This window comes from Musca domestica, unplaced genomic scaffold (assembly GCF_030504385.1).
Source record: "Musca domestica strain aabys unplaced genomic scaffold, Musca_domestica.polishedcontigs.V.1.1 11, whole genome shotgun sequence".
Lineage (NCBI taxonomy): Eukaryota > Metazoa > Arthropoda > Insecta > Diptera > Muscidae > Musca > Musca domestica.
The window spans coordinates 14799451-15045593 of NW_026712133.1; the positions used below are offsets into that span (position 1 = coordinate 14799451).

The 246143-nt window shown below is 35.9% G+C and overlaps 7 protein-coding genes and 2 non-coding genes across 10 annotated transcripts; 2 read left to right on the top strand and 7 right to left on the bottom strand.

Moving 5' to 3' along the window:
• Positions 1-46632: 46632 nt before the first annotated feature.
• Positions 46633-103313, top strand: LOC101893477 (myosin-VIIa). Its single transcript, XM_059131674.1, has 14 exons — positions 46633-47087; positions 56560-56826; positions 64927-66048; positions 74163-74678; positions 74741-75595; positions 87631-87843; positions 92783-93159; positions 93229-93835; positions 93899-94009; positions 94442-95292; positions 95358-95523; positions 101585-101950; positions 102007-102741; positions 103080-103313. The coding sequence occupies exons 1-14, from the start codon at positions 47064-47066 to the stop codon at positions 103257-103259; spliced, it is 6390 nt and encodes a 2129-aa protein (XP_058987657.1). The 5' UTR covers positions 46633-47063; the 3' UTR covers positions 103260-103313.
• On the bottom strand, positions 56664-61690 carry LOC131806870 (trypsin-1). Its single transcript, XM_059131681.1, is given in 6 exon segments — positions 56664-56804; positions 59326-59511; positions 59584-59654; positions 59656-59885; positions 61077-61318; positions 61419-61690. Coding segments are annotated over 5 exon segments (876 nt in total). The 5' UTR covers positions 61630-61690; the 3' UTR covers positions 56664-56804; positions 59326-59389.
• LOC131806867 (zinc carboxypeptidase-like) lies at positions 103217-110691 on the bottom strand. Its single transcript, XM_059131679.1, has 5 exons — positions 110488-110691; positions 110276-110412; positions 106039-106429; positions 103558-103945; positions 103217-103500 (listed from the first exon to the last, which is right to left on the bottom strand). Exons 1-5 carry the CDS (start codon positions 110665-110667, stop codon positions 103307-103309), a joined length of 1290 nt encoding a protein of 429 aa, XP_058987662.1. The 5' UTR covers positions 110668-110691; the 3' UTR covers positions 103217-103306.
• Positions 110692-110834: 143 nt separating this feature from the next.
• Positions 110835-120271, bottom strand: LOC101893803 (zinc carboxypeptidase). Its single transcript, XM_059131683.1, has 5 exons — positions 120065-120271; positions 119870-119997; positions 117574-117958; positions 117134-117515; positions 110835-111105 (listed from the first exon to the last, which is right to left on the bottom strand). Exons 1-5 carry the CDS (start codon positions 120236-120238, stop codon positions 110900-110902), a joined length of 1275 nt encoding a protein of 424 aa, XP_058987666.1. The 5' UTR covers positions 120239-120271; the 3' UTR covers positions 110835-110899.
• Positions 120272-125327: 5056 nt separating this feature from the next.
• On the bottom strand, positions 125328-125399 carry TRNAW-CCA (transfer RNA tryptophan (anticodon CCA)). Its single transcript has one exon. It is a non-coding gene; the product is annotated as a tRNA-Trp (tRNA).
• A 420-nt stretch (positions 125400-125819) lies between these two features.
• On the top strand, positions 125820-125891 carry TRNAW-CCA (transfer RNA tryptophan (anticodon CCA)). Its single transcript has one exon. It is a non-coding gene; the product is annotated as a tRNA-Trp (tRNA).
• Positions 125892-129944: 4053 nt separating this feature from the next.
• LOC131806871 (CD109 antigen-like) lies at positions 129945-150806 on the bottom strand. 2 transcript variants are annotated; one of them, XM_059131697.1, is made up of 10 exons: positions 150716-150806; positions 150245-150659; positions 143742-144568; positions 143424-143685; positions 138222-138486; positions 138038-138146; positions 137800-137975; positions 136898-137745; positions 130696-131211; positions 129945-130629 (listed from the first exon to the last, which is right to left on the bottom strand). In XM_059131697.1, exons 1-9 carry the CDS (start codon positions 150793-150795, stop codon positions 130831-130833), a joined length of 3363 nt encoding a protein of 1120 aa, XP_058987680.1. In that variant the 5' UTR covers positions 150796-150806; the 3' UTR covers positions 129945-130629; positions 130696-130830. The 2 variants fall into 2 exon arrangements, with proteins under 2 accessions (XP_058987680.1, XP_058987674.1); XM_059131691.1 differs by having other exon boundaries at positions 129946-130629; positions 136898-137975.
• A 4209-nt stretch (positions 150807-155015) lies between these two features.
• Positions 155016-167858, bottom strand: LOC101894651 (CD109 antigen-like). Its single transcript, XM_059132119.1, has 6 exons — positions 167779-167858; positions 167592-167721; positions 163508-164334; positions 163193-163454; positions 155779-156294; positions 155016-155718 (listed from the first exon to the last, which is right to left on the bottom strand). Exons 1-6 carry the CDS (start codon positions 167856-167858, stop codon positions 155131-155133), a joined length of 2403 nt encoding a protein of 800 aa, XP_058988102.1. The 3' UTR covers positions 155016-155130.
• A 13608-nt stretch (positions 167859-181466) lies between these two features.
• LOC101894490 (thioester-containing protein 1 allele R1) lies at positions 181467-194332 on the bottom strand. The gene is made up of 9 exons (XM_005182113.4): positions 194172-194332; positions 193680-194088; positions 188601-189421; positions 187731-187992; positions 187409-187676; positions 187262-187349; positions 186135-187209; positions 182274-182792; positions 181467-182214 (listed from the first exon to the last, which is right to left on the bottom strand). The coding sequence occupies exons 1-9, from the start codon at positions 194240-194242 to the stop codon at positions 181693-181695; spliced, it is 4035 nt and encodes a 1344-aa protein (XP_005182170.2). The 5' UTR covers positions 194243-194332; the 3' UTR covers positions 181467-181692.
• Between the last annotated feature and the right edge of the window lie 51811 nt (positions 194333-246143).

Here is a 246143-nt window from a genome sequence, read left to right on the forward strand (position 1 = left end):
ATCAAACTTTGTTTATATAAATACTTCTTTCAAAAAGAGATCTGTCGTGAATATGGAATTGATCGGCTCGCTTCGTCTGGTATTACCCCCACAAGCGATCAACACTTAAAATAATTATAACACTGTTGTTGTAATCATGCTATCTTTTGAAAGAATTGAGATATAAGTCTAAAATTTTGCACACATGTTTATTTTGTCAGTTCGTAAATGAGCCATGTAGTTCCACGTTTTCATATAGCTCCCATATAACTGTACCTCCTGATATTCGGTATTTTCATGATTTTAGCGACATTATTCACCGGAACTGTTTCAAATGTGGCATTTGAATTTCGAAATGGATACAACAGCCTACGACAGAAAATTGTGTGTGCAGGCCCATGTCTTCGTATAGCCTCCATATAACGGTACCTCCCTATGTTCGGTATTTTGATGATTTTAGGGACATTACTTACCGCAATTGTTTCAAATTTGGTGTTTGAAGTTCGTAATGAATACTACAGCCTAAGACAGAAAATTGTCTATGCAGGTGCACGTCTTCGTATAGCCCCCATATAACGGTACCTCCCAATATTCGGTATTTTGATGATTTTAGCGTCATTATTCACCGTAGTAGATTCAAATCACGCATTTAGTAATCGGAACTACAGTCTGTGCCAGAAAATTGTCTATGCAGGTACTGGTCTTCGTGTAGGCCCCATATATCAGTACCTCCGTATACTCGGTATTGTAACGAGTTTAGGTACAATAATCACCGAAATTGTTTTAGATGTCGTATTTGAAGTTAGTAATGGAAGCTACAGCCTGTGACAGAAAATTGTCTATACAGGTCCAGGTCTTCGTATAGCTTCGATAAAACGCTACCTCCTACATACGGAATTTGATGATTTTAGCTGCATTATTCACCGTTTATTTCAACTTTCGATTTTTAATATGGTAATGGCTAATGAAAAACAATGCCCACGTCGTACAGGCCCTAATATAACGGGTATATTCGGTATTTTTAAGATGTTAACAGAATTTTTGGCGAATGTTATCTTTTTCAAAAATTTCCAAATTCGTTCCAAATGGTGGAGTGTATTCAAAGTTCGGCCCGGCCTAACTTACTGCTTTTTTACTTGTTAGTACTCAAAATGCACAATTTGTTCAGTTTGACAACATTTATTGATCAAAACTTCATACATCGTACTAAATTGTATACATAATTTAAGTTTTTCCTTTTTCGGAAAGTATAATAGGAAAATGTTTTACACCAAAAAGTCTTCCTAGTCTTTCATATAAAACCATGGTAAAATTAAGAAGGTAAAGTCATTTCAAAAAAGAATTCCCATCTTTTGCATATTCTGTACTGCATAGAAAGCTGGTTCCCATCTCTGATTTGTGTATGTACAATGGAATTATAAATAAATATTTTGACCATGAGATGTTGTCAAACGAATCATTTGGAAAAGATTGTAAACATATGATTGCATGACTTTACCTTCTTAGTTCTACCATGTGTAAAATCATTGCACACCCATTGGACCCCCATCCAATTTTTCTGTCCAAAACTAATTGAACGTCTTCATATGTAAACTCTAAAAAGCAACAGTAAGCCAAAATAAAAAAAAAACAAAAAAAAAAAAAAACAATCTACATCTCTCCATCCTAGTTAACAATAGTGACCTAAAATTAGTACCATTAAGTACTTTTCGAACAATTTAAGTACGCATTTGAAAAACCACCAAAATATCTCTATATCGAATACAAACAGAGACCTTAATGCCAAATTTCAGGATTCCAGCTCTATCCCTTCACTCAATACCCAGTTAAGTACCACCTAGTACTTTTAGAACATTTATAGTACACATTTCTAATACCATCTCTATATCTCAACCATAGCCACCACACACCAAGAGTGGCATTTATATCAAATGTCAGGATATAAACTTTGTTCCCTCATCCAATATCCAGTTACAGTAAAAGTACACATTTTAAAAATCACCTCAACATCTCACTTTTAGATACCAACAGAGACACCAATATCCAATGTCAAAGTTAGTACCAATATCAAACTTAGTACCATTTAGGACTTTTCGTACAAATATAGGATACATTTCCACACGCACCAAGATTAACCCTCACGCAAGCTATCTATATTCTAGCTTTAGCCGGGCATCTATCCATAAGCGACCCTCATTCTAAATTTTGGTACCTTTTAGTACACTTCTTATTCAAATTTCCAAAAATCATGTACAATTTCAAAATTCTTTTCTGAGAATAACTCTTTTCAAAGTTTGTATCTCGAATTGGTTAAACCTGACTAAAAGTTGTGTTTTGTGAAGGACAATACATGGACTATCGATGGAAAAAAGATTTTTAATTAACAAATTTTAAAAAAACAAATTTTTAATTTATTTGTTTTTGACTATGCACATAGTTGGCTGAAACCTTTGCAAATTTAACAATTATAGGTGGATATGAGGAAAATCGATTTGAAAAAAATTTAAGAGTATAAGTAGGTTCGATTATTAAAATATATATTGAATGGGTCCGAAGGAATGGGTCTATATTGTACATTTCGTATCGAACCTAAATAAATATGATATACATATTGCGACGTGACAGGCTTGGACTATATTGAGATATGTGATATTTTTTAGAATATGTTAAGAAGTTCGTGTTGGTGTGGACAAAACTACAAGAAACCCGAACATTGATATCCAATTGTTTGCCAAATCATAAATTCCATTTTCAATACTTCCCTCAACCAGAAACCTGAGTATTTTGATATAGCAAGTTGCAAAGAATCGCTGACTTGTTTCGGAAGTTATGACAGATTTAAGTATTGAAAACTGGGACCGCTTGTGGGTGAGTTACCAGAAGGGGTTGGCAGATATTTATCATCTTCACAACAGATCTTGTGTTAGCAAAAATGTTTGAATTGTGAAATTTGAAGAGAGTTGGATGCTTTTTACCCTTTCTTTGAGCGTTTCGTTTTTTCAAAATTTTGAACCTTATGTGGGGGAGGTACTAGAAGACATCTCCATCTTTATTGTGTTGCTGGAAATATTGAGATATACCAAGTCTGATCGGATGTTATTTTCGAGTTTTTTGAGCTTTATTGGTATTCAAAATTTTGAAACTTTGTGGGGGAGGTACTAGAAGGAGTGCACCGATATTGCCCATCCCTGAGCTGGATCTAAGTTTGATAATAATGTACCAAGTTTGGATCAAATCGGATACTCCTGAGAGCATCAGCCAGCAGAGAGAGACCGAAAGACGGTCGGTCGGATGCACGGACGGACATCGCTAGATCGACTCGAAGTGTCCTGAAATTTATTTGGTCCAAAGAGGCCTGGGGTTTAAAACTGTTATTTCGATGAGGCACGTTTTGGCCTATCAAATGATATATATCCTCTGTAGAGACAGATAGACGGTCGGTCGGATGCGCGGACGGACATCGCTAGATCGACTGAAAATGTCCTGAAACGGATTTGGTCCAAAGAGACCTGGGGTTTAAAACCGTTATTTCGATGGGGCACGTTTTGGCCTATCAAATGGTGCAGGGGGGAACGTGGAAATCCCCATACATATCTTAAAATATGTAGCTAGAATCCCAAATTTATAAAATGATTATCGTTAGAGTAAAGGTTTGGGTATTGCGCAAACCATACTGCGCCCTGATTTTCATTCCCAACCCTGTATTTAATTTTTCGTATCGTATGAACGATGTTTATGTGACTTTTCACGTATTTGTTGTTGTTTCCCATAGAACAACACTTGGTAGCATGGTGTTGAAAATATAGGTGATGCTAACCTATCGTTTTCTTGTTCCACTTCTAACACGTTCTTCCATAGATTTTCTCATTATTCGTCCTTTTTCATTTTCTTCAGTTAATTATAAAACTATTTTTACACTATTTTTATTGGTTCCTTTACTGATGTTTTTTTCTCCTTTCTTTTTTTCTATTAAGTTAATGAAATTAGGTCAACGATTGCAATAAAACTCACCTGTAACATTAGATCATGGAAGTAATCCTTATGCCTGCCTTGCTTTGGGTATGTGTTTTTGTTGTACTACGTAGAAATCACGTTACTCTTGGATAGTTGCCCGCTGACAGGAGTTTGCACAGCGCCCCCAACCACAGTTCAAATTGATAGCTTGGTGTTGTGAAACTGTTGCACAGCTATTTGCAAATTAAAAACAGAATTGACTGGGAAATCACCGCAAAAGAGAGACAGCGTTTTATTAACTGCAGGTGCTCTGAAGGTGATGGGTGGGAGGTTGATTAGTTGCTTGGCTGGCTGGTTGTTCGATTGCTTGCTTGTTTGGTTGGTGGATAATGGTGTTGAAGATTGTGGTTGGCCCGAGCAAATGCTTTTCCCAGCGCTTTAAGAAATGCCTTGGTTTCGTTTTCAATCAAATGACATCTAAGGGTATCGGCGACAACAGCACGCAATGGCTTGATGGCTATTCCTCGATTTGCAAAATGAAAACGGCATATGAAACTACATATGTAGGTATGTATGTATATTTTCCACTAATGAATTGAACACATTTAATTTTCAAGGTTTTAATTGATTGCTTGATATTTTATTTTCCATGTATTTTTTATTGATTTGCTATTTTATTTTCATTTATTTTTTTTTTTCAAGTAAAGGCCTACTGGGATTTTAAATAATTTTTTTTTTCCAAAAATGCTTAGAGCAATTTCACTTTCACAACTTCACTACACCGCACTACGGGACGAATGAGTTACACGAGTTGTTAAGTAAGACGTTTCAAAGGATACTGCAAAAGAGATTTTAGAAAAATTCCATTTTTAAAGATTCTGTTTTCACATCCACGCACACATTCGCCCATACACATGATATATGTATGTGTGTGTGTGCTTTTGTGAAAATTCTACTCTCCGCGTAACGAAAACAAAAACAAAACACATACACTAGGACATAACACAATTTCCACCAATTGGATGAAACAGAGTTGCCATATATCCATCATCGTCCATCTCAAGAGATAACATCACATTGCGTAGGTCACAGCATGAAGAAAGTTAAAGAGAATTAAGGCGATATGTTGCTCTCTCTCTCTCTCTCTCTTTCGTTTCGTTAGAACATTCCAATGCATTCTGGTGTTGTAAACAAAATGCAAATCGAGAGCAAAGCAAAATCATCTGTTAGACAAAGAGATAGTTGGAGCGCACCCAGATGTTCTAGTAACGGGGGTAACAACATGTGTTTTCTTGCCTGAATGTTAAGAACAACCAACGAATGGAAAACATGAACTTTTTAAGGGGTATTGGTCTCTTTTTAAATGTGGGAAAATCAAGATATTTTTTACTTTTTGGGGATTCAAACCGATGCTAATGACATTTTTGAGATGTTATTTTGAATTAATTCTAAAAATGGAATCATATATCGCAATGGAAGTATTTATATTCACTACGAAAATTAAGAAAATCGTGCAGTCATTGTCGAATAAGAATTGGTGAAAAATTCAATTGACTGAAAACGTCGAAATACCGAATATGAAAAGGTATCGTTATATGGGGACTATACGAAAACGTTCACCGATATAGCTGATTGCGAGCTTGACCTGCATGCAGACAAAAGACAACCCTATGCTAAATTATTGATTCCTATCACATTTCCTTTGACCTCCAGAGTGATTACAACAGACGGAAATGTCTAAATCGCATTTTACGCTGACCAAGAATGTATCTATTTTATTATTTCGATGAGTTATAAACAGAATGACAAACTTATTATACCCTCCATACTATGTATGATGGAGGGTTCTAAAATTTGAGCTATTTTTGCCAGACGCCGAACCCTATAATATACTTAAACATTCTGGACGAAAATTAAGTTGATAACAGACCTAACAATGTTGTCATTTACAGAATAACTGTGAGAGGAGAGATAGGATATAGGTTTTGTCTATTATGAGGGTCAAAATCCATACTGTCTTATTTTCTCTAAACTGAGGCCTGTTGTGAAATGTATTTCTTTTTTGTTCTTTTTTTATAATTTCGATTGATCAAAAAGAGTTTAACGCCTCAAAATCAAGGACAAATATTTTGAGGTGTTAAACCCTTTTGTAAATCCTCCGTGTAGCATCATGTTTCGACGAGTTGAGTCCATCGAGTTATAAATGTCCGTCCCGTATACCAATATTTGCTTGAAATAGGTCTTCATCCTATTTTAGGTTATTGTTCACCATAAATGTAGTATCAGCCCAAATTGGGTAGATTTCATATTCAACGGAATTTTTCCATTTGGTGAAACTCGGTCCTGAATATCTATTGCTTCAATAAGTATTTTTATACCCTACAACACTAAGTGTTGGGGGTATCATAAGTTTGATTGGGCCAAAAATTATGTAACACCTCGAAATATTGATTTCCTACATAGGAATATATATATGGATCTTCCTATCTCGCCGAGCTAAGTCGATCTAACCATGTATGTCCGTCCGTCCGTCTGTCCATGTTAATTTGTAATCACTCTACAGGTCGCAATTATGGTCCGATCCTCACGAAATTGAAAATGGAGGTGGGGTTATGGTCAGAATAGAACCCTATTGCTTTTGGAGATGATCGCATAATAATGAAATGGACCAAAAACTGAAAAATTTCCTGATTTTACAGTTGCAGAATGCCCTCTTGACATAAAATATAAATTCTATATGTCACTAATGATGTTAATATAGGTTTTGTTGTATTTTGTGACATTTTTTTCATATTTCATATTTTTTATCGCATGCGATTTTTTCAATTTGACTTGCAATATTGAAGTACAATTTGTAATATTTTTTCAATTTGCAACTCAGGTTGGGATTATTATATACAGATTGAAATTATCGTCCGATCCTCACGAAAATTTTCGCAAGGGTAGGGTTAGGCTCAGAAGGGCTAGGTCTATTGTTTTCAAAGATGTACGCAATATATGTAGGGGTTGAAATGGACCAACAACCAAAAATGTTCCTGATTTTGCAGCCGTTATAGAGGTAACAAATAGAAACCAAAGGACACGAAATCTCGCATGAGTAGGGTTTAGGACAGCGAGTAGAATGGACCACCTCTTTTGTCCGAAATACACAAATATATTGATTTCGTTGACGAATATATCTAGCTATGTATATCTGTTCGTCCGATGGCCCGATTCTCACGAAATTGAAAATGGAGGTGGGGTTAGGTTCAGAATTGAAGCCAATTTTGGAGATGATAGCAAAATATTTAAACAGAAGAATTTTCCAGGTCAGACAATTGAAACCAAATCGACACGGAATTTTGCATGAGAAGAGAGTTATGGACAGCGAAGAAGTCTAGCAGTTTAGATGATCATTGGATTATATGAAAATGGACTATAACAACTAACAACATGACGGAGTGCGTAAATATTGGGCAAATGCCCCTGGTCAAAAAGCTAAGGGTAATATCTGGAATGTGCTCTATGACATAATTTCAAAATCTTTCAAAATGGATTTGGGCATAAGGGGGCTTCTAACTAGTTGTAGTGTTGTAGGGTATCACATGGTTGGCCCGCACGACTATAGCCTTTGTTTACTTGTTTTACATGAGTTACTTTCCAAATTGTGGAGGCCATAAAAAGTTTTGCACGGTTTTGCTTATATCTATTTTATTTGTTTTTATTATTTTATTCAAGGAACGACTTATTCCCCGATAATAATTTGCTTTTAAATTTTCCTCTTCTCATTAAATTTTAGTTGGCCATGTTTACCAAAATATTGTTTATAAGAAATATATTTAGATTTTGGCCATATATCGAATAAAATGTTCTGAATGGCAACACTGACTCAGTTTCCCTTTCCCTGTTATCACGAGATGAGATATTAGGACATGCTTTATTTATGTTTGTTTACAAAGAGAAAAACAACAGCTGTACATGTTTCCGCAATGCTTTCGCTTTCTCTTTTATCCTACACAGAAAGTGAGTAACAGTGGCGGCAAATGTTTTGTTTTCGGGAGAAAGTAAGAGAATTTTGTAGAGAAAACTAGTGAGAGTAACACTGGATGGTGAATTGTGCGGGAGAAAGTAGAGAAAATGAAAGGAAACGGCCTTTTTCGTTTGGGATGTACACAGTTTGTGAAAACGTCACACAAGTACTGGAGAAAATTTGTATTTTTTCATTGAGGGTCTAGTTTTATTGTTGTTGTTTTTTTAATGAAAAAGAAAAACTATGGAAATGCTTAAGAAGCAACAAAGAAATTGAATGAGGTACACAATTTAAAGAAAACAATTTATTTTTTTTTCTTCCGAAAGTTGAAAGAATGCCATAGAAATTGGTGTCATTCTATTGGAATTTTCAATGGATTTCATTTCACTATTTTGTTAACATTTAATTTTTTTTTCAGATTTTTTTAAGCAAAAACATTTTGATTTTTCTTTTTCTCTTTGGACATTGGATTAGAGCACTTTTTTCTTTTCATTATAACAAGTCCTTAAATTTATTTAGAAATTTATTCACATTTTGTATCCTTTCTATTTAACAACCGTTTATTATCAACAGCTCACAACGAAAGCACGACCGCACGCACACACGCAACTATCCATCCGTTACGTTCTGAAGCTCCGACTTGAATGAGTAGCTAGCAAGCGACATATACTTCTCAATGTATGCTTCTTTTGGATCCGTATCAAAATCAAGTGAGCCAAGAGCAATGACAGATACACCACCAACAACAACACTAAACATCGAGAAAGATGTTTACAAGAACAACAATACAGCCGACAACTGACTGATTTTTTTCCTTATCCCAATTTTCGTTTCTCATGCTCCTCGAAATGGAAAATTCTCACGTCCACCGTTTCCATTGTTGTAGCGTGTGAATGAAGAAAACCAGGAAACAGGGTGGGGATGTATGAAAGCAACAGCCAAACAAGGAAACATCGACATTTCATGAGAATTCTCCAGTGTGGGGTGGCGTATACGTAACGAGTGTGTGTGGGTATTTTCCCATAAGCTTTCTATGGCGTATACCACACACTGTGTTATTTGTTGTTGTTGTTATTTAAATTATTTGCACTTCACATGAGTCTATTATACCCTTCACCATAAGATGGTGGGTATATTTATTTTGTTCTTTCGTATGTAACTCATCGAAATAGCCATTTGATATGACATAACGTTAATATGCTATCGGCATAATCGGCGAATCTGCGTAAAATTCTTAGAATATTTGGTTATATCCGCATGTTCACTTATAAGGAAAGCTCAAAGTCAGGCGGGACTGACTCTGGTTGAGTACAAAAATAGAAAATGAGTTTGAACTGATTTTAATAAAATTTCTCAGAAGTAATCCTATGTCTAAAATGAAGCTTCGTGTTAAATACCAGGAACATATTATGGTTTTCAGTTAGCTTTTGCTAAAACCGATTGCAAAACCTGTATCAGATTTATCTACAGAGTGAGATAAAAAAACTGCAACAAAGTCAAATGCCATAATTTTTTCTTTTTTGTAAATTTTATTGAATAAAAGCAAAAAATGTCGGAGATAGCATCAAATTTTAGAATAAGTTTAGATTTGTTCGAATTGGTCACCTTTGACACGAATTATGGTCTTCAAACGACCAATAAAATCGTCACACGCTGCCCGAAAGTTGCTTTGCGGTATTGTGGCACATTCCCACGTAAGTGCTTGCTTGAGGTGATCGACACTTTGGCATTTTTTAGTGCCAACCTTGCTTTTACAATAGTCCAACGGATTGGTATCCAGAGATTTTGGTGGCCATTGTGCGCTAGAAATGAATCGAGGTACCTCATTTTGTAACCATTCTTGGGTGGCGCGTGCTGAGTGCGATGGGGCAAGGTCCTGTTTGAATGTCCAAGGTCTGCGATTAAAATGTTTGCGTGCCCAAGGCTTTAATACACCCTCCAGAATACTTTCGCGATAATATTCGGCATTTATTCTGATGCCACGGTCGATTAAAACGAACGGAGAGCGACCATCGGCTATTATTTCGGCCCACATCATCATCATGACCGGCGCTTGAGTTCTAGTGGATAATCAAAGGTGCATATTTTCAGCTGACCTCTTTGGCAAGTAAACACGATCATTTTGTTCGTTTACAAACTGCTGGACAACGAATGTTTTCTCATCGGAGAAAACCAAATTCGACAGTTCACCACTTTCGGCCAAGCAAAGCAACTCTTTAGCTCTTTTGAATCTATTTTCTTTCTGTTGCGGTGTAAGTTCTTGCACTTTTTGGATTTTCAATGGCTTTACCCCGAGCACATTTTTTATATTTGCCGAATGGAATATTGCGAAATGTTTAGCTCATGAGCAATTTTTCGGCCACTGCGACGCAAGTTTCGATCAAGTCGCTTCTTTACTTTTGGAACCATTTCTGCTGATGTTGCTGTTTTAACAGCTGTCGGACGAGTGGCTTAGAAATGACAGCAGTCTGACGCAGTTTTTTCATCTCACCCTGTATATTTGAAAGATTTCACTGACTTGCTGACTGAAAGTCTTGAGTTAATCTTTGAGCGTAGGTGCGGGATGGGGCTTGGTTTTTGGAAATTCGTACTAAAAGGATACGAAAAATACTTAAACCTACAAAAAGTTTGATACTTTGTTACAAAATTTTCCAAAACGGGATTAAAGTTCTAAGATGGTACTATTTTATATTATGTCAACGGATAGAGCTAAAAACTTGAAATTTGGTGGGAATATAAATATTGAAAAGTAAGTTTGATATATGAAATGGTATTAAATTTGGAACAATTTGGCTTAGGGTGAACGGATGAATCTGGAAATTGTAAATTTTATATTGGTGTCCCTGTTGGTGGTAGGTTTGTGAAAAAGTTGTTGCTTTACAAATGTGTACAACAAGCGCCCAAAAAGTACTAAATAGTACAATGTTTGGTAAAATTTCGTACTGGTTGAAATTTGGTATTGGCGTTCATGTGTAGTGTGGACATATGGAGGTGGAGAGCTGAAACCGTAAAATTTTATATCGCGATGGCCTATGGTGTCTAGGATAGAGATATGGAACGGTTTAGTAATTGCGTACTATAATTGTTCGAAAAGTACTATGTGATACTTAATTGGGTGAAGGGATAGAGACTGAATTTTGAAAATTTACATTGTTGAGATTTGGTGGTGGTTTTGCAAATGAGTACTATAATTGTTCGAAAAGTACTAAATGGTGCTTTTTTTGGTACTGATACTGTTCATTTTCGTTCCATACCTAAATCGAAAACATCATAAGTCGGAATATTTAAACTTATTAAATAGTTAAAAAAAAAACGTTTTTCTTTTCGCTTTCTATGATCTATATATGATTTCTCAAAATGTTGACTATATTGGGGGACCGATATTTTACATTTACGCATTTAAGCTAAATATAAAAAAATATTACCATGTGCCAGATTTGGATCATGGTACAATACGGAGGTAGAACAGCTTCGTAAAACTACAGAAATATAGCCCTGAGGCTATGGCCGCTTCCTGTCGAATTTAAAATTAGTTAAACAGCGCGAAAAACGAATAAAAAGGCTGAATTTTCTTTCAAAAATATGATCTAAATAGTTCGATCTTTCAATTACATGACAAAACTGGCGAATAGCTTCAATGTGCGTCCCGCAATGTAAGCGTCTTCCAATCATTGATTTTGAAAATATTTTCTTTTTATTTTTCGAAACAATAAATACATACACAAAGTTGGCAGAAGTTGGGCACACTTAGAAAAAAATTGTAACCAGCTGCTAGCTCTACCTTACCTTTTTATTGTACCATGATTTGGATGTGGAAGATATACCAACAATATATTGGTCATCTTCGAACTAGATTGTGGACAAAATCGTATATTGCTTTCGATAACATTGCCAATTGTTGAGCAAATGAAGATATGTCCCGATAATATTAAGCTAAAAAAGCCTCGATCTCAGGGTCACAAGCAAATAATGCCTCACGCTATGACTTGGAAGTTCCATACATGCATACAAAACTGTCCTTCCGCGTTCTTAATATGCTAATGTCTATCGTATCCAAAAAGAAATGTAGCCTCCAGATTTTGACCACCATTTTGTGTCACAGTATAACAGTATAACCACTTTCCTCTTTTAACCGCTCTTCCAACTCGATGTAAGTTTGGTATATGTACGAATACGCTGTTGGAGGGTATTGTTTGGTCGTCATAACCCCTTATACAATGTTTGTTCTCTCAATGTTTATTCCTTTGACTTCTTCCGCAAACTACCTTCACCTAATAATAACAGCACTCTTGCAAATTCTACGGATGCATTTAGATGAGATAAAATTTAGGTGATGGTCCAAGTTAAGAGTAACGAATTCCAAAGAGTATGAAGCACACAGTAAGAAGAGAAAAAATTGCTGGAGAGCCAGCTGGGAGAGTAATGGCAACATGTGTACGTCGCTACGTAATTGTTCTATATTTCGTTTTGTTTATATTCCAGCCAATTTGTTTTGTTGATAGTAAAGCTTTCTATCAGTTGGTAGTGCATGGAAAGCTTTACTAACTGGGTGTTTGTGTGTGAATATTTTTTTGAGTAAGAAACAGCTGATTTGTTTAATATTTTGTATAAACAAATACCGGACAGCTTTTATTAAACTTTTCGAAATTAAAGCTTTTTTATTTTAAATGTGTGGTATAAAACTGCTCTTACAGTTCATATGAAAGGTATACATACATTCGTTCACTGATTAGTGCTTTACTGTTTATAACAAAAAAAAAAAAAAAAACTAAATATATATATATATATATATATATATATATATATATATATATATATATATATAAACAAGTAAATGCCGGTTAAGAAGGGACAAAGTCGAACAGGCTCATCTACATGATACCCTACAACGCTTCGCACATTCAGTAAGGAACTAATACCTAGGAGCTATTCTTTAATAGTAAAAATATTATTAAGGTATAGACTCCATGTCTAAGTTCTCTACATTTCAGACTGCTGTCATTTCTAAGCCACTCGTCCGACAGCTGTTAAAATTATTCCAGTGACAGCTCATTATATTATTTACAGGCGTACAAGCGCATTTTGGTGAGAATTTTCTAGAAAAAAATTATTCGTGATGAAATCAAGCGTGATTGTGTGATTTCTTTATATTTGGCTGGAAACCACAAGTGGCTATCGTTAGAGCACTCCACATTTAAATGTGTGTTATCGTGATACTGGTAGCGCAGCCCCACGTCGAGGAAGTGGACGGAAGAAAACAGCAACAGCAGCAGATATGATTCGATAAGTACTGAAGCGACTTCGTCGAAAACCGCGTCGCAGTGGCCGAAAAATGGCTCGTGAGTTGAACATATCGCAATATTTCATTCGGCAAATATTGAAAAATGAGCTCGGGATAAAACCAAAGAAATATGAGGTTCCTCGCTTCATTTCCAGCGCACAATGCCCACCAAAATCTCCGTATACTAATCCGTATACCAATTGTGTCTGGAGTATTTTGGTAAGGTAGGTTGACACTAAAAAATACCAAAGTGCCAAAATACCGCAGAGCAACATCCGGGCAACGTGTTGGCCGTTTGAAGGCCATAATTCGTGCCAAGGGGACCAATTTAATCAATAAAATCAATCAACCAATCAACAAAATTTAAAATAAATGTGAAAATTATGGCATTTGACTTTATTGCAGTATTTTGTTATCTCAGCCTGTATGTGTTTGGGTTATATGATATTTTGATTATTTTAGCGACATTTCTCACAGGAATTGTACAAAATACTTTGTACATACTTTTGAGTGCGGTTGAATCGCTGGGAAAAACTAGCAATAAACAAACAATATTCAAAAATTACATATTTCCCAGCCGCCATAAAATACCACATGTGAACAATTCGGTGATCTTGTGCGCTGACGCATACGATAATGTGTCAGATATTAAAGGTTATGACCCATACGCACAGATATCGATGCGCTCAGTAGATGCACAAGACCACTTTAATGAAATGTCAAGCAGCCCTGCAATGTTCTCCATTTAATATTAGAATAGATAAGAACAATTGTGTGGCTGCGACTAGGTTAAGTTAGATTAGTTTCAGTAGTACGTAAGGGAAATATTTTTGAAATAAGACTAGAATTGAATCAACAGCCAAATCTTTCGGTTGGTTTTTTTTTTCTCATTCAGGAATTGTTTTAAAATTTAGTATTTCAAGTAAATTGTCCATGCAGGTTCACGTCTTCGTATAGAACCCCATGCCCCTATATATGACATTTTATGATTTTAGTAGTATTTTCAACGGGATTTTTTTTAACCGTATATAAATATGTATAGTTGTGTGTTATATCATATAGTCGGGACTGCCCAAATTTAACCTTTCTTTATTGATTTCATTCGAAAATCTCAGTGAATATAAAATATTCTCCCAAAATATTTAAATTTTTAGTGGAATTTTTGAATTGCTCAATATACCGGTTTACTGAAATTATGGGTATTTTCCACAGGTCTTTGTAGTGATTTCGGCTCTATGACAACAGATTTGTCTAGATTGGTCCCAACTTAACTTTCGCTTTCACTTATATCAAGGTAGAATTTACCATAACTAAACAGGCTCTTATAAAACTTTTTGTATTTTTGATTACCACCATTGAGGTATTCCTTCAACACTTGATTATTTGATTTAACTCTATTACGAATGTATGTTTCATGTTTCGTGATTGTAGCCCATCTACCCCGAGTAACTCAACTCAGCACAAAGCTCGTTGAATTCTGGCTAAGCAATCTTCATGTTTCTCTAAAAATTTAAATCAATTACCTACACAAAGTTTTGGCAAGAAAATGGAAATGTTATCGGATACCTCAATTTTGTAGCGGAGACATCAAAAGTTGGACGCCAAATTTAAATACATTAATGTCACTAAATTTAATGGGATGGTTGCATGCAAATTCTATTATTCCAATATTTTTAATCCCGGCGAAATCTCAAATAGATGAAAAGTTCAACTCTGACTGTAACGTAGAGGCCGATAGTAAATATATCGGATATATATATGGCGAAATATCTACAATGTGTATGTACAAAGAAAGGGGATGTTAGCTAGAATGCTTATAAATCAGGAATGGCTGGACCGATTTTGATAAATTCAATTCAGAATGCCCTCTTGGCATAAAAGAATGAAATCTAATAAAATAGCATTTGTGGTAGTAAAATCGATTTTGTAGTATTTTGTGATATTTTTATACCCTCCACCTTGGGAAGGAGGGTATATTAACTTTGTCATTCCGTTTGAAATATCCCTAAATATTCGTCGTAGACCCCATAATGTATATATATTCATAATCAGCATAAAATTCTAAGACGATTTAACGATGTCCGTCTGCCTGTCCGTCTGTGTGACTGTCCGTCTGTCTGTTGAAATCACGATACAGCCCACATTATTTGACGTAGAGCGTCAAAATTTAGCAGAATAATTTGTATTGTGTCTAGGATGGTTGGTATTGAAAATGATTTATATCGATCCACGTTTTGGTATAGTCCCCATATAACGGTACCTCCCGATATTCGGTATTTTGATTATTTTTCCACATTTTTTCACGGATTTGTCTGACGGTATCGTCCGATATTCGGAATTTTGGTGGTTTTTGTCACATTTTATTGCGGATTTGTTTAAAAATTGGAATTTGTTGGTCATAATGAGTTCTAGCTCCGTTTGCGAAATACTGTATGTATAGGTCCACGCTTAGTATTTGTGGGTCATAATTGGTTCTAGTGTTTCCATTACCCTATGGTGGAGGGTATTAAAAGTTCGGCCGGTCCGAACAAGTTCATTTGTTTTTATTTTTTTTTCATATTTTGTATCGCTTGCGATTTTTATACCCTCCACCATATTCTTTAGAATGAGGGAACAAAGAATAAGGGCATGTTTCTCTATGAAGATTTATTAAAAAAACACCAATTCCCGGGGTTTGGGTTCCCTGGTCAAACCTTCGTTAGGGCTCATTATATATAGCCTTGAAAATGCATACGGGGCCTCAAATATGTTGCTCTAATATTCACAATATTTAAGATAGTTCTTTCAAATTGGATACAGGACTATGGCTACATGTAGGATCATTTATACAAAATATGTCGGTCCACTGCATGCCGATTCACTTTTTGGTATAGCCACCATATAGAGGTATACCCCTATTACAACTTTTTCTTTCATTTAAACCATTTTAGGCAGAGTGTATATATCATCTGAAAAGGCGAATTAATGGTTTTAGACCCTAGTTACCTTTGGACCAAATCCATTTCAGGACAATTGGAGTCCATCTAGGAGTGTCCGTCCGTCTGTCTGTCCGTCTATCTGTCTGAACGAATTGAGATAGAAGGCTAAAATTTTGCACACATGTTTATTTTTCCAGTAGGCAGGTTAAGTTTGTAAATGGGCCATGTAGGTCCACGCTTTCATATAGCCACATATAACGGTACCTCCCGATATTCGGTATTTTCATTATTTTAGAGACATTATTAAACGGAATTGTTTTTAATTTGGTATTTGAAGTTCGTAATGGATACTAATATCGAAGACAAGCAAATCATATAGATGAGTCTAAATTTGGAGATATGGAGGGGCCTCTTGCTTTTGGAGATGATCGCAAAAGATTTAGCGGTTCAAACGAACCAAAAATAGAAAAAATTTCCTGATCACACAATTTAAACCAATCGACACGGAATTTAGCATGAGAAGAGAGTTAGGGACAGGGAAGAAGTCTGGCATTTTGGATGACAATTGGATTAAATTTAGCTGTAAAATGAACCACAACAACTAACAGCTCGACGGAGTGAGTAAATATTGGCAAAAGAGATATAGATTTGGACATAAGGGGGCTTCTAACATATTGAAGTGTTGTAGGGTACTACATGGTCGGCCCGGCACGACTATAGTCTTTGCTTACTTGATTCATTTAATTTGTAAATATTTCCTGGGAAAATTCTGTCAAAGATATTATAAGGTAAGTTTCAATTTATACACAATGCCAGCAAACGAAGCCTTACTATATCTATATATTATACCACCGCCCTACTTTTGGATAACTATTAAATAGTTAAATCAAATAAAATTTTACAGAAGCCACGGGTGGTTTCTGTTTTTCTTTTCTTTAAAGTCATTTTCATTCATTTTAGGCAAATGGCTACCATTAGAGTGAAGTACATCAACACAAAACCCATGAACTATTGTTGAGGTTGAAGATACCTTCTGAGTTAACATTGGTGAAATTTTGTTGGCAAAGGCACAAATGTCATTTTTGTTGTTTGTGTTTTGTGTGAACCAGCAAAAGCTGTAATAACAACAACATCAAAACCACAAAATTATAACAGGTACACTGCTGCTACACTAAAATGTGGTAAGCATTCACTGTAAACGGTTGTCAGCAAAAGGCTAAATTGCAGCCCGCTTTCAGGCCCCGGTAATGAAGCGGAAATGTGAAAGCAATTAGATGACTGCTTTTGTGGCCAAAAAGCCAACATTTTCAAAATAGAGCGAAAATGCAAAAATATAATGAATGAATGCAACTGCCGTATGACTGTCACAGCGGTGGCAGTAATCGGCCCAAAAGTGTAGACACTTTTTGGTAATGGAAGGCAATGGAAAAGTGTTGAGAGATAAATTTTCATTTTTGTTTTGGTTGCCAAAATATACTATTTTCCAACCAGCAAATGATGATGGTGAAAATTTTTCGGTTTCACTGATAAGACTGACTGAAAATGAAAAATTCTGCACATTTAAACAGAATCATTTGGTTTGGCAGCAAAACAAGACATTTTGTAAGTAGGCGGCAAATGAAAAATATTTATGGTATATTTGATTGATTAATTTGTGGCACGAGCACCGGAAAAAAAATAGTAGCAAATTAAGCTTAAGTTTTGCAATTTTGCATGTAAGAGAATATGCGTGTAGGAGAATAAATTTATTCTTAAATAAAGGGTGATTTGTTTAGCTATTATCTAACCAACGCCCAGACGAAACGGCTTAAGTTAGAATTTGGAAAATTTTGGTGAGTATCGCTCTTGGTCGGCAGGTATCAGATGGGAGTAATAAAAGAGTACGAAATGTTAAATACTTTGTGTTGGAATGAGCAAGAATTCTGAATCCTGGAATGAAAGTCATTGATGAAGTGCAGAATAGATATACCTACGGAGTTTTAGAAACTTGAACTTTATGGTTACAAAAGTTGTAAATGGTATTTAAATTCTAAAATGGTACCATTTGGTATTATGTGAATAGATAGAGCTAAACACTTTGGAACTTGGTATGAGAAATAAAGTTGATATCAGGGTACAATGAAATAGAGGTAACCTCATTTTAAATAAGCATTCCCAGTTCGGAATTTTCTATAATTTACCTTGTCAAATTTCAATGCATAGAAAAAGGTTCCCATCTCCGATTTTGTATATATAATATGGACATATGAATATAGATTTTGACAATGAGATGTTGTCAAGGGTAACAAGTTAAAAAGCTGTAAGTTCGGCCGGGCCGAACTTTGAATACCCTCCACCATTTGGAACGAATTTGAAAATTTTCAAGAAAATAGAATCCGTTAAAAAATCTGTTAAAGTCTTAAAAATGCCGAATATATCCGTTTTATTGGGGTCTATACGATGTGAACCTACATAGGCTTTGTTAGTCATAAGCCATTACCATATTCAAAATCGAAACTTGAAATAAACGTTGAATGATGTACCTAAAATCATCAAAATACCGAATATCAGCAGGTGCCAATATATAGGGGCTATACGATGACTTGGAACTGCATAGACAATTTTCTGTCACAAGCTGTAGCATCCATTACGAACCCCAAATACGATATCTCAAACAATTCTGTGAGTATTGTACCTAAAATCGTCAAAATACCGAATATAGGGAGGTACCGTTATATGGGGGCTATACGAAGACGTGGACCTGCATAGACAATTTTCTGTCACAGACTGTAGTTCCCATTACGAATTCTAAAGACCTAATTTGAAAATATTTCGGTGAATAATGTCGCTAAAATCATCAAAATACCGAATATTGGTAGGTACCGTTATTAGGGGGCTATATGAAGACGTAGGCCTGCACACACAATTTTCAAATTCAAATTCCAAATTTGAAACAATTCCGGTGAATAGATATTGAAGTCTCTGTTGGTATCTGTAGATTATATATTGAGGTGGTTTTGAAAATGAGTACGATATTTGTGCGAAGAGTACTAAATGGTAGTGAAATTGGTATCGGTTAGAGGGATAAATTTGATGTCCAGGTCTCTATTGGGCTCTGTGATTAAGATTTGAGGGTGGTTTTGGCAATGTGTACTATAATTGTGGAAAAAGTACTAAATTGCACTATATGTGGTATTGGTTGAAGGGAATTCTGAAATTTGATATTTAGATAGCTGTTGGTTTTCAGGTCGAGATTTGGAGATAGGTTTGAAAATGCATACTATAATTGGTGGAAAAGTACTAAGTGAGACTAAGTTGGGTATTGGGTGAAGTGATAGGACTGCAATTCAAAATTTGGTGTCTGCTTTCTATAATTGTACTGAATGATACTAAATTTTGTAAAGGGGGATATTACAGAGCTTAAATAATGAAATTTAATATTTAAGTCACAGTTTCTAGCTGCGGTTGAGATTTGGGCATTGTCTTTAATATACGTAGATTAACTCTCCGAACCAAAAAAAATGATATTCGGTGAAGGAATAGGGCTGAAATCCGGAGAATTGTTTGAATGTCACTGTTTTTGTCTGTAGTTGAAAGACGAAGGTGGAATAATGATTTTTTTAAAAGTACTAAATGGTACTAAATGCCGTTAAGTGAATGGGTGGAGCGTGAATCTTGAAATTATTTATTTTTCTAGGGTTCAAATATGGAGATGTTGAAATAGGTTGGATGTGGATTGGATGGATATTAGTGCACTTGTTTTACTAATATCCTCCTCTTTCCGATTCAAACTATAACTGATCTAACGTCATAATGGTGATTCAAAAAGAGTTCATGGTTGGTATTCTCTCCTGCATATCATTTTCTAATATAAACGTTTATTTGTTACGGGAAGATCTACTAAGTATGCATAGTGGTGTAGGGTATCATATGGTCGGCCCTGACCCTATAAAAATGATTTATTTGTCGTAATACGGGCTATGAGTCTTTTACTATTTATATGCTTATATTAAAATTTTATATTCATTCTAACAGTTCGTTTTAGGCCTTTTTAGTACTCCAAAATGCACGATTTGTTTAGTTTGAAAACATTTCTTAACCAAAACTTTATTCACCGTACTAAATTTGCAGTTTTCAAGGTTTATACATTTTTTCAAGTTTTTACTTTTTGGTAAGAATAATAAAAAAAAATTACTTTTTGCACAATGGACCCGCATCAATTTTATTCTGTACAAAATTTTTTAACGCCTCAATACAGTTAAAGTAATCAATTTCAAAAAAATCTCCATATCTCAACCTCAGATTCCATTGGTAACCTTAGTATTAAATTTCAGGATTTCAGCTCTGTAACTAATTTCCTCCATTACCAAATTTTGTACCACTTAGTACTTTTCGAACAATTTGCAAACCCGACTCCAAATCTCAACCTCATATACCAACAGTTATCTAAGTATCAAATTTCAGAGTTTTTTCTCTACACATTCAACAAATACCAAACATAATACTATGTGATATTTTCGCAAAATTATAGCGCATACATTTCAAAAAACACACCACATCAACAGAGAACTCAGTTACAAATTTCAAGATTCCGACCCTACTCCTTCAACTAAAACAAAATTCACTACCGTTTTGTACTTTTCGTACAAATATCGTACTTTATTTCCTAAACCACCTCTATATCTCAATTCTACATACCAAGAGAAATCTCAATATCTAATTTTGGCATTCCAGGTCTATCTATTCATCCAACACCCAATTTGTAATTTTCGATCAAATATAGGACGTATTATATCAAACCAAAGCGAAATCTCAACCTTAGGCACCGGCAGTTATCTCAATTCCCAATTTCAACATTTTATCTCTATCCCTTCACCCAATGCAGTACCTTTCGTACAATTATGGTACATATTTCCAAAACCACATTAATGTATCCAGGTCAGGCGACCATAATTAAAAATTTCAGATTTCAAGCAACTATCTGTTCACCCTATACCAAATTGTACCAAATATATTCTAAAACCACTTCTTTATCACTTATCAATTCCAGATTTATCCGTTTACCATAAACCAAACTATTCCAAATTTAGTACTATTTAGTACTGAGCTTGCACACTTTATACATATTACCAAACCCCTCTTCATATATCAGTCATACATTCCAACTTTAATTTTCTATTCGAATTTCAAGTTTTAAACGTTATCCCTTCATGTAATACCAAATGTTAACATTTCAGAAGTTTAGTACCAGTTTAAAACTTCGAATTTCCAAAAACGCTTTGGGCCATCTATCCTGAAACTCCATCCACGATTCTCATTCCAAATGTCTAGGTCATTCTGTTTGTCCAATGTAAAGGAAAAAATAAGAGTCTGCTCCCTTCAATCATTCATTAAGTCTGATCCAAGAATCGCGTTAGGTATACTGACTGGCTACTGCAGTATCAGACATCTGACCTCTAGATGGGACAAAACTGTGTTCCTCACTACTGTGAACTGTGTGAAGATGAAGAAGATGTGGAGGCGATGCAGATGTCCCATATTATCCAATAAGAGACAAAGGCTACTTGGCAGATGGGAGATTGAATAGGTCCTATCAACATTTACGAGTTTGACGACAGCATTCCCTACCTGGGCAGACCACTCGGCGAACTACACTTTTCACTGTAAATCACTTCTTCTCCTCCTCGTTGCTATATTTCTCCTATATCCTAAATGTTAATTTCCTCCTAAGATGAATACAATTGGTCAAAGATCTGCCATTGAAGCAGTTGCCGAATATGTAGCTGAGTAACCTTAAACCAAAACAAAACTGACAAAAATGACCATAAAATATAAATGATTATATTTTTGGGCCATTATATTTGCAAACTCTAGATTTTTACTAACGTTAAGCATAAGGCAAGAATGCAAACATTTTTACTACGAGAACATATTTTCCCTTTATAACAAAAATTAACTTGTAAGCGTTTTCTTTGACATCACGTGCGCTTTGGGGAGAAAATAAATATTTGCTTTTAAATCCGCTTTTGTATATGCACTTTGTGCAAATAGAAATATTCGACATTCCCTGAAATCACTCAACAATAATGACTTAGATACGAGTATTGTCGTGCACTTCATTATCACTTATCTATATCAAGAAATTGAAGTATTATTTTTGTAGACGTCTCCTTTCCAGGTAGATCTATTTGCAATCAGAAGCTAAAGTAAATTTGTAAAACGCAAAATAATATTTCATTTCTTTTTGCAATAAAAACGTAATATGTTTTCTTCTTTTATTGATAGAAAAATAGTTAATTATGTTATCAGATTTCGTCGCAGAAATTTAAAGGCTCGCCGGTAAAAGTAGACGGGATTCTCATTTGAAAATTTAGAGTTTTCATTTCAATTTTTTTGGATACAACACAAAATATCAAATGTAAGCTCCAAATTATTAGTCAAATGTCTATAGGAACACTGACCGACATTTTGTAACTTATAGTACATTTTACATTACAGCTTACCAAAACCACCTCCAAATACCAAATTTTAGTACCATGTATTAATTTTCGTACAAATACAGGATAAATTTCCAAACCACCTCCATATCTCAATTCAGAATACCCAAGTTGTACTTGGTCATTTTCGTTCAATTATAGTACACATTTCCTAAACTATGGAGGTCAAGCCTACACAAATGTTAGATTTTAGTCGCTACCTGTTCGTTCAATATAAAATTGTACTTAATATAGTGCCATTTAGTACTATTTTAACAATTATATTAAATATTTTCGAAACCAACTCCATTTGTACAGGGTTGCCCATATTCGACGGACCCATCTGGCAACGCCATAACTTTTGACAGAGATGTCACATCGCTTAATGACATACCGCGTTTGAAGCGTCAGTCTAAGCAGATTTTTACCATGAACCAATACACGCCACGCGAGCGCTATGAAACAGTTGAAATTTACATTCAACAGAAGAAGTCAATTGTGAAAACCCAACGTGATTTTAAAACATTAAAAAATGTGAGAAGTGCGCCTTCTAAGAACACCATTAAGCGTTTATACGAAGAACTTTCGACTGGTAAGGCTCTTTCTAATCCGAAGAGGCCATATAAAAGTCGACCAAGGCGATCGGCCGAGAATGTCGCTGCCGTACGAGCCAGTGTTGAGAGGTCCCCAAGAACATACCAAAAACGCCGTTCTCAGCAGTTGGGCATGGCTCAGTCCACTTTACAACGGATTATTCGCATTGATTTGCATTTGTTCCCGTACAAAATTCAATTGACGCAAAGAATGTTGCCTGCGGACATGCCTCGTCGATTGGAGTCATCGAAATGGCCGAGAAAAAAACATGGGTCCGTCGTACACATAAGTACAAATTCTTAAACAACCTGCATCATACAATTCAATATAAATCTTGATTCCCAATTTCAGGATAAAAGCCCCAAATTGTAGCAAATTTAGTACCATTTAGTACGAATATGCAAGAATTTCCAAAGATTCTTACATACCCCAATCCTGCACTCATACAGTAATATTATTTCCAAATTTCAAGATACCAGCTCTATTGTACACATATGTACAAATTTCCATAACATCCTGCATCATACAATCCAGTAAAAATTTTATTTCCAGATTTCAGCAATCCAGTTCTATCGGTTCTCCCAAAATTGAAACTGTACCAAACTATGTACCATTTAGTGCACATAAGTACGAATATTCAAAAGTACTTGCATTCCCCAGTCCTAGAATGCAATAGTCAATAGTACAGAATTCTAGCTCTACCGGTTCACCCAAATCGAAATTGTACCAAATTTAGTACCATTTTGAACATTTCAAAAGTACAATTGTCGAAAACTGTCTCTACATCCCCACCCTTCTCCATTCGTTCCTACATATTAAAATTGTACCATTTGGTACTTTTCATAGACATGAGTGCACATTTTCAAAACTACCTCCTCATATCCACCCTGCACTACAACCTTGATTTCCAATCAAAATGTCAAGTTTTTAGCTCTAAACGTTCACATGATACGAAATGGTACCAAATATTAAACATTTTAGTACTTTTCGCACTATAAGCACAATTTTCCAAAAACCCTACAATTCATACACTTAATCAGTGACCCTCATTCCGAATTTCCAAAAGTTCTAGGTCTTCTGGTTGGTCAAATTCAAATTGTACTAAATTTAATACATATAGGTACAAGTGTCAAAACTACCTACATCATAAAATCCAAAATTTAAATTGTACAAATTTTAGTACCATTTAGTAAATATGTGTATCAATATCCAAAAATGCCTACATACCGCAGTTTTACAATGCAATTGTAATCTTATTTCCAAATTTCAGCATTGCAACTTTACCGGTTCACCCATATCGGAAATGTACAGAATTTAGTAGCATTTAGCACTTTTCGTGCATATAAGCAAAACTGCCTCCATATCCCCAGTAATATTAATTTCAAATTTCATAAACACTTTCATAACTGCCTCCTAACATCACCCTACTTCTCAACATAGACTCCCATTTCAAATTTCAAGGTTGTAGCTCTAAACGTTCACATGATAAGAAATGGTGCCCAATATCGAACATTTTAGTACTTTTCGCACCATAAGCGCAAATTCCCAAATATCTTTGGTACATCTATCATACACTCCATCAGCAACCCTCATTCCACTCTCATTTAAGCGTTCTAGCTCTACTGGTTCGTCAAACACAAAGGGTACCATATTTAGTTACTTTAAGTACTTTTCGAACCGTTCGAGTAAGAGTTCTTACAATCCACCCTTATCTATCACCTACGGATATAGCCACTAGATTCTACCTCCAGCCATTTCGTCTGGTCGTTAATGAATCATTAGAATCGGACAAGCAATTACTTTACTCTTTTATTGATACAGGCATATAGATTGTTGGTAATATTTGTCACTTTCCTTTGTCATATTTGCGTGAGTTTTATACCCTCCACCATAGTATAGAGGGTATATTCATTCCGTTTGTAACACCTCGAACTATACATTTTAGACCCCATAAAGTATATATATTTTTGATTAGCAGAAAATCACTATCACTCTATTTAGCGATGTCCGCCCGTCTATCGTCTATCCATCTGTCCGTCTGTGGTAATCACTCTAGCTTCCAAACGAAATCAAGTAGGTTGATAAAATTTTATGTAGGTCCACGTTTTGATATAGACCCCATATTACGGTATTTCCATATTTTCGGTATTTTTGTGATTTAAGCGACATTATTCATTGGAAATGTTTAACATTTGGTATTTGAGGTTCGTAATGGATACTACAGTCTGAGACAGAAAATTGTTCATACGAATCCACGGCATCATATAGCCCCCATATAACGGTACCTCCCTATAGTCGGTATTTTGGTGATTTAAGCGACAATATTCGTTGGAAATGTTTCAAATTTGGCATTTAGGTTCGTAATGGATGCTACAGCTTATGACAGAAAATTGTCCATGCAGGTCAACGTCTTCATATAGCCCCATATAACGGTACCTCCCTATATTCGGTATTTTGATGATTTTTGCAACATTATTCACCGGAATCGTTTCAATAATTCGTTTCGTATTGGGTACTACAGCCTACGACAAAAAACTGTGTATGCAAGTCCACGACTTGGTATAGCCCCCATATAATGGTACCTCCCAATAGTCGGTATTTTGATGATTTCAGCAACATTATTCACAAGAAAGGTTTCAAACTTCGAATTTGAAGTTCGTAATGAGTACTACAGTTTACGACAAAAATTATTGTATGCAAATCAAATACAGCTCAGAAGTACCTTTACTAAATTTTATCGAGATCGGTTCAGATTTGGATATAGCTCCCATATATAACTTCGTCCGATTTACATTTTATTGTGCACCAAACGTCTAATATTTGCCCAAATGGGATGGAATTTGGCACATACGACCGAATTTGTTACCCACAGCCGTAATATGCACTCCTTAACAACAACATATCAAATACAGCTCAGAAATATCTTTGCCAAATTTTATCGAGATTGGTTCAGGTTTGGATATAGCTCCCATATATATCTTTATCTGATTTCAAATTAATTCTGCACCAAATGGGCAATACAAGTCCGAATTTAAAAGATACAAATGCTTCGGCATATTAAGTCCTTTGAATTTTAAATTATAATTATAATCATCGGGTGTATGATTGAATTCTCCCATAAAAACTTTTAATTGTTATGCGGAGCTCTACTAAATTAGGAAAGTGGACTTTATTTACTGGTTTTTACTTGTTATTAATATAACACTTTTCCCTATTTGATAGAGTTTTTATTTCAAAATTTAAAATGCATAACATTTATATTTAAATAATAAATTTTGAACAAAAAAATAATAATTTGCACATACCGCTTCAAATATTGATTGCTATTGACAGATTGTTTGTTTTTTATCATTCTATTTATTGCTGCGAAATAATTGATAGCAATTATTTTGCGATTTGTGTATGATTCATGACGCCTGGTGGTTGATACGACGATAAAGCATTTGTCAATGATCATGTGAAAATCGACTACAACAACAAAGAGGTGCTTGTAATAATTTCCATTGTATTTGCACGTGAGTTCAGTACCTCCTGAATATTTGATTGCTAGGGCAGGGATTAATGAAAGTTCATTTGAATAAATAAATATTCCAATTATTAGGCAGCATTCCACATTTCCACATTTTCATTTCCTTTGGAAGATACATTATAACTTTCAATTTAATTGGAGTTTCGATATTAGGCTGGGTGGCTTTGTTACTTTGACTTTATAACTTACTATTCGTCATTTAATGCCAAATATACTGATAAACTTGCTGTGGAGGGGTGTTAAATGCATTTCTTTGTTTTAATTACACAAAATAATTACATCAAATATGTAGTAGATTATGATAGTAGAGCTAAAAATAGAAGGCATGTATATAGGCATTTTGAAAGTTTATAGTGCAAAGTGCAAAAGTAAAAACGCAGCTAAGTTCGGCCGGGCCGAACTTTTAATACCCTCCACCATTTCGAAGGAAATTGAAAATTTTCAAAAAAAATTCCAAAAACTACCACTTAAATGAAAACCGTTATATGGGGACTATACGAAGACTTGAACCTGCATACGATTTTTTTTTGCCATAGGCTGTAGTGCACATTAAGAACTCCAAATACGAAATTTTTTACAATTATGGTGAATAATGTCGCAAAAATCATGAAAATACGGAGTAAAGGGAGGTACCGTCATATGGAGGCTATACGAAGACGCAGACCTGCATACGATTTTTTTGACATAAGTTGTAGTACCCATAAAGATATTTTAATACGAAATTTGAAACGATTCCGATGAAGAGTGTTGCTGAAATCGTCAAAATACCGACTATCGGGAGGTACCGTTATATGGAGGCTATACGAAGACGTGGACCTGCATGTAAAAATTGTTGTCATAGGTTATAGTACCCATTAGGATCTTCCAGTACGAAATTTGAAGGTTGTAGTACCTATTACGAACTTCAAATACGAAATTTTAAACAATTCCGGTAAATAATATCGCTATAATCATCAAAATACCAAATATTGGGAGGTACCATTATATGGGGGCTATATGAAAACGTGAACCGACATGGTCCATTTACGAAATTAACCTGCCTACTGGTAAACTATGCATGTATGCAAAATTTTAGCCTTCTATCTCAATTCGTTCGAAAGATAGCGTGATTACAACAGACAGACGGACAGACAGGCAGACGGACATCCTAAATCGTCTTAGAATGTTGCGCTGATCTAGAATATTTATATTTCGTAGGGTCTATTATGAATATTTCGAGGAGTTACAAACGGAATGACAAAGTTAATATGCCCTCCACAGAATGGTGGAGGGTATAAAAAAGGGGTTGGGTGTGGGCAAGTTCCCCCTCTTCCACACTTTTGGAAATGTTCAGATTAAGATTCCTCGGAATTCGAGCATTTTAGTTATATGATGTCTTCGGAAATATTACAGGTAAAAATACGAGTATTATTTTAGTCAGAAATGTTAACCCTCAAACGAGTCGGCAACCCTCAAACGAGTCTAAATATGCTTGGAAACTCCCTTTAAACGTGGCCGTAGCCTGTCAAAATATTCTACAAATAATTTGAACTAAAACTCTACTATATGTTCCAGAAGACATCAAAAATATAAATCTGTTCTAAACGCCAGAAATTATTATATAGTATATTAAAAATATATCTATATATATAAATGTAAGTTGTGTTAGTTACTACGCTTATAACTTAAGAACCGCTGGATTAATTTTAACGATTCACACAAATTCGGAGTTGTCTACTCTCCGAAAAGGATAATATCCAACAAAATCGCGTAAAAATGTGATATATTAACATTTTCATTTTGACTTTTCAAATGTACAATAGTAATGTTTTATTTTGCATGATTTTTTTCCATTTTGACTTACTTTTTTCTAATGTACATTTGTAGTGTTTTTTTATATTTTATTTTTGAATTCGAATATTTATACCAATTTATTTAATTGACTTGATTTCTTGAGAACTGAAAATGATGGCGGGTTACATGGAAGTGTAGTAGCGAATTATGTGGTGGCGAAACGGAATAGATGATATCGAAATAATTTAACGCGGTCACACCAAAGTTAAAAGATAATTACTTTTTCTAAATCGCTGAAAAATCATGAAAAAGAGATCTCATTGCAAAAATCAAAAAAAAAAAAAAACATTTTCAGTGGAATCGAATTTTAAAGTAATAGTACATTCTATTGACAAACTTTGTAAGGAAGGATCTTAAAACATTTGCTGTAAAAAATCAGCGAAAAAGTTGAAGACTTTTTCAATTTGTTATTCTTTTTTTTGTCAATTTTTTTTCAATTTGTATTATCATATTGAATTCAGTGGATTTTTTGTGAACAAAATAAAGAATAATTTTTCACTAAAAAAATTAAATAAGTGCGAAATAGGATGTTAACTGACATCTACCTTTCAACTCCAGGGCCTACATCGTGGCCTAGCTGGCCCGGTCCGCGTTGCCGGCCCCTACTTTTAGTTTTTAATGCATATTTTTTAAAGCATTATAGAACACTGATCTGAATGATTTCAAAATAGTCAAAGATAATTGGTCTTTTACACTCATTACCGTAATATAGGAATTAATTTTTGTCATTCATTCGTCATATTCGTAATTTTTTCATGTTTCTGCCACAATTTGATATTTCGGAGTTTATGGCATGTAGACGTACATCCCACATCTACGTTCCCAACCAATATTCTCTTGAGTGTTAAAAATTCCATAGTATACCAAATTTTCTTTTCTGACCAAACCTTGGTTAGGAAAGTGGATTTGCGGGTACACTAATGTGGGAACTATACTCAAATAAATTCCTATGTGGACAATTATCTGTAAGACGATTCTCCACCCCAGAGTAGCCTAAATACATTTTTTTAGCCAAATCAATTGATGAATGTGATTAAGAGCATATAATATAGCTTAAATTATATGATGGTTATGCCAAAACGTGATAATTTTTTGCGAGGATGGTTTCTTCTCAAATTACCAACTTTTGCTAAAATGCGTATGAGTAAAATATGGTTAAAATGTAAACTATACTTGAAAAAGGATTGTACCCTTATCCGGGGGTCATATATCATGACCTGCAAAAGCGATTTAAGATATCTTGAAAGTTTAGGAAGTTTTTTTCTTTTTTTCCTAAATGTCCAATTCGCTCTACCATTTTGTACCCTTTATATTCGGTATTTCACTGATTGCCGTTCCAATGAATTGCATTTTGAGTTCTCATTGGGCGGATTATTGTAATATGAAAGAAATAGGTCCACATATAAGGGTTATACCAAAGCATTGTCCTATTCTTATAATTATTTGAAAAAATGTGTTGTTCTTCCTAAAATCTCAAATTACCAACATTTGAGGAATTTGAAAGGGGCTACATCATTTGAGGGACTACATCAATTTAGGCCGACCCTTTGTGTTTGGTTAAGCTATATAAAATGGACCCTAAAAACGTTTGATCCGAAACCCCTTTTTGGGATTTTTATGTACCAACCAAACAATTTTCCAAGTGTAATTTCCCGCAGTGTAATTACTGATTATAGCGCATAGTCACCGTATAACGTTACATGGGAGTTAAGGTTACTTTTAAGGTATCGGAAGAATTTCCCGAGGATATGAATCCTTTTCTTTCTAAATTTTCAATTTGCTCCACTATATAACAGTGCTCTTCATATTCGGTATTTCACTGGTTGCAGTCCCAATGAATTTTGCATTTTAAGTTCTCATTGGATGGACTATTTCCATATCTAGTCAATTTCCATTGAATTTTTTTTCGATTTTTCCCGATTTGAGAATTTTTGCCATGAGATCTCTTTTTTCGTGTTTTTTTAGAGATTTTGAAAAAGTAATTATCTTTTAACTTTGGTCTAACTGCGTTAAGTTATTTCGATATCATCTGACTGAATTCCATGCAACCCGCCATCAATTTCAGTTCTCAAGAAATCAAGTCAATTAAATAAATTGGTATTAATATTCGAATTGGAAAAAAATATAAAAAAACATTACAAATGTACATTAGAAAAAAGTAAGTCAAAATGGAAAAAAATCGTGCAAAATAAAACATTACTATTGTACATTTCAAAAGTCAAAATGAAAATGTTAATATATCACATTTTTACGCGATTTTTTTGAATATTATCCTTTTCGGAAAAGAGACAATTCCGAATTTGTATGAATCGTTAAAATCAGATCAGCGGATCTTGAGTTATAAGCGTAGTAACTAACACAACTTACATTTATATATATAGTAATGGGTTAGCTGGAAGATGCGAACACATTTAAACAAACAAAAATGACCGAAAAAGCTTAATGGGGCTCATTTCAAAGCGTGACAATGATCCGTCCAATGAGAGCTCAAAATGCAAAATTCTTTGGGAGAATAATAAGTAATATACCAATATTGAAATAAAAGGTGCAAAATAGTAGAGCGAATGGGACTTTTAGTAAGAAAAGGTTTTATATCCTTCCAGAAATTCTTCCCAAACATTCAAAATACCTAAAATCACTTTTGCAGGTCTTTATATCGATCATAACTCACGGATAAGGGAACAACCCGATTTCATATTTATATAACCATCTATGATTTAAGTTATTTTTGGGGTCTTGGCCGGCCACTTTTTTCATTTTTTGGCCCTTATTTGACATTTTTGTTTCTAAGGGGGTAGATAACCTCTTCGCATAAAATTTGAAATTTTCAGAGTAGGGCCCATATTGGTATTGACCACATTCATCAATTGATTTGGCTAAAAAATTTTATTTATGCCACCCTGGGGTAGGGAACCATCATACAGATAATTGCCACATAGGAATTTATTTAAGTAAAGTCCCCATATTGGAGTATCCCCAAGTCCACTTTCACATCTAATGTGTGGTCAGAAAAGAAAATGTTGTATTCTATTGAATTTTTAACCCCCAAGAGAATATTGGTTGGGAACGTAGATTTGGGATGTGCATCCATATGAAATAAATTGTGGAAACATGAACAAAGTACAAGTATTAGAAAGTAGCACGTGACCGAATATTTGTTTAATCATCATTGAATTATCCTATGATGAAAATATGGACTTTATGCCATGTTTACGTTAGAACTTTTTGTAGGGTTAACCTACTTTGAGACCAGTGGGTTAACCCTCATATATATAAACGTACTTTTAAGGGGTCTCCAACTTACAATTTAAATGGCAGATAAAATTAATTCCCTTCTTATCATTCTGCCCGCAATTATGAGGTGGATAAAACTATTTTTACTTATTTAAATCACGCGAAATGCTATGACATGCTATATTGTTCTGCTATATTTTTGATTTGGCCTGTAGATCGATGTTTCGGAGTAGTGCCCATATAAAGAAGGTACCTCCTAATTTAACCACATTTCAAAGAATTTGGCTAATAATGCGTATTAGGGGGGTGAAAATCTTACACTAAAATTTCAACATATCTACAAATTTTAGAATTTTTATCCATGTTATAAAACCCTCTCAAGTCCACCTTTTGGCGGACAAACAGACTGACATGGTTAGGGGGACTTATGAGGACTCTAATGCACAATCTAAGTTGCTAATGGGTTTAAAAAAGTAATTAACTTTGGCTATTCTTAAATCATTCAGCCCTCAATTATGTAGTATACAAAATACAGCAAATTCCAAATTACTGCTCATTTGACTGGAAGATTTTGCTACGATTTTTACCATATTAAAAATTAATTTGATCCCTTATATGGCGATAAGATTGATATATACTTTTTAATAGATTTGTATAGCACATCCACACAGTTGAAGCCCACGGTTTAAATATTGAAGCCCACTGTTTAAAAATGGGTACAGGTATTTTAAAACACTTTAAATCGACATGTACGTGAACACTTATATCAGTCATATCTGTGAATAATTATGCATAATAGACAAAAACTACGGGCCGGCAACGCGGACCGGGCCAGCTAGTAATATATAAATATATCTCCTAAAAAGCATAAAAATTTACATTCTTTCCGAATGAGCAAATCGTATATTTGACGTAGTTCGAACATCTGCTTCGTCAAATACTGATCCTATGGAGGATATATTAATTTTGTCTACAAAGTATATACATTCTGGATCTGCGAAAAATTATATACTGAATCGAACGTGAACCAATCTCGATAAAATTTGACAGAGGTAATTTTGAGCAATATCTGATGTGCGGCACCAAATATCATTCTTCTGGAACGCATATTACGCATGTGAGGGACTTAAAGACCAAATCGGATGAATCATATATATGCGAGCTAAAGCTATATCTGAACTGATATAGCTTCATAGAGTTTATAATGTGTTCTACATCTTTTGGCAAAGCATTGCCTATATAGGTACACGTTTTCCTGTAGCCTCATACAACAGTACCTCCCCACGATTCAAGACTCAAAATTCGGTACTTAGAGTTCGTAATGGGTTTATAGGTACCAAAAAACTACATCCCCCTTACGTTTCTATACTTCCCTATATTTGGTATTCTTTTCAGGGAAATTCGGTATGTGGAATTTGTAATCGGTTCTGTCTTCTGATGCAGTATTTGTTATATCATTCATGATAATTGGTATTTTGGCGAGTTTAGCCACACTGGTTAAGGTGATTTTTTTAATTTGCTATTTGAACTCGCAATAGATAGCAACCACTATAGCAGGAAACGGCACCGGCTTTTAAGACTTTTTACCAACCGATTACCAAAATGGAAGAGAACCCAACATTCAATCCCGATTCTTTATTTTTAAAGGATTTTTTTTTCCTCATAGCGTTGTTACTTGTTTTTAGTTTTAGCCTTATATAAGTCGTGTCGTATTGTTTGTACAAGAGCTACGAATGCCTCTGCCAAATGCCTCTGGAAATCATTTGATACGGTCGAAACGTGCTTCGTCGACATAACGGTTTTAGACAGTAGGTCTCTTTTTCTCCGTTTCAAGGAATATGGAGTCGATCTAGGGGTGCGAACCATAACTATCGAAGGGCATCAGATTTTTGTAAAACTTGCTACATTGTAATGCTATTATCAAACTTAGGTTAAGTTCGGAGATAGGCAATATAGGTCCACTCCTTCTGGTACCTCCCCTACAAAGGCTCAACGTTCTGAACAACCATAATGCTCATAAAATGCGAAATAAGTATCTGATTATTTTAAAACTTGGGACATCCCAATATTTCTAGTAACACATGATGTGGTGTGACGATAGAATATGTTGGACTAATCCTTCTTGTACCTCCCGCATAACGGTTGAATAACCATGCAATCCGATTCCTTTCAAATTCTCCTATTAGTGCCTCCCCCACAATATTTTTACCAGCACAAGATATAGTGAGAATATGGGATATGTCGGTCTACTCCTTCCGGTACCTGCCCCACAACTACTTCTCCTTCTGGGACCTGGTCACAATTTGTAATATTATTATAATCAATCTAGCATTACTTGCGAAACAAGTCAGCAATTCTTTTCGAACTTGGTATATCTAAATATTTCTTTTAACCAGAGACCGGATGTGAATATCGAATTTATGGGTCTGGTGCCATCCCCACAATATATTATAATTATTTTTAACAATTATTCGCATAAAATTAGAAATAAGTATTTGATTTTCTTTAGTTTTTAAAACAGCGCAATAATTTTATTATTATTAAACCACGCAGATTTTAAAATTTTATAAAAACATCTTTTTATGAAAAACTTTCCTACAGTTCTTAAAAAATCACCCTTTACTTGATGTATCAACACAAAAATTCAAATTCCTTCTAATTGGAATATTTTCTATCAATATATCCATTAATATACACTCTGAGGAACTTAGAGTTTGTGGGTCTTTTCCAAGAATTTCAAACTCTATTTCTAATCACATTGTCTAACGCTCGTGATACTGTGCGACGAAGTCTTCTCTATATACTTATCTAATTTTTGTACTTTCTCCAAAGTTTATGGGGTATTTGCAGTAATAACTCATGTTATACCTGCAAACAGGCCCACAATTCTCCTAGACTTGTTCAGAGTAGTTCCTAAATTTTTTGAAAATGCAAGTGATATTGACTTCCCCCTATCTACGTCTCTGCTTTCAATTGTTTATCTAAAATTTTGAAGTGCTTTCGTCGTATGTAATGACTCATGTGATACCAGCTGAGCAGATGGTCACAATTGCTGTTTGTTTAGCAAAACGAAAAAACAAAATCAAAAATACTTTGGTTTGTTTTGTGCTAATCAGATAAAGGGTGTCATGCTTATCAGTTTTTAATTTATTAATTAATTTTATTGGCTATGTAAAAAATAAATATCTTTTTTCCTCCTTAAAACGTAACAAAGAATTTTTTGATGGAATTTTACGACACTTGAAAAGTTTCAAGAGAAAATGAGTTTAAAAAAAATAAATTTTGCGTTGTTTATTAGAAATAACCAGTAAGAAAAGAAATAGAAATAAACAGTCGGGCGGGGCCGACTATATGATATCCTACATCACTATGCGTATTTAATTGAGCTCCCGCAAAAAAAAAAAAAATTATATTGGGAATTTATCATACCAAAACTATGAACCTTATTTTAATGCTATAACGGCTTTAGAGTAGTCGCAATTTAGGAACTATATCCAACTCTTAATCGATTTTCAACAAATTTCAGCATAATATGACTTCGATAAAAATTATAGTAAAAACAAGTAAGCAAATTCTATAGCACTGCGGGGCCGACCGTGTGATACCCTACAACACTACAATATGTTCAAATTCCCCTTATGTCCAATCCATTTTAGAATATTTCTTTGATGAAATAAAACCCAGATTTTACCTTTAAGTGTTTCATCCGGAGAATTTGGCCAATTTTTACGCACTTCGTCGTGTTGTTAGGTATTCAAAACAATTTCACACGTAAGTTGTGGTCCATTTTACAGCTAAATATAATCCGGTGGTCTTCCAAAGGCTAGACTTCTTCCTTGTCCTTAACTCTCTTTTGATTCGAAATTCCGTGTCGATTGGTCTTCAATTATGCCCTATAGAGCGACTACAAAATTAGAAAGAATTATTTTTTTTTGTCCATTTGAACATCTTAAGAACAATAAGCTTTAATTTTGACCCTAACCCTAGCCCCATACAAAATTGGACATGTAAAAAAAATTAGAAAATTTACAATTCAAAATTTTAAGTCAAATTACATATTACATGGCTATCAGCATCACTTTAATGGTAAGAAGTGACCCTTTAATGTAATTGCGATTTGGCTGGAATTAAAATATTCACGGTTTGGTGGACATTTTCCTACTTTTTTTAACATAAAAGTTAGCGTCTATTTTACCCGCTAAATATTGTCCGATGCCCCAAATTGGTAGGCTTCTGCCCAGTCCTAAACTCTAATTCAATGTAAATTTAGAACAATTTCGATTGGTTCATAATTGCGGCCTATAGAGCAACTACAAAATCAGGAAAAATTTCTGTTTTTGTTTCATTTCAACATCTAAATATTTTGCGATAATCTCCAAAATCAATAGGCTTCTATTCTGACACTAACCCCACCTCCATTTTCAATTTCGGACAATAATTGCGACCTGTAGCGGGTGGAAGGACATATATATCTAGAACGACTCAGCTCGGCGAGATAGGAAGATTCGTTCGTGTCAAAATTCAGTCCATTTGGGCTAATATTAGTGCACAATAATCGGATAAAAATATATATGGGAGCTATATCCAAATCTGAAGCGATCTTGATAAAATTTGGCAGAGGGATTTCTGGTCTGTATCTGATATCATTTTTGTGGAGTGCATGTTATGCATGTGGGGGATATAAAAAATCTGATTCGATTTTCACCAAATTTGGTGTACTTGCTTCTAGACTGAATTTGGTGGGATGTGCCAAAATGTATGTAATTTGGGCTGATATTGACCATTTGGTGAACAAGCTATATCCAAATTTGAACCGATTCTCACAATTAAAATAGGGTTTATCCTTGGGCCAAGCAAATATTGTTTGGAAAATTTCATCTCAATCAGTTTATTATAAATTCGATCTGGATTTTGTTCACAAAAATACATGGGCAGACGGAAGGACAGGCAGACAGATATGCATAAATCGACTCAGAAAGTGATTCCATGAAGATCCTCAAAAGTAACTATGGGTCTATCTCGCTTCCTTCTCTGTTCTACAAACAAATACACAAAGACATAATACCCCTACCACTATGTAGTGTGGGGTGTAAAAACTAAGAACATAGATGAACAGATTAAACTCAGTTTTACCGACAGAAATATGAATGAAATTGCAGAGAAATTCGCAATACATTTCAATCAGAATGTCATAAACATTGTGCATCCATGTAATGTAACAACTCTAGAAACCCGGGCTCAAAGAATCATATCAAATTCAATGTATCTTGAATACACTACGGAAAGTGAAATACAGGTTGCCCATATTCGACGGACCCATCTGGCAACACCATAACTTTTGACAGAGATGTCACATCGCTTAATGAAATACCGCGTTTGAAGCGTCAGTCCAAGCAGATTTTTACCATGAACCAATACATGCCACGCAAAATAGTTGAAATTTACATTCAAAAGAAGAAGTCAATTGTGAAAACTCAACGTGCTTTTAAAACATTAAAAAAGTGAGAAGTGCGCCTTCTAAGAACACCATTAAGCGTTTATACAAAAAATTTTCGACTGGTAAGGCTCTTTCTAATCCGAAGAGGCCATATAAAAGTCGACCAAGGCGATCGGCCGAGATTATCGCTGCCGTACGAGCCAGTGTTGAGAGGTCCCCAAGAACATGGCTCGGTCCACTTTACAACGGATTATTCGCATTGATTTGCATTTGTTCCCGTACAAAATTCAATTGACGCAAAGAATGTTGCCTGCGGACAAGCCTCGTCGATTGGAGTGGGCCCAAAGGGCCCAAAGGTCCGTCGAATATGGGCAACCCTGTAAATAACATACTTAAGACATTAAATGCAAGAAAAAGTGCCGGAATTGACAATATAAGAGAAATCGACCTTAAAAACAATGCCGATATTCTTACACCTATCGTAACACATTTCATTAACTTAAGCCTAAAGGAATTATCAATACCGCAAACATTAAAAGAATCAATAATATGGCCAATATATAAGGGTGGAAATAAATCGGATTACGCCAACTATAGGCCAATTTCTATATTACCCGTATTGGAGAAAGTGCTAGAAGAAATCGTGGTAAGAAGGCTGCCTAGTTTCCTTTCTAAATATAAAATTAAAAACAAAAATCAATACGGATTTCAAAAAATAAAAATATCAACCAACTTCTTGGATATTTCTCGAACCACATAAACCAAAATCTCAACCTACATAACAACTGTATAGCCCTCTTTATCGACTTCAGCAAAGGGTTATTTTGTTACATACAGCCTATATGAAATATATTCTATTGAGATAAACGTAATCCAACATTATTTCCAACAGACAAGGCTAATAAGGGCTTCGTGGAATAGATTATGCAGATACATTTTGTAAATATTATATATACATATTGTTTGTGAAATGAATTTAAATAAATAAAAAATAAAAAAAAAAATTGTTATTATTATTATTATTATTATTATTATTATTATTATTATTATTATTATTATTACTATTATTATTATTCTTATTCCTTTTATAATTTTTATTATTATTGTTATTATTATTATTATTATTTTTATAATTTTTATTATTATTATTATTATTATTATTATTATTATTATTATTATTATTATTATTATTACTATTATTATTATTATTATTATTATTATTATTATTATTATTATTATTATTATTATTATTATTATTATTTATTATTATTTATTATTATTATTATTATTATTATTATTATTATTATTATATTATTATTATTATTATTATTATTATTATTATTATTATTATTATTATTATTATTATTATTATTATTATTATTATTATTATTATTATTATTATTATTATTATTATTATTATTATTATTATTATTATATTATTATTATTATTATTATTATTATTATTATTATTATTATTATTATTATTATTATTATTATTATTATTATTATTATTATTATTATTATTATTATTATTATTATTATTGTTATTATTATTATTATTAGTTTTATAATTTTTATTATTATTATGTATATAACTTTTATTATTATTATTATATATGTTTGTTTAATTTATTCAAGTCTTCGTGTTATTGTTAGTATTCGTTTACATGTGGTGTTCGTTGGAATAGTGCGGCTATCATACTTCATATTATGTTTTTAAATAAATGCACAATTAACATCTACAAATTATAACAACAATTATCATTCTATGAATGTTAGACAACGAATTTATATAATAATTAACATTTCTATTTGTATTTACACAAATTTATGTACGCCTTTCGGATAAACATATTTTTTTTTTTTAAATAGTTAACTAAAATAACACAAATATGTGTTATGTTAATTATTTGTTTGTTTCTCAAGTTTTGTAAACATATTCCATATTAAACGAGAATAAATGTTTACACACGAGTAAACGTTCTCATTTCCCAAAAAGATATTAAACTTCTTCGATCGAATTGTTTGATAATAGTTTGAAACATTTGGAAGGTCAGGTATATGTTTGGTATCAACCAAGATATGATAAGAAGGCCGTTGTGATAGCTTTCTAACCGGGCCAAAGAAATCAATATTTGGCCATAAGTCCAATGGTGGAATCACAAAGAATTTTATAAAAATGGGTGTTGTGAATATTCAACGAAATATGAGGCCCGTCTTTTTGTGAGTCTGTCGGTTCTAATCACGCTATCTTTGGAACGAATTGCGATAGAAGGTTAAAAGTTTGCATACATGTGTATTTTGCCCGTAGGCAGGTTATGTTTGTAAATGGGTCATGTCGGTCCACGTTTTCATATAGCCCCTGTTTAATGGTACCTCCCAATATTCGGTATTTTCATGATTTTTATTTTTTACCGGAATTGTTTCAAATTTCGTATTTAAATTTCGTAATGAATATTACAGCCAGCCTATGACAAAAATTTGCGTATGCAGGTTTATGTCTTCGTATAGCCTCAATATAAGGTTTTTCCATTAAGAGGTATTTTTCTGTGGATTTTTTTTAATGTTTCAAGTTCCTTCAAAATGGTGGAGGATATCTAAAGTTCGACAATACATTGTATGGAGGGTATATTAAGGTTGTCATTCCGTTTGTAACTCATCGAAATAATACTTTAAGATATAACAAAGTATATTCTTAATCAGCGTAAAATTCTAAGACGATTTATCCCTTCCGTCCGCGCGTCTGTTGTAATCACCCTAGAGTCAAAACAAATAAAGATAGAAAGCTAAAATTTTGCAAAGATCACACTTTTATCTGCAGGCAGGTCAAGTTCGAAGTTGGTCTATATCGGTCCACGATATCGTATAGCCCCCACATAAAGGCACCCTCCGAAATTCGGTATTTTGATGATTGTAGCAAAATGTTTTAATGAAATTGTCTGAAAATCTACAAAAAGAGTTCCTTCTGAGTACTTTCCCCCTATAGGTCCACAATAACGCATATCTCCTCCCTATTTTCGGTATTTTGATAAGTTGAGCTACATTTTTCAATGGAATTGTCTGAAATTCTACACAAGGAGAAAGAATTGTCTACATAGGTCCCCGATATCGTATATCCCATATATAACGGCACCTTCCGATATTCGACATTTTTATGAATTTAGCCACATTTTCCAATGGAATTGTCTGAAAATCCACACAAGGAGTTCCTTGTGTGTATTTTATCCCCTGGAAGAGAATTATCTACAAGGGTCCACGATGTCGTATAGCCCCCATATAACGGTACCACCTGATGTTCGGTATTTTTATGATTTTAGCCACATTTTTCTATGGGTTTGTCTGAAATTGTACACGAGGAGTTTTTTGTGAGTACTTTACCTCCTGAAATGGAATTGTCTATATAGGTCCACAATATCGTATATCCCCCATATATCGGCGCTTTCCGATATTCAGTATCTTTAAAATATTAACATAACTTTTAATGGATTTTATTTATTTATTTATTTTTTTAATTTCCTAATTCGTTCCAAATGGTGGAGGTTTAACTGTTTTTGTTAAAAACATTTTTAATAATTATACCACTCATTAAACACGAAATAAGACTCTTAGTCCTCCTAAAATTATCAAACTCAATACTTATACTAACAGAAGATCTGGTGTGAAGATGGGATGTATCGGCCTATCCCTGATGTTACTTCCCACGCAAAGGGTCACATTTGTCAATACTTACATCTATCACATCTTGCGATTAAAGTCAGCGATTCTGTTCAAACTTGGTATCTCTTAATATTATTCTCAATCAAAGATCTGATGTGAAGATGGAATTTATCGGCCAACTCCTTCTGATACCTTCACCATAAAAAAGTTCGAAATTTTGCCTAACCCTTATGGCACCTCCCACATTTTGCACATACCAACATTTTTATCAGTATTAGATAAAATGGAAGACTTCGATCCACGATCCACATCTGGTACCTCACGCATATTTCCACATTTTGTAAAAATGATCTCATATCTCATAAGAATTGAAGGAAATTTCCCTATAGAGAGCCAACAGTTTAAACAATCATAAGGCAAGGCTGATTGTATACATCTGTCGGCAAAACTGTTGACTGATGATTTTAATTATTTCATTGATATTTTCCTTGCATTGAGGGTTATTATTGTGGTCTTCTCAACTTATGTCTTTGTCACTCAGTATGTATGTATTGTTGCAAAAGTATGTATTCTATTGATTCTCTGTGTAGACCCTGATATTCGGTATTTTACTGTATTTCACTTTGGGTTTGCGTCGCCGTAGTAGTAGGTCAACGTTTTGATATAAACCTTATAGGGCTATATCGATCACTTCAGTTCCGTTAAATTTCTTAATCGCTATTGATAATTTATTTATATTTTTATTCGAAAATTTTGAAATTTTGTGGGGCGTACAAAACAGAGGCGATTCCATACCTCAATCCCTGATTCCAACAGAGATCTAAATATCAAATTTCAGAATTTTAGCTCTATCCCTTCTCCCCATACACAATTTAGTACCCCTTAGTATTTTTCGAACAATTATAGTATACATTTCAAAAAACCACCTCCATATCTCAATTTCAGATACCAACTGAGAACTCAATATGAAATTGAAGAATTCCTGCCTTATCCCTTCAACCAATACCAAATTTAGTACTTTCCGTACAAATGTAGGACGCATTTCCAAACCACCGACAAAAACTTATACCATTAGTAACCTTAATATCAAACTTCTAAATTGTATCTCTATCACATCACTCAATACTAAATATAGTACCATTCAGTACTTTTCGTACAATTATAGCACAAATTTCCAAAATCATCTCCATATGTCCAGGTTACACATGAACATCGACCCAAAAACATATCTCAGATTTCAAGCAGTATCTATTTACACAATACCAAATTGTACCAAGTATAGTACTATTTAGTACTTTTCGTGCACTTGTAGTACACATTTCCAAATGCACCGTTATGTCCACTTCAAGAATTATCGTGCACTCCAGCCAGGCGAATAGACAGACATTTTTGCCATATCAAATTATGTACACACTTTGTAGCCATATGTGCTATAAATACAAAGATTGCAATGCAATATTCCAAAGTTCTTGCTCTTATCGATCAGTTCAGTAACAATGTTGCACCATCGAGTACTATCAGAATATGAATTTCCGAATAAATTTTGACTTTTATTATTTCATTTCGCCATATCTCGGAAATATTAATCATATCCTGGTACAAAGAAATAAACTATTTTGTATGCAAAACAACTTAGTACATCGCAATATTTGTGCCAAGTTTAGATCGAGTACGGAGATGGGCAATATGGGTCCAACTCCATGAAGTACCTCCCTCACAAAAATTCAATATTTTCTGTAAATACATTTGTGTATAGTCTCATATGAAAGGGAGAAAGTAGTCGATGCAGTCCACACCTGGCACGTAGGTATGATTATATCAGACTTAGGTCAGATGAGAAATATACAATGTAGGTCCACTCCAACGGTACCTCCCCCACAAAGTATCAACATTTTGAATCAAAAAGTCAATAGGCATTTAAATACGGATACATTGGAAAGTAAGTTTGATATATGAAGGTGGTTTTGGAATTGTGTACTACAACTGCACCTAAATTAGTAAATGGTACTACATTTCGTACAATTTGGTATTCGGTGAGAATATGGGGCTTGAAATCTAAAATTTGTTATTAGGGTCACTGTTTAGGTGTAGCTTGGACATATGGAGGCGATTTCAGAAATGTGTGCAATAATTGTACGATAAGTATTAAATGGTACTAAATTTGGTCTGGGTTGAAGAAATAGAGATAAAATTCGAAATTTTGATATTTAGATTATTGATGGTATATATTTTTGAGATTTGGCAGTGGTTTAGAAAATAATTGGTATTAAATTTGGTATTGGGTGAAGGATAAAGCTGAAACCATGAAACTTAAAGTTGTGATAACTGTTAGTGTCTAGGTTTGAGATATAGAAAAGTTTTGCAAATGCATGCTAATGTTATACGAAAAGTACTAAATGTTACTAAATTTGATATTGAATGAAGGAATAGAGCTGAAATCCAGAGATTTGACCTTGAGGTCTCCGCTGGTATTTGGTATTCAGATATGGTCTTGGAAAAGTATACATTAGTTTAGGAAAAGTACTACATTTGATATTGGGTGAAGGGACAGAGCAGAAATTTGATATTGATAGCACTGTTGGTGTCTGTGGTTAAGATATATAGGAGGTTTTGGACATATTTAATATAATTGTTCGAAAAGTACTAAGTTTGGTATTGGGTGAAAGGAGATAATTGTACTAAATGGTACAAAATTTTATAATAGGGGAAATTACAGAGCTGAATTAGAAATTAGAGCTATAGCTATATCTGAACCGATTTTCACCAAATATGATGTACTTGCTTCTATGCTGAAAATTAAAGAGAATCGAGAGCTTATTTCTCATTTTCTGAGAGATATAAGTTTTCAAAATTTTTACTCGTTCTGGTGGAGGTGCCAGAAGGAGTGATCCGATATATTTCGTCTTCATACCTGATCGTGTGTTGGTGAAAATGTAGGAATGTGTCATATTTGAAAAGTATGGAAAACGGTCAAAATGTTGACCCGTTGTGGGGGAGGTACCTGAAGGAGTGGTTCGTACTATTTTGTTCTTGACACAAGATCTTGTGTTGGTAAAAGAATTGGTATGTGTAAAATTTGAAGGCAATGGATGTCCTCTTTCATTTTGACCCTTTGTTGCGGAGGTATCTGTAGGAGAGTATCGGTATCTCCCATCTCCACATAAGATCTTGTGTTGATAAAAATACTGAGATGTGGACTCTTATTTAACATTTTTACCAGTTATTTGACCCACTTGTTTTAGTGGGCCGATATATTCCATTTCCGTACGTGTTCTATAAGGTACATTATTGTTATTTTATTCACATTACTATTATATTTATTTTCCGGCGTGATGTATTTTTGTGGCGGAGATACCAAAATGAGTAGACCGATATTGCTTATCTCCGAACTCGATCCAAGTTTGGCAATTACGATGTTCCAAGTTTGGACCAAATCGGATACACCCTTCGAGCAGCAGCCAGACAGACACATGGACGGACGGACACCCCTAGATCGACTCCAATTGTCCTCAAAGAGATTTGGTCCAATGAGAACGATTAGACACGTATTTGCCATATCAACTGATATATACACTCTGTTTCCATTTGGCTGATGGTATAATAATAAGCCTATTCCAGCGGTCTTCTTCAAAATAGCTACAGAGTTGCTTCACATGGCCGAAAGTGGTGAAATCCCGAATTTGGTATTCTCCGATGAGAAAACATATGTTGGTCAGCAGTTTGTAAACAAACAAAACGATCATGTTTATTTGCCAAACAGTTCAGCGGAAAATTCCAAAAAACAAAAAATTCCAAAAGTGACCAATTCGAACAAATCTAAACTTATTCTAAAATTTGATGATATTTCCGACATTTGCTGCTTTTATTCACTAACATTAAAAAAATTTAAAAGTTATGGCGTTTGACTTTGTTGCAGTTTTTATACCCTCCACCATGGGTAGGAGGGTATATTAACTTTGTCATTCCGTTTGTAACACCTCTAAATATTCGTCGTAGACCCCATAAAGTATATATATTCATAATCAGCATAAAATTCTAAGACGATTTAGCGATGTCCGTCTGTCTGTCCGTCTGTCTGTCTGTCTGTCTGTCTGTCCGTCTGTCTGTTGAAATCACGATAGAGCCCACATTATTTGACGTAGACCTTTGAAATTTGGCACAAGTGTGTGTATTGTCCCTAGGATAGTTGGTATTGGAAATGGGATATATCGGTCCACGTTTTGGTATAGCCCCCATATAACGGTACCTCCCGATATTCGGTATTTTGATTATTTTTGCCACATTTTTCCACGGATTTGTCTAAAAATTGACCTCTGTAAGTCGTAATGGATTCTAGCTCCAGTGGGGTAACATTATATGTATAGGTCCACGTTTTCATGTAGCCCCCATATAACGGTACCTCCCGTTATTCGGTTTTTTGATGATTTTAGCGACATTATTTAAAGGAATCGTTCCAAATTTGGTGTTTGAAGTTCGTAATACATACTGCAGCATAAAAAAGAAAATGGGCCATGTAGGTTCACGTCTTCGTATAGCCCCCATATAACGGTACCCCCCGATATTCGGTATTTTGATGATTTTAGCGACATTATTTAACGGAATCGTTCCAAATTTGGTGCTTGAAGTTCGTAATACATACTGCAGCATAAAACAGAAAATGGGCCATGTAGGTCCCCGCCTTCGTATAGCCACCATATACCGTACCTCCCGATATTCGGTATTTTGATGATTTTAGCGGCATTATTTACCGGGATTGTTTTAAATTTCGCATGTGAAGTTCGTAATGGATACTTCAGCCCATCCCAGAAAATTGTCTGTGCAGGTCCACGTCATCGTATGGCCCCCATATAACGGTACCCCCTACATTCAGTATTTTGATGATTTTAGCTATATTTTAAACAGATTTTTCTTCAAGTTTCGCATTTAAATATTGTAATAACTTATGACAAAATTTGACTATGCAGGTCCACGTCGTCGTATAGCCATTCGGCATTTTTAAGATTTTAACAGATTTTTTTTTTTGAAAATTGCCAAATTTGTACCAAATGGTGGAGGGTATTAAAAGTTCGGCCCGGCCGAACTTACAGTTTTTTTACTTGTTTTTATATCACCCTAAACATACGATCATCGCTGAATCTACTTAGAATTTTACTTTGTAGGGTCTATCTTGAGAATTTCGAGTTATGGTGGGAATTATATATTTTTCTAGTATAGATCATTGAGTTGGAAAATGCCTCTGAAACCTATAAAATACATCCAATTTGGGAGGTACGGTTACATCGTGCATTCAAGTAATCCTATTAATTTTATTTTTTGCGAAGGCAGAGCTTACCTTCCCATGACTTCAAATGTCAAATTTCTTCTGAATCAGTTGGTAATTGACAAAATACTGCTATAAACTCAACTTGAAGAGAACTTGTGTATGGAACACTTAAGCATTGTATCAATGAATGTCTGGTATCTACAGCAAGTGCCTTATCAAAGCTGTAGAGTGCCGAGAGTAATGTACTTTACAGGTGAGTAAGAATCTATGCATGTTGCTGTCATTGTTTATTCTCCGCATGCCATTGGAAGCCCTATTGACACTTCTTTTCGGTGTGTTTGTATTAGAAATGATATTTGAGATATCAGCCGTTGATATTGACAATGAAATAAGACCGTATAGAGAGAGTGAGAGCGAGTCAGTGAGTGTAGAGAGAGATGGGGTTTGGCGGGTGGTAGATATTATTTATTAATATTTATGACTGGGCCAGGTTGGTAAGAACTTTTCAATTGTCCGGAGGGTTATTCGCAAAAAAGACGGCAAACAATATAAACGTGTTTTGGAGTAAAGAAACAGAAACCCCGAACGTTTTCGTGTTAAAAAAGAAAGTAACAAGAAATAAATGATAAGAACAGCGCCATCGTCGTGTTAATAATAAAATTTTGTAACAAAATAATATTACAAGTGCCAAAACTAAACAAAAAAAAAAAAAAAAAAAAAATAAAAAAATAAGTGGGGAATATTAAACCGAAAATTATTATTATAAAATAGTTATAAAAAAAAATAATTATTATTAAATAATAAAATAAATACTCAACGAAAAATAAGTGCTAACTTGCCAAAATAGTTATGCCAACATAATTTTAATAACACAAATCCAAGTTGAAATACACGTAGAAAATAGAAAACCATCACCAATAATGGCGGATTTTAAAAGTGATCATGTGAGTGCATTTTCAAACTTTCCTTTTTTTGCAGAAAAAAAATCAAGTGATTTTTTTAAATAGTAATAAACTTTCATAAAACACTCCACCCGTTAGTGATGTGGCGTTTATAGTTATTGATTATTTGTGTTGTTCCTTATCAACAACATTTTCCGCTGTTTTGTGATAAAAAAAACAATATTTTTTATAACCAAAAGAAAAAATCGTCTCTCATTCTCTCGGCTGTGAGAAATCGAAACTTCAACTAAACACATTGATTACTCAATGGAATGTTGACTAATGCTAACATTAAGGTGGCCAAGTTAAAACACTGTTATGATGAAAGTAACCTTTGATATTGAGGGTGTTTACAAAAGTGACATGCAATTGTTTATCATTGTGGGTGATTAATATTCTACAACGTCTTTTGGTACAACATTTTTCGGAAAAAAACATAGGTGGCAACAAAATATGTTATGGCAAAAAAATATGAAGCTTTATTTGTGACGTGAATACATCAGATTAAACAAAAATTTGAGCTCTTGTGAGGAGGTACCAGAAGGAGTGGTCCGATATATCTTCCATCTTCCTACCAGATCTTGTGTTGGTAGAAATGTATATCCTCAGTTATATGGCTAGAGAGAGTATATATCATTTGAGTATACATCAACGTGCCTCATCGAAATAACGGTTATCGACCCTAGGTCTCTGGACCAAATCCGTTTCAGGACATTTTGAGTCGATCTAGCGATGTCTGTCCGACTGCCTGTCTGACTGGTGGAGTATCAAATCAGTTTCAATTTTGGAACATCGTAATATTATTATCAAATTTAGATCGAGTTCGGAGATGAACAATATCGGTCCACTCATTCTGGTACCACCCCTAAAGAAGGTCGCAATTTCCGATTTTGCTCCAACTTGGCAAATCCTAAAATTTGCATGAATATTAGGAAAGGTGCGAAAATGGACAATATTGTACCTCCCCCATAAAGGGTCAAAATGTTGAATAATTACAACTATAATAACATGCGATATAAGAGTCCGACCATCTTTAAATAACACACATCACAATATCTTTATTAAACCAAATTCTGGTGGGAAGATGGGAAATATCTGTCCACTCCTTCTGGTACCTCCCCCACAAAGGGACAAAATTTTTAATATCCACAAAGGTCATAAAACGCGAAATTAACATCCGATTCCATTCAAACTAATCGCATCTCAATAATTTCATCAATAACAAAACTGTTATAAAAATGGTGGGTATTGGACCATTTCTTCTGGTACCTCCCCCAGACAGGGTCAACATTTAAAATAATCAAAACGAGCGTAACATTCGAAATATGCAGCCGGTTAACTTCAAATATCACACATCCAATTATTTCTACTAACACAAGATTTGGTGTGATGGTGGGGTATACTGGCGAGCTCCTTCTTGTACCTCCCCCACAAAGGATTCAAAATGTTTAACAGAAAAACGCTCACAAAACTAGAAATAAGCGCCCAGCTCTCTTCAAATTTGACACATCCAAACATTTTAGCTAAAGCAAGACATGTTGTGAGGATTATATAGATCTTCCAACCCCTTCTGGTACCTCACCCACAAAGGGTCACAATTTTCAATACTTTTATCTGTCATAACATGCGAAACAAGTCAGAGATTCTTTACAACTTGCTACATCTGAATATTTCTCTAAACCAGAAACTTCAGATGAATAAGAAATTTATCGGAATTTATGATTTCGCATAAAATTGGATATAAATGTTCGATTTTCTTGTAATATTGCCCATACCAATATTTATACCCTACAACACATAGTGGTAAGGGTAAGGCCCTCACATGCGTAATATGCACTCCACAACAATTTCCTTTGGTACCAGATATTACATACAGCTCTGATTTGGATATAGCTCCCATATATATCTTCAACCAATTTCGGGTTAATTGTACACCAAATGACCAATATCAGCCCAAATTAACTGAATTTTTGCACTTCCGACGGAATTCAGCCTAAAAGCTGGCGCATAAGATTTTGGTAAAAATCTGTTCAGATACAGCTATAGCTCACATATATATGTTTCATCCGATTTGGTGTTAAAGTCCCTCATACGCGCAATATGCCCTCCACAACAATGATATTTGATACCGGACATCAGATACAGCTCGAAAATACCTCTGCAAAATTTTATCGAGATCGGCTAAGATTTTTATACACCTTCGATATACATCTTCATCCAATTTTACGGCTATTGTCCACCACATATGTCATATCAGCCCATATTGGATAGATATTTTCATAGTCAACCTAATTTTTTCATCGGGTCAATCCCGGTCCGGTATATCTAAAATCAAATATATCATATAAAGTGAAGGATATATATATATATATATATATATATATATATATATATATATATATATATATATATAAATATATAATATCTAACTCCGTAATTTCGATTAAGCACGTTTTGCTCATATCAAATGACCTATACCACCATGGCTGAGGGTGTAATGAGTGACGGACTGACTAATTCATCCAGGTCCAGCCGAAAAGGCTGAGACTAGACTTTTGAAATTTTGCATGTAGGTGAATATTGGTGTGTAGCGTTGAGATATTGCTGTGTTTTTGGAGATGTACTAAAAGTACCAAAAAGCTTTAAATTGCGTACCTTTTTGTATTTTGTGCATGGATGGAGCTAAAATGTTTGACATAAAATGAAGTTTGGGAAGTAGTATTGATATAAGTAGATGTTTTAAGAAATGCAACCTAATTTAATAGTTCAATTTGATTTTGGCTGAAAGAATTGATTTGGAAACTTAAAATGTTGGTATTTTATGTCTCTTTTGGAGAAGGGTTAAGAGCCTACGAAAAGCACTAAATGTTACTAAAATTTGGTATTGCGTGAACGGATACTGCTGGAAACCTCAAATTTGATATTAGAATCAATGTGAGCGAGTGGGGTTGGTTTTGGAAATACATACTAAAAAGTACTTAATGGTACTAAATTTGGTATTTGGGTAAAAGATTGAGTAGAAAGTCTAAATTTTTGGTATTAGGATTACATTTTGTGCATACTGTCAGATTGTAAAAAAGTAGGAAAAGTACTAAATAGTATTAATTTTGGTATTTGTAGAAGGAATGTAGTGAAATTTGGTGTGAGCGTCTTTCATGTAGTGTAGGATAGACAAACTAAAGGGTTTTTTGTATCTAAATTCTAACCATACGTGCCATACGGTGCCATTTGGAATTATGTGGACGGATTGTGGTAAAATCTTGAAATTCGGTATGAGTATCAATTCTAGGTGAACGGAAGAAGATGGTTACATTAAATGTTTGTATTAGGGTCCCTATTGGTGGTAGGTTTGTGATAAAGATGTGGTTTTGGAAATGTGTACTACAACTCCATGAAAAGTATTAAATAGTACTATATTTGGTGCAATTTTGCATTGGATGAAGAGATAGTGCTTGAAATCTGAAATTTGATATTAGGGTCGGTGCTGCTGGAGGTGGTTTTGGAAAAATTTGGAGGTGGTTACGGAAATATGTACTATAATTGTACGAAAATACCAAATAAACAAAATTTTGATAAAATTCTCTATTTTGATATTTAGGATGGTATCTGTGTTTTAATTTTGGCGGTGGTTTGGAAATGCATCCTATGTTTGTACGAAAAGTACTAAATGATACTAAATTGGTTGATGGGTGAAGTGATAGGACTGGAATCCTCAAATTTGATATTGATTTGAAGCTTATGTTGGTATATGTTGAAATATGAAGGTGGTTTGGAACGGACAGATCTGAAATTCTAAAATGTGTTATCGTGGTCACCGATGGTTTCTAGGGATTGCATATGGAAACGTTGAACTAGATTTGGGCAAAAATTTGGATGTGGTTCCATTGTGCAAAGGGTTTACCAGTATTCACCTCTGTTAGCTTTAAAATTAAAGATTTTGAAGACTTTTTGGAAGCAACGCTAAACATTTTCCTATTTGAAGTTTTTATAAAATCTTTTTGTCTAACTGAACAAATTGTGTTTTTGGGTACAAAATCCCTAACATGACTTGTTGGAAGGAATCTAGAATTTTACTAACAGGTTCATATATTTCTGAGGTACATCTAAATCTGTACGGATTTTGATGAGATTTCGCAGATGTATTTCAAGAGTGTATATTATATCACAACCGCACTTCTAAACATTTCCTCTTTCCTCTTCTATTGAGTTTACGATCTCGTCACCTGGGTAAAAAAATGTTTTTGTCATAGAAGTTATTTTTAAAATAACTTCTTGGGAGAATAACCCAGACTCTTTCCGAAACCTAGGTATTCCCTACCTTACCCCCTGGTAAACATTACCATCGTTCTCCACAAATAAACAAACGTTGTTTTTATAAAAACAACAATAATAGGATTAAGCCTGACCATTTTGCAACAACAAAATACTATGGTATCCCGAACAAACAAAGCCAACACTGTTCTTTTTCTACATGTATATGATATTTATAACTTTTCTACAGTCGAAAACTAATGAAAAATTTCGTTATTATATGGTCCCTTCCGCTTTCCACGACATTGGTTCAATAAAACCATTGTTATCATGTTTAAACTTTTAATTAGCAATCAATTAAGTGCGTCAGACCCCAATGGTTTTATACTTTCTTAATGCTTATGTACACAAATTTCCACGAACCAAGCAAAGATATTAAGAAATTCACAAAAAAAAAAATGAATAAAATTCGATAGCAGCTGTCATAAATTTTTCGATAAGAAATAGCTTTAGAATGCAAGGTTGCTAAGAGAAATGCGCAAAGTATTGTTGTTTCGCTGAAAACATGGCAAAGGGCGATTTCATTTGCACTGCCTAAAGAACAACATGGAATGTAATACCATTTTTAGAGAGTGGGCCAATATTACCCCCATTTTGAACCAAATCAGGAACTGAAGTCTTCAAAGCTTTTAAAAACTGTCTGAGAACTATCCATGTTTGATAAATTGGACTAAACTCTTTAAAATATGCCAAATCGCATCAGTTAAGCGCTAGTACCCTACGCGATTTGTTAAGTGGCGATGATTCACCTTTAACTGGCAAGTAATGAATCGGTCAATCAACAATCAATCAACTATTATTTAACTCTTTATTTGTCTATTCTACAAATCTCTCCCTTTTTGACTATCTTTTCCCCGAGTTTAAATAGATAGCTCTCCCAGCGACACATGTTCATCAACCTGTTTTTTGCAAATTAACCAAAAAATCAATTTTCTATTTTGCCATAATCATGATGAAGTCATCACCATCAGTGTGAAATAATGATAATCACAGTAGATATAGAAATTATCACATAATTTTCGAGCAAATAACAAAAACAAGGGCACAACAAATGCTTTGATCCTAAACCACGTAGTCAAACGATTACGCTTCACCTATAAATTTTATTATTATTTACTTAGATTCCAAAGTCATAAATCAGAAGATAATAAAACAGTTTGGCCTGAACACGAAAAAAATTAAAAAAAAAACTCAAACTTTTTTTGAGGGTTTCATTGATAACCATTACCTGCATGTCTATAACATAATCTTATCTGAGGTGGGAAGAACGGCCCAACATACATATCAGCCGGTGATAACGATATGAAAAAGAATACCGTTGTCTGTCGCACTGTCGCACGAATGGATGGGTAATTATGTTATCAATGTTAGTGCTTGACAAAAAAAAAAAACAGATAACAAAAATCCTTCACCTCCAAAGCAAAATAAAACATTTTAACATAATAATAAAAAAATAAAAAATATTATAATGTTGTTAGACATAGAAATCAACACGTTTTAACTTGGAAAATTTATCACTAAAAATTCCAAAGGTTTTATAAAACAAATAAAACATTCCCGAATTTTCTTGATATTTTAATGTGTGTGAATTAGTACTGACATCATAAAAATAATATCAATGAACATTTAGAAGACATTTAAGGAAGTTCGGCAGGTCTTAGGCATGTCGGATTATTTTTGATTTGCTTAAGAGGACAAGTAAAAAAGCTGTAAGTCGGCCTTGCCGAACTTTGAATACCCTCCACCATTTGGAAAGAATTTGGTAATTTTCAGAAAAAAAAAATCCGTTAAAAATTCTGTTAAAATCTTAAAAATACCAAATGTAGCCTTAATATTAGGGTCTATACGACGACGAAACGGACCTTCATAGGCAAATTTTTGTCGGAACGGAACAATATTCAAATACGAATCTTGAAAAAAAAAATAAATTCGGTGAATAATGTAGTAGAATCATCAAAATACCGCATATAGGGAGCTATACCGAAACACTCACCTGCACAGACAATTTTCTGCATAGGCTGTAGTATCTATTACGAACTTCAAATACCAAATTTGAAACAATTTCAGTGAATAATGTCGCTAAAATCATCAAGATACCGAATATTGGGAGCTACCGTTATATAGGGGCTATACGAAGACGTGGACATGCACAGACAATTTGCTGTCATAGGCTGTAGTATCTATTACGAACTTCAAATACCAAATTTAAAACAGTTCCGGTGAATAATGTCGCTAAAATCTAAAATTATCAACCTACTTCGTTTCGTTCGGAAGCTACTGTGATTTCCAAAGATGGACAGCCGACAGACATCGCTAGGTCGACATATAATTTTTTGATGATCAAGTATAATTATATTTTATCGGGTCTATAATTTATATTTCGAGACGTTACAAACGGAATGACAAACTTAATATACGGTCCATACTATGGTGGTGGGTATAAAAGCACACGGAACACCTATATCTAGATACAGGATGAGATAAAAAAAACTGCAACAAAGTCAAACGCCATAATTTTACACTTTTTTTTTAAATTTTATTCAATGAAAGCAAAAAAATGTCGGAAATAGCATCAAATTTTAGAATAACTTTAGATTTGTTCAATTTGGTCACCTTTGACACGAATTATGGCCTTCAAACGGTCAATAATACCGTCACACGGTGCCCGAATGTTGCTCTGCGTTCCGAATGGAATTTTAGGATATGTTCAGCTCACGAGCCATTTTTCGGCCACTGTGACGCGGGTTTCGATCAAGTCGCTTCTTTACTTTTCGTTGTTGCTGTTTACTTCATTCCATTTCCTTGACGTCGGGCTACGCTACCAGTGTCATGGTAACGAGCGATTGTAAGATGGCTATAGCTTTATCTGAACCAAATTTAATGTACTTTCTTCTAGACTGAATTCGGTGGTATATGCCAAAATTCAGGTCATTTGGAGTGACTATTTGGTGCGCAATTAACCCCAAATCAAATAATACATATGTATGGGAGCTATAGCTATATCTGAACCGATTTACACCAAATATGAAGTTCTGATTTCTAGGATGAAATTCAGTTCTCGTGGAGTGCATATTACGCACCCCAAATGGTATGAAATATATATATGGGATCTGTAGCTATATCTGAACCAATTTGCCAAATTAAGTGTACTTGCTTTTAGACTGAATTTGGTGGGATGTATCAAAATTCAGTTCATTTGGATTATTATTGGCTATTTGGTACATAATTAACACGTCCTTGGGCCAAAGAAGTATTGTTTGGAAATTTCATTTCAATCGGATAATAAATGAGATCTGCATTTTGTTCACAGAAATACATTGATAGACGGATGGACTGACACGATTAAGCTACTCAGAAACCAATGCACAAAGACATAATGCCTTTACCACTATGTGGTGTAGGGTATTAAAAGCGCAGGGAATACATATATCTAGAAATACTCTTTATTGTCGAAAAGTCTGTCGGTTTTGATAAATATTTTTATAAGCATGATTTGTTTGACAGATAATTGATAAGAAGTCATATATAAGGTCAATTTCAAAAATCTGGTGGGCCGACTATATGATTCCCTATACCACTTCTTATATTGGGATTTTATGTGAAGTAGATCATACCAACTAGGAACCTTTATCGATTAGCTTTCGTTCAGTTATAATTTGAAAAAAAAAAAAAACGAAAAATATGTATAAGAGCTATAGAACAGAGTTTTACCAAATGTCGAATTTGCTTCCAATTGCATTTGCAGAAATCCATCCAATTTGTGTTGATATTACATATTTGGTGCACAATAACTATAAAATCGGATGAAGATGTATATGGAAACTATATCCAAAGCTGAGCCGATCTAGATATAATATCATTACGATTGTGACGGACTGAAACACTAATATACATATAAATATATAAGAGATAAAGCTATATCTTAACCCATTTAATCCAAGTTGAAAGCCTTGCCCGGTATAGTAACATGGGGTATCGTTAAATGGGACCAATGTTAGCCATTTTTCAAAATAGAGAGTTTTTATTCACTAAGAACGCAAACTATTTCCTCATAGTAAATTTAGTTTTAGGCAGGAAGTCTGTATATTTCTGAGGTTGTCGCTCCTATCTTAAAATATATTTTATACCTATGCGCATTTTGTCTGCGAATAGCAACGAAATGAGCCCATAGTTATTCTTGATGATCTCCAAAGATTTATACATGTCTGTTCTTCTGTCCAAGTATTTTTATACCCTCCACCTTAAAAAAGAGGTTCCGTTTTTAACATCCCTAAATATTGGTCATAGACCCCATAAAATATATATTCATAATCAGCATAAAATTGTAAGCCGATTTAGCGATGCCCGTCTGTCTGTCCGATCACGATACAGCCCACATTATTTGACGCAAAGCTTCAAAATTTGGCAGAACAATTTGCATTGTGCCTAGGATGGTTAGTATTGAAAATGAGATATATCAGTCCGCCTTTTGGTATAGTCGCCATATAACGGTACCTCCCGATTTTCGATATATTAATGATTTTCGCCACATTTTTCCACGGATTTGCCTAAAAATTGGTATTCGTAGATCATAATGGGTTCTAGCTCCGATACCACCGATATTCGATATTTTGATAATCCAAATCAAATTATCACTGTTTCAAATTTGGTATTTAAGAAGATTTGGAAGATGAAAATCTTTGCAGCATAAAATTGTCTATAGAGGTTCCCGCTTTTGTATGACCCCCATACAACGTCCTCACCCAGTTTATGGTTTTTTGAAAAGTTTAACAACGGTCTTACTGGCATTTGTAGTTTAAAGTGGGAATTCAGTGAATTCAGGGCCAAATTAAATTATTTTTTTTTAATTTTTAAATTATTGTACTACATTGTCGGCTATAAAATCTACATGTTTCAATTCTATGACAATCCATTCTTAATACCTAATCAGGAGTTGCTATCAAAGCAAGGTTATATGCAAATGATTTAAGATTCACAGATATAATATATTTTATTAATTTTAACGCCACATAGATTTTGAAAATGTCCCTCGATACACGTTTTTACAAAATAATCACTCAACATCGTAATTGTTTTTTTTACAATGTACACAATTTTTTAAAGCTTTTATCAATTTATTCATTTATTATCTACAATAAATACCACTTTTTTTGTGTATTTCCAGGCTGAATATGTATGGGTCAAATCGCAACAGGTTGCAGATAGTGAATTTGCAATCCCCTTTGGAGCACGTGTCGTTCGCACAGATAAAAATCGTACCCTAGTTACCGACGACTATGGCAAACAGTATTGGGTACAAAATGCAGATATTGTCAAGGCAATGCATTTGACATCACAAAATGGTGTTGAGGACATGATAACGTTGGGCGAACTGCAAGAGTACACAATACTGAGAAATCTGGAAATACGCTATAAACAAAAGAAGATTTACGTAAGTAACAATAATTATTGTTTTGTGAAATTAATCTTTTTGTGAAAATACAACGGTGGAATGATTAGATCAAAAATGCCATAGCTTTGGAAAAGGAATGGTATCTTTCTGAGTGATAATTCACGGGGGTTTTAAATGGTGGTTTTTCATAGAAAGAGGTAATGTTATGGATGGTGAATGAGTAATAGTTGTTTTTTTTGTGTCTACTCCGAAAAAAGTACTTCTGTAGTTTGAGGAAATAAAAATATAATAAAGAACGATGCGAAGAGTCATAACAATTATTATTGTTTCAATTGTCAGGGAGAAAATCGTGTCCAGTGTGTTTTGTTTGCTTCTCACTCAACACAGCACGCGCAGTAATGGACTTATTGAGAGGAGAGTTTGATGAACTTCTTATTTCACGTTCCGGATCTGTCAGTTGGCCTCCGGTATTCGGCATTTTAACGCTTTTAGACAATTTCTGGTGAGGCAATGTTAGTGCCTTATGTCTATACAGACGAAAGCGTTTTAATTGAAGCATTCGAAGACAATTTATTCGTGAGATACCGGCCGAAAGAGTGTGCCAAAATTGGGCAAAGCGGGCAGATCCACATTTCGTCTCGTGATTTGGGTATATTGAAGGTTTCTTAGACATTTTCAACCAAATTTGCTAAAATTTTGATTCTCAATGATAAAATAATGAAGGTCCATCCACTATATGTCCTAGCTCCCACATTTTGAAGGTTTCGCCCTCAATTGTCAATGGAATCAGCCGTCATTTGATGTTTCGGGTTCTTATTGGGCAGCATTTCTACTGGGCAATAAATACTTTGTATAGGTTCGGCATATGCTTTAGTCGCCATGTAACCTTCAAAACCTCCAATTCTTTTCCTCTTTTCCACTGGCAATTTTTTATACCCTTCACCATAATATGGAGGGTATATTAATTTTGTCATTCCGTGTGTAACTCATCGAAATAATGATCTTAGACCCAACAAAGTATATATATTCTTGATCAGCGTACAATTCTAAGACGTTTTAGCCATGTATGTCTGTGTGTCTGTTGTAATCACGCTATCTTTCGAACGAATTGAGATAGAAGGCTAAAATTTTGCACATGTTTATTTTGCGAGTAGGCAGGTTAAGTTAAGTAAATGGACCATGTAGGCCCACGTTTTCATATAGCCCCCATACAACGGTACCTCCCGATATTCGGTATTTTGATGATTTTAGCGACATTATTCACCGGAATTGTTTCAAGTTTGGTGTTTGAAGTTCGAAATGGTCTTCTAGGTCTTCGTATAGGCCCCATATATCAATACCTCCTTATATTCGGTATTTTAACGATTTTAGGTACAATACTCACCGAAATTGTTTGAAAAGTCGTATTTGAATTTCATAATGAAAGCTACAGCCTGTGACAGAAAATTGTTTATTGGCTACATTATTCACCGTTTATTTCAAGTTTCGAAATTGAATATGGTAATGGCTTGTGACAAACAATGACTATGTAGGTGCACGTTGTACAGGCCCTAATATAACGGCTATATTCGATATTTTTAAAATTTTAACAGAATTTGTGGCAAATGTTATCTTTTTCGAAAATTTTCTAATTCGTTCTAAATAGTGGAGAGTATTCAAAGTTCGGCCAGGACGAGCTTACTGCTTATTTACTTGTTGCCATTCTTGCTGTTCCTATTTATATTTTCCAGATGATGTCTCTGTAATTTAATACTTAAGAAAATATAGACAAATTCCTGGCAAAAATTGTCTAGAGTAGTCCACCATTTTCGAAAACCCACTGCATTATGGGTATTTTAAATGTTATATCTGTAATTTCTCGAATTTTTAAGAGACTTTGGCATCTGTCCCAAATTTTTAGGGATTTTCAGTTAACCGACCTTACATCTATCTATATATATATAAAAGAGAAGTGAAATAAGAGATCCAACGCCCATACGAAACGGCTCAAGCCAGGATATTAAAATTTTGCAAAAGGATCAGTCAAGATGCGTAGGCGTGTGATAATCGAAGTCGATTCAGATTAGGATATAGCTCCACAAATATATTTATCTGATGTCAGGTTTATTATGCATGAAATGGCTAATATCAGCTCAAGTGGACTGAATTTTGGCATCTACGACTGAATTCAATCGGTTCAAATATAGCTATAGCTCCTATATATGGTTTAACCGATTCGGATCTGGTATCAATGATCTTTGGTACCAGATATCAAATACAGCTTTGAAATAAGTGCATCAAATTTTGTCAAGATCGGTTCAGATTTGGCTATGGCTCAAATATGAAGGGATAGGTCTGGAATCCTGAAATTTGATGAAGATGTCCATGTTGGTGTCTGTGGTTAAGACTTGGAGGTGGTTTTGGAAATGTGTACTATAATTGTCCGAAAAATACTAAATGTTACTAAATGTGGTATTGATTTAATGTATAGAGTTGAAATCCCGAAATTCGATATTAAGGTATCTCTTGGTATCTGGTGTTGCTTTCGTAAATACGTACTGTTATAGTTTATAAATTATAAATTTTGGCAATTCGCTTTGATTCATATATCTCCATATGTGAATTAAGCACTGCAGTAACAACCATCCTTGGTGTTCGTTTTAATCCAGCTCAAGAATTTGGTAACACGAGCATAAACACCGGGAGCATTAGCCTGGCCGCAGCCATAGCCAAATGAAACAACACCTAACAGGCAAAATAGAACATTATTATAAAAACAAAAAAATTCAATTAATCTCCATTTTTCCAAATACATACCAACCAATGCGAAACGACCATCGTTAACCATCAATGGACCACCACCGTCACCTTGACAGGCATCCTTGCTTGGAAATAATTGGAACGCTGGCTTCTTGCAAATTGTTCGATGTTTGACCACCCTCCAATAGACCCCAACCGGCAACAATCGCATTTTTGCCATCAAAGGTTTGATTTGCATGTGGCAAACATACGGGACGAATTTCGTCATTAAATGTTACAGGGGATTCCAATTTCAACAAGGCAACATCATTGGCAATTGTATTGGGATTATATTGGGGATGGACAATGGTGCGGGCAACCTGAAGAGGAGAAACATATGCAAAATATTTAGTAAACAAACCAGTTTTAAAATTTTAAATTGATAACCATTCCGTATTCAGAAGAGATGAGCAAATATTTTTCAAGAAAAATCACAATAAATTCTCATAGAAGGTATTAAAATCTTCTCAAAGCAGATATTACAATATTTTTGAGAAAGATCAGAAGATTTCAAGATTAGGTAGATCCTCTCAAGAAAGTTCTTTAGACCTTAAGAACCTCCAAGGAAATCTTCTTTAGATCTTCTCAAGAAAGGCCTGAAGATATTCTCAAGGAAGGCCTCAGGATCTTCTCAATTAAAATCTCAAGATCTTCTCGGGTAAAATCTGAAGTATTCCTCAGGGAATATATCAAGATTTTGTCAGAAAAAATACTATACCTTCTCAAGGCGGGTCTCATGATCTTCTTAGGGAAGATCCGAAGATCGTTTCAAAAAGGATCTCAATATCTTTCCAGTGATGATTTCAAGAACTTCTCATGGAAGATCAAAATATATGTCCAGGGATGAACTTCTCAGAGAAGATTTCAGGTTATTCTCAAGGAAAATTTCAAGATCTTCCTTTGTAAGAGTTCAAGATATTCTCAAGGAATATCCCAAGAAGATCTTCTCAAGGAATATCTCAAGATCTTCTCAAAGAAGTCCTCAAGGTTTTTAACTAAAATCTCAAAGTAATTTCTATGTGAAGATTTCAAGACTTTTCCAGGAAAATCCCAAAATCGATCGCGGAGTCCTAACAAAAAAGATCTGCAGATCTTCCCAAGGAAGATTTCAAAATCTTTTCAATGAAGATTTCAAGACCTCTGCAAGGAAGATCTTCTCGTGGAGCATTTCACTATTTACTCAGTTGGTCTTCGGAGACATTTCGAGATATTCTCAAGATAATATAAAGATCTTCTCAAAGAACATCTCAAGACTTTCTCAAAGAATATCTCTAAAACTTCTTAAGGAAGATCTCATAATCATCTCAAATAAGGTTACAAAATCTTTTCTAGGAGCGTCTCAAGGAACATCTCAAGATCTCAAATAATTTTTAAGAAAATATTTCGATTTTTTTAAAGAAGATCCATTGATCTTCTCAAGAAGGATTTCTAAAGTTCCCAGAAAGATCTATAGATCTTATTAAAAGAGTTATCTAGAGAGATACCCAATGATTACTGTTATGATTTCTCACCTTTCTGGTAATGCCAGGATCCCGGGATAATCTGTCCAATTGTAATAAGCGGATTGTTATCTCATCACCATTACCGTGGACACAATGGGCAGCAGTCAACACATAGCGATCATTAATCAAAGAGCCACCACAGAAGAGACGCGGATAATGGCGACCTTTTACCAACTGGGCTGTCCAGGGATATTTGTTTTGGCGAACATGTGTGCCACCAACAATGCGTTTGCCGATTGATGTACCACAAACTAAAGGAACAATCAAAGGAAACACAGACATGAAATTAAAATTATTATTTGAGAAAAAGAGACATTTTTACAGGGCTGTGTTCAGGCGCTCGATACTTACAGCATTGGCTTTTGCAGTTGTTGCGTTGAGGCTTAGCGTTGCCAAAACCACTCTCGCCAATATCAGCATCAAAGGCACTGAAAACTTGATCGAAGCTCTCTGCCGCGGTTTCATCGAAACGTTGCACTTCGACCGTTTGAGCTGCTGCCTCATAGACATATTGTCTCTGGACGGATACCCAAATTAGAGTGCAAACTACCAAGAATTTCATTATATTTTACTACAATTTTTAGAAAAAATATTGTTTTTTCACAAAACTGAGCTCTTTCACGTGCCCAGTTAAAATGTTTGCATTGGAAAACGCTTTGTGTCTTTTTATAGGTTTGATTTTTTATTGATTGAAATTAAATATTTGTATCGCTTGCTATATTCTATATTTGCTATATTCCCATATATGTGCTTTCTGCCCCGTAGTTGTTGGTTGTTCTTTTGCCAACAACAATAGCAATGAAATAAAGTCAATGCTTCAGGTAATGCGAACGACCGTAAAGTATCTGTTTGGGTGTTTGTTTTCTGGAGCGACGGGCAGGGTTTAAAAGCCAACACCTATTGAAATTAGCTTTAGCCTTACAGTTCCGCCACGGCTAAAATAGCACATGATCTGTTATTTAGCTCAGCGCATGGCCATGTAGCTCCCGTGTAGGAAACCAGTACAGTGCAGATAAGCAATGCTTTTCTTATATCTTCAGCCATATGGCTAGAAAGGGTATATATAATCTGATACGACCAAAACGTGCCTCATCGAAATAACGGTTTTAGACTCTAGGTCTCTTTGGACCAAATGAGTTTCAGGACATTTGGAGTCGATCTAGCGTTGTCTGTCCGTTCGCCTGTCTGTCTGGTGCGCACGATTACTCTCGAAAGGGGTACCCGATTTAGTCCAAACTTGGTACATGGTAATATTATTATCAAATTTTAGATCGAATTTGGAGATGGAAAAATCGGCCCACTCCTTCTTGTATCTCTCCAACAAAAGTTGGAAATTTTCAAAAAAAAAAGAAAAAAATGTAAAAAGGCTGTATGTCCGGCTGCGCCGAACTTTGAATACCCTCCACAATTTGGTACAAATTTAACAATTTTCAAAAAAAAAAAAAAAATAAATAAATAAATAAAATCCGTTAAAAATTCTCTTAAAATCTTAAAATTACCAATAATATAATACCTGCATAGGCAACTTTTGTCACAAGCTATTCCAATATTCAAATGCGAAACTTGAAAAAAATATGTTTATAATGTAGCTAAAATCATCAAAGTTTTGAATAAACAAAACGATTATAAAATCGGAAATAAGCTTCCGGATCTCTGCAAATTTCACACATCCCACTATCTCTACTAACACAAGATCTTCTGTTAGGATGGGATATATCGGTCCACTCCTTCTGGTACCTCCCCCACAAGGGATCAACATTTCGAATATCCATGAAGCTTATGAAACGCGAAATTAACAATCGATTCCATTCGGACTTGCTACATCTCAATATTTCCATGGACACAAAATCTACCCATCTTAATGGTAGACATTGGAACATTTTTTCTGGTACTTCCCCCACATGGGGTTCAAGATTTTAAAAAGCAAAACGCTCAAGGAAAGCGAAATAAATATCCAACTCTCTTCAAATTTGACACATACAAACATTTTTGCTAACGCAACCTCTGTTGTGAAGATGATATATATCTGCGAACCCCTTCTGGTATATCACCCAAAAAGGGTTACAATTTTCAATACTTTTAACTGTCATAACTTGCGAAATAAGTCAGCTATACTTTCCAACTCGCTATATCTAAATATTTCGCTCAATTTTGTGATTTCGATTTTGATAGAATGTTCGTACCAGGTAGAGTACCAGCCGATAGATGTAATGGAAGTATACAGCGTCACCGCCCGGACGAAACGACTGAAGCTAGTATCATGATAGTTAAGATTAATGATTGTATCTGTGCTTGATATTTGGTGGAGGTTTTGGAAATGCGTCCTATATTCGTAGGAATAGTACTAAATGGTACTAAATTTGGTATTGGGTGAACAGATAGTGCTTAAATCTATTAAGAGGTCGCTGATTATGTGTAGACTGGTAGACTGGAGGTGGTCTCGGAAATATGTATTATAACTGTAGGATGATTGCTGAATAGTACTATATTTGGTATTGGGTGAAGGGATAGAGATAAAATTCTGAAATTTAATATTGAGGTTCGTATTGTTACCTGGAATGGATATATGGAGGTGTTTATGAAAATGCATACTGTAATTGTACGAAAAGTATTAAATAGTACTAAATTTGATGTTGGGTGAAGGAAAAGAGCTGAAACCCCGAAATTTGATAATGAAGTCTCTCTGAGAATCTGGTGTTGAATTTTGGTGTTTGTTTTATAAATGCAGAAAGTACCGAGTGGTTCTAATTCTGGATCACTGATGGTGTCTACGATGGAGAGATGTAGCTTATTTTGGATATGCGTACTAAATTGTACTAAATTTGGTATTGGGTGAAGGGATAGAGTTCTAGGGTTTACATGTGAAAACGGTGAAATAGTTTTGGACAGAAAAAATTAGATGTGAGTCCATTGTTCAATGGTTCAACTAATATCCTCCTCCTCCAAATAAACTTCAAATGGAAGATTGTGAAGACTCTTTGGTGTAAAAAGTAACCATTTTTCTATTTTTTTATTATTATTTCCGGAAAAGGAACCAGTAAGAAAAGGTCAAAAGTGAGGCGGTGACGACTAGTCAGGCGGTACCGACCCTAAGCCACTATGCATATTTAGAAGAGCTCCCGTTACAAAAAGTGTACATGGGGAATTTATGTAAAGTAGATCATACCAACTCTGAACCAAATAACATTGCTGTATGGTGCATGATATGACTTCGATAAGGATTATATTAAAGAAAATATTTATGGGAGCAATATATATACCGGATCGAGTTTCGCCGGTTGAATATGAAAATATTTATTCAATTTGGGCTGATATTACATATATTGTGATAAATAACCGTTAAATCGTATGAAGATTCTTATCGGAGCTATATATAAATCTAAATCTTTTGGCAGAGGTATTTTTGAGCTTCATAATTTATCTCGTACCAAATATCATTCTTGTGAAGTGCATATTACGCATGTGAGGGACTTAAAACCCCAAATCGGCTGAAACATATATATGGGAGCTATAGTTATATCTAAACCGATTTTCTCCAAATTTGATTTACTTGCTTCTAGACTGAATTCGGTCGGATATGCCAAAGTTCAGGTCATTTGGACTGATATTGGTCATTTAGTGCACATTGGGGTCTTCAGCGAATACTTAGAGGTTGTAGACAAATTTAATGTAACTTACATTCCATGGTGTGGGGTATTAAAAAATCAATATATCCCTTATGTAAATCTCATTTGAAATAGTTTTGACTTGGGTCTAGCTAAAACTAATAGCGAGTTTTACGTTTTGAAATACCATAACTTTATATTTATATTTACCATACTTCAAACTTATATCTAATCAATTTCTTTTCTCTTTGCAGACCTACACCGGTTCCATGTTGGTTGCCATCAATCCCTACCAGGTCCTGCCCATATATACGAATAAGGAAATCAATGAATATCGAGGCAAGAAAATCAATGAATTGCCTCCGCACATCTTTGCCATCAGTGACAATGCTTTCCAGGAAATGCGACGAGAAAAAACCAATCAGTGTATTGTAATCAGTGGCGAGTCGGGTGCTGGCAAAACGGAGAGTACAAAGCTAATACTTCAATATTTGGCCGCCATCAGCGGCAAACATTCATGGATTGAACAACAAATTATTGAAGCCAATCCCATAATGGAGGCATTCGGCAATGCCAAGACAGTACGCAATGATAATTCCTCCCGGTTTGGCAAATACATAGAAGTTCGTTTCACGGAAGCGGGTGTTATACAGGGAGCAAAAATCGAACAGTACCTACTGGAGAAGTCGCGTATTGTCTCACAGAATCATGACGAACGAAATTATCACATTTTCTATTCAATGTTGGCCGGTCTCAATCCTGAGGAACGTAAACGTTTACATCTGCAGGAGCAGTCACCGGCTAAATATCATTATTTATCGCAGGGTGGTTGTTACAAACTGCCCGGCAAGAATGATGCCAAAGATTTTTCTGATATCCGTTCGGCAATGAATGTTTTGTCATTCAGTGCCGAAGAGCAATGGCAAATTTTTAATTTGCTAGCAGCTGTTTTGCACTTGGGCAATTTGGGTTTCAGGGCCACCGAGATACGTAACATGGAGGCGGCTGAAGTCAATGATCCAGACAATGCTGCACGCGTTTCATCGCTGCTGGGTGTGTCCACAGAAATTTTATGTGAAACACTCACACAAAAGACAATGATAATTCATGGAGAACATGTGGTCACTAGCCTTTCGAAGGATTCAGCCCTAGAAGGACGTGATGCTTTTGTCAAAGCCTTGTACGGTCATATATTTGTGCATATCATTAAACGCATCAACGACACTATCGACAAGAATCCTGTGAAGAACATTAATACCATTGGTGTACTGGATATATTTGGTTTTGAAAATTTCGAGGATAACAGCTTTGAACAGCTGTGCATTAACTATGCCAATGAGAATTTACAACAATTCTTTGTGAAACATATCTTTAAGGTGAGTAGTTTCAATTTTTATATTTTGAAATATTAAGACCTGATGAACTGCATTAAAACTAATTAAGACTGATTGAGTATATATTCCCTCAGCAATATGGCTGCTGAGGGTATATAATTTGATGCGGACAAATGCTGTGATGCGAATGCCTTAGGTCTCTTGGTACAAAATCCTCTTCGGGACAATTGTAGTCGATAAAGGTTGCGTCCTTTCGAATGTTTGTCCGTTCGTCTCTCTAGCTGGGGCGCATAATAACTGTCAGAGGAAATGTTCGATTTTGTGCAAACTTGCTACATCTTTATATTTTAACCAAACTTAAATCTAATTCCTACATATTCCTACTGGCACGTCCCCCACAGAGGTCAAATTTTCCACAGAAAATAATTTACCTCATAGAACAAAAAATTATCATCCAAATTTGTTTAAACTTTGGATAGGGCTGAAAATTGAAATTTGATATGAATGTCACTGTTGGTGTCGGTAGTTAAGAGACGGAGGTAGTTTTGGAAATATGTACTATAATTGTTCGCAAAATTCTAAAAGGTTCTAATTTTGGATAACTGTGGAGAGATGTAGATTGGTTTGGATATGCGTACTAAATGTTACTAAATATGGTAATGGATGAATAGCTTTGGTGTAGAGCTTAAGTTTTGAAATTTGATATTGAGCTCACTGCTTTCCAGGGTTTAAATTTGGAGAAGTTAAAATAGTTTTGGGCTGAAAAACTGGATGGAGGTTCACTGTGTCATGGTTTTACTAATACCCTCCTCGGTAAACTTAAAAATGAAAGATTTTAAAGACTTTTTTTATAAAAAGTAAAAATTTTCCTATTATTCTTTTCGGATATGGAAAAACTTTAATAATATATAAAACCTTGAAAGCCTGACAACTTAGTAGGGTGTATAAGTTTTGATTAAACAAGTTAAAAAGTATCAGTCGGTTTTGGCGACAGATGTATACCCTCAGCCAATGTTTGATTATCTAAATATATTTTGACCTCCTTAATCTTTATTCAAGTTGCTGACCCTCTATGTCCAATTCACATCGGACCTAGATAAATATGATATAAATATTGCGACATGCCGGACTTGGACTATATTGGGTACTTCCTTCACTTTATATGAGATATGTGATAATATTTAGAAAATGTTAAGATGTGCGTAAGGTACCAGAAAAAAGGTGAGATGAAAAAACTGCAACCAACTTCAGACTGCTGTCATTTCTAAGCCACTCGTCCGTCATCAGTTAAAATTATCCCAGTGACAGCTCTTTATATTGTTTACAAGCGTACAAAAGCATTTTAGTGAGAATTTTCCAGAAAATAAGATATTCGTGATGAAATTCAAGCGTGATAGTGTGATTTCTTTATATTTGGCTGGAAAACCCCAAGTGGCTACGGTTAGAGCACTCCAGCATTTAAATCTTTTGTGTCTCGTACGTGTGTCGCTCGTTAGCGTGATACTGGTAGCGTAGCTAGACGTCAAGGAAGTGGACGGAAGGAAACAGCAACATCAGCAGAAATGGTTCGAAAAGTAAAGAAGCGACTTGATCGAAACCCGCGTCGCAGTGGCCGAAAACTGGCTCGAGAGCTGAACATATCGCAATATTCAATTCGGCAAATATTGAAAAATGAACTCGGGGTAAATCCATTGAAATTCCAAAAAGTACAAGAACTTATACAAGAACAGAAATAAAATAGACTCAAAAGAGCTAAAGAGTTGCTTCGTTTGACCGAAAGTGGTGAACTGCCGAATTTGGTTTTCCCCGATGAGAAAACATTCGTTGTCCAGCAGTTTGTAAACAAATAAAATGATCGTGTTTACTTGCCAAAGAGAATGTGCACCTTCGGTTGGCCACCAGAACTCAAGCGTCGTCCATGGTGATGGTGTGGGCCGCCATAACAGCCGGTGGTCGCTCTCTGCTCGTATTAATCGACCATGGCATCAGAATAAATGCGAAAATATTCAGGAGGATGTATAAAAGCCTTGGACACGCAAACTTTTTGGCCGTAGACCTTGGGTATTCCAACAGGACTCAACACCATCGCACTCAGCACGCGCCACCCAAGAATGGTTACAAAATGAGGTTACTTGCTTCATTTCCAGCGCACAATGCCCACCAAAATCTCTGGATACCAATCCTTCTGGAGTATATTGTGTATGGAGTATATTGGAAAGCAAGGTTGCAACTAAAAAATACCAAAGTGTCGATCAACTCAAGAATGGGTCAAAATACCGCAGAGCAACTTTCGGAGAGCGTGTTACGGTTTCATTGGCCGTTTGAAGGCCATAATTCGTGCCAACGTGACCAATTCGAACAAATTTAAACTTATTCTAAAATTTGATGCTATTTCCAACATGTTTTGCTTGCATCCAATAAAATTAAAAAAAAATTAAAATTATGGCATTTGACTTTGTTGCAGTTTTTATACAAAGTACAGTTCGCATTTATTGCCCTATCCAGATTAAATTTTGAACAAATCATTTGTTTGGCCCAAGGACGAACCCTATTGAAATTGGAGACAATCGGTCAAAATTTAGATATAGCTCCCATATATATCTTCGTCCGATTTGCCTTTTATTGTGCAGCAAACGTGTAATATCAGTCCGAATAGTATGGAATTTTGCACGTACGATCAGATTGGACCTGAAAATAAGTATGCCAAATTTGATCGAAATCGGTTCAGATATAGCTATAGCTCCCATATATATTGTTCATCCGATTTGTTATTTTTGTCCTCCGCAGCCGTAATATCCACTCTGTAACAACAATATTTGGGGAAATATATCAAATACAGCTCATATATACATTTGCTAAATTTTATCGAAATCGGTTCTGGTTTGGATATAGCTCCTATATATAACTTCGTCCGATTTACTTTTGATTGTGCATCAAACGTCTAATATTTGCCCAAATTAGATGAAATTTGGCACTCTCGACCGAATTGAGTCTAGAAGCTAGTATGTCAAATTTGGTGAAGATCGGTTCAGATATAGCTATAGCTCCCATATATACTGTTCATCCGATTTGTCATATTTGTTACCCACAGCCATAATATGCACTCCGTAATATTCAGGGAAATATATCAGGGAAATATATCAAATACAGCTCAGAAATATCTTTGCCAAATTTTATCGAGATCGGTTCCGATTTGTATATAGCTCCCATATATATTTTTATCCGATTTCAATTTAATTGTGCACCAAATGGACAATACAAGTCCGAATTTAAAAAAAAAAACAAATGCTTCGGCATATTTAGTCCTTTGAACTTTAAATTATAATTATAATCATAGCGTGTATGATTGAATTCTCCCATAAAAACTTTTAATTGTTATGCGCAGCTCTACTAAATTAGCAAAGTGGTGTAGGGTATCATAAAGTCGACCCCGTCCGACTTTAAGACTTTCTTTACTGGTTTTTATCTGACCCAGAATATGGGAGGCATGTTCAATTCTGAAGCGATTCTAACTAAATTTGACGGAGATATTTTTATCTTTATTACCAAATAACATTGCTATAGAGTGCATGATATCACTTCGAGAAGGATTATTAAAAAACATATATATCCGAACCGAGTTCCACCAAATGGAAACGTATGTACCGAAATTCACTCCTTATATTAGCCATTATTGGCACAATAAACCTGAAATCGAATAACGGATATACATGGGAGCTATATCCAAATCTTAGCTCGATAAAATTAGACAATTGTTGTAAAATGCATATTACGAATTTGAGGGACGTAAAAACAAACTCGGATGATTTGGCGGAAGTATTTCTAAGCTTTATCTGATATTTGGTACCAAATATCACTTTTGTGGGGTGCATATTGCGAATGTAAAGACTTAAACACCAAATCGGATGAAACATCTATAGCTATATCCGTACCCATTTTCTCCAAATTTGATATACTTGCTTCTAGGCGGTGGTTTCGGAAACGTGTACTAAATGTGGAAACAGTTCGTACTAAATTTGAAACAGTTTGGTTCAGATTGAACGGAGGAAGCTGGAATTTTGCAATTTTGTATTGGGGTCCCTGTTGGTGGTAGATTTGTGATAACTCTTTATCAACTAAATCTGTTAGTGTGTAGTGTTGAGATTTAAGGTTGGTTTTACAAATTTGCTCTAAGAAAGTATGAAAAGTACATAATTGTACTAAATTTGGTATTTGGAAATTGGATATAGCTGGAAATCTGAAATTTGGTACCACTTTTTGTGAGGTGTGTGAAAGTCGATTTGAAAAAATGTACGAAAAGTAGTATATGATATTAAATTTGGTATTTAAGGAAGGGATAGAGTTGGAAATCTAATATTTGAAGTTAGGGCCTTTGATGTTATGTAGAATTGATGAACAAATAAGTGTAGCAAAACTACTAAAATGCACTAAGTTTAGATTAAAGTAAGATAGGAAGGATGTAGGGTTGATGTTAACTGTTAGTATAGAAAAATCTATTTCTGAGAAATTTTACAACAAGTGTACTAAAGTACTAAAGGTACTAAAGCATTTATTAGATGGTACCAAGAACTAGAATTGTAAACATTAGTATAGTATAGTGTATTCGAATCACTCTGAGTATGACGCGTCTAAAAACCTTCAAATCTGAAGGTACATTTACATGGGGGTTAAGCCAAATGGTGGACCAATGCGGACAATTTTTGACATAAACTGCAGCTGCTTTTGTTGTTGTTGTAGCAGCTCATACATATGTGTTCGTTTGGTTTCCATTTTCTGACTCAGTTCAATCCGGTTCTGCCTCTAAGTCCAGTCTCAAAAAGGATGCAACCTGTATGGGTTGAGTCCATAACGAGACTGGAGTTAGGTGAGTAGGCTTGGCTGGGCAGCGAAATAAATGCGGCGTGTCATGTGGGCCTGTGCCACATGCTGGGCAGATGTTCTGCACTTCGCCGTTGATCCGGGCCCAGTAGGAATTTAGGCGGCTGCACCATCCGGATCGTAATTGAGCCAAGACTACTCGGGTTTGTCGGGGCAGCTCTCGTTCTTCAGCTGCGACGGGAGGGGGATGGTCTCCTAGCACAGTATTCACTCTATATCCTTCAATGGCTTCTGAGACCGCATTAGAGTGAATACTATTCAGTCCCGCTTGATAGGCCTGTTGATCTAGAGGCTCTCTCTTATACCTCTGTACCTCTCTCTCTAGATCATGAAGGTCTTTCCTAACGTGCCTGGGCGGAGGTTGCCTATCCACAAGATGGTGATTTGGATGGCTTTGTCTATAACACCCAAGCAGGTATTGCATTGACAGCATTTTGTTATGCTGTCGCACCGGTAAGACCTTCGCCTCCTCATGTAGGTGATCGACGGGTGTCATGAGAAGGCACCCTGTTGCGGTTCTGAGGGCGGCATTCTGGCAGGACTGAACATTTTTCCACTGCGTAGCACTGACGTTAGCGGACCACACTGGAGCCGCATAGTTTACCACAGACCGGCCTATCGCGTTGTAAGAGGTCAACAAGGTCTCCTTATCAGCTCCCCAAGTACTGCCGGCCAGAGACTTGAGGACCTTGTTCCTACTTCTAATCTTGTCGCAGATAGCTGTGGTATGCGCGGACGACTTAAAGAGGCAATCGAATGTGACCCCTAATACCTTGGGGTAGTTGGTGGTCGGAATAATAGCACCATCGACCTGCACATTCAAGGATAGCCCCATCTCCGCAGTCCATGTGGTGAAAAGTGTGGCCGTCGACTTAGTGGCGGATATCTTCATATTCCTCGCAGTGAAAAAGGCGGTAAGATCAACCAGGTAAGCGTTCACCCGATCGCAAATGTCATGAATAATGGGTCCGGACGCCACGAGCGTACAATCATCTGCGTACGTAATAATCTCTATGCCGTCTGGAGGGCGTGGAATTTCAGAAAGGTAGAGGTTAAACAGTTCCGGAGATATCACCCCACCTTGGGGAACTCCCTGTTTAACTCTACGGATGCTCGACTTCTTGTTTCTGAATTCCACGTACGACTGGCGTCCACACATGTAGTTTACTATCCAACGTTTCAAACTTGGCCGGAGGGTGGTGCGTTCAATGTCCTCGAACAGTGTGGCGTGATTGACTGTATCAAAGGCTTTTGATAAATCAAGTGCCACCATAACTGTTCTATCGCACGGCCTGTTCTGGTTGAGACCTCTACTGACATGTGTGGAAATGGCGTGTAAAGCTGTTTTTGTGCTATGCAATTTTCGGAATCCGTGTTGATGATCGGCTACTGGGAAACACTCTCTTATGCTGGGGAGGAGTAAAGCCTCAAGCGTCTTTGCTACTGGTGACAAAAGTGATATCGGCCTGTATGAATCACTTTTGCTGGCATCCTTGCCTGGCTTCAGTAGCGGGACCACCCTGCCCATTTTCCAGGCATCGGGAACTACTAGGGTGGCTAACGACAGATTGAGAAGCTTTGTCAGATACTCAACTCCTGGTTCATCCAGTTGCTTCAACATCACCATTGAGATTCCGTCAGGACCAAGCGCTTTGGATGACTTTGCGCTTCTGATGACCTGTGCAACATCTGCCAACGTAAATTGTGGTGGTACCTCCTCGGCTGGAAGGGATCGTACACGGCGTAGTATCCTTCTCTTCGCCCTGTCACTCTCGGGGTGCTCTACAAACTGCCGGTTAAAATAACACGCGCACCTCTTCGGATCTGTCACTTCTACGCCGTTAAATGAGACAGATGTCCGATCGTCCTTTTTTCCAGGGTTCGAAAGCGACTTAACCGTTGCCCACAATTTACTCGTTCCGGTACCGATGTTGCAATGCTTCAGATGTTCTAGCCACTTTTTCCGCTTATGCTCGCCTACTAACCTGTTTACCTCCAGAGTAAGTTCCCTGACTCTGGGGTTATTAGGGTTAGTACGGCGAAGCTCATCTCGCTCGTTTGCTAATCCCGCTGCCTCTGCTGGGAAATTTGGTCTTATTTCAGGTATTCGACCAGCAGGTATATAGCGAGCGGCTGCAGCTTTGATGATGTCCCGGAAACACCTATCTGCTACCTGAACATCAGATGGGTTGGGCAGTTCTCTGAAGCGGCGATTGGTATACTCTCTGAATTCTTGCCAATTAGCTTTCCCGTGGTTAAGGAAAGTGCGGCGTTCAGAGTCGATGAAGTCGGGTGGTCTATTGATGGCGATAATAATGGGGAGGTGGTCTGAGCCTAGAGAAATGACTGATTGCCAAGTTACGTCATTCGTCAGACCTGGGGACACGATGGATATGTCCGGAGAACTGTGGCAGTCTCCCCTTATTCTGGTGGGCGCGTCCTCATTCGCTGTGCAAAACGTGGAGCTATCGATTTGCTCAGCCAGCGCCATGCCTCTCTGGTCATTACCTAGGACGGAATGCCATAATTCATGATGGGCATTGAAATCCCCTAGCACCAGACGGTTATTGCCTACCAGTAGTGAACTGATATTGGGCATATAACGTGGGGCACAGCTATTTAACGGCGGAATGTACACGTTGAGCACCTCTACCTCGGCGGTTCCACACTTGACCGCTACCCCCATACATTCCATGTACGGGTCACTAGAGTCAAGCTCAGGCGAGATAGGTCTGTACTGGACAGAGTGGTGCAATAGGAACGCTAATCCTCCACCTCCACCTCTGGAGCGATCCTTCCTCAGTACGTTGTATCCATCACAACTTTGAAGCCTGCAGGTGGTACTCAGCTTCGTCTCCTGGATCGCTGCGACCTTGATGTTCTTCCGACTCATAAAGCTTACAATTTCGTTGATCTTACCTCTGAGACCATCACAATTAAATTGGAGAAATGATGCATTGTCCGGAACTGCTTTTGTAGGAAGTTGAGGTGGGGATACATAATCAGTTTGCCATCGTTGCATGCCATATTAATGTCAATTCATAAGGGTAAATGACGACGGAATTCGAGCGCGACTATCCACTCATGTCATATTAAGTGATAGTCAAAGTCGCGCTCGAATTCCGTCGTCATTTACCCTTATGAGACAGGAGGATTTATGAAACCAAGTCACATAACCAGTTTAACTATAATTTAATTTAATAATTTCAGGAATTTTTTAAAGCCTATATATTTAAAATATATTGAAGTAATATCTCACTATGGTTATTCTTTTACAGATGGAACAATCGGAATATCAACAGGAAAACATTAGTTGGCAGCACATTGAATTTCAAGATAATCAAGATGTTTTGGATTTAATCGGCATGAAAGCGATCAACATAATGTCTCTAATCGATGAGGAATCGAAATTCCCCAAGGGCACTGATTTCACGCTTGTCGAAAAACTGCATGCTCAGCATGGTAATCGATCGATTTATGTCAAAACCAAATCCAGATCAAATACTCTGTTCGGCATTAAGCATTATGCCGGTGTTGTGATGTATAATACCCAAGGATTTTTGGAAAAGAATCGGGATTCGTTTAGTATGGATCTGAATACAATGATTGCCAAATCGAAGAATAAATTTTTGAAACAAATATTCCCTGTGACGGTGCCGTTCGATACGATTAAGAAACAGGTGACGTTGTCGGTGAAATTTCGTAACTCGTTGGAGTTGTTGATGCGTACTCTGTCGGCTGCCCATCCCTTCTTTATACGTTGCATCAAACCCAATGAGAACAAGCAACCGAATGTAAGTGAGAGAATTTTTTGAGAAAATATAAAATAATTGATTTATTTTTTGTTCTTTTTTAGCAATTTGATCGGGAGCTATGTGTCCGCCAGCTGCGCTATTCCGGCATGATGGAAACGGCCCGCATCAGACGTGCCGGCTATCCCATACGCCATACGTACAAGGAATTTGTGCTACGCTATCGTGTTCTAATGCGTGGCCTTGGCCCCCTGGACAAGGTGAACTATCGCCAAGTGACCGAGGATATTTGCCATAATGAATTATCACTGAAATCTGATCATCAATTCGGTTTGACCAAAGTCTTTCTCAAAGATTGCGATGATGTCATATTGGAGGAGGAAAGATCACGGGCCATACTCAAAGCCATCGTTACCATTCAGAGGGCGGTACGTCGCCTCATCTTCAAGCGTTATTTGGAGAAATATCGCAATGCTGCAATTGTTATCCAAAGAAATTGGAGAGCCTGTAAACCGCGCCGAGACTTTTTACTCATGCACAGAGGATTCCATCGTCTGGCGGCCAAAGTGCAATCGCGTCAATTAACCTACGATTTTGCCCAGCTGCGAAGACGTGTGACTTTGCTGCAAGCCCGTTGTAGAGGTTATCTGGCACGCAAAGAATTCAAGGCCAAATATGCTCAGCGTTTGGTTAAACTGAAAGAATTGCGAGCCCTACGGAAGCAGGAGGAGGAGCAATATCGCCGTGAAGGTGAACGTCGCTGGAAACAACATGCCGAGGATAATTATCAGAAACGATTGAAGGGCATTGATCCACTTCAAAAGAGTCCTGAGCCCAGACCACGCATCACAAATGGCCACGCTCGACCACAGGAAGATTTTAACAATAACAATTACATTGATGTCGAGTCATCAAAGAAGATTGTCGATGATGTCTTTGGCTTCCTCAACGATGCCGATGTAAGTGGCCCTGTGGGGCCGAATGTCAAAGAGAAATCGCAAATGTTCGAGAAAGTGTTAAGTAAACCTCGTATAATACCCACAAAACTGTTATCGCGTCCGGTAAATTATTACGAATCGACAGTGCCTCAACCTCCGCCACGCAAATATGCAAATCAGACACGTTTGTAAATAAATACAAAACTAGAGATAGTGCAATCTGTCGCCCCTTTCTCTCTTTCGCTCTTGCTCCCTGTATGCCGGGCAGTAAATGCATTTGGAAAAATTATCAGTTTTTTCTTTTCTTAAGCCAAATGAAATACTGATGAGGCCTTTCTCAAAGCCTTGACGATCGATTGGTTTGGTGGTTGGATGGTTGGGTTGGTGGTATTAAAAATTCATTTCATTTTGTGCCAGTATTTTCCGCTTTCCCACACACACACACAAGGCACTTAGCCAATCAGCTTCACCAGTAGTTTGCAATTCATTAATGTTTATTTTTGTAGCGATAAGTTTTTTTTACCTGTCTCCCTCCCTCTGCCGCTCCAGGATTATATGTTTTGTTAAATTATTTGTATAAATATTTATTTAAATTTATTAATTTTTAATTCTTTTTAATGTTTTGTTGTTATTCTTGTCAGCCACACAATGAAATTACCTCAAACCGATTATTGCAAAAAAAAAAAAAAATGATTGTATATTATTTATTGTAAATAAAATTTTATATATTTATGTCCATGACATGCTAATTGTAAAAAAAAAAAAACAAAATTGTAGTTTGTATTTTGTGTATGTTTTTTTCTGTGTGCTTTCGTTTTGGTATTGATTTTTTAAGAGAGAAACAAAATGAAGCTGCTTTGGCAACACTCTTAAAACAAACATAGGGATTTGTCTTTTTTGGCAAACACGAACTAACCCAGTTGTTTGGATTAACTGCTTCATTGTGTTTCTACCTTAGATGCCTTTGGTGGATGATCATGGTGGTGGTGGCGCTAGCTTTAATGCACAATTTGACAATGTAGTTTAGTTTTTCTTGTTATTTTATTTCATTTAATTTGTTTGTTTGCTGGCATTGCCTTACCATCACCAATCATTCAAACCAAGCGAGGAAATACGGTATTTACAAGCTACATATTTTTGAAAATTTGTATAATTTAAACGGCGCTCGCTTGGAGATAGTCCTCAAGCGTGATCTCAGTAAACTCAACTTCCTCCACACATACATTTGATGTTGTTCTATTTTTAGAGGTCCAGGGTGGACCCAAAAGGGACCAGATGAAAAATGGATTTGCATTAGAACAAATAAAAACAAACAGTAAGGAAAAGTCAAAAGTCGGGCGGGGCCGACTATATGATACCCCACACCACTATGCATATTTAGTGGAGCTCCCGTAACAAAATAATTTATTTCAAGTAGATCATACCACCCATCAACATTGGACTTTAAAACAGTTATAGTTTGCTATAGAGCGCATGATATCACTTGAAGAAAGGTTATATTAAAAAAAATATATATCAGAGCCGAGTTACACAAAATGTAAACGTACGTCCCGAAATTCACTCCATTTGGGCTGATTTAGCCACTATTTGCACATACAAGCTGAAATTGGATTAGGGATATATATTGAATCTATATACAAATCATAGCCAATATCGACAAAAATTTGGCAGAAATACTTTCGATCTCTATAAGATATCTGGTACCCAATAACATTCTTGTGGGGTACAATTGGATGAAACATATATATGAGAGCTATAGCTATATCTGAACCGACTTTCTCCAAATTTTATGTACGTGCTTCTAGTCTGAATTCGGTCGGAGGTACCACAATTCAGAACTTTTGGACAGATATTGGCCATTTGGTCCACAATTAACCCGAAATCGGTTGAGGATATATATGGGAGCTATTCCCAAATATGAACCGATCTTGACAAAATTTGATACACTTATTTCGGAGCTGTATCTTATATTTGGTACCAAAGATCATTGTTGTAGGATGCATATTACCTCTGTGAGGGACTTTAAACTCCAAATCTGATAAAACATATATACGAGGGCATAGCTATTTCTGAACCGTTTTACACCAAATTTGAAATACTGATTTATAGGATAAATTAAGTCGTAATTGCCAAAATTCAGGCCGATATTAGCCGTTTGGTGCACAATAAACCTGATATCGCATAAAAATATATATGGGAGCTATATCCTAATCTGAATCGATCGATCATTCTCCTGGAGTGCATATTACGCATGTGAGAGACTTTAACACCAAATCGGATGAAACATATATATGGGAGCTAAAGTTATATCTGAACCGAGTTTCTCCAAATTTGATTAGCTTGCTTCTTGATTGAATTCGTATTCGTGGGACGTACCAAAAAACAGGTCATTTAGACTTATATTAGCCATTTGGTGCACAATTAACCCGAAATCGGTTGAAGATATATGGGGCTATATCTAAATCTGATTCGATTATCGCCAATCGGATAATAAAAGCGACATGCTTTTTTCACAAAAATACATGGAAGGACTGACATGCATAAATCGACTCAAAAAGTGATTCTATGAAGATCCTCAAGAGTAACTAACTAACTAATGGGTCTAATTCGCTTCTTTCTCCATGTTACAACAAATGCACAAAGACATTATACCCTTACCGCTATGTGGTGTAGGGTATAAACAGATAAATTAGGTCCGCCCGAACTTTTAATATCCTATATCATATGGAAAAAAGGAAGACGTAGACATTTTTAGGTAATTTTCAATCATAGGATGTGGTACCCATTGCGAATTCCAAAATCTAAATTCAAAACAATTTCGGTATGGCTGAAGTCGTGAATATACGGAATGTCAGGCGATATCGTTATATGGGGGCTATGCAAAGACGTGGGTCTGTACATGCAATTTTCTGTAATTAGGGGCACCAACTACAACCTCTATATACCTGATTTGAAACATTCTTAAGGAAAAATGTGGCTAAAATTGTGAAAATACCGAATAACAGGAGGAACATTTATATGGAGGCTATACCAAAATTTTAGCCTATATGGACAGTTCTATGCAAGGATTTCTCCTGCAAACTGAGAGCACAAACTGGCAATTTAAAGCTAATTCGGGTTTAAATTTTGACTAAACCAACCATAAGCCCTTAATTCTGTGGCTACAGTTTTATGGGGGCTATACCAAAACTTGGACCGACCATTCTGAAATTCCAAGTTTAAAAAAATAAAAAAAATAAATGAGAATCTCCGGCAATGTCCATTCATAAAAATAAATATTGCCTCACTTTATGATTGTTAAAATATTTACGCCGGATGGTAGGAAGGAGTTGGCCAATATTTTCCGTTACACATGCCAGGTTTTGACTATATCGACCACTTCCTTCACTACGTGAGGTTTCAGATATAGTGGACCTATGTATTAATTTTCGTCTAATAGTAATAAAAATAATGGGAGTATATTTTAATGATGATCTAACATTTATTTCCAATTTTATACGAGTAGTTGTCAATCAAAATTTTAATCTTTTGTGAATAAGGAGTTTACATCAGAACTCATGTTGAGATAAATATTTCGATACTTTAAGAACACCTAATATGTTTCACAAGTTATGATAAATAAAGTTATTGAAATGTTTGACCCTTTGTGGGAGAGGTATCAGAATGAGTGGACCTATATATTCCATCTTTACGTCAAATCTTCTGCTGATAGAAATATTGGGATGTGCCGAGTTTGAAAGAAACTGGATGTTTTGACCTTGCGAGCTTCATGGTTTTTAAGAGTTATGATTATCCAAAATTTTGAAACTTTGTGGGGGAGGTGCAAGATGGAGTGATCCGATATATTTTATATTCCCACATGATCTTGTCTAATAGAAATATTGGAATTTGTGAAATTTGAAGATATTCGGATGTTTATTTCAAATTTTATAAGACTTTTAATTATTCAAAATGTTTACCCTCTGTGGGGAAGGTACATGATGGAGCGAACTGAGATTGCCCATCTCCGAACTCGATCTAAGTTTGATAAAAATATTACGTTGCCCCAAGTTTGAATTAAATCGGATACTCGCTTCGAAAGTTATCGTGTTCGCCAGCCAGACAGACGGACGGACGGACACCCCCCAGATCGACTCCAAATGTCCTGAAACTTATTTGGTCCAAAGAGACCTGGGATCTAAAACCGTTATGTCGATGAGGCAAGTTTTGGCAGTACCAAATGATATATATATAAATATCCTCTTTAGCCATAATGCTGAGAGTATAATAAAAATTGTGGCTTCAATCCCCAACAACAAAAAAACGGAAGAACCGCCTTATGAGTAATAAAAGAAATAATGAGTCTATTCCAGCAGTCCTCTGCCACAGAAGATAGAACCCATTAGAAACTCTTTATACCGAATTTTAAATGATTCCTCTGAAAAATCTGGCTAAAATCGTCAGAATACCGAATATCGGGAAATACCGAAACATAAGGGAAACCCGAGGATATATGGACAATGTTCTGCCACAGGAGGTGGGACCCATTACAAATTTAAGCAATTCCCTTTGAAAATGTGTCTTAGTAGGGTTGTATGAGAGTTATACGAAAACGCGGACCGACCTGCCTCATTCACAAACTTAACCTGAATTTTAGCCTTCTACCTCAATCATGTGGCCGCAATAGTGCAATATTTAGTATCTCTTTGCATGTCGAAATTCTAACAATAACATTGTACAAATTCTGGCTTCTGAATAACACTTTTGTTGCATTTAAGTATTTGTTACTTTTTGGTATTTAATACATTCGTATACCCTACACCTTGCTATGGGGTGTATATTAATTTTGTCATTCCATTCGTAATCCCTCACGTTAGGCCGAAGGCTTAATGCTGATCCAACATATAAAATCTGGCATGAGGGTCACTGAGGGTCTGAAGGTGTACATTATGGCACGTTACCGATCAGTCTCAGTTTTAAAATTTTATTGAATGAAAGAAAAAATGTCGGAAATAGCATTAAATTTTAGAATAAGTTTAGACTTGTTCGAATTTGTCACCTTTGGCACGAATTATGATTACGTGCCCAAAGCTTTAATACACCCTCCAGAATATTTACGCGATAATATTCGGCATTTATTCTGATACAATGGTCAACTAATACGAGCAGAGAACGACCATCGGCTGTTATGGCGGCCCACACCATCACCATGACCGGCGCTTGAGTTCTGGTGGCCAACCGAAGGTGCACATTTTCAGCTGACCTCTTTGGCAAGTAAACCCGATCATTTTGTTTGTTTACAAACTGCTGGACAACTAATGTTTCCTCATCGGAGAAAACCAAATTCGGCAGTTCACCACTTTCGGCCAAACGAAGCAACTCTTTAGCTCTTTTGAGTCTATTTTCTTTCTGTTGCGGTGTAAGTTCTTGCTCTTTTTGGAATTTCAATGGCTTTACCCCGAGCTCATTTTTCAATATTTTCTGAATGGAATATTGCGATATTTTCAGCTCACGAGCCATTTTTCGGCCACTGCGACGCGGGTTTCGATCAAGTCGCTTCTTTACTTTTCGAACCATTTCTGCTGATGTTGCTTTTTTCTTCCGTCCACTTCCTTGAAGTCGGGCTACGCTACCAGTATCACCGTAATGAGCGATGGTACGAGACTCAAAGGATTTATTCACCCTGTAGAGTAAAATATTAGGTTACCTTTGTGTATGGTTAATGGGGCTTAATATATAATGGGGCTTAAAAATTTGGTCCGGGAACCCAAAACCCCTTTTTGGATTTTAATTTACTAACGGAATACTATCAACTCCACTAAGGATTTCCCACCCCGAGATTTGCTGTTGCATAAGTTGATTGCCGTAAAATGTTTTTGGTGTACGTTTCCATACGTTGGTGTATGGTGAATATCCCCCATTTTTTGACACCACTCCATTTCAGGTTTTTTAAGATTTGACCAACTTGTTATATAAAATACGCTATAATTCAGGATTTTCGTCAGCTTTGTTCCAAAGGATTTTGAACTCGGCCAACGTTTTGGTATAGTCCCCATATTTGGCAATGTGAGATTGCAAGTATTTTTAAGATATTGACCACAGCAAGAACGCCAACTCTGAGCAGAAAATTCAAAATCGGTTTACAAGAATTACTTTGGCAAAAGCAGTTAATTTTCTGAATATACAATAAATCGGCCTTATCTTTATATGGGAACTACATCATCGCTTGCTCCATATATTCCCTTGTGAAAATAATGAAAATCTCTAGACATAACTTGAGCAAGATTTTAACGTTTTGATTTTCCTAGTTCGGACATGGGGAACATGGAGAAGGAAGTGAGATAGGAGATGTAAGTTTGAGATGTAATTTTCCAAAAAATATTTGTATGACCCAACGACGAACCCTATAGAAATCGGTTCAAATTTAGATATAGCTCCCATATATATCTTCAAACGATTTCGATTTAATTATGCACCAAATGACCAAGTTGAGTCCAAATGACCTGAATTTTGGCAGTACCTACCGATTTTAGTCTAGAAGTAAGATCTTCAAATTTGGTGAAAATCGGTTAAGATATAGCTATAGCTCCCATATATATATTATCCGATTTGGTGTTTAATTCCCTCACATGCGTAATATGCACTGCACAACAATAATATTTGGTACCAGATGTCAAATAAGGCTCATAAATTATAATAATAATGATAAATTTTTTAAGATCGGTTAAGATTTGGATATAGCTCCCATATTGCTCACCATATATGTAATATCAGCCCAAATTGATTAGACTTTTCCATATTCAACCGAATTTTACAATTTGGTGAAACTCCGTCCGGTATACCTATTGCTCCAATAAATATTTTTTAATATAATCCTTATCGAACCCATATCATGAACTATACAGCAATGTTATTTGGTTCATAGTGGGTATGATCTACTTCACATAGGTTCCCAATATGAACTTTTTTGTTACGAGAGCCCTACTAAATACGCATAGTGGTGTAGGGTATCACATAGTCTGCTGCGCCCGACTTTTGACCTTTCCTTGCTGGTTTTGTTTACGAAATGTATCATAAGATTATAAACATGTTGAAAAGCAGTAAGTTCGGCTGGGCCGAACTGTGAATACCCTCCACCATTTGGAACGAATTTAGAAATTTTCAAAAAACAAAATCCTTAAAAAATTTTGTGAACATTAAAAAAAAAAGGAATATTGCCGATATATTGGGGTCTATACGACGTGCAGCTACATGGGTATTGCTTGTCATAAGTTATTACCATATTCAAATTCAAAACTTGAAATAAACGGTGAATAATGCAGCTAAAATCAACAAAATATCGAATGTAGGGAGGTACCTGAACCAGCGTAGACAATTTTTTGTCATGGGCTGTAGCATCCATTACGAACTTCAAATACGACATTTCAAACAATTTCGGTGGGTATTGTACCTAAACTCGTCAAAATACCGAATATAGGGAGGTACTGGTATATGGGGCCTATACGAAGACCTGGACCTGCATAGACAATTTTCCGTCACAGAATGTAGTTACCATTACGAACTCTAAATAAGTAATTTGAAACAATTCCCGTGAATATTGACGCTAAAAATACCGAATAATGGGAGGTACCTTTATATGGGGGCTGTACGAAGACGTGGACCTGCACAGACAATTTTCTGTCATAGGCTGTAGTATCCATTACGAACTTCAAATACCAAATTTTAAACAATTCCGGTGACTAATGTCGCTGAAATCATCAAAATACCGAATATCGGGAGGTACCTTTATATGGGGGCTATGTGAAAACTGCCTACTAGAAAAATAAACATGTGTTCAAAATTTTAGCCATCTATCTCAATTCATTCGAAAGATAGCGTGATTACAACAGACAGACGGGCAGAGAGTATGGTGGAGTGTATAAAAAGCACTGCATGATGAATTTGTTTGAGGAAATTTCTACAAAATAGTTTTTGACCACCATTTAGGTAAATTCACGTGTAAATTCCCGGATATTTATCCAAAAATTTAAAATCGGAATTCGCTAAATTCTTTATAGACAGGCAAAAATTTTACAAACCAATAAAAAATCGACTAAATACCAGGTATTTATTCGTTTTACTGGTGTCTGGTATTTATCCAAGTGAACCGGTGAATGTGGCTATAATTTCATATTTTAAAATCTAAATCGTTTGAAGTTACACTCGCAAAAGTGTTGAGCGCTCTTACAGGATTTGAATAAAGCGCAGGTAACGGTAACTTATAGATTATACAACCGATAATTTAAATATTTTAATGGCGAAGGGAATTAAAGGCTATGGCTATGCAAAACATTTCGTTCCCTTTTATAGTATTTTGGAAATTCACTTAAGAACTTTTTTTTCTAAAGTTAAAGATTACTGTGCAACTCAGAGCAAAAATTGTTCAGTTCCAAAACCCGCAAGAATCTAATATATTTACATTTCTTCGACATCATAAAATGAAAATCCGTTATGGTGTTGAACATTTTTTGCATTTTTGAATATCTGGAACAGACCAAACATCCAAAATATTTTGTTTTTTTACAATGCATCGTAATTAAACATTTCTTTAATATTCCCGATGATTTTGATATAAAACTCACCATCACTGAATATATGCTCAATTTTCAACACAAAAAAAAAAAACACAACCAACCATAAAAATTCCTTTTTTTACGAAGTATTACACCCGATATCTTAAATCGCTTTATTTCATAAATACTTATCCTCTGAATCCTTACGTAATAAATAAAACTCCATGTATCCCAAATTCGAAAAAAAATATTTTATTTCTGTTTTCTCCATCCTTACTCACTGAATCCGTGGCTGCTGCAACCAAACCCAAAGTAACTTCAAAGTGTTGTGCACACCAACCGCCGGGAACGACTAAATGAAACCTAATGAAATGAAATGGTTAAGACCCTTCAAAATTTGACTGCTATAATAGCACGGCTTAAGTCATTACTATATTTAAACGTATTGAGATATACATACACACATACCATACACATACACACATCCATATGCTTGTATTAAACTAAATATTGATTTTATCAATTCTACGTTCTATGTTTTTTTCTCCTTTACGCGTCCATTGGCTTCTCACACTCGGTCAATTGTTTTTGTGTAATCACCCATTACCAATTCGAATTTTCATTGATTCTCACTTTCTCTCTTTATTTAGTCGCACTCTCTTATCCGTGCATCTATCTACCTATAAATCAATGAATGTGGTGGGTCGAACATAAATGTTAACATTTAAAATTGTTGGCGAACATATGTATGTATTTATTTACGAGCGACCACTTGGAGAGCCCATCATAAACATCGATCGATAAGGTGTGAAATTATGCCTCTTGGTGCCCCTACACTCAACTTGCCTTGTGTTTTTGTGTGTGACCCCTCGGTCCACAAGAGTGATCACCGGATACTCAATATTTACTCTAATAATTTATAGTTCAACGTGTCTTATCACTTAACGGATGAATGAAGAAAAAAATCAACGTTTTTCTGATATTTGTTTTTGCAACATACCAGAAGGTATAGACAGTGTCTCAAAGCGACAGATGGTGGATAGTTCAAGGAGAATTCATCCACTTGCCTTGTGACCATACATTTAAACAATATGTTGTATCTTTTGATACCCTCTACCATTTAGGAAGAAACAATTAAAAAAGCTGTAAGGCCAGGCCGAACCTTGAACACCATCCACAATTTGGAACGAATTTAGCAATTTTCAAAAAATAAAAACCGTTAAAAAAACGAATGGTGAATAATGTAGATAAAATCATCAAAACATCGGATATGGGGAGGTACCATTATACGGGGGCCATACCAGAACGTGGACCTGCACTTAAAAGTTTCTGTCATAGGCTGTAGTATCCATGACGAACTTAAAATACCAAATTTGAAACAATTCCGGTGAATAATGTCGTTAAAATTTAATAATTTAATAAAATACCGAATATAGGGAGGTACCGTTATATGGGGGCTATGCAGATATGTGGACCTTCATAGACAATTTTCTGTCACATGCTGTAGTATCCGTTACGAATTTCAAATACCAAATTTAAATGGCGGCTATACCAAAACGTGGACCGATATATCATTTTCGATACCAACCATCCTAAACATAATACAAATTGTTCTGCCAAATGTTGAAGCTCTACTTCAAATAATGTGGACGGCACCGCACGACCATAGCCTTTGCTTATTTCTTTTAAATTATTATGCCCTCCGCCTAAAAAGGAGGGTATATTAACCTTGTTATTCCATTTGTAATATCCTTAAATATTCGTCGTAGACCCAATATAGTGGAAATCACGATATCACGATTTTTGGTATTTGTAGCTCATAATGAGTTCTAGCTCGTGTGGCGAAACATTGTATGTATAGGTCCACGTTTTGGTATATCCCCGATATAACGGCACCTGCCGATATTCAATACTTTCATAAAAATTGGTATTTATAGTTTATAGTGGGTTCTAGCCCGGTGGCAGAACATTGAATATTTAGTTCCACGTTTTCCTATTGCGCACATATAACGATACTCACCGATGTTTGGTATTTTGATAATCCTTGTCCTATTTACCTATTTTAGAAGATTTGATAGATGACAATCCTTGAATTATAAAATTGTATGTAGGGGTACCATTTTTCGGCCAGTGCGACGAGGGTTTCGATCAAGTCGCTTCTTTGATTTTCGAACAATTTCTGCTGATGTTGCTGTTTTCTGTCGGGCTATGCTACCACTATCGCGGTAATGAGCGATGGTACGAGAAACAAAAGATTTATTCACGTTTAAATGCTGGATTGCTCTAACGATAGCCACTTGTGATTTTCCAGCCAAATATAAAGAAATCACACTATCACGCTTGAATTCCATCACGAATAATTTTTTTCTGGAGGACTTCTCACCAAAATACTTTTGTACGCTTGTAAACAATATAATGAGCTGTCACTGGAATAATTTTAACAGCTGTCGGTCGAGTGGCTTAGAAATGACAGCAGACTGAAGTTAGTTGCAGTTTTTCAATCTCATCCTCTATTTGTTTGGCCCAAGGACGAACCCAATGATATTAATGAGAACCGGTTCAAATTTAGATATAGTTCCCATATATATTTTCAACCGATTTCTGGTTAATTGTGCACCAGAAGGTAAATACCAGTCCAAATGACCTGAATTTTTGGACATCTGTGTGAGAAGCGGCTCAGATATAGCTATAGCTTCCACTTATATGTTTTATTCGAATTAGTGTTGAAGTCCTTCCCATGCGTTAATTCCACCCCACTACAATGATGTTTGATACCGGGCATCAGATACGGCTCGAAAATATCTCTGCCAAATTTATAAAGAATATATACTTTTTTGTTACGTTAGCTCTACTAAATACGCATAATGTTGTAGGGTATTCGGGCCCGCCCGACTTTTGATCTTTTCTTACTGGTTTGAGTTATGCCACTCTCTTAGTATTATTATTTCGATACGTTAGAAATGGAATGACAAACGTATGATATAAATATCATATCATAAATTAATTTTGTTACATCAAATGCACTGAGCCACTGTACGAAAATAACCCCGCCTCGTATTTATACAAGAGACGATAAATTTAGCTGTCATAATTTATATGAGTTATAAACTACCGCCACAGTTAACTTCTATCAAAGAAATTTGATGGCATCAGTAAAGTCTTAAAGCGACCGCCATCAAGTCCGATAAATATTTACGATCTACAGTGAAAAGAACGTTGACAAGTGAATAGCGATCATAATTTCTTGTCAAGTAGAAAAACAATAACAAAATACAACATCAAAAAAATAAGAAAACAATAAACTAATAATTTATGATCTAGATTTGTCGTTGTTGTTGTTGTTACAGTGTGTGTTATTGTTTGCTGAATGTGTTTGTGTACTGCACTATGTTTGTGTTTTGTGGGTTGTACGAGTAACAGAGTCAAGGTGTTTGTTTACACGAGACATTTTCTTTTGTTTATATTGTTGTGGTTGGTAATTAGAATGTAATATTTCAATAATTTATTTTTTTTTTTTGTCCGCAGACTTTGAAGAAAACCCTTGAAACAAATTCATCGACTGGAGGCACAATCCGCTTGCCCAAAACCAAAGTTCCCGATATCGATGCATCGGAATATAGTTTTGCCAAATTCGCTGCAACCTATTTCAATTCTGGTGTAACTGGTCATTATAGCAAGAAGCCGCTGAAAAAATCATTACTTGATCATGACTTGCCGTTGGACGAAATTGCCTCGCAGGTAAGCATTGTTCAGATGTGCTAATTAAAATATTAAGCTAAACGCCGGCTGTAAACAATACTTGTGAAGTTAATAACCATAATAATTTCCGCCAAATAATATACTGGTGTTAAATTTTTAATGAAATCGAAACTGGAAATTATTCCATTGCTCGAAAATTATAAACAATGGAAAGTTTTTTTGAAATTAAAAAAAGGCTCTAACATATTCCACAAGTGAGGTTTGCAATAATTTGTTTGGCTAAAATCTATTATAACAGTTAGCATAATTAGAAGGGAATATATTAGCTGATTATAATGTTTATATAGCGTTAGTTGAAATTTTTAGGAAAACTTTGGAGGAAGTTAAAATTTATTCAACATTTCCGTATATATGACGCATTAAAAACAAATAAGCAAGGACTATAGTCGTGCGGGACCGACCATGTGATACCCTACTACACTACAATATGTTGAAAGCCCCTTATCTCCAAATCCATTTTGGACGATTTCGCTTTTGAAACTATGCCATGGAGCCCTGCCCAGATATTACCCTTAGCTTTTCGACCAGGGACATTTGCCCAATGTTTACGCACTCCGTCGTTCTGATAGTTGTTGTGGTCCATTTTACAATTTAGACTCATCTATATGATTTTCTTGTCTAGGATTTTTGGCTATATTCGGACGATAATTGCAATCTGTATATAATAACCCCAACCTGTGTTGTAAGGTGAACAAATATTACAAAATATACACTTCAATTTTATAAGTCAAATTGAATAAATACCATGCGATAAAATATATTAAAACCAGTAAAGAAAGTCTTAAAGTCGGGCGGGGCCGACTTTATGATACCCTACACCACTTTGCTAATTTAGTAGAGCTCCACATAACAATTAAAGTTCTAAGGACTAAATATGCCGAAGCCTTCGTATCTTTTAAATTCGGACTTGCATTGCCCATTTGGTGCACAATTAATTTGAAATCGGATAAATATATATATATGGGAGCTATATCCAAATCGGAGCCGATCTCGATAAAATTTGGCAAAGATATTTCTGAGCTGTATTTGATATATTTCCCTGAATATCGTTGTTACGGAGTGCATATTACGGCTGTGGGTCACAAATATGACAAATCGGATGAAGAGTATATAGGGGAGCTATAGCTATATCTGAACCGATCTTCACCAAATTTGACATTCTAGCTTCTAGACTCAATTCGGTCGTAAGTGACAAATTTCATCCAATTTGGGCAAATATTAGACGTTTGGTGCACAATCCAAGGTAAATCGGACGAAGTTATATATGGGAGCTATATCCAAATCTAAACCAATCTAGATAAAATTTAACAAATGTATTTCTGAGCTGTATTTAATATATTTCCCCAAATATTGTTGTTACAGAGTACATATTACGGCTGCGGAGGACAAAAAAAAACAGTATATATGGGAGCCATAGCTATATCTTAACCGATTTCAATCAAATTTGGCATACTTATTTTCAGGTCCAATCTGATCGTACGTGCAAAATTCCATACTATTCGGACTGATATTACACGTTTGGTGCACAATAAAAGGCAAAACGGACGAAGATATATATGGGAGCTGTATCTAAATTTTGACCGACTATCTCCAATTTCAATAGGGTTCGTCCTTGTGCCAAACAAATGATTTGTGCAAAATTTCATCTGGATAGGGCAATAAATGCGAACTGCACTTTGTTTACAAAAATACATGGACAGACGGACGGACGGACATGCATAAATCGACTCAGAATGTGATTCTATGCAGATCATCAAAAGGAACTATGGGTCTATATCGTTTCCTTTTGCCTGTTACAAACAAATGCACAAAGACATAATACCCTGACCACCTTGTAGTGTAGGGTATAAAAATGACACAAAATATCATTTTATGCCAAAAGTGCATTTTTCATTTTATACCAAAAGGGCATTCTGAATTGACAAAATTTGTCAAAAATCGGTCCAGGTATTCTTGAGATATAAGCATTTTGGCTAAAGTCCCCTTCCTTTGTAAAAAAATTATAAAATCCGAAATAAATAAGCGCCAGGTTCTCTTCATATTTCACATATCACATTATTTCTACTAACACTAGATCTGCTGTGAAGATGGGATATATCGGTCCACTCCTTCTGTTACCTCCCACACAAAATGTCAGCATTTTGAATATCCATGAAGCTCATAAAACGCGAAATTAACATCCAATTCCATTCAGATTTGGTACATCTCAATATTTCCATCAACACAAGATCCCTTCTAAAGAGTATGGGCTATTTTTTCTGGTTTATTGTGCGCCAAATGTCTAATATCAGCCCGAACGGATTGGGTTTTGGCACTTCCAACGGAATTCAGCCTAGCAAGAACTTCAAATTTTGCTGAAAAGCGGTTCAGATACAGCTATACCGCCCATTTATATGTTTCATCCGATTTGATGTTAAAGTCCCTTAGATGCGTAATATGCACTACACCACAATTATATTTGATACCGGACATCAGATACAGCTCGAAAATACCTCTGCCAAAATTTATCGAGATCGGTTCAGTTTCTCAGTCAGTTATTTCTATTTAAATTTTAACATGCAACAACCATTAGTAACGGAAATCCCAACAATTTAAGAAAAAAAAAAAAAACAAGTAGAAAAGCTGTAAATTCGGCCGGGTCGAACTTTGAATACCCTCCACCATTTGTTACAAATTTGGCAATTTCCAAATAATAAAATACGTTAAAAATTCTGTTAAAATCTTAAAATACGAATGTAGCCGACGTGGACCTGCATAGGCAACTTTTGTCATAAGCTATATTCAAATACTAAACTTGAAAAAAATCTGTTTATGATGTAGCTAAAATCATCCATGAGGGTTATAAAATGTGGACCTGCACAGACAATTTTCTGTTATAGGCTGTAGTATCCATTACGAACTTCAAATACAAATTTTGAAATAATTCCTGTAAATATTGTCTCTAAAATCATCAAAACACTGAATATCGAGGGTACCGGGGCTATACGAAGACGTGGACCTGCACAGGCAATTTTCTGTCATTGTCTTAAAATACTAAATGTGAAATAGTTCCGGTAAATAATGTCTCTAAAATTATGAAAATACCCAATCTCGGGAGGTACTGTTATATGGGGGCTATACGAAGACGTGGACCTACATGGCTCATTTTATGTCTCCGGATGTAGTATCCATTACGAACTTCAATAACCAAATTTCAAACAACTCCGGTAAATGATGTCGCTAAAATTATCACAATGCAGAATATCGGGGGTACCGTTATATGGGGGGTATACGAAGACGTAGACCAGCACAGACAATTTTCTGTCATAGGCTATAGTATCCATTACGAACTTCAAACACCAAATTTGAATCAATTCTGGTGGATAATGTCGCTAAAATCATCAAAATACCAAAAATCGGGGGTACCGTTATATGGGGGCTATACGAAGACGTGGACCTACATGGTCCATTTTCAATACCAAAAGTCCTGCAGAAATAATACACATTTGAGTAAATTTTTATCAACTTAATTCATTTCGTTCGGAGGCTAGAGTGATTTCCACAGACGGACGTACGGATAGACGGACAGACGGATCGACATTGCTAATTCGAAATAGAATTTTATGCTGATCAAAAATAAATATACTTTGTGGGGTCTAAAATGTATATTTCGAGGTGTTACAAACGGAATGAAAAACTTAATATACCCTCCATACTATGGTGGAGGATATTAAAATGATTAAAATGCCTACTTTGTTGACTCCGTTAGAAGGTTAAAATGTTCCACCAAAATAATCCTCGTATTGTTATTATATCGTATATTGCCGAAAACACTAAGTACCAATAAGGTAGGGATTCGAAGAAAAAAGAAATCTAGGAATCTAATTCTAGTATTTCAGAATCCTTATATTTCAAAAATGTGATTTAAAAGGAAAATTTGCTCCCCCCATTTTGGGTTGCTTCGCTATATTTTCTATTTCGAGCTTTACTTTCATTCATCCACAGAGTTTTTCCTGTAATTACTTTTTGTGTTGCTCAGTGGTATCATGGGTCCAACACCGGACGAGGTTCAATTTGTCTTCGTTTAACAATGAACCATAATCACTCCCTTCATATTCGTCCCTAAGGACTCGTCGCATTTCATAACATTTTCTACAAATATAAAGATTTGTGACTAACAAGGAGTCATAAGATAACTTGAACTTGTGATTTATCCCAGCCCTACTTTAAATCCACTCTTTACTGGTTTTGCTGCTATTTTTAAGAAAATGTGTGACATATTCAAAATGGAAGAGAATCTCATAAAAAACCTCGTGCCTTAAATAATGGAAAACTAAATAAAGTTTCACACACACGCGCACACTGCGAAATAGCACAGCACGAAAGCTAAAAATAAATGTTCAATTGCAAATATGATAATTGAAGATACAATGAGACAACACGCGTCTCATTTAATAATAGCACGATATTTGAATAAATAATTTGATTTATTTATTCATCGTCTAGTTGCCGAGTACGTTGGGTACGTTGGGTGACATTTTTTATAATTTTCCAAAAAAAATGCGATTTGTCATTTGATTGTGATCTGTGGTAAAAGGTTGACGCCGATTGGCTTTCAATGGTTAATTTGGAAATTACGTTCAAAAGTACGAGTTTGACACGAATTGAAAGCTTTCCAAATTTGGATTTCAACAATTATTTCTGAAATATTAAGGGAAAGAGGATCGTTAGAAAGTTACTTTAGGTTGTGGAAAAAGTATGAAAATTTCGTTCGTAATAATTAACAATTAATAATTTTCACCCAAAATGTGCCACAAGGTAGCGTTTAAAAATATTAAAAAAAATATATATCGAATTTAATATTCAGTGTCTAATTCTTAGAAGTTATTTATGGAAATAAAATATATTAACTATTCTATTTTGTATTTTTTAATCACAGTCCATTTGGATAATGATATTACGTTTCATGGGCGACATGGCTGAGGCAAGATATAGCGAGGATGGGGATGATGATGCGCCCGCTGGCGGTACTGTGAAAGCAAATGTCATGCAACGGCTGACACAAACTCTCAGCCGTTCAACTGTGCAAAGTAAAGAATTTCAAGAAGCTTTAGCCACAATGGGAGATCAGGAACAACATCGTCGTTTAATACGGAAAACCTTGAAAAGGAAAACCAAATTACCCGATATTCTAAGGAAAGCCCTGGATAATACCAATGAAATTGAATACTATCATCAGGTGTTGAATACGAGAATGAGTAATTTGGAAAAATTACATTTTATCATTGGCCATGGTATCCTGAGACCGAATTTGAGGTAAGTGCTAAAACAAAATGAAAATAAACAAATTCTAATATTTTTTTTATTTTCTAAAATTTTCGCCAGAGATGAAATTCTTGCCCAAATCTGTAAACAATTGACCAACAATCCCTATCGCACCTCCTTTGCCAAGGGATGGATTTTGCTGTCGTTGTGTATTGGCTGTTTTCCGCCAAGTGCAAAATTTGTTAACTTCTTGAAATGTTTCCTGCAACATGGTCCCGAACTTTACGGGCCGTATTGTGAAAATCGCCTAAATAGAACCCTACAAAATGGACCGCGAACCCAACCACCATCATGGTTGGAACTACAATCGACTCGCAACAAATCAACCATCACATTGGATATCTATCTAATGGACGGTTCCGCCAAGAAATTACAAATCGATTCGGCTTCTACAGCCGCAGAGGCCATACAACAACTATCCGCCAATATGGGTCTCATCGATAATTTTGGTTTCTCTTTAGTAATTTCAATTGCGGATAAAATAATGTCATTAGGAAATGGTAGCGAACACATTATGGATGCCATTTCCAATTGTGAGCAGTATGCCAAGGAACAGGGTCAAAATGAACGCAAGGCGTTGTGGAAATTGTATTTTCGCAAGGAAATGTTTAGCTCTTGGTATGATCCAAGACAGGATAAATTGGCGGCATATTTGGTCTATAAGCAGGTGAGAGCATTTTTGAAGGACATGTTTCTGGAAAAAAATTGTTATAATTTTAAAATTTTCTAGATTTGCAGAGGCTTGAATTTCGGGGAGTATCGTTGTCGCTCGGAAAAAGATATAGCCATGATATGTGCTTTGCAGTATTATGCGGAACATGGTGATGAAATGAAGGATGAGGTAAATAACCATTTCTGTAACATGAACATGTAACATAACGTAATAGAGAAGCACCTGAGGACATCTCTAGAGACGCCCCTGAGGATGTCTATAGAGACGTCCCTGAGGACGTCTATAGAGACGCCCGTTAGGTCGTAGACGTCGTGAAGGACGTCTCCATAGACGACCTGAAGGAGGTCTCCATAGACGACCTGAAGGGCGCCTTTGTAGACGACCTTCACGACGACGTCTATGGAGACGTCATTCACGACGACGTCTATGGAGACGTTCTTCACGACGTCTATGAAGACGTCCTTTGAGGTTGTCTATGGAGACGTCCTTTGAGGTTGTCTATAGATACGTCCGGCGAGCTGATGACGGTCCAGAAAAACCTAATTTTTTTTAAATCGCATTGCTAAGATTGGCTTCAAACTTTAAATATCCTCTTTACAGATTCTGCGCGAATTTATTCCACAAAGTGTTCCCAAAGAACTCCTTATATCCGGTGAAGAGTCCACTCAAAAGTGGACGCAGTTAATACGTGAAACCTATCGGAAGCATGAATATGTGAAACTGAAAACACCCAAACAAACTGCTATTGAAGATATCTGTCTATATGCCCATTTGACATGGCCCATGTTATTCTCTAGATTCTATGAAGCTGTTCGGGTGGATGGACCACAACTTCAAACAGATCAGATAGTGATAGCTGTAAATTCCAATGCTGTTTATTTTGTCGATGAAATGGAACAAATATTGGCCGAACTTTCATATGCAGAAATTACAAAAGTCGCCAGTAAATCGGATGAGAGTAACCCGGTGGACACTTTCCTCTTGGAAACGGTACAAAATGAAAATTTCACCTTCAAATGTTATGAGGCCAAGGATGTGGAGCGACTTATTTCCTATATGATTGATAATTTGAAAAAGAGATCTCGTTATTGTATAGCCGTGGATAAGGTAAACCCGGCTGATGAATTGCCAAATAGTGAAAAGGGGCTGGCACTGAAAAAAGGAGATCTTGTTGAGTTGACAAATGGTGTGACCGGAGGACAGATTATGGAAAATGAAAATGCCATATTCACAGGTGTATGTAACCACATAGAAGGAGAATTTTCGCCGAAAGCCATTGTCATATTGGCGTGCCTAACAAAGCCAACGGAAAGAATTTTGAAAATTTATCGCGAGATGTTTGAAAGTGTTCCAAACAAGCCAATTCGCTCGAAATACAACACCATACAGCGACAGAAAATGCATAACTTGAGTAAATTTGCTGCAGAACATTTTCGTAGTAATAATTTGAGGTACACACCACCTGACTGACATTGTATTTATCCAAAAAAATGCTGAATAATTGATTATTTTTTAGTGGACGCAGAGGTTCTACTTCTTCGAGCTTGCATGCAATTCGTTCCGACAGCGATGATCTGTGGCGTCATTCTCGAGCATTACTCAAAGCACCGCTGTTGAAGCAGTTACAACAGGACTATGAACTTTTTGATATGGCAGTTACAATGTTTCAAAATATTTTGAAGGTAAGTCAGAAAAGCATTTTTAATTTGTCATTCCTCTTGTAGCCCATCGAAATAATCACCTAAACCAATCAAATTATATGGATTTTCGTATTTGGTCTTTTGATGATTTTAACCACATTTCTGAACGGAATTGTTTAAAATTCGATATTTATAGGTCTACGTTTTACTTAGCCCCTTATGAAGTTACCTTCCGATTTTGATCATTTTGTATTGTTTAGAATTCGGTATTTAAAACATTGCCTACACAATTCCACATTCGATATATTTTCCCAAATGTGGAGCTCATATCTGTTATTTTAAATTTAATAATTGCCGCGGGCACAGGAAGAGGGCCGTTCCATGTGTCTATAACCTTATTTCATTACGGAAAAAATATGGGTTATTGCAGCTCCCTTGTATTTGCTGGTCTATAAATTGCTGCTAATTTCCGAAGTCTACCCCTTTTTTATACCCTTCATACCATGGTGGTTAAGTTTGTCATTCCGTTTGTAACACCTCGAAATATACATTTTAGACCCCACAACTATATTCTTGATCAGCTTTATTCTATGCCGATTTAGCGGTGTCCGTCCATCTGTGGAAATCACTCTAGCTTTTAACGAAATGAAGTAGGTTGATAAAATTTTACTCAAATGTATACTCTGTCTGTACGACTTTTGTACTGAAAATGTGCGATGTAGGTCCACATTTTGGTATAGCCCCCATATAACGCTACCTCCCGATATTTGATATTTTCATGATTTTAGCGACATTATTCACCTGAATTGTTTCAAATTTCGTATTTGAAGTTCGTACTAGTACTTCAGCCTAAGATAGAAAATTGTCTGTGCAGGTCCACGTCTTCGTGTAGCCTACATATAACAGTACCTCCGATTTTCGGTATTTTGATGATTTTAGCGACACTATTCACGGGAATTGTTTCAAATTTGATATTTGAAGTTCGTAATGGGTACTTCAGCCTATAACGGAAAAATGTATATGCAGTTCCACGTCTTCGTATAGCCCCCATATAACGGTGCCTCCAGATATTCGGTATTTTGTTGATTTTAGAGACATTACTCTGCGGAATTGTTTCAAATTTGGTATTTGAAGTTCGTAGTAGATACTACAGCCTAAGACAGAAAATTATCTGTACCAGTCTACGTCTTCGGATGACCTCCATATAAATCAACCCGCGATATTCGGTACTTTGATGATTTTAGAGGCATTATTAGCCGGAAATGTTTTAAATTTGATATTTTAAGTTCGTAATGGGTACTTCAACCTATAACGGAAAAATGTATATGCAGTTCCACGTCTTCGTATAGCTCCAATATAACGGAACCTTCCGACATTCGGTATTTTGATGATTTTAGCGACGTTATTAATCGGAATTGCGTCAAATTTCGTATTTTAGTATTGTAATGGTTTATGACACAAGTTGCCTATGCAGGTCCACGTAGTCGTATAGCCCCAATACATTCGGCATTTTTAAGATTTTAACAGAATTTTTAACGAATTTTATTTTCCTGAATATTGCCAAATTCGTTCCAAATGGGGGGAGTATTCATTATTTTATCTTCAGCAATCTTTCAAAAAATGTTTTCCAGATTTTTTATACGATTGAGAAAAACATTATATATTGTGAATAACTTAATCAATGATTATAGCATCAATAGTCCAAATTCTGTCTTACATAGGATTGTAGCGCTTAGATTTTTTACAATGCACTCTTATAATTTAATACAAAAATTTGAAAAAATGGAATAAGATCATTACTGGCAGATATTCCAATCAGATTCACTGTTAAAATATTTATCCATGAAATATTCTCTTGGAAAAGTCTCTGAAACACTTCGAATAATTCCACATACATAGAAAAGGGATTTGAGACGATTTGGATATTCGGCGCCTTCGTATTCTTCTTCTTGACATATCAACCTGGGAAAATCTTTGAAAATTTGTTTGATCAACTTCAGCATATCATCAGCTCTTGTACGCAACCTTGAGAGGGTGTGACATATTTCTGAGTTACCCATTATAATGTCGGAACATTTATCAACATCCTGATAATAATCGACTTCCTGCAAAGTTTGATTAATATTTTCATGCATTTTGCGGAAATCCTCGTTGTGGTATTCTATGGAACGAAATGTGTCACAAAATATTTCCATGAAGGGACTGCCATATTGAGGATGTCGCGGTGAGGCCACACCATCGGGAACACTGAACATAAGGGTTAAATTTTCCCCTAAAAGTGGGCTTGAAGTTGACTGCATGTTTTTCAAATCCAAATAGCTGGCATATTCGTAATCGATTTGACCACGACAAAAATTACACACAACCAATACTTCGGTATTTGTCAGAGACTGGTTGTTCTCAAGGGGTTTGATGATGTCTTCAAAGAGGTGTAGATGCCCGTCATGGGTGTAAATTAAATTACCCGAATCGCCATGGGACATTAGAAATACTATATAAAGGTTTTCAAAGGTCGAAAATTGCAATGTTTGAGGAAATCCAGAATTTTGAAATATTCCCGCTGTGTGCAATCTTGAATTAGAATAAATGGAATTTGAGCTGTTCTCATTTCTCTTATAACACGGCGAACATCTTCTTCACTACCTTGGCGCACGCTACTGGTGAAATAGTAATTATTAATTATAATGGCCAATGCCGGATTTACACTGTAAACATAGTTATCGGCATCCGATGAGGAGTAAACAATGGCATTACAGTGGAACCTTTTCGTTGTGCATATTTCCTTAACAGATTTCTGACGATTGCCGGCAATTCTCTTCCCCGAAAAATAAATTTGTTTCGAAATCTCCCCGAAGCTTTCAATTCCAAATTGCATGAAAAGTGTATGTTCGACATAAGATTGCCGGAAAATGTGATGATCGTTCAAAATATAGCCTTCACTTTTGATTGAATCCTCATCGAATGTTATTCGCTCTGTGCTACATGAGATTGGGTCATAATAGAAATATGAATATCTATTACAGCTACCCCATTGGGGAAATTTTTGCAAAATTAAATTCGTGTATGGTTCATTGGTCTCGCCCAGTATTCGTTTGACATCGTAGCTGGCCAAAACGATTTTGGTTCTATAACGCAAATGTGGATTGTTTCGCATCCTTTTGAGTACTTGCAGCAATATGTACGATTTACAGTAGCATTCGACATGCAACGCTATCAAGAGACAGGCATTTCTGGGATATGAGTTCGTTTCCAATTTCGCATAAATCTCCTGAGTTGTCTCCGCATGGGAGAAGTCAAAATCATCCGGCATATGTTGTAAAAGCTTGAGATGGAAATCTCTCATTTGGATATCTGTTCTCTCGCTTTGATGATTCGAACAGGTGAGAATGTGCAAATGTGGACGCAATCCCAAAATGTCTTGGATGTCGTTATCGAAATTATCTGCATTTTCTTCTTTGTCCTCATACTCGTGTTGTATGTTGTAAAAAGTGTTGGCTTCTTTCTCCTCTTCTTCTTGCAAATATTCTGCTGTTATATTTGGCGTAGCCATCTCCTCTTTAATTTGTTGCAACAAAAACTGTTCAACTTCCGACATATCCATAGCAATTTTTTTAGAATCTGAGATGCTCTGAGAATGTAGGATTCATAAGCTTATGGCTGGATGGACAGTACACAAATTAGATTTTATCTTTCGTCCATTAAATGTTGAGTTGATGCATGGAATCACATTTATATACATATGTACACAAAGAGAGAACAAAATTCCTCGCTATTCGATTTTTTTCGACCTTGTTTTTATGCACTTTTCGATTTAAAATATGGCAGAAAACTGAAAGTAAATCTCGATTGTTGTGTTTGTTCACTCATACGCAATCCATTCATTTATGTACAGATCTACAAACACAGCGCTCGCCTCAAGTTGTTTTCAGTTCTCTCATAATGTATGTATCTCACGAAACATCTCATGGTCGTAATTCTGGCACGAGTGAGAATACTTTTTGCGGGAATTTCCCTATCTCAACATTATTTTGACATTCACATAAGCTGAACAGATCAATGTACAAACATAAGTGCCAGAGGGCTGCAACGAGTTTGAATTACATTCGGTCTTGGTTGGTGTGTTCTACAAAAAAATATCGTTTTTGCATCGGATCGAACAATCAGTTTGAATCAAACATGAACGTTTCTTTTGTTTAGCAACAAGCGTTGAGCGGACACATGAGATAAAGTGAGCAATCACAGCTGTGATTTTTTATACACTCCACCATACATAGTATGGAGGGTACATGAAGTTCGTCATTCCGTCTGTAACTCATCGAAATAATAATGATAGACCTAACAAAGTACATATATTCTTGATCAGCGTAATTTTTTTTAACAATTTAGCCTTGGCCGTCCGTCCGTCTGTTGTAATCACGCTAGAGTCAAAACTAATAAGGGTAGAAAGCTAAAATTTAGCACAGATCAGTCTATTGTCTCTATTGGCTATATCGGTCCACGATATCATGTAGCCCCCTTATAACGGTACCCCCGATATTCGGTATTTTGATGATTCAATGATATTGTCTGAAAATCCACACAAGGAGGTCCTTCTGAGTACTTTACCTATTGGAAGGGAATTGTCTATTCATAGGTCCACGATATCGTATAGGCCCCATGAAACGGTACCTCCCAATATTCGGTATTTTAATGAGTTTAGCTACATTTTTTTATGGAATTGTCTAAAAATCCACACAAGAAGTCTTTCTAAGCACTTTACTCCCTGAAAGGAAATTGTCCATAAATTTCACGATGTCGAATAGGCCTTATAAAACGGTACCCCCCGATATTCGGTATTTTCATGATTTTAGGGACAATATTCACCGGAGTTGTTCCAATTTTAGTATTTATAGTTCGTAATGGGTACTACAGCCAATAACAAAAAAATGGTTCACATCTTCGCATAGCCCCCATATAACGATATCTCCCGATATTCGGCATTTTCTTGTATTTGGCAAAATTGTTTAATGGAATTGTCTGAAATTCTACACAAGGAGTTCCTTCTAAGTACTTTACCCCCTGGAAGAGAATTGGATATATAGCTCCACAATATCGAATAGTCCTCATACAACGATACCCCCGATATTCGCTATGTTGATTTTAGCGACATTTTTTACTAGAATAGTTTCAAATTTCGTATTTGAAGTTCATAAAGTTCTCGTCTTCGTATAGCCCCAATAAAACGAAACCTCCTGATATTCCATATTTTGATGATTTTAGGTACAATATTCACAGGAATTGTTTCAAATTTCGTATGTGAAGCTCGTGAAGATCGTTTTTTTGGTCAGAAACCCCATAATTAAATGTCCAAGAAAATATCGGTCATAATCCCCAGAAAGTAGCGGATATAATCCCCATAATAATAGGTATGTCCAAAACGAATGCGGACATAAACGGCCGTGGGAAAAAATGGAGATTTTCTCCTGTGGGTATGTCCGGCAGCGGCTATCGCGAACCTATTTTTTCATTTTAAACTTTTTGTAAGTAGTCGGCCTTCGGCAGGGGCTTGAGAGTTTATCTACTTGGTATGTCCGGCACCGGCTAAAGCGAACCTAAATTTTCTAAATTTTAAACTTTTTTTCTGCTTTAGGTAACGCGAACCAAAATTTTTTAAATTTTAAACTTTTTGTAAGTAGTCGGTCTGCGGCCGGGGTTTGCGTCTTTCTATTCTGGGTATGTCCGGCACCGGCTAACGCAAACATAAGTTTTCTAAATTTCATTCATTTTGTAAAAAGACGGTCTTAGGCCCGGGCTTGAAATTGTGGCCCGATCCTTACCAAATTGAAAATTGACTTTTATTTAACACAAATGATATGATCTATTTCACCCACTGACCATCAAAATTGGAAGGTTTCTGCCCAGCCCTAAGCTCTAGCCCCATGCTAACTTCCGCTTCCGCTACAGACGGACGGCTCGGCGAGATAGGACAGACGGACAGCTCGGTGAGATATATACTTTCCTATGTGGGAAACCAATATTTCGAGGTGTTACAGAATTTTTGGCCCAATCAAACTTATAATACCCCCAACACTTTATTAAAGTCCTATTTATTATTTTTTTCCAGTATATGGGTGATGTTCCGAGTGGAAAACAACAAATCAACACCGACTTGATTTTTCAACCCGCAGTACAACATGCCCCGTTGCGCGATGAGCTGTATTGTCAAATTATGAAACAGTTGACCGACAATCCCGGTAACTACAGCGAGGAACGTGGTTGGGATTTAATGTATTTGGCCACCGGCGTCACTTATCCCTCGGCCATGGTTATGAAGGAATTGGCGGAGTTCTTGAAAACTCGAACACACGTCCTGGCAACGGAATCTTTTAAGCGTGTAAAGCGTACACTTAGTAACGGGTTGCGCAAACATGCACCCTATATTATTGAGGTGGAGGGTATACAAAATCGTTTTATGCACATATATCACAAGGTAAGGAGGTGGAGATAAAGCTGGAAATATAAAATAATTTTTTATTCCAATTTTAGATTTATTTCCCCGACAACACAGTCGAGGCCTTTGAAATTGAATCTTTCACACGAGGCCGTGATCTAATCCAAGTCATTGGTAAACGCTTGCAACTTAAAAATCTGGATGGTTTCAGTCTGTTTGTAAAAGTGGGTGATCGGGTTTTCTCACTACCCGAAAATGAATTCATTTTCGATTTCGTCACCGAACTAATGCAGTGGATAGTCCAGAATATACCCTCGCGTTCAGTGGATGTCCAAAAATCCACACCTTATTTGCTGTACTTTATGAAGAAGCTTTGGCTTAGCACTGCAACGGGCAAGGATGCCAATGCTGATGTTATCTTCCATTTCCCCCAAGAAGTGCCAAAATATTTGGCAGGCTATTATAAAATCTCCAAGGAACAGGCAGTGACGCTGGCGTCATTGATATACATTGCTGAGCATGGTGAAAATCTTTTAGCCCTACAGCGACCAAATGAAATTTTACCATTCCTATTACCCGAAGAATATATTAAACAAAGAAAATCTCAAGATTGGAAAACTCAAATAGCAGCTGAAATAAAAGATTTCCTGCTGCAAGATGGTGCGAATGAAACTTCTGCAGCGCAAAAGTTTCTGGCTATTTTAAGTGAACAACAAATGTTTGGTTCTACGTTTTTTGTTGTCCAACAATCCAACGATGACAGTTTGCCTCCGACCATATTATTGGCCATCAATCGTAAAGGATTTCATGTCATTGATCCTATAACTAAGGTAGGTTATTTTTTTTCTGTACGAAAAAAAAAACAGTACCTTGGGGGTACTAAGGTTTTTTTTCTATGATTAGACAAAAAAATTTCTAGACGAAAAAACCTCAGTACCGCAGTGGTACTGAATTTTTTCTGGACGAAGAAACCTCAGACCTACGGTTCTAAAATTTTCTCTAGACGAAAAAAACCTCAGTACCGCGGTGGTACTGAATTTTTTCTGGACGAAGAAACCTCAGACCTACGGTTCTAAAATTTTCTCTAGACGAAAAAACCTCAGACCTATGGTGCTCAATCCTGCTCATCAATTCAAATTCGTTTAAATCAATCTTCCTCTCTTTCCAGGACATTTTGCTCTCTTATGGTTATGGCGACTTGAGTTTCTGGAGTTCCGGCAATACTTACTTCCACATACGATTTGGCAATATGATTGGTGCTTCCAAACTGCTATGTTCAACTAATTTAGGTTATAAAATTGATGATTTACTTTCCTCATATATCAAATATTTTAATGAGAGCCGATAACGGTTCTGACAAATAAAAACACTCGTATTTTATACACACATACACATTTACAAATAGCCTAATTCTTTTGATTTCGACACCAAAGCCTTCATGCCGGTCATCAGTTCTTGGCAGTTGGGTAAAATTTGCACGGGAGGTAAGACAAAGCCGTAGCGGCCCTTATCGCGGAATTCAATGGTATAGCCAACCTTAACGTCCAATTCATTGAATACCCAGTCGACAGTGGAACCGGAGGCAACATCTGTAAATAAATTTTGCATTAAAATCGAAAAAGAGCGAATTCGCCATTGTTACTTACACAAGACGCTAGCTGTGGAACCATGTACATAATCCGTTTCATAGGGCAAGCTCTTGATGGCTGTCTTAAATGATTCACCTATGGTCAATAGGTCATCATAGTTTTCGGGGAATTCATCCTTGGTGTGTCCATATGGAGACAACAACCATTGTCCATAGGAATGGAAGGACAAATAAATGTTGATTTTATCCTTAATTGAGGTAACGAAATCGGCCAATGCCTTGGCTTCGGGTTCGGAGAATGGTGTGGGACCGGCAAACGTTTCCGAACAGGGATTATTGGAGGCACCACCGTTTTCCATCCAATGTGAGTCGAAATTACGATTGGCATCGGTACCAATACAATCGGAAGTTGAAACAGGTTGGCGGGTCTTGCGCCACATACGGTCCTAGGAACGGAAGTTATACGAAAAAAATTAATGACCCTGTGCAACATAACAAAACTCGGTAGATTATGAAAGAAGAGCGAAAAATAGATATCACATGCATCTGCGTTTTGAAAAAGTTCACATCACAAAGTAACCTAAATAGAAAGGGGCAAGTTCCCCACTTCACCACATTTTTTTAAATTTTCGATTTCATGAAATCCTTGTCTTTTAGGGGTTTCCCTAAACCAATATTAACAATTCTTTCTCATCTTTTTCACTATACATTCAATTGGTTCCATTCAGTACTTTCCGTACACATTATAGTAATCATAACTTTCAAACTCCTTTTTTGACTCCTTTTCATCTACAGTGATCCCAATACAAAAAGTTCTAATTACAGTTCTATTCCTACACTATACAGAGTGAGATGAAAAAACTGCAACCAACTTAAGACTGCTGTCATTTCTAAGCCACTCGTCCGACAGCTGTTAAAATTATTCCAGTGACAGCTCAATATATTGTTTACAAGCGTACAAAAGCATTTTTGTGAGAATTTTCCAGAAAAAAAGTTATTCGTGATTGAATTCAAGCGTGATAGTATGATTTCTTTATATTTGGTTGGAAGGCCACAAGTGGCTATCGTTCGAGCATTCCAGCATTTAAATGTGAATAAATCGTACCATCGCTCATTACCGTGACACTACAAGGTAGTGGGCGAAAAGTAAAGAAGCGACTTGATCGAAACCCGCGTCGCAGTGGCATTAAAATGGCTCGTGAGCTGAATATATCGGAATATTCCATTCGGCAAAAATTGAAAAATGAGCTCGGGATAAAGCCAGGGCAAGAACTAACACCGCAACAGAAAAAAAATAGACTCAAAAGAGCTAAAGAGTTGCTTCGCTTGGCCGAAAGTGGTGAACTGCCGAATTTTGTTTTCTCCGCAGACCTTGGACATTCCAACAGGACTCAGCACCATGTCACTCAGCACGCACCACCCAAGAATGGTTACAAAATGAGGTTCCTCGCTTCATTTCCAGAGCACAATGGACACCAAAATCTCCGGATACCAATCCGTTGGACTATTGTGTGTGGAGTATTTTGGAAAGCAAGGTTGGCACTAAAAAATACCAAAATGTCGATCACCTCTAGCAAGAGCTTCGCCGGGAATGGGCCAAAATACCGCAGAGCAACATTCGGGTAGCGTGTGACGGTTTCATTAGCCGTTTGAAGGCTATAATTCCTGCCAAAGGTGACCAATTCGAACAAATCTAAACTTATTCTAAAATTTAATGCTATTTCCGAAATTTTTTTGCTTTCATTCATTAAAATTAAAAAATGCAAAAATATGGCGGTTTGCTTTGTTGCAGTTTTTTCATCTCACTCTGTATGCTAAATGTAGCACTTTTAGTGTACCTATACACATTTCTAGAGAGACCTCTACATTTAAACATTTCACCCGTATCCATTCACGATTTTACCTTTATGCATTCACATAATTTCAAATGCTACAAAATTTAGTGCATTTTGTACTTTTTGGTACACTTATTGTTCGAATTTCCACAAAACCTTTGGTTCGTCCATCCTACAAAGATTTCCATCTCTATCCCCTCCTTAAGTACCAAGTTTAATATCATTTAGTACTGTTTTTTCAAAATCCATCCCATATGTCTACCCCGAATCACAAAAAGTCCTTTCCTCATATACCAAATTTAGTACCAAGCCCAACTTTAAATCTCTACCCCAAACACTAAGCTTGACCCCAATATCAACATTTCAAAGTTCCAAGTCCATCCATTCACCCAAATCCAAATGTACCATTTAGTATACATTTTTAAAATCACCTCCCTATACCAATCCCACTTCGACAATTTAATTCGTATACCACCTGCAAATTTTAGCCTATCCGTTCACATAAAACCAAATATTACCAAATTTGGGGCTTTTCAGTATTTTAAGTACTCATAAAGTAGAAAATCCTTTTGAGCATCTGCCCTACACCCCATCAGCGACTCTCACTCCAAAATTCAGAAATCTAGCTCTATCCGTTTAACCAATACAATGGGTTCAACTTTTTGGTACACTTATACCATCACAGTACGCTATTACTATCTTACCTTTTTATGCGAATATTCAAAACCATCAACATTGAACACCGGAATTATGTACCAATCATAGTTTTCAGCCAAGTTCCTAACTTCGGGATCCGAGGAGGACAACAGCTGATCAATGAACCATGTAGCGGTGGCCGATGTGATCCATTCACGAGCATGAATATTCGATTCAATGAAAATGCCAGGATTGCCACTCTTATATGAGATTTTAATGCCACGAATGGTACGACCTTCGTACGATTTACCGATTTCGAAGGCTTCCGTGACCGATGGATATTTTGCAAAAACGCCATCTAACCACTTTTCAATATCTTCCAATTCATAATAACGAGTCCAAGAGAATTCTCCGTTATCGGGTGATAGCTGGGCAGCCCGTTCCTCTTCGTCGATTAATCTAAAATGAAATAAATATTTATATGAGGGGAAATTAAAAATAGTCATTTTTTAATTGGAGATTAAAAAAATCAACAGCCATTAATTATGGCAATGTAGTAGCCCACTTTAAAATTGTTATCGTTGTTCATAGTTCGGCGATAAGAAACGATTTGATTTATGATGGGAAATAATTGTTAGTGAAATGTGTTTTTAGGGCATGCAATTAAGGCAGTATAATTTTCAATCTAAAGATATTTTACTATTTTGAACTAGAAACAGACCTAGGAATTTGCGGAATTTTTCAACCAGCTTGTTAAGTGCATTCGATAATGGTATATTTGCAAACATTTTTGTAATGTGTTGTCAAAGAGAGGTTATATGCCTTATAATTATAAATGTCAAATATATGACATTTTATAACCTCCAATATAGAATGGAGGGTATATTAGATTATCATTTTGTATTTAAACCTATTACACATTTTGGACCCCATAAAATTGCAATATTCTTGATTAACATAAAATTCTATGTCGATTTATGGAAGTTCGTAAGTTCAGGAATTTTCTCTAGCTTCCGAATGAAATTAGGTTGGTTGATATATTTTTACTTAGGTCTATTTTTGGGTATTTGAAATGGGCCGTTTTTGTATAGCATTCATATAACTATACCAACAGATTTAAAGCCTTTTGTTTTTTCAGTGACAATTTTAACCCAAATTTGCTGTACGTTGGCAGTTTGTGTAGGAAACATCCTTGAGAACTGTTCATATAGGTCAAAGTTTTGGTATAGTATAGAATTTAGGTATTTTGATTTAACCATTTAGAATTTAGAGTTCGTAGTGGCTACCACTTCCTATCACAGAAAATACACATCTTCATAGAGGCACCTCCCTTTATTCGGTATTTTGATGATTTTATCTTCATTTTGGTATTTCCTTACAAATGTTGTATACAAAATAGAAAATCTGAAAAAAAAAATTCTGGTTATTTTAGTCTATAGTAGTTCGGAGAGCTAAACTTCTAGCCATTCAAACGTCGAGGCCAAACAAAATTGTATTTTCTTTTCTATGTAAGAAAGTTGGGAACACAAATTCTCGTTTGAACAACAACAAATCCGCCTTCATTGGTATATTTGTTTTAAAAACAAATATTGTTGCCATTATTATTTTGCTAAGCCCGAAAGTGACCAAAGAAACAAAACAATGCAAAATTCCGTGGCAATTGCCTTATTTTCAAGTCCTCTGTCGTGATTATGAGAATTCGAAACCATATTTGATATTTTAAATTCATGTGTATATTGTCCTTGAAAATATATTTTTAAAAAATAAAAAAAAAATCATTTGACTAGTAAAACAAGTAAAAAAGTTCGTCCGACCAAACTTTGGAAGGAGCTTAAAATTTTTTAAAAAATTTAATCAAAGAATACCGCTCAAATGAAAAACGTTATATGCGGGCTATACAAAGACGTGGACCTGCATAAAAAATGTTTCGTCATAGGTTGAAGTACCCCTTACGACCTACAAATACGAAATTTGAAAAATGTTCGGTGAATGCCGGAGTGTACAGGGAATACAGTTACATGGGGGTATGCGATTCGTGGACCTATATAAACAATTTTATTCCAGGGGGTAGAGTACTCAGAAGGAACTCCTTGTGTGGATTTTCAGACAATTCCCTTGAAAATTTTGGCTATAACCATCAAAATACCGACTATCGGGAAGTACATTCTATGGGGGCTATATGAATACATAGACCGAAATGAGAAATTTTCATTCATATATATGATAGCTATACACAAATCTGGACCGATCTCAATAAAATTTGGCCAAGGTATTTCTGAGCTATACATCATTGTTTTGTGTAATATTCGTTCAAATAGCCAAGAAGCAAGTACATCAAACTTGTTGAAAATCGGTTATGATATAGCTATAGATACTATATATATGTTTCATCCGATTTGGTGTTCTCCCCACATTCGTAATATGCACCCCACAAGAATAATGTTTGGTATCAGATATCAGATACAACCTAGAAATACCTCTGCCAAATGGTATCAAGATCGGTACATATTTAAATATAGCTCCCATATATATCTTCAACCGATTTCGTATTAATTGTGAACCAAATGGCCAATATCAGTCCAAATGACCTGAATTTTGGCACATCCAATCGAATTTGGTCTCGAAGTACGTCGATCTCGGACAAAATCGGTTCAGATATACCTATAGCTCCCATATATAGGATTCATCCGATTTTATGTTTAAGTCCAGCACATTTGGCATCAGATATCAGATACAGCACAGAAATACTTCTGACAAATTTTTCAAGATTAGTTCAGATTTGAATATATCTTACATATGCAGTCTAGTAGCAGGTACATCACTACATTCAGTGAAAATTGGTTCAGATATGGCTTTAGCGTTGTCTAATGCATATTACGAATGTGAGGGACTTAAACCTCACATTCGTAATATGCATTAGACAACAATGGTATTTGGTATCAGATGCCGAGATGGAGATGGGCTAATATTTGGATATAGCACCTATATATATATATCCTTAATCGGATTTCAAGTTTATCGTGAAAAAATGGCTAATCAGCCCAAATGAAGTGAATTTCGGGACGTACGTTTCCATTTTGTGGAACTCGGTTTCAATATATATATTTCTTAATATAATTCTTTTCGATGTGATATTATGCACTCTATAACAATGTTATTTGGTATAAAAGATAAAAATGTCACTGTCAAGTTTAGTGACAATTGATTCAGAATTGGATATGCTTCCCATATATTAGTTCTCCCAGAAACCAAGCTAAAACTGCTATAAGGCTAAATTTTGATGGGTGGTATGATCTACTTGAAATAATTTCTTTCGTTACGCGAGGTCTACTAAATGTGCTGTAGGGTATCATATAGGCCACGTCCGACTTTTCCTTACTGGTTTTACTTAAAAAATATGCTCAGTAAATTCATATTTCAATGTTAAAGCTGCAAAATACTCATACAAAACATAATTTTAGATAAATTCCGTCCATTTTCACCTTTCACATTTGTTCCAAAATTGCCAAAAAAAAAGTTAAAATATTTTCTAATTTTTAAATTAATTTTTTTCTCGGCGTTTTTTTGAATTGATGAATGCAAGTCACATAAAATTTCATTTTAGGACAAAGTGACAAAAAGAAGAAATATTCTACACAAAATTTTACTATAAATCTCTGAATAAACCACATATCTAGGTTGAATAGATTTTATGAAAATTACATTCGAATTTTAAATATTAAAATTGAAAATTAATTGTTTACATTTTTGCAGCTAATTTAACACGTTTCCATTCTATGTGAAAATCTCACTTTAAATTTAATTTTTTGTGGAAAGTCAAAATTAATTTTGAGACTCCGAACAAAACACATTTGTACACTTAATATACATACAAAAATATGATAAATCTTGGTCCATATAAAAAAACATCTTATATTTTCGAAAATATAAATTTAGCACTTTTTCCCAATTCGCTGTAAATTTTCTTATAATTTCACTGTCTAATAGCCAGTCTGGTTTGTAGAAAATTCCAAATTGACTTGATAATACTAGTTTGTAGATCAAACCCCATAGGAGATTCGGGCTCTTAGGTAGGTACTACACTATGTAATTAAAATCCACCGATTCTAAAGAACATTTGCAAAAATTTGGATTAGGGGGAACTCGCCCTTCTCTATTTAGGTTACTTTCACTTTCTCTATTTTCAAAATTTTATTAAATTTTTTCCAACATATTATGTTTTTTTTTTTTAATATTCATTACTTTGACTTTCAAATTTTCCTATCAAAAAATTACAACAAGGAATCACTTCGCTTCAATACTTACTCTTGCACATTTTCGACTAGCAATTCCGTTTTGAAACCATAGACCTTCAAAATGCCTGAAAAGTTGGTGATTTCTTCTGGGTTTACCATAATATGGATTTCTTTGGTGGCCTCATCGTACTCCTTCCAGATGATGTACTGCAAAGTGGACAGAAGCAAAGAAAACGTTCAAAATTCCACCTTCTCACAATAATATATGGTCATCGGTTGTACCTTTTCACGTAGATCCTGAATCAGCTCAATGACCGCCAATTGAGTTTTATTATCAATGCTCAACTTGTAAACTTTGTAATTGTCATAACGAACTTTTCCGGACAAATTTGTCTTTAACGAAGCGGCCGAAATTGCCACAACCAAAGTGGCCAGTACAAAAATTAAACTCAATTTAGCCATAATTGCCGAGAAATGACTAAATATTCATTGGCTAAGACCAAACAATTTATACTTTAAAAATGTTATCGATAACATGAAATCTTTCATCTAATCTTTGGCGGTCATAAAACCACCGATTAGTTTGATAGTTAGAGATAATCAATTTGTAAATAAATCTATATGTATAATCTTGTTTGTTTTTTGTTTCTTTATTAATCAATTAAAAAAAAAAAACAATAACAAAATGTGATTACTAATATTTTGGTGTCATATAACCCAAATTTTGGGCTTCTTTGATAAGGGCCATAATACCGGCCATTGTTTCCTTGCAATTCGGCAGGATATGTGTGGGTGGCAAAACAAAACCATGACGTCCTGTATCACGCATTTCAATTGTATAGGTTATCTTAATATCAGCTTCATTGTAGGCGAAATCGATGGTTGCTCCAGGGGCATAATCTGCAAAAATATACGTACAAACCCATACACATGCATATAAAAAGTTAATGGTTTTTGATTTATGACGAATATAAAACTGCAGTGAAATCTAAAATTTTGGAATTGAAATTTAAGATTTCATTAGGTTTATTTTGGGGGTATAGCTATTTTGGTTATTCGGTGCAACAAAATTAAATTTTTATTGACTATTGTAAATAAAAATCCAGTAGATTAGGAAAGCAGGGATACTTGTATCGACAGGAGAAGATACTTGTATCGACATTTGGAAGTTTACATAGCAATGTAAAAAAATAGAAGGATCAAGTTCCCCATTATTCAAAATTTCCTGAATTTTTGGGATTAAGATTTCTTTGGCAAAGTCACTGATAATAATATGACAATTATTTAATAACTTAAGCGAGTCAGCAAAGATGCGTGTTTGGCAATACTTAACAAAATTTTTGAAAACTCTCATTAAGAAGGAGCGTAGCAAGTCATAATATTCTACAAAATGATTTGATATCAAACACTTTTATAGAACCCAGAATATTCAAAAGTCTAAATGCTACTTAAAGGCTAGGAAAAAACATTTTAGGGTTAAAACCGCACCTCATGTAAGTTTATGCCAATTGGAATATTTCTCTTGCTACTTATTTTTTGCTAATGGTTTTTCCATATAATAGAAAAGTATGATCTAAACTTAAACAAGTAACAAGTTAAAAAGCGGCAATTTTGGCCGTTCCGAAATTTGAATACCCTCCACCATTTCGAACGAATCTGGAAATTTAAAAAAAAAAAAAAAAAAAACATTCGCCAAAAATTCTATTAAAATCTTAAAAATAACAAATATAGCCGCTATATTGGAGTCTAAACGAAGACATGGACCTGCATGGGCAACTTTTGTCATAAGCCATTAAATAAACTTGAAAATAATCCGGTGTAATCATCGAAATAGGGAGGTACTGATATATGGGGCCTATACGAAGGCCTGAACCTGCATACGCATTTTTTTGTCATAGGCTACATTACCCATTACGAATTCTACGTACGAAATTTAAAACAACCCCGTGAATAATGTACCTAAAATCGTCAAAATATCGGAGGTACCATTGTATGTGTGCTATACGATATCGTGGACCTATATAGACCTATATAGATTCCTCTTCCAGGGAGTAAAGTGCTTGGAATGAACTTCTAATATGGATTTTTAGATAATTCCATAGAAAAATTTAGCTAAAATCATAAAAAAAACCGAAAAAGGGGGTACCATTATATTGGGGATATACGATATCATGGACCTATAAATACAATAATCTTCCAGGGTGCGAAATACTCAGAAGGAAATACTTTCGTTGATTTTCAGACAATTTCATTTAAAATTTTGGCTGCAATCATCAAATTACAGAATATCGCGAGATACAGTTGTATGGGGGCTGTACACTATCGTGAACCTATATAGACAACTCACTTCCACGGGGTTGAGTGCTCTTAAGCAACTCATTGTGTTCATTTTCAGAAAATTTCATTAAAAAATGTGGCCAAAATCCAAAAAAAAAAAAAAAAAAAAATGACAAGTAAGCAAAGGCTACAGTCGAGCGGGGCCGACCGTCGAATACCCTACAACACTATAATAAACGATACAGTTTATATAGGCCACATACTTGAAAGTATTCCGCAAGATATTGTGACAAATAATAAAAGAAAACCATCAGGTTTCGTTCTCTAATTTTCGAATAATAGCAACTTTAACTAATTTGCTCATTTCCAATTTATTGGTAGATGTTGCACGTAAATGGTCTTCCTAGATCTGGAACCGATATTTCCCAAAGACCTATAATCTCTCAGAAGTGGCAAAAGATTAATATTTATTATTGGTTTTTGACTGAACGAAATCAGCGTTAACGAAATAGTCAGAAGTGCGTCTTTCCTGTATTTGTGAATTCTCCAAAAAGTCACTGGAATGGACATTTTCGTATTTTGTCTACAAAAGATGGCAAACTATTTCACACATTGAATATTTTTGGATGGCCATCCAAACCTGCTTGGCTTTTGTAATGTCCGGTAACTCCCATTCAAATGTGCGTGAGGATCGGGCGATAATTACGACCTGCAGACAATTTTGCAGTTTTTTGGTCCATTTCAACCCCTAAATATATGGCGATCATCTCCAAAAAGAGTAGGCTTCTATTCTGACCCTCATCTTATCTCCATGCAAAATTTCATGAGGATCGGGCCATAAATGCGATCTGTATATGATATCCTGATATCCTAACTACTTAGTTTTGTTAGCTGTAGAAATATTACCAAATGTTTAATTCAAAATGAAAATATGCCAAAAATATGACAAAATTGAAAAAATATGAGAAAATTTTAAAAAATCAATATTTTCATCTTTAGAGAGATATTTTTATGCGATTTTTTTAGACGTTTTTTCTTTCCTGCCAAGAGGCCATTCGAAATTAATGAGAACTGTCGAAATCAGTTCAGCCGTTCTCGACATATAAGAGATTTTTCAAGCATATCTTCTTTGATTAACATATATATCGCACATATTTTGCTATATATCCGTTTTGTTGGATGTTAACATCAATGTAAAGATCAGAAGTAACCTTGCCATGGCTTGGTGATTTCGCCGGGATTTAAATTATTCGCGGTTTAATGAAAAATTTTGAATTTTTTCAACACAAAAGATATGGTCTATTTTACCCGCTAAATATTATCCGATGACCACCCAAATTGGTAGGCTTCTTCCCCGCCCTAAACTCTAGCTACATGCGAAGTTCCGCGTCGATTGGTCTATAATTGCGACCTGTATAGCTACTGCAAAATCCGACATTTTTTTCAGTTTTTGGTCCATTTCGACCCCTAAATATTATGCGATCATCTCCAAAAGAAATAGGGTTCTATTCTGACCCTAGCCCCACCTCCATTTTAAATTTCGTGAAGATCGGGCCATAATTGCGACCTGTAGAGTGATAACAAATTAACATGGACAGACGGACAGACGGACGGACGGACATACATAGCTAGATCGACTCAACTCGGCGAGCTAGGAAGATCCATATATACTTTCATATATGGGAAATCAATATTTCGAGGTGTTACATAATTTTTGGCCCAATCAAACTTATAATACCCCCAACACATAGTGTTGTAGGGTATAAATATCGGTCTGTACCGTTGTATGGGGGCTATACGATATCGTGGATCTAAATAAACAATTCACTTTCAGAGAGTAAAGTACTCAGAAAAAAACTCCTTGTGTGGATTTTCAGACAATTCCATTAGAAAATGTGGCTAAAATTATCAAAATACCGAATACCGGGTTACGTATGTATATCGTGGACCGATATAGCACATCTTCGAACCCAACCCGCCTGCAAACAAAAGACTGATCTGTGCACAATTTTAGCTTACTATCTTTATAAGTTTTGACACTAGCGTGATTACAACAGACGGACTGACGGACAGGGCTAAGGAATTTTACGCTGATCAAGAATATATATACAGGGTGAGATGAAAAAACTGTAACCAACTTCAGACTGCTGCCATTTCTAAGCCACTCGTCCGACAGTTGTTAAAATTATTGCAGTGGCAGCTCATTATATTGTTTACAAGCGTACAAAAACATCTTGGTGAGAATTTTCCAGAAAAAAACAAAAGTTATATGTGATGGAATTCAAGAGTGATAGTATTATTTCTTTATAATTGGCTGGAAAACCAGCATTTAAATGTGAACAAATTTTTTGTGTCTCGTACCATCGCTCGTTACCGTGATACGGGTAGCGTAGCCGACGTCGAGAAAATGGACGGGAAAGTGGACGCAAGAAAACAGCAACATCAGCAGAAATGGTTCGATAATTAAAGAAGCGACTTGATCGAAACCCGCGTCGCAGTGGCCAAAAAATGGCTCGAAAGCTGATATTAAATCGCACTATTAATTTCGCAATATTAAATTTGGCAAATTTTGAAAAATGAGCTCGGTGTAAAGCCATTGAAATTCCAAAAAGTGAAAGAACTTATACCGCAAGGGAAAGAAAATAGACTCTAAAGAGCTAAAGAGTTGCTTCGCTTGGCCGAAAGTGCTGAATTGCCGAATTTGGAATTCTCCGAGAGAAAACATTCGTTGTTCAGCAGTTTGTAAACAAACAAAATGATCGTGTTTACTTGCCAAAGAATTCCGCTGAAAATGTGCACCTTCGGTTGGCCACCAGATCTCAACTGCCGGCCATGGTGATGGTGTGGGCCACCATAACAGCCGATGGCCGCTCCCGCTCGTATTAATCGATCTTGGCATCAGAATAAATACTGAAAAAAAAATCGGGAAAATATTCTGGAGAGTGTATTAAAGCCTTGGGCACGCAAACATTTTGGCCGCAGACCTTGGACTTTGCAACAGGACTTAGCACCATCGCACTCAGCACGCCCCACCCAAGAATGGTTACAAAATGAGGTTCCACGCTTCATTTCCAGCGCACAATGGCCACCGAAATCTCCAGATATCAATCCGTTAGACTATCGTGTCTGGAGTATTTTGAAAAGCAAAGTTGGCACTAAAAATACCAAAGTGTAGATCACCTTGAGCAAGCGCTTCTCCGGGAATGGGTCAAACTACCGCAGAGCAACATTCGGGCAGCGTGTGACGGTTTCATTGGCCGTTTGAAGGCCATAATTCGTGCCCAAAGTGACCAATTCGAACAAATCTAAACTTATTCTAAAATTTAATGCTATTTCCGACATTTTTTGCTTTCATTCAATAAAAGTTAAAAAATAAGGCGTTTGACTTTGTTGCAGTTTTTTTATTTTGCCCTGTATATCGTTTGATACGGCCAAAACGTGTCTCATCGAAATAACGGTTTTAGACCCCTAGGTCTCTTTGGTTCAAATCCTTTTCACGACATTTGGAGTGGATCTACGCACGATAATACGATTTGGTCCATACTTGGTAAATCGTAATATTATTATCAAAATTAGATCGAGTTCGGAGATGGGTAATATCGGTCCACTCCTTCCAAAGGGTCAACATCTTCATAGACAATAATTTACCTCATAGAACAACAAAGGCTCATCGAATTTTGTGTATCTTCGCAATTCCCAATATTTGCATAAGTGCTATGTCAGTTGTGAAACGAGAACCCGATTGTCTTCGCATTTCGAACATCCCAATATTTCTATTAACACAAAATTTGGTGCGAAGATGACATATATTGGTCCACTCCTTCTTGTACCTCCCCCACAAAGGTCAAAATTTGGAATAATCACGAAACTCAAAAAACTTGATGACATTTATCGACCCGTCCCTTTTTTCACACATCCCAATATTTCTACTAAAATAAAATCTAATGTGAAGATGGAATATGTAGAACCACTCCTTCTGGTACCTCCCTCACAAAGGGTAAATTTTTTTTTCTTTGAATAATCGTGATTTTTGTAAAATGTGAAATAAGTTTTGGATTGTCTTCAAGTTACACGCATCTCAATATTTTTGTGAACACAAGATCTACTTTTTCTTTTAAAACACGGTCCTGAGTGAAGATGGAATATTTCTATCAACCTTAGATCCAATGAAATTTCTTATATGTCATATCCACTCTTTCTGCTTCCTCTCCCGTAAAAGCAAAAGCTGCGGATATACATCTGTTGGTAAAACTGACGAATACTTTTTAACTTGTTGAAATTGCGTTTCGTATCGTAGAAACTTTCTTTGAATCGGTCAATTTGAATTGTTTTCAAAATTTTTTCCATAGATTCAAGCCGATATTTTGAAGTGTCAGAGAGTATTTATCATCTGCCTTAAAAAGTTTCAATTTTTAACCAAATTTTGGAATATCCCAGAAAAATTTTAAATGATTGCACTATATAATTAAGTATCTACATGTCGTAACGGGAAGAAGCCAACCTTCCAAACCGGATTTCACATATAGCCCATGTCATGTATCCTTCTAAAAGTATTTTTAAGACACCTTTACCCATAGTTGACATTTCCCTACCCCCAAACAATGACACCGAAATATTGTAACATACAAACACCTTAATGTTTTCTACTTACACATTGCACCGGCCGAAGTACCATAGGTGTATTCACTTCCATACGACAGCTTGCCCACAGCCTGGGCATAGGCATCAGCCACCTTCAAGAGGTCATCGTTGTTTGGTGGAACTTCCTCTGTATGGCCATATGGAGACAACAACATCTGTGAATAGCTGTGGAATGCCAAAAGCACATTGAATTTGTTCTTATTTGAGCGTAAAAATTCCGATTCTCCTTTAATTTCTGGTTCAGAATTAGGCACCGGTCCGGCATAGTCATTTGCACATGGATCCGATGAGGCACCGTTGACCATCCAATACGAGTCGAAATTGCGATTACCATCGGTGCCAATACAGGGAGAGTGTGCAACGGGTTGACGTGTTTTACGCCACAAACGATCCTAAATTTGAAGCACTTAACATTTGGACCATTAAAAAATTTCCAAATATATATCAAACCTTATTGTGGGTATACACAAATCCATCAACATTCAACACCGGTACAATATACCAATCATAATTTTCCGCCAAGTTGCGTATGTCGGGATCCGATGAGGTAAGAAGTTCATTGATAAACCAAGTAGCCGTAGCCGATGTAATCCATTCACGTGCATGAATATTTGATTCAATGTAGATTCCAGGATTTCCCGTTTTGTAGGAAATTTTAATACCCCTCACAGGACGTCCTTCATAGGACTGGGCAATTGTGAATGGTTCCGTAACAGTTAGATATTTGGCAAGAATTTTATCGAGAAATTTGTAAATATCCTCAAGTTCATAGTAGCGCGTCCAATTGAATTCATCAGAATCATCGCCATTGTAGGCTTGCTCTTCATCAATCAAACTGTAAAAGAGAGGAAAGAGGTATTTGAAAATAGTTTCGCCCCACCGAAATAAATGCAATTGTTAGTTCTTTTTCTTTCAAATATTCCTCCAACGAAAAGTATTCATAAAATATATTTATACCCTACACCATATTGTGGTAAGGGTATTATGTCTTTGTGCATTTTGTCAAATATGTCGAAAATCGGTTCAGATATAGCGGTAGCTCCCATATATATGTTTCATTAGATTTATTGTTTAAGCAAATCACATGCGTATTATGCACTACGCAAGTACCAGATATCAGATACAGCCCAGAAATACCTCTGTCAATTTTTTTCGATCAGATTTAGATATAGCTCCCATATGCGTAATATGCACTCCACAACAATATTTGATACCAAAAATCAGAAACAGCTCGAAAATACCTCTGTCAAATTTTATCGAGATCGGTTCCGATTTTTATATTCCTTCGATATACATCTTTATCTGATTGTACGATTATTGTCCACAATATATGTAATATCGATTTTTATAACTATTGCTCCAACAAATATTTACATACCCTCCACCATAAATAGTATGGAGGGTATATCAAGTTCGTCATTCCGTTTGTAACTCATCGAAATAATAAGTTTAGACATAACAAAGTATATATATTCTTGATCAGCGTAAAATCCTACGACGACGAAGAGACCTGTGCCTGTCAAGCTAGAGTCAAAATGAATTAAGATAGGAAGCTAAAATTTTGCACAGATCAGATCAAGTACGAAGATGGGCTACATCGGTTCACGATATCGTATGGCTTCCATATGACGGTACTTCCCGATATTCGGTATATTGACGATTTTAGCCACATTTTTAATCGAATTGTTTGAAGATTCACAAAAGGAGTTCAATCTGAGTAATTTACCCTCTCGAAGAGCATTGTCTATATAAGTCCACGATATCCGGTATTTTGACGATTTTAGCCAAATTTTTTAATGGAATTGTTTAAAGATCCACAAAAGGAGTTCCATCTGAGCACTTTACCCCCCTGTAAGAGAATTGCCTATATAGGTCCTCGATATCGTATAGGCCCCATATAACGGTACCACCCGATATTCGGTATTTTGATGGTTATAGCCACATTTTTAAATGGAATTATCTGAAAAGTTATTTCTAAGCACTTTACCTCCTGGAAGAGAAAAGTCTATCCAGGTCCAAGTCTTCTTATAGGCCCCATATATCAGTATCTCCTTAGATTCGGTATTTTGACGATTTTAGGTACAATATTTACCGAATTTGTTTGAAATTTCGTATTTTAAGTTCCCAACAAGTACTACAGCCTGTGACAGAAAATTGCCTATGCAGGTCCAGATCTCGTATAGCCCCGATATAACGGCACCTTCCTATATTCAGTATTTTGATGATTTTAGCTACATTTTTCACAGGATTTTTTTAAGTTTCGTATTTGAATATTGTAATGGCTTATTGCAAAACTAGTCTCAAATGGTGGAGGGTATTCAAAGTTCGGCCCGGCAGAACTTACTGTTTTTTTTACTAGTTTTATATAATTCTTGACGAAGTCATATCATGCGGTATACAGCAATGTTATTTGGTACAAAAGGCACCACAGCCTCCGTCGAATTTGTTGAAAATCGATTTAGTTCGAAAATTGTAAAATAATGATACGCATTCAATTAAGGTTCATAGTTGGTATGATCTACTTCACATAAATTCTCTATATAAACTTGTTTGTTACGGGAGCTCTACTAAATACGCATAGTGGTGTAGGGTATCACATAGTCGGCCCCGACCGACCTTTCACATTTTCTTACAGGTTTTTTATTTATTTTCCCTTATTTATATATGATTTCCTGCTGTCCTGGAACTAATATGCTAATATTAGCACCATTATATTATTTTTTTTTTCATAATTTTCACAAATTACCTTTGTAAATCCGAAATCATTTCACTAAACTTAATACCTCTCACCAATGTGGAATTTTCGAAGTACATCTGGGTCTGAGGATCAACTAGGATATCCATGTTATGAGAATCCTCCTGCCATATGGAAATCTAAAAAAAAGATAATAAAACAACCTTCATCACATGTTACTTTCAATCCCAGACATTTCAATCTCACCCCAGCCTTATTGTTTCTTATGAAATCAGCCAAAAATGTACGTTGTTCATCATTTTCAATGTTCACTTTGAAGACTTTATATCCCTGATAGGATATTTTGTCTTTTGCTGGGTATGTATAGGCCACACTTAATGCGGCCAATATAACTGCCACAGTTACTACAAATCGTGTCATGTTGACTTCTCTGAGTTCTAAAATGCACTGAACGGTTTCATTTTTTGATTAAATGTAGATGTGTACTATGAAAAGTATATCGATGATTGATTGGTATAGGTATATAGTTGATAAGCTACTGCTAATAATAAGAATCGCTTATATGAGACTGACTACTCAATAAAAGTAATAAAGATAAATGAATTATGCTAACAATTGGCACACGATGAACTCAATCAATATTTATGGCATAAATGTGAAGGAAAGCATTTCTTTAAGTAAATATGTAGGGTGGGTTAAATTGTATGAGGTACGGAAAATATGTCGATCGATCTATAATCTATCTTCCTCCTTTGTTGAATATGTTTAGTTATATGAGCAACACTCAATTTCTTCCAATTTGATTGAGTAATTCAGTTGACATATGTTATAAAATTCGTAAAAATTCTGTACGTTTGAAACTTATTCACACAGTAGTCAGATAATGTATTCATTTGGAAATTCAAATAATGAATGCAACTAAATTCTGCACTTTTACTACTTTTAAAGCTAAAATCATCAAAATTCGTATGTAGCACTTTATTGGTGCTGGTTATTAGATAATGCATTTCTGAACATTTGTACTAAAAATTACATAATATTGTAATCTTATAGCGCGGAGAAAGAAATTTGTGAACAACTTATTTTTTTTCTATTCTCATAAGAAGAGTAGCAAATTAAAAAGAAAGATGCGTCGCACAAGGAGAATAAATATTGGTGTCATTGTTGAAGATTCAAAATTATTTGCGTCAATTTGCTCCATTTTTATATCCTGCACCTTGAAAACGAGGGTTTATTAACTTTGTCATTCCGTTTGTAACATCCCTAAATTTTCGTCGCAGACTCCATAAAATATATACAGCGTGACATGAAACAAGTTAAAAAGCAGTAAGTTTGGCGGCCGAACTTTGAATACCCTCCACCATTTGGAGCGAATTTGGACATTTTCAAAAAATAAAATCCGTTAAAAATTCTGTTAAAATCTTAAAAATACCGAATACAGTCGTTATATTGGGGTCTATACGAAGACGTGGACCTGCATAGGCAAAATTTGTCATAAGCCATTACCCTAATCATATTCGAAACTTCTAATAAACGGCGAATAATATAGCTAAAATCATCAAAATTCCGTAAATAGGGAGGCTCCGTTATATCGGAGCTATATGAAGACCTGGACCTGCATAGACAAATTTCTATCACAGGCTGTAGTTTCCATTACGAACTTTAAATCCGACATCTTAAACAATTTCGCTGAGTATTGTACCTAAAGTCGTCAAAATACCGAATATAGGGAGATACCGATATGCAGGGGCTATACGGAGACCTGGACCTGCACAGACAATTTCCTGTCTTAGGCTATAGCATCCATTACGAACTTCTAATACGACATCTGAAACAATTTCGGTGAGTATTGTACCTAAAATCGTCAAAATACCGAATATAGGGAGGTACTGATATGTGGGGCCTATACGAAGACCTGGACCTGCATAAACAATTTTCTGTCACAGGATGTAGCATTCATTACGAACTTCCAATACGACATCTCAAAAAATTTCGGTGAGTATTGTACCTAAAATCGTCAAAATGCCGAATATAGTGAGGTACTGATATATGGGGCCTATACGAAGACCTGGACCTGCATAGACAATTTTCTGTCACAAACTGTAGTTCCCATTATGAACTCTAAATATGTAATTTGAAACTACTCTGGTGAATAATGCAAAATATATGAGATAGTGGAATTTATGAATCGGAGGAATATTAAGATCGCAGCGGTGCAGGAAACCAAGCTGAGTGAAAATTGCAGCCTACAACGTTGTTATGGTTACAACGTACTAAGGAAGGATCGCACCAGAAGTGGAGGTGTTCAGTACATGCCTATCTCGCTTGAGCTAGTCTCTAGTGACCCATAGGGTAGCAATCAAGGGTGGAACTGCCGAGGTAGAGGTGCTTAATGTGTATATAACGCCGATTAATAGCTGTGAACCTCATTGTTTGACAGATATTAGCACAATGTATGATAGGACCTCAGCAACTTTTAACGTCGTAACGGTGACTGATCCGAAGAGGTGCGCGGAGTATTTTAACCGACAATTTGTCGAGCAGCCCGAGAGCGAAGCGAAGAGTACTACGTCGTATAAGATCTCTTCCCGCCGATGAGTAACCACCACAGTTTAGGATGGGTGTTGTTGCAAATGTCATCCGGAACGCTAAGTCATCCAAAGGGTTGGGTACGGAAGGAATCTCAATGTAATGCTGAAACAGCTGGTTACGCGGGGAGTCGAATACTTAACGAAAGTTCTCAACCTGTCGCTAGCCACCCATATAGTGCCCGAAGCCTGGAAAATGGGCCAGGTGGTCTCGCTACTGAAGTCAGGCAAGGATTCCAGGCCGATTTCGCTTCAGTCGCCAGTAACTAAGACTCTTGAGGCTTTACTCCTCCCCAGCATTAGAGGAAGCTATCCAGTCTCCAACCATCAGCACGGATTACGTCCACAATATAGTACCACAGCAGCATTACACACGATTTCCACATATAATAGTAGAGGATTGAACCAGAACAAACTGTGTGACAGAACAGTGTTGGTAGCTCTTGACCTATCAAAGGCATTTGATACGGTCCATCATGCCATACTGTTTGAGGACGAGCAGAGAACCACCCTCCGGCCAAATTTGAAACGTTGTATAATCAACTATATGCGTGGACGCCAATCGTACGTGGAATTCCGGAACAAGAAGTCCAAAGCCAGTAGAGTAAAAAAGGGGTTTCCCGATGGTGGGGTGATATCATCAGAACTGCTTAACCTCTACCTTTCCGGGATTCCTCGCCCTCCAGACGACATAGGGATCGTAACGTATGCGGATGAGTGTACAATCATGGCGTCGGGCCCAGTGGTCGATGACATATGTAAAAGGCTGAAACCATATCTCGCGGAGCTTGCCGCATACTTCCATACGAGTAATATGAAAATATATGCCACGAAATCACAGCTGAATGTGCAGGTCGAGGAGAATTTAATACCGACCACGAACTACCCTAAGATTCTAGGGGTCACATTCATCTACGATGGTGTCTTAATGAAGGAATTTGTTTTCAGAGAACGTACAAAAACCCCTAGATCTGTGAATATACCAAAAGTATCAAAAACTAAATGATGTCATATCTATTCTATATCGAAATGTAAGAGGTCTTAACACTAAATTGAGTCATGTTTTCTTAAAAGTTTCTACTGCGAATATAGAATAATTGTTTTTACTGAAACTTCGCTCCAACCAGATATTCTTGATACAGAAATATTTCCGGTTAATTATCTAATTTTCAGAAAGGATAGATTGAATAAAAAGGTGGTGGGGTTGTGGTTGCAGTCCACCACTCGATTCCTTCGGAAACTGTCAATATTGTTGTCGACCCAAGCAATGAATTTGTTTGTTCAAAGTTAATATTCTTTGGTAATACAATATATATACACCCATATACACCCAATTCAGGGGCTGAAACTTACTTAAATCACGCTGACCTTATTGGAAAAGTGTCCTCTTTGCTTACAGAAAACTATACATCGATTTGCATGGGTGATTTTAATCTTCTTGGGTCTCGGGTGATAATAAAATAGATTATGTACCCTCCACTTACCCAATTGTACTTGACGCTTTTTGGGATAGGATGTATGAACTTTGTTTATACCAAGTAAATATTATACTCAATGATACGGAACGACTCCTAGATTTAATCTTCCTTATCTTCCTTAAATATTTCGATTTCTAGAAGTTTTCCATTTACTCATGTGTTAATAAAACAAAGTCTTTCATAAAAGCTGGCCTAAAGAGTTCAATGATCCATATGTCGCCAAATGATTGTTTGTAAGCTTAGTTCGCCTAGTATTAGAGTACGGATAAATTCTGTGGAGTTCTTTTTATAAATGCTATTCAGATAAAATCGAATCAGTTCAAGTTCAATTCCTGGTTTTTGCTCTACGGGGACTTAACTGGAACCCGTCAGAATTACTTCCGCCTTATGAAAATCGTTTACTGTTAATTGATCTCCCAACACTTGAAAGCAGACGGTTTATGCTAAGAGCGTTATTTATCAACAAATTAACATGCGGTTTGATTGATTCTAATTTCTTAACTGGCGAAGTTGCTTACAATATTCCTTCTCGTAGAAATTGTAATTGCCAATAGTATATTTTTATCTATTACTGATTATTTATTACTGATGACGGTACCTACCATTCCCGGTCTTTGGTGTGTACGCGTTCCCTACGTATGAGGAGGTAGCCCCTAGGTCGGCGTGGGTGGGGGCGAGAGAATTTTTAACAGACTTTATTTTTTTGAAAATAGCCAAATTTGTACCAAATGGTGAGGGTATTCAAAGTTCGGCCCGGCCGAACTTACAGCTTTCTCCAGCAAAATTGTTGGGTTGGTACCCTTTCCATCAGGTTAGCAGAAGAAGCCCCCTTTTTTTAATATTCATAGCACATTGTATTGAGGATATTAAATGATTCAAATCAGGTTAACTGTGTTGATACCAACACGGCCATTGTCTTTGTTAATTCTATCAACTTGGTCTTCATCATATAAAATTTAGAATTTTTTACTATTATTAATGGACTGCGGGGTCTTAGCTTGTGAAATGCTTGCAGTACTTTGTATGTTGTCTTCATTGAGGTTACTACTTATTGGGTCGTCCCAGCTTGTGGTAAAATCGATAATCGTACATCATAACACTCAAATCGAAAAAGCAGGAAAGTGAAATTCAACTGGATTATGAACGGTATCTGGCAAATATTGCAATTAAACACAATACATTCCGCCAATACCTAAATATATTGTGGCTGACTGCGACTCAAAATGATTTATTGAATGAATAATTAATAAATAATAATGAATCAAAAGTAAAAACAATAAGAAATGCATTTCCGTATAAGATTCCATAGAAATGGGCCCTTGTGGACTTTGAACTTCATATAAGGGCCCAACCGTCGGAGGACGGACGGACAACAAATTGCATATAACATCAATGCAAAAGAAGGGACCTTGGGAGCGGCCCCAAAGACATTAATAGCTCTGATGACCCCGACGTGATTTGAACACGCAACCTTCTGATCTGGAGTCAGACGCGCTACCGTTGCGCCACGGAGTCAGCTGTTAACGTTGTGTTTAATTTGCAACATCTTTCTTATTAACAAAATATAGCCTGATGATGTTGAGGGCTCATTTCGAAACCACCCCCAACGTTAGGTAAGGGAAGAACATGTATGTATGTCTTTGACAATCAATTGCAGAAATTGCGAATAAAACATGGCACATAGACTTACGTGTATTTCTAGGCATGATATGCATTTTATATAAATAAAATATTCCTTAAATTATATTGTTTTCTGTGGGGTTTATGCCCACTTGGTTGGTTTTTAATATATTTTTTTCTTTTTATAGATTCTGCAAAAGGGGAACATTGTATTATTAGTAATTGAACAAATCATATTAGGTTTTACTGTACACATTTTACACAAACATGACAATAATAATCTCAATGGACATTGAACCACCCCCCGGCTAACATGACTCCGTGGCGCAACGGTAGCGCGTCTGACTCCAGATCAGAAGGTTGCGTGTTCAAATCACGTCGGGGTCAGTAAGTATTTTGTATCGGAAATTGACAATATGATTTGTGCGCATGTTCTTAAAATGTCAAATGAAAAAAGCTTGCATTATTTATTATCTGTGTGTCGATGTGTTGTTCGCAAGAGATAGCAAATTGAGGGTAATGTTAAAAGCTTTCACAAGATGGCACTAAATACAAAGAAAAAGCTTTAATTAACATTTCGTTATTTTCTGATTTTAAAAGAATGCACATGTAAACAATCGCAAAAATGTCTAAGGGAAGGAATTTTAGTTTATATATATTTTATAATATATCCTATACCACAGACGTTTCGTTTTAGTTTAAAATTTTTAGGGAATGTCGGAATGTATGCTTTACAATATTTCTTCCTGAAATCGATTGTTTTTCAGCGAAGATAGTTGCATGTCTCACTTTCTGGCAACCCAAAATAGTGTACGCATATGAAGAGCTAAGAGCTTTCCAAATTGCTTTACATTCCCCACAAAATATAGTGGATGGAAAAGTAAAAAGGCTATAACTTTGTATACCCTCCAACATTTGGAACGAATTTGGAATTTTTCAAAAAATAGCATTCGCCAAAAATTCTTTTAAAATCCTAAAAATGCCGAATATAGCTGTTATATTGTGTTTTAAACGAAGACGTATAGTTGCATAGGCAATTTTTGTCATAAGCCATTACAATATTGAAATACGAAACTTGAATAATGTAGCTAAAATCATCAAAACACCGAATATAGGGAGATATATGGGGCTGGACCTGCATAGACAATTTTCTGTTATATACTGTAGTTCCCATTACGAACTCTAAATACGAAATTTGAAACAACTCCGGTGAATGATGTCGTTAAAATTATAAAAATACCGAATATTGGGATGTACCATTATATGGAGGCTATAAGAAGACGTGGGTCTGCATAAGCAATTTTTTGTCATAGGCTATAGGACCCATTACGAATTCTAGGTACGCAATTTAAAACAACTCCTGTGAATAACGTACCCAAAAACGCCAAATATCTAATATCGGGGGTTCCGTAGTATGTGAGTTATACGATATCTTGAACCTATACAGATATTTCTCTTCCAGCGAGTAAAGTGCATGGAAAGATCCTCTAGTATGGATTTTTAACAATTCCATTGAACAATGTTGCCAAAATCATCAACATATCGAATATAGGGAGGTACAGATATACTGGGGATAAACCTAGTTAAACAATTCTCTTCCAGAGGGTAAAGTACTTAGAGAGAACTCCTTGTATGGGTTTTCAGACAATTCCATTGCAAGATGTGGCTAAAATTATCAAAATACAGAATAAAGGGGGGGGTACGGTTGTGTGGGACCTATACAATATCGTGGACCAGTATAGACAATGCTCTTCCAGGGGGTAGAGTACTAAGAAGGAATTCCTTTTGTGGATTTTCAGACAATTCCATTGGGCAAATGTGTCTAAAATCATCAAAATACTGAATATCGGGTGGTACCGTTGTAATCGGGCTATACGATATAGTAGACCTATATTAACAATTCTCTTCCAGAAGATAAAGTACTTAGAAAGAACTCCTTGTGTGGATTTTCAGAGAAGTCCATTGAAATATATGGCTAAAATCATCAAAATACCGAATATCGGGTGGTTCCGTTGTATGGGGGCTATACGATTTCGTGGACCTATGCTAACATTTCTCTTCCAAAGGGTAAAGTACTCAGAAATAGCTCCATGTGTGGATTTTCAGATAATTCCATTGGCAACTTTGGCTAAAATGATCAAAATATCAATATCATGTGGTACCGTTGTATGGCGACTATACAATATCGTGGACCGATTCTTTATTCGTTTTGACTCTAGCGTGACTACAACAGACGGACAGACGCACGGACTGATAGCCCTAAATCGTCTTAGAATTTTACATTGATCAAGAATATATATACTTTGTTATGTCCAAAATGATTATTTCGATGAGTTACAAACGGAATGACGAACTTAATATACTATGTATGGTGGAGGGTATAAAAAAGCATATATGTAACTTATAGGAGTAACTATTAAATATAATTTTAAAATTATTAATAATATAAAACATAGCGTGTTCTTGATATACGAAATGATATGGCGTGAACACTTAAAGTTGTCATTTTGTTTACTTGGCTGACTTCCCTTAAAGACCAAGGTACTACTTGCGAACATAACCAGAAAGGAAAGGTCAAAGTTGATATCCTACAACACTATGTGTATTAGTAGAGCTTCTGTAAAAAAAGTTTCTCTAGTACCAAATAACATTGCTGTATAGTGAATGATATGACTTTGATAAGGATTTTATTAAAACATATTTATGAGAGCATTATATATACCGGACTGAGTTTACCAAAAGGAATAAAAAGGAAACCTCCTTCGAGAGTTATCGTGAGCACCAGAACATCGCAAGATCGAGACATATGGCATTGTGGTTTTAGTCAGAATTCGATGTAAATTAGAGGCAAGACACATCATTGCATAGGTCTGAAATTTGGTATTGTCCCCATATAACTGTACTTAGAGATATTCGGTCTTTTGACTTGTGTTAGACTTTTCACCAGGAAAGTTTCACATTTGAAATTTTAAATTCCTAATGGGTACTACATCCTATGACCGGAAATTGCTTATACAGATCCACGTTTTCGAATAGCTCCCATATAAGTGTACCTCCCCATATTTTTTGCGACATTTCCTGGAAGTTTCGTATTTAAATATCGTCTTTGGATAGCCCCAACGTAATGGAAACTAACTATACATGGTGAGATGAAAAAAACTGCAACCAATTTCAGACTGCTGTCGTTTCTAAACCACTCGTCCGACAGTTGTTAACATTATTCCAGTGACAGCTCATTATATTGTTTACAAACGTACAAAAGCATTTTTGTGAAATTTTCCAAAAAAAAAAAAACTTATTCGTTATGGAATTCAAGCGTGATAGTGTGATCTTCTCATATTTGGCTGGAAAACAACAAGTGGCTACTCGTTAGAGCATTCCAGCATTTAAATGTGAATAAATCTTTTGTGTCTCGTACCATCGCTCGTTACCGTGATACTGGTAGCGTAGCCTGACGTCAAGAAAGTGGACGGAAGAAAACATCTACATCAGAAGAAATAGTTCGAAAAGTAAGGAAGCGACTTGATCGAAACCCGCGTCGCAGTGGCCGAAAAAAAGTGGTGTACTGCCGAATTTGGATTTCTCCGATGAGAAAACATTCATTGTCCAGCAGTTTGTAAACAAACAAAATGATCGTGTTTACTTGCCAAAGAGGTCAGCTGAAAATGTACACCTTCGGTTGGCCATCGGAACTCAAGCGCCGGTCAAGGTGTGGGCCGCCGATGGTCGCTCTCCGCTCATATTAATCGACCGTGGCATCAGAATAAATGCTGAAAAATAAAAAATCGCGAAAATATTCTGGAGGGTGTATTAAAGCCTTGGGCACGCAAACATTCTGGCAGCAGACCTTTGACATTCCAACAGGACTCAGCACCATTTCACTCAGCATGCGCCACCCAAGAATGGTTACAGAATGACGCTCCTCGTTTCATTCCAGCGCACAATGGCCACCAAAATCTCCGGATACCAATCCTTGGACTATTGTGTCTGGAGTATTTTGGAAAGCAAGTTTGGCACTAAAAAAAATCCAAGGTGTCGATCACATCGAGCTAGCGCTTCGCCGGGAATGGGCCAAAATACCGCAGAGCAGCATTCGGACAGTGTGTGACGGTTTCATTGGCCGTTTAAAGGCCATAATTCGTGCCAAAGGTGACCAATTCGAACAAATCTAAACTTATTATAAAATTTGATGCTATTTCCGACATTTTTGATTTCATTGAATAACATTAAAAAAAATGTAAAAATTATGGCGTTTGACTTTGTAATTGGTATTTTATGGTATAAGCAATATTTTTCAACGGATTTTTTTGGAAATTATTTTCAAATGTTGGAGGGTATTCAAAGTTTACTTGTTTAAATTAATTTCTGTTATATGAAATCGCAGTTATTTAAAATTGTGCATTTCTATTTAATAAAGACTATAATTAACATGGAAACATAATTTTGTTTTTTTTTTTTTTTGAGTAGATTGTTTCCTAAGCTTTATTAAGAAAATATATATCCAACAATTTATTTCACAATTTTAAAATTTCTACGATTGTATCTGATATGCCACGGTATCTCTATACTCCGGAATATAATAATCATACATTGTTATAGATGCCGGTTGTAGCAGTAGTACCTCATGCGTCTTGACAGCTCTTATAGTGAGACATTTTTCCTCATTATCATCGGCCAATAAATGTTTGAAATATGCCAAGCATTTGGTGTCCGAATTTTCCAATTCAACACGAGCTACAAATTCTAGACTTTGTAAGTCTTCAACGGATTCTGGTGACGCAATAAATCCAGAAGGCATATTAATTTCCATAATCACCATATTACTTTGACGATATTTTAGTTTGTCGGACGGATTAAATTGAAAGCAAACCTCCAGTTCCATGGCAGTGACAGAAGACATTTTAGCCAATGGCGAAATGGAAAATGATTTCAGTTGTTGTGGTAATGCGATTCGGTCCGCTATGCTGAGGGGCCTGTCCGGTGGTGTGTTATTTTCTTTGATATCATATGATTCGATATTTTTCAATTCCGTCTCCAATGGAATGTAATAATGATAGGCTAACTGGAGTAGAGCATTTCCTTTGCCCTCAATTGTTAGTTCAAGCAAACGCGTTGCTTTTGGAAGCTGAAAATTTTTTGAGAGCGTGAGAAAATAAGCTAATAGTGGACTTTATTTCAATACAATTCTTACCACAACTTGTTGCCATATTTCGCTATTGCTCGGATCGATACCAAACATGCCGTTGGCAATCTTCAACCTCTGGGCGTCCACTGCCTCATAGTTGATTTTAAGCAGAGTTTCATTGGTACTGGGATATTTTTCATTTTATCGAATGAGTGCCTGCAAAGCAACCACTGTATCGTGGGTGGATCTGAAACCTCCAACTTTATTGCGCTGCTGCAAAATCCATTGAAATATGTTTACATTATCCATTGAATTCCTTTCCAATAGAGCCATCAGAGCATATGCCGTTATTTCAACATCATTGGAATGGGCTGGATTCGAGGACTGCCACCACTTTAAACCATCTTCGGTATGTGATTTTTGTTCGAGTTTTGTCAACACTTCGTTGGCATGTTCATTCTTGGACATTTGTAATGCTACTGCCACTAAAGCTATGGCGTAGCTGTCATTGATGTTGTTGATATTGTCCACCAAATAATTGACTCCGTTTTGTATGACAGTTTTATATTTTCTTCTAAATTCCTGCGGTGAAAAAATAAATGTTATAAATTAGACGATACATAAAAAACATAGGCGTAAACTTAATAATATTTAGTAGAGATAATGTCCTTGGTATTGGCGAGCCTACTGCCCATATCCAACCAAGTTCAATATTAATTGCATCTGACTACCATATGCCTAGCTGGCTTTTCAGAACGTTTTTACCTTCCATCATAGTGTGGAGGGTTTCAAGCACCTCGAAATATCCCACACACAGGAAAATGGGCCATGGGTCCGTAGGTAAATTGGCATTTTGTATTCCCAGTATGTAAGAAACATACTTGCAGAAATCTAGGTCTAAATTTTGATGTAGCCACCCCCATCTTGTCACTGTACCTCCTGATTTTTGGTATTTTCACGATATGCCACATTTTCACAGAAATTATTTCAAAGTTATGATGACATCTATTTCAAATTTCAGATTTATTCCTTCACACGGTAACAAATGAAGTACCATTTAACTTTTCGTACAATTAAAGCACGGATATCCAAAACCGCCTAAATAACTCAATCCCGGATACAAATAGAGACCTCAATATCAAATTTCAATATTCCAGCTCATTCGTTTAAACACTACCATATTTTGTACCCCTTAGTACTTTTTGAACAATTATACACGTATATCTTAAACCACATCCATACGTCAAACCAGATACCAATAGTGACATCTATATCAAATATCAGTATTTCAGCTGCATTCCTTCACTCAAAACTAAATTTAGTACTTTTCGTATAATTGTAGTACAGATGTTTAAAATCACATCTATATATCAATTCTAGATACCAATATCAAATTTTAGGATTTCAGCTATATCCTTTTTCGTACAAAATATAGGACGCATCAAACACAGGTGCCATCAATAATCCAAATTTCAATTTTTGAGATTTTTTTCTCTATCCCTTCACCCACTATCAAATATAATACCTTTAATAACTTTTCGTACAATTTTGTTACACATTTCGAGAAAACACCCCCGTATATTAACCACAAGCACCAACAGTGACATCCATATCAAATGTCAGAATTGTACAGCACCATCCCCCCACCCACTACCAAATTTAGTGTTATTTTCGCACAATTATAGTACACAATATGTACAATTATAAATACCAACAGAGACCTCAATATCAAATTTCGGGACCCAAGTCTACACATACCAATACCAGGTTTAGTACCACTAAGTACTTTTCGAACAATTATGGTACACTAATACCAAATTTTACATTTCAAGTATTTTCTGTTCGTCCAATACCTAATTGTACCAAATATAGAACTGTTTAGTGCCTTCCGTGCACTTGTGCTACACATTTACAAAACCACCTCTTTATCACAAATCTACCACCAACAGGGACACGACTTTTCAAAACTACCTACATACCTAAGTCCTAAAGTGCAATAGTAATCTTTGTTTCCAATCTCAGCATTCCAGCTCTATCGGTACACCCAAATCGAAACCGTACCAAATTCAGTGCCATTTAATACTTTTCGTGCACTTAAGTACAAATTTCGAAAACTACCTCCATATGAAATTTCAGGATTCCAGCTCCATACGTTTCTTTAAATTCAGATTGTAACATATTTAGTACCATACCGTACTTTTCTACTACCTTCTTACATCGACCCTACTCCTCAACCTTGATTCCTATTCCAAATTTCAAGTTTTTAGCTCTAACCGTTCATATGATACGAAATGGTATGTAATTTATTACATTTAAGTACTTTTCGTACACTTTCAAAAACCCTTTGGGGTTTCAGTGACCCTCCTTTCAAAGTGAAGAGTTCTAGCTCTACTGATTTGTTACTACATTTCGTTGCGTTCTAATATAAGCTTCCACAAAAAAAAAAAAAAAAAAAAAAAAAAAAAAAAAAAAAACAGCCTTATCTGGTACATTCAGAACACCAAAACCTAAAATTTTTAGCTTTAGCCGTTTCGGGAGGAATCTAATATTTTTATTTCATTAGGCTTAGTGGATCATCATGCAGACCCTAGATACAGTTGAGCTTACCTCATCTGACGAGAAAATTTCACCAGCGATATTTTATCCGGTGACCATCCAAAGTGGTAAGCTTCAGTCTTTGCTTTTGATCCATTTTCTTTCTTCTATTCTGACCATAACCCTGACTAAATGTAAAATTTAATTTTCTTTAATTATACCCTACAACACTTTGTGTTGGGGGTATTATAAGTTTGATTGGGCCAAAAATTATGTAACACCTCGAAATATTGATTTCCCACATAGGAAAGTATATATGGATGTTCCTAGCTCGCCGAGATGAGTCGATCTAGCTATGTATGTCCGTCCGTCCGTCTGTCCGTCTGTCCATCTGTCCGTCTGTCCATGTTAATTTGTAATCACTCTACAGGTCGCAATTATGGCCCGATCTTCACGAAATTTAGAATGAAGGTGTGGATAAGGTCAGAATAGAACCCTATTTCTTTTGGAGATGATCGCACAATATTTAGGTGTCGAAATGGACCAAAAACTGAAAAATTTCCTGATTTTGCAGTTGCTCTACAGGTCGCAATTATGGACCAATCAACGCGGAAATTTGCATGGGGCTAAAGCTTCGGGCTGGGCAGAAGCCTTCCGATTTTGATGGTCATCGGGCAATAATTAGTGGGTGAAAAAGACTATAACATTTGTGTTAAATAAAAGTCAAATTTCCATTATACCGCGAATATTTTTAGTCCCGGCGAAATCATAAATAGACGAACAGGTCAATTCTGACCTTTACGTAGATGCCGATAGTAAATATATCGGATATATATAGCGAAATATATACAATGTGTATATACAAAGGAAAGGAATGTTAGATGGAATGCTTATATCTCAAGAATGGCTGGACCGATTTTGACAAATTTTGTCAATTCAGAATGCCCTCTTGACATAAAAGTATAAAATCTAAAAAAATCGCATAAAAATAAGTCAAAAATGATCTTAATATAGATTTTTTAGTATTTTGTGACATTTTTTTTATTTTTTCATATTTTTTATCGCATGCAATTTTTTCAATTTGACTTATAATATTAAGGTGTAATATTTTTCCACCTTACAACACAGGTTTGGGATATTATATACAGATTGCAATTATCATCCGATCCTCACGAAAAGGATAGGGTTAGGCTCAGAAGGGCTAGGCCTTTTGTTTTCAAAGATGTCCGCAATATATTTAGGGGTTGAAATGGACCAACAAGGTCATAAATAGAAACCAAAGGACACGAAATCTCGCATGAAGTTAGAGTTTAGGACAGCGGGTAGAATGTACCACTACTTTTGTCTGAAAAATACCAACATTACTTACAGGCGATAGCCGAAATACACAAAATGCGAACTTCTGCCTTTTTTGCTGATTTCGTTGACGAATATAGCCAAATATCGTAGACAAGAAGATCGTATAGAAGAGTCTAAATTTGTAGATACAGAGGGGCCTCTTGCTTTTGGAGATGATCGCAAAATACGACGGAGTGCGTAAATATTAGGCAAATGTCCCTGGTCAAAATGCTAAGGGTAATATCTGGGCAGTGCTCCGTCACATAATTTCAAAAGCGAAATCTTCCAAAATGGATTTGGACATAAGGGGGCTTTGAACATATTGTAGTGTTGTAGGGTATCACATGGTCGGCCCCGCACGACTATAGCCTTTGCTTACTTGTTTTTTTTCAGTCGTTGGTATGTACCCAGATTTCGGGAAATAATTTTTTCTTGGGGGACGGGTCGGAATATGTGACTCAAAAGTCCGAGACCAAAACTCGGTTTAAATCCGTATCTACTAAATTGATACTGACAATATAGGTATGATTTCAAATTCCTACCCACAAGTGTTCACATTATGGTGTCATTTAAAGTCATTCTGGGGTAATATCTAAATGATCGATTTTTTAGACCCGAATATTTTATAAAACCCCCAAAAAGTAAAAAAAGGACCCATTATGGAATTCTATACCTTTTCAAAATGCTACAGAATTTTTTACTGGATACAGAGATATGGGACATTAAACACAGACAAGTCGATTTTATTAAAAAAAATCCGAGAATTTTTACTAAACTAGAGCTAAGCCATTATTGGACCATAAGTTAATCATGGTTTGATTAACATAGACAGGCGTACGGAGGCACATAAATAAATCGACTCAGTTCGTTGAAACAGAAAGATCAATATGAGAACAATATTTCGAGGTGTTACAAACGTTTAGGAATAACAAGTAAAAAAGCAGTAAGTCCGGCCGGGCCAAACTCTCAATAACCTCCACAATTTGGAACGAATTTGGAAATTTTTGAAAAAATAAATTACGTCACAAATTCTGTTAAAATTGTAGAAATACCGAACATAGCCGTTATATTAATGTCTATACGAAGACGTGGTCATGTATAGGCAACTTTTGTCACAAGCCATTACAATATTAAAATACGAAATTTGAACAAAAATCTGGTGAATACTGTAGCTAAATCATGAAAATACCGAATATAGAGAGGTACCGAATATCGGGGCTATACGAAGACTTGGACCTGCATAAACACAGACTGTAGTATCTATTAGGAACTTCAAATACGAAATTTCGAACAATTGCGGTGAATAATGTCGCTAAAATCATCAAAATACCGAATATGGGGAGGTACTGATATATGGGGCCTACACGAGGACCGGGACCTGTATAGACAATTTTCTGTCATATATTGTAGTACCCATTATGTGTTCTAAATACGATATTTTAATCAACTACAGTGAATAATGTCCCTAAAATCGTCAAAATATCGATTTTATCGGGGTAAATTGCTTAGAAAGAACTTCTAGTGTTTATTTTTAGACAATTCCATTGAAAAATGTAGCTAAAATCGTCGAAATACCGAATATAGGGAGGTACCGTTATGTGGCGGACATACGATATTGTGGACCTATATAGTCAGGAGGTAAAGTACTCAGAAGGAAGTTATTTTCTATATTTTCAAAAAAACAATTATCAAAATACAGAATATCGGGGGTACAGTTATATGGGGGTTATACGATATCGTGGAACAATATACCCATCTTCAAAGTAGACCTGCCTGCAGACAAAAGACTGATCTGTACAAAATTTTTGCTTCCTATTTCATTCGTTTCGACTCTAGCGTGATTACAACAGTTGAACAAGCGAACGGACAGGGCTAAATCGTCTTAGAATTTTACACTGATCAAGAATATATATACATTGTTATGTCTAAAATTATTATTTCGATGAGTTACAAACGGAATGAGGAACTTAATAGTATACCTTCCATACTATGTACAGTGGAGGCTATAAAATAAATTGTATTATGTTTGTCATTGATGTTCTCTGCAATGTGTGAACCGATTTTATTTCTGCAAACTTAATTTGGAAAGTGTTGTTAATACCGAGCTTTATATGTTTAAACAGTCTCTGTATATGTGTTAATTCATATGTAAATGCCATTTTAGTTCATTGATTTCGAAAAATCATTTTTGTTATATTTCTGTGAATTAGCGACTGACTGATTCTACGCCATATACTTTAAACCTTTATGCTAAAGTTTGGGAGTGGTCGAAATTGCCGGCAGCCTAACTTCAGATGTGAATTTGCCAGCATTACGATACAAAATATAATCTCCTTTTCAAGGATGCAATCTGATCCAAGAATCACATCGAACTTTTTCCACAAATTTTACTTACCGAACTCTCCAAAAATGTCATCAAAACAAAGGCAGTAAAACCGTAACGATCCTGATGGGCTGGATTAAATAAATAGCCGGTGTAATGGAATTCCCCCGACGACAACTGCTGTGATTTCAGAAAATCCAAACCACTTCTGATTATACGATTTTCTATGCCGGTATAACGTTGTGCCTTAATAAAGAAGCGTATAATATAGGCCGTTAGCCACGTGCTCTCCTCCGTTTGGGCAGTCGGTCCAAAAACACTGAAGCCACCGTTCGAATGACGATAACTCAATTCCTCCTGATAACCAATTTCGATGTAGCCAATGGCTTTTTTCACCAGATCGGGATTTTCCGAATATTTGCCTGTGGATCGCAAGTGATCCAAAACCAAAACATTGGGAGCAAATTGAACCATTTTTTGCTCACCACAACCGGTGGGTAATATCACCAAGCTCTCCAGATTATCCAATGGCGTGTGGAGAATATCACTTGCCACAGAAAGTTGCAGATATTCGGTATCGGGAACTATATTCTCAGGTATGTCAATATCGATGGATGAAAGAAATATTTCTTCAATCTCCATTAGATTTATAAGTACGTTCTTATTGTGGTTTTCCATTGTACCCGTGGGTTCCACTAAGAGTTCTTGAGTAATGGCATCGTTAAATAAATGATTAGTTGCTTTGATGTGAATTTTTAGGGCACCCAGCTTTTTGGGTTTAATAAAGAAGTACAGAGTTGTACCACCATTTGCTGGCACATTAGTTTGTTTCGAATTCTCGGATATGCCCTGTGGTTGCATTGTTGACTCATCAATAAAATCATAGTCTCCATCAGAACTGATCATAGTTGTGAGGGTGTCTAAAACTTCGTTGTGATAATTAAATATGACCATCGATATCTTGACCACTTCACCTCTCTTGATGGAGTACGGTAGACTTGTGGATATGAAAAATTTCTTGAAAACAATAATATCTGTCGATTTTGCTACCATGCCGAATACAATGTCGTCATTTACGGAAAATGCCGTAATTAACCATGTGGTAATGGTGTCGGGAACGTTAAGGGTGAGTTGCGTAGTTTCATTCACGCTAACGGAATTTGATTGATGTTAGTAAATGCTGTTCCATTCTAAATCCATAATCATACTCACTTTTGAAGATCCATAAATATCCATGTTTCTGGAAAATGTGTACGCACTTCTATGTCACGTTCGAAACTCACACCTGTCTTTGGCATAAGTCCTTGCTTTCTTGACACATCTTGCAATACCAAAATATATAAAAAAAAAAAACGGATAAATTCTGAATACAAGTTAAGCAATCCCCAATACATACCAACAGGAATCTCATACTCATAAGCAGCATTTGTGAGGGTTAAAAGGCCGGAAATGAATCCAGGCTGTATGACATCCCAAACGGAATAGGACAAATCTAACATTAAGTCATGGAAAATATGTTCGCGGTCGATATCATAGTCTGGACCTAAAAGTTGGGCACCTAAATCGACTGCCAGTAGGGCTACATATGAATTAGTTTTAGTCTTTATAGTAAGCTCAACTTCCTCTCCAGGTTTGGCCGCTGGTGGAGCGGATATTGATATCTGTGACGAAGAATTGAAAAATACGTTTTTAAATTTAGAGAAATCAATATAAGAATAGCACTAAGCTCGATCGGAACAAAATTGCTAATCCCTTCAGTTGACTTCAAACTTGTTGTTTGTTTTCTTGGAATTTTGAGGTCAACGCAAGTGACAGTTTGAATAAAAATATATAAAAATAAATTGCATTGTGTTAGTCATTGATGTTCTCGGCAATGCGTGAACTTATTTTATTTCTGCAAGTTACATATAAAAAGTATCATCAATACCAATGTTTATATGTGTAAACAGTCTCTGCAAACAGTGCATTTATTTCGAAACTTGATTTTGAAATATTAAGAGGGTGAGATGAAAAAACTTCAGACTGCTGTCATTTCTAAGCCACTCGTCCGACAGCTTTTAAAATTATTCCAGTGGCAGCTCATTATATTGTTTACAAGCGTACAAAAGCACCTTGGTGAGAATTTTCCAGAAAAAAAGTTATTCGTAATGGAATTCAAGCGTGATAGTGGTATTTCTTCATATTTGGCTGGAAAACCACAAGTGGCTATCGTTAGAGCAATCCAGCATTTAAATGTAAATAAATCTTTTGTGTCTCGTAAATAAAATAGACCCAAAAGAGCTAAAGAATTGCTTCGCTTGGACGAAAGTGGTGAACTGCCGAATTTGGTTATCTCCGATGAGAAAACATTCGTTATCCAGCAGTTTGTAAACAAACAAAATGATGGTGTTTACTTGCCAAAGATGTCAGCTGAAAATGTGCACCTTCGGTGGACCACCAGAACTTAATTGCCGGCCATGATGATGGTATGGACCGCCATAACAGCCGATGGTCGCTCTCCGCTCGTATTAATCGACCGTGAAATCAGAATAAATGCCGAATATTATCACGAAAATATTCTGGAGGGTGTATTAAAGCCTTGGGCACGCAAACAGTTTGGCCGCAGACCTTGGACATTCCAACAGGTCTCAGCACCATCGTACTCAGCACGCGCCACCCAAGAATGGTTACAAAAAGAGGCTTCTCGCTTCTTTTCCATCGTACCATGGCCACCAAAATATCCGGATACCAATCCGTTGGACTACTGTATGTGGAGTATTTTGGAAAGCAAAGTTGGCACTAAAAAATACCAATGTGTCGATCACCTCAAGCAAGCGCTTCGCCGGGAATGGGCCAAAATACCGCAGAGCAACATTCGGGCAGCGTATGACGGTTTCATTGGCCGTTTGAAGGCCATAATTCGGGCCAAAGTTGAACAACCCGAACAATTTTAAACTTATTCTGAAATTTGGTGCTATTTCCGACATTCTCGACTTTGTTCCGCTTGTCTTTGTTGCAGTTTTTTTATTTCACTCTATATGTGAGTGGGTGACTAACTGATTCAACAACCAAGCTAACTTCGCAAGGTTGGAAAATTCGTTCTAAAAATTCACAAGGTACTAAAAGATACCAGAAATTATATTAACTTTTGAAATGGGGGTCGTTTACGGGGTGTAGGATAAATGATTTTTTTTCGGAAATTTGCAAAATTTTTAAGTAGCACTGAATGTTGTACCATTTGGTATTATAAGATAGAGTTAAAATTTCGACATTTATGTATCTGTATTAATAAAAGAATAAAGTTGATTGACTGACTTAACGATTCATCAACGCTCAGACGAAACGACTGAAGCTAGTTTCTTGAAATTATGGTTCGAATTATGGGTTTTGTTCGAAGGGACAGATAAGATATTAAACGGTACTAAATTAAGTACAATTTGAATTTGAACAAGTTAAAAAGCAGTAAGTTCGGCCGGGCCGAACTTTTAATACCCTCCACCATTTGCAACGAATTTGGAAATTTTCAAAAAATAAAATCCTTAAAAAATTCTGTTAAAATTTTAAAAATACCGAATATAGCCGTTATTTTGGGGTCTATACGACGTGGGCATACATAGGCATTGTTGGTCATAAGCCATTACCATATTCAAATTCGAAACTTGAAATAAACGGTGAACAATGTAGCTAAAATCATCAAAATACCGAATATAGGGAGGTACCGTTATATGGGGGCTATACGAAAACCTGGACCCGCACAGACAATTTTCTGCCACAGACTGTAGTTCCCATAACGAACTTCAAATACCAATTTTAAAACAATTCCGGTGAATAATGTCGCTAAAATCATCAAAATACCGAATATAGGGAGGTACCGTTATATGGGGGCTATACGAAGACGTGGACCTGCACGGATAATTTTCCGCCTTAGGGTGTAGTATCCATTTTGAACTTTAAATACCAAATTTGAAACAATTCCGGTGAATAATGTCGCTAAAATCATCAAACTACCGAAAATCGGGAGGTACCGTTATATGGGGGCTTTACGAAGACATGGACCTGCACGGATAATTCTCCGTCTTAGGGTGTAGTATCCATTTTGAACTTCAAATACCAAATTTAAAACAATTCCCGTGAATAATGTCGCTAAAATCATCAAAATACCGAATATAGGGAGGTACCGTTATATGGGGGCTATATGAAAACGTAGACCTACATGGCCCATTTACGAACTTAACTGCCTACTGGAAAAATAAACATGTGTGCAAAATTTTAGCCACCTATCTCAATTCATTCGAAAGATAGCGTGATTACAACAGACAGACGGACCGACAGACGGACATCGCTAAATCGACTTAGAATTTTACGCTGATCAAGAATATATATATAAAGTTAATATACCCTCCATAGTATGGTGGAGGGTATATAAACCGGTTGGAGCTGGAATCCTGAAATCTGAAATTAACATTACTAGCGCAGTGTAGGATTGGAATATGGAGGCAGATTTCGAAATTTGTGCTTATGTGCACGCAACTTACTAAATGGTTAAATTTGGTACAATTTCGAATTGGGTGAACTGATAGAGTTGGAATTCAGAAATAAAATTATTATTGGATTCTAGGATTGAGGTATGGGGAAATTCGTACAAATGAGTACTAAGTGATACTAAATTTGGTACAATTTAAGTTTTTGGGTGAACCTGTTGAGGTGGAATACTCAAATGTTAAAATAACATTTCTATTGGACTATATGATATTTATGAATTGTACCTAAGTACACTAAATAGAACTAAATTTGGTACAATTTTGATTTGGATGAACCAATAGAGTTAGTATACTAAAAATTGGAAATAAGATTACTGTCGGAGTGTAGGATTGGGGTATGTAGGGTATGTATTGTACTAAATTCGGAAAAGTTTGGTTTAGGTTAAACGGATGAAGCTGGAAATTTTAAATTTTGCATTTTGATCTCTTTTGGTGGAAGGTTACCGATAAGGAGGTAGTAAGATCACGAAAGGTACTATATTTAACACAATTTGATATTGGGTGAATCGATAGTGCATGAAATCTGAAATTATTTGTATCCATGACCTATGGAGGTAGTTTCGGATATGTGTACTTAAATTGTACGACAAAGTACTGAATGTTGAAGGGATAGAGTTAAAATTCTGAAAATTGATATTTAGAACACCTATGGTATCTGTGCTTGAGATTTGGTGGTGGTTCGGAAATGCGTCGTACATTTGCACGATTCGTACAAAATGGTACTATATTTGGTATTGGGTGAAGGAATAAAGCTGAAATCCTGAAATTGTATATTAATGTCACTGTTGGTGTCTGTGGTTAATGTGTACTATATGTGTCTGGAAATGTGTACTATAATTGTTCGAAAAGTACTAACTGGTACTATATTGGGTAAAGGGATAGAGTTAAAGTTCTGAAATTTGATATTGGGACAAACCTGAAATCATACAAATTGTCTATAAACGTCATTGTTGGTCTGTGTTTAAATTTGTGCTATAATTGTTCGATAAGCACTAACTGGTACTAAATTCATTAAAGGGTTAGAGCTGAAATCCCGAAATTTGATATTGAGGTTCCTGTTGGTATATTTGATTGATATACGGAGGTAGGTTTGAAAATGCGTCCTATAAGTGCACAAAAAGTACCAGTTTTACTATAATTGGTACATTTTGGTGTTAGGTGAACAGATAGTTCTTGAAATTTGGTTGCTGTAATGTGTGGCCTTGACCTACGGGGGTAGTTCTGGAAATGTGCAATACAATTGTACGAAAAGTACTGAAGGGTATTTTATTTGGTATTGGGTGAAGGGATAGAGACAAAATTCTGATATTGATGCATACATTACTGATGGTATCTGTGTTTGAAATTTACCGGTGGTTTGGAAATACGTCCCATGAAAAGTTATAAATGGTACTAAAGTAGGTATTGGGTAAAGGGATAGAGCTGAAATCATTTAATTTTTATGTAGATGTCTGTGCTTAAGATATGGAGGTAGTCTTGGAACTATATTTGTTCGAAAAGTACTAAGTGGTACTAAATTGGGTATTGGCTAAAGGGATTGAGCTGGAATACCCAAATTTGATATTGAGGTCTCTGTTGGTATCTGGTATTGAGATATGTAGGTGATTTTTCAAATGTATACTATAATTATACGAAAATAGCTTAATTTGGTATGGGTGAAGGGATATAGCTGGTATCCTGAAATTTGATTAGGAGGTCGTGTCTGAGGAGACGGAGCTGTTTTTGGATATGCGTATTATAATATTTCGAAATGGTACAACGAAGATATGTAGATTGTTTTGGATATGTGTACTAAATGTCACTATGTTTGGTATTGGGTGAAGGAATAGAGCTGAAATTCTGTAATTTGATATTGAAGTCACTATTGGTTCCTAGGGTTTACATATGGAGGCGTTGAAATAAGTTTGAACAAAAAAAATGAATTGTGTAAAATTAACGACTTTGAAGACTTTTTGGTGTAAATTCTTTTTAATCTCTTTCTAATTTTCGTAAAGAACGACGACGACAAAAATTGGTGTTTTGTCCAGAATAATTGAATTTCAAACAACCGTGCATTGCAATACCTTACGGCTACTTACCTTATTCTCGAATTCATTGGGAAATTTCAAATATTGTTCACAATAACGCAATTGGCCCTTCACAATGTAATGAACGTAGACAAAAGAAAGTGGAATCATCTCCATACTTGGTTTGATTTTGATGGTGTGCGATGTTGTGTTGTCGGGTAATTTAATCAATTGCCTGCGAACAATATCGCCATGGCCAGTGACGGTGTAGATCAAATATGGTATAGGTAAATCGGACTTCAACTCCAGATCAATGGTGGTATCAAATTTCAAACTGTAATAAGAACTTTCCTCATAAAAATTCCACAGATTTTTTTTGATTCAACTTACCTGGAATTCTTCAGTTTTAGTGTGCAAGCTGTTGTGGCATCATTAATTCCTCCATTATGGCCAATGACAATGTTTGGTAGATATTGAGAACTGTTGGCATATTGAAAAACAAAGGATTCTTCTTCCATATGGTCGATGGTAAATGTTCCCTCACCTTTGCCATTCAAATACGTTTCATATATTATTTCGCCAAGACTCATTGTCAACGGAGTGGTGGTATCATGCACCCTACTTCCATTCCAATGTTGAACAATGACCTTGATTTTATATGGCCTACCGTAGGAAAATTCAATTTCATCTTGCGGTATCAAAATCTCATATTTTTGCTTTCGAAAATTGAAAATTTTCAACACAGATTGGGAGATGGCCGTGTGGCTCTCTTCAAGTGTGGCCAAAACCTTAATCACCGGAAGATTCTGAGCTTGTGGCAAATCGCTGTATTTAAACTTAAATGAGGCAGTGTAATTTTCCATGTTGGCTTTTTGTTCAATCATTGTCTTATTGGTGGCCGGATTTAGGAGAGCAATTGTTGCATGGCCCTCAACATATTTACCAAATGTATATTTACCATAAACAGCCAGGCTAAATTCATCATTGTCAGCGAGTACGATATCAGAGTCGGCTTCAATGTATACACCGAATTTGGGCAGAACATATTTTTCCACTTTGAAATTTTTGACAGACTGTTTTTGATATTTTCCCAAGACGGAAGCGCGAATTAACCAATTTCCCAATATCGGATGTTCTGATACGTTGAATTTATTGGTATAAACGCCAGTATTCAATTTAATATCTTTGAATTGTTTAATGCGATTGCTGTTACCGTCCTAAAAGAAAAAAAATTATAAACAAACTATGTACTAAAACAGGACTAGGGGTAAAGTAATTGAATGTAATTAATTTGAATAAAGTAATTAAATGAGTTGAGTTAATGAGTCATCAACGCATAGGAAAAACGGCTGAAGATAGAATTTTGGGTGAGGGTCACTCTTGGTCCGAAGGTGTCAGATAAGGCTTGGTTTTTAGAAATCCGTACCAGAACAGTATTATAAAGTACTAAATTGTACTAAATATGGCATCGTTAGTATTTGAAGAACAAGTGTACGAAAAGAACAAAAATGTACTTCATTTGGTACCATTTCGTATCATGTTGGCAGTTAGAGCTAATAACGACAAACTTGGAGGTAGTTTTTTATATACAAAAAGTACTAATCGTTACTAAATATAGTAAAATTTGAAATTAAAAGAATGGACTGGAATTTATGAAATTTGAAATGAACACTATTGGTGGAGTGTAGTATTGGGATATGGGGGTATTTTTCGGAATTTGAATTTATATGCACCATAAGTACTAAATTGTACTAAATTTCGTAAACTTTTGGTTTTGGTGAACCAAAAGAGCTGGAAAAGCTGAAATTTGGAATTAATATTTATTTTGAATTGTATGATACATATGATGTACGTAGTTTTGGAAATTTGTACTTATATGTAGTAAATGGTACTAAATTTAGTCCAATTGAAATGTTAAGAGAACCGGTAGGGTTAAAATCCTGAAATTCGGAAATGAGATTTCTATTGGATTGCCTACATTATGCAGTTAGTAGTTATAGAAATTTGTATTTATTTGTAGTAAATAGTACTAAATTTGATACTTTTGAAATTTTGGGAGAATCCTGAAATTTGGAAATAATATTACTGTTGCATTGTAAGATTGGGGTATGTGACAAATAAATTTGGTACAATTTAAATTTTGAGAGTTGGAATACTGAAATTTGGAAATAAAATTTCTTTTAGATTGTATGATTGTTATGGAAATTTGTACTTATATGTACTAAATGGTACTAAATTTGAATTTGGGTGAACCAAAAGGGCTGGAATTCTAAAGTTTAGAATTGAGAATGGAATGGGGGCAGGAATGGGGTATGTAGGAAGTTTTGGAAATTCGTACGTATGTGTACCAAATATAGTACAATTTTTAATGGGGCGAACCGATTGGGTGATATACTGAAATCTGGAATTGGTATTACTGTGATAGTTTAAGATTGGGGTATTTCCTACATACCCCTTTGGAATTGTGGTGACCCGATAGAGTTGGAATTCTGAAATTTAGAGTGAGTGTCACTGATAGACGTTACGAAAAGTTTTAAAATTTTACTATACTTTTAAAATTGTACCATTTTGTATTATGTGAACGGCTCAAGCTAAAAGCCTGAAGTTTGGTATTGAAATTAATGTTGAAAAGTAAGTTTGATATCTGAAGTATGTTTTGGAAATGTGTACTATGTGTACGAACTGCACTAAATGTACTAAATTGTGAACATTTTGGCTTAGGGTGAACGGATGAGCCTGGAATTTCAAGATATTACATTATGGTCAATGTGATAGCATTGTGATGTTTTTAAAATGTGTAAAACAAGTGCATGGAAAGTACTAAATAGTACAATATTTGGTACACATTGCAATTAGGCTAACATATGATACTTGAACTCTGAATTTTGATTAAGGATGTTTATGTGTAGCCTGCACGTGTTTTTTGTAATTGTATAAAAAGTATTCAATGGTACTATATTCGGTATAGGCTGAAGGGATAGAGATAAAATTTTGAAATTTGATGTTTGGAGCTGGGTTTGAAAGCTCGTCTTATAATTGTAGGAAAAGTTCTAAATGGTACTAAAGTTGGTACTGGGCGAAGGAATAGAGCTGGAATAACAAAACTTGATATTGAGGTCTCTGTTGGCATCTGGAATTGAGATATGAAAATGGTCTTGAAAAGGTGTACTATAACTGTACGAAAAGAGGTAAAATTGGTGTTGGGGGAGGAACAAAGCTGAAATCCTGAAATTTGATACAGATGTCACATTTTGTGTCTGTGATTAAGGGATTGTACGAAAAGTGCTAAATGTTACTAAATTTTGCATTGATTTAACGTTTAGAGCTGGAATACCGTCATTTAATGTTAAGATCTCTGTTGTTATCTGGTGTTGGGATCTGGCGTGCTATAATTGTTCGATAAGAACTAAATAGTACTTAGTTAGGATCATTGTCCGTCTCTGGGATGAAGAGATGTCGATTGTTTTGGACATGCGTAATAAATGGTTCTAAATTTGGTATTGAAGGTAATGAAGGGATGGAGCTGATGTCACAGTTGGTTTCAAAAGTTTACATATGGAGACGTGGTAAAATGTTGAACAGAAACTTTTGGGTATAGATCCATTGCCCTTGGGCTGAAAATGTAGTACAATGTATGAAGTTTTGATTCAAAAGTTTTGTCAAACTGAACAAATTGTATATTTTAAGCACTAAAAAGGCCACAAACTCGAACTGGTAGAACGAATTTAAAATGTTCACATTTTATCTCACACTATTGGGGTTCCTTTGCATGTGGTCCAAACTATATAAAAGTCTTAAAATATATCTGTTTTCAGAAACTTAAACTCCTTTGGTGTTTGGATCTAAAAACAAGTAAAAAGGGTTTTAAGTTCGGACGAGCCAAAGTTTTTATACCCTCTAGCACTATGTTTATCAAAATAAAATGAAATAATAACGAGTAAGCAAAGGCTACAGTCGAGCGGGGCCGACCGTTGAATACCCTACAACACTATAATAAACGATACAGTTTATATAGGCGAGAAACTCGAAGGAATTCCACAAGATATTGTGACAAATAATAAAAGAAAACCATCAGGTTTCAAATAATAGCAACTTAAAATAATTTGCTCATTTCCAATTTATTGGTAGATGTTGCACGTAAATGGTCTTTCTAGATCTGAAACCAATATTTCCCAAAGACCTATAATCTCGCAGAAGTGGCAAAAGATTAACATTTATTATTGGTTTTTGACTAAAACGCATCTATATGAGATACAGACATTTGACAATATTCTTCAACGAAATAGTCAGAAGTGCGTCTTTCCTGTATTTGTGAATTCTCCAAAAAGTCACTGGAATGGACATTTTCGTATTTTGTCTACAAAAGTTGGCAAACAATTTCGCACATTGAATATTTTTGGATGGCCATCCAAAACTGCTTGGCTCTTGCAATGTCCGGTAACCCCCATTCAAATGTGCGTGAGGGTCGGGCGATAATTACGACCTGCTGACAATTTGGCAGTTTTTGGTCCATTTCAACCCCTAAATATGTGGCGATCATCTCCAAAAAGAGTAGGCTTCTATTCTGACCCTCATCTTATCCCCATGCAAAATTTCGTAAGGATCGGTCCATAAATGCGATCTGTATATGATATCCTGATATCCTAACTACTTAGTTTTGTTAGCTGTAGAAATATTACCAAATGTTTAATTCAAAATGAAAATATGCCAAAAATATGACAAAATTGAAAAAAAATATGAGAAAATTTTACAAAATCAATATTTTCATCTTTAGAGAGATATTTTTATGCGATTTTTTGGACGTTGTTCCTTTCCTGCCAAGAGGCCATTCTGAATTAATGAGAACTGTCGAAATCAGTTCAGCCGTTCTCGACATATAAAAGATCTTTCAAGCATATCTTCTTTGATAGACATATATATCGCACATATTTTGCTATATATCCGTTTTGTTAAATGTTAACATCAATGTAAAGGTCAGAAGTAACCTTGTCATGGCTTTGTGAGTTTGCCGGGATTTAAAATATTCGCGGTTTAATGAAAATTTTTGCATTTTTTCAACACAAAAGATATGGTATATTTTACCCGCTAAATATTATCCGATGACCACCCAAATTGGTAGGCTTCTTCCCCGCCCTAAACTCCAGCTACATGCGAAGTTCCGCATCGATTGGTCTATAATTGCGACCTGTATAGCTACTGCAAAATCCGACATTTTTTCAGTTTTTGGTCCATTTCGACCCTTAAATATTATGCGATCATCTCCAAAAGAAATAGGCTTCTATTCTGACCCTAGCCCCACCTCCATTCTAAATTTCGTGCAGATCGGGCCATAATTGCGACCTGTAGAGTGATTACAAATTAACATGGACAGACGGACAGACGGACAGACGGACGGACATACATAGCTAGATCGACTCAGCTCGGCGAGCTAGGAAGATCCATATATACTTTCCTATGTGGGAAACCAATATTTCGTGGTGTTACATAATTTTTGGCCCAATCAAACTAACCGACATTTTTTCAGTGTTTGGTCCATTTCGACCCTTAAATATTATGCGATCATCTCCAAAAGAAATAGGCTTCTATTCTGACCCTAGCCCCACCTCCATTCTAAATTTCGTGCAGATCGGGCCATAATTGCGACCTGTAGAGTGATTACAAATTAACATGGACAGACGGACAGACGGACAGACGGACGGACATACATAGCTAGATCGACTCAGCTCGGCGAGCTAGGAAGATCCATATATACTTTCCTATGTGGGAAACCAATATTTCGTGGTGTTACATAATTTTTGGCCCAATCAAACTTATAATACCCCCAACACATAGTGTTGTAGGGTATAAAAAGAGTAGATTATGTAATCTTGGAATATAATCAGTTTAAGTTAAAATAAAACGAGTTGAAAAGCAGTAAGTTCGGTCGGCCGAACTTTGATTACCTTCCACCATTTGGAATAAATGTTGACATTTTCTAAAAGAATAATAATAATTCACTAAAAATTCTGTTAAAATCTTAAAAATTTGGGGTCTATACGAACATGTGGACCTGCATAGGCAATTTTCTGTCACAGGCTGTAGTACCCATTAGGAACTTCAAATACAAAATTTGAAACAATGCCGGTGAATATTGTACCTAAAATTGTCAAAATACCGAATATAGGGAGGTACCGATATATGGAGGATATACGAAGTCCTGGTCCTGGACCTGCAATGACAATTTTCTGTCACAACCTGTAGTAACCATTATGAATTTTAAACACGAAATTTTAAACAATTCCGGTGAATAATGTCGCTAAAATCATCAAAATATCGGGAGGTACAGTTACATGGACCCATGAGTGGACCTATATAGCTCATTTCCAATACTAAAAGTCCTGCAGACCAAATACACATATTAATACAATTTTATTAACCTACTTCAATTCGTTCGGAAGGTAGAGTGATTGTCATTTTGCATGGAAATAACAGACCTTCCTACAATCTCAATTGTCAGATTTCTACTAATTTGGTTCGAAAGTGTGGCAGAAACCTTGAAATTAGCGAAAATCTGGAGATCCCTTTATATGGGGCTATACTTAAACGTAGGTCGATATAGCCCATTTTTTAAGACCACTCAGCTTTGTTTGTATTTGCAGTTTTGCTAAAGACAATATACACCTAAAATCCAGAGATTCCAAGGAATCCCAAAATAATCTGCTAGATTTTCCCCGTAAACATGGTTAGACAAAGGGACGGGCATGCATAACTCGACTCAGAATGTGATTCTAAGCAGACTACCAAAAGAAACTATGGGTCTGTATCCTTTGCTTTTGCATGTTACAAACAAATGCACAAAACATTCAGTACCACAGTATGGTGTGGGGTATAATAAAATGTATCCTTGTACTTACCATCACCTCAACTTGTATGGGTTCTATTGATTTAAACGGTTTTAGATGTTCATTCAATACCACGACTCTGAAGTGTACCACGTCACCCGGTTTATAAACGGCCTTATCAGTTTGTATATAAATTTTCAGATCATTATCCGATTCCGATTGCAGTTTTGTTGAGTTGCGAAAAATCAAACCTTTTACACCCTCAACGGAAAGTTCGTAGTCAAAGCTGGCATCCAATTTTGGTGGAAGAAATTGAATTGTTTTGGTTTCCAGCGGTTGAAGTTCGACCATCTGGACGTAATTGAAAAGCGGCTCCGCGACAAGGCTAACACGCATAAGAGCCGATTCGGTAGCATTATGTAGTGTCAAGCAAACGGAATAATTACGATTTGATTTTATTGTACCGGGTGCCACAACCGAATAGTAACTGCAAAGAAATTTTTAAGCTTTAAATGAGAGATCTTCATAGAATAATAGCCTGACCTTTCCGTTGTGATTGGTGCAATAAATGTCAGTATCAGCTGAAGTTGTAGCAATTTGTATAAAAGCCATTGCAGCTGCATCGCTGGCAGGCGGTCTGAGAACGACTGAGTAAAAAATGCACATGTAATAAAACTATGTCTTTTTATACTCTACACCATGGTGTGGAGAGGATATTACGTTTGTCTTTCCGTTTGTAACAGCTCGAAATATATATTGTAGATCCAACAAAGTAATGTCTGTCTGTCTGTCTGTCTCTTCGCGTTTGTGGAAATTACTCAAGCTTCCGAATGCAATGAAGTAGGTTGATAAAATTGCACTCAGATGTGTGTTAGCTCTGCAGGCCTCTTGGTATTGAAAATGGGGTATATAGGTCCACGTTTTGGTATAGTCCCCACATAACTATACCTACAGATTTAAATTTGCCGAATTTGCTGTAAATTGGCAGCATGTGTACCCATTATCTAAGGAACATCCTTGCAGAGAACCTTTTTATATGGATCCAAATTTCGATACAGTCCACACCTCCCTTTATTCGGTATTATGGTAATTTTAGCAACATTATTCAGCGGAATTGTTTTAATTTTCATATTTGAATATCGTAATGGCCTAAGACAAAAATTGAATATACAGGTTCACGTCTTCGTATAGGCCCCCATATCACGGCAACTCCCTATATTCGGTTATTTATGATTTTAGCAGCATTTTTCAACGGATTTTTTTAATTTTTTTTAATTCCTTCCAAGTAGCGAAGTGGGCATTAAAAGTTCGGTTTAGCCACATTCTTATTTATTTTGCCAATAGCTAATGTAGATTATCACTCATTGACAATCTTCGAAGAAAATGTAAATACTCTCTCACTGTTGAATAGAGGGAAAATCCATTTGGGTTTTCTGTTTGTGCTTAATCGCCACAATCATTTTCGACACCATAAAATATATATATTGGTGATAAGGGTACAATTCTGAGACGATCCAGCAATACGTACCTATGTGTATTTTGGTTTCGTGGAAAAAAGTATTTAAATCGCCCTAAAGTGCTCATTTCCAGCGAAAATGACAAAAGTCGGACAAGGCTGACTAATTGATACCCTACACGACTATGCATTCCTTTGCAGTTCCTCCCTTAACCAAAAATGGTTTACACTGTGATTTTGTGTGAAGTAAAGCATAACAATTATGATCGCCATTGAAAGTGGATTACGGCTTTAGAGTGGTTTTTATTTAAAATCGGATGCAAACAACTTATGGAAGTTATACCTAAATAGATTTTCACTAAATATGGCCATTTTTATACCCTACACTACATAGTGGTAAGAGTATTATGTCTTTGTGCATTAATTTGTAACAGGGAGAAGAAAGCGAGATAGACCCATAGTTACTTGTGAGGATATTTATAGAATCATTTTCTGAACCGATTAAGGCATGTCTGTCCGTCTGCCCATGTATTTTGTGAATAAAATACAGGTCGCATATATTATCCGATTGAGCTGATATTTTCCCAACAATATTTGTCTGGCCAAAGGACGAACCCTACTGACATTGGTGATAATCGAATCAGATTTAGATATAGCTTCCATATATCTTCAACCGATTTCGGGGTAATTGTGCATAAAATGGCTAATATCAGCACTAAATAGACGGAATTTTGCCAATTATGACTGAATTCATCCTAAAAACAGTTCAGATATGGCTATAGCGCCCATATATATGATTTATCCGATTTGGGGTTTAAAGTCCCTCACAAGCGTAATATGCATTCGACAACAATGATATTTGGTACAAGATATCTGATAGAGCTCGAAAAGACATTTGCCAAATTTTATCAAGATCGATTCAGATTTGGATGTAGGTCCCATATATATCTTCAACTGATTTTGAGTTAATTGTGCACCAAATGGCCACTATCTGTCCAAAAGTTCTGAATTTTGTTACATCCGATCGAATTCAGTCTAGTAGCAAGTACAAGTACATCAATTTTGTTGCGGGAGCTCTACTAAATATGACAATTGGTGTAGGGTATCATATTGTCGGCCCCGCCCAACTTTTGACTTTTCCTGACTGGTTTTAAAATCAAGTCGAGTATATGTCTTGTGGCCACCGCCACAGATTACTGTCAGTGGAGCCCTTTTAATGGCATTTTCCATCATATGGCCCAAAACTTCCGGCGATAGGTCACACATTCTTGACGGATATTATCTTTAATAGCTGCAATAGTCTGAGGCTTGTTGGCATAAACCCGCGACTTCAAAAAGGCCCACAAAAAGAAGTCTGGAGCGGTCAAATCAGGCGATCTTGTTGGCCAGTGCAAAACGCCGAAACGCCCCGGGAAATGTATCCTTCAGCATATCGATTGTGGCACGTGCAGTGTATGCCATTGCACTGTCCTGTTGGAACCTCATGTTTTCCAATCTCAATTCATCAAGTTGCAGCAAAAATAAGTCGTTGATCATTGCGTTGTAGCGCACACCATTCACAGTAACCGTTCGGTCCCCGACGTCTTCGAAGAAGAAAGGTCCAATGAATCCTCCAGCGAACACAGCACACCATAAAGTGACTGAGTGCCCCAGAAGCTTAAATTTTGCTTATTTACGTACCCGCTAAGATTTAAAAGGGCCTCATCATTCATGATTATCTTTGATGAAAAATAATCTTCTTCTTGGTGGCGATTAAAGATCCATCTGGACTATGTACGAAAACATCTTCAAATCTTGTACCAAAATTCGCTATAACGACCGTCGACTTATACCTATTTGCGTGGCATGTCGTCTTGTCGATGTCGACGGTGCTTTCATGACATCCTCGGCTACAGCAGTAATATTCTCTTTTGAACGGAAACTCCGGGGTCTGCCACGCCTGGCAGCATCTTTTGTTGTGCCAGTCTCTTCGAGCGAGCGGCTAAACGTTGCAGTGTTTCACCTGTGGGCCTTGGACAAAGTCACCTATCTCCAATATTCCACGTTCTGGAGTAGTGTAGCGCAAAATATTCGAGCAGCGGTTTCATTGGCCGTTTGAATGCCATAATTCGTGGCAAATGTGACCAATTCGAACAAATCTACACTTATTCTAAAATTTGATGCTATTTCCGATATTTTTGGCTTTCAATAAAATTAAAAAAAAAATAATGTAAAAATTATGAAGTTTGACTTTGTTTAAGTTTTTTTTTTTATCTCAACCTGTATATGTTTCATCCAATTTGGCATTTAGTCCCGCAACAATTATATTTGAAACCAGATATCATATATACTTCAGAAATAACTCTGCCAAATCATCGATTCAGCTTAGGATATAGCTTCCATATATATCTTTATCCGATTTGGTATTTATTGTGCACCAAATGGTTAATATCAGCCCAAATTAAGTGAATTTTTGCACATACGACCGAATACAGAAGCAAATATTTGAAATTTGCTGAAAATTTGTTAATATATAGCTATAGCATCCGAGTTTGTATTTAAGTACTCACACCCTTAAAATGCTATCCACAGCAAAGATATTTGGTCCAAGCTTTCAGATACAGGTAGAAAAATCAAGCAGTAATTTTTACAGAGATTTGAAAAAAATGGTTAGTTTAATAAACCAGATGTTTTTAAAGAAAAATAGATGATATTTTTTTCATAGTACGTATTATTTATACAAATTTCTTTTGTTCAGAGACTCAAAACGAAATTTGATTTGGATAATTTTTCCTTTGACAATTTCCAATAAAATTAAGTATAAAGAGAGATTTCGAATTTAAATAGGAAACATGTTCACTTTTAGTACAAAATATTGGGATGTAATTTGCATAAAAACCATTGATCCTAGATCTATGCTTTATTCAAAGATTTATAGTGAAATTTTGTGTGGAACATTTCTTCTGTTGACACCTACCGCAAAAAACGAAATCTAATGTGTATAAATCTTTCAGCGTTAAAATGAAAAAAGTCCGGGGAAATATTTATCAAAAAAAAAAAAAAAATTAATAAATAAATAAATAAATATTTTCGGATTTTTTTTTCGAACATTGATGCAGATATTATTCTTATATATAATGTAAATATAAATATATTTTCATTGGTAACTTTAGTTAAAATATGATGAAGAATATTTTTGTCTTTGACATCATCCTTCTAAAGTTATTATTTATAGGAGATTTTTGCGCTAACTTTATGTACTAGTATTTAACCTTAAAATCTGTTTCCAACATATATGAACTCCTGGCGTTTAGGTAAGTTTTAGGCTCTTGACGTCACCAAAAGATCTACGGTAGAATTTTAATGCTAATAATTTTGTAGAATATCTGACTTAGCTACAATCTTGTTTAAAGTGATTTTTAACCATATTTTTTAAATTAGACCAAAAAGAACCATTTGTTGACTCGCCTGAGGTTTATTTTTTTTTTACAATAATTATTGAGAAATTGTTAATGCTTTATGTCTACATTTGAATCTGATATGCTATCGTATCTCGATTTTCCGGTATATAATAATCATACATTATTATCGATGCCGGCTCCAGCTGCAAAACCTCATGCATCTTATCCGCCTGAATACTAAGACATTTTTCATCATCATCGGCCTGCAGATGTTTGAAATATGCCAAACATTTGGTATTGGAATCCTTAACTTCAACACGGGCCACAAATTCTTCTTCTTGTAAATCATGCATGGATTCAGGTGACACAACAAATCCGGAGGGCATATTTATTTCCATAATCACCATATTGGTCTGACGATGTTTAAGTTCTTTCGACGGCTTAAATTTGAAACAGACTTCTAACTCCATTACAGCGTTAGAAGTTAGCTTTGCCATGGGTGAAATGGCAAATGATTTCTGTTTTGGTGTTTCTCTTCGATGAATTACGCTGCTGGACTTGGCAAATGTTGTGGCAGTAATTGAGTCATCATCCAATGTAATACTCTCTACATCCGTTTCCAAGGGAACATAATAATGATAGGCCAGCTGGACCAGAGCATTTCCCTCGCCCTCTATTTTTAACTGAAGCAAACGAGTTGTTTTTGGAAGCTGTCAATTCATGGATTGTTACATTTAAAATATGTTTCTTTTAATAACAGTTACTCTTACCTCAATCTGTTGCCATATTTTACTATTACTCGGATCGATACCAAGAAAACCGTTGCCGACCTCCAGCCCTTGGGCGTCCAATGCAGCATAATTGAATTTGAGCAGCGTGTCATTATTGCTGGGGTATTTTTGATTGAATCGAATGAGGGCCTGCAAAACAACCACTGTATCATGGGTTGTTTTGAAACCTCCAGCCTTATTACGCTGTTCCAAAATCCATTTGACAATATTTATATTATCCAATGAATTTGTTCCCAATAGAGCCATTAGAGCATATGCCGTTATTTCTACATCATTTGAATGTGCCGCATTCGAAGACTGCCACCATTTTAAACCGTTTTTGCTCTGCGATCTTTGTTGGAGATTTGCCAGTACCTGATTGGCTTGCTCACTTTTGGACATTTGTAATGCTACCGCAACCAAAGATAGGGCATAGGTATCATTAATGTTGTTGATATTGTCCACCAAATAATTGACTCCTTTTTGTATGACAGCTTTATAGTTTCGGCTAGATTTCTGGAGGGAGAGAGAAAAATATTAATTTGAAAAGAAGCAGGTTGCCGATATTGTTGGTATACATAGCTGACGAAAGCCAGATGTAAATATCACGGCAAGGGAATTTTGAAACAAATCAGATACTCCCTTCAATTTCTATGAAATTTTTGGGAATTTGGATTCTTCGGGAATTTTTTAGTTTGTCTAAGATGTACCAGAATGGGCAGGGGACTTAATAAAAAAACATAACAATGTGTCAAGTTTGAACTGAATTGAAAACAGTGGCCAAGAGCTGATGATTTACATGATTTGAGTTTTTATACCCTGCAACATTATATGTTGGGGGTACTATAAGTTTGATTGCGCCAAAAACTATGTAACACCTCGAAATATTGATTTCCCACTTAGGAAAGTATATGTAGATCTTCCTATCACGCTGAGCTGAGTCGATCTAGCTATGTATGTCCGTCCGTCTGTCCATGTTAATTTGTAATTACTCTACAGGTCGCAATTACGGCCCGATCTTCACGAAATTTAGAATGGAGGTGAGATTAGGGCCTGAATAGAAGCCTTTTGCTTTTGGAGATGATGGCATAATTTTTACGGGTTGAAATGGACCAAAAACTGAAAATTTTCCTGATTTTGCAGTTGTTCTACAGGTTGCAATTAGCATGGGGCCTAGAGCTTAGGGCTGGGCAGAAGCCTTCCAATTTTGATGGTCATCGGGTAATATTTGGTGGGTGAAATAGTTCATAGCATTTGTGTTGAATAAAAGTCAAATATTCCATTAAACCGCGAATATCACATCTCCAGAATGGCTGGACCGATTTTGAAAATTTTGTCAATTCAGAATGCCTTCTTGGCATAAAAGTATGAAATAACGATATTAATATAGATTTTGCAGTATTTTGTTACATTTTTAATATATTTTTATCGCATACGATTTTTCAATTTGGCTTATAATATTGAAGTGTATTTTTTCACCTTACAACACAGGTTGGGGTTACTATATACTGATTGCAATTAACGTCCGATCCTCACAAAAATTTTCACAAGGGTAGGGTTAGGCTCAGAAGGGCTAGGCTTATTGTTTTCAAAGATGTCCTTAATATATGTAGGAGTTGAAATGGAAAACTAAAAATATTCCTGATTTTGCAGCCGTCATAAGGGTCACATATAGAAACCAAAGGACACAAAATCTTGTGTTAAGGATTGGGCCACTACTTTTGTGTGAAAAAATTGCAAATGAACCAAAAACAGAAGAAAAAAATTCCTGATCATAAAATTGAGGCCAATCGACATGCCTGAGAAGAAAGTTAAGGACAGCGTAGACGTCTAGCATTTTGGATGACCATAGGACTATATTTAGCTGTAAAATGGACCACAACAACTAACAGCACGACGGAATACATAAATATTGGGCAAATGTCCCTGGTCAAAATGCTAAGGGTAATATCAGGGCTGTACTCTATGACAAAATGGATTTGGACATAAGGGGCTTTTAACATATTGTATTGTTGTAGGGTATCACATGGTCGGCCCGCACGTCTATAGCCTTTGCTTACTTGTTTAATATTACTATATCTATATATCGATAACTACGGATACTATAGTTTTTTGCTTATTTTTCACACTTATATTGTAAGATATTATCGTGTAATAATAATAGGATATATGCCAATTAGTATGGGAACAATTCATTGTCGGATACGCAGTGAAACTTACACGAAACTTAATTTTGAAACCAGACATGGGGTATTTTGACGATTTTAGTCACATTTTTGCAAGGATTTGTCTAAAAATTGGTATTTGTAGTTCATAATGGGTTCTAGATTCGGTGGCGAAACCTAGTATTTATACAGGGTGAGATAAAAAACTGCGACAAAGTCAAAGGCCATCATTTTTATATTTTTATACACTCCACCATGGTATGGAGTTTATAACGTTTATAACACCTCGAAATACACATTTTAGACACCGCAAAATATATATATTCCTGATCAGCATAAAATTCTATGTCGATTTAGCGATGTCCGTCCGTCGATCCGTCTGTCCGTCTGTGGAAATCACTCTAGCTTCCGAACGAATTGAAGTAGGTTGATAAAATTTTACTCAAATGTATGCTATGGCTGAAGGACTTTTGGTATTGAAAATGGACCATGTAGGTCCACGTTTTGGTATATCCCCCATATAACGGTACCTCACGATATTCGGTATTTTGGTGATTTTAGCGAATTTATTCACCAGAATTGTTTTAAATTCGGTATTTGAAGTTCGTAATGGATACTACAGCCTAAGACAGAAAATTATCTGTGCAGGTCCACTTCTTCGTATAGCCCCCATATAACGGCACCTCTCGATATTCGGTATTTTGATCATTTTAGCGACATTTTTCAACGGACTTATTTCAAATTTAGTATTTGATGTTCGTAATGGATGCTACAACCTACGACAGAAAATTGTCTGTGCAGGTCCACGTCTTCGTATACCTCCAAAATTCAAAGTTTGGCCCGGCCGAACCTACAGCTTTTTTATTTTTTTTTTTTAATTTTATTGAATGAAAGCGAAAAATGACGGAAATAGCATCAAATTTTAGAATAAGTTTAGTTTTGTTCGAATTAGTCTCCTTTGACACAAATTATTGCCTCCACACGGCGGCCTCACCAACTTTAAGGTTTTTTGAAAAGTTTAACAGCATTTTCCAAACGGAATTGAATTCAGATACTTTTATATGAAAATGTTTTCTTTATTCTATTGGTCCAGGGTACACATGAACAGCGACCCTAATACCAAATTGAAGATTTCAAGCACTGTCTGTTCATCCAATGCCAAATTGTAACAAATATAGTACTATTTTGTACTTTTCTACCACAGACACCAACAGTGACATCCATATCAAGTTTCAAGATTCCAGCCCCCAATTCTTTACCCAATATCAAATTTTGTACTGTTTAGTACTTGGAATTATAGTACACATTTCCACAACCACCGCCATATCTCAATTGTACTATTTTAGAACTTTTCATAAACTTAAAGTTCGAATACTTACCGAACTCTCCAAGAATGTCATCAAAACAAAGGCCGTAAATCCATAACGATCCTGATGGGCTGGATGAAATAAATAGCCGGTATATTGAAATTCACCCGACGGCAATTGTTTGGATTCCAGAAAATGCAAACCACTTTGAATTATCCTATTTTCTACGCCGGCATAACGTTGTGCCTTAATAAAGAAACGAGTAATATATGCCGTCAGCCAAGTGCTTTCCTCCGTTTGGGCGTTCGGCCCAAATACACTGTATGCACCGTTGTAGTGGCGATAACTTAATTCCTGTTGATAACCAACTTCAAGGTGTCCAGTGGCTCTTTTCACCAGATCGGAGTTTTCAGAAGATTTTCATATGGCACGCAGATGATCTAATACCAAAACATTGGGAGCAAAATTAACCATATTTTGTTCAGCACAACCGGTGGGTAATTCTACCAAACTGTCAAGATTATCAAGTGTGGTGTGGAGAATATCACTGCTCACAGAAAGTTGTAGAAATTCGGTATCGGCAAAATGATTCTCAGGCACATCGATATCAATGGACGATCGAAATAGCTGCTCACTTTTTTTGAGATTTATAAATAAATCCTTGTTGTGGTTTTCCATGGTGCCCGTGGGTTCAACTTAAAGTTCCTGAAGTATGGCATCGTTGTATAAATAATTGGTGGCTTTGATGTTAATTCGAATAACTCCCAGCTTTTTGGGTTTAATGAAGAAGTGCTGAGTGTTACCACCGTTTGCTGAGGCAATTATGTCTTGAGATTTTGTAGTTGAGGCCATTGGCTGCATTGTCAACTCATCAATAAATTCATAACCTCCATCAAGACCATTCATTGTTATCCGCGTGTCCAGGTCCTTGTTGTGATAATTGAATATGACCAAAGGTATTTTGACAACTTCTCCTCTCTTGATGGAATATGGTAAATTTGTGGATATGAAAAATGTCTTGAAAACGGTTAGATTTGTCGGTTCGGACATCATACCAAAACCACTTTCATCGTTTACAGAAAATGCCGTTATCAGCCATGTGGTTATGGTGTCGGGAACGTTAAATGACAATTGAGTCATTTCGCTGACACTATAGAAGAAAAATTAAAAGTTTTTAATTCCTTTATGCAATTTAAATTGACTCACTTATTGAAGTCCATGAATATCCATGTTTCGGGAAATTTTGATCGTATTTTCAATCTCTCAGTGCGGAAAGTGTCATATTCTATTTTAGATCTTGGCTTCTCATATTTTTCTATATTTATTTAGAAAAACATAAAACAATAACCAGAAGAGTTTTGAGTTTCATTACCTACCAATGGGTGTTTCATACAAATAATTGGCATTGGTGAGTGTTATGAGTCCAGATATTTGTCCAGGATATATGACATCCACACCGGAAAAAGTCAAATCGTAGACTAATTCTCTAAAAATACGTTCCCGATCGATATTAAAATCTGGATTTTCAAGATATACACTCAGGTCTACTGCCAGTAGACCTACATATGAATTAGGTTTTGCTCTTAGATCAAGCTGTACTTCCTGTCCAGGTTTAGCTATTGATGGGGCTGAAATCGATACCTGGAATAGAAGGGAATAATTGTAATTTTAATTCTTAATGGATTTCAACAATTTAGTGTGGTATAATTTCTTGTCGTCGAGTGATAAACTCCTTCAACAGTTATAGTTTCCATGCTATTATATAAACTTTGAATACCACCATTTGGAAAAAATTCCAAGTTTTCAAAAAACCCTTTGAAAAATACTGGTAAATTCAAAAACATAAAAAGGTGGCAATTAGACAGTCTTCGTATACGAAATTTGAAACAATTCCAGTGAATAATGTCGCTAAAATCATCAAAATATCGAATAAAGGAAGATACGGTTATATGGGGGCTATACGAAAACGTGGACCGGTATAGGTTGTTTTCTGTCATAGGGTGTAATAACCATTAGCAACTTCAAATGCACAATTTTGAAACAATTCCGGTGAGTAATGGCGCCAAAATAATAAAAATACCGAAATTTACAGTTATATGGAGGGCTATACCCAAACGTGAACCTGCATATGCAATTTTCGGTCATAGGCTGCAGCTTCGTTCGGAAGCTAGAGTGATTTCCCCGAACGGATATAGAATTTTATGTTGATAAGGAATACTTACTAATATTACATTTTACACTAATATTACATATTACACATTTTTACATGTCGGTCTGTCTGTTTTTTGCTTAGAGGTTTGGTACCAAGGTGTATATTGCACGCATGCTGAATGGTACTGAAAATGGGCTACATACAGGGTGACATGAAAAACTGCAACCTACTTCAGACTGCGGTCGTCAGACAGCTGTTAAAATTATTCCAGTGACAGTTGGTTTACAAGCGTACAAAAGCATTTTGGTGAGAATTTTCCAGAAAAAAATTATTCGTGATGAAATTCAAGCGTGATAGTGTGATTTCTTTACATTTGGCTGGAAAACCACAAATGGTTATCGTTAGAGCACTTCAGCATTAAAATGTGAATAAATCTTTTGTGTCTCGTACCATCGCTCGTTACCGTGATAAGCATATAGACGTCTGGAAGCGTAGCCGGACGTCAAGGAAGTGTACGAAAGAAAACAGCAACATCGCCAGAAATGCTTCGAAAAGTAAAGAAGCGATTTGAACGAAACCCGCGTCGCAGTGGCCGAACGAAGTAGCATAACCATGTAAGTTGGTTTTGTCCACTCCATTTGGGCTAATGTTAGCTAAACCTGAAATCAAATAATTATATATATAGAGGCTATATCCAAATCTGAGCCGATCTTCATAAAATTAAAAAAAAAAACTATTTCTTAGCTGCATCTGATATCTGGTACCAAATATTATTCTTGTATCGTGCACAAAATTTGGAGTACTTATTTCTATAATAAATTCGGTCTGAAGTGGCAAAATTCACACGATTTGGACTGATATTAGCCATTTGGTACACAAGAAACCTAAAATCGGATGAAGATATATATGGGAGATATATACTTGTTTCATCTCACCATGAAGGTCCACGTTTAGATATTACACCCATATAACGATACCTCCGGATTTTCGGTATTTTGAAGTTTTCTGCCCCATTTAGATGAAACTTGACAATTGGGGTTTTTGAAAAATTTTCTCCTAGCGAAAAATGTTCGAATAAGGTCCACCAGTTGGTATAGACCCCATAATCGGTACCTCCCGATTTTTGGTATTTTAAAGGTTCCTGCAATAATTTTGCAACCAAATTAGCTGAAACTTGACAAATGGTGTTCTCGGTAGGTCTGAGAGATCCTTGCGAGAAATGTTCGATTTAGGTCCACTACTTGGTATAGGCCCTATATAACAGTACCTCCCAATTTTCGGTATTTTGAAGTTTTCTGCTACAATCTCCAACCAAATTAGCCAAAACTTGACAATTAGGTCTCTCTTTGCAAAAAATGTTCGATCAAGGTCCACCAGTTGGTATAGGCCCTATATAACGGTACCTTCCAATTTTCAGTATTTTGAAGTTCTCAGCCACAATTTTCAACCAAATTAGCTGTAACTAGATAATTGGGGTTCTTGAAAGTTATGTTCTCTTCTTAAGAAAGATGTGCCAGTCAGGTCAACTGATTGGTATAGCCCCCTATAACAGTACCACCCGATTTTCGATATTTTGAATTTTTCTGCCACAATTTCTAATCAAATTATCCGAAACATGACATTTGTGGTTCTTGGAAGCTATGTTCTCTCCTTACGGTTAATGTTCGACTAACGTCCACTAATTGGTATAGCCCCCATTTAACTCTCTATTTACTTGTTATTTTCAAAGATTTGCATTGTAAAACTTCGGCCCGGGTCAGCTTCACGCATTTCCTAAGCGTTTTACTCACCGTGTTCTCAAATTCATTGGGGAATTTCAAACTTAATTCACAATATCGTAAATCTCCATTTATAATGTAGTGGACATAGACGTAGCAACGTGGTATCATATCAACAGCAGATTTAATTTTTATGATATGCGATTTTGTATTGGCCGGTAGAGGGATATATTTCATGCGAACAATATCGGCATGACTTGTGACGGTGTAAATGAAATAGGGAATGGGCAATTTCGATGTTAATTCCAGGTCAATGTTGGTACCAAATTTCAATCTGGAATAGCAAATAAAAAATATAAGAATCCTAAAGAATTTCCCTCGACTTACCTTCCTTCCTTCCATTTTAAAGTACAAGCTGTTGCGGACGATTGATCAAATCGATAATTTTGACCAATGACAATGTTCTGTAAATGGGTTGAACTGCCGGCGTAGTTGAAGACATTGACTTCCTTGTCAACATAGTCAAAGGCGAACGTGCCCACACCATTCGCATCTAAATGTGTTTTATATGTCCTATTGGCATGAATCATTGTCATCGGAGTGATGGTATCAAGCACACGACTGCCATTCCAGTGCTGTACCATGGCCTTTATTTTATACGGCTTGCCATTGTGAAATTCAATCTCATTTTCCGGCACCAAGATATTATATTTCTGCTTTCGAACACTCAATTCTTGCAATGTAGATTGCGTGATGCCCGTATGTCTTTCTTTAATTGTGGCCGAAATGATTATCCACGAAAACATCTGGGCCAGTGGTATATCGTAATATTGAAATGTAAACGATGCTCGAAAATTTTCCAATGTGGCTTCTTGTTTCGACACGGTCATGTTGGTGGCCGGATTTAGGATAGCAACTGTTGCAGTGCCTTCAACATATTTACCAAATGTATATTTACCATATACAGTTAGGCTAAATTCATTGTCATCGAGTATAAAATCAGAGTCGGCATCAATGTAAACCCCAAATTTGGGTAAAACATATTTTTCCACTTTGAAATTGCGACCAGAGGATTTCTCATATTTTCCCAAGACGGAAGCTAAGATTAGCCATTGACCCAAAACCGTTTGTTCCGATAGATTGAATTTATTTGTATAGACTCCAGTGTTTAGTTTGATATCTTTGAATTGTTTAATTCGATTTCCATTGGGGTCCTAAAATGGGAATTATAAAATAAATTAAATGCATAATTGAAAATAAGTAAGATCGTATTATTATATACTATTAAATGTAGTATTTATTTATTTTATTTATCAATTTTCCTGGCCAAACCCCCAATCTTTTGGATTCGATGGTAAACCCATCGAAAATTAGAAACTAAAGAATTAGATCAAAATATTTATATGTCCCTAAAAAAATAAATAAAAAATCAAACTTATAATACCCCCAACACATAGTGTTGTAGGGTATAACAAGTAAGTTCGACCGGACCATTTGGAACGAATTTGGCAATTTTCAAAAAAAAAAAAAAAAAAATAAATAAATAAATAAAATAAAATAAAATCCGTTAAAAATTCATCAAAATACCGAATATCGGGAGGTACCGTCATACCGTCATATGGAGTCGTAGACCTGCACAGACAATTTTCTGTCATAGGCTGTAGTATCTCTTACGAACTTTAAATACCAAATTTTGGAACAATTCCGGTGAATAGTGTCGCTAAAATCATCAAAGCACCGAATATCGGGAGGTAGCGTTATATGGGGTTATACGAAGGCGTGGACCTGCGCGGAAAATTTCCTGTTACAGGCTGTAGTATCCATTACAAACTTCAAGTACCAAATTTGAAATTTGATTTCCGGTGAATAACGTCGCTTAAATCACCAAAATACCGAAAATAGGGAGGTACACTTATATGGGGGCTATGCCAGACGGACGGACATCGCTAAATTGACAGAGAATTTTATGCTGATCAATAATATATATACTTTGTGGGGTCTAAAATGTGTATTTCGAGGTGTTACAAACGGAATAACAAACTTAATATGCCTCCATACTCTGGTGGAGGGTATAGAAAATAAAAAGAGGATTAAGTTCGGCCAGATCAAGAATCCGGAGGTAACTTTATATGGAGTATCTGGTCTTTCAAGAACCCCAAATGTCAATTTTAAGATAATTTGATTGGAAATTGTATCAGAAAACTTAAAAATATCGAAAATCGGGAGGTACCGTTATGTGGGAGCCATACTAATTTGTAGGCTTGTGGCGAATACTTTTTGCAAGGATAGAACAGATCTACCGAGAATGTCAATTATCAAGTTTTATCTAATTTGGTTGGAAATTGTGGCAGCTAATTTGGTTGGAAATTCAAAATATCGAAAATCGGGAGGTACCGTCATGTGGAGGCATACCGATTTGCAGATCTGTAGCGAATATTTTTGAAGGGAGAGAACAGACATCCCAAGAACCCCAAATGTCACATTTCATCTACTTTGGTTGGAAATTGTGGCAGAAATATTCAATATACAGAAAATCAGGAGGTATCGTAATATGGGGGCCATACCAAATAGTCGACACAAATCGAATATTTTTTGCAGAGAGAGAACAGGACTACCAGGAACCCATAATGTAGAGTTTCAATTTATTTGGCTTTAAGTTGTGCCAGAAATCTTCAAAAGCCAAATATCTGGAGGTACTGTTATATGAGTTCTATACCAAATAATAAACATGATTCGAGCATTCAAGGTCAGAACTGCCGTTTCAAGAACCCCTAATGGCAAATTTCAGCTAATTTGATTGTAGACTGTGGCAGAAACCCTTAAAATACCGAAGGGAGGGAGGTACCCTTATTTGGACTTAAAACGAAAATTGTTAAAAATGCCGAAAATCGAGAGGTACCGTTGTATGGGGGCTATACGAAGACCTGGAGGTTCGTAGGTGATTTTCAGTTTCAGAAGGCAGTACCCATTCAGAACTTCAAATACGAAATTTGAAACAGTTCTGGTAAATAATGTCGCTAAAATCATCAAAATACCGAATAGGGGAGTTAACATTATATTGGGGCCATACGAAGACCTGAACATTGCATTGGGAATTTCTGTCCTAGACGGTAGAATCCGTTACGAACTTTTAATTACAAATTTGAAACATTTCCGGTGAAAAGTGTGACCGAATCATCAAAATCCCAATATCTCGAGGTACAGTTATATGGAGACTATACCAAAACTAAGACCTATATTGACAATTTTATGCATGGATATTTCTTATATAATGGGAACAAATTCTGCCAATTGATCGGGAAAATATTGTGACTAAAACACTCTATAAACTTTTAATCTGTCGATAATGTTATATGGGTGCCACATCTACTATATGGGGGGCTACACCCATATTCAATACCAAAAGTCCTGAAGACATACTCGTAAGACTCACCTGAGTAAAATTTTATCAACGTACCTTGTTTCGTTCGGAAACTAGAGAGATTTCCGCAGGCGGACAGACAGACAAACGGATCGTCGCTAAATCAGCATAAAATGTTATGCTGATACTTTGTAGGTACAAAAATTTATATTTAGAGGAGTTACAAACGGAATGGCAAAGTTCACATACCCTCCATAGAATGGGGAAGGGTATAAAAACGCCGATACACGTATTTTCTATTTTTAGCTCTACTTCCGCAGGATTTTTACTGTAATTGTTTTTGTGTTGTAATCATAAACATAACACAAAAATGTCCAAATGGCATAATCTAGCTAAATGTGATTTTTGAGTTAGTGGTACCCTTTTTAATCCCTCCACCTTGGAAAGAAGGGTATACTAACTTTGTCATTCCGTTTGTAACATCCTTAAATATTCGTTGTAGACCCCATAAAGTATATATATTCATAATCAGCATAAAATGCTAAATTGATTTAACTATGTTCGTCTGTCCCTTTGTCTGTCTGTCTGTTTGTCTGTTGGTTGAAATCACGATACCGCCCACATTTTTTGACGTGGAGCGCCAAAATTTAGCAGAGCAATTTGTATTGTGTCTGGGATGTTTGGTATTGAAAATGAGATATATCGGTCCAGGTTTTGGTATAGTCCCGATATTCGGTATTTTGATTATTTTTGCCACATTTTTTCACGGATTTGTCTAGAAACTGGTATTTGTTGGTCTTAATGGGTGCTAGCCCTTTTGGCGAAACACTGTATGTATAGGTCCAGGTTTTTGTATAGCCCCATATAGCCGTATTTCCCGATATTCGGTATTTTGATGATTTTTTGGCACATTTTCCCATGAATACGTCTAAAAATTGGTATATGTGGGTCATAATGGGCTCTAATGTTTCCTTTACCCTAAGGTGGAGGGTATTAAAAGTTTGGCCCGGCCGAACTTAATGTTTTTTACTTGTTCATTTTCTTGTTCATTTCATTCGGAAGGAATGAAATCGTTTTGGTTTCGAACGGTTTAAGATCGACATTTTGAACGTAATTAAAGAGTGGTTCGCCGATGAGGGAAACACGTATCACGGCCGGCTTGAGAGCATTATGTAGCGATAAACACACGGAATAATTGCGGTTCGATTTAATGGTACCAGGTGCCACAGCTGAATAGTAACTATTGGAAGAGGATATTATTTATTTATTTGTTTTAAAATCAAATGACAATTAAAACCTTTCCGATGTGCTTGCTGAAATAAATGCCAGTGTCAGAAGTAACAGCAGCAAATTGTATGAACCCGATTGCAGCTGCATCTCTAGCCGGCTGCCTTAAAACGACTGAATTGATATGCTCATGCAATTACATTTTTTTTAAATTGAGTAACTGGCTATAAGCTAATGTAGTCATAACTCATTTGCAGTCAATAGTCGGGCGGGGTCCACTACATGGTACCCTACATCGCTATGGATATTTACTACATATACCCTTAACAAATAAACCATTACATTAGGAATTTATGTGAAGTAGACAATATCAACTATGAACTACTTTTGAATCTGTATTATGGCTTTAGGGCAGTTATAATTTGGAATCAAATGCAATGGAAAATTTGCAACTTTTCAAAAAAAAAAAAAAAAAAAAACAAGTAAAAAAGCTTGAATACCCTCCACAATTTGGAACGAATTAGGTAATTTTCAAAAAAATAAACTCCGTTAAAAATTCTGCTAAGATCTTAAAAATACCGAATGAAGAAGTTATATTAGGGTCTACATGACGACATGGTAACTTTTGTAATAAGCCAATTCAATATTCAAGTGCGAAACTTAAACAAGTAAAAAGCTGTAAGTTCGGTCGGGCCGATCTTCGAATACCCTCCACCATTTGGAACGATTTTGACAATTTTTAATCCGTTGTAGCCGTTATATTAGGGTCTATACGACGACGTGGACCTGCATAGACAACTATTGTCGTAAACCATTACAATACTCAAATGCGAAACTTCAATGAATAAATTCGATGAATTATATAGTTAAGATCATCAAAATACCGAATATCGGGAGGTACCGTTATATGGGGCCTATACGAAGACGTGGAACTGCACAGACAATTTTCTGTCATAGGCTGTAGTATCCATTACGAACTTCAAATACCTAATTTGAAACAATTCCGGTGAGTAATGTCGCTATAATCATCAAAATTCCGAATGTCGGGAGGTACCGTTAATGGGAGATATACGAAGACGTGGACAGTTTTCTGTCAAAGGCTGTATTATTCATTACGAACTTCAAATACCAAATTTGAAACAATTCCGGCGAATAATGTCTCCAAAAACATCAAAATACCGAATATCGGGAGGTACCGTTATAGTCCATTATCAATACCAAAAGTCGGAAGCTAGAGTGATTTCCACAGACGGACGGACATCGCTAAATCGATATAGAATTTTATGCTGATCAAGAATATTCATACTTTGTGGGGTCTAAAATGTATATTTCAAGGTATTACAAACGGAATGACAAACTTAATATACCCCCCATACATACAAACTTAATATACCCCCCCATACTATGTAGGGTATAAAAAGTATCAAAATACCCAATATAAGGAAGCACAGGTATTTGGGGCCTATACGAAGACGTGGTTCGGTTCGAACAAATTACCATTATAAAATGGACTTCAAATTTCAAATTTGAAACATTTCTGGTGAATGATGTCGCTAAAATCATCAAAATACCGAATATCTGGAGGTACAGATATAGGTTATATGGGGGGGCTATACCAAAACATAGGTCTATTTCGTTTCCTGTAAATAAAGCTTATAAACTCTGTGATGTAAACAATAGAGACAAACTGTGACCTCAATATAAAATTTCGAATTTTAACTTTATACCTTCACCCAATACCAAAATTGGTACTCATTAGTACTTTTCGTACTATTTACTTTTCGTATACATTTTTGAAATCACCTCCATATCTCCAATCCAGAGAACAACAGATACCTCAATATCGAATATCACCTAATACCCAATTTAGAACCATTTAATACTCTTCGTACATATATAGGACGCATTCCCGATACAACCTCCACCTACAATTCAATAGCGACCCTAATAGAAAATGTCAAACTACAACTACTATCTGTTGACCCAATATGAAGTTTAGTACCATTTATTAATTTTCGTACAGATTTCCAAAACTATCTTTAATTCTCAAACATCCTCTTCAGCCACTAGTACCTATCCCAACAATCTAAATATCAAAATTCATAATTGTATCTCTATCCCCACTCCAATACCAAATATAGTACCACCTCTAACGGTTCTCCCAAAATTTAAACTGTACCAAATTAAGTACCATTTAATACATATAAATACGAATTTCCAAAACTACCAACATACTTCAGTCCTACAAAGTAATAGCAATCTTATTTCTAAATTTCAGCATTACAGCTCTATCGGTTCACCCACCTACAAATTGTACCAAACTGAGTACCATATAGGAGGAGACGCACAAGACGATAGAAGAAGTGAGTGACAGCTTGGCAAAGCTCACAACTGGAACAAAAAGCTGTTTTGGGGCAAAACGGCGAAAGCTCAAGAGGCAACAGAACAGCAAAAACGCAAAGTCGCAGCATGTTTCAAAGGGGGCTACAAATACTCCCCTGGATCAGGTCCCCTGAGGAACAAAACACTGTGAAGCCATCAAAAACGAAAAAGAGATTCACAATTACAGATGCTTCGCGTAAACTAAGTCAAGGACCTTGCAAAGGAGGCTGTAACTGGAATCCATGATCGAGGGCGACAAGGTTATCCCCAGCACTGGCAAGGTGTGCCCGGCCGTGAAATCGACTGCTAAACCTGGGGTTTCCGAGAAGAAATACGACGACGTGGACCTGCATAGACAACTATTGTCGTAAACCATTACAATACTCAAATGCGAAACTTCAATGAATAAATTCGATGAATTATATAGTTAAGATCATCAAAATACCGAATATCGGGAGGTACCGTTATATGGGGCCTATACGAAGACGTGGAACTGCACAGACAATTTTCTGTCATAGGCTGTAGTATCCATTACGAACTTCAAATACCTAATTTGAAACAATTCCGGTGAGTAATGTCGCTATAATCATCAAAATTCCGAATGTCGGGAGGTACCGTTAATGGGAGATATACGAAGACGTGGACAGTTTTCTGTCAAAGGCTGTATTATTCATTACGAACTTCAAATACCAAATTTGAAACAATTCCGGCGAATAATGTCGCCAAAAACATCAAAATACCGAATATCGGGAGGTACCGTTATAGTCCATTATCAATACCAAAAGTCGGAAGCTAGAGTGATTTCCACAGACGGACGGACATCGCTAAATCGATATAGAATTTTATGCTGATCAAGAATATTCATACTTTGTGGGGTCTAAAATGTATATTTCAAGGTATTACAAACGGAATGACAAACTTAATATACCCCCCATACATACAAACTTAATATACCCCCCCATACTATGTAGGGTATAAAAAGTATCAAAATACCCAATATAAGGAAGCACAGGTATTTGGGGCCTATACGAAGACGTGGTTCGGTTCGAACAAATTACCATTATAAAATGGACTTCAAATTTCAAATTTGAAACATTTCTGGTGAATGATGTCGCTAAAATCATCAAAATACCGAATATCTGGAGGTACAGATATAGGTTATATGGGGGGGCTATACCAAAACATAGGTCTATTTCGTTTCCTGTAAATAAAGCTTATAAACTCTGTGATGTAAACAATAGAGACAAACTGTGACCTCAATATAAAATTTCGAATTTTAACTTTATACCTTCACCCAATACCAAAATTGGTACTCATTAGTACTTTTCGTACTATTTACTTTTCGTATACATTTTTGAAATCACCTCCATATCTCCAATCCAGAGAACAACAGATACCTCAATATCGAATATCACCTAATACCCAATTTAGAACCATTTAATACTCTTCGTACATATATAGGACGCATTCCCGATACAACCTCCACCTACAATTCAATAGCGACCCTAATAGAAAATGTCAAACTACAACTACTATCTGTTGACCCAATATGAAGTTTAGTACCATTTATTAATTTTCGTACAGATTTCCAAAACTATCTTTAATTCTCAAACATCCTCTTCAGCCACTAGTACCTATCCCAACAATCTAAATATCAAAATTCATAATTGTATCTCTATCCCCACTCCAATACCAAATATAGTACCACCTCTAACGGTTCTCCCAAAATTTAAACTGTACCAAATTAAGTACCATTTAATACATATAAATACGAATTTCCAAAACTACCAACATACTTCAGTCCTACAAAGTAATAGCAATCTTATTTCTAAATTTCAGCATTACAGCTCTATCGGTTCACCCACCTACAAATTGTACCAAACTGAGTACCATATAGGAGGAGACGCACAAGACGATAGAAGAAGTGAGTGACAGCTTGGCAAAGCTCACAACTGGAACAAAAAGCTGTTTTGGGGCAAAACGGCGAAAGCTCAAGAGGCAACAGAACAGCAAAAACGCAAAGTCGCAGCATGTTTCAAAGGGGGCTACAAATACTCCCCTGGATCAGGTCCCCTGAGGAACAAAACACTGTGAAGCCATCAAAAACGAAAAAGAGATTCACAATTACAGATGCTTCGCGTAAACTAAGTCAAGGACCTTGCAAAGGAGGCTGTAACTGGAATCCATGATCGAGGGCGACAAGGTTATCCCCAGCACTGGCAAGGTGTGCCCGGCCGTGAAATCGACTGCTAAACCTGGGGTTTCCGAGAAGAAATCCCACGCCCAACAGAAGAGGAAACGGGTACGAAGCCGCCATCGTATGCAGAGAAAGCCAAGAAACATTATATGGACGAAATGCACCATGCATTGATCGATACCAATAAAGGTTCAGACAACTTACCAAAAGACCATCTGGCAGCGATAGAGGAAATGGTAAACAACAAATTTTTGGATCACATCATGGAAGGTGAAGATCAAATTCCCATCATGAGCAACGGCATTAAGAATAATAAAATGTTATTTAAAGAGGATTATCGACAAAAAAAAAAAACCGCCTTGGGAAAACGGCAGCCTCAAATTGGTGAGGAGGAGCGAAATTCCTCGCCTAAATAAAACGACGGTATACGTCAGAGGATTTGGCAGCAATTTCGAGACGGAACGTAAGCTCGAAGTCAAACAAAACAAGACTTAGGACGTGAAGAGATGGAAAGTCTTCCACAGGGAGGGGAAGGAGGATGGCACTCTCCTTGTGATTGGAGTTGACGATCTCTCCATGGCCACAAAATGATCCTTCAAGCGGAGGTCCGGCGATTTCAGAGTGTCTAAACTGGCTTAATGCTGACACGATACTGGCTACCGTTAACGTCCTCACGGACAGTAAGACAGCTATAACATCCAAATCAATAAAAAACTGTATTGGAATGCATAAATTCGATCAACAACTACTCTTAACACGGTTTAGTACGCATTACCAGGACATACGGGATTTAGGGGTAACGAGATAGCAACCTCTATCGCTAAAACAGACAGGGAATTAGCTATAATAAACGTAGACAATACAGTGCCCCTAAATGCGTCACGTCTAGTGTTAAGAAGCAGATCCGTAAGGTGACAGGCATCCTTATGGGTCACCTGGGCCTACAAGCTCATCTGTACAAGATAGGATGTGCAGATAACAGCATATGCAGGGCATGCGGGGAAGATGATGAAACATTGGAAAATTTTCTCTGCCAATGCCAAGCGTTTGCAAATATCAGATCCCAATTCTTGGGGAACGACTCTATACCAGACCTTAATCAGATCATGGTAAATGGTATAAAACAGTTAAGAAATTTCATAAAAGCAACTGAATATCAAATATAACAGACTTTAAACTGCCCGTCTTCTTCTTCAAAAAAAAAAAACTTCTCATCTGCAAAAGGGTAAACAATAAATTCAGAGTACTATTGCATCTTTTGGATAAATTAAATGTACAAATTCGAGAAAAACGTCTGGAGTACAACACAAAAAAATTAATTTTTCATCAAGGCAACGCACCAGCGCACAAGAGTGTTTTATCAATGGCTAAAATCAACGAATTAAAGTACGAGTTGCTTGACCTCCCTTATGCTTATTCTCCTGATTTAGCTCCCAGTAATTTAAACTTGTTCTCAAATCTTAAAAAATTCCTTGTTGGCAAGCGTTTTACCTCAAATGAAGATGCAGTTACAGTTGTAAACTACAATTTTGAAGACCTTGAGGAAAACTATTTTAAACAAGAGATAGAATCAACTCAAGGTCTGGCTGTGTATGAAGAATGGTAGAATGAACTTTTCCTGCTGGTACCTACCCCGCAACAGATCAAAATTTTGAATAATCATAATGATCATAAAAGGCGAACATAGTATCGGATTCTTTTCAACCATGAGACAACTTGAAACTTTCTAATACTACAGAAAATCTAGTGTGGAGATATACAGAGTGAAATAAAAAACTGCAACAAAGTCAAATGCCATAATTTTTATTATTTCTTTTTAATTTAATCGAATGAAAGCAAAAAAAGTTGGAAATAGCATCAAATTTTAAAATATGTTTAGATTTGTTCGAATTGGTCACCTTTGGCACGAATTATGGCCTTCAAAACGGCCAATGAAACCGTCACACGCTGCCCGATTGATGTTCTGCGGACACATTCCCGGCGAAGTGCTTGCTTGAGGTAATCGACACATTGGTATTTTTTAGTGCCAACCTTGCTTTCCAAAATACTCCAAACACAATAGTCTAACGGATTGGTATCCGGAGATTTTGGTGGTCATTGTGCGCTGGAAATGAAGAGAGGAACAATAGTTTGTAACCATTCTTGGTTGGCGCATGATGAGTGCGATGGTGCTGAGCCATGTTGGAATGTCCAAGGTCTGCGGCAAGAATGTTTACGTGCCCAAATTTAATATACCCTACAGAATATTTTTGCGATAATATTCGGCATTTATTCTGATGCCACGGTCTATTAATACGAGCGGAGAGCGACCATCGGCTGCTATGGCGGACCACACCATCACCATGGCCGGCGATTGAGTTCTGGTGGCCAACCGAAGGTGCACATTTTCAACTGACCTCTTTGGCAAGTAAACACGATCATTTTGGTTGTTTACAAATTGCTGAACAACGAATGTTTTCTCATCGGAGAAAACCAAATTCGGCAGTTCACCAATTTCAGCCATGCGAAGCAACTCTTTAGCTCTTTTGAGTCTATTTTCTTTCTATTGCAGTGTAAGTTCTTGCATTATTTGGAATTTCAATGGCTTTACCCCGATCTCATTTTTCAATATTTGCCGAATGGAATATTGCGGTGTGTTCAGTTCACGAGCCATTTTTCGGCCACTGCGACGCGGATTTCGATCAAGTCGATCCTTTACTTTTCGAACCATTTTTGCTGATATTGCTGTTTTCTTCCGTCCAATTCCATGACGTCGGGATACGCTACCAGTATCACAGTAACGAGCGATGGTACGAGACACAAAAGATTTATTCACATTTAAAAGCTGGAGTGCTCTAACGATAGCCACTTGTGGTTTTCCAGCCAAATATAAAGAAATCACACTATCACGCTCGAATTCCATCACAAATAACTTTTTTCTGGAAAATTCTCACCAAAATGCTTTTGTACCTTTGAAAAAATATAATGAGCTGTCACTGGAATAACTTTAACAGCTGTCGGACGAGTGGCTTAGAAATGACAGCAGTCTGAAGTTAGTTGCAGTTTTTTATCTCACCCTGTAATATATCGGTCCACGAGTTTCTTCAAAAAGTATATATTGCAATATTTTTACCATCAAGAGATCTGAACTGAATATAAAATAATTGGTACTTGTACCTTCCCAACTTTTTCAACATATTGATTAATTATAGCCCTTATAAATGAAATATATCAACAATTTTCTTCAAAAAGTATATACACACTAGCTGGCCCGGTCCGCGTTACCGGCCCGTAGTTTTAGTCTTTAATGCAAATTTAGCATAGCACAATATTTCACAAATCTAGCTCATAAAGGAGAACAAATTTTAATATAAATATTGATTCGACTAAATAGAAATAAATAACTATGGAAGGAGGGCAAAATAATTTCTGAATAGTCAAAGTTAATAACGCTTTTACACCCATTACCATAGCACCTCAAATTGCGCATTAGAGTCCCCAAAAAGTCTATGTCCTTGATCATAGTAAAATTCAATGACGATTAGGCAATACCCGCGTTGTTGTCCGCCAATCGGTAAACATCACTATAGATCGGCAGGCCTGGGGACTATATGGGGACTGTACCAAAATATTTACGTATGTTGACATTTTCTGTAAGATGGTTCTCTACTCACAAAGTAGCCTAAATACAGCAAATAATGGCCAAATCAGTTGAAAAACGTGGCCAAGACCACGGTCACAGCTGAAATCAGGGATACATTTATATAAGGGTTATACCAAAACGTGACCCAACCAATATTCTCTTGGGGGTTACAAATTCAACAGAAAACAAAATTTTCTTTTCTGACCACCAATTAGATGTGAAAGTGGACTTGGGAATACTCCAATGTGGGGACTTTACTTAAATAAATTCCTATGTGGCAATTATCTGTTGATGGTTCCCCACCCCAGAGTAGCATAAATACAATTGTTAGCCAAATCAATAAATGAATGTGGGCCCTACTCTGAAAATTTCAAACTTTATGCGAAGAGGTAAATATGATATCGGGTTGTACCCTTATCCGTGAGTTATGATCGAAATCATGACCTGCAAAAGCGATTTAAGGTATCTTGAATGGTGGGGAAGAATTTCTGGAAGGATAGAAATCCTTTTCTTACTAAAAGTCCCATTCGCTCTACTATTTTGCACCCTTTATATTTGGTATTTTACTGATTGTACTCCCAAAGAATTTTGTATTTTGAGCTCTCATTGGACGGATTATTGTCACATGAAAGAAGTAGGTCCAAGCTTTGAAATGAGCCAAATTAGGTTTTTCGGTCATTTTTCTTTGTTTAAATGTATTCACAGCTTCCAGCTGAACCACGATGTAGGTCCTGGAGTTGAAAAGAAGAATAACAAATAGAAAAAATCTTCAACTTGTTCGATGATTTTTTAGAACAAATGTATAAAGCTCCTTACAAAGTTTGTCAATAGAATGTACTATTATTTTAAAATTCGATTCCATTGAATTTTTTTTCGATTTTTTTCGATTTGAGAATTTTTGCAATGAGATTATTTATTTCGATATCATCTATTCCTCAGCCCAAAATAAATACTTAGAGGGGGATGGAAAGTCAACAGTATCTCGTGCAATAATCGCGCAAAAGTGGGCGTGTCTATATTTTTTCCTTTAAAAACCTAGCTTGTGGTATGACGAAAGTTTTTACAAAAAATTATGCAAATCGGTCCAGCCGTTTTCAACTGATTCCGTTACCAACAAACAACAATTGATTTTTATATATATATAGATAGATTATCCAAACCTTTCGCTTTCAATGTTTATTGTCCTACTCCTTCGGTAGCTCCCTTATAAAGGGTCAACATTTTAAATAATAATAATAAATGTCAAAATATATTCTACTAGCTGGCCCGGTCCGCGTTGCCGGCCCGTACTTTTAGTCTTTAAAGCATACATATTTCTTAAAGCATAATAAATCACAGGCACAACTTTTATTATAAGTAATGACACCAGAGTAATTTTTAAATTGAAAATCGTCGGTTTTAGACATCTTGAATAGCCTGATCTTATTTTTCAGCCATAGGCTTTAGTTTGAGTGTTAAAAATCTATATGATATTGAACATCTATAATAGCCCCAGGTGAAAACCCAACTCAAGTTTTGGTATTGTAAAGATCGTAGCAACATTTTCCATTCAAATTAGCTGTAGTTTGGAATTTGCATTTCCAACGTTTAGAATAACGTGCTGCGTGGTATTTAGTTTTGTCCACCCCAAAATTAGCGGCAGAATGATTTCAGAATTGCCAAAGATAATTACTCTTTTACACCCATTGCTGTAAGAATGGAATTATTATATTTTTTTTTGTTAGTTACCACCACATAGTGGTAAGGGCATTGTGTCTTGTTTGTAACATGGAGAAGGAAACGAGATAGACCCATAGTTCGTTTTGGTGATCAGCATAGAACCACATTTTGAGTCGATTTATGCATGTCCGTCTGACCGTCCGTCCGTCTATCACTCTGTCCATGTATTTTTGTAAACCAAATGCAGATCGCATTTATTATTTGATTGAGATGAAATTTTCTAAATAACAATTATTTGGCTCAAGGACGATCACTATTGAAATTTGTGAAAATCGGTCCAAATTTAAATATAGCTCCCATATATATCTTCATCCGATTTTAGGTTTCTTGTGCACATAATGGCTAATATCAGTCCAAATAGTGTGAATTTTGGCACTTCCGACCGAATTCAGCTTAGAATCAAGAACGTCAAATTTGGTAAAAATCGCTTCAGACATAGCTATAGCTCCCATATATATGTTTCATTTTTAAGTCCTTCACATTCGTAATACACATTCGACAACAGTGATATTTGGATACCATTGACAAATTTTAAGAAGATCGTATCAGATTTGGATATAGCTCCCCATATACAGGTTTCTTGTGCACCAAATGGCTAATATCAGTCCAAATGGTGTGAATTTTGGCACTTCGGACCGAATCTAGTATAGAAATAAGTACTTTAAAGTTGGTGCAAATCGGCTCAGATATAGCTACAGCTCCCATATATATGTTTCATACAAGATGAGGCTGGCATATTGGAATTTTGTAATGGCGTACCCGTTGATGGACGGTGGTTTTTGGAAAAGTACACTACAAGTGCGCGAACAATACTAAATAGTACTACATTTAATACAATTGTGTATTAAGTGAACAAATAGAACCTGAAATTCGACTTTAAGTAAGAAAAGGATTTCTATCCTTCCAGAAATTATTCCTTAACTTTCAAGATACCTTAAATCGCCTGTGTAGATCATAATATGGGCCATAACCCCCGTATAATTGTACAATTAGTTTTCAAGTATATTTTACATTTTAACCATATTTTTTTCATACTAATTTTGGGAAATTTGGTAATTCGAGAAGAAACCATGCTTGCAAAAAATGATCACATTTTGGTATAAACATCGTATGATTTAAGCTATTTTCGGGGTCAAGGCCACTTTTTTCATTTTTTGGCCTTTATTTGGCATTTTTGTTTCTAAGGTTGTAGAAAACCTCTTTTCATAAAATTTTCAATTTGCGGAGTTAGGTCCATCTTGATCCCATTCTTCAATTGATTTAGCTACAAAATTGTATTTAAGCTACTGGAGTAAGGAACCATCTTAGAGTTAATTTTCATACATAGGCATTTATTTAAGTATAGTTCCACATTAGGGTACTCTCAAGCCCCCAATGTGTGGTCAGAAAAGAAAATTTTGTATTCTATTGAATTTGTAACCTCCATGATTTGGGATGTACGTCTATATGAAATAAACTCCGAAATGTCAAACTCATTCAGTCGGAAATTGTGGTAGAAACATGAACAATATAAGAAAGCAGCACTATGATCAAAAATGTCATGGGGTCTCCCACGCACAATTTAAACCAGTAAGGAAAGCTCAAAAGTCGGGCGGGGCCGACTATTTGATACCCTACACCACTATGCATTTTTAGTAGAGCTCTCGTAAAAGAAAGTATTATATTGCAATTTCTGAGCTCTATTACAAATCTGGTACAAAATACCATTATGGTAGAGTGCATATTCTATATTCATGCAAAATACCGAATATCGGAAGGTACCGTTATACGAGGACTATACCATGCAATGCAATGTTTCGCCACCAATTTTCAGACAGATTCGTGAAAAAATGTGGCAAAAATCACCTAAATACCAAAAATCGGGAGGTACCGTTATATGGGGGCTATAGCAAAGCGTGGACCCATACATAAAATATTTCGCCACCCGAACTAGGACCCATTATGACCTACAAATACCAATTTTCTGGCAAATCCGTGAAAAAATGTGGCAAAAATCATCAAAATACGAAAAATCGGGATGTACCGTTATATGGGGATTATACCAAAACTTGAACCGATATATCTCATTTTCAATACCAACCATCTTAGACACAATACATGCTAAGTTTTGACGCTCTACGTCAAAAAACGTGGCCTGTATCGTGATTTCAACAGACAGACGGCCAGCAGACGGACTTAGAATTTTATGTTGATTATGAATATATATACATCATGGGGTCTACGACGAATTTTTAGGGATGTTACAAACTGAATGACAAAGTTAATATACCCTCCTTTCCAAGGTGGAGTGTATAATAAGGAGGAACCATTATATGGTGGCTATACCAAAATCCATTTTCAATACCGAATGTCCTACAGATATCTTCTTCTTCTATATCTATAAAAGAGGAAAATGTTTGTTTGTTTGTAATTTATGGACTCGGAAACCGCTGAACAGATTTTCCTGAAAATTTGCATGAATACTGCAACATGAAATTCCACTTGGAAGTGGAGATCCGAAAATAAATTTATCAAATTATATTGAAATCGGTTCAGATTTAGATATATGTAGCTCCCATATACATTTTCGGGCGATTTCATGTATTTGATGCACAAAACACGATATGTATCTCTAATTTCAAGGAAATTTTGAATGTATAGCGGAAAATAAAACGAATATACATTTGTCAAATTATATTGAAATCGGTTTAGATTTGGATATAGCTCCCATATCTATCTTCAACCAATTTCGTTTATTTGATGCACAAAAAGACGATATGTAAGTTCTATTCCAATGAAATTGGGAATGTGTGACGTGATTTTGATTAGAAAATAAATTAGTCAAATTATATTAAAATCGGTTCAGATTTGGATTAGCTCTCATATATATTTTCGACCGATTTTATGTATTTAATGCACCATACACGATAGGTATGTTCGATTCCAAAAAAAAATTGGAATATGCGACGGGATTTTGATTAAAAAATAAATTAGTCAAATTATTTTAAAATCGGTTCAGATTTGAATATAGCTCCCATATATATTTTCCGCCGATTTCACATATTTGATGCACAAAACACGATACATATTTCCGATTCCAATGAAATTCGAAATAAGTGACTAAATTTGGTACAAAAATAAATTTGACAAATAATATTCAAATTCGCTCAGATCTGATTGTATCTCCCATATATATTCTCGGCCGATATCACATATTTGATGCACCCAAAGCGAGAGAGACGAAATCTGGCACCAGAAAAAAATTGCCAAATTATATTAAAATCAGTTGAGGTTTGGATATAGCTAACATATATATTTCGGCCGACTTCATACATGTTATGCACCAAACACGATATAGATGACCGATTCCAATGAAATTCAGAATGTGTGGCGGAATTTTATTATAATAATAAATGTGATAAATTAATTGAAATTTAGTTAAGATTTGGATATAGCTCCCATATATATATTCTCGGCCGATTTCACATATTTGACGCACCAATTTCAATGAAATATGAAAGTTGTGGCGGAATTTGGTGTAAAAGTAATTTTTTTAAAATTGTATTTAAATCGGATCAGATTGGGATATGATTTTAATAAGGACCATTGGCCCATAACGCCTTAGGCTAACACTAAAAAACAACACAACAATTAATTTGAAATACGCTTATTACGGCGAAGTATGTTGCTATCTCGAATTCACTAATTGCAATAGAAATGCCACTCAACTTCAAAAGATTGCAGTTTACTGCACGCTTGGTGTTTGCTATGAAATAAATAAATCCAAAGGACAAACCCTTCGTGTATGCATGTCATGTTACTGCTTTTCTAATCGTTTTGTTTATTAACGCATTAAAAATTCAATCAATCAACTTACTTCATTTTATTTAAAATGTTATCAACTTACTTCATTTCCTTCGGAAGCTAGAGTGATTTCCACAAACGGGTAGACTTTAAATCGACATAGAATTTTATGCTGATCAAGAATGATCCAAAATGTATATCGAAGTGTTACAAACGGAATGACAAACTTAATATACCCTCCATATTATGATGGAGGATATAACAATTATCGACTTGCTTAATTACTCTATAGTGTAAAATACAGTATTCGAACGACTCGCATTGTAATAATCATACATTTCAATGGCCGCCGGTTTGCGGTCGATGACGTCATGTGTCTTATCAGCCGGAACCGTAATACAATTTTCATCGCCGGCTTGCAAATTATCAAAATAGATTATTAATGTAGTTTGGGAATTTTTCGGTTCAGTACGTTGTATTAGTTCATTTTCCAAAAGACTGGTACTCAATTCGGCACCCGTGCGATATCCTGAGGGTAAATTAAGTTTCATTATGACCATATTAGAAAAGTGTGGTCCATTGTCATCATCATTTTTCTTTGTTGCCATCTTGGATGAAGGCGTTAGATAAGTGAAACAAATTTCCACATTAAGTTCCAGCACATTCACTCGATGGGCCTTGGGTTTTATATCAAAATGTTTTAGTCCTGTTTCCTCGGTTATATAGTACAGGGAAGAGAGTTGTAACATGGATTGACCATTCCCAGTAGCTTTAAAATTAATGGAACGGGTAGAGCGTGGTAACTGCGGAGAAAAAATTAGAACTCTTAGATGTTTAAAATTCCACAATTCTTCTGACATACCTTATGCGTTTGCAGTATCAAATTATTTTCCCCGTTTATGGTAAACTCATCTGTTTTCATTTCGCGACCTTTATCATCCAAGGCTGCATAGCGTAAATTTATTTGCTGATTATTACTCGCTGAGTTGATTTGGGAATATTTTACAATAGCTTGTAAGCCCACAACCGTATCATGCGTTGACTGAAATCCACCTTTACTGTTGCGTTCTTGCATTAGCCATTCAAAAATGGCGGAATGATCATCACCAGAAGAAATTTCCAAGAGGGCCAACAGGGCGTAGGCAGTTATCTCAACGTCCTTTTCTCCATTCTTATCATTGGCCGACCACCAGCGTAGCTTGTCTTTCGTGAGAGCTTTTGCCAAGAGCTTATCAAGAACTTTCGTGGAATTTTCATGTTTTGCCATTCCAAAAGCTGCCGCCATAATTGACAAGGCATAGACATCGTGATCTTTATCAACATTTCCGTTTAAGAACTGCAAGCCCTTTTCAATGATGTTTTTATATTTTTTGGAATATTTCTGAAAGCATGAGAGGAAAAGGTATAGGGTTCATGAAATTTGTATAAAGTGAGATGTTTTTGAATAAAGAACAAGTAGAAAAGCTGTAAGTTTAAATACCCTCCACCAATTGGAACGAATTTGGCAATTCTCAAAAACAATAAATTCATTTAAAAATTCTGTTAAAATCTTAGAAATACCGAATGTAGCTGTTATATTAGGGTCAATACGACGACATGGACTTGCGTAGGTAACTTTTATCATAAGCCATTACAATATTCAAATGCGAAACTTGGAAAAAATTGGTGAATAATGTAGCTAAAGTCATCAAAATACCGAATATCGGGAGGTACCGTTATACGGGGGCCGTACGAAGACGTGGACCTGCACAGACAATGTCATGTCATAGGCTGTACCATCCATTATGAACATCAAATACCAATCTTGAAACAATTCCGGTGAATAATGTCGCTAAAATCATCAAAATACCGAATATCGGGAGGTACGGTTATATAGGGGCTATACCAAAACGTGGACTTACATGGCCCATTTTCAATACCAAAAGTTCTGCAGACATACTATACATTTGAGTAAAATTTTATCAATCTACTTCAATTCGTTCGGAAGCTAGAGTGATTTCCACAGACGGACAGACAGGCGGACAGACAGGCGGACAGACAGGCGGACATCGCTAAATCGACATAGAATTTTATGCTGATCAAGAATATATATAAATTGTGGGTCTAAAATGTATATTTCGAGGTGTTACAAACGGAATGACAAACTTAATATACCCTCCATACTATGGTGGAGGGTATAAAATGGAATAAAACGATAAACTAGCTATTAAATTGGATAACAAATGCAATTCTTTCAATTAGGACTCCTTATAAATTAACTTTTCTTCGCGATCATCTTTCTAATAGTACCATAAATAGAGGGGGCAAGTCCCCCACTCCCAATCTTTGGAAGCTTTCGGATTGAGAATCCTCAGTATCCGTACCTTTTTAAATATGAAGTGTCTTATGTAACACATCGAAATATTGGTTTTCCACATAGAAAAGTGCATATGGACCTTCCTATCTCGTCGAACTGAGTCGGTCTAGCTATGTATGTCCATGTCAATTCGTAATCACGCTACAGATCGCATTTATGGCCCGATCCTCAGGAAATTATGCTCGGTGGGGTAAGGATCAGAATACAAGCCTATTTCTTTTGGAGATGACAGCAAAATATTTAGGGGTTGAAATGGAGCAAAAACAGAAAATTTTTCTGATTTTGCAGTTGCTCTACAGGTCACAATTATAGACCAATTGACGCGGTATTCAGCATGGGGCTAGAGATTAGGACTGGGCAGAAGCCTTTTAAATTGGTCATCGGTTAATATTTAGCGGGTGAAGTAGACCAAAACTTTTGTGTTAGAAAAACGCGAGTATTTTTAATCCCGGCGAAACCACAAATTGACGAAACGGTCAATTCTGTCCGTAACAGTAGATTTCCTATCCGCATCTCAGTTACATATATAGCGAAATATATATATTCTACAGGGTGTGATGAAAAACCGGCAACCAACTTCAGACTGCTGTCATTTCAAAGCCACTCGTCCGACAGCTGTTAAAATTATTCCAGTGACAGCTCATTATAATGCTTACAAGCGTACAAAAGCATTTTGGTGAGAATTTTCCAGAAAAAAAAGTTATTCGTGATGGAATTAAAGCTATCACGTTTTCTTTATATTTGGCTGAAAAACCACAAGTGGCTATCGTTAGAGCACTGCAGCATTTAAATGTAATTAAATCTTTTGTGTCTCGTACCATCGCTGATGGTAGCGTTGCCCGACGTCAAGGAAGTGGACGGAAGAACACAGCAACATCAGCAGAAATGGTTCGAAAAGTAAAGAAGCTTCTTGATCGAAACCCGCGTCGCAGTGACCGAAAAATGGTTCGTGAGCTGAACATATCGCAATATTCCATTCGGCAAATATTGAAAAATGAGCTCGGGGAAAAGCCATTGAAATTCCAAAAAGTGCAAGAACTTACACGGCAACAGAAATAATATAGACTCAAAAGAACAAAAGAGTTGTTCCCTTTGCCGAAAGTGGTGAACTACCGAATTTGGTTTTTCCAATGGGAAAAAAATTCGTTGTCCAGCAGTTTGTAAACAATCAAAATGATCGTGTCTACTTCAGCTGAAAATGTCCACCTTCGGTTGGCCATGGTGATGGTGTGGGCCACCATAACAGCCGATGGTCGCTCTCCACTCGTATTAATCGACCGTGGCATAAGAATAAATGCCGAATATTATTGCGAAAATATTCTGGGGGTGTGTTAAAGTCTTGGGCACGCAAACATTTTGGCCGCAGACCTTAGACATTCCAACAGGTCTCAGCGACATCGCACTCAGCACGCGTCACCCAAGAATGGTTACAAAATGAGGTTCCTCGCTTCATTTCCAGCGCACAATGGCCACCAAAATCTCCGGATACCAAGCGTTGGACTATTGTGTCTGGAGTATTTTGGAAAGCAAGGTTGGCATTAAAAAATACCAAAGTGTCGATCACATCAAGCAAGCAGATTGAGATTGTCAGATGGACAACAATTGTCCTGATCTAAATTTCCGTTATTTCGATATGACACGTTTTGGCTGTGTCAAATGATATATACCCTCTCTAGCCATTTGTTTGAGGGTATAAAATCGTTTTACATCCTCTTAAGGTGTTGGTGTAGGCTACAAATATTTTTACGCAACTCCACAGGGTGTTTGTGCATTTGTTTGTAACATGGAGAAGGAAACGAGATAGACCCATTGTTACTTTTGAGCATCTTCATAGAGTCAATTTAATGATATCCGTCCGTCCGTCTTTCGGTCCCTGTATTTTTGTGAACAAAAGGCGGTTTGAGATGAAATTTCCATATATCATTTTTTCGGCCCAAGGACGAGCACTATTGAAATTGGCGAGAATCGGTCCAAATTTAGATGCAGCTCCCATATATATAGTCGACGAATTTCAGATTTATTGTGCACCAAATGGCTATCATCCGCCGAAATGGAGCGAATTGTGATATAATGCACTCTATAGCAGTGTTTTGTGGCATTAGAGGTTCAAATGACCAGGTAATTTGGTAGAAATCGATTCAGAGTTTCATATTCTTTACCTACATTAGTTCCCTCTGATTCCAAATTACAACTACTCTAAAGCCATGATATGAATTAATATATGATTCATAGTTGGTAGGCTTTTTCGGTATGGGAGCTTCACTAAATATGCATAGTGGTGTGGGGTATCATATAGTCGGCCCCGCTCGACTTTTACTGATTTTCATTGCCCCAATATAGTTTTTTTTCTGTGGTCAATCTTCCTACCTTATTTTCCATGAAAGTCATCAATACGAATGCTGTGAACCCGAAACGATTTTGTTGCGCCGGATAGAACAGATAACCTGTATACGCAAAATCTCCGGCCGGCTGCTGATTGCCGGCCAAATAATCCAAACCGCTTCTGATGACTTTCTCCTCCACCGAAACGAACGAGGCAGCTTTAATAAGGAATCTGACAACATATGCAGTTAACCAGGTGCTGGCTACACCCTTGTCTTGATTTTCACCAAAAACACTAAACCCTCCGCTGGCATGGCGAAAAGACAACTCCTGTTGGTAGCCGATTTCCACAAATGACTTGGCTTGTTTGACTAACATTTTCTCTTGGCCATATTTGCCAATGGTCTTGAGATATTGCAGCACCAAAATATTAGGGGCAAAATTCACCATGTTTTGTTCACCACAACCGGTAGGCTTCATTACCAAATTATTTAAATTTTCCAATGTTGGACCGAGCGAATCACCACCCATGGAGAGGGTTATGAATTCCGAATTGGTGACAATGTTGGAAGGAACTTTGATGGACAGACTTGAAGAAAATTCATTATCCTTGCCAGACACTTTAAGTATCATTACTTGGTTTTGATAGTTTCCAGTGCCCTCAGGTTCAACTCTCAGATGCTGGAGTACAGCATCTGAAAAGAGGTCACCAGACGCCGTGGCAGATATATTCAATTTGAGATTGCCGAGACTTTGGGGTTTTATTGTGAATTCGACAACTCCAATGCCATCTGCTGGCAGTTCTATGTTTTTAGTTTCTTGCTGTTTGTTGCCAGAACTAAATTCGAAGTCCTCCTCATCCCCATTTTTGTACAGCGTAACTTCGGCACTTAGACTCGTATTGTGATAATTGAACACAGTTACGGGCAGGGTTATCATTTCACCCTTCTTAACGGCATAGGGAAGGATGATGTCAAGGAAGAAGGGTTTAAATGTTACAATATTTGTGGCCTCCTTGACAATTCCAAGGCCGGTGTTATTGTGAATGCTGAATGCTGTTATACGCCAAGTGGTAATTGTATCGGGTATTTCTAGAGTTAGCTGGGTATTTTCATTTTTTCTAAAATAAAAATTGTTATTCAGTTTTGTGTTGCGAGGGGTTCCAAACTTACATATCAAGGTTTTCGAATATCCATGTTTCTGGAAATTTACTTCGCAAATCACCTGGAAATTTTCCCCATGAAACTGGATTATGGTGCTCTAGAAAAATTTATTTTCAAAAATATATTACAAAATTTGTATATTCCACTTGGCGTTACCTATTACCATGGAGAATGGATAATGGGCATTAGTGAGTGTTAGAAGCCCTGAAATAATACCAGGATAAAGTAATGACTTTATGGGACTATAAGTCAAATCACTTCCTAGTTCATTTAATATTTGTCTACCATCCAAATCGTAGCTGCTATCCAAGAGATATACACCCAAATCCACGGCGAGTAGACCAACATATGAATTCGGTTGTGCTTTTATACTAATCGTGACATTTTGTCCAGGCTTGGCCTCCTTCGGGGCCGAAAGGGTAATCTAAGCGAAATGGTTTGATAATGAGTGTGTCAATCTTTTTCGAGGTGATATTACCTGATTTTCAAATTCCCTTGGAAAATCCAGCACCATTTCCTCATACCGATAGTTTCCTCCGTAAACATAATGAACGTAAATATGGGCATAGGGTATCATTTCGATGGAAGACATCAATTGAATGGTATAGGATTTTTGATTGGCTGGAAGTTTGATTAACTCCGTTCGTATGATATTTCCATGGCCAGTTACAGTGTACACGATGTAGGGTATATTCTTCGTTGATGAAACATTAATTTCAATAATTTTTCCAAGTTTAGGCCTAATAGTAATAAATAAATAAATATTACAGCAAATTTGTAAACATATTAACAATTTAAAATCTGTAAAGAAAAATCAAAATTCGGTAGGGAACGACAATACCTAGTATTGTAACAAATATCGTTTATAGAGGATAATTTGAAAACGAATGGAACTAATTTTGTCACCTTTAGCACGAATTATGGCCTTTAAACGGCCAATGAAACCGTCACAAGCTGCCCGAATGTCGCTCTGCGGTATTTTGGCTCATTCCCGGCGAACCGCTTGCTTGAAGTGATCGACACGTTGGTATTTTTTAGTGCCAACCTTGCTGTCCAAAATCCAGCCAAATATAAAGAAATCACACTATCACGCTTGAATTCCATCACGAATAACTTTTTTTCTGGAAAATTCTCACCAAAATGCTTTGGTACGCTTGTAAACAATATAATGAGCTGTCATTGGAATAATTTTAATATACCCTCCATAATATGTATGGTGGAGGACATAAAAATTTAAATATTTATTCCTAATTTTCTCTTTGTTTGCAGCCCCCGGATACATTTTTCAGCCGATTTCGGTCGGTCAGTTTTAACTACCCAATATGACTTTAAAATTTGCATTACTTACCTGCCATTAAGTAATGTCAATTTACAGAAAAATTCCTCTTTAGTTTTTGAGTCATCGCCAGCGCTGTAAATGTTCGGTAAAATAGCCGAAGAATCTCGATATTTAAAAATATGTTTCGCTTCCGATTCGTGTTCAAATTCAAACATGGCTTCTCCTTTATCATCCAATTGGCTCTTATAGGTTCTCTCACCATGTATCATATACACCGGTTCGTTACGATCTCGGACAGCGGTACCATTCCACTGTTGAACTTTAACTTTCAAACGCACTGGTTTCCCATCTTTGATTTCTATATCATTTGGATCTGCTATAATATTATATTGCTGTTGTTGTATGTTAAAATATGACGTGGCCGATTGTGTGCGTTGGGTGTACTTCTCGGTAAGCCTTACCGTAACTGCAACACCGTTAAGATTCCTATAGATTTCGAAATTTTTAACTTCAATATCGAAGGCTTCAACACCACTAACATCCAATTGTTGATCGGCGATTATGGGATCTCCCCTCCAGTCAGTTGCTCTAATGGTGGCATTGCCTTCAACATATTTTCCAAAATTATATTTGCCATAGAATTTCAGCTTGACTATTGGATTTTCCGGTGTGACATGGTTCGCGTTTTCAATGGTGACATAGAATTTGGGTAGGACATATTTTTTCACTTTAAAACTGCTCATTTGAGAATATGAATATTTTCCCGTGATTGTTACCAAAATTTGCCAAACGCCCAATGCAGGATGTTCAGATAAATTGAATTTATTGGTGAATACACCTTGCACAAGCAGAATGTCCTTGAATTGTTTAACACGATTTTCGTTGGCATCCTAAAAAAAGAAAAAAAGTACTACATTAAACGTGCCCAACATAGAGGGCTATAGATATGATTTTAAGGACATTCCAATGGAAGCGGTTATTTATGTGGGTTTATTAATATGTATTAAGTGAACCCACGCGGGAATTTTTAGGTTTTTTGACAGATGCTTAGAGGGTTTTTATACTAGGGTGTATACTAGGGTCTTATGTCTTTGTACATTTGTTTGTAATATGAAGAAGGAACCGAGGTAGACCCATAGTTACTTTAGAGGATCTTCATAGAATCACTTACTGAACCGATTTGTGCATGTCAGTCCGTCCGTCCTCCCATCCGTTTGTCCAGGTATTCTTGTGAACAAAATGCAGGTCACATTTATTATCCAATTCAGATGAAATTTTCCAAAAATATTTGTTTGAGCCAAGGACGAACCCTATTGAAATTGGTGTGAATCGTTTCAAATTTAGATATAGCTCCCATATATATCTTCAACTGATTTCAGGTTAATTGTGCACTAAATGGAAAATATCACTTCAAATGTCCTGAATTTTGGTACATCCGACCGAGTTCAGCCTAGAAGCAACTTCATAAAATTTAGCGAAAATCGTTTTTGATATATGGATTTAAACCTCAAATTCTTAAAATGCACGATACAATAATAACATTTTGCAGCAGATATCAGATACAGTCAAAAAAATTTTATAAAGATCGGTTCAGATTTGGAGCTCTCATAGCTCTTATATGTATATCATTATCCGTTTTCATGTTAATTGCGCACAAATGGCTAATATTAGCCCAAATGGAGAGAATTTTTGTACTTCCAACCGAATTTGTCCGATTTGGTTTTTAAATCTCCCACTTTCGGAATATGCACTCTACAATAATAATTTTTTGTACCAGATATCTCAGCTCAGCTCAGAAAAGCCCAACATAAACCTTTTTTTACGAGAGCTCTACTAAATATGCATAGTTGTGTAGGGTATCATATAGTCGGCCCGCCCGATTTTTGACCTTTCCTTACAGGTTTGTTAAAGTATTTGTTTGAGGATCTTCAGAGGTCTAAAATGTGGAATACGTAAAGACTTAAATATGATCTTTCCACTCTATGTTGTTGGGTATTTTCTAGGAAATACAAAAGTTAGTTAATGAGGTAAATGTGGTTAATCCTTATAAACCTAAAAATACGGTGGACTTCCTGGAGGAATATATACCTGGAACGCTTTAATTGCAGATTCTTAAAACTTTTTAATTGATCCTTAGAGGATTGTGAACGTGGAATTTAAAATTTATCTTAGCTGGATATTTACACGGACAAAGCATGTGGACTTTAGCTTCCGAACGAAATAAAGATGGTTTATAAATGATGCATAAATGCTGTGTGCCCATAAATGTCTACGTTTTGACATATACTCCATACAACTACACTTAGCTCGCCGAAATAGGAATATTAACATATATTCGTGGGAAACCAATATTTTAAGATTTAACATAATGTGTTGGGGGTATCATAAGTTTGATTGGGCCAAAAATTATGTAACATCTTAAAATATTGGTTTCCCACGAGTATATGTTAATATTCCTATTTCGGCGAGCTAAGTCGAACTAGCTATGTACAGGGTGAGATAAAAAACTGCAACAAAGCCAAACGCCTTAATTTTTAAATTTTTTTTAAAATGTTATTGAATGAAAGTGTCGGAAATAGCATCAAATTTTAGAACAAGTTTAGATTTGTTCGAATTGGTCACCTTTGGCATGAATTATGGCCTTCAAACGGCCTATGAAACCGTCGCATGTTGCCCGAATGTTGCTCTGTGGAATTTTGGCCCATTCTCGGCGACGCGCTTGCAAGAGGTGATCGACACTTTGTAATTTTTTACTGCCAACCTTGCTTTTAGACACAATAATCCAACGGATTGGTATCCGGAGATTTTGGTGGTAATTGTGCGCTGGAAAGAAGAGAAAAACCTCATTTTGTAACCATTGTTGGGCGGCGCGTGACAGGACTCACCTGTTGGAATGTCCAAGGTCAGCGCCCAAAATGTTTGGGTGCCCAAGGCTTTAATACGCCCTTCAGAACATTATCGCGATAATATTCGCCATTTATTCTAATGCCAATGTCGATTAATACGAGCGAAGGGCGACCATCGGCTGTTATGGCGGCCCACACCATCACCATGGCCGGAGTTTGAGTTCTGGTGGCCAACCGAAGGTGCACATTTTCATCTGACCTCTTTGGCAAGTAAACACGATCATTTTGTTTGTTTACAAACTGCTGGACAACGAATGTTTTCTCATCGGAGAAAACCAAATTCGGCAGTTCAACATTTCAGGCCAGGCAAAGCAACTCTTTGGCTCTTTTGAGTCTATTTTCTTTCTGTAGCGGTGTAAGTTCTTGCACTTTTTGGAATTTTAATGACTTTATCCCGAGCTCATTTTTCAATATTTGCCGAATGGAATATTGCGGCGCGGTTTCGATCAAGTCGCTTCTTTACTTTTCGAATCATTTCTGCTGATATTGCTGTTTTTTTCGTCCACTTTCTTAACGTTGGGCTACGCTACCAGTATCACGGTAACAAGCGATGGTACGAGACACAAAAGGTTTATTTACATTTAAATACTGGAGTGCTCTAACGATAGCCACTTGTGGTGTTCCAGCAAAATATAAAGAAATCGAACTATCACGCTTGAATTCCATCACGAATATTTTTTTTTTTTTTTTTTTTGGAAAATTCTCACCAAAATGCTTTTGTGCGCTTGTAAGCAATATAATGAGCTGTCATTGGAATAATTTTAACAACTATCGGACGAGTGGCTTAAAAATGACAGCAGTATGAAATGGATCCAGATTTGTGATGATAATTCGGAGCGATTACCATTTGAGTCCAATATATATTAATACCCTTCACCACATAGTGGTAAGGGTATTATGTCTTTGTGCATTTGTTTGTAACATGGAGAAGGAATTGAGATAGACCTATAGTTACTTTTGATTCCATAGAATCACTTTCTGAGTTGATTTATGGATGTCAGTCCGTCTGTCCATGTATTCTTTTGAACAAAATGCAGGTCGCATTTATTATCCGATTGAGATGAAATTTTCCAAACAACATTTGTTTGTCTCAAGGACAAACCCTATTGAAATTGAGGTAATCGGTCAAAATTTAGATATAGCTCCCATATATATCTTTGACCGATTTGCTTTTATTGTGCACCGAACGTGTAATATCAGCCCGAATAGTATGGAATTTTGCACATACAATCAAATTAGGCCTGAAATAAAGTATGCCAAAATTGAACGAAATCGGTTCATATATATTGTTCATCTGATTTGTTATTGTTGTCCTCCGCTGCCGTAATATGCATTCTGTAACAACAATATTTGGGGAAACATATCAAATACAGCTCAGAAATGCATTTGCTTAATATTATCGAGATCGGTTCAGATTCGGATATAGCTCCCATATATAACTTCGTCCGATTTAGCTTTTATTGTGCACCAAACGTCTAATATTTGCCCAAATGGGATGGAATTTTGCACATACGACCAAATTGAGTCTAGAAGGTAGTATGCCAAATTTGGTAAATATCGGTTCAGATATAGCTATAGCTCCCATATATACTGTTCATCCGATTTGTTATAGTTGTTACCCACAGCCGTAATATGCACTCCGTAACAACGATATTCAGGGAAATATATCAAATACAGCTCAGAAACGTCTTTGCCAAATTTTATCGAGATCGGTTCAGATGTGGATATAGCTCCCATAAGTATATTTATCTGATTTCAAATTAATTTTGTTCCAACTGCGAATGCTTCGGCATATTTAGTCCTTTGAACTTTAAATTATAATTATAATCATATCGTGTATGATTGAATTCTCCCGTAAAACATTTTAATTGTTATGCGCAGCTCTACTAAATTAGCAAAGTGGTGTAGGGTATCATAGAGTCGGCCCGCCCGACTTTAAGACTTTCTTTACTGGTTTTAAATTGGAATTCAACAAAAAAAGTTAAACATTTTATCCTGATATTACGAATGAATATTTTTTATTTATTACACTATATTCATTCGAGTATCCCTCCAATATAAACTGTATTATTATAGTGTTATAGAATATTTAACGATCGGCCCCGCCCGACTGTAACCTTTGTTTACTAGGTTTATATTACAATCTTCGGTTTTGCTTTTAAATAATTCCCATCTATTTGCCATTAGATTGTAATTATTTCATTTCCAATCTTTGTTCTGTTGTTAAATATGCCACACTTACCATTATCTCAACGCGTATGGGTTCAGTAACATTCACTGGTCTGGTATGTTCATCGAGGATCAAAACTCGAAATTGTACCAAATCCAATGGTTTGTATACCGCCTTATCAGTTTGTACATAAATATGTGGACCGGCATTTTCCTCCAACAACAGCATCGTCTCATTTCTAAACGATAATCCGCTGAGGCCTTCAGCAAAAAATAAATAATTGCCCGGTTTAAGTTTTGCTGGCATAAAATCGAGTTGTTGTGATGCGAACGGCTGTAAAACCACCTCTTCGTTGTGATTGTATGAGGGTCCCACAATGCCACAACGTATTGTAGCCGGTTCGGTGGCATCGTGTAACGTTAGAACAACACTGTATTTTCGATTCGATTTAAGTGTGCCGGGTGCGATGATGGAATAGTAACTACAAGGCAATGTACAAAAATAAACAAATTAATTAATTGATCAAGAATTGTAAATCACGTGACTTGGCGAGACTTAACATACCCCTCATCTCCCATCACCAAACTTAGCCAGAGTGCTATCAAGAAAATAAATATTATTAATCCACACTTCATTGTTATTGCTTTACTAATATTTGAAACTGCAATTCGTCCGCATTTGCGAACTGCTTGTTTGATGGGCAAACGATGCACTGATACTGAACTGCTGAGATTATTGACTTCAATGAAGAATTGAGTTCTCATATTTTTTTAAATACTTTTCTCTTAATTCAAAGTAGAATATTTTATACTACAGAGCTGTGTGGTAGACGTTTTATACCCGATGTCCGTCAGTCTGTCTGACTGCACGAGAGAGCATTCGATTTCGAAATTTTTATACCATCCACCATTAAGAAAAAATTAAATAAAAAATAATAAAAATTGTGATTATATGGATGTGAAGACAATTTTCGGCTGCAGAGGTTCACATCCATATAATCATACCCCCGATATTTGGTATTTTGATGAATTTTATTTAATTTTTTTTTATGGTGATGGTATAAAAATTTCGAAATTGACTACTTTTTACTCGTTTTCTATTACCAACGCCACCTGCTGAAATATATCAACAATGAGCTGTTCCATATTATTTTTCCACTTTTCCACTTATTTGTATGCCAGTCCCTAAATGATTGTTGTCTTTGCTACATTTTCAAAAGCTAATACAGACATAAAATGGTGGTGTAAAGCTTTATGTAATGTGTTATAACCCAACATAACGAAATGGCCTGAGAATAATATTACAATAAGCATACGAACATAAGACTTAAGCTTGAGCTGAGAAAATCCTGAGAAAAATATTATATTAAGCTTCATTTTGTAATGGTAATTTTCATTTTTTAATTATCTTACACATTTTATTCATTGATGGCCATTCTAGCTGTTATTGCCCTCTGTTGCCTTGATACCTGCATCTCCTCCACTAATACTTCACTTCTATTGAATTCTTTCAACCTTTTTGACGCCTCCATTCTGAAATTAGATTGCAATAATAAATACCACAGATTCCCAGATATGATATTAATCATTACCTTAAGAGTTTCGCACGGATATGGGTTATAAATTTACGAGATTTAGCTTTTTAACAAAAGAAAAATTATTTTCAGCTGAAATTCTTCACAAAAAATCAAAACAAATTTGTTTTGATTTTAAAAATGTTTGTGCAATTATATTTATATATATTTATAATTATTTAAAAAAGTGACGCTTTGTGAGGGTGGTACCAGAAAGAGAGTACCGATATATTATATCTCCACACTAGATCTTGTGTAGTATTAGGTTGTTTCAATTTGTCTTATGTTTGTTTATTCAAAATATTTATCCGTTATCAGGGAGGTATCGGAAGGAAAAGTTCGATCTATACGTCCATTATACCAACTCTTGCAAAGACGTAGAAGTTTAAAGATAATATATAATATGTCAAAATATGGCAACCCTGTGAAAAATACTTCTGTTGTTATGATACCATAACAACATAGTATGGAGGGTATATTAAGATTGTCATTCCGTTTGTAACACCCCGAAATATACATTTTAGAACCCATAAAGTATATATGTTCTTCATCAGCATTAAATGTCGATTTAGCGATGTCCGCCTGTCTGTCTGTATGTCTGACCGTCTGTCTGTTGTAATCATGCTATCTTTCGAACGAATTGAGACATAAGGCTAAAATTTTGCACACATGCTTATTTTTCCTGTAGGCAGATTAAGTTCGTAAATGGGCCACGTAGGTCCACGTTCTCATATAGCCCCCATATAACGGTACCTCCTGATATTCGGTATTTTGATGATTTTAGCGACATCACTCACCGGAATTGTTTCAAATTTTGTATTTTAAGTTCGAAATGGATACTACAGCCTAAGACAGAAAATTGTATGTGCAGGTTCACGTCTTCATATAGCCCCCATATAACGGTACCTCCCTATATTCAATATTGTGATGATTTTAGTGTCATTATTCACCGGAATTGTTTCAAATTACGTATTTAGGAATGGGAACTACAGTCTGTGACAGAAAAGAGCTTCGTATAGGCCCTACAATCAGTACGTCCTCAATTCGGTATTTTGACGAGTTTAGGTACAATACCCACTGAAATTGTTTGAGATGTCGTATTTGAAGTTCGTAATGGATGTTACAGCCTATTACAGAAAATTGTCTATGCCGGTCCAGGTCTTCGCACAGCTCCGATATAACAGTACCTCCCTATATACGATATTTTGATTTTAGGTTTATTTCAAGTTTCTAATTTGAATTTGGTAATTACTTATGACAAACAATGCCTATGTAGGTCCACGTCGTTTAGACACCAATACAACGGCTTTATTCGGTATTTTTAAAATTTTAACAGATTTTTTAAGATTTTATTTCCAAATTCGTTCCAAATGGTGGAGGGTATTCAAAGTTCAGCCCGGCCGAACTTACTGCTTCTTAACTTTTTTATACCCTCCACCAAAAAAAGTATGGAGGGTATATTAAGTTCGTCATTCCATTTGTAACTCATCGAAATAATCATTTTAGACCCAACAAAGTATATATATTCTTGATCAGCGTAAAATTCTAAGACAGTTTAGCCCTGTCCGTCCGTCTGTCCGTCTGTTGTAATAACGCTACAATCTAAACGAATTAAGATAGGAAGCTAAAATTTTGCACAAATCTTTCTTTTGTCTGCAGGCAGGTCAAGCTCGAAGATGGACTATATCGGTCCACGATATCGTATAGCCCCCATATAACGGTACCCCCGATATTCGGTATTTTGATGATGTTAGCCACATTTTTCAATGGAATTGTCTGAAAATCCACACAAGTAGTTCCTTGTAGGTACTTTATACCTCGGCAGAGAATTATCTATATAGGTCTACAATATTATATAGCCTCCATATAACGGTACCCCCCGGTATTCGGCATTTTGATGATTTTAGCCTCATTTTTCAATGGAATTGTCTGAAATTCCACAAAAGGAGTCCCTTGTGGGCATTTTACCCCCTCAAAAAGAATTGTCTATATAGGTCCACGAGATCGTATATCCCCCATATAACGGTACCCCCCGATATTCGGTATTTTTATGATTTTACCCACATTTTTCATCCGAATTGTCTGAAAATCCACACAAGGAGTTCCTTGCGGGTACTTTATACTTTGGCAGAGAATTATCTATATACGTCCACGATATCGTATAGCCCTCATATTACGGTACCCCCGATATTCGGTATTTTGATGATTTTAGCCACTTTTTCCAATTGAATTATCTGAAAATCCACACAAGGAGTTCCTTGTGAGTACTTTACACGCACACATAGATTTATCTTTATAGGTCCACAATATCGAATATCCCCCCATATATCGGCACCTTCCTATATTAGATGTTTTAAAGATTATAAAAGAATTTTTAATGGATTTTTTTTGAAAATTTTGTAATTCGTTCCAAATGGTGGAGGGTATTCAAAGTTCGGCCCGGCCGAACTTACTGCTTTTTTACTTGTTTATATTAATATGCCTCTGTCATGAGCTGTTACTCTATGTATTGTAGATACAAACCATTTTCTCAGAATGCATTTTGTCTGGTCTTTACCATTTCAGGTCTTTACTCTTGTACTACTAAGAATATTGGGATTTTCAAAATTTGACGACAATAAGAGTCTTATCATTTCACATTTTATAATAGTTATTATAATTATTAGAAGGAGTGGACCGATATTTCCCATCTTCACATCAGATCTTCTTTTGGTGGAACTATTAGGATGTGCGAACTTTGATCGGATATTTTGAATAACCAAAAGACTCATAAAATGCAATTTAGTAACGGTAAAAATATTGGATTGGTTGAAAGTTTGAAAAGAATCTGCTGTATACTTCGGATTTTATGAGCGTTATAAGTATTCCAAATTCGGACCTTTGTGGGGAAGGTACTAGAAGCAGTAGTCCGATCGTGTCCGTTCTCACACCCGATCTTGCTGTAATTATTGCGACTAGGCACGTTTTGGACGTATTGGACGTATAAAAATGTGTCATAAATCGTCAAAATACCGAATATTGGCAAGCAACGTTATATAAGGGTTATACGAAGACCTGTGTAAGCAATTTTCTGTCGGTGGAAATGGGACTCATTTTAAACACCAAATTTTAAATTTGATACAATTCCAGGGAGAAAATATGATACAAATCATCAATATACCGCATATCGGGAGATAGAGTTAGATGGACACATCTAAACTTGAATCTATATGTTTCAGTTCTTTGTAAGTATTTTCAACATACATGGGACACAAATTGTCATTTTACTGTAAATGCTAAAACAACAAATATACCTTAAATCTGGCTGTACAGTCAAAACGTAGAAGTGTTTGGTCAATTCTCAGTACCAATTATTCTACTCTATTGTTATTATATCATAATAGCTTTAGATACCTGTGTTAAGTGATTTAAACAGTTTAGGTAAATTGCAATTAATTTTGAAGATCTAGAATTTTTTCAGGGTATTATGCGATTTATTTTGCTCAGGGACGAAATATATATAATTTGGTGAGAATCGGCTATTGTGCACCAAATGTCTAAAATGTCCAAAATGAAGTAAATTGAGGCATTTCCGACCAATCTTAGACTAGAAGCAAACAATTCATATTTGGTAAAAATCGGTTCAGATATAGCTATACCTCTCATATATGTTTCAACCAATTTGGTGTTAAAGTCCCTTACATTGATAATATGCACTCCACATCATAGAGTTAAAAAATAACTCTGTCATATTTGGATATAGGTCCATATCTATCTTCATCCGATTTCACGGTTATTGGGCACCAAACATGTGATATCAGCCTAAATTGGGTTGATTTTTCAACATTTAACCGAACTTTTCCAATTCGTGAAACTCGATAACATATATATTTCATAATATATTTCTTCTTGAAGTGATATCATGTACCCTATAGCAATGTTATTTGATATGAGACGTACAAATGCCTCCGTCAAATTTAGTGGAAATTGATTCAGAGTTTGAGATACGTTCTGATATGATACACAATCAAATAAAGGCCGGGCCGAACTTTGAATACCCTCCACCCTTTGGAACGGATTTGGCAATTTTCAAAAAATAAATACCGTGAAAAATTCTATTAAAATTTTAAAAATACCAAATGTAGGCGTCATATTAGGGTCTAAACGACGGCGTGGACCTGCATAGGCAACTTTTGTCATAAGCCATTACAATATTCAAATGCGAAACTTGAAAAAATCGGTGAATAATGTAGCTAAAATCATCAATATAGGGACGTATAATTATATGGGGGCTATACGAAGACGTGGGCCTGCATGTACAATTTTCTGTCATAGGCTGTAGTATCCATGACGAACTTCAAATACTAAACAATTCCGGTGAATTATGTCGTTAAGATTATCAATATACCGAATATCGGGAGTACCACTATACGGGGACTATGCCAAAACGTTGACCTACATGGCCTGCAGGCATAATATACATTTGAGTAAAATTTTATCAACCTACTTCATTTTGTTCGGAAGCTAGAGTAATTTCCACAGACGGACGGACATCGCTAAATTTACATAGAATTTATGCTGATCAGGAATATATATACTTTGTGGGGTCTAAAATTCATACTTCGAGGTGTTGCAGACGGAATGACAAACATAATATACCCTACATACTACGGTGAAGGGTATAAAAATTATCAAAACACCTGATAGTGTCCCAAAATGTAATTAGATATTAAAAGTAGGAATTCCTTAACTATCGCTATAACAATATTTTTTAAATAGGTATTCAGAAAACCGATCTAATAAAATTATGAAAATATATCGAAACATTAAATGCTTCAAAACCTTTTACAAGAAAATGATTTTGCGAATCTTGTGGAGGATTACCGGAAACTTCTAAATTAAAATAGATTTTTAAACCTTATAAATAAAAAAAACCTCAATAGCTATAAAAACGGTAAGAGACTTTACATATCTTACAACATTAAAATCGCAACCTCTTTAAAAGTTACAGAATTGTTAATAGATAAAAATGATTCTAGCCCACTGTGCAACATCGCAAAAAAGCAAACTTAAATTTCATCATATTAATATAGATCTGTATTATCGGCAAAATTATGTTTTCATTCTCAGCCCTAGCTCTCTTTCTCTGCATCTAACTCATTCCTAATTTCTGTACTTGTTCGAGATTAGCGCAAGTTATGTGTTCTCCCATTAAAACTCAAACTATTCTTATAAAGTGTTACCAAATACTCTCCAGGGATCCATTGTGTAAATATTAAAAGGCTTCAAACTTGGCCGATATTACAAGGGAAATAATTCTTCTCAATTCCTACGTGAGAATTAACTGCATTAAAAAAACTCCCCTTCTGGGCCACATTGTTGTATACGTAACATACCTACATTCATGATCCATCAAATGGAAAGATGTATGTACTTAATTAAGGCCACACAATAAACATATGTTTTAAGTATGCAAAAAGTGGAGAAATAACCAGTAAAAAATCAGTAAGTTCGGCCGGGTCGAACTTTGAATACCCTCCACCATTTGGAATACATTTTCAGACAATTCCATTGGAAAATGTGGCTAAAATCATAAAAATACCGAATAACGGAAGGTGTCGTTATATGGGGGATAAACGATATCGTGGACCTATATATACAACTAGCTGAACCCGGTGCGCTTCGCTACCCCTTTTGATTTTATATGCATTCAAAATTTTATTTACGAATATATGTTGGTTAAACAAAAAAACAAATTTAAAAATTAAAAAAAAATTATTGCACTACTTTAATGTGTAAATAACCCAAACCATTAGAAAAGCAGTAACATGACATACATACACGAAGGGTTTGTCCTTCGGATTTATTTATTTCATAGCAAATACCAAGCGTGCAGTAAACTGCAATCTTTTGAAGTTGAGTGGCATTTCTATTGCAATTAGTGAATTCGAGATAGCAACATACTTCGCCTTAATAAGCGTATTTCAAATCAATTGTGTTGTTTTTTAGTGTTAGCCTAAGGCGTTGTGGGTCAATGGTTCTTATTAAAATCATAACCCAATCTGATCCGATTTAAATATAATTAAAAAAAATACTTTTACACCAAACTCCGCCACACCTTTCATATTTCATTGAAATTGGTGCGTCGGATATGTGAAATCGGCCGATAATATATATGGGAGCTATATCCAAATCTTAACTAATTTCCAATAAATTTGTCACATTTATTATTGTAACCAAATTCCGCCACACATTCTGAATTTCATTGGTATCGGTCATATATATCATGTTTGGTGCATAACATATATGAAATCGGCCGAAATATAAATGTTAGCTATATGCAAACCTCAACTGATTTCTATATAATTTGGCAATTTTTTCTTGTGCTAGACTTTGTCTCTCTCGCTTATGGGAGCTATAATCAAGTCAAATTTATTTTTGTACCAAATTTAGCCACTCATGCCGAATTTCATTGGAATCGGATATACGTATCGTGTTTTGTGCATCAAATATGTGAAATCGGCGGAAAATATATATGGGAGCTATATCCAAATCTGAACCGATTTTAATATAATTTGACTAATTTATTTTCTAATCAAGTCCCGTTATATATTCCAAATTTCTTTGGATTCGAACATACATATCGTGTATGGTGCATAAAATACATGAAATCGGTCGAAAATATATATGAGAGCTATATCCAAATCGGAACCGATTTTAATATAATTTGACAAATTTATATTTGTACTAATTTCCGCTACACATTCCAAATTTCATTGAAATTAGAGATATATAGCGTGTTTGGTGCATCTAATACATGAAATCGGTCGAAAATATATATGGGAGCTATATCCAAATCTGAACCGATTTCAATTTAATTTGACTAATTCATTTTGGCTCCCAATTCCGTTACTTATTTTAAATTTCATCACAATTGGAAATACATATCGTGTTTGGTCCATCACACATGAAATCGGCCGAAAATGTATATGGGAGCTATATCCAAATCTGAACCGATTTCAATATAATTTGGGAAATCAATTTTTTAGATAAAATCTATCACACGTTTCAAATTTCATTGAAATTGGGGATACAAAGCGTGTTTGGTGCATCAAATGCTTGAAATCGGCCGAAAATATATATGGGAGCTATATCCAAATCTGAACCGATTTCAATATAATTTGACAAATTTATTTTCGGATTAAATCCCGTCACACATTCCAAATTTCATTGGAATCGAACGTTCTTATTGTATTTGAGGCATTAAATAAACGAAATCGGTCGAAAATATATATGGGAGCTATATCCAAATCTGAACCGATTACAATATAATTTGGCAAACTTATTTTTGTTCCAAATTCCGTTACGTATTCCGAATTTGGAGACTGTAACTTCAACCAATCAATAGATATGTGCATATAAAATCTAAATTTTTGGGAGGCATCTCCGATTCTGATGCTATATCTCCAGTTCCAAGTGGAAATTCAAAAATGTATATAGCCTATGTTAATTTCAGGCGATGTTGCAGTATATATGGAAATTTTTAGGAAAATCTATTCAGCGGTTTTCGAGTCCATAAATTACAAACAAACAAACAAACAAACATACATACAAACATTTTCCTCTTTTATAGATATAGATTCTATTTTAGGGGGTAAAGTACTCACGGGGAACGCCTTATGTGGAATTTCAGACAATTCCATTCAAAAGTGTGGCTAAAATCATTAACATACCGAATAAGGAGAGGCACCGTTATACGATATCGTGGACCGATATAGCCCATCTTCAAACTTGACCTGCTTGCAGACAAAAGACAAATCTGTGCACAATTTTAGCTTCCTATCTTAATTCATTTTGACTGTAGCGTGATTACAACAGACGGACGGGCAGTGCTAAATCGTCTTAGAATCTTACGCTGATCAAGAATATATGCTGGGTCTAAAATTATTATTTCGATGAGTTACAAACGAAATGACGAACTTAATATACCCTCCATACTATGCATGGTGGAGGGTATAAAAATAAAACATTATTGAATGTTTCTGTGTGACCCTCCGTTCAATTTGTAGCTGTGAATTCGGCGAGATTGTGGCCGAGATTTCACATGCCAATCGTCGTCGTCGATGTCGGTTTTAACGACCTTCTTGCATCGTAATATTCAGTATTTAATAATTAATCGCATGTACAGAGGTCCTTTAAATACTGGCCAAGCATAAATTTTGTTTTCGTTTTTTTTTTTTTGTTAATTTTCCCCTGCAGAGGCCAGACTCACATGAAAGACTCTTTGGCAAAATAACGAAACGTAAAAAATTGCATGTGGTCACGTAATGTAAATTATTATAACATTCAACAAATGAGTGAATACAAGTAGCGGTTATACAGCTTGAATACATAGTGAATATGCGATGAAACAGGGGCGGATTAACGTAATGAGAATTACTGACAAAGGAAAAAAGAGAATTTCGTTAAATAATAAGTACGCACTAATTGTATGCATCCATGGGGAGTATTTTAAAGTGAAAGCATTAAATATTTAATGACAAGAAAATTTACCAAAACAGAAACAATATCAATTTTGAAGAAAAATATGGCCACATATTATTATCTATTATGGCTTAGTTCCAGTATCCGGTTTTTTCTCTTGAAGATTTTTTAGAAAAAGGGAACATTTTATTATACCCTCCACCATAGTATAGAAGGCATATTAAGTTTGCCGTTTGTAACACCTCGAAATATAAATTTTAGACCCCACAAAGTGTACATATTCTTGATCAGCATAAAATTCTATATCGATTTAGCAATGTCCGTCCGTCTATCCGTCTGTGGAAATCTCTCTATCTTCCGAACGAAATGAAGTAGGTTGATAAAATGTGTTATTATGTCTACAGAACTTTTGGTATTGAAAATGGGTAATGTAGGTCCACGTTTTGGTATAGCCCCCAAATAAAATCGTACCTCCCTTTTCGGCATTTTGGCGATTTAAGGGACATTATTCACCGGAAATGTTTCAAATTTGGTATTTGAAGTTCGTAATGGGTACTACAGCCTATGGCAGAAAATTGCATGTACAGGTCCACATTTTAGTGTAGCCCCCATATAATAGTACCTCCTTATATTGATGATTTTAGCTACATTATTCACCGAATTCTCTTTTTTCAAGTTTCGCATTTGAATATTGTAATGGCTTATGACAAAAGTTGGCTATGCAGGTCCACGTCGTCGTATAGACCCTAATATAACGGTTACATTCGGTATTTTTAAGATTTTAACAGTAATTTTAACGGATTTTATTTTTTTGAAAATTGCCAAAATCGTTCCAAATGGTGGAGGGTATTCAAAGATCGGCCCGGCCGAACTTACAATTTCTTTACTTATTTAATATTAATATTATTATTTTTTTATTTTTTTAAAATTTAGTTTTCATAAAATCCCTCTTTATTCGACCCAAGGCAATTTTGAATTACAAGTACTACGGGAAATTAGGACCGTTTGATAAGAACCACTCAACTCCGTTTTAAAACCCTCAACCAAATGGCTAAAAAGGGTGTATATCCTTTGATACCGCAAAAACGTGCCTCATCGAAATAACGGTTTAAGACCCTAGGCCTCTTTGGACCAAATTTGTTTCAGGACATTTGTAGTCGATCTAGCGATGTCCGTCTGTCAGTGTGGCCGATTGGTGCGCACGATAACCTTCCAAGGGATTATCCGATTTGGTCCACACTTGGTACATCGTAATATTATTATCTGATTTGGAGCAATATCGTTTCAATTCTTCTGGTATCTCCCCCACAAAAAGTCGAAATTAGCAAAAATAATATTTTACTGTACAGAAAGAGAAAGGATAATCTGTTTTTGCTCTTTGCAAATCCTTATATTTGCATCAGTGCTAGGTCAGGTGCGAAATTTGACAATATCGAAATTTGACAAGTACCTCCCCCACAAAAGTGTCAAAAATCATAACTCTTATAAAAAGTGTAATGTAAGAGTCCGATTGTCTTCGAACTACACCCATCACAATATTTTTTATTAACCCAATGTCTAGGGAATACATCGGTCCAATCATTCTTGTACCTCCACAAATTTTCAAAGTTATTAAAAACCAAGACGATTTATAATCCGAAATACTCATCCGGTTCTCTCCATATTTCACACATCCCATTATTTCCACTAGCACAAGATTAGCTGTGTCCATTCTGTTTTGCTGTCAGTCCATTACTTCAAAATTTTGAGTATCCATGAAACTAGTAAACCGCGAAATTAACATCCGATTCCATTCAGACTTGGGACATCTCAATGTTTCCATTAACACAAGATCTGTTATAAAGATGGTAGAGATTGGACCATTTCCTCTGGGCTCAAGATTAAAAAAAATCAAAGAAAGCGAAATTTCGCACATACAAACATGAGTTGTGAAGATGATAGATATCTGCGAACCCGTTCTGGTACCTCACCCACAAAGGGTCACAATACTTTTATCTGCCATAACTTGCGAAACAAGTTAGTGATTCTTTACAACTTGCTATAACTAAATATTTCTCTCAACCAAAAACCTCGGATGAATATGGAATTTATGATTTCGCCTAAAATTTTAAATCTATTTTGGATTTTCTTGTAATTTTGCCCATAACAATATTTTTATCTGTATTGGATGAAATATGAAAATGGAATATTTCGGTCGACTATATCTGGTAGCTCAGCACATTTCAACTTTCTCCAAAAATTGGAACATATCTCAAATAAAGTGAAGGAAGTAACCAATATAGTCCAAACCTAAGTTTCACATTTAAGTTTCCTATCCAGTACTACCCCTAAATATTTGACATTAGCAAGTGGCCTCTACTTCGTCAGCGAAAAGTCCAAATAAAAATTTTAGATTCGTTCCAACATCTCATTTTAGGCCTTTTAAGGTACTCAAAATACACAATTTTTTTAGTTTGACAAAATTTTAGAATCAACACTTCATATACCGTACTCAATTTTTAGGCTTTCAAGGTTTTATATGTTATTAAAGTTGTTGCTTTTTTGGAAGGAAACCACCCCATATGTCCAGACTACACATGAACAGCGACCCTAATTCCAACTTTAAGATTTCAAGCACTACCTGTTTACCCAATATCAAATTGTACACTTGTGCTCTTGTAGTACACGTTTCCAAAACCACATCTTTATCACAAACCTACCACCAAAGGGGACGCCAATACAAAATTTCAAAATTCCAACCTTATTAATTCACCCTAAACCTAACTGTTCCAAATTTAGTACCATTTAGTACAGTTCGCACACTTAGCAATTTGATGATTTTAGCGACATTATTCACCGGAATTGTTTCAAATTTGGTATTTGAAGTTCGTAATAGATACTACAGCATAAGACAAGAAATTATCTGGGCAGGCACACGTCTTCGTATAGCCCCCATATAACGGTACCTCCCGATAATCGGTTTTTTATGATTTCAGCGACATTATTCACCAGAATGGTGTTAAATTTGGCATTTGAAATTCGTAATGGATACTACAGCGTATTACAGAAAATTCTCTATGCAGGTACACGTCTTCGTATTGCCCCTATATAACGGTACCTGCCGATATTCGGTATTTTGACGATTTTAGCGACATTATTTATCGTTTATTTCAACATTCGAATTTGAATGTGGTAATGGCTTATGACAAACAACTAGGATCGTTTTTGAATGTGTATTATGACTTTAAAGCAGTTGTAATTTAAAACCGAACGAAACTAATATATTGGAGGTATATCCTCCTCTTAAGCGATTTCTATTAAATTTGAAGGGCCATAGGTGTCTGAATAAATATTTATCAGAATCCACATTGTTTAAACCGATTTCACACATTTTAGCACAATAAATGTGAATTCGGATGAAACTATTTATGACTGCTGTATTCAAATCTGAACCGATCTCTATAAAATTTAGCAGAGATATATCTATGTTGTATCTGAGAGTTGGGATAAAATATCGTTGTTGTGGAGAACACTTTACGGGTGTGAGGTACCTAAATACAAATCGGATAAAACATATATGGGTCGCACATAGCTATGGGTATATTTTAATCGCTTTTCAACAATTTGATACACTTTCTTTCAATTTGGTATTTGTATATTTCCCTGAATATCGTTGTTATGGAGTTCATATTAGGAATATGATGGACAAAAATTAAAAATCGAATGAATAATATATATGGGAGCTTAAGTTATATCTGAGCCGATTTCCACCAAATTTTACATACTTATTTCTAGACTCAATTTGGTTGAGTGTACCGAATTCTATGCAATTTTGACTAATATTACATAGTAAGAAGGAAATCGGACGAAGGTATATGTGGGAGCTATATCTCAATTTTGACAGATTATGTTCAATTTTAATAGGATTCGTCCTTGTGCTAAACAAATGATTCATACAAAATTTAATTTCGATCGGGCAATTAATGCGATCCAGTATACAGACAATTTTTAATAATATTTAAAAATAAAGAGTCAAAAGGATACCTTTGGAGTCTTGCTAGTGGATCAAAATAATCCTCGTTTGTAATCAGTAAAATTGTCGGGGACAAATAAAAACCAAATAGTTTAGATCTTCTATTTCAGGCCAAACACTTGCAACAAATATGTAATACAGGCCCCACATGACGCTGTACCTCACAAAATGTTAATGGGCTCCTCATAAATACCAACCGGCCCGACTGATGTCAAACAACTCTCATTGAAATGCCACGTCATAACAACAACTCTGTAGAATCCCAGTCGCTGCGAGTACTACAAGCACTTGAAATGAAAACATGTTTCATTGTAATTAAAATCAACCGTAAATGTGACCCAATAAAATAAAGTTATGAATATTAAAGTGTTTTTATTGGCGATAATTAAAAGAAATCAAGAGCAGTGTATTTCGGCCAGCCATGCAGATGCATACAAGCATGAAGTTGGAAATGAATTAATAGCTCGGAAAGAATTTAATGTTGTTGGTGGTGGTGAAAGAAAAGATTTACATATCGAACGACAATATTGTTAATACATATGTAGGGAGTATGTATTCACCACTTTTAAAGATTTCAGTCATATTATTTATTTATTTTTTTGAGTTGTGATTCTCCTTTATACCATTGTTAAAAAAATGGTATTTACAGAATTTACAGAAAAACACGAACGGATGAAAAGTAAGGCTAAAACAAGTTAAAAAGTATCAGTCGGTTTTGCCGAGAGTTATATACCCTCAGCCAATGTTCGATTATGTAAAAATAATTTAACTTCTGTTATGATTATTCAAACTGTTGACCCTCTATGGAGTGGGTTTTGAAAGAATGAACCAATATTGTCCATTTCGTATAGGACCTAAATAAATATGATATAAATATTTCGACGTGGCAGATCTGGGCTATATTGGTTACTTCCTTCACTTTATATGAGATATGTGATAATTTTCAGAAATTTTTAAAATGCGCATGAGTTACCAGATATAGTCAATTGAAGTATTCCATTTTCTTACTTCATCTAATACAGTTAAGAATATTGGTATAGGCAAAATTACAAGAAAATAGAACATTTTAATCATTCCATATTCATATCTGGTTTGTGGTTGAGAGAAATATTCAGATATATCAAGTTGTAAAGAATCGCGGACTTGTTTCGCAAATTATGACAGATAAAAATATTCAAAATTGTGACCCTTTGTGTGTGAGGTATCAGAAGCGGTTCGAAGATTTATATCATCATCACAACAGATCTTGTATTAAAAAAAAAATGTTTGTATGTGTGAAATTCGAAGAGATTTAGATGCTTATTTCGTTTTTTTGAGCAATTTCTTTATCAACAAGTAAAAAAGCAGTAAGTTCGGCCGGGCCGAACTTTGAATACCCTCCACCATTTGGAACGAATTAGAAAATTTTCAAAAAAAAAATAAAATGCAATAAAAATTCTTTTAAAATCTTTAAAATATCTAATATAGGAAGGTGCTGATATATGGGGGGATATACGATATTGTGAACCTATAAAGACAAATCTATGTCTGCGTGTAAAGTACTCACAAGGAACACCTTTTATGGATTTTCAGATAATTCCATTGGAAAAAGTGGCTAAAATCATCAAAATACCGAATATCGCGGGGTACCGTTATATGGGAGCTATACGTTATCGTTAACCTATATAGAGAATTCTCTGTCGGTGGGTAAAGTGCTCACAAAGAACCCCTTGTGTACAAAGAAACCCTTGTGACCACTCCGTTGCAAAATATGGCTAAAAACATCAAAATACCGAATACCGGGGGTACCGTTATATGAGGGCTATACGATATCGATATCGTGGATCTATATAGATAATTCTCTGCCGAGGTATAAAGTACCCACAAGGAACTCCTTGTGTGGATTTTCAGACGATTCCGATGAAAAATGTGGGTCAAATCATAAAATATCGAATATTGGGAGGTACCGTTATATGGGGGATAAACTATATCGTGGACCTGTATAGACAATTCTCTCAATATCGGGGGTACCGTTATATGGGGGCTATACGATATCGTGGACCGATATAGCCCATCTTCGAACTTGACCTGTCTGCAGACAAAATAGAGATCTGTGCAAAATTTTAGCTTCCTATCTTAATTCGTTTTGTCTGTAGTATTACAACAGACGGACAGACGGACGGACAGGGCTAAATCGTCTTAGAATTTTACGCGGATCAAGAATATATATACTTTGTTGGGTCTAAAATGATTATTTCGATGAGTTATAAACGGAATGACGAACTTAATATACCCTCCATATCTTTTTTGGTGGAGGGTATAAAAATTTTAACCCTATGTGGGGGAGGTATCAGAAAAAGTGGTTCGACCTCTACAATCTTCAAACCAGATCTAATGTTGAACCAGGTGATTTGGGCTGATATTGACCATTTAGTGCACAATTAACCTGAAATCGGATGAAACATATATATGGTTGCAATATCTATATCTGAACCGATTTTCACTAAATTTGATGTACTTGCTTCTAGGCTGAATTTGGTCCGATGTACTAAAATTCAGTCCATTTGTACTTATATCGGCCATTTGGTGCACAATTAACCGAAATCGGATGAAGATATATATGGGAGCTATATCCAAATCTGAACCGACTTCGATAAAATTACAAACAGCTATTTCTGGTACGATTTTCTCCAAATTTGTTGTATTTGCTTTAAGGCTAATCTCGGACACATGTGCCAAAATTCGGGCCATTTGGGCTGATATTGTCCATTTGGTGGTCAATTAACCCGAAATCGGATAAAGATATATATGGGAGCTATATCCAAATCTGAACCGATTTTCTCCAAATTTGATATACTTGCTTCTAAGCCGAACTCGGTTGGGTGTGCCAAAATTCAAGTAATTTGGACTGATAGTGGACATTTGGTGCACATTTAACCCGAAATCGGATGAAGATATATATGGGAGCTATATCAAAATTTGATCCGATTCTTACCAATTTCAGTAGGGTTCGTCCTTGGGCCAAAAAAATATTGTTTGGAAAATTTCATCTCAATCGGATGCGACCTGCATTTTGTTCACAAGAATATATGGAAAGACGTACGGACGGACGGACGGACAGACGGACTGACATGCATAAATCGGCTCAGAAAGTAATTCTATGAAGGTTCTCAAAAGTAACTATGGGTCTACCTCGTTTCCTTCTCCATGTTACAAACAAATGCACAAAGACATAATACCCTTAGCACTATGTGGTGTAGGGTATAAACAAGTAAGCAAAGGCTACAGTCGAGCGGGGCCGACCGTTGAATACCCTACAACACTATAATAAATTATACAGTTTATATAGGCCATATACTAGAAAGAATTCCACAAGATATTGTGACAAATAATAAAAGAGAACCATCAGGTTTCGTTCTAATTTTCGAATAATAGAAACTTGAACTAATTTGCTCATTTCCAATTTATTTGTAGATGTTGCACGTAAATGGTCTTCCTAGATCTGGAACCAATATTTATCAAAGACCTATAATCTCTCAGAAGTGGCAAAAGATTAACATTTATAATTGGTTTTTGACTGAAACGCATCTATATGAGATACAGACATTTGACTATATTCTTCCCCGAAATCAGCGTTAACGAAATAGTCAGAAGTGCGTCTTTCCTGTATTTGTGAATTCTCCAAAGAGTCACTGGAATGGACATTTTCGTATTTTGTCTACAAAAGTTGGCAAACTATTTCGCACATTGAATATTTTTGGATGGCCATCCAAAACTATTTGGCTTTTGCAATGTCCGCTAACCTCAATTCAAATGCGATCGGGCGATAATTACGACTTGCTGACAATTGTACAGTTTTTTTGTCCATTTCAACCCCTAAATATATGGCGATTATCTCCAAAAAGAGTAGGCTTCTATTCTGACCCTCATCTTATCCCCATGCAAAATTTCATAAGGATCGGGCCGTAAATGCGATCTGTATATGATATCCTAACTACTTAGTTTTGTTAGCTGTAGAAATATTACCAAATGTTTGATTCAAAATGAAAATATGCCAAAAATATGACAAAATTGAACAAAATATGAGAAAATATTACAAAATCAATATTTTCATCTTTAGAGAGATATGTTTATGCGATTTTTTAGTCGTTTTTTCTTTCCTGCGAAGAGGCCATTCTGAGTTAATGAGAACTGTCGAAATCAGTTCAGCCGTTCTCGACATATATGAGATCTTTCAAGCATATCTTCTTTGATAGACATATATATCGCTAATATTTTGCTATATATCCGTTTGGTTGGATGTTAACATCAATGTAAAGATCAGAGGTAACCTTGTCATGGCTTTTGATTTCGCCGGGATCTAAAATGTTCGCGGTTTAATGAAAAATGTTGAATTTTTTCAACACAAAAGATATAATCTATTTTATCCGCTAAATATTATCCGATGACCACCCAAATTGGTAGGCTTCTTCCCCGCCCTAAACTCTAGCTACATGCGCAATTCCGTCTATAATTGCGACCTGTAGAGCAACTGCAAAATCAGGAAATTTTTCAGTTTTTGGTCCATTTCAACCCCTAAATATTATGCGATCATCTCCAAAAGAAATAGGGTTCTATTCTGACCTTAACCCCACCTACATTCTAAATTTCGTGAAGATCGGGCCATAATTGCGACCTGTAGAGTGATTACAAATTAACATGGACAGACGGACAGACGGACAGACGGACGGACATACATAGCTAGATCGACTCAGCTCGGCGAGCTAGGAAGATCTATATATACTTTCCTATATGGGAAACCAATATTTCGAGGTGTTACATAAATTCTGGCCCAATCAAACTTATAATACCCCCAACACATAGTGTTGTAGGGTATAAAAAATATTGAGATGTACCAAATCTGAATGGAATTGGATGTTAATTTGGCGTTTTATGATCCTCATAGATTCTCAAGATTTTGACCCTTTGTGGGTACCAGAAGGAGTGGACCAATGTATTTCATCTTCACAGAAGATCTTGTGTCAATAATAATACAGATTGAGATGAAACTGCAACTAACTTCTGACTGCTGTCATTTCTAAGCACTCGTCCAACAGCTGTTAAATTTATTCCAGTGACAGCTCATAATACTGTTACAAGCGTACAGAAGAATTTTGGTGAGAATTTTCCAGTAAAAAAAATTACTCGTGATGGAATTCAAGCGTGATAGTTCGCGGAATTAGATTTTCTCCGATGAGAAAACATTCGTTGTCAAGCAGTTTGTAAACAAACAAAATTGTCGTGTTTACTTGCCAAAGAGGTCAGCTGAAAATGTGCACCTTCGGTTGGCCACCAGAACTCAAGCGTTGGCCATGGTGATGGTGTGGGCGCCATACCAGCCGATGGTCTCTCTCTGCTCTTATTAATCGACAGTGGCATTCGAATAAATGCCGAATATTATCGCGAAATATCGCGCTTCGCCGGCAATGGGTCAATTTTCCGCAGAGCAACATTCGGGCAGCGTGTGACGGTTTCATTGGCCGTTTGAAGGCCAATGAAATTCTAAAATTTGATGCTATTTCCGACATTTTTTGCTTTCATTCATTAAAATTTAAAAAAAAAATTAAAAATTATGACGTTTGACTTTGTTGCAGTTTTTTTATCTCACCCTTTTGATGTGTGTAATTTGAAGACAATCGGACTCTTATATCACATTTTATAAGGTCAAAAACCGTTTGTTCCATGAGTCACGTTTTAGCCGTACCAAATTATATATACCCCTCTAGCCATATTGCTGTGGGTATAAATATAAGACATGTGTATCGGCGTTTTGAAAGCTTATATCAGGAGCTACCAAATTAGGACAGGGAATTCCCGGCCGTTTTTTACATTTTTCAAATTATAGTAGTTACATTTACGCACAATCCAAGCATTTTAGGTACTTCACCTAATTTCACTATAGGTCACCAAAGAAAAAAAAAACTATATTTCTATTAATATAAAAGAGTAGTGAAATAACTCAGACGAAACGACTGCAGCTGGAATTTTGAGATTTGGAAAGGGGTCAGTTTAGGTGCGTAGGCGCGCTATAAGGCTAGAAAGTCGTACTTAAAGTCTACGAAAAGTACTTAAATGTACTAAAAAAGGAATACTTTGTAATTGACAAACGGAATGAACTAGAATTCTGAAATTTAGAATTAGAGTCACTGATGGAGTGTAGCACAGAAGTACTAAAGGGTTTTTGGAAATTGAGACACCAAGGTTTCGAAAAGTTCTAAAATTATAACAACCTTTTAAAATGGTACCATTTGGTATTATATGAACGGATAGAGCATTTTATATGAGAATCAAGGTTTAAGTTTATATATCAAACTTAAACCTTGATTCTCATATTCTTGATGGTTTTGGAAATGTGTTCTAAATGGTAATACATTTGTAACAGTTTTGTTTAGGGTGAACGGATGAAGCTGGAATTTTGAAACTTTATGTTGGGATCCCTTTTAGTGGTAGATGAGCGATAAAGAGGTTGTTTTGGAAATGTGCACGAACATTACTGACTAGTACTATATTTGGTACAATTTGGTATTGGGTTAACAGATAATGCTTAAAATCTTAAATTTGGTATTAGTGTCGCACTTCATAAGTAGACTGGAAATAGCCAGTTTGCGGAAATGTGTACTATAAATGTACGAAAAGTAGTGAATGGTACTATATTTGGTATTGGGTAAATGGATGGAGATAAAATTCTGAAATTTAGTATCTCCATAACTGATGGTGCTTTAGAGTTGGCGGTGGTTTGGAAATGCGTCCTATATTTGTACGTATAGTACTAAATGTTACTAAATTTGGTATTGTGTGGAGGGATATGGCTAGTATCCTCAAATTTGACATTTAGGTCGCTGTTGGTATCTGGAAATGAGATGTGGAGGTGGTTTTGGAAATGTGTGAATTTGGTATGGCGTTAAGAGACAGGTTGGAATCCTCAAATTTGATATTGAGCTCGCTGTTGGAATCTGGAATTGACATATGGAGGTGGTTCTAGAAATACATACTATAATTGTACAAACTAGTAACTAGGAATTTAGAGCTGGAATCTTGAAATTTGATATTGATGTCACTGCGAACTTAAACTGTAACTCTACGTAAAGAGTTACATGCTACTAAATTGTGTATTGGGTGAAGGTATAGAGCTGATATTGAGGTCTCTGTTAGTGTCCATACCTGGGAGAAGGATGTGGTTTTGGAAATGCGTACTAGGAACATACTAAAACAAGTAAGCAAAGGCTACAGTCGAGCGGGGCCGACCGTTGAATACCCTACAACACTATAATGAACCATACAGTTTAAATAGACGAAATACTCGACAGAATTCCACAAGATATTGTGACAAATAATTAAGGAAAACCATTAGGTTTCGATCTCTAATTTTCGAATAATAGCAACTTAAACGAATTTGCTTATTTCCAATTTATTGGTAGATGTCGTAAATGGTCTTCCTAGATCTGGAACCAATATTTCCCAAAGACCTATAATCTCTCAGAAGTGGCAAAATATTAACATTTATTATTGGTTTTTGACTGAAACGCATCTATATGAGATACAGACATTTGATTATATTCTTCAACGAAATAGTCAGAAGTGCGTCTTTCCTGTATTTGTGAATTCTCCAAACAGTCACTGGAATGGAAATTTTCGTATTTTGTCTACAAAAGTTGGCAAACTATTTCACACATTGAATATTTTTGGATGGCCATCCAAAACTGCTTGGCGTTTGCAATGCCCGGTAACCCCCATTCAAATGTGCGTGAGGATCGGGCAATAATTATGAACTGCTGACAATTTTGCAGTTTTTTTGGTCCATTTCAACCCCTAAATATATTTATATATTTCAACCTCAAAAAGAGTAGGCTTCTATTCTGACCCTCATCTGATCCCCATGCAAAATTTCGTTAGGATCGGGCCATAAATGCGATCTGTATATGATATCCTAATTTCCTAACTACTTAGTTTTGTCAGCTGTAGAAATATTACCAAATGTTTAATTCAAAATGAAAATATGCCAAAAATATGACAAAATTGAAAAAAAATATGAGAAAATTTTACAAATTCAATATTTTCATCTTTAGAGAGATATTTTTATGCGATTTTTTAGACGTTTTTTCTTTCTTGCCAAGAGGCCATTCTAAATTAATGAGAACTGTCGAAATCAGTTCAGCCGTTCTCGACATATATGAGATCTTTCAAGCATATCTTCTTTGATAGACATATATATCGCACATATTTTGCTATATATCTGATTTGTTGGATGTTAACATCAATATAAAGATCAGATGTAACCTTGTCATGGCTTTGTGATTTCGCCGGGATTTAAAATATTCGCGGTTTAATGAAAAATTTGGAATTTTTTCAACACAAAAGATATGGTCTATTTTACCCGCTAAATTTTATCCGATGACCACCCAAATTGGTATGCTTCTTCCCCGCCCTAAACCTTAGCTACATGCGAAATTCCGCGTCGATTGGTCTATAATTGCGACCTGTATAGCTACTGCAAAATCCGACATTTTTTCAGTATTTGGTCCATTTCAACCCCTAAACATTTGGCGATCATCTCCAAAAGCAATAGGGTTCTATTCTGGTCCAAGCCCCGCCTACATTTTAAATTTCGTGAAGATCGGGCCATAATTGCGACCTGTAGAGTGATTATAAATTAACATGGACAGACGGACATACATAGCTAGATCGACTCAGCTCGGCGAGCTAGGAAGATCCATATATACTTTCCTATATGGGGAACCAATATTTCGAGGTGTTACATAATTTTTGGCCCAATCAAACTTATAATACCCCCAACACATAGTGTTGTAGGGTATAAATACAAAGTGCCACAAAAGGTGTCGTGTATGGAGTTTTTAAATTTAATATAGAGGTCACTGTTAGTATAAAAATTTGAGAGAAGGAATCGAATTTGAAAATGTGTGGATGTGCACAGTAAATTTTTGTTATAGCCATAATAGCATTCAAATTCGAAACTTGAAACAATTCCGGTGAATAATGCCGCAAAAACATCAAAATACCTAACAAAGGGAGGAACCATTATATGGGGACTATACGAAGACCTGTACCTGCATAGCCAATTTTCTGTCACAGGCTGTAGTACTCGTAACGAAGTGCAAGTACAAAATTTGCAGCAATTCGGGTGAATAATAATCAAAATACCGAATATAGGGATGTACAGTTATATGGAGGCTATACCTAATTGTGTAACCCATTTTCAATACCAAAAGTCCTGCAGACCAAACTAATATTTGAGTTAAATTTTATCAACCTACTTAAATTCGTTCGGAAGCTAGAGTGATTTCCACGGACGAACATCGCTAAATCGATCAAGAATGTATACATTTTTTGGGGTCTAAAATGTATATTTCGGGATGTTACAAATGGAATGACAAACTTAATATGCCTTACAGACTATGGAGGAGGGTATAAAAAGGCCTAACATGAACTGTTGGAAAAAAAATCTAAAATATTAAGGTGGTTTTCGCTGATGAAGTAGCTTAAATTAACACAACTTAAATTCCCATATTTTTAGGTATATTAGCAGTTATATTTCCCATTGCGTACCCTCCTGTCCCATGAACCTCTTACTTGAACCAATTTAATTCTAATGACGGGAATATGTGCGTGATCTACAGGATACAAATATTGGTTACTGACTCACGCATAGACGACTATGACATGACCGTTATTGTCATCATTAGCGCGCTATCATTGTCGACCGTGGTGTTGGAGCTGCTGCTTCTGCTGCTCCTGATGAGCTCGAGTCATTATCGTTATTACCCTTATAAAGTGTTAATGCATCCATCATCTCCACCACCGTCATCATCGCCAATGGCGCTAGAACACGTACACCACCCACGTGTATCATAATGAGTGACATAAAGAAAAATCGAAAGCAGGAAAGTAATGTTATTAAAGTACGAATATAAAAAAGGAAAGCATCGAACTTGAACGTCAGCAACGATGTACCTTCACACACCATATTAGATCATCATTAATGTGTTCCGTTTTGAGGGGTATTTTACATAAATGATACAGTCCTTAATGCGTTTCACCTGACGTTGTACATATTAAGGAACTGATATTTAAAGTTTATGTTTCGATGGGAGAAGTGTTTTAGATGAGAACATTTTAGATAATAGATAAAACGGAAATTGAGATATAAAATTTGACTTACCTCGAGCGTAAGATGTGACATATAACATGTTATACATGGAAGATGTATGTTATATATGAAGTATATATCTTGATTTTGAACACCATCAAAATATTCCGCAAAATTATTTATTATCAAAAGTCTAAATCTTACATAAACGCAAGAAATTCATAAATATTAAAAAGACTTTTTACTTTTGCAAAATAGTTAGACTTAATGCCGTTATTGTTATTTTTATAAAAACAACGTTTGTTTATTAGTGGAGAAAGATGGTAACGCTTACCAAGGGGTAAGGCAGGGAATGCCTAGTTTCAGAAAGAGTCATCAATCCTCATTAGTTCCCTTGTTATACCCTACACCACATAGTGGTAAGGGTATTATGTCTTTGTGCATTTGTTTGTAACATGGAGAAGGAAGCGAAGTAGACACATAGTAATTTTTGAGGATTATCATAGAATAACTGTCTGAGTCGAAGCATAAGCATGTCAGTCCATCTCTCCATCTGTCCATGTATTTTTCTGAAGGAAATGCAGGTCGTATTTATTATCCGATTGAGATGAAATTTTTGGTCCAAGGACGATCCTATTGAAATTAGCCAGAATCGTTTTAAATTTAGATATAGCTCCCATATATATCTTCGACCGATTACATGTTTATTGTGCACCAAATGGCCAATATCAGTTCAAATGACCTGAATTTTGGCACATATGACTGAATTCAAGCTAGAAGCAAGTACATCATATTTGGGGCTTTGATTCTCGAACATGCGTAATATGCACTCCACAAAATTATATTTGGTACCAGATAACTTATGGAGCTCAAAAATATCTCTGTCAAATTTTATCGAGATCGGATCAGATATATCTTTACCCGATATCAGGTTTATTGTGCACGAAATGCTAATATCGGCTCAAGTTGACTGAATTTGGTCAATTTCAACTCAATTTATAATCGAACTAGGTTCAAATACAACTATAGCTCCCATGTATGTTTGATCTTTTTTCTATTTGGTGAAACTCGGTCCGGTATATCTTTTGCTCCAATAAAGATTTGTAATGTAATCATGTAATATACAGCTATGTTATTTGGTACTAGAGGTATAAAAACTTCCGTCAAATTTGTTGAAAATCGATTCAGAGTTGAATATAGTTCTCAAATTGTGACTTCTCTAGGACCATGATACCCATTCAAATAAGGTTCATAGTTGTTATGATCTACTTCACATAAATTTAAATTTAAACTTTTTTGTTACGGAAGCTCTTCTAAATATGCATAGTGGTGTATGGTATCATATAGCGGCCCCACCCGGATCTTGACATTCCTTACTGGTTTTTTGTCTGGGATATCGTTCCCAGAAGTCATTTTAAAAATAGATCCTATGACAAAAAACCTTGTGTGACCAGTTGTGGTGGAGGTATTGGAGTGGGCCAATATTATCCAATTGCGCCCATGACCTACCAATAAACAAAAATATTGGGATCAGCAAAGTTTACAGAAAATAGAATGGTTCTTTCTTTCTATGTGGTAAATTATTTTCTTTCACAATATTGACCCTTTGTGGGGGAGGTACCAGAAGGAGATGTCCGATGTTGCCTATCTCCAAATTCGATCTAAGTTTGACAATAATTTTACGATATACCAGGTTTGTACCAAATCGGACCATTACAATTCTCAATACTCAAAAGCGAAAATCGAAAAAAATCATCAAAATACCGAATATAGGGAGGTACCGTTATATCGGGACTATATGATGACGTGCTCAGACAATTTTCTGTCATAGGCTGTAGTATTACGAACTTTAAATACCAAATTTGAAACAATTCCGGGGAATAATGTCGCTAAAATCATCAAAATATCGAACACAGGAAGGTACCGTTATATGGGGGCTATACGAAGACGTGGACCTGCATGACCCATTTTCAACTTCATTCGTTCGGAAGCTAGAGTTATTTCCAGAGACGGACGGACATCGCTAAATCGACATAGAATTTTATGCTGATCAAAAATAAATGTACTTTGTGGGGTCTAAAATGTATATTTCGAGGTGTTACAAACGGAATGACAAACTGAATATACACTCCATACTATGGTGGAAGGTATAAATAAGTGCCACAACATGATTGTGTACACAACTAGCTCTATTTTACCTTGAGACTATGTCAAAAATTATGCCCTGATATAAAAATTATTGGAAAAGGGTATTTAAAAATGATATTAAACTAAATATAAAAAATTCTCTTAAAATTACTAAACTTAACTTGGTAGAGCTTGTTGCTACACCAATCTGAGGCTAAAAATCTCCTATGAAAGAATAGAAGATCATCATTCCCATGAAGCAAGCCCAGCTGGTTCAGCCTGAAAAGGGCAGTTGGTTACAAATACTTCCGGGCTCGTAACAGATCTGCGTCCTAAGACCACCTTGTCATACCTGGCACTTGTCCTAAAGAAGTCAATTCTGTCTACTTGCGCCCTATCGTAGATCGACCTACAGAAATGGGCTTTTTAGGAGCCATCTCCTCTACGGTTGAGGCGGAGGCCCAGACAAGAGGAAACTAATTGTCTTTCTCACAACTTAGGGTTTCCTATATTCCTGATCAGCTGTCGGTAGAACAAGAGCCTAACATGAGAAAGACCACCCCCATCCTCAAAATTGATGAATACGATCGAACCTCTCCTGACATACTATCCCAAGAGTCTCATCTTATCCGAGACAAGAATTTAGGAAATGAGAGTGAATTGCCAGACATAGGAGATCGAAGTATTCAACTGAAACTGAAAAATTTAAAGAAAATATTAATTTCCAATTTTATTCGAATATTGTTACATTCCTCCTTATGTGCCACTATGTAGGAGAGTCCAACCAGCTCCCGTCACCATCGGCCCAAGGCGAAGTAGAATAAAAAGGGAAGAGTAAAACAATGCACATAAAAACAAGAAACACAAGAACTACATTCAACAGCGGCAAAGGTACTTGATTACAAGGTACCCACACAGTAACCCAACCCTCTAAGGGTCTAAATTCCAATCATTTTTAGCAACCCACGCGCTTTCATCCTAATCTCCCCTTTCACAAAATAGAGAATTATTTGTACTATACAAAAGAAAGTTATTTTAGTTACTACGCTTATAACTCAAGAACGCCTTGTGGGATTTTGACAATTCATCCAATTTCGGAAAGGTATCTTGGCAAAAAAAAAAAAAAAAAAAAAAACGCGTGAAAATATGCTAATAAAAATGTCATTAAAAATTAAATGAGTTCGCAATACGATGTTAAATGGCGAGCTTTCATGTCTAAAATTGGCATCTAGCTTTCAACTCCAGGACCTACAGGGTTGCCCATATTCGACGGACCCATCTGGCAATGCCATAACATTTGACAGAGATGTCAAACCGCTTAATGACATACCGGGTTTGAAGCGTCAGTCCAAGCTGATTTTTACCATGAACCAATACACGCCACGCGAGCGCTCTGAAATAGTTGAAATTTACATTCGACAGAAGAAGTCAATTGTGAAAACTCAACGTGCTTTTAAAACATTAAAAAATGTGAGAAGTGCGCCTTCCAAGAACACCATTAAGCGTTTATACGAACAATTTTCAACTGGTAAGGCTCTTTCTAATCCGAAGAGGCCATATAAAAATCGACCAAGGCGATCGGCCAAGAATATCGCTGCCGTACGAGCCAGTGTTGAGAGGTCCCCAAGAACATCCCAAAAACGCCGTTCTCAGCAGTTGGGCTTGGCTCGGTCCACTTTACAACTGTCCACTTTACAACATTGATTTGCATTTGTTCCCGTACATTGAATGGGACCGTAAATAAGCAAAATTGCCGTTTTTACGCCACTGAAAACCCTCAGGACATTCAAGAAGTGCCTCTTCATGACGAAAAAGTTACAGTTTGGTGCGGCGTTAGTGCGAAAACGGTCATTGGGCCGTTTTCTTCCAAAATGAAAATGGCCATGCAGTTACCATCAATCAGGAGCGTTATCGCGACATGATGACCAATTTTGTGATGCCAATTATTCGTCGAAAGCGTATGAGGCAGTTCTGGTTTCAACAAGACGGCGCTCCACCGCACACAAGTCGCATAACAATTGATTTTCTGAAGAATTTCTTTCATGGGTCCGTCGAACATGGGCAACTCTGTACATCGTGTTTCAGCTGGAAGATGCGAACATATTTAAACACACAAAAATGACTCACACAGCGTTATAGGGTCCTACTTCTTTCATATGACAATAATCCGTCGAATGAGAACTCAAAATGCGAAATTCATTGGGACTGCAATCACTGAAATACCGAATATAGAGAAGGTAAAAATAGTAGAGCGAATTGGGCATTTAGTAACAAAAGGATTTATATCCTTCCAGAAATTCTTCTTAAACTTTCAAGATACTTTAAGTCGCCCATATCATGGGTCATAACCCCGAATAATGGTACAACCCGATTTCAATTATACAGGAGGAGATAAAAAACTACAATAAGGTCAAACGCCATAATTTTTACTTTTTTTTAATTTTATTGAATGAAAGCAAAAAATGTCGAAAAAAGCATCAAATTTTAGAATAAATTTAGGTTTGTTCGAATTGGTCACCTTTTACACGAATTATGGCCTTCAAACGGCCAATGAAACCGTCACACGCTGCCCGAATGATGTTCTGCGGTATTTTGGCCCATTTCCGGCGAAGCGTTTGCTTGAGGTGATCGAAACTTTGGTATTTTTTAGTGCCAACGTTGCTTTTCAAAATACTCCAGACATAATAGTCCAACGGATTGGTATACGGAGATTTTGGTGACCATTGTGCGTTGGAAATGAGGCGTTGAACCTCATTTTGTAACCATTCTTGGGTGGCGCGTGCTGAGTGCCATGGTGCTGAGTCCTGTTGGAATGTCCAAGGTCTGCGGCCAAAATGTTTGCGTGCCCAAGGCTTTTATACACCCTCCAGAATATTTTCGCGATATTCGGCATTTATTCTGATGCCACGGTCGATTAATACGAGCGGAGAGCGACCATCGACTGTTATGGCGGCCCACACTATCACCATGGTCGGCGCTTGAGTTCTGGTGGCCAACTGAAGGTGCATATTTTCAGCTGACCTCTTTGGCAAATAAACACGATCATTTTGTTTGTTTACAAACTGCTGGACAGCGAATGTTTTCTCATCGAAAAACCAAATACGGCAGTTCACCAATTTCGGCCAAGCGAAGCAACTCTTTAGCTCTTTTAAGTCTATTTTCTTTCTGCTGCCGTGTAAATTCTTGCACTTTTTGGAATTTCAATGGCTTCACCCCGAGCTCATTTTTCACAGGATTTATTCACATTTAAATGCTGGAGTGCACTAACGATAGCCACTTCTGGTTTTCCAGCCAAATATAAAGAAATCACACTATCACGCTTGAATTCCATCACGAATAACTTTTTTTTCCTGAAAATTCTCACCAAAATTCTTTTGTACGCTTGTAAACAATATAATGAGCTGTCACTGGAATAATTTTAACAGCTATCAGACGAGTGTCTTAGAAATGACAGCAGTCTGAAGTTGGTTGCATTTTTTTATCTCACCCTGTATTTTACATTTTAACCATATTTTTCATACTAATTTCTGAAAATGTTGCTATTTTGAGAAGAAAACATTCTTGCGAAAGACTATCAGTTTTTGGTATAACCATCATATATTGTCTTGGACACTTTTAATTTTTTTGACCCTTATTTGGCATATTGGTTTCTAATGGGGTAGGAAACCTTTTCACATAAAATTTTCAATTTTCGGAAAAGGATCCATCTTTGTCTCGACCACATTCATTAATTGATTTGGATAAAAAATTGTATTTAGCCTACTCTGGGGTAGAGAACCATCGTACAGGTAGTTGTCCATATAGGCATTTATTTATGTACAGTCCCCACGTTACAGTCATTGAATTATAATATGATGAAAAATATGGACTTTTTGAGGTCTCCAACGCACAATGGGTGTGAAAGAGTATTTATTTTTGACTATTCTGAAATCATTTTGCCCTAAATTATGAGGTGGACAAAACTAAATACCACTCAGCATGGCATTCTAAACCTTGGGAATACAAATACCAAATTACAGCTCATTTGAATGGAAAATGTTGAGTTTTCACATAGGGCAATTATAGATATTCTATATCATATATGCTTTTATACCCTCCACCATACACAGTATATCAAGTTCGTCATTCCGTTTGTAACTCATCGAAATAATAATTTTAGACCCAACAAGGTATATATATTTTTGATTAGCGTAAAATTCTATGACGATTTAGCCCTGTCCGTCTGTTGTAATCACGTTACAGTCAAAACGAATTAAGATAGGAAGCTAAAATTTTGTCTTTTGTCTGCAGGCAGTTCAAGTTCGAAGATGGGCTATATCGGTCCATGATATTGTATAGCCCCCATATAACGGCACCCCCCGAAATTCGGTATTTTGATTATTTAGCCACATTTTTCAATGGAATTGTCGGAGATTCTACATAAAGAGTTCCTTGGGAGTACATTATCCTTTGGAAGAGAATCATCTATATAGGTCCACGATATCGTATAGCCCCCATGTTAAGGTACCCCCGGTATTTTGATGATTTTAGCCACATTTTCCAATGTAATAGTCTAACCAGTAAAGAAAGTCTTAAAGAAAGTCTACACCACTTTGCTAATTTAGTAGAGCTGCGCATAACAATTAATGATTATAATTATAATTTAAAGTTCAAAGGGCTAAATATGCCGAAGCATTTGTATCTTTTAAATTCGGACTTGTATTACCCATTTGGTGCAAAATTAATTTGAAATCAGATAAAGATATATATGGGAGCTATATCCAAATCGAAACCGATCTCGATAAAATTTGGCAAAGACATTTCTGAGCTGTATTTGATATATTCCCTTGAATATCGTTGTTACGGAGTGCATATTACGGCTGTGGGTAACAAATTTGACAAATCGGATGAACAGTATATATGGGAGCTATAGCTATATCTGAACCGATCTTCACCAAATTTGATACTAGCTTCTAGGCTCAATTCGGTCGTAAGTGTCAAATATTAGAAGTTTGGTGTACAATAAAAGGTAAATCGGACGAAGTTATATATGGGATCAATATCCAAATCTGAACCGATCTCGATAAAATTTAGCAAATGTATTTCTGAGATGTATTTGATATATTTCCCCAAATATTGTTGTTACAGAGTGCATATTACGGCTGCGGAGGACAAAAATAACAAATCGGATGAACACTATATATGGGAGTTATAGCTATATCTGAACAGATTTCGATCAAATTTGGCATACTTATTTTCAGGTCCAATCTGATCGTACGTGCAAAATTCCATACTATTCGGACCGATGTTACACGTTTGGTGCACAATAAATGGCAAATCGGACGAAGATATATATGGGAGCTACATCCGATCGATTATCCCCGATTTCAATAGGGTTCGTCCTTGGGCCAAACAAATGATTTGTGCAAAATTTCATCTGGATAGGGCAATAAATGTGAACTGTACTTTGTTTACAAAATTACATGGACAGACGGACGGACATACATAAATCGACTCAGAATGTGATTCTATGCAGATCATCAAAAGGAACTATGGGTTTATCTCGTTTCCTTTTGCCTGTTACAAACAAATGCACAAAGACATAATACCCTGACCACCTTGTGGTGTAGGGTATAAAAATCCACACGAGGAGTTCTTTGTGAGCACTTTACCCCCTGAAACAGAATTGTCTATATAGGTCCACGATATCGTATAGCTCCCATATAACAGTAACCCCTATATTCGGTATTTTGATGATTTTAGCAAAATTTTTTAACGGAATTATCTAAAATTCTGCACAAGGACTTCTTTGTGAGTACTTTACACCTAGAAATAGATTGTCAATATCGTATATCCCCCATATGTCGGCGATATTCGGTATTTTTAAAATTTTACCAGAATTTTTAATGGACTTTTTTTTTTAATTTCCTAATTCGTTCCAAATGGTGGAGGGTATTCAAAGTTCTGTCTGGTCATACTTACTGCTTTTTTACTTGTTAACACTCAAAACAAAGCCCGTGTCTGAAAAATAATATCAGACTATTCAAAATATCTAAAACCGGAGGTAGGTAAACATCTACTATAATTTTTGCCATGAATATTTATTCTTACATAGAAATTACTATAAAGTCATTACTTATAATAAAAATTATCTGATCAGATTTATTGTGCTTTAAAAAGATATGCATTAAAGACTAAAAGTACGGACCGACAACGCCTGTCCGCTAGTTTCATATAAAGTAAAGAGATTTACCAATATAGTCCAAACCTGGTACGTCGCAATATTTATGTCATATTTATATAGGTCCGATACGAAATGGACAATGTCGGCCATTCCTTCAGAACCTACCCCATAGAGGGTCAACAACTTGAATAATCGTAACAGAAGTCAAAATATATTTAAGCAATCGAACATTGGCTGAGGGTATACATCCGTCGGCAAAACCGACTGATACTATTTTATTTGTTAAAATGTATTTTGACTTGCGTTATGATATTTAAACTGTTGATCCTTTATCGGGGTGGTTCTACAGAAGTGTGCCAATGTTGTCCATTTCGTATCTGACCTAAGTCTGATTTTCCTGATCACACAATTGAAACCAATCGATTTTGCATGAAAAGGAATTTTGCATGAGAAGATAAGGACAGCGACGAAGTCTAACATTTTGGATGACCATTGGATTATATTTAGTTGTAAAATGGACCACAACAACTAACAACAGGATCGACTGCGTAAATAACGGGCAATTGCCCCTGACCAAAAAGCTAAGGGTAATATCTGGGCAGTGCTCTATGACATAATTTCAAAAGCGAAATCTTCCAAAATGGATTTGGACATAAGACGGTTTCTTGTAGTGTTGTAGGGTATCCCATGGCCGGCCCTGCACGACTATAGCCTTTGCCTACTTGTTTTATTTTGAGTTTTGGATCTTGTTTAGTATTTCGTTTTTACATAAATATTCTTATATAATAAATAAATGCTAACTGCTGCTGTTTGCAAGTCCCAAGCGGAAACGCTATTCAAAATCATTGCTAATAGTTCCTGCAAAGTAAAACACACACACACAATTTTTTCAAGCGCCGCGCTCTAAAACTCCGCAAACAGCAATATTTTATTGTGAACACTGGGGAATTTTTCTATCCTTTCGTTCCGATTCTGTAATAAATTTAAGCGCTTCTTTGTAGCCAATAACCTTAAACTTTAAATTACAGCAAAAGTATTCCATTTGATTTCTTGACATTTCAACGTCCATACATCATCTACCACGTGCTACGCCGCGTTGAAAGCAAATACAACATAACCCTGTACACGGTTGTGTGTTCAACGTACAACGCGTCGTACAGACGAAATACTCTCTACACGTATGTGCCCAGTGAATGATATAGTGTTTGCGGCTGTGAACCTGTGAAGATTGTAAGGATGCTTGAACAGATGTGCCTGTGGTTAGGTCGTCGGTATGGTAAGATTGTGGCCATGGTTTTGTAGAAACGAAAAGGGAAGAGGGAAACTAAAGCGCATCACATGAATATAAATTCGGGTGTTTAAGAGCAGCACAATTTACGTGTTGCCATTAGAGAAAGCACCTGGGAAATGATTGGGAATGTCAATCTCGGGAGAAGGTGTCGATTGAGCTGATTTAAAAATAACAATTTTTCCCAAGAAAACCTAATGACACAAAGTCATGAACGAATATTTGTAACATATCAGAAGCCCTTTGTAAATATTTTGTTTTATGTTTGTAACGGAATGAGAGATGGAGACTTTTAACAATTTGGTGTGGGGGAATTTGAAACTATATGCATTCGAATAGGGGAGTTTTAAAATTGTACCAATATAAATATTAAAATTCTAGCAAATGAATTGTATAGAACTTTTCATTTAAGTTCCGAATAATGTAGATCTGTTTATACAAAAGAGTAGAGTGATGATGGGCTGACTGACTGATTAATAATCAACCTGGCGAACCGATAGAAGCTAGAATCTTTAAATTTTGCATGTAGTCAATGTTAGTGTTGGAGGGTGAGATAAGGCTGTACTAAATTCGTACTAGAAGGATACAAAAAGGTAGGAAAAATTTAAACCACTCTGTTGGCTAGAATTGAAATGTTGAATGAGGGTCGCTGATAAGGTGTAAAGGTAAAGTGTATTAAAAGTAAAAAGCACAATATTTGGTAACCTATGGTGTAATGTGAATGGATAGAACTAAACTCTTGACATTTGGTTTAAGAGTTAATTTGGGGAATTAATGTGGGTTTGGTTTAACGGGTTGAGGGCAATGTCAGTGTGGGCCAATATTGTCCATTTCGTAACGGGCCTTAATAGATATGATATAAATATTGCGACGTGCCAGGTTTGGACTATATTGGTTACTTCCTTCACTTGATATGAGATAATTTTAGAAAATGTTAAAATGTGCATGAAGTACAAGATATAGTCGACCGAGGTATTCCATTTATGGGCAAAATTACAAGAAAATCGAAAATTAGAAATATATGAAATTTTATGCGAAATCATAAATTCCATATTCATCTTAGGATTCTGGTTGAGAGAAATTTTTATATATAGCATTTGTAAAGAATCGCTGAGTTGTCTCGTAAGTTGTGAAAATTGTGACCATTTGTGGGTGAAATACCAGAAGGGGTTTGTAGATATATATCATGTTTAGAAGAGATCTTATGTTAGAAAAAATGTTGGTATGTGTGAAATTTGAAATTTATTTTGCTTTTTTTTAGCGTATTGTTTTTCAAAATCTTAAACCCTATGTGGGGAAGGTACAAGAAGAAATAGTCTACCATCTCTACCATCTTTATAACAAAAGGTTGTGTTGATAGAAATATTGAAATGTACCAAGTCTGAATGGAATCGTGTGTTAATTTCACGTTTTATGAAATTCATGGATGTTGAAAATATTGACCCTTTGTGGGGGAGGTACTAAAAGGAGTGGAACATTATTTCCCATCTTTACACCAGACCTTGGGGTAATAAAAATATTGTGATGTGTGTAATTTGAAGACAATTGCCCCGTTGCATCACATTTTATAAGAGTTATGGTATTAAGTGGACCCATATTGTCCATTTTCGCACCTGACCTAGCACTGATAAAAATATTAGGATTTCCAAAGTTGGAGCAAAATCGGATTATCCTATTTTTTGGCAGTAAAATATTTTTTTTTTTTGAAAATTTAGATCCTTTGTGAACTCGAACTCGAACTGGATCTAAGTTTGATAAGAATATTACGATATATCAATTCTGGACCAAATCGGATACTCCCTTCGGGAATAATCGTGCGCACCAGCCAGACAGACAAAAATACCAAATGTTCAGAGATATCGCCTTTTGAGTACTAAAATAAATAATGAGAGAACCCATTACAAACTCAACATACCGATTTATTTATTTATTGAAAAATGGGTCTAAAACCATCATACGGGTAGCTCTGCTACATATGAGTAGTGGTGTAAGGCCCCACCCGACTTTTGGCGTTTCTTTCTAAGTTTTAGTTTTAAAATTTGAAACTCTTATCGTATATCGTCACTATACGTAAAGTATAATCCTCATACAATCGTCTGAGAATGTTTCTTTCAACTGTATCACTCCTACCACTCGCTCTATAATAATGCGGCATCATTCTAACTATTAGTTATATATCTAGCCGAAAGAAGCAAATGTGCAAATCTCTCTTGTCGCAATCTAGTACCTTTTTACTTCCCACAAGGGCTTGCGTTTAAATCGAATTTAGCAACGCATTTAAACACAGCAAAACAAAACAGTATTCCATATTTCAGCACAGTATTTAGTTCCCTTCACTACTAATTTTTTAAAACTCCATCTTATCTGATGTTTTGCACCAATAGTGCTAAATGTCAAGATTCTAATGCTCAAAATATAGCATTTTTGGCATAGAAAAACGTAATTAATACATCCTACGTAATACTCAATTCTTTTAGTATTTGGAGCTTTATAGTACAAATTTCCATAGATAATGCTGTTTATTACCCCTTCACACTACAAATGACAGCACGCTGCAATAAAGTCACTTTTTTCTGATTTTGACAGAAAAGTATACATTGTCATACAAACCTAAATATAACATTTCAGAATTTGGCTATAACAATAGAATTTTTACGGCAACACGCAGAGCGACTAAGATTTAAAGTTGAAATAATCTAACTTCGACCGAACTGTTTTTGTTGTTTTTATACTCTACAACACCACGTGCTGGGGGTATTATAATTTTGGTTGGGCTAAAAAGTTTGTAACTCCTCGAAATATTAGTCCGAATCGTGGGCAGTTATATATGGATCTTCCTATCTCATCAAGCTAAGTTGATGTAGCTATTTGTGTCCGTCCGTCTGTCCATGTAAAATTGTAATCACGCTACATGGGGTGGGGTTATGGTCAGAATAGAAGCCTTTTTATTCCCTACACCACAAGGTGGTCATTATTCCCTACACCACAAGGTGGTCAGGGTATTATGTCTTTGTGCATTTGTTTGTAACAGGCAGAAGGAAACGAAGTAGACCCATAGTTCATTTTGATGATCTGCATAGAATCACATACTGAGTCGATTTATGCATGTCCGTCCGTCCGTCTGTCCGTCCGTCCGTCTGTCCGTCCGTCTGTCCGTCTGTCCATGTATTTTTGTAAACAAAGTACAGGTCGAATTTATTGCCCGATCCAGATGAAATTTTGCAAAGATCTTTTGTTTGGCCCAAGGACGAACCCTATTGAAATTGGAGATAATTGGTCAAAATTTAGATATAGCTCCCATATATATTTTCGTCCGATTTGCCTTTTATTGTGCACCAAACGTGTAATATCAGCCCGAATTGTATGGAATTTTGCACATACACCCCAATTAGGCCTGAAAATATGTATGCCAAATTTGATCGAAATCGGTTCAGATATAGCTATAGCTCCCATATATATTGTTCATCCGATTTGTTATTTTTGTCCACCGCCGCCGTAATATGCACTATGCAACAACAATATTTGGGGAAATAGATCAAATACAGCTCAGAAATACCTTTGCTAAATTTTATCGAGATCGGTTCAGATTTGGATATAGCTCCCATACATAACTTCGTCCGATTTACCTTTTATTGTGCACCAAACGTCTAATATTTGCCCAAATGGGATGGAATTTGGCACATACGACCGAATTGAGTCTAGAAGCTAGTATGTCAAATTTGGTGAAGATCGGTTCAGATATAGCTATAGCTTCTATATATATTATTCATCCGATTTGTTATATTTGTTACCCACAACCGTAATATGCACTCCGTAACAACGATATTCAGGGAAATATATTAAATACAGCTCAGAAATATCCTTGCCAAATTTTATCGAGATCGGTTCAGATTTGGATATAGCTCCCATATATATCTATATCCGATTTCAAATTAATTGTGCACCAAATGGGCAATACAATTCCGAATTTAAAAGATGCAAATGCTTCGGCATATTTAGTCCTTTGAACTTTAAATTATATTTATAATCATAACGTGTATGTTTGAATTCTCCCATAAAAACTTTTATTTGTTATGTGGAGCTCTACTTAATTAGCAAAGTGGTGTAGGGTATCATAAAGTCGGCCCCGCCCGGCTTTAAGACTTTCTTTACTGGTTTTAGATGATTTTGGGGTGGTAATGGACAAACAAAAGGGAAAAATGTCTTGATTGTTCAATTGCTCGAGAGATCACACTTATAGATCAATTGATTTGGAATTTCTCACGGGACTAGAGTTAACCAGCCTACCAATGATCAACGAAAAACAGTTAGCAGATGAAATAGACATGTACAGAATAGAAGCTCATTGTTTTTGAAGATGCTCACAAAATATTTAGGGTTCAAAATGGACCAAAAACCTTTAGATTTTGCAGTTGGCCTAGGGTTCTTAACTAAAGACCACAAGACATGGAATTTTGTATGTGGTTAGAGTTTAGGACAACGCTGAAGCCTAGCTGTTTGGAAGATCATCGAAGAATATTTGGCTGGTGAAATGAACAACAATTTTTTATGAATACCAGTATAGAAAGAACAAAAGTCGGGTGGGGCCAACTTTATGATACCCTACACCACTTTGTATATTTTGTAGTGATACCCGTAACAAAAAAAAAAAATATATGGGGAATTTATGAGAATTAAGTCATAACAAGTAAGCAAAGGCTACAGTCGAGCGGGGCCGACCGTTGAATACCCTACAACACTATAATAAATGATACAGTTTATACAGGCGAGATACTCGAAAGAATTCCACAAGATATTGTGACAAATAATAAAAGAAAACCATCAGGTTTCGTTCTCTAATTTTCGAATAATAGCAACTTAAACTAATTTGCTCATTTCCAATTTATTGGTAAATGGTCTTCCTAGATCTGGAACCAATATTTCCCAAAGACCTATAATCTCTCAGAAGTGGCAAAAGATTAACATTTATTATTGGTTTTTGACTGAAACGCATCTGTATGAGATACAGACATTTGACTATATTCTTCAACGAAATCAGCGTTAAAGAAATAGTCAGAAGTGCGTCTTTCCTGTATTTGTGAATTCTCCAAAAAGTCACTGGAATGGACATTTTCGTATTTTGTCTACAAAATTTGGCAAACTATTTCACACATTGAATATTTTTGGATGGCCATCCGAAACTTCTTGGAGTTTGCAATGTGCGGTAACCCCCATTCAAATGTGCGTGAGGATCGGGCGATAATTACGACCTGCTGACAATTTTGCAGTTTTTTGGTCCATTTCAACCCCTAAATATATGGCGATCATCTCCAAAAAGAGTAGGCTTCTATTCTGACCCTCATCTTATCCCCATGCAAAATTTCGTAAGGATCGGGCCATAAATGCGATCTGTATATGATATCCTGATATCCTAACTACTTAGTTTTGTTAGCTGTAGAAATATTACCAAATTTTTAATTCAAAATGAAAATATGCCAAAAATATGACAAAATTGAACAAAATATGAGAAAATGTTACAAAATCAATATTTTCATTCTTAAGAGAGATATTTTTATGCGATTGTTTTAGACGTTTTTTCTTTCCTGTCAAGAGGCCGTTCTGAATTAATGAGAACTGTCGAAATCAGTTCAGCCGTTCTCGACATATATGAGATCTTTCAAGCATATCTTCTTTGATAGACATATATATCGCACATATTTTGCTATATATCCGATTTGTTGTATGTTAACATCAATGTAAAGATCAGAAGTAACCTTGTCATGGCTTTGTGATTTCGCCGGGACTTAAAATATTCGCGGTTTAATGAAAAAATTTTGAATTTTTTCAACAAAAAAGATATGGTCTATTTTACCCTCTAAATATTATCCGATGACCATCAAGATTGGTAGGCTTCTTCCTCGCCCTAAACTCTAGCTACATGCGAAATTCCGCGTCGATTGGTCCATAATTGCGACCTGTATAGCTACTGCAAAATCCGACATTTTTTCAGTATTTGGTCCATTTCAACTAAATATTATAAATATGCGATCATCTTCAAAAGGAATAGGGTTCTATTCTGACCTTAACCCCACCTCCATTCTAAATTTCGTGAAGATCGGGCCATAAATGCGACCTGTAGAGTGATTACAAATTAACATGGTCAGACGGACGGACGGACATACATAGCTAGATCGACTCAGCTCGGCGAGCTAGGAAGATCCATATATACTTTCCTGTATGGGAAACCAATATTTCGAGGTGTTACATAAATTCTGGCCCAATCAAACTTATAATACCCCCAACACATAGTGTTGTAGGGTATAAAAACTAAAATCGTTTTGGAATGCGTATTATGCCTATTGTATGGAAGTATATCCTCCTCTGAATCGATGAATCAGAAACGATATTCATCTTAATCCTTCCTATTTGAGCTGATATTACACTACTTAGGCACCAAAAACGTGAAATCTCATGAAGATATATATATGAGCTTAATCTAAATCCAAAGCAATTTCTATAAAATCTAGCAGAGTTATTTCTATGCTATATCTGATAGCAGACGCCAAATGTCATTTTTGTGGAGTGCATTTTACGCTTGTGAGGTAAATACAAAATCGGATGAATAATATATATGGGACCTATAGATATATGCAAACCGAATTTTATACACTTTCTGCCCACCTGAATTAGTTTGTATATGCCAAAATCCATTCAATTTGGGCTTATATTAACAATTTAGTGCACAGATATATAAGGGAGCTATATCCAAATCGGAACGGATCACGATAGAGTTGGCCAAAGGTATTTCTAAGCTGTATTTGATATAATTCGCCACATTTCTTTGTTATTGAGTGCTTATTACGGTTGTGGAGGGCAAATTTAACAAATCGGACGAGCAATATATATGAGAGCTATAGCTATATGTGAACCGATTTTTAAGTGCATTGCATATCAATGATATTTATTTGAATTGAGGAGCAATTTGGTACATAATTTGCGTTTCTTATGAAATAGATGCGGGAATGTTTTTCATGGAATCTTCATTCTAGTCTAGAGTGTCTCAGATTTGTAGAAACTTTACCGTATATTGTAGCGTTGTAGGGTATAGGGTTCTGCCCAACTATAGCCTTTGCTTCCTTGTTTATTTATTTATTTTTTTTTTTTATTTGTTGAAAAGTAAAAACATCAACTGCAAAGATGTGAATTGTTGTAACTGGAAAATGTAAATTTTAAAAATTTACACTGCTTTTATTTTGTTTGCTCGGAGAATATGGCCAAACTTTTTTGGATAATACGATCCCACAGAAATGTATACCATAATGAGAAAATTGACAATTTTAAGCGATACATCTAATTTTATGTTGAGCTGTTAAGTTTTAAATAAAAATCCGTAATGTATATAATATTTCTCTACTTTAACTATAATTTCTACCAGATGGATGTTGCCTTCAAATAAAAAAATATATATTGACACGCACATATTCAAGTAAGTAATGCTATACTACATTTTTATAATTGATTTCAATAGCATAATAAAATGGATGACCATCACTTGTCTTCCATTCAACTTAAATATTTCACAAGAAGACATCCTTGAATTTATTGTCCTGTACACAAACTTTAAATGTCAACATAAAATGTTTGGTCTTCAATAAAGACATTTTTATTTGGATTTAATGTCTTGATTGGATTTCGTATTTTTTCCATTTAAAAGAGGACATTCTTGACAATGAATTTCTGTGTAGTTGGCATTTTCTGTAAAAACCTTGGAGGATTACCAAGAAGATTTATTGATTTACTACATGGCATAAATCAATGTGACATGTGGTAGGCCAATAACGTTTTTACTGCCGGTACAGGAGTTGAAAATTTATGTGTTGTAAATTTGGACAAATATTTTATACCAAATTTGTGAAATTTGGATTATTGTTCTCATGAAATTTATAACTACCGTTTAAAGACATTGTAAATGTGTGTATGCACCAATACCTCTCTGTTGCGCTGAAACTCTCATCCTTAGATACTGTCTTCTAGCCACAAGCTTAGGAATAAATCGATAAATTGTGGGTTACATGATGTAAAACTAAGAGAGGAAGTTGGTCAGGGAACGTCACGAGGATGACCCAAATCATCACCGACTCAAGCCAACTGTACAGAAGTATTGAATTGGTCTTAAGGAGAAAAAGAGACGAATATAATGGAAAAAATGAGGAACATTATGTATTGAGGGTATTACATTTTGATTGGACCAAACAGTTTGTTACACCTCGAAATATTGGTTCCGGATATAGGATGCTATCCATGGATCTTCCTCTCAAAATTGCCAAATTCGTTACAAATGGTGGAGTGTATTAAAATTTTTGCCCAGCTGAACTTACAACTTCTTACTTGCGTTTTTTATACCCTCCACCATACATAGTATGGAGGGTATATTAAGTTCGTCATTCCGTTTGTAACTCATCGAAATAATCATTTTAGACCCAACAAAGTATATATATTCTTGATCAACGTAAAATTTTAAGACGATTTAGCCCTGTCCCTCCGTCTGTCCGTCTGTTGTAATCACGCTACAGTCTAAACGAATTAAGATAGAAAGCTAAAATTTTGCACAGATCTCTCTTTTGTCTGCAGGCAGGTCAAGTTCGAAGATGGGCTATATCGGTCCACGATATCGTATAGCCCCGATATAACGGTACCCCCGATATTCGGTATTTTGATGATTTTAGCCACATTATTCAATGGAATTGTCTGAAAATCCACACAAGTAGTTCCTTGTGAATACTTTACCCCCTGAGAGAGAATTGTCTATATAGGTCCACGATATCGTATATCCCCCATATAACGTTACCCCCGATATTCGGTATTTTGATGATTTTACCCACATTTTTCAACGGAATTGTCTGAAAATACACACAAGGAGTTCCTTGTGGGTACTTTATACCTCGGCAGAGAATTATCTATATAGGTCCACGATATCGTATAGCTCCCATATAACGGTACCCCTCGATATTCGGTATTTTGATGATTTTAGGCACATTTTCCAATCGTATTGTCTGAAAATCCACACACGGAGTTCTTTGTGAGCACTTTACCCCCTGAAACGGAATTGTCTATATAGGTCCACAATATCGTATATCCCCCATATAGCGATACCCCCCGATATTCGGTAGATTGTGTGAAATCCACACAAGGAGTTCCTTGTGAGTACTTTACACCCAGACATAGATGTGTCTTAATAGGTCACAATATCATATATACCCCCATATATCGGCACCTTCCTGTATTATATATTGTAAAGATTTAAAATAAAATTCAATGGATTTTATTTTTTTTTTAAATTGTGGAAGGTATTCAAAGTTCGGCCCGGCCGAACTTACTGCTTTTTTACTTGTTTTAATTATTTAAAGTCCTTTAAAATGGTGGAGGGTAAAAAATTCGAACTTAGCTGCTTTATTACTTCTTAACATTTAAAATGCCCAACTTGATCTCTTTGACAAATTTTTTTAAGCAAAATTTCATAATTTGAACTAAATTTTCATACATTCAAGGTTTTATATATAATCGAAGTTTTCTTTTTTCGGAAAGAATAAATGACAATTTTTTAAAGGCTTCAAGATATTTAATTTTGGAGTTTAGCGGAGAGGAAATCATTGTACAATGGACCCACATTCAATTTCTCTTTCCAAGACTATTTAAAAGTCTCCTCCTCCTCCTTTCATCCAACACCAAATTCAGTAAAATTTAGCACGCATATCCAAAACAATCTACATCTTCATCCTAGACACCAACAGTGATCCAAAATTAGTACCATTAAGTACGTGTTGATCAATTATAGCACGCATTTGCGAAATCACCATCAACACCAGCAACCAACAGAGATCTCAATATGAAATTTCTGGATTCCAGCTCTATCCTTCGCCCAATACCAAATTTAGAATACTTAGTAGTTTTCGGAAAATTTTAGTACGCATGTCCAAAACCATTTCCATATCTCATTTCCAGATACCAACAAAGACCTCAATATCAAATTTGAGGATTCCAACCCTACCCCTTCACCCAAAACCAAATTTAATTACTTTTCGTACACTTATGCTACATATTCCAAACCAAATATCAAATCTCAAAATGTTATAGCTATTCCTTCACGTAATATCGAATATTGTACCATTCACTACTTTTCGTACAGTTATAGTACACATATTCAAAAACACCTCCATATACCCAGGGTACACATGTCTGTTCACCGAATACGAAATTGTTCCAAATATAGTACTATTTTGTACTTTTCGCGCATTGTAGTACCCATTTCCAAAACCACCCCTTTATCATATTCCTACCAACAACAGAGACCCCAATACAAACACTATAAACCACAACCATCTTCCGTTCACATGAAATGTAATAGTACACATTTCCGAAACCACCTACTTACATCAACCCCATTTTCAAGAATTGATTCTCATATTAAATTTCAAGATTTTACCACAATCCGTTCACATAATTCCGAATGGTACCAAATCTAGTGAATTTTTTAAATCTTGGTACACGTATGTTAGAATTTCGATAGACCCTTTAGTATGTTCATCCTACACAAATCAGATTTCCAACTCTCTTCCTTCGCCAAATACCAAAGTTTATTTTTAGTACTTTCGTTAGTAATATTGAGTACTTTTTTCAAAATAAGCTTTCAAAATACCCACACAAAAGGTGATCCTAATGCCAAATTTTAGCATTCCAACTTAATCACTTGCCAAATACCAAATGTTGTACCATTTAGTACATCTTAGTACGTATTTCGAAAACCATCTTTAAATCTCAACCCTACACACTTCTAGTGACCCTAATACCAAAATTCAGATTTCAAGCAGTATTCCTTCCCGCAATACAAAATTAGTAACAGTTAGTACCTTTCATACGCTTTGTTGAGCCCATTTCCAAACTTAACTCTTTATCTTTACCCTGCCCACCTGCAGTGACCCAAAGAAACATTTTACATTTTTAGATCAATCCGTTGTTTAGTGTTTATACCCTACACCACAAGGTGGTCAGGGTATTATGTCTTTGTGCATTTGTTTGTAACAGGCAGAAGGAAACGAGATAGACCCATAGTTCCTTTTGATGATCTGCATAGAATCACATTCTGAGTCGATTTATGCATGTCCGTCCGTCCGTCTGTCCGTCAGTCTGTCCGTCTGCCCATGTATTTTTGTAAACAAAGTACAGGTCGCATTTATTGCTCGATCTAGATGAAATTTTGCAAAGATCTTTTGTTTGGCCCAAGGACGAACCCTATTGAAATTGGAGATAATCGGTAAAAATTTAGATATAGCTCCCATATATATCTTCGTCCGATTTGCCTTTTATTGTGCACCAAACGTGTAATATCAGCCCGAATAGAATGGAATTTTGCACATACAACGAAAGTAGGCCTCAAAATAAGTATGCCAAATTTTATCGAAATCGGTTCAGATATAGCTATAGCTCCCATATATATTGTTCATCCGATTTGTCATTTTTGTCCTCCGCAGCCGTAATATGCACTCTGTAACAACAATATTTGGGGAAATATATCAAATGCAGCTCAGAAATACCTTTGCGAAATTTTATCGAGATCGGTTCAGATTTGGATATAGCTCCCATATATAACTTCGTCCGATTTACCTTTAATTGTGCACCAAACGTCTAATATTTGCCCAAATGGGGTGAAATTTGGCACTTACGACCGAATTGAGTCTAGAAGGTAGTATGCCAAATTTGGTGAAGATCGGTTCAGATATATTTATAGCTCCCATATATATTGTTCATCCGATTTATTGTATTTGTTACCCACAGCCGTAATATGCACTCCGTAAAAACGATATTCAGGGAAATATATCAAATACAGTTCAGAAATATCTTTGCCAAATTTTATCGAGATCAGTTCAGATTTGGATATAGTTCCCATATATATTTTTATCCGATTTCAAATTAATTTCGCACCAAATGGGCAATACTAGTCCGAATTTAAAAGATACAAATGCTTCGACATATTTAGTCCTTTGAATTTTAAATTATAATTATAATCATAGCGTGTATGATTTAATTCTCCCATAAAAACTTTTAATTATTAAGTGGAGCTCAACTAAATTATCAAAGTGGTGTAGGGTATCATAAAATCGGCCCCGCCCGACTTTAGGACTTTCTTTACTGGTTTTTATAAGTGCTTGTTAAAACTTTTTCCGAATTTCCCAAGACCCAGCCTTATTTTACCCCCACCCACCAATATTGATCCACATGCAACCAATATTGATCCAACAAGTACCGCATCGAAATAACGGTTTAAGAACTTTGGTCGGATCCCTGTTTGATCCATACTTGGTTCATCGTAATATTTTTATCAAACTTCGATCGAGTTGGGAGATGGCCAATATCGGTCCACTCCTATAGGTACCTCCCCAAAACAAGGTCAATGAAAATAATCAACCTCATAGAACAACAAGTAAGAGTCATTAGATTTTGTGCACAAATCCCAATATTTTCATCGGTGCTAAGTCATGTGTGAAAATGGAAAATATCGGCCCATCCATCAAGTGCCTCCCCCTCAAAAGGGCCAAAATTTGGAATAATTATAAATCTTATCTAATATAAACTGAACGATTGTCTTCAAATTTCACACATCACAATATCTTTATGAACAAGAGATGTTGAATTATATCTTATAACTCTCATAAAATGCGAAATATGCATGCGATTTGTCCCAATATTCGCACATCCTAATGTTTTACTAACACAACATCTGGTGTGAAGATGGTATATATGGGCCCACTTTATTCTGTACCTCCCCCAAAAAGCGATTAACATTTTGAATAATCAAAACTCTCATAAAATGCGAAATGAGCATTCGATTCTACTCTATTTTCGCATATCCTAATGTTTTTACTTACACAACATCTGGTGTGAAGATGGTAAATATGAGCATACTTTTTTCTGTACCTCTCCCAAAAAACTAATAAAATTTTGGAAAACCAAAACTCTCATAAAATGCGAAAAAAGCATCCGATTCCTTTCGAATTTCACACATCCCAATATCTTTACAAGCACAATCACAATACGTCGGATCACGGCTTCTCGTACCCCACAAAGGGTAAGAATTTTGAATAACTATGAAGCTCATGAGATGCGAAATGAGCATCCGATTATCTTCAAATTCGGCACATCCCATTTTTATACCCTCAGTCATATGGCTACAAAGGGTATTTATCATTTGATAGGTCAAAACGTGCCTAGTCGAAATAACGGTTTTAGACCCTAGGTCTCTTTGGACCAAATCCGTTTCAGAACATTTGGAGTCGATCTAGCGATGTCCGTCCGTCCGTCTTTCTGTCTGTCTGGCTGGCTGGTGCGCACGATAACTTTCGAAGGGAGTATCCGATTTGGTTCAAACTTGGTACATCGTAATATTTTTGTCAAACTTAGATCGAGTTTGGAGATGGGCAATATCGACATTTTGAATAATTACAACTCTTATAAAATGTGATATGAGAGTCCGATTGTCTTCAAATTTCACACATGCCAACATTTATGTTAACCCAAGGTCTGATGTTAAGATGGAATATATCGGTCCATTCCTTCTAGTAACTCCCGCACAAATGGTCGAAATTTGAAAAAAAAAAATATTTTTTTTTTTTTGCACAGAAAGGGAACGATAATCCGATCAAACGAACGATCAAACTTTGCAAATCTTAATATTTGCGTCAGTTCTAGATCAGGTGCAAAAATGGACAAGATCGGTCCACTTCTTCTGGTACCTCCCCCACAAAGGGTCAATATTTTTAATAATTAAAACTCTTATAAAATTGATGTAAGAGTCCGATTGTCTTCAAATTTCACACATCCCAATATTTAACCTTTAACTCCTGAGGTGGTGGTAAATTTTACCCTCCCTTCACATTTTTTTGAAATTCTCTATTCTATTACAATGAATAAAAATTTTGTTTAAATTAAAAAAAAATGTTTTTTTTTACTTATTGTAATTTAAAATATACAAGCTTACTTTTAAAAAACAAATTATTATCAAATAAAATTTTTAACAAAGTTTTTTTTTTCTGTAATATTTAGTGGGGTAAAATTTACCACCACCTTATAAAATATGTCACCTCACAAGTTAAAGGTTAATGTAACCCAAGGTCTGGTGTTAAGATGGAATATATCGGTCCACTCCTTCTGGTACCTCCCCCACAAAAGGTCGAAATTTGGAATATCCATCAAGCTCTTAAAACACTAATTTAACATCCGATTCCATTCAGAATTAGCACGTCTCAATATTTTTATAAACGCAAGATCTTTTATAAAGATGGTAGAGATCGGACCATTCGTTCTGGTACCTCCCACACAAAGGATAAACATCCGGTTCTCTTCATATTACACACGTCCCATTATTTCTACTAAATCAAGATCTGGTGTGAAGATGGGATATATCGGTCCACTCCTTCTGGTACCTCCCCCACAAAGGATCAAAATTTTGAGTATCCATGAAGCTCATAAAACGCAAAATTAACATCCGATTCTATTCAGACTTGGAGCTTCTCAATATTTTCATCAACACAAGATCTGCCAACTTATAATTGTCATAACTTGCGAAACAAGTCGGGGATTCTTAACAACTTGCTATATCTAAATATTTCTCTTAACCAGTATTCTGATATGAATATGTAATTTGTCGGAATTTATGATTTCGCATAAAATTGGATACGAATGTTCAATTTCCTTCAAATGTTGCACATACCAATATATTTTATCTGTATTAGATGAAGTATGAAAGTGGAATACTTCGGTCAGCTATATCTGTTACCTGACGCATATTTCCGAAAATGTGCACCTATCTCATATAAAGTACAAGAAGTAGACCAAATCTGTCACGTTCATAACTGAAGACTGTGGGTATACATTTGTCGACAAAACCGACTGATACTATCTTACTTGTTTTTGTTAACACATAATCAGGTATGAAGATGGAATATGTGAGACCACTCCTTCTTGTACCTCTTGAATAATTATATCTCTCATAAAGTGCGATTCTCTTCAAATTTCACACAACTTAATATTTCTACTAACACAAGATCTGGTGTGAAGATGATATTGATATTGGCCCACCCCTTCAGGTACCTCCCCCAAAGCTCATATAATTCCAAATAAGCATTCGATACATTATTAACTGTAACATTATAATATTTCTACTAACACAAGATATGTTGTTAAAATGGGATATATCGATTTACTCTTTCTAGTACCTCCCCCACAACGGGTCACAATTTTGAATAAACAAAACATCAATAAATGCGAAGTGAGCATTCGATTCCTTCAAATTTCCCAGATTCCAATTTTATTATTAACACCAGATCTGGTGTGAAGATTATAGATACCGGTCCACCCCTTCTAGTACCTCCCACACAAAGAATTACAATTTTCAATATTTATATCTCATAATTGGCGAAAGAAGTCAGCGATTCTTTTTAACTTGCTAACCTGAGATCTGATGTGAATATAGAATTCATCGGCTCACATTTCGTTCAAATTTTGACTAGCAATAATTATTCGCATAAACCCTCAAAAATGGTTAACAGTTGGGATATTCATAACACAAGTCAATATACATATATTTAAACAAACAGATGTTGGCTGAGGGTATACATCTGTCGGCGAAACCGACTTTTACTTTTAAACTTGTTTTATAATCTTTTATTTAGATTTAAATAAATTGAAATATTGACTTATGTTAAGCGAAAATCATTCCACTTATATTTTTTCATCTACGATAAATATTTAAAAACAATTACTGATATATTTGTATGCAAAATGTCTATATGTATAATATTTATTTATGGCACACCATCAATGTAAATTCATTTTATTTTTTTTTTCACTTCATCTTTAAGTTTTCATTTTCAACATCTACAGTTTGCTCCAACAAATGTCGGCTACACTCACAAAGCTTTAAATAAAAAAAAATGTTCTGTGGAAATTTGTCTAAAATAAAAGGGTTGATGATGATTTCGTTACCCCGAATGAAATTGTTTTTGTCAGCCGTCAATCAACTTCATCACCCTTTTCCCAAAAAAATTTCCATGAATTGTTTTCTTGTAACCACTTTCCCTTGGACATTTTGCAAGAAGTTTCTCTTCTTATTTAATTACTTATTCCAGGAATGACAGACACATGCACACTCATCTCTTCAGATTATTTTTTCATCGCTCTTTGATGCGTTTGGTTATGACAACTTCAATATGAAATATTTCGAATTGACAAGGTATTATTTAAGGATTATATTGAGGCATCAATTTGAAGAGAAAAATACAGTTTGTGTTTATTAGCCCGTCTTTTCCGTAAAAGCTGAATCCAAGTACAACTCGAAAATGTTTATAGCAGATATATACTCTCAGCCAATGTTCGACTATTTAAGTATAATTGGACTTCTGTTATATTATTTCAAATTGTTGACCCTCCATGGAGTAGGGTCTGCAAGAATGGGCTAATATTGTCCTTTTCGTATCGGAGATAAATAAATATGATATAAATATAGCGACGTGCCAGGTTTTGACAATATAGACTACTTCCTTCAATTTGAATGAGATATGTATGTGATAATTTTTAGAAAAGGTTAAAATGTGCGTGAGGTAGTCGTCCGAAGTTTTCCATTTCCATACATTCATTTAATACAGATAAAAATTTGGATATGGACAAAATTACAAGAACATCGAATATTTATTTCCAATTTTATGCGAAATTATAAATTCCATATAATTCTCAGGTTTCTCGTTAAAATAAATATTTAGATATAGCAATTTGTAACGAATCGCAGACTTGTTTGACAAAATATGACAGATAAAAGAATTGCAAATTATGACCCTTTGTGGGTGAGGTACCAGAAGGGGTTCGCAGATATATATCATCTTCTTTAGTGTTATCAAAAATGCTTATATGTGCGATATTTGAAGAGACAAAGAGAGAGAGTTTCTTTTTTCGCTTTCTCTGAGCGTTCACTTTTTCAAAATCTTGAACCGTATATGGGGAAGATACGAAAATAAATAGTCCGATCTCTACCATATTTATAACAGATTTTGTGTTGATGAATTTCGCGTTTTATGAGCTTCATGGATATTCAAAATTTTGACCCTTTGTGGGGAGGTACTAGAAGCAGTGCAGTAGACCGATATATTCCATTTACACACCAGATCATGTGTTGGCAAAAACCTTCGGATGTGCGAAAATTGAGGAGAATCGGACGCATATTTCGCATTTTCTGAGAGTTACAAATATTCAAAATATTGACACTTTGAGATCGAGGTTCCAGAAGGAGTGGACCAATATATCTCATCTTCACATCAGATTTTGTGTTTGTAGTAAATGGGATGTCTAAAATATGAAGAGAACCGGATGCATATTTCCGATTTTATAATCGTTTTGGTTATTCCAAACGTTGATCCTTTGTGGGAGAGGTACCTTAAATAATGGTCGGATTTCTAGCATCTCTATAACATATATTATTTTGATTGAAATATAGAGATGTGCGAAGTCTGAATGGAATCGGATGTTAATCTCGCGTTCTATGAGCTCCATGGATATTAAAAATTTTGACCCTTTGGGTACCAAAAGGATTGGTATCAAATATTCCGTCTCCACACTAGACCTTGGGTTAATGAAAAAATTGTGATGTGTGAATTGGAAAATAATCAGACTCTTGCATCACATTTTATAAGATTGATAATTATTCCAATTGTTGATCCTTTGTGGGGGAGGTACTAGATGGAGTGGACCGATATTGTCAATTTTTGCACCACACCTAGCACCACACAAATATTAGCATTTCTTCTCTTTCTGTGCAGTAAAATATTTTTTTTTTTTGAAAACTTCGACCTTTTGTGGGGGAGGTACCAGAAAGAGTGGACCGATATTGTCCATCTCCGAACTCGATCAAGGTTTGATAATAATATTACAATGTACTATGTTTGAACCAAGTCGGATACTACCTTCGTTGGTTATCGTACGCATCAGCCTGCCAGACAGACATCGCTAGATCGACTCCAAATATCCTGAAACTGATTTTGTCCAAAGAGACCTAGGGTCTTAAATCTTTATTTCGAGGAGACACGTTTTAGCCGTATGAAATTATATATACCCTCTCTAGCCATACGGCCATATGGCCAAAAAAAATGTATGTTTTATAGGGACAAACACGAGAATTTCGAAAAGTTATGAACGCAATTACGCAATGAATATGTCCTCCATACTTCGAAAAAAAATTCCTCATTGGACTTAACTGATCGATAAACGGCTATTCGCTCCTTTTGCGTTCTGTACACCACATTTTCGTTCTGAGCACCACATTTTCCGTATATTTCAAATATGAAATTTGAAACAGTTCCAGTGAATAATGTCGCTAAAGTCATTAAAATATCGAATATTGGGAGGTACCGTTATATGGGGGATATACCGAAACGTGCATACGAAATTTTTTGCCATAGGCTGTAGTACCCATTACGAACTTTAAATACGAAATGGTTACAATTCCGGTGAATAATGTTGCTGATATCATTAAAATACCGAATATCGGGAGCTACCGTTATATGGGGGCTATATGAAGGCGTGGGTGGATCTGCTTACGAATTTTTTTTGTCATAGGCCGTAGTACCCATTACGAACTGCAAATACAAAATTCGAAATAATTCCGGTAAATAATGTCGCTAAAATCATGAAAATACCGAATATTGGGGGTACCGAAGACGTGGATCTGCATACAAAAATTTTTGTCACAGGCTGTAGAACCCATTAC

What these genes read in the sequence shown, in the direction of transcription:
- LOC101894651 (XM_059132119.1), bottom strand. Translation starts at nt 167,858, where the DNA reads ATGCAGCTGCAATCGGGTTCATACAATTTGCTGCTGTTACTTCTGACA. An exon ending in GCGAACCACTCTTTAATTAC is followed by an intron (nt 164,335 to 167,591) that starts GTTCAAAATGTC and finishes TTCCCATTTTAG; the next exon opens with GACCCCAATGGAAATCGAAT. An exon ending in TTAAAATGGAAGGAAGGAAG is followed by an intron (nt 163,455 to 163,507) that starts GTAAGTCGAGGG and finishes TTGCTATTCCAG; the next exon opens with ATTGAAATTTGGTACCAACA.
- LOC131806867 (XM_059131679.1), bottom strand. Translation starts at nt 110,667, where the DNA reads ATGGCTAAATTGAGTTTAATTTTTGTACTGGCCACTTTGGTTGTGGCA. An exon ending in TTGAATATTCGCATAAAAAG is followed by an intron (nt 103,946 to 106,038) that starts GTAAGATAGTAA and finishes TTCCGTTCCTAG; the next exon opens with GACCGTATGTGGCGCAAGAC. An exon ending in TTCCACAGCTAGCGTCTTGT is followed by an intron (nt 103,501 to 103,557) that starts GTAAGTAACAAT and finishes ATTTATTTACAG; the next exon opens with ATGTTGCCTCCGGTTCCACT.
- LOC101893803 (XM_059131683.1), bottom strand. Translation starts at nt 120,238, where the DNA reads ATGACACGATTTGTAGTAACTGTGGCAGTTATATTGGCCGCATTAAGT. An exon ending in TAAGAAACAATAAGGCTGGG is followed by an intron (nt 119,998 to 120,064) that starts GTGAGATTGAAA and finishes TCTTTTTTTTAG; the next exon opens with ATTTCCATATGGCAGGAGGA. An exon ending in TTGTGTATACCCACAATAAG is followed by an intron (nt 117,516 to 117,573) that starts GTTTGATATATA and finishes CTTCAAATTTAG; the next exon opens with GATCGTTTGTGGCGTAAAAC.
- LOC131806871 (XM_059131691.1), bottom strand. Translation starts at nt 150,795, where the DNA reads ATGCAGCTGCAATGGCTTTTATACAAATTGCTACAACTTCAGCTGATA. An exon ending in CCATACAAGTTGAGGTGATG is followed by an intron (nt 144,569 to 150,244) that starts GTAAGTACAAGG and finishes TTTTTCTTTTAG; the next exon opens with GACGGTAACAGCAATCGCAT. An exon ending in CCAATGAATTCGAGAATAAG is followed by an intron (nt 138,487 to 143,423) that starts GTAAGTAGCCGT and finishes TCTTCGTCACAG; the next exon opens with ATATCAATATCCGCTCCACC.
- LOC101893477 (XM_059131674.1), top strand. Translation starts at nt 47,064, where the DNA reads ATGGCGGATTTTAAAAGTGATCAT. An exon ending in ATGAGAACAAGCAACCGAAT is followed by an intron (nt 74,679 to 74,740) that starts GTAAGTGAGAGA and finishes GTTCTTTTTTAG; the next exon opens with CAATTTGATCGGGAGCTATG. An exon ending in TTTCGTAGTAATAATTTGAG is followed by an intron (nt 95,293 to 95,357) that starts GTACACACCACC and finishes ATTATTTTTTAG; the next exon opens with TGGACGCAGAGGTTCTACTT.
- LOC101894490 (XM_005182113.4), bottom strand. Translation starts at nt 194,242, where the DNA reads ATGAAGTGTGGATTAATAATATTTATTTTCTTGATAGCACTCTGGCTA. An exon ending in TTGACATTACTTAATGGCAG is followed by an intron (nt 187,993 to 188,600) that starts GTAAGTAATGCA and finishes TATTACTATTAG; the next exon opens with GCCTAAACTTGGAAAAATTA. An exon ending in ATATTCGAAAACCTTGATAT is followed by an intron (nt 187,210 to 187,261) that starts GTAAGTTTGGAA and finishes TTTTTATTTTAG; the next exon opens with AAAAAATGAAAATACCCAGC.